We start from the raw sequence: 286,957 nt of genomic DNA on the forward strand, positions 1-286,957 counted from the left end.
TATAAATTCATTTGGTTACCTAATTGTTTATTATATTGGGAATTTTAAGATACGTGATCAAAAAAATAATACACCATTTTAATATATTTAAAACATTTTTGAATACAGAAATATTCAGCGTTTTTAAATTTACCGAATATTGGATAATTTCTCTGTGAAATGTACTTCGAAAGGATGAATGTAGCAAATTAGGTATATTTTGGGTCAAATTATCCGAAGAATGAAAATCGAAAATAAGGTCTTTCGGTAGATGAACTACCGAATGAGTAGATCTACCGAAAATACGCAGATTTATTTAATATGATTTTTAACATTTCCGTTTCCTTCCAAAATAAGCGGCCTGCTATAATCGATCACTTAAAAAAATGCTACAATTACGAAAAAAAATTTATTAAAGAATCTTTTTGTATTTGACACAGCATTTTATTTTAATCAATATTAACAATATCATGCTACATAAAAAAGAAACCTTTAAATAACTACTTATTTTCAAATACATATTTATATTCCACATTATTTTTCGTATGTATATACAAAATAATTTACATGTAATATACAAATGTCAATTTATGTTGGTAAATTTAGTTTAGTCAACATTTTTAACAAAAGATGAAATATAACAATAATACCTTTAGCACTATCTTTTGAAATTACTAAATGCATTATTAGGACCGACGTTAATGACAAACTGAAGTCCTAAGTCCTAATGGTATGCAGAAAATCTTAAGGTGATGTAGCGAGACATGAATAATCTCTTATGGGGAAATGGCCTGGGGGAGGAGAGTCAGTCTAAGTAACAATTTTGCGAAGCTTCAAATACTATTTTGTATATGCATAACAGATGCAATGAGAACGTTTCCAATGGATGCCATGGAAATAATCCTTGATCACAACAAAGATACTGTTATAAGCTAAATAAGAATGTATTAAAGCGGTACACAAACAGCTGTAAACTATAAAATATGCTCTGTGGCCGTGAAGAGAGCTCAATTTTCTGAAATAAAGAAAACAATTAAAGCAACCTTCCAGGATTCTAAAAATCAAAAACAATCGCAGAAAGAGGCTTAGGAGGAAGAGCCTGGTTCGATAATTTTTTAAATCGACACAAAAACTTTTATCTGTTTTGAAACCTCATGAAACCTTTTTTTCACAAGCAAATGGCTTCAATCAAGAAACTGTCCATAGAACTTTTGGTATTATAGAAGCAGAATATAGTGAATACAAGTATCCAGCAGATGAGGTCGAGTAAAAGGAAAGTGGGAATCGTAGGTAAGTTCTGCGGAACGGGGTTCAATAGTAGTATGCTGCATGAGCGCTGCATCCACTCTGTCCATCATACTCATGAGTATGATGGACATAGTGGATTCGGTCCATCATATTCAAACTAACAAGGGAATATCCTCTACTTCTTACATTGGACGGTCACCATACACACACAAAGAATATTGATGTTACAAATATCATCACAGAAAACTTCATACTTGTAATACATTTTCCACCTTACATATCACATACGGTGCAGCTTTTAGATAAGACCTATTACATTTTTCTGAACCATCACTACAGTTGAAATATACTGCTAGTGTTGCGTCAAAGGAAAAGGCCTCTAAGCCAACATGGAACTGTCGAGCTTTTGGGGAAAGCCTATATGGCTTGCCAAACAGAATCCATTGCTACGAATGGGTTCAGGTTAAAGGGTTGTTTCCATGCAAACGAAATATTTCTTGTGCTGACATTGCGCCTCCCTACCAAGAAGTATTGATGTTTCTGCTGTAGACTTTACAAGAATTAAACAAAGAAAATGCAAAATCTTGACCGTGCCATGCGTCTCAGTTGGAACTGACAATTTGACAGTTTTGGAAAATCTCAGTTCACTTATATCTTACATCTTCAACAAAATACTAGAACCACTTTACAAGATTATAACCATCTGCTGACCATTTGCTTTAGCTGAGCCGTCTAGTCTATGCTAGCAAAAATAAGTCAGTTCTGAAAATGTCCCTCTTAAGAATATCTGACCTCTAAAAAGAAAATTCCATCTCTATACTAAAATGAGCTTTAAAAAGCTGTCATAAGCAGTTGAAAGGAGGAAAAAAACAAAGAAATGAAAAGAAAAATGTGCCCAATGACATCCTAAAAATTTCAAACCAAAAAATTATGAACACCAATGAGAATTTTTTTGAAAAATCAGACTACTGAGATTCATTGGTTTTCGAGAATCGCTCTTTGTATCTCCAGTCAGTATGAGTGGCAGTGTAGTATAAATGTTTTTTAATAATTTACAAAATTATTAGAACTTTTGTAAGGTTAGTTATTTTTTAAAGTAATCATTGTCCAATTACTTTGCCTTTAAAAGGTCTTTTAAAGGCCTCAAAAATATTTGGTTTATTTAAATGAATAATCGTATGTATTTGATTGAATAAGAAAGTGATGTATGTATAAATAAATTTATCATTTAATTTCCTAAAATGGATGTTGCGTTTATATTTTACAGGGACTCATAGCACTAATAGCCTAAACCATATTTCTCATAAAATGACTTCGGAAATATTTTTTTAAACTTTCGCTTTTTTTATTTGTCTGTGCGGAAGATGTCATTTGGCGTTATCTGCGTATTGCATATGCTATGAAAAAAGTTCATTAAGCACAGGAGAACGTTCTGAAATACAGTTCCACAGCAAAATTGTTAAAATATACTAAGATGTCAACAAAACATTATTTTTTATACTTAATTGTTAAAGATATAATTTATGTAAACACAAGAATTTTCCAAAAAAAAATTGGTGGCCAAAATACAAGATGAGGGCTCATTTAAAATAAAAATTATTTTATTTTATATAAAATTCATCCCTCTCTACCTATTTAAGTATATCCCCCTAGATTCAAGTTGTTCAATTTAACTTTCAAAAGATTGTGCGAAGATTTTATTCATATTTTGCTAATCCGAAATTAAAGTAAAAACATCAAAAATATATGATTTGTACTAAAATATCAGCGTTTTCTAAATGTTTACCAAATACATTACGGAATTTATATAATATAAATAATTAAATATATTCGGCAAACTATTTTAGTCCTAAAACCAAAATCGCTTATTCGTATACTACCAAATTTATTTTAGTCTAGCTCATATTTGGATTTACTATTTCTTCTCTGGGTTTCAAAATATATTTTCCATTCTCGTCTAAAACAGCTTCCATTAAGATAGACGGTCTTTCGTCTCCATCTTGTTCGACGGCTTCCTCTTCTATTTCAGTGATATCTTGGTCGTCCTCTTGGCCCAAATCTTCGCTGGCTATTATCGAAAAGTTGGATGCATTTATTAGTTCTTCAGTGGGTTCTCCATCGTATTTGTAGAAGCCCCAGATCCACATTTGATTTTCCATACATTTAATATAACCTAAAAATAAAACAATCCTATTGTATCATACAAATAATTACAATGTACGTTACAAAATTACGCTACATTTTATTAGAATAAAAGCAAGAATAATTCACTGCTCGAGTAGGATAGATAAAAAGATAAAATTGGAAACCAATAAATGAGAAAATTAAACGAACTGCTTTAAACATATACGAAACACTTAATATTTTACTGTCAGTATACCTTACTTCCCTTCTTCTACGGTGCCTATTCGTTCCGAATGTTGGTGATCAGCATAGCTATCCTAACTTTACTTCCAGCTATTCGGAATAGTCCGGTTATTTATAGACGTATTAAACCACTTCCTTAGGTTTTGAAGCCAAGATATTCTTGTTCTCCCCGGTCCTCTCTTTCCAAATACCTTGCCCTGAAGAATGAGTTGCAATAAGTCATATCTGTGTTCATTTCTCATAACATGGCCAAGATATTCTAATTTGCGCTCTTTGATTGTGTTAGTGATCTCGCATTCCTTGCTCATTCTACGTAGGACCTCAATATTAGTCACACGATCCACCCATGAAATTCGTAAGATGCGCCTGTAACACCACATCTCGAAGGCATCGAGCTTTCCTAAAGAAGCTTCAGACAGCGTCTATGCCTCTAATCCGTATATTAATGTAGAAAATAAATAGCATCTGATAATAGAGATTTTGGTACAAGTGGTAAATCGTGACTTCTGAAAAGAGACTTCATCTTTACGAACGCTAATCTTGCTTTCCCTATGCGGTGTTTTAATTCAGTAGAGTGGTCCCATTGACTGTTTATGTTAGTACCAAGAAATGTGTAGTTTACCCTGTCAATTGGCTGTTTACCCTCCAGATAAGCATTTGTATAGCGAATAGAGCTTCTCGGGTGCCTAAGGTATCGCGGAATCCAAATTGTGTCCATGACACTTCTTGTTGAATCTACTTGAGTTAGTAATTACAAACTCTTCTTCTGATACAAATTCACCCAATCTGTCTTCTCGCTCATTTCTTTCGCCAAGCCCAAACTGTCCTATGAATTCTCCCGATGGTCCCCTACCAATCTTGGCATTTAAATCACCCATAATCAAGGTTAGATCCTTTTTGGAAAGGTGTTTCAAGGTGTTGGATAATTCAATATAGAATGCTTCACTTATGTCGTCTGGTTTGTCAGCTGTAGGGGCATATACCTGGATAATGTTAGTTGTTATTGGGTAGGTATCAAGTTCAAGGAGGAGCGTTCTTTCCGATTTGTTGCGAGTATACTTTACAAGAGAAGTCAACCCAATTAAAGAAAAGAGACAATTTACAAAACAACTTTAAGAAGAAATAGGTAAGACAAAGCGTATGTGGCGAAATATCATTTTCACCACAGAGACCTAACCAGGACAAGACTTCGGCTTCACATATTTGTTGTAACTTTTGTTCAGTTATATTACGAGAATGACTAAAAATAAAAAAACATAGCTCGCAACAAAGGGAAAAAAAGTAATAAAATATGTGTATAAGACGGAAGGCAACCGTATATACGTATTTCTGAAAATTGGTCATCTTCAGTACGGTACAGCCAAGTTAGAAAAGGAGCATGTTAACTTGGGGAAGGATCACTACAGGAGCAATGCGACCAATTTGTGGTAATAATGTTAAGAGACCCTGAGGATTCTCTGAACTTAACTTCACTGGACTTCCACAAGTGTTCCTCATAAGGAGTTGAATCACTCAAAACACGTTTAGAACAATGATGGAATTCGAATTGAAATGAAATCTTTTATAATTTCATATATATATATATATATATATATATATATATATATATATATATATATATATATATATATATATATACATGGTTTCAAAAGTTATGCATCACCCCGCGATTTTTACACTTTTATAAATCCGTATCCTTAAAAACGTGATTTATAATGAATTATAATTATGTAACAATAAAACACTGAAACACGTCCAACTCGGACAGTAAATAATTATAATTAATTGATGGATTCGACCGTTACTTGATGGAAATTCATTTTATGTAATAAAACACTGAAAACTTTGTTTTCAAAACTTCTACAAAATTTATTTTAAACTCTTATCACTACGGCTATTTCGGCTGATTGCCTTTCTCAAGTGATCTATTTTTGGCATGCGTTTACACTTTATAGTCTCTAATGAAATAGGTTGAGGAGGGGAGAACTGTTTGTCTCAAGTTGGTCATTCAGAATTATATCTGTGTTATTTAATTTGTTGATTCCCATATATTCTAACAAAGATAGCTTAAGGCCGTTATTTTGAATGTGAAGAATTTTAAATTCGTCATTAAAAGAATGATTATGATCTAAAAGGTGAAGTGCGTATATAGAATCCGTTTTTCTCTTATTGAAAGCCTTTTTATGTTTTGCTATTCGTTTATTAAAATTTCTACCAGTTTGACCGATGTAAGTTTTTGGGCAGTCGCCACATTTAAGTTTGTACACACCACTGTGTAAGTGTTTTTTATTTTGGCACTTGTTGTTTTTAATATATTTGCCTAGGTTGTTATTTGTTCTGAAAGCTGGTGTTATTCCTTTCTTTTTCATGTGTTTGGCTATCTTTGTTGATATTTTGCCTGTATATGTAATCGAGCAGAAGGTACTGGGTCTTTTCTCTGGTGGTGGAAATACTAATTTCAGGGCTTTCTTGTGTAGTTTTTGATTTAACATTTTATTAATTGTTTGTTCATTGTATCCATTGTTTACCGCTATTTGCTTAATGATATTTAATTCTGTCTCAAAATTGTATTTTGACATCGGAATATCATTAAGCAAATAGCAGTAAACAATGGATACAACGAACAAACAATTAATATAATGTTAAATCAAAAACTACAGAAGAAAGCCCTGAAATTAGTATTTCCACCACCAGAGAAAAAACCCAGTACCTTCTGCTCGATTAAATAGACAGGCAAAATATCAACAAAAATAGCCAAACACATAAAAATGAAAGGAATAACACCAGCTTTCAGAACAAATAACAACCTAGGCAAATATATTAAAAACAACAAGAGCCAAAATAAAAAACACTTACACAGTGGTGTGTACAAACTTAAATGTGGCGACTGCCCAAAAACTTACATCGGTCAAACTGGTAGAAGTTTTAATAAACGAATAGCAGAACATAAAAGAGCTTTCAATAATAGAAAAACAGATTCTACATACGCACTTCACCTTCTAGACCATAATCATTCTTTTAATGACGAACTTAAAATTCTTCACATTCAAAATAAAGACCTTAAGCTATCTTTGTTAGAATCTATGGAAATCAACAAATTAAAAAATACAGATATAATTCTGAATGACCAACTTGAGACAAACAGTTCTCCCCTCCTCAACCTATTTCGTTAGAGACTATAAAGTGTAAACGCATGCCAAAAATAGATCACTTGAGAAAGGCAATCAGCCGAAACAGCTGTAGTGATAAGAGTTTAAAATAAATTTTGTGGAAGTTTTGAAAACAAAGTTTTCAGTGTTTTACATATTACATAAAATGAATTTCCATCAAGTAACGGTCGAATCCATCAATTAATTATAATTATTTACTGTCCGAGTTGGACGTGCACGAATTATCGCTTTAGTTGAAGACGTCCATTCACAGCGCCAGCGGTTCGTGGCGGAAACAGCTGAGAAGTGCTCTCCAGAGATGTTCGCTCGAGGGAATCTTACTAGAACCTACTATAAACTTACAATTATCTGTAGAGAAGAATGGGAGAATCTGCCACAGGAATTATTGATCGACTTGTTAGCAGTATTAAAACTGTTAAAATTGTTAAAAATATTTTAATTAGAAATAAATTTATTTATTAAAAAAACAGCATCTCTTTTAAAACAAAAAATATCTGTCACTGTTATGATATATTTTTTATAAATGATCTATAAGAGTACTTTCTAAAAATAGTTAATAATAGCGAAAATTTTGGAGATTATATGGAGAAGGAGAAGAAGAGAACAGAGAAATAATCATTAACGAAACTCACGATAGAGTACTAATATCAGAAGAAGAGCTACAAGAACGAATAAAAAAATTAAAAAACAGAAAAGCACCTGGTCCTGATAAGATAAACAATGAACTGCTAAAATATGGAGGAACAACACTACGCAAATGGCTCCTAAAATTATTCGTCGATATAATAAATACCGGAGTAGTACCAGCTGAATGGAAGGAAAGTCCCTGCTACCGATACTTAAAATGGGAGACTGGAGAAATCCTGAAAATTATAGAGGCATTAGTCTGATGAATAGTAAATTAAAATTGTTAACGGCAGTCATAAAAGATAAAATCGAGGAAAAAGCGAACATGGCAGATGAACAACAAGGTTTCCGGAAGAACCGCAGCACAATAGACGCAATTTTTATTATCAGACAAATAATAGAGAAGTCTATTGAATATGGAAATCCAGCATACATGTGCTTTGTAGATTTAAAAAGTTCTTTTGACAGGGTGAAGCGAAATGACATCTTAAATTTATTACAAGCTGAACAAATAGACCATCAGATAATAAGGACAAGAACAACAAGACCAGAGTTATAACGCCAACATTGGAAACAGAATGCATAGAACTAAAAGAAGGAATCCGCCAAGGAGACTCGCTCAGCCCATTCTTATTCAATATGGTGATGAATCAAATAATTCACGAAGTAAGAAAACGACACGGATACCACATGGGAGCGCATAAAATCACGATACTATGCTATGCCGATGATGCAGTACTAATTGCTGATAACGAAGATAACCTACAAAGGCAGCTCCACACCTTCAATATCACAGTAAACAAACTTAATATGAGAATATCAGTAGAAAAAACTAAATGTATAGTGATCAGTAAATTGTAGAACAAGTAATGAAATTCAATTACCTAGGAGTAGAGATCACTAGTGACAGGGATATAAGAACAGAGACCACAAGGCAAACATCAAAAGCGGCAAGAGTAAGTGGTTGCCTCCGAGAAACCATATGGAGAAACAAATATCTGACCAAGGAAAGCAAAATGAAAGTATACAAGACAACAGTAAGACCAATCCTAACATATGCAGCGGAGACAAGGACCGATACAAGAAAGACGAAACAACAAATCAACAATATCGAAATGAAAGTATTAAGATCAATAGCGGGCATATCATTAAGAGACAGACAAACCAACAGAAGTATACGCGAACAATGCAAAATTCTAAATATTAACAGGTGGATAAAAACAAGAAAAAAAAAACGAACGAACATGTAAACCGAATCGGATCAGATAGATTAGCGAACATCTGTAAAAACAATAAGCCGTATAGCAGAAGACCCGTTGGCAGGCGCCAAAAAGGTGGAAAGATAATGTACAGTCAACAACGACTGAAACAGAATAAGAGGCCGACAAACAGGAGTAATCCTAATCGCGCGAAGAAGAAGAAAATTTTGGGTGATGCATAACTCTTGAAACTATGTGTATATATATTTAGAGAAAAGACTTGGATTTGGAGAAAAGACTCCATCAGAACATTTCAGAAATAGAAAAGTAATAACAAGGTTGTTGGGACGAAGCTATGTTTTTAAATTATTGCTAGTTTGTATGTCTGTATGTAGATATGCCACAAAACTCACTCTCAATAGAAAAGGTAACGAGGCAAATACATGGTTCTCAAGAATCCTAGTAACCTCTAAAACATGCTGTCAATAATTTAGAAATCTTGAACTGAGAGCTCATAAAGTCAATCCAAATTGACTCTTAGTAGTTTACCATATAAAAAAATATTTGTGTTTTATATCTCAATGTTTATAGATAACATGTTATACCAATTGTCTATCATAAAAATAAAGCTAATGAAATTATTTCCTTATCATATTCGTTAGGACAAATACATACATAGGATTAATTTATCATGATTTATTATAAATACATACCTAAAACCCTGGAAAAGAAATTATGGACATTAATCTTCGGATGATTTTCGATAAACATCCAAGCCTTAAGAACATTCTTTTTTTGCGCGCTGCTTAAATCCCTAGCAAAAGACTTCTTATTCGGCGTAGAGTAAGTGATATGTAGAAAATTTTCCAGCTCGATAAGTTTTTCAATAAGCGTAATAATATCTGCGCATCTCCTCGTTTTTCCTTTGGTCAGCATCATGTAATCGCGAAGTTTCTTGAAAGGAGCAATGACATTTTCGTTAATACGATTCTCCAATCTATGGACGCAGAAAAGATCGGGAGTCACTTTGTCTATCCATTCTGTTTGTACGTGATTAAATAAATTTTGAGTTAACGCCTCGATCTTTAAATCTATGGCTTGGGTTTGGATGTTATTAAAAGCATCAACTATGGTGTTTACGGGAAGCAACGGCAGCATCAATATTAAATGATAAATGTTTCTGAAAAAGTTGTTGGTTTCAAGATCTTTGGCTAAGTTGAGGGAACAGATTTTTTTGTAGATGTTTTGAGTGAAGTAGAAGACCGACCCTCCTATACTGGAATCTACATAAATTTCACCCAGGGCGTAATAAAGATTTGCTTCGTATTCAGTTACTATTTCATCGGGTCTCAATTTTGGAGCTAATAAATCATGAAGATATTCAAATATCTTTTTGTAGATCTCTTGGGTTTTGTAATTAACTATTGCATACATGATGGGATAGTACTAAAAATTAAATAGTTAGTGTTAGTAAAGAAGTAAACAAGAAGTTAATTTAGAAAACAATTAATTTAAACTATATAAAAACTAAGGATATTTGTATGTCTTAGATATCTTAAGATACCATATTATTTTAAAAATATAAATGATGTTTCATGTAGAAGTAGAACTCATTCTAATGAAACTAAATTACGAGTAAAGCTCTCGAGGAAAAGGTTTAAAACTTAGTAGGACAAAAGCAGCCCCCGTGTAGGGTACGGGCCACCAAAGAAGAATATCCCCACAGTTTCTCCTGTTTGTCGTAAAAGACAACTGAATGGAGCAGCACTTCTGCTGTCCTAAATCCTAATTCCTATTCCACAACTCCTGACCAAATATGGGCGTTGTAACACTAACCTAACACATAACATAACACCATTGGCCTGGAGGAAATGCCTAGCTACTATAAACCGAGGCTTGTTCAGAAGCTATAGCCAGCAGCCCTGACACTGGACTCGGGTGTAATAGGCCGATAACCTGTTCACCTTACACTCAGCTATCATGAATGCTATGAACAACGTACAAACCAGACGAGCAAATAGACAACGAAAAAAGCAGGCCTTAATAATGGAATTACGATTGGGAACCTGGAATGTTCATTCATGCTGCAGGCAGGCAAAATACAAAGTATTGCTCAAGAACATCAAAAATACGAAGTAGACATAGCCGCTCTCCAAGAAATCAGATTTAAAGGGCATGGATGCATAAATAAAAAGACTACAGTTTATACTAGTGTGGAGAAGAAAAACAAGGAGACTTTGGAGTAGGTTTTACGTAAACCATAAATGCCGTAGGTCGATATTGGGTTTCACTCAAGTTCATGAAAGAATATATAATATACGCCTAGGGGTAAATTTCATATTATTACAATTGAAGGGGTGAGTGGATGAAGGGAGTAAGTGACATTTTTTAAGAAAATGAGTTATCCGCATGTATGAAGGTGGTAAGTGCTAAATTCAATTTTCCGCTTATCCCCAGCCTTCTATGATTTAAAATAACTGAGATAGCCAGCGTATGAAGGAGGTAATTGACCATACTACTTTAAATATCTAGTGAATGAAGGAGGTAAGTAACAAGATAAAGTACTTACTTCCTTCATCCATACCAAAGAGAATAAAAATTGTGACATACCTCCTTCATGTATTCGTCAGCTGCCATAATAAAACGGCAACATTAGTGATATCATTTTTTTCTGATTCAAATATAGCCAAAGAACATAAAAACCTACGGGAAGACCTAAGGGATGACCTACATTTCTAAAATAGGCCAAGTAAAACCCGCTAAAACCGTTAACTCTGGGATTTTGTGCAATGAAAATTGCCGCTACAAGTGTTTTGTGTATCGCTACAGTCAATAACTGTAGAAGAAAGGGAATCAATATTCTCTTCCTACTACAAACTAGATGTAAATGCAAAAAACTGCCTTCTTTTTAAGAGCATTAAAAAAAGGGAGCCAATGACAAAGAAAACTGGAGCCTTAAAGCATAAAACTGCCACCTACCAATACAATGTAACTTGTAGTGGCCGGCAAACTACCGTATGCAAACGGGCTTTCATTTCCTTGTTTGCAATCAGCTTGAAAAAGGTTGACCTGATTCAAACTTCAATAAAATCAGGGAAAAATGCCCCTGAACCGGACAGAAGGGGAAAACACGCAGTCAGACCTAACAAGACCCCTGCTGAAGTTGCTGCTTACGTCATTGAGCATATTTCCAGTTTCCCAGCAGAAGAGTCGCACTACTCCAGGCATTGTAATATTCACAAAAAATATCTTTCACCGCAACTTTCGATCCCTAGAATGCATAAACTTTAAAGAAGAAATGAAAAATTTCAAATAAAAGAGGCTACATACCGATTCATTTTTAATGATGAATTTAATCTGTCTTTTGGTTATCCCAAAAGCGATACATGTAGCACATGCGATTCTGGCAAAAGTAATGAAGAGCACGCTGAAAATTACAAATCAGCGTTTGAATCTCAAAAAGCAGATCGAGAATTTGCTAGCAAATCAGAGAACACTGTGTATGTAACATTGGATCTACAGCAAACTATGCCCCTACCTAGGCTTAGTACCTCGAAAGCCTTTTATCTTAGACAAATGTGGTTTTACAACTTAGGAATCCACATAATAACCAAAAATGTGGAAAAAACTGTTTTCTGCACATGGACGGAAAATCAAGCTTCCAGAGGTAGCTCGGAAATTTTTAGTTGTTTTCTACGAACAATCGAAGTGGATCCAGCCTTCAAAGGAAAAGATCATCTAATTTTGTGGACGGACTCGTGTGCCGGGCAAAATAAAATTTTTTTGATCGTATATCTGTTTCAGTATCTTGTGGGCAAAAGCATCTTTAAAACGATTGAGCACAAGTTTCCAGAGGTAGGACACTCGTACTTAGACTCAGATAGAGCATTTGGACATATTGAGAAACGACTAAAGAAACATCAAAACATTTACATCTCTAATTGATGGATTCGACCGTTACTTGATGGAAATTCATTTTATGTAACAATAAAACACTGAAAACTTTGTTTTCAAAACTTCCACAAAATTTATTTTAAATTCTTATCACTACAGCTGTTTCGGCTAATTGCCTTTCTCAAGTGATCTGTTTTTGGCATGGGTTTACACTTTATAGTCTCTAAGAAATAAGTTGAGGAGGGGAGAACTGTTTGTCTCAAGCTGGTCATTCAGAATTATATCTGTGTTTTTTAATTTGTTGATTTCCATAGGCACATTCAAAATAAAGGCCTTAAGCTATCTTTGTTAGAATCTATGGAAATCAATAAATTAAAAAACACATATATAATTCTGAATGACCAGCTTGAGACAAACAGTTCTCCCCTTCTCAACTTATTTCATTAGAGACTATAAAGTGTAAACCCATGCCAAAAACAGATCACTTGAGAAAGGCAATTAGCCGAAACAGCTGTAGTGATAAGAATTTAAAATAAATTTTGTGGAAGTTTTGAAAACAAAGTTTTCAGTGTTTTATTGTTACGTTTACATCTCTGATGAATATCGTGATGCGATTGTTTCTTCAAACAAGAAAAATATGGTGATAGACATGCAACATCACTTTAGAGACACGGAAAATATTATGAAAACCATGAAACTAATGAATAGAAAAAAAGATCTTCTTAATGAAAAGGTTAATTTCAAAACGGGAATCAAGTGGATTCGCATAGATGTCTTTGGATTATACCTTTTCAAGGAGTCTTACGATTACTACACACCTTTCAAAATGGTATGTATCCTCATGCAGAAAAATTTCCCATCCCTTCTACCTGAACAATTCAACATTCCAAGACATATCCAAAATACTGAATCCTTAAGCAAAGAAAAGGTAGACAACCTAAAAGAACAGCTTTGCTTCATTCCAGAAAGGGATAAGTGGTATTATGAAGTCATCATAGAGCAACAAACATTTTAAGAAGGTGGTACAATATCCTTAGACTGATTAAAAAGCTGCTTAGAAATTCAGTGTTTGTGATTCCTTTGTAAAACCAAAAATATAAGTGTTTATTTGACATCCATGTTATTTTTTTCCTGATTATAGCGCTTATTCAAAAGAAAATGCAAATATTTATCCTAGATAAAGGAGGTAAGTCCACATACCCCCTTTATTTTGGCATAGACATAATTTCTAAAACAAAAAAGTTTTTGGATAAAAGAGGTAAGTACAAATATATATTTTTCAAATAAGTTTTTAAAAATCGGGGAGATTTTTGTTTTTACAATAAAATTTATACATATCCTACCTGCGAGAATAAAAAAAAATCGGTTTAAAAAATCGATTAATAAAAAAGTTCCAGCGATAAAACTTTGAAGTTAAATTTCTCAAAAACTCAGTTTTGTTACTTACTCCCTTCATCCACTCACCCCTTCAATTATTAATATCCATGCCCCAACAGAAACAGCAGATGAACTAGTAACCAATAAATTATATGACCAACTACAAGTAGAATTTGAAAATGTGCAAAAGTTGGGCAGTGTAAGCAATTTTTTGACTGAAGTATTGGGTTTCCGAAAGCTGTGTTCACAATGGGTGCCGCATTTGCTAATAATGGAACAAAAACACATTGGAATGCGACTTTCTCAGCAACATTTAGAACAAGAATAAAGTGGATTTTGTGCGTCGATTCATTACTATGGATGAGACTCGATTCATTACTATCACCATGATTCTGAATCAAGCCAAGAGGCTAAAGAGTAGTGTGAACCTTGTTCTTCGGCTCCAAAAGCGTTCGTCTCCAGAAATCGGCCAAGGCGCTAGCATTAGTTTTTTGGGATGCCAAAGGGATTTTGTTTGTGGATTACTTGCAAACTGGTTAAACAGTATTGTACTGGTAAACAGTTCTGAATATTATTGTAACCTTTTAGATTAGCTGAAGGAAAAAAATCGTGAAAAAGACCGGGTTTGCAGAAGAAAAAAAATCTTATTCCATCGGGACCATGCACCGTGTCATATGAGGATTTTGACAATGACTAAAATTCATGAAATCAAGTTCGAATTGTTGGAACATCCACCGTGTTCACCAGATTTGGCCTCTAGCGACTTCCATCTGCTTTAATACCTAAAAATACATGCGTGGAAAGCGTCTTTATATAACCTGTTAATACGTAACAGCCAATTGGAATATTGGTCGACTTATTCAATACAATATACAGTACAGGAATCATTCCCAGAGATTGGCTGATGTCAACATTTACAACATTCATAACATTACCAAAAAAAAAAACAAATGCAAAAGAATGTCAAGACCACCGGAAAATAAGTTTAATGAGTCATACGCTCAAAATATTTTTAAAAATTATACATCGGAGAATACACAACAAACTTGAGCAGGACATAAGTGACACACAATTTGGATTTAGAAATGCACTGGGAACGAGGGAAGCCCTGTTCGCTGTGAATGTACTTGTGCAGTGGTGCATGGATGTTAATCAGCCAGTATATATGTGTTTCTTGAAAAACTTAGATATGAGAGACATCATGATCATTAGCGCTAACTATTATAATCAAATGACTGTGGTAAAAGAGAATAACGTCTTTTCAAATGAAATACAGATTGAGAGGGGCCTCAGGCAGGGCTGTGTCCTGTCTCCTACTTTGTTCAATTTGTATTCAGAGGAAATAATCCAGGAAGCACTAGAAGAACTAACTATGGGAATAAAAGTAAATGGCCGACCAATCAATAATATACGGTTTGCCGACGACACTATTTTATTAGCGAAATGTCTTGGGGATTTACAACAAATTGTTGACAGAGTGGTAGAAGTTAGTGAAGAAAAAACGAAAATAATGAGTACACAAAAGAGATTAAGGCAAGAATAGGACAGGCAAGAAATTCTTTTAACAAACTGAAAAAAGTACTCTGCAGCAGGGCCACTTTTTCTTTAAAGATAAGACTTCTGAGATGCTACGTGTTCTCCGTATTATTTTATGGATTGGAGGCTTGGACATTAAAAAAAGATGTTTCGGACAGAATAGAAGCCTTCGAGTTATGGGCATACAGAAGGATATTAAGAATAAGTTGGGTGGATAGAGTCACGAATGTCGAGGTGTTGAGAAGAATGTAAAAAGATAAAGAGGTTTTAAATACAATTAAAGTCAGAAAACTGCAATATCTGGGACATGTCATGAGGGGCGAGCGTTATAACTTTCTGCAATTAATAATACAAGGAAGAATACAGGGTAGAAGGAGTCGCGGAAGAAGACGCATCTCCTGGTTAAACAATTTGAGAGCTTGGCTTAACTGCACTTCTGCTGACCTCTTTAGAGCAGCGGTATCGAAAGTGCGAATTGCCATGATGGTTGTAAACCTTCTTAGAGGAGATGGCATATGAAGAAGAAGAAGAAGAAGCAAGAGTTACAAAAAAAAAATTTCAAACACTTATACTCTAGCAAACAAAAAATGAAATTAGTCATCCAAAATCACACGTCGTTACTGGTCGGGAATACCCGAAGTCACGTGTCAATCATAAATTATCGGAAATTTTGAATTCGATCATTGGCGGCACTTAAGAAAATATGTTTATTGATGGTCACTTTACATTGTAACAATAGAATATTATATTTCTTTTCATAATAATAAAAATGATACATTAGATCTAGTTTATAAAATAAGTTTCATGAATCATATTGTTATAAATACAATCCTCACCGCAATTGATCCTACGTATTCGCCAGTGAACAGAACGAAAGGCAATTATCAAGATTAGAAGTTTATTTCTGAAATAAATTTAATTCTCTTGAGGGTCAAAATAACCAAGTTAGTCTATTTATTGACGGAATTAATCAATGTCCTGACATCATGTCGAAAAATGTGTTTACACAGCAAAATAAAGATAAAACAGATGAATCAACAGCTGAAATCAACAATTTGCTGCAACAACGCTACGAAGCAAATACTTTCATTTTACAAGCTCAATATAAAATTAAAAAATCCGCCAAAAGAAGAATTTGAATACAAAGTAAATGTTTAACTTTCATGGTATGGGACAGGAATGATAACACAGCCCAACAAAATGAAAAAAATTTGGTGCTTGAGAAATAACGAACTTTAAATATTTTTTAAAATGTATATGATAGATCATGTTATTGTAGACTCAAGGACACCAATCGAATATAATAAACTTTTTGATTTTTTTTTATCACTATTGGGTCGAAAGTAGAGTAAGGACCAGAATTTTAAACATAAAAAAAAGGAAATAGCTTCTAAAAATGAACGATACAATGTAGAAGAAATCAAAGATACGAACGAAAATAGAGAATAGAAACAAAACATAAACACCAATCTAGAAAACAGATTAAAACATGAAAACCTAAATGAAGAGTGGGAAGGGTACAGAAACATCATGAATAAAGCAGCTAAAAAATTACTAGGCATGGAAGGTAAATAAAAAACGAGAACGAATGACTGGTTTGACGAAGAATGTTATTGTATAACAGAAAGAAAAAACAGAGCGTATTTAAAGATGCAACAGGGGCACAGAACCCGACAAGCAGAGGAGGAATATAAATAACTAGGTAAAGAAGAGAAGAAAATCTACCGTAGAAAGATGAGAGAAAATATGAACAAAGAACTTTAAGAACTACAAAAACTAAGTAAGCCAATATAGATAAGAAAATTTTACCCGAAATTGAACAAAAGCATAAAAGAATTTAAACAAAAGATGTGAAGAGATAAGGAGGATAATATATTGACAGAACAACAAGAAAAACTAAGAAGATATAATTCCTGAATGCGACCAAAAATGTTTTAGATTATATTGATATATTAGATGTTCGTTTCTAATACTTCACTTAACGTATTGCTATTAATTATGTGTTCTTATTGTATGACATACGCTAAATACTAAAAAAAAAAAATAAACTGTCAACTACTGACACGCTTCCTGGCAAAAGTCATAGGGACTTGCCGGAGTAGTTTAAGAATAAAAAGGAATGTGATGAGTAAGAATATTTCTGTAACAATGAACTAGTAGTTAATAATGAAAAATGTAATTAATTACTTAATCCACTAAACTTACACTGTGTTCTACCCAAACTAGCACAGTCACCAATTGATAAGAAAACGGCTCGTCAGTCTCGATCCTGAAAGAAGCGTCGATGTACATCAAATCACTTTCAGATAACATTTGTATGGTATCCAAATTAGCGAAAACTATAGCTTTCGCATTATCTTCGGAGGTAAACTTCTCTTGGTAGAATTGAATTCCGTTGTTGGTGAACTGTAGTTTATAATAAGAATCATCTTCGATTTGATTGTAGAGTTCGTCGAAGCTTTGTATAGGAGACGTTTTGTGTGGGGGGACTTGATGCCGGCAAATTTCATTTACGACGTTACGTAATGGAATCAGCTTTTGGATGTGAGGGTCTCTATAACAAAAAAAAATGTTCATCATTAATATTCAACTTTTGGAGTTCGTACAAGATTTTTTAACCCATTAATGTCCACCGCCAACAGAGAAAAACTGAAAATACCTAAATCCTTTAGTAGTTGCTTTTAATTTTGATCATAATTATATAAAAAAATATTTTGTACATTTTTTAAATTTGGTTTTGAATAAAAATGGTGTACCAAATGGTGTAAAAATATAAAACAAAGTACATAATCAATAACAAAATTGAACATAAATATGCATACATATTTTGAAACACTCTCTTTGTTAAGTGCAAAGAGTTGTATTGCATTTTTCACACATCCATCTAACTTTCATGTGGCATTGGCGACATCTTCGAAGGTTCGTGGTTTCTTTTATTGCATCAGGAGTATCCAGTATATTCTTTGACAGCGAACCAGATGTTTTGACAGATGTGGCTCGTCTTTGTACGGCTTTGTTGAAAGCTCTGCAGTAATGGACAATATTTCTCTGAAATAGTAACAAATCTATTTTGTCATTTTCATTTGTAATCCTATATAGTTACCACGCATTGACAACTGTCACATTTATCATATAGGTAAAGAGTGCCCATCACCATTTTTTCCATGGATACCGATTCTGTAATTATTTACCCCTTGATGGAGTAAGTCCACACCCCCCATTGATAAATTGTAGAATTTGAATAACTGAGGTGGTGAAACTGATACTTTTTCTTTCTGTTTTCACACCAACGCTTCACTTATGCAAGGGGCTCTATGTTATCGTAATTGGTACCCTTGGTTACAGCACTGTTGTCGTTCCATCTTACAAATAACTTATACTTTCTTGATCGTAACAAAGATCATAATATCCACGATCTACATCTCTTTATCTTGTATAAGAGGACATTTTTGATATGATAATAACGAACTGTGCCCGTAGCTCTGATACTTTTTCCTTGCTGTGTCCGTAGCTTCCATTGGTACTAGTCATGCTCGTATTCACTATTTTACGACTCCATTTGGGATCTCCTGGCTTCTTCAATATTTTTTTTTTTGAAAGTTTGTTAGCTATCAGTTCTCACTTTGATCATTTTATTCGTTTGGACAGTGGAATGTCATCATCTGTTTCACCCGGGTCATCTCTATTATCAAAATCATCATAGTTAGGATCGTCCATCGTTCTATAGTCATCATCATCTTCGAACTTGTCAATAATGACTTCAAGTTCTCCAGGAACATCGTTAGGAATTTGGGTTATTATCAAATCATCTTCATCAAACTCCTCCTCATCCGTTTGATAGTCAACATTATTTGATGGAATTATCACCAAATCTATCTCTGCACTATTGGTAATCTATATACTTTCTATATAATTTACAGCTGCTGCAAGCGTTTGATACCTTTTTCCATAAAATGCATACGTAGTTATCCCAGGAAGACTTGCGTCCCAGACACAAAGAAGATTTTCAGGCACAGATAGCGTCAGTAGAGAATTATATTTGCCTTACTCGTACAGGTACGCTGAGCGTTAATGGGTTAAAGACGCTTTCTTGACATTTCTTGATATTGACATAACACACTACTATAATCAAAGTAAGAAAATAGTTACTAAGAAAATAGTTAATACTTACCTAGCACAAATATCGTCATATACATGTTTAAATTTCAATGTTTTATCGCTCTGCATTTTTCTTTTCATCACGTAGAAAAACATTTGCTTCGTCTGTTCGGCTTCATTAGGTGGACTGTGATTGTGGGCTACATAAATATGAACTTCTTTATTATATGTTAAGGATCCTTCTGGTTTCTCCTGCAAACCCTGAGCGGAGCACGATGGTAGAAGACATCTGATTTTTCTAAAAGATAACAGATAATATCAGTTGAGTCAATCTAAATTACAAATAGTATGAATGAATGAATTTGAAAAATAATGGACAATACACCCAGTATTGTAAAAAATATCAGGGTTAAACCAGATTCTAAGTGGAAAAAATTAGCGAGAAATCGTTAAAATATATTATACAGGGTGTTTCATTAATCTGTGTAAATATTTTAACTATATTAACACGATGTGAAAATATGACGATTTAACCCAAATCACTGGCGATAGTGGTAAAAACGTTGTTTTTTCTATTATTATAGTGTTATAATTACTTGAACTTAACTGCAACATATTATAAATAAATGTTATAGTAGCGGGGGGGGGGGGCGGGGGGTTATTAAACTGGAGTGATAAAAATTTATTTTTAAATATTAAAATAATGTACACTGTACAAAGGAGCGATATTTTATCCAAAGTGATTTCGGTTTAATCGTCATATTTTGACAAAAAATTGTACAGTTTATTTTTACATACTAAGCAAAACATAATGTAAAATAAAAAACAAAAAACAAGACAAATTTATGAGTTTCAGATGAATCCCGAGATAAAATGCAGAATAAATTCATACTACGATTTCTGGAAGTCCGAGAAAATTACACGTGCACCTGAATTGATGTACACTAGTCCAAGATAGCGAAAAGCCGCAAAGTGCGCAGATGATCGCACCTCAAAAAACTCGAGGGCGTACAAGGTGTGAAGATACACATCTTTAATAAATTTAGACATTGTTGCTAAGTCTTGTCCGACATTTAGTTAGGTATCTATTATTATTTTATTTACAATGAGAATACAATTTCTGAGTATTCATTATTGTTTTTTGTGGTCTTTTGACTTTCAGTTAACCGAACGTTGGTTAAGGAAACGGATGGAATCAAAGACAATTGGATATAAAAAAAATCGGTCTTGGACAGAATTGTCTTTTATTCCAATCTTTTCTTTACCTTACAGCTTTTCTGAAGTGCCTATCGTTAAAATGAACACAATATGATAATAACGAATACAAAAAATATTAAAATGCATTATACTCTGTCCTCTTAAGAATGATAGCACGAATCCTTTAACGTATATGATTATCCTCTATAAACCATAGGCGCAGCATATCTCACGAATGCGAAAATAGAAAATTGTACTAAACGTTAGTATATCTATATCCGTAAGTCTGATACAGGGTGTGAAAATGCATTGGTAATTCTAAATGGATCACCCAGTATTTTAGATCACTTTCGAAAAGTAATATTAGAATACTTGTATTCACTGGTGGCCGGCGTTAAAATTCACGTAAAGGTACTGGAAGTGGAATTATACTAACCAAACTAAAACGTGTAGACGAGGAAATTATGATCGTCGAAACTGTTGCAGTGATGCTCCGTCCGGCTCGCGGAGATAAGAATACGGCCGGGGTCAGAAAGCCCTGCCTGTCGTAAGAGGCGACTAATGGGTAGGAATAGGGAGGTGGAGAGCCGTCGTTCGAGGTGTCGGGTTGGTAGAAACGCACACGGTCGCTTCGGCGACACGGTCACCGGTCTACATTCCTAGTATCCGAGACGAGACTCTCGTGGGACCACTCTACTCCCATTCCAAAAGAGCCTGGTGAGGTTGATAAAGATGGGAGTATTCGAATACTGGAATCGAGTAGCATCCGATTCCTTACAGAATTAATTGTACTCGAGTACTCGAACTGGAAACCGATTGAGTACTGAGTACTGAATTAACTGAATACTTGCCGAATATAGAACGGTCGGAAATTACAGTAATATTCGGTTCATTCGGAATTTATCTGTTCCTGGGACCTCGGAAGACCTTTCCATCTGAAAGAGTCTTTTCGAAGGCAGGGCATTTAACGAATGATCGTCGAAACCGACTATTACCAAAATACTTGCACACAATTATATTTTTTAAACAGTTTTTATTAAGATATTTTTTGTGATATATTCTACAATGTTTTTTTATTTTGTTTATACTTAGTTTCTATTTTTAATGTTCATTTAATATTTAAACCTTTTTTATTTTTTAGACAATAGTAGAATACTGAAAGTTTTGTTATTAGCTAATTAATTACTTTAATTATACCAAAAACTTATACCAAATAATATATTTAAACACTTTTTTATTAAAATAATTTTTGGTCTATTTTTTGTGATACCTATCTAGAATGTTTTGTTTGCCAAAATTATATTTATTATAAAACAAAAACAAACATACGCAAAACACACACAAATAATTGAAAAATCATAGATAAAGATTGGCAAACCGACTATTAATTATTGAAAATCTGATAGCCACAGTACTCGGTACTCAGTACTCAATAAAGTATCCGATTCCTTACTGTACTTGATTCCACGGTAACCGATTCCCATAAGTAATCGATTCTGACCATCACTAGAGGTTGAACGAGCTGGGCCCGTAAATACCTCTCCTGACCTCGGTCAGGAGGGGTGTGGATATACCTCTCCTGACGGCGGTCAGGAGTGGTGTAGGTGTCCCGGCACGTACCCACCGGGAGATCCAAGAGTGGTAGAGGAGAGATCCTCGGCGGCGACCTGTCTACGTGTGAGGTGGAAATTCCTCCGCCTGCCGAACCTGCCCGCCCGTAGTGTGGGAGTAACGGGTAGGCAAGGTACTCACAACACAGGTACTACGGGGAAGGTGGAGCCCCCACGGGGAGATCCACGGGACGTTTTTGGTACGCGCCGCGTGGCACCTTCACTTTGGTGTCGGACTCGTAGGGGCAGAGGTTTCACTAAGAGCGTATGCCGAAAGGCCAGGAAGCTCAGGGTCCGGCCAAGTCTTTACTTGGAGGGCACGCCATTTAGCAATGTTGCAGTGATGGACGGAGACCAATGTATGCATTTATAATTTTTTTGAATATGTATTGAAATCCCCTCGTATTTGATAAAGTATCAAAGAATAATCTTAGTGTATTTCGTTTCCCATTCGTACGTATTAAAACACCGAATTCTTTCAATTTATCTTAGCGTCGCCCAGTAAAATAAACCATTTTTAGAGTTGTTTATATTTCTTGGGTATTTGTTTCTTTGATCGAAACCGCTAAATATTCTGCGTTTCAAATAAATATTCCAGTTTATATGTTTTGTTTATACCAAGATTGTGCGAATGAATTTAAAAGATTATTAGATCACTCTTGCTAAAGCGGCTGTCGGCTGGAGTCGCTTATTGTGTTAGTCAAAAATGTTTCTTCGAATTTGTATTGTTTCCTGTTTTGTTCCTTGTCATGGAAATGTAGTATGCAGTAGCAGTTAAATGTTTGCTATTGAGCAGTTTTACAACAGTTTTTGAAGATGGCCTCATGTTGCCATTGTGCTGTGTCTGTTCCAGTCTTTGAAGGAGACGAGTTTTCAAGGTTTGTGTTCCAGCCGGTGCTGGCTTCCGCCCTCATCTTCTTATCCCTGGTCGTCATCCCGGATCTGCCCCCAGTATAATTCCAGCATGATTCCTGGTCCCTACCCCAGACATGCAGAGTGAAATTCAAGGGAACTTTTTGTGTTAAATTTTACCGTAAAAGTCAAGATATACATTTTTTAAAAAAATAATTGCTTTCATTATTTAAAAATAATTTTTTATTTGCCAGAGTTTATAGTCTATTTGTAAGTTTTTGTAGCATCTCCTGAGTTTGTAAATGAATAGAACACATGTAAGTTTTTCTTTGTTATTTTTATATTTACTTTTGTAACTGTCTTTATGTATTATCTGTATTTTTGAAACTGTTTGTGATGAGAAACAATAAATGTTTAATTTTTTGTAAACCATTTTGTTTGTTTATCTTGACTAACTCTCTAACCCTTTTTTGAGTTTCATTTGAAAAAGATATGTTTTTCATTTTTAATAATTATTTCGATAGTTACAACTAGCTGTTGTAATAGTTATAATTAGGCACCTCGAAGTGGCATCCTTTTTAAATAACTAGAGGTGTTTCCTGTTTCCTTTCTGTGTTTTGTTTTATTTGTCCCAAGGGATTCATGACCTTCTGTTTCATATTTTTGTAGTTGCCCCAATCCAAACCCCTTGTCATTTACTTATCCACGACCCCAGCTCTCCAAACAAACCTTGAGTGCCGTTCGCACAGTATCGTTTATTTTGCTTGCCCTATCTCCACCCTCAGTAGTTTCTGTCCCCAACTTTCAACCCCCATAATGATACCCCATGTGGTAGGCAAAATATATTCGTTACAATGTGACAAATAATAAATTGCATAGGTGCATAACAGAAATGCATTTTAAGTGCATCTCGTTTATATTTTCAATGATTTTTGTTCAAATTTTTTTAAATCGGCTTTAATTTGTTATTTTGACTTAAACTTTCGGTATTAAACGTGATAAAATCCCTATTATTAATTATTGCAAAATTATTATTTATAAGTTTATTTCTTCAATTTCTTATTTTGAGTTGACACAGACTGTATAACTAATATTATTTTTTAAATTTCTAAACATTATTGTACTTAAAAATTATTTAAAAAATCAAATAATTTATACATATATACTTATAATAAACAGACTAAATAATAACATAATACATAATATTGCAATATTAGTATTAAAAACAAATGAATATCTCAATAAAAAACAGTTTTTACAAAAAACAAAGAAAATGACACTGGTTTTGTCAATGTAACAGTTCACATCCTAGGTCACCTTTATCGTCGTCGGTGTCTGACCATAAACTGTCAGAATCGTCTTCGCCTGTTCAGTCGCGCCATCTATTAAATGTTCTTTTCTAAGGTACTCCTGTTCTACTCCAATAACGTGATCACACGTTTTTTTCCACACATCTGCTCCCAGATTGTTAAATTTTTCTTCGGCTATCTGCCCAACGTCTGACATTTTAAAGGACACATTTTTTGATGCTACATGATTTTTGACTACTTCCCAAATTTTGTCAATCAGATTTAGTTCAGGGTGGTATGGAGGAAGACGTCTTTGTTTCGCCATTATTTTTAATAACTTTTAATAACTTTAAATAACAATTTTAACTTTCCAACTAAATTTTAAAATGTATATTGTCCATTATTTTAAATGTTATATTTTATATGTGTTTTTAATGTTGAGTGTCGTAGCTTTAGAAAAATAATCTCAACGACTAGTAAGTTGTAATGACAATTTGAGATATGTTGTAAATATTTACACTTTCTTCTAATTACAGTGTCTTGAAGAAGGAATAAAAGAATTCCGAAAGCTCGACCAAAAGTCAAAAGAGTGTTTCTATAACATCCCGGCCAAACCTACTGACTGCAGCCCTAATAAACTGGGTTTTTGTTTATATCGACAGTCAATAATATCCAGTATTTCTTATATATATATATATATATATATATATATATATATATATATATATATATATATATATATATATATATATATATACAGTAGACTCCCTCTATAACGAACACGGTTATTACGAGGTTCCGCTTATAACGAGATATATTAGATGTCCCGTCAAATTTCTATTGAACTATAACCATCTATAGCGAGGCAAATTTGGTTATAACGAGAGAAAATAAGATACAAAAACGAGTTTTTTACGTTTTTGGTCGGGTCGTGGCTATAAATAAATACCTTTTCAAACAGCCCCTCAATAAATTTAACTGCAGCCCGCAATAAACTTCTTTACAATGAATAAATACAACTGTTTCACATCTTTAGAAAATATGATAGAATGATACTGGACCATTTAAAGCAGTTAAAAATGACAGAGTTCTTAAAATTTCAGAAGCAATAGTTTATGTTATCCTTGAAAATACGCTTTATACATTATGTAGTTGGAAAAAAATATTAGTACAGGTTTTTTGATTTAACGTATATCATTGATAATAAAAGTAAACAACTCTTTTATGTTTTAATATATTTCATTGACAATAAAAGTAAATAGCTTTTTTTCAAAAACGCCATTCAAACAATATTTATTAGCATCTTATATTGCTCCGAATGGCTTCACTATAGGAAGTTAATGGTTTATAAAACTACAGATTCATATGTATGCACAGTATTATTATTGTCTGATATAACGAGATCGGCTTATAACGAGGTAATTAGTCTGTCATTTCAGTTCTCGTTATAGAGGGAGTCTACTGTATATAATATATATATATATATATATATATATATATATATATATATATATATATATATAATATTAAATATATATACAAAAGGAACATTTTTATTCCTGATAGAAAAAGAGAGAGAAAATATATCTTCTGTCTCTCTCTTACTCATATCTTACATATGTAATGATTTCACCGATTCACTCCCGTACAAATTTACAACGTCGACCGCGCGTATAGAAGTATAACTTCAATAATGATAGATATCTAACTAAATGTCGGACAAGACTTGTCAACAATGTCTGAATTTGTTAAAGATGTGCTACTTCACGCCTTGTACGTTCTCGAGTTTTGTGGGGTGCGATCATATGCGCACTTCGCGACTTTTCGCTATCTTGGTCTAGTGTACCTACCTCAATTCAGGTGCACGTGAAATTTCCTCGGACTTCGAGAAGTCCTACGAATTTCTTCTGCATTTTATCTCGGAATTAATCTGAAACTCATAAATTTGTCTTTTATCTTGATTTTGTGTTATATTTTTCCGATTTCCATAATGTATTATTATCCTCTAGAATGCTAAACAATGACACATTTTTAATATATTTTTTTTTGTATCTTGTCTATTATATTATACTAGTAACTTTGCCCGTCGCATGCGACGGGGGATCCAATCAATTATCATCTACAGTCAGTCATTAAATTTTTAAAATAATAAACTTTTTGCATATAATCCTATAAAATTTGCAGTTTGAGTCGATTAATATAAAGTTTTTATAAGTTCCCATATTAATTTATATGGCATTTTTATTAATAATTATTAAAAATATTACCCTTATGGCTTTTTATTTATTTTGAACAATAAAATTTCACTAAACCCTGGCTATGCATTCACTTATGTCAACAAAAGTTGATTTTTTCATAATTACGTTAAATCCAGAGCTATGGAAAAATGACATCAAAACAATATTGTCAGTTAATGTCAAATGTATTTGTAGTATTGCAAAGCTTTTTGCCGTTTGTGGATTGTACAACGGGTCTAGGTAAAGTTATCGATGAGAAAATTTGTGCAATCATTATTAGATTATTTAATTCTGGAAAATCCAATTCGGAAATAGCGAATATCTTGCAATTGTCACGCTATAGTGTAAGAAATATAGTAAGAAGATACACAACTACAGGTTCGGTCGCCACAAAATCTAGAAATGTACGAAAAAGTAAAATAACCGATGCAGATCGAAGGGCATTAAGACGCATTATAAACCCTATTCATTTTACAAATTCCCAATTGTCAATAGAAGCACGTGAAAGCCAAACATGATCGTACTGATGTGTATCATATGATTTTTAAAAATATTTACTTTTGAAACTGTTAGTGTAAGTGTATTGAAATTTAATCATTATATCACAATTAAACTAAACTCTAAAAAATAACACGACCAGTAAATAACTTAACAATAACTATAACATAAATATAACACAATATATTAACTTAAAAATCACCATGATACAATTTGAATTTAAAATGCTGGCAAGTTTGGATCTGTAACATGAGAATCTGTCTGGCTTAAGGTAATAAATTATATATAATAGCCTCTTGACGAATGAGACGGCGAATATCAACACGTGCTCATGTTTATAGATGGGAATTTGGTAAACGAATGTACTTTAGTGAAAAATCGACGAGCAAATTATATGGAGTTAAGCGTTTTATGGAGTGACGTTATTGAAAGACACGTTTCTAGATCAACATATCACCGAGAGGGCCACAAATTAGAATTTGGTTCTTACAAAGTAAACAATTTTTTGAAAAAGAAAGTGTGAAACAAAAAATTCGAGAAAAGGTTTTTAAAAAATAAATGGTTTTACGTAATAGTTTATCAGAAAAATTTAAAATTCGTAAAAAGAAACAAAATGGTGGACATTTAAAAAATTGTTCAAAAATTGACGTTTTTCAAGTCACAAAAATTTTATTACTATTTTTTTTTGTCAAATTATTATTGATTGTAAACTCGCTAAACAATGCAGCATAGGCGTACTCAGCACGCAGTTAGTAGGAAGAAATTAAGCTTGCAGTGTTGTAAGATCTATCGTTTACATATTCATTTCTTGGAGTTACAACTCTGCATATAATTTTACCATATAAAGAAAGAACTTACCTCAAATTTCCCTTGACCAACCTATATTCAAAAAGATATTGACCCACCATACAGAATTCGGAATCAGACAAGTAGCTCACGGAAGTTCCAGTAAATACGCCCGTAGTAGATTTATAGCGATCTGTAGAACTACCTTCTTCCGTTATTACATCGTCAGATGTAACAGATCTTACATCGTCATCTGAAATATTTGAAACTTCTTCGTCGTCATCCTCTATTTGGATTATTATATTTTCGGCACATGCTTGTTCTTCAGACAATGTTCCTTCGAGCACTTTTCGAAGTTCTTCTTCCACTGAGTCTAAGTTTTTTTGAGAGTTTCCTGAAATTTAAATACATTGATTTACGAAATTCTTATAAAACAAGAGGCAGTAAATCTTAAAAGGAACAGTTTTTACTAACGTTTTTATTTGTGTGCTTTTGAGTTCTGTCGCACATTCAGAACGCTTGGTATAGTCGCTTCACTCAGCTTGGGAATATTTTGAAAAAGTTATTGTCAGAAAAATACAAAACAAAAATTCCTAACACACCTTATTAATAAGAATATTCATTATTAGAAATGTATATTATGTGACAATAACATAAACAGTCTTATCTTAATGTCATAATCGTTCGGATCTTATGCCCATGCATTGGCTTGGACGTTGCCATGCTGTGTTGTTTCTCGTATTGTAATTTTGAAATAAAAATTTTTAGTTGTGGTTAAAATGATTGATGCATTTACATAAAATATAATTTTATGTAAAAGTGAGAATGAAAATGTGTTATTTAATGTTCCTAGAAAATTCACTGATTTTTTTTTGTAAAGGTTTTTTCAGAAATAACCTACTTAATTATAGATACCTATGAGTTTAAATATACGTAAATATAAAAATAAATTATACGTGAACCATATTTATATTTAAAAAGGTTAATAAAAAACAAATCTTAATAATTTTTTGCAAATAACAAAAATGTTATTTGCAAAACATTTGAGAATTAAATTTAAAACATTGAAACCTAAACATACGATCGAAAGAAATGGTTCCGAACCCGAACTACTTGTATGGTAGTGAAAGACTGACTGAAAACCGAAGAAAACGAGCGGCCGGCGCCGAGCTGGAGTGATGATATGTAAGACGAGACATCTGGCAACCAGTTACGTTAGGGTTGGATTTCGATTTCGGTCCTAAAAATAGTTCTTTCGCGAACTACACTTGAGTGCAACACAATCGACTCAAAAGCAATATTTGAGATTACACCTTCTGTTTTAATGTAAGAAGTATGAAAATAACAAGATGTAATGTGCAAACAGTAACTTTATTATTGAACTTAGAAAAACCGCTATTTCATTATTTGGAAGACGCATTATAAAAACAATATGGTATACGAACAGAGTTTCTCAAATATTCATCATTAGAACTATCCCAAGAAAGACGTAATGAACAAAGAAATCATCAATTACGAAATGAATTTTTTTATTTTTCAATATCTGATATTACCACCCCTATTCCTAATTACACTTTCCAGTCGATTTCGCATGGATCGGATGACTTTTCTAATAAATTCTTGAGGCATTGTTTCCCAGTCATCATTAAGCGCAGCCCTCAATTCCATTAGGCTCCTTGGTACATGATTTCTGTTTCGGACCCTTCGTTTAAGCTCATCCCAAACATACTCTATTGGATTTATGTCCGGGCTCAACGCAGGCCAATTTATTGTAGGTATACCGATCTCAGTCAGATAGGTGGTGGTGACTCGTGCGGTATGACATCGTGCATTATCATGCAATAAAATAAAGGCATCACCAATAAATCCCATGTATGGAACCACATTTCCTCCAAAATATCTCTGATGTAACGATCCGCCGTTAAACCTCCACCACGTCCTCCACCAGGCACGAAAACCGACTCGGTTTTCCCATCCATGAAAATGCCTGCCCAAAATATACAAAAACCGCCTCCATATGACACAATTTCTCGTATACAACATTGAGCAAATCGTTCTCCTGGCCTTCTATAGACTCGATGCCTCTTTTCGTTGCCATGTAGCCAGATCCTACTTTCGTCGGAGAATAATACCTGACTCCATTGATAGTCGTCCCAATCCAGATGTTCGCGAGCAAATTCTAATCGCCTTTACTTCTGGGCTGCAGTTAGCTTGGGACTCGTAGCTGCCCTTTTTGGTGTCAGGTTGGCTGCTTTAAGTCTCCTTCTGACTGTCCAAACGCTAGTAACCACACCTCGGACTTCTCTAGGCTCTTCTTTGAGATTAGTACCAGTCAAATGTCGATTTCTCAGAGATTTAGATACAAGGAATCGATCATATCTCTCCGTTGTTGTTCGTTTACGGCCTCCTCCTTGTCGACGGACATAATCACCAGTATCTTGGTACCGACGATATACTCGGGACATAGCAGATTGGCTTAAATTTAGTCGATTTGCCACGGCCCTCTGGCTTAGGTCTTCTCTCAATAATGCTACTGCTTGAGCTGCTTTGACAGATGTGGTATTCATTCTTTATGCAGTTGCGAACTCAATTGACTCATGTTTTAGTGCATCGCTATGAAAATTGATGCCTACGATGTTAACCGAACGCGTTAAGTCGGTGCGTGTCGATTTCAATGATTCAAATTCTGACCCCCTCTCTACGTATTTCATTATTTATTCTTAATACGTCACCCGATTTACCAAAAACCAAAACTTTTTTCAAACTCAATAATGAGGATAATAATTGTACAATAAATATTATTTACACCTTTTAGATTGAAACAGAAGACGTACTTTCGCAAAATAATTTTGAGTCGATTTTTTTGCACTCAAGTGTAGTTCACTGAACTAGTTCATTTTTGTGAAATAGTTTTCTTGAACTAGTTCGTCTAAAAGAACTAATAAGCACACCTCTAATATTTAAACCTTTTTTGTAAATAAATAAATAAACACGTGATTAACTACATGTGCTTTATTACAATTAATATTGGCTATGAGCACATGTGTGGTTGTTTAGTATAATCAAGCTTGATCAACGTAGCAAAAAGTTAATTACTAGTTGGGACTGGATTCAGTCATATACCCTAATAGACCAAAGAAGACCTATACTATAATTCCACTATTTGGAAGAGTGATTTCATCGTTTGAAGGCAGAGAAGTGGGGAAAGACGTATGAAAATCCAGTTGCGTACACTCACTTTTATTTCAACGTTAATTATATTCTATTTTTTAAATATTTGTTCGAAATAGGCCACAATATAAATTTATTTACAGGTTTTTACTGACGTTTCGATCTCTATATCCAAAGACCGTTTTCAAAGATATACACGATAGTTACATTTATTTTATTTGTTGATTATTATATATTTATATATTATTTATATAATCTTATATTATTTATTTTCTTTTTTTTCTAACTTTAAAAGCGGTCTCTGGAATAGAGATCGAAACGTCAGTAAATTAACCATGTAAATAGATATGTTGTGGCTTATTTTCAAAATTCTCCCTAAAAATACAGAATTTCACAAACAGAAAGCTATAAAAAATAAATATATCTATTATTTATATATTTGAAAACGGTCTCTTTATGGAGATTGAAACGTCAGTAAAAACATTTGAATATATTTTGTGGCTTATTCCCTACATTCCCCTAAAAATACAGAATGTCATAAGCACAAAGCTATAATTGATGGATTCCATTACTTGATGGAAATTCATTTTATGTAACAATAAAACATTGTAAACTTTGTTTTCGAAACTTCCACAAAATTTATTATAAAATCTTATCACTACAGCTGTTTCGGCAGAGTGCCTTTCTCAAGTTTCGAAAACAAAGTTTTTATTGTTGTATTATTACAAAACGCTATAAAAAACGAATAAATTTGCAGAAAGCTTATTGATGCTACCCGGCTGTCGCGGAAGTTACGCTAAAACGTCTATTGACGTGACCTGACCAGGTTCTAATTTTGTTAAGATTCTCTTAAACCAGCGCTCAAATTCTTTGGAAGTCATTTCTTCATGATAATCTCCTGTTTTTCTTGACTCATATTGAAGCAAACCATCATCAAGGAACCCTGTATCACTTCCTATATGGATAATGATTAAACGTCGTCCCTTTCCTGATGGAGCTTTTAATCCTGTAAAGCAGCCTTCTATAAATGCTTCGCGTTTACCTTTGACATTTGAATCTTGCTAATCTTTTCCAACTGTATGACCTTCGTTAATCCATGTTTCATCCAAATAATCTCCTCAGGTCTTTCAGCCACGAGTTCTGGCGTCTTCCTACTGATCTTTTGCCCTGTACTTTTCCTTCCAGTATAACTTGAAGTAATTCATATCTTTCGCCTCTCAGCACATGACCCAAGTATTGCATTTTCCTCTCTTTGATTATTCTTAGTAATTCTTTTTGTTTACACATGCGACGAAGTACCTCAACATTAGTAACTCTTTGTACCCATGGAATTCTCAACATTCGTCTGTATATATACATCTCAAAGGCATCTATTCTTTTTTCTATTTCAGAGTGCATTGTCCAACTTTCACAGCCATACAAATGCTATACAAATTCCCAAGTTGTCAAGTTTTTGAAACGGAATGGGAATGAAATGTAACATCAATTTTTATTTTATAAACTTAAATATATAACAAAACTGAACATGTAAATAAAATTTATTTCAATACAATTTTGTGCTCAATTTTTACTATTGAAAAAACTCATTTTTTGGAATTTCTATGTCGGTAATAACCGCTGCGTATAAGAATTCAGGTTTGTATGACCATAACTGCTATTTGTGAACAAGAATCGGCTACACTGTACGGCATCTTGTGGTTAGGTCTGCTATAGAGAAGCACAAATAAATGTACTAATTATACATTCTATGATTTCTGATGAGAAAACGCAAATTAAACGGGTAGTTTGCGGGGGCCGCTGAGTACATTTAAATTTAAGGACATTCGGCGTTTAAACGATGAAATCACTCTTCCAAATAGTGGAATTTTAATATAGTCAAATGTATATAATATACTCATATAATTTGACTACTGAATTTTTCTATAATAATATAATATCAAAGATATATTGATATTGTTAAAACTATATATTAAGGTTGATCTGCACCCCCCAAGAGACGAACTACACATTCAAAAAAATTGAGAAGGTATATGTGATCACTAGAAGTATCTTGCCAAATTTTGAACAAACTTCGTTTTTGTTTTCGAAAAAACTCAAAAAAACTACTTTTTTCCAAGTATAAAGCGGGAAAACCAATCATAGAAATTTTCGTAAAGCATGAAGATATAATCTAAGAAATCAAATACTTATGAATTTTTTGAAAAATTTTAAATGTATAGTTTTGCTACAATAGGAAAGAACCTGAAAGATTATGTTCCTGTTTAGAATAAAGCTACCTTTAAGAGACCGGACAAAATTTTAATAACAACATATATAAAACTGTAGAAGTGGAAAATATTTAAATATTAAAATATAAAGCTCTATAAATTCGGTAACTTATGACTTATCCAAATTTGTTGCCAACATTCTTAAAGATGCTTTTGACGAAGTGAACAACTATAATGCAAAGGATACATTTTCATTTGTTAATGATATCAGAGAGTTGATTTTACCGAAAGAATATGTTTTAATTTCGTTAGATGTCACATCGTTATTTACTAACATACCAATAGATCTGGTCAGTAATATAATACAGTCAAAATGGAATCTTATCCAAAATTATACAACAATTTCTAAGGATAGTTTTTAACACTTCTGAATTATGTTTTTGAGAACACCTATTTTAGCTTTAATGATAAATTCTATCGACAAATATTTGGAGCACCTATGGGTAGTCCACTCAGCCCCATAATAGCAACCATCATTTTGGACCATTTGCTGGATGTCATTATTCCACAATTACCTTTCCCTTTACTCTTCATTAAAAAATTTGTAGACGATCTCATATGTTCTGTTCCTACTTCACAAATTCAAAATACCTTGAACACTTTCAATAACAACAAACACTTAACAAACTAATAAGAACTGAACAAAACAAAATATTGATAGATTGGTATCGAAAGCCAACACATTCTGGAAGATATTTAAACTTTTTTTCAAATCATCCTACTCATCGAAAGTTTAATACAGTGATTGCAATGAAGAATAGGGTAAGGCATATTAGTGATGATAAATTCATAAACAGAAACTTAAATTTGCTATTAAACATCTTTGAAAATAATGGATACCCAAAACATATCCTTTAAAAATTGATATTTAACTCAGACATTTTTGACGGTCCCACTGATATCAAAAAACTACCATTAATAAAACAGTTAACACCTTCTGTGACCAGTTTATTTAAACAATTTACTAACATTAAAATTGTCTAATATAATTTATTAGAAAACCGACAACTGTTTTCTAAAGTAAAAGACAAGACATCAACTGTAAATAAAACTAATGTTATCTACAAACTGCCTTGTTTGGATTGCCGGAGCTGTTATGTTGACCAAACTTCTCAGTGGCTAAAACAAAGGGTCACACAATACAAAAGTGACTGCACAAAGAAGAAGAAAACATGTGTGACAGTTGACCATTACTTAAAAACTGGGCATAATTTGACTACTCAAATGTCAGGTTTCTACAGCAAGAGAACAATTACAAAAAAAGATTGTTTTTAGAAATGTGTCATATTAATAAAGAAAAATATGCAGTAAATTATAAGGCAGACACGGGACAGTTGAGCAATATTTACTGTAATATTCTTAGTATGTTCAAATAATTTTTGTTTACAATTATATTGTGTTTTAATAGTTTCTTAGTTGTTTTTTTTGCTAAATTTTTTTTTTAAAATTTAATTACTAGTGACTAGGTGCTTTAACCAATATTGTCAGTACTGTTTTTAATATATTATGTACATTTTTAAATATTTTTAACTCTAAATCTGTAAGTAAATCATTGTTTATTTTCACCTGATATTTAACCATATTTCAGTTGTCTCCTGATGAAGCTGACAAAAAATCAGCGAAATATAGAGTAATAAAAGAAAAAGGAGTTTTTTTTTTTAAATAACAGACCGCATACCCGACACACCAATCCAATAAATTGTTATTATAATATATAATATATATATATATATATATATATATATATATATATATATATATATATCCAAATCAAAGAAATTAAGATATGTATTGAAATAGCACATGCATCATTCGTTAAACTTAAAAAGGTTAGGACTACGCCTAAGAATGCTTCAGTGTTACGTATTCACTACTATTCTTTATGGCTTGAACGCATGGACATTAAAACAAGTTGATCTGAATAAGTTGGCCGCCTTTGAATTTTGGTGTTACAGAAGAATCCTGCGAATATCATGAACTCAAATAATGTCAAACGCAGAAGTTACTAGAAGAATGGGAAATGAAGCTGAAATAATCTTGACTATCAAAGAAGAAAACTTAAGTACTCGGGCCATATTTGAGAGGGCAAAGATACTCATTATTGCAGCTTATTATGCAAGACAAAATTCGAGGAAAGCGAAATGTGGGAAGACAAAGAATATTGTGGCTTAAGAACTTGAGGGAATGGTTTGAATGCAGTAATGCAGAACTATTTGAAGCATTCGTCACTCATCGGATGAACTGTGTAAATATACTGAGTGGCAAAAATGGTAAACACCTACATATTTATCCGATTTTAATAATTTTTGTTATTTTGATCAACTAACTGCAGAAGCTGATTCAATAATGTGTTGAGGATCCACGATTTCTTATATACTCATTAACAAGCCTGGGCATCGTTCTGATGAGGAGGTCGATATCCTATTGGGGTACCTCATTCCAGGCTACAGCAACTTCGTGATTAATAGCTGCTAAAGCCTGCGGAGAGTGTTGCAAATCTTTCCACCCATGACGTCCCAGACATGTTCAATTGGAGACAGATCACACAATCGTGGTGGCCACGACATTCGTTCTTATTTGGTGGATTGATTTGCAATGTTCCGAAGCCTAATTGTACTACCGATTTGTTGGGAAAGATTAGAGCTTCTGCGGTATTATAATGTACCTAATACAAATATATTTACGGGTCACCTAAATGTTTTTTTCACAAGAAATCACAGACAATTAAAAAAACACACAATAGTGATGCGTCCACTAGAGCTGGCCTTAGCTCAAATTTACTAGAGCTAAATTCTGGATATATTAAAACTTTCTAAAAAGCTGTCATTAACACTTTCACTGCTCACAAAGAGGCCGTGTGATTTACTGCCTTGCTGAATTTGTACAGCTTCTTTAATACTACGATACGAGGTACCCCGAACGGGACCACGCGCACCTGGAAGTTAACCGACGTGGTCCACATCGGGGTCATGCGCATTTAATGTGTTAAATTGGTAAAAACAAAGCACATTCTTTGGTTAGTAGATTTTACTGACTTGAAAAATACCTTCAAGATCAAGACTATTTTTTTTGTAAACTTTTAAGATTTTTTTATGGATATTCTGCTTATCTATGTATCATAAAAGTCGGTACAGCCGTTTTTGAGTTATAAATGCTATAACTAACACGATTTACGACATTGTGATGTACACACAAATATATTTCAAAAGCGAAAGACAAAAAATGTACTAGCAAATTCCAGGCTATGTTAAATATGAATTAGATGTGGAAAATATACACTAGTTATTTATTTTATTTTAAATTCATTGATTGATTAGTATTTATACGATTTTAAATAGTAAAAAAGATAAGAAGTTAATCAATTTAATAAAATGAAAAGTTTCTCCCCAGCGGGAAATGGAAACTCTCCCGGGAAACAGGCGAAGATACTGATCACTATACTACTAATGAATATACTAAAAATTGATATTGACAACGTAATAGTAGATTTGACCGACATGAAAAATACTTTAAGATCAAGATTATATATAGAAATATGTAACCATAGGTTTAATTCAGCTATTAGTATGAATTTTTATGTTGTAATGTCAAAATTTGCCCAAACTAAGTGAACTGATAATAAAATAAAAGGTAAATAAATCAGTGCGAATAAAAACTTTAATAAACGACAACTACACAGAATCCCAAAAACACTAAAATTTTCAATGTTTTATTTACAAATGTGGTAGGTTGAAATAATATTATCATATAAATTTGGTAATATCACAGGCGGCTGTTTAAGTACCAAAGTTTTTTTTAAGGAAAGTTTGTGGCTTTAACCGAAAACTCCAGAAAACTATATATCTAGGTTTTTTAAATTTTACAAACATAATATTTTTAGTAGTCTTTACATTATAGAATCAGCAAATGGCAAAATTAATCAAAAGCGATAAAATGATAAAGATGAAAAATTACCTTTAGGTTTTGCTACCTTTCCCTTATTATTCTCTTTCTGAGGACTATTCTTTTTAATCAAAAACTCACTGATAGCTTCCAACTCATCGTAGACACAACTCTCAGCTCCTGTTGTACTTTCTCTTACTTTCTTGTTGTTCACTTCCTCAGGTTTCGCATCTATTTCGTCTGATTCCGACACTATGTTTTTCCGTTTCTTTCTTTTGGATGCTGAAACTGGCTGCTGTTTTGGTAATGTTCTTTTTTGAATCTTGTCATTTCTTAAGCAAATAGAGCGAAAATTAAAACAGATTTTTAGAGTTTCTAAGCAATCATTGCATATATTTTTTGGTAAAGAGTCTTCGTAAGATATCTAAAACATCAAAAAACTATTTAAACTTTTTACATAGGTAATTTTCATAAAGCAGTGTAAAACATGCAGTTCTCTTCAGTGCGTTATCGTAGCGAGACAGAGACGAACTAGTTTTTGAGTTAGTGAAATAGCTTTAATATTTTTATTTTTTTTTGAACAATCGTTTTTAATATTTCATCATTTTTTGGATCATTCTGAATAAAAAAGGTTAATTGTAATTTTTCTCTAAAGTTGATCGTTTTCAACTTATAAACAAGTTAAACCTAAAAAAAAAAACGAAAAATGATGATTGGCGGCTCAAAAACACACAATTATTTTTGAATTCACCAAACCTTGTTCTATCAGTTTCTGATACTTTAGTTTGGGGTTATTTAATTTAAAAACATTGTTTTTAGTTGTTTGAGGCCTAAAATGGATTTATACAAAACTGTTTAATAAATTAGGACCACTTTTTGTATGAGCGACCTCTGAACATTATTTGTAAATATTTTACATTTTTACACAGTAATTCTTATCGGCAGTGAAGACAGGTATTTTTATTACATCTTTCAATGTGAGATAAAATAAAAATGAGATGACTAACTGGAATGTTTAAGATTAGAGAAACATAATATGTCATGTTTATTGGAAATACTCGACATCATTAGCACGTGCAAATCCTAAACTGTCGCCTAATTTCCTATGAAATTAAAATGGGAAATGTTTTTAGGGTCCATTTATTTTTTCGGACATGCTTATTTACGAGGTCCGCGAGGTTTTGAAACATCTTTACTTATAAATGGTCATATACACTGGGAATTTTAAACTAAATAACAAATGGTATGGCACGAAAAATTTGAACTGGCTTTGGTTGAGAATTGTGCACTCTGTGATTTTGAATTATTCTTTTTTTTTCAGTTCATATCTCCAATACTGACATTCTGACAATCAACAGTCTGTTTAATCCATCTGGTGTTTTCAAGAAACCATTCAGAATACAGAATATTGAGAATACCAGAAGTTATGATATATATCCTATATACAACGGTACTTTGATAAGTAGTTAGTGTCCAGAAGTAGTAACTCCTGGACAATAATAAACAATCAGTTTTAATATCTTAATGCATGTGATTGCAAATTAAAAATTTAATGATAAAAAAATCATAATATATATATATATATATATATATATATATATATTTATATATATATATATATATATATATATATATATATATATATATATATATATATATATATATATATATATATGTTCGGAAAGATTTCCGCGGTTAGTACAATTAAACTTAGAGCTAAGATTAATATTATTATAAAAATTAATATTAAACTCACCAGTCTTCCGGGTTGAACCGCGTCGATATCCATTTTGCCGAGCTTTCGACATCCTCTCTGATGTCTTCTTCAGGGCTTCCGAGGTCTCAGTCTCCCGAGCCCCCAGACACTACTACACTCACTAGTCACTTCTAGTTCACTCACTAGTTCACACTAGTTCACTAGTAGTGAACTAGTGAGTGAACTAGAAGTGACTAGTGAGTGTAGTAGTGTCTGGGGGCTCGGGAGACTGAGACCTCGGAAGCCCTGAAGAAGACATCAGAGAGGATGTCGAAAGCTCGGCAAAATGGATATCGACGCGGTTCAACCCGGAAGACTGGTGAGTTTAATATTAATTTTTATAATAATATTAATCTTAGCTCTAAGTTTAATATATATATATATATATATATATATATATATATATATATATATATATATATATATATATATATATCGAAAAAAGGAGTACAACAGTTAATACAATATAAACTAAGGATCACTCGAACAGTGGTGGGTTTTTCAGTCAAAAGGTGGAGAAAAAAGACAAAGAAGTTGGCTACTTCATCTATTTATTTGAAGACGTTTCGCTCTCTAATCAGAAAGCATCATCAGTTCATCTAAAAAGAACAATATGAAAAACCGACATCCATAGAAAAGTCAATATAAATGTGGCACCTCAAAAAGACATGTAGCAGTCAATGGTATAATATGTAAAGAAGCTTAAGATATTGGACATTAAATGGTTAGGTTGTATAAACAATTAACTGAAACTAAACATAGTTTACAATTTGATACAAACATAGAACAGCAAAAGACCATGTGGTTATTGTACATGTAATTTAAAAAAAGTATGTAAAAACTTATGTAAAATAAGTATTTGCCGAGAACTAACAAGATCATAAGATAACTGTCTTTTCACGTGATAGCTAAGTGGATCTATAATGGGCTCCTATTTGCCGGGTGCCTCCTGATAGTATTGGAAGCTTTTTGTGGAAACTTCATTACATCGTTTATAATATTACTATAATTATTAACTCTTAATCATTTAAATAATGTTACCTAAGGTAAAAATAAAATTAAATCAATATCATACTGTTGGAAGTGTGATCTTATCATCTTGATCACTGAGTAGTGAACTAGTGAGTGAACTAGAAGTGACTAGTGAGTGTAGTAGTGTCTGGGGCTCGGGAGACTGAGACCTCGGAAGCCCTGAAGAAGACATCAGAGAAGATGTCGAAGGCTCGGCCCAATGGATATCGACGCGGTTCAACCCGGAAGACCGGTGAGTTTAATATTAATTTTTATAATAGTATTAATCTTAGCTCTACGTATATATATATATATATATATATATATATATATATATATATATATATATACAGTTGCGTTTTGAGTCATTGATTCAATTCGAGTTTGTTACCATTCTCTGGTTGGCAATTATAGTAAAATAAGTGTGTCGAAAAACCAATTGTTTTAGTTATTCCTGACCCATTAAAGCCAACAAGAAAAATAAATACAGTAGACTCCCTCTATAACGAGAACTGAAATGACAGACTAATTACCTCGTTATAAGCCGATCTCGTTATATCAGACAATAATAATACTGTGCATACATATGAATCTGTAGTTTTCTAAACCAATAACTTCCTATAGTGAAGCCATTCGGAGCAATATAAGATGCTAATAAATATTGTTTGGATGGCGTTTTTGAAAAAAAGTTATTTACTTTTATTGTCAATGAAATATATTAAAACATAAAAGAGTTGTTTACTTTTATTATCAATGATATACGTTAAAACAAAAAATCTGTACTTATATTTTTTTCCAACTACATAATGTATAAAGCGTATTTTCAAGGATAACATAATAAACTATTGCTTCTGCAATTTTAAGAACTCTGTAATTTTTAACTGCTTTAAATGGTCCAGTATCATTCTATCATATATTTTGTAAACATGTGAAACAGTTGTATTTATTCATTGTAAAGTAGTTTATTGCGGGCTGCAGTTAAGTTTATTGAGGGGCTGTTTGAAAAGGTATTTATTTATAGCCACGACCGGACCAAACACGTAAAAAACACGTTTTTGGATCTTATTTTCTCTCGTTATAACCAAATTTGCCTCGCTATAGACGGTTATAGTTCAATAGAAATTTTTCACGGGACATCTAATGTATCTCATTATAAGCGAAACCTCGTAATAACCGTGTTCGTTATAGAGGGAGTATACTGTATTATAAATTACACCTTTACTAGTGGCATAATAAAAGTATGTTTACCTCAATTGGATGAACACAAGCCAAAATAGCAAAAACTATGTGAACTCCTTCTTCAATTTCCTCTACAAATATATTTTTTAAATCTGATCTATGCTTCAGGCATAAACGGCACAGTGATGTAACACTTCTAGAATCTAAAAAAGTCAAATATATTATTTAAGACAGAAAATCATCAAACATTTTTAGAGGTAAGGCCTCTGTATAGAAGTCTAAAATAAAGCGTTTTTAAATTGTTCTTGCTTAGTAGGAAAAGTAAGATGATAATTACAGCTTACTCAGATATTACCTTTATAAAATGTGCAAAGTGGATAGAACAACATACATATTCTGCAAAAATGCAAGGGAAACATAACATATAGACATGATATAGACTGGTGATGTATTAAAATATTTTTGTTTTAAAATGCTTTAATGAAAATTGTGTCTTTCATACATATTTTATTTTTATTTTATGAAGTTAAAAAATTTTACAGTGGTTTTTCCCCTAAGTTCCACAAAAATTCACTATAATGATAAAAGCACTTTATTGCTATTCGATTCTATTTATTCTATAGTAGTATCTCTTTTAAAGGGCTAGCAGCATATCATGTTAAATTGATAGACTTCATAGTGTGTTAAGATATCTCCATAAATATATACCCATGACTTTTCTATTATTGTTGAAGATATCTTCAACAATAGGTCTAAAAATGAACATCAGTAAGACCAAATTTATGACAAATTTAGTTCCCAGCGAACACCTAATCATCCAAAATCAAGTGGTAGAATTGACAGAAAAGTACATATATCGTGGTCATGAAATCAGAATAGGCAAAGACAACCAGACCTGCGAATTTCAACGACGAATAACACTTGCTTGTGCGGCATATGGTTCACTAAGAGACATCTTTAAGAGCAACATGCCGATAGCTATGAAACGGAAGACATTTGACCAATGCATTCTTCCTATTATGACATATGGACCAGAAACTCTCACGCTCACAAAAACAATAGCACTAAAAATGCGAGTGGCACAAAAGCACATGGAAAGATCAATTCTCGGCGTGACAAAAAAAGACAAAATAAGGAATCAAGACTTACGGAAAAGAACAGGTATCAGTGATGTCATCAAACGTATAGCCAAGCTGAAATGGAATTGGGCAGGTCCCATAGCGAGACTGAAAGACACAAGATGGACCAGAAAACTAATTGACTGGCGCCCACGAGAAGATAAACGCAGCAGAGCACGACCACCAATACGCTGGATGGACGACATTAGACGAATATCCAAGAAATGGCAACAAGAAGCACAGAACCGTGAAGAGTGGCGAAAGATGGGAGAGACCTATGTCCAGCAGTGGACAGAAGAGGTTGCATGATGATGATTTTATATTAGCTGTAAACTACATTATTTTTTATATAATCTTTCCATAACTTGTTTGATTTGTTTCTAAATTTAGATTAATTATAAGTGCATATTACTGAAATTATTTATAAAACTATAAAATTGAAAGCTGAACATGGATCAATAAAGACTTAAATGTATCTATATCCTCATTACCTAATGTTAACCTTATGTTGTCCTAAACTTAAGGTTAGGGATGTATTAAACAAATATTTTAAGAATATTCAGAAAATATTCAGCTGTGTTCAAGAAGAACAGAGAAGAAAAGGATCAAATTTATGTCCTACAATATTTGCAGATAAGATGTGAACCTCCAACTTATCTGAACATAAGTTGGAGGTTCAGGCCATCTTTACAGCCAAAAAGGCTTAGATTCAATAATTACAGGAAATATTTATTAAAAGCACAGGCAAATGTGGGTACTTATACCTGCAAAATTTATAAAAACAATGGAGATTGACCAATATTAAGACAAAGTTACATGGAGGGGAGCTAAATTGAGAAATTTGAAATATGGGTTTATGACAAGGGATCACCTTTTTGTTGGGCATAGCAAGCAAGGTATTGAGCAATATTTCCTAGAATTGAAAACAGCAGCAAAACAGGTTGGTCTAGTCAGCATCAAAGACAAACCCAAGTACATGCTGGTTACTAAGGATAAAAAAGCAAATGAGAAATGGGAAACAATCTTTGGAAGTCATATCTTTAAATGTGTCGACAGCTTCACGTACCTTGGCTCACTAGTGACTACTGCCAACAAAACAAGCAAAGAAATTAAAAGATGAATAAACCTTACAAATAGGGTACACTTCTTCTTCTTTAAGTGCCATCTTCGTTCCGAAGGTTGGCGATCATCAGGGCTATACGTATTTTCGAAACTGCTGACCGAAACAATTCGTTGCTGCTACAGCTATACCATTCCCGTAGATTCTTTAGCCAGGAGTTTCGTCTTCTTCCTATGGACCTTTTTCCTGCTATTTTCCCTTGCATAATTATTCGAAGCAGTTCATATCTTTCGCCTCTTGTAATGTGTCCCAATTATTGCAGTTTTCGTTTTTTGATCGTAAATATGACTTCCTTTTCTTTATTCATTCTTCTCAAGACCTCGACATTTGTGACTCTCTCGGTCCATGATATTCTCAGGATTCTGCGATACATTCACAGTTCAAATGCCTCTAATTTTTTGGTATCAATCTTTTTCAACGTCCATGACTCCATTCCGTAGAATGGGTACACTATGAACTCTCAAAACAATTCCATTCAATAAATATCGAAAGAATAACTAAAATTATAGTTTCTAAATAACTAAACTTTCAGAACAATGAAAGACTATTGGAGATTTGGAGCTATAAATAATCAAGGGCAGCAAGAGATGTAATTTCGAATTATACCAACTCTTTAATGAATTAGATGTCATAACGTTCATTAAAATACAGCGACTTAGATGGGCTGGACACATAATATGAATGCCTGACAATATGATTGCTAAAAAGCAGACAACTGGAACAACTATAGGAAGAAGCAGAGACCAACTGTGAATTAGGTGGTTAGATAGAGTTGAGACTGACTTAGGGATATTAAAGATCAGACAATGGCAGCATGTCGCTAAAAACTGAAGAGAATGGTGACAAATCTTAGAGTGGGCCAGGATCCACAAAAGATTGTCGAGATAAAGATGATGATGATGATCACCTTTTTATCACCCTGTTTAACCCTGGTCTGAAAAAAAAAATAATTGTTAAAGTAACAAAATGAAAAACTGAAAAATTAACTAAAATTTAAAAAATATTTGATTTGGAAGTGAAAAATATTGGGTAAAACATATAAATCAAGAAAAAACAAAATATATGATACTGGGTGACACTCAATATCCAACAAATGTACAACTAATGGTTGCTGTACAGATAGAAACATTTTATACCTTTATTGAGTTTAAAACTTCGCTTATCAAGGAGTTACAATAGATGAATACAGCATGAGGTTAAAGAGATAAACTCTAGAATATCAAGACGAACAAAAAGTATGGAAGCCTAAAGACACTAATGAAGTCAAAATGTTTTCCACAAAAAAATAAAACATGAATCTATACAATAACATTAAGACATACTGTTAACTCTTTGCTAGTGAAACTTATCTTCTAGGAAAGCCAGATGAAGAGACATTAGTCACATTTGAAAGAAAATGTCTACAGTGGAGAAAGATTGCTGGAAGGAGATACCTCCTTCTGAATAAACAAAAACAAAGACTAGACTAGGCCAGGTCTACTGGATAGATGCCTAAAATGGTCCTATTGAGAGATGCTCTTACCAAAATAAGAAAGGTAACACCTAGGAAAAAGTCATAAGACAATATGTAAAATAATCTAAGAAAAATGAATGTCAAAGACTAAAAAATGCACTGGATAGGATGGAATAGAAGACACTAGTGATGGTACATGTTTTGAGAATACTTTTTAATGTCATGTATTTAAAAATGGTTAGTATTTAATTTTATTTGAGAACTTCTTAGTATAATCATGTATATAGGCATTATTAAAAATTGTTATAGCAGTTCTACTGATAATATATGATTAAATATTAAGTAAATATGACAATTAAGTTAAAAGAATATAGTATTTTTCTGTAGATGACTTTTCAAATACACTTATAAGCGCAAATAAAACAAATTAATCTAGAAACTCTCATTATTTTGTAATTCTGAAGTCCTCAATTGTATGTCATTTAAATTAAAAGTATATACCACAAAGCACTTTATTAAGGATAATGTAACTTAACATATACATAAAAGTTCCAATGTAAGGTGTAGTTGCCTATAGATTTTCACAATATTTTTTAGCCATCGTATAGTATATTATTATAAATAAAACAGAAATTAAAAAAAAACCTGTATTTTGTGACTCTCTTGTAGTATAACGAGAAATTTGGGAAGGTGCATCATTACTTTCCTCTTGAACAAAATTAATCTGAATATTCTCTTTTACATCATCTTCCTCTTCTGTATCATCATCTCTTTCTACATGTTCGTCCTTATCAGTATCATATTGCTTTTCCAAATCATCCTCATTTTCCATATAAATTTTCTCTTGGTTGTCATTATAATGGGTCACATTTACAGCTAAAATCGAAAAATGTTTTTGTGTTTATCACCAGTCTTATACATATGTTTAAAAAATTAAATAAACCATTAAAAAATTTAAATATTTAATGTCATAATGATGTTAAATGTAGAATGCATAAATATAGCAAGGATGTTTTAGTTAACCAAAAACAATAAATTTTTATGCTAACACATGAGGTGCACAATACAAAGTTATTTTGAATCAAGTCATTGTACTGAATCAGTCAACTACATGGTAGATGAACTAGTAAAAAGTGGACAAAAACATTATGTATGGAATCTGAAGAGTTATGAGAAAACAAAAATAATTTGGTAAAAATACTCAAATAATAAAATATATCTTATATACGGTATGCCCAATGACAACTCCTTTAATTTATTATATATTCATACCAGAAATAGATTCATTGGTAGTCTGCAGTGATTCACAAAAAAGTTTTACCAGTGACATGATACTTATTCACTTTTTTTGCAAATATTTGAAATAGGTATAGTTTAAACTGGGCTGCTAGGTGATCTATTATTTTATAATTGAAATCTAGTTCTTACATCAAGGTGCTGATGTACTAAACATAAATCACCATAATAGAAACATGTACTTTTCAGGCATCTTATACATTATTAAAGATAACCTAAAAATATGTCAAATTCGAAAAATTGTCTTTTGTTACCTCTTATATGTAATATGTTTTTAAATGATTGAAAAATATTTCCATACTACCTAATAGGTATATTCTTTGATACTACATAAGTCCATTATTTACGTTAAAGGTACTTTCATTGATTTGATTTAATTCTTAGTAAGTATTTGGATCATAACCATTTATCATATTAATTAACAATTTTTTGCCAAAGCAAAATCTTCTCTGAAAAATTTAATGAAACATTTTTGAAAATCACTAACCAGTAAGTTGTAAATCCTTGTTTTCGTCTTCTTGAAAGTGATCTAAACAAACAAAACTGGAAGGTTCTGGCTGAAGATGCTGTAAACCTAAAGTTTCTATCCATTTGTCTCTAATATCTGGTTCTTCTGGAAAGGCAATGCCTACAGTGTTTTTACAATTAGGAACGAAGCATGTATCGTTCATACTTTTCAAATATTTTCTTTTTTCCTTGAAATTTTTAGTATATGAGCGGTAGACCAACGCAGAATTATAACCAATGGGATCGGTGCAAGCAGTGGACTCGTTTTAACTTATGGGAAAATCAGTGTTACCAAAGCACTTTATTACTTCGACTTCACATCAATTCAAAAATATTTGAATATAGGGAACGGTTTATAGTGGTTTATAGTCGGGTAGAAATAATATCAGATATAAAAATAAACTACTACCTGCGGATATGTAATATAAATTTAAAGACATCTTCGTAATAATTATAAATTTAATTTTATAAACGATAAACGTTGTTAATCAATTGTAAGAATAAATGTACCTAGTTGCCTGGCAACCAATTTTAAATCAAAACAAGTAGAGTACGATAGTGAATTATAACTAGGTCTGTAATATCTAGACTTTTGTCTTATAAAAAACAAAAATTTAAAAATGACTTTGTATTTTGAAAGGCCAGTTGTCTTTCCAGAAACAGGTTCTATATCTGTGAACAGCGTTTGGCATTCAAATACCCCACTTTTGGCGGTGGCAAGTTTTTCACAAGATAGGGGAGGATTTGTTATCATTTTTGATGAGTTGGTAAGCCATTAATTATAAGTTTGACAAAATTTATTTTTTCTTGTTTTAAAATTAATATATATATATATATATATATATATATATATATATATATATATGAGATGACTACAAACAGCGCTAAAAAAATGTATCTCTCTTTAGGGAGAATCGTTGAAAAATGTCAACTATCCAGTACACAGAAGTTTCCAAGTAACTGCTCTTTCTTGGCACCCGAATAAAATAATTCTTGTAACCGGGTGGGAAAACGGTGAACTCAAAATTTGGAATGGTTCTGACAAAGATTTTGCGAATGTTATAGGACCTCACAAGGCACCCATCACCTTCCTGGGATTTAGCGAGAAAGGAACACGTTTGGTATCATGTGATTCGGTAAATATATTTTTAGTTTTGATTATATTATTATGCATTCATGAAATGGTGAAAGGTGTCGACATTAAATTCGCTAATTTTTTTTATAGTATTTACTTAGCACACAAACACCAGGCCTAAAGCAACTTTGATATTCGCCAAGAAACTTTTTACGTATGCAATTAAACACTTATATATCTAGATTATGTTTTGTGTAGTATATGAATATTTTCTAATATTTATTTTATTTAAATCAGCTCATGGTAGCGTACTAAGATGTAAATTGTTTAAAATCATAGACGCTTTTAATCTTATAACACACTAACTTATCACACTAATAAAACTAATGATGTATAAATTAGTTAATTTGAATAGTTCTTTGTACAGCGAACATTCTCAAACCTTTAAAACATATCGAACTATATACCTACCAAATTAGACAACATTTTCAATAAATTTTTGCAATTTATGATCTCAAAAGACTTGGAATTAAGTATTCACACGAAACACAAGTTAAAAGAAAAACTACTTTCCCTTTTATCTCAATAAATCTGGGCTTGCATATAAATGAAGACCGTTTGCAGCTGTTTTATTAATTTTTCGAAGTCCTATTCCGATCACCTCTTTCTGGCTGTGGCACTCTTCCAATTCAACTTGCTTCGTAATTTTTTATGCGTATCTTCTGTGCATTTGTTACGCCACTGTACCCCATACCTAATAGTACAAGATCCCACTGCAGATCACACGTTTATAACGTAGTTCATCAAATTCACATTTTTACATACATTTAAAATTATGAGAATACATTGATAATAGGTTGCCAGCCAAAAAGTGGCCGCAAATATTTTTAATTCAATTAATACTAATTAATTTTTGACAAAATTTTTATTTCGTTCATTTTTTTTTTAATAAAATACATTACTCATGAGGTATGTGCATGTTTTTTATATCAAATTAAAGCTACTTTTTTCTTAATATGATGATATAAGGTTCCCTGAGAAAAAATGGTCGCAAATTAGTGTTTCCAGCTGTTAAAAATGCGAGGTATCAAAGAAAAAGTAAAAGGCAGTTAGCGCGCAACTACACTGGTTTGACAAGTATTAATATGTATATTATTATATATCTATCGACGCATGCTTTAAAAACTTACACAACTGAAACTTTAAACCAATAGCGTTACGCGCTAGCTGTGTATTATTTTATCTTTAATACCTCGTGTTTTTAACAGCTGTGAACCCTAATTTACGACCATTTTTTCTCAAGTAACCATATATCATCATATTAAGAAAAATTAGCTTTAGGTAAAATTAGATGTCGTAGCAATACAGGAAACTAAACTAACGAACACCATGAACTTAAAATTTCCTGGTTACGATATCTACAGGAACAACAACACAGGAAGATCGGGAGGCACAGCTATCCTAGTAAGAAAATGGATAATCCATAGTAATAATCCTAACCCCACAATGGAAGCAATAACAATCACAGTGCAAATGAGGAAAGGAGAAATCAAGATTACCTTCGCCTATGTAAGACCACAGGACCCTTGATAGATGACGACCTCAACGCGTTCCTAAGTATAGCCGAACATTCAATAATTATATGAGACCTAAATGCAAGATCCCCAAATTGGAATGATAGAGTTACGAACAGAAACGGAAGACTACTAAACAATTACATTGATAAAAACAACGACATCATGGCAATGGGACCGATCTAACTATTACACTTCCCAGGAAATAGACTTTCCATCCATATCGATATTGTAGTTACTAGTAACCTACGACTAAAAACAGAAATTCAAACACTAAATGAAGTAACAGCAGACCACAACCCCATATTACTGGAGTTAAGAACATGGGATAAAAGTACATACCACCGAAAAAAAAGGACAAGAAAGAAAACAAAGTGGCCCAACTACAAAAGACTTGTGAGTACTGGAATATACAATGTTCTACTGATAAACAACATACACAAGTTGGTTGATATCGCACAGAAAGCACTCAGAAACAGCACTACAGAACAGGAAACAGAAATACATATGGGAAGGTTTAAGGACATAAACCAGAACATAAAGGACAAGATAATGGAAAAGAACAGAACCAAACAAAGAGTCAGAAGGACAAGGAAACATGTGGACAAAAACAGGGCACACCGACTAAATAAAGAACTTAAAACGGCACTCCAAGCACACTCTAGCCAAAACTGGGACAACCGCGTCTAATATATTGAGGAATCAGGCGCAAATATGCAACATATTTGCAAGCTACAAAAAAATATTCAGAAATGACAGAAAACCCATCCCATCAATACACGGCGAGAATGGAATTGTCTACTCCATTTTAAAGAAACAGCCGAGGTGATAAGGATGACTCTCGAGAGGGAGTGCACGCTCAATTTTCACCCAGACTAAGATATTGACTTTATCGAACAAGTCGAAGAACAACAAGAAAGGCCCGAGGAACCAAACGAGATCATCCCTCCAACATCACAAGAGGAGATAAATAAACTATTTAAAATTAGCTCGCCAAAGAAAGCAGCTAAACCAAATCAAATAACAAATAGGGCCCTGAAATACTTACCGGCGAATGCCATAGTAAATGCGATTCTAAGATGTAGGCTCTTCCCAAATCTATGGAAGGAAGCCCATGTCATCATAATTCCGAAACTAGGAAAGGACAGCAAATTCCTGTAAAACTACAGCACAGTTTGGATTCGGTTCATAATACTCCAGCTGGCTACAAGTACTCAGACTAATGAAGTACATAGCAGCCGGCTTTAATGACAAACAATACACAGGAGCAGCCTTCCTCCTTGGGCGTAGCAAAGCCTTCGTTAGAGTCTGGCATAAAGGGCTAATTTTCAAAATGAGAGGCTCTGGATACAGCGGTGCAATGACGAGACTGATCTCTTCATACATCATACTTCAAACAACCGGAGCTTCAGAGTTCGAATAGGACAAGTCTTGTTCGAACTCGGAAACTCGGAGGCTGGAGTACTAGAGGGAACAGTATGTATATTGCTAGGTATTTTTCCATCAGTATATCAGTATGGCAACATTATTTAATATATCATATATTAAATAATGTTAGCCATTTAATTTTTTTGCGTATATAAATTTTTTATTGACTCTGAATCTTTTCCATCCAAACTAATATCGCGTAAGATTTTACTTTAACTTTAAGTAATGTTTGAGTTTGAAAAAAGTCGTTTCTAAATCAACGAAACAGGAAAAAATATTTTTTTTGCTGATTATAGAATTTTTGAAACATTATCTGAAGGCTGAAAAGGGCTTCTATTATTTCTATGTCACATCGGAATTCAAACTGATAACTCTGGGATCTCTTTAGGTGATTGGCAGGTATTATAATAATTTAACATAATACAACATAAGCTTTCATGCAAACTGCCAAGATTGGGGAATGCAGATCGCTTACGGATTTCTTTAGGTGTCTTGATCCTCTGTTTCTTATTTTTATACAACTTCCTTAAGTTTTATTTTCTGTTTGGATTAAGCGCCACCGGTAAATTTCGCGACCCATAGGCTGGTAAGTTCTGTTTTTAATTCATCGAGCTGTTTAGTTAGCTCTTTTATATCTTTAGCCCTAAGATCGGAACACTTAACTTAAACCCATGTTAGTTCTTTGAAAAATAAACTATAAAGAAGTTGACAAGCTTGCCAAACTTACTGAAGTGATCACTTACCTACTGATTTATTTGATAAATATTATTTACACATGTCTTTTATTTCTATAGAAATTTTTCCTATCAGGGATTATTACTGTTTGCCCTGCAATATCTTTAAATTTCTTTGTGTTTAAATTATACTTCTGTTTAGACAGGATCAGTTATTGGTTGGAAAGTGGACAGCCGAGGAGACACTAATCTTTCATTTCATTTGGATCTTAAGGAGTCTATCACGCACTTAACTTTTAGACGCACTGTTAAAACTCATATCGATTTTGACGTAGAAGGTCTAGCAAAAGCTGCAGTAAACGGAGACGAGCATGCTCTTGATATGTTTAGTAATTGGAGACCAAAAACTACTGCTAGAAAGTTTAAGGTACAAGATGGTGCAGATAATGTTAACTTTTTCGTCGCTACACAATCAGGTAATCTCAGATTTTTGGATATATCGATATTAGGTTAATGGGCTTTTCATTGGTTAATAGGTTCAATCTACTACATAAATACTAGCGGATCCTGTTCCGAGGTCTTTAACGCAGAGGGTATTCCCATGTCTAATATATTATACCACCCATCTAAGGATGCCATGATAGTAATGATTGAGGGTTTTACTATATGTTATTTTTCTGTGGATTACCAGGGGCATTTGTCAGAATTGGCGAAAGTAAAACTAAGTGGAAGAGTCCAAACTCGAAATGTCGGAAGTCAGGGAATCACATGGGCTGGTAGTAGCTGTTTGGCCATATTAACAGGTAAATTAGAAATTCGCATACATGGAAATGAAACATATGTAATGTTATATACTTGAAAAAAAGTTTACCTTGAAAATATTTTTTTATTTTGTCACCATCTGCAATCATAACCGTACCTAGCATGGCCACAGTATACTTATGTATATGAGGTTCGTCCGTTCGTTGTTTGCACCTGTATGTCATTATTCTTGAATTATTTTTTATATTCTACATTAAACAAAGATAGTAATATGATTGCTATTGTGTATAGTATGATGACTGGTGAAACTTTCGATTTCTGACAATAATGTCAAAATAACAGTGTTCCGATTATATATTTAGGTTTGATATTATTTAAATTTTAAATTATTTTTGGTGTCATGAAGTTATACTTTTCACAAAGAGAATTATTATAATGCAGTGGCGTACAGTGACATTTTCGGAAGTAAAAGCGATTCAATAAGGCTATAAAAAATATTTTTTTACGAGGGTTGAGATCAAAATATATACCCACTTATTAGGTATACACCTAATATATTACTTGTCTGTTAATTTACAAGGACTAAAAACAAAAACTATATAAAATTACCTGTAAAAACATGGTTTCTTTAAACTTAAAAAGTAGAGTTTTATTTAAAATTGTTTTTATACTCCGAGATATTTTCCATAAGACACAGCTTTCAACAATATGACGCTTATTTATACTTGAGGTTTATTTTCCTATCAACCAATGCAAATTTGTCTTGAACATTGTCTTAAAATTTTGGGTTTTCCGATAATTATTTAATGCACTCTTTTTAAATGGATAATAGGGCTAACTTGGTACGTCTGTCTTCGTTTGTTGAATTTCTTGTAATACAGTATTTTAATATCTACTGAAAAATTTCGTTCACTGATACACTTGCGGCTGGGATGGTTAGTACTAATTCATACAACTTGACCGCTTCACACAGGGACTTATTTAAACCAGTAGTGTTTAAAAAATTCAAAAGATTCCTGGGTATTTCTTTATCACTAATGTCAGTTGTTTCATAAACGACACAACTGAAAATTCAACTGAGCAGCAGTAAAAGTTTCAGCATCCCATTTTTCTTTATTATTTCAAATATCTTGAAAAAAAGTCTACTAAACTACATTCGTTTTACATATTCTCATCCGTCAACAAACGCACGTGAAAGCCAAACAGGGTCGTACTGGGGTATATTATATAATTTTTAAAAATATTTACTTTTGAAACTATTAGTGTAAGAATTTCTTGAAATTTAATCACTGTGAGCAAAATTTAATGTTCCATTGAAGGAAAATGTGCTAAAATCAAATATTCAATAACTGAGAGATACATAACAAACTAAACATTTTGAATAAAAAAACAACACGCTACAATTTGAATTTAAACAGACTGGCAAGTTTGGATCTGTAACATGAGAATCCGTCTGGCTTAAGGTAATAAATTATATTTAATAGTCTCTTGACGAATGAGAGGGTGAATATCAACACGTGCTCATGTTTACAGATGGAAATTTGCTAAATGAATAAACTTTAACGAATCACGGTATTGAAACATTGTGTGCACTAAACGTCCATTGTAGTTTCATCTCGTCTGAGCAACTTTGGGAAACCTTTTCTGAACGTGCATATCCAAAGCATGCGTTCTTTTTGATGATTTTGAAAAATAGGGGACCAACGTCGAAAAGAAAACTTTTTTAATATTATCCATGCCTCGAGATAAAACCAAATTTAGTCTGGGTGCTAAACAGTGAACGAAAATTGCATGTTCATGTTTTTCCTTTATTTTAACTTGAATACCTGCTAACTGATCAGCAATTACCGCAGCACCATTATAGCTCTGGGCAAGCTTGGACTCACATTCTAATTTCGAAATAGTATCATAGACGTATATATTAACATATACATAACATATACAGTTTGTAGAGCTAAGTCACGAAAACATCTTTTTTGCGTTGTTTGCTGTATCTCTGTCTTACATCAAGTAAGTATAGTAACGGTTTTTTTGGTGGGGGTGAGAGAGAGTGAGGAGTTTTAATAAGCTACGAGCCCTAACATCTATATGTTGGAACAAGCAGTTATTTTGCGAATATAGCATCATTGGTAGATACAAAATAAAGATGAGGCCAAGAAAATGGTACATGAGGTTATTTTATCACCTCATTGACATAACTGTATTAAATGCTTGGCTTCTTTATCGACGATGTAATGAAGGCAAGCCAAACCCTTTAAAACTTGCACAATTTAGAGTTGACTTAGCATGTACACTATCTACTATTGGCTCACAAAATGCGACGAAAAGAGGACGACCATCTTACTTGCAACAACAAATCGATTTTAAAAGAAAAAAAGCAAATGTTGCTCCCTTGCCACCTCAGGATATCAGATTAGACAACCTAAATCAGCTTCCCATTTAGAACAATACACGGCTACGTTGTAAGAATCCTCTGTGTGAGAATCAAACTTTTGTAGTGTGTGAAAAGTGTAATACAGCTTTGTGTTTAAACAAAAAAAAAACTGTTTCAAAACCTTTCATAAATCTTAGTTACTTTCACTTTACTACTTTATGCTGTGCTTCTTTGTGCGCAATGATGCATATATGCATCGCCAATAAAATATCAAATTATAAACAAAATTTTGATGGTTCAAAATTTGACGGATCACAAACAACTTAAAACATAGCTTCTGCAGTTCGTTCTGCTAGTTATGTTCAAAAATTGTAAAAATCGCTCTTGAGGAATACCATCAACCACATAGTGCACAACAATGGATAACTGACAAAAAATAGTTACATCTGTTGTTTCATTAAGTGCAATTGAAACATCTTTTTTAATCTAATTTTTAATGCAATCCATTACAACGTCAGCAGTGCATTTAATTAGATCATTTTGGATTCTGTTTGAGGTATCTCGAAAATCTGTCGAATTAATAAAATGATTTTTAAAGTCTCATCAAATTTTGTTAAAAAATTTACAAGGTCTATATAATTTCCTTGATTGGCTAATTGATTTATTTCATTATGACCTCTGAAACTTAGTTCATGCTCTCGTTTTAACACATCCCTATTTTTTTAACCTTTCATTGTGAAGTCTCTGGCTTATTTTCAAATGAGTGTCTAAACTATGTTCAATGCGATATGTTCCGAATGTTTTTTCTTTACTTGTAGCACTTAATTGGCTCTTACTATTTACATGGCGTTTAAAACTTTTGTGAAAATTCCAATGTGTTTTTTTGCTTGTATTAAAAAGTAAACAAGGTCAGCAAAATAATTTTGATATATTTTGCAGCATGTTAACCATTCACACTTCTCATAATAACCCATGTGAAAATGTTTCTTTGCCGATTTTTCAACTTCTGTCTCTAAATTAATGGGGCCCATTGACCTACTAGATGTAGGTTCACGATGTTCAATTTCTCTTGATAACTTCGACTTAAAAATCTTTTTTTAATATACAACACACAATACAAACACAGTTTTCTACATTGTTCACAAACCCATACGACGTTCCTTCACTCGTTCCTTCCATTGCGGAAAAAGATAAACAACAAAGAAGAAAAGTAGCACAAAATTTTCAATTTCTTCAACTGTCAGCCGTCACCGATCGTACATCGACTGTTACTAAATAAATAAAGGCGGAAGGCGGCCGAAAAATTCCCGCGTAATGTACTTAACATAACTCGTGGGTGAGTTGAGTTGATAAGCGTGTGTAAATACTCCACAACTATTTTTGAAACTAGTCCTGATTTTGCAGGATCTAAATTTTACAATTGTTTGCTACTTAATATGAAGAATGAAAATAATATTAAAAAATTCAAAAATAAATTAAAATCATGCTTGATCCAATTATGCGTTTACAACCTAAATGATTATTTTGACTTAATAAAAGACTACAGGGAATGAGGACCGACGGGGTTCAGATACGCTCTATATTGCATATCTTTTTTTTATATTAATCTATGTTTTGTTGACTATGTTTTGTGTAATTGTCCTATATAACTTGTTGATTATGCTTTATGTAACTATATGACTTGTCCTATATTACATTGCGATCTCATTGGATTCAAAAAGAATATTCTATTCTATTCTATTCTATATCGGTAGTGGATGCGGCAGTCAGCCAATGCTCGAACCATTTTATGATAATCTATAATTTCAAACGCCTTTTCCCAGCCTACGAATATAAGAAAGATAGACTTTTTGTATTCTTTGGACTTTTCTATTAGCGTTTTAACAACTTGTATATGATAATTTGTTCCCTATATGGAGCGGAACCCAGCCTGTTCGCACGGTTGATAACTATCCAGTTCGTTATCTTCATGAATAGTTTGTATGTATGGGAGAGCAAACTAATAGGTTTGTAGTTCTTTAGGTCTGAAATAAATCTTAAAAAGAATACTTCTAATTAAATCAGCATGATTGATTATTAAATTTTTTTTAGGTGACCTAACAGTTCGTGTTTGGGATATAGAAACAAATGACAACTATGTTCTACCTACTCAAATGAAATTATACGACACGCAAGACAAATACCACACTGTTAATGAAATATTTACGTGTATAGCATACTGTACATTAAACCAAACACTTTGTGCTGGCACAAATATCGGCCGAGTGTATTTTTGGGGTAAAAAACATAATTTTACTGATCTCGAGAATCCCGAGGATGTTTGGGATCTAAATAATGTTAATTCAATAAGCGGCACTATAAAACAGGTGATCTGGGGTTCGCAAATGCTCAGACTACCTTTACTTAGCGTCAACTGCGTCACTTCAGTATACATAATGAAAGAGCAGAGCATTTGCAGCACGTTTTCGGAAAGAATTTGGGCAACGCAAAAAACTTCGAGTCAAGTGCTGGTTGAGAGTGACAAAGGAGATTTTTTATTACAATTAGATTCTCAAGTTACTGACATGTCGATTTCTGAGGAGATTTTAGCTTTTACTGATGGAAGAAGTATACAATGTTATGATATTGTTTGGGACAGTGTTAATATTGACAGGGTTAAAAGTTCTTTAAACGAAGGAGGTAAGTTTTTCTCTTAAGGTTTTTTAGTTTTTAACATATCATTTCAACGATTTCGAAGACATTCATAACCGGTTTGTCAGCTTATTTACATAAATAATTTCCAATACATAGAAAAAACTAACTACTAAGCATACTATGATCAGTCTCATTTTGTGTCAGTTATTTCGAAACTTTAAAAATACAGAAAAACGAATACCAGACCTGTGGGAAAATGCCGAAGTAACACTCTTATACAAACAAGGAGACACCGCTAATATTGAAAACTGCAGACTTATAAAAATATGTTTTCACAGTTATACAAATTATTAAATTACGAATAATAACTAACCGCATTATACAAAAACTTGATTTATATCAACCGGTTGAGGAGGACGGATTTAGAAAAGGGTTTGATACTATTGATTACCGGCAAAACATCAGAAGACTGATTAAAAAAACCACAGAATATACGGCCGGTTTCCGAAACGTTATTCAAATCTCCAATCATGTAATCAAGTATCACATTTGATCAATTGTTAACAAGCGATAGGTTTCCGAAACGAAAATTATGGTAAAATTACGTGATCACCGATTATAGATTATTTGACATACGATTTTACATGGAAACAGTAGAATCAATTGTAATCGTTTATTATTTCTGTACGAATTGTTCTTTATCTTGCACTAAATTAAGAAAGTAATGTTGCTGTTTCACTTTACCATCATTCCTGTTTATGTGTAATCTGCATTCTGAAAATCAACAAACAAACATAACCTAACTAACTAATAATTTTGTGTCGTTCGTTAATGTTTACCAATTTGTCATTTATCATCTTTAATTATTAAAATGAACCTTTGTAACAATATTTTTGGGTTCTTTCTAAACAACAGCTTTTTATAAAGTACCTTAGGTTTATGTATCTTACAACGTAACCAAAGATTTTATTTTATTTACTTACAACCACAGTGTTACAACTTACAACAGTTACAACCATTGGTACATAACCAAAGATTATAAGATTAATCATCCAAAAATCTCAGATTACCTGACAAGCTAGTATGACAGAAACTTGACATAGATAAAACGATAATTAGCGTTTCGGAAACCCAAAATACTTCTGACAGGCTGTTAATCATCGATTATTTGCTTGTTAGATTAGTTAATGTGTGTTATGTGATTGAAGTTTGATCGATGTTTCTGCAACTCAAAATGCATTTAATCGACTGTTAACAGTAGATTACCTAATTTTGATAATGATCAGCCTTTCGGAAACCGGCTGATAATGTACCATTAAATATGGCACTTAATGGTCCTTGGTACGTTTTTTCAGCCCTGAGCGGTGCTTGAATAGACTCACGATATACTACATCCATTAAAGAAATTTACAATCAGGCCACATTATACGTCAAAATTGATAAACACCTTTCTCTCCAATTGTGGTTCAGCCCAAATCGAGCCTTGCCTCCTCCAAACTATGTCTCCAACCTTGCCGGTCCCAACGTTCTCCAGGTTCTCACGTCTAGCAAATTCCTTTTGGTCTTGCGCCCTGCATTTTACTATCTAGAGCTCTTTTTGATAATCTTTCGGTCTCCATTCTCACTACATGACCAGCCTATCGAAGTTTCTAAAGTTTAACGAATTCTGAGATCGGTGCCTCTTTGAACAGTTGGTAGAGTTCATGGTTGTACCTGGATCTCCACACTCCGTTTTCGTTAATAGGTCCAAATATCTTCCTTAGGACTTTTCGTTCGAAGACTTCTAGCTTTCGTTTTTTGTCTTCTGTCATTACCCATGTCTCGCATCCATAACGCAATATTGGTATGATAATAGTTTTGTAGAACCTGATTTTCGATCTCCACACTTCGTGTGTGATTTTGGAGCGGAACACATGGGCGAGTGAAAAGTAAGACATAATGCTAATGTCATCGGCATAGGCGGCAATCTGTATTGATTTATTTGTTAGATTACCTCTTCACATATTCAGCTGTCTTATCACATATTCAAGAGTCTTGAACCCTCTCCTTGCTTTATTTAATTCTTTGACTATTCAAAAGTTCTCAGTGAGCTCCTTTTGTACTCTGACTTTTGTACTCTTGTTGCCTTTACTAGTCAGATGTATTTTGGGGGATGCAATATTTGATATAACTTTTGTCAATTAATTGCGTCGTAGGCCTATTTGAAATCTATGAATATGTTGTGTACGTCAATGTTGTATTTCCACGGTTTGTTTACAATTTGTTTCACTGTGAATAGCTGGTCAGTTGTAGATCTTCCTTGTCGGAGACCGGTTTGATATTCCCCGACAATATTTTCAGTTAGTGGTTGGAGTCGTTTATTTAGTATATAAGTAAAAACTTTGTACGTTGTGCACATGAGGGTTATGTCGCGATAATTTTCGCATTTCAGTTTATCCGCTTTTTTATAGATTAGGTATATAATCACGGTTTTCCAGTCGCTAGGAATATTTTCCTCATTTCAAATATTGTTCATAAGCATATGCATTTGTCTTACTAGGTGTTCGCCACCTAATTTATATAGCTCAGAGGGTACGTTGTCAATACCTGGAGCCTTATTATTCTTCTGTGCTTGTATTGCTAGTTTAGCACGTTCACCGTCGGGGTTTCTATATTTTCTATGTCTCCCTCAATGTGATGCATGTCAATATGCTCTTCATTTTATTGCGTCCCTAGTAGAGTTTGGAAATAGGTTTTCCAGACTGATTTCTTTTGGATCACTGGTTATTTGTCCTTCTTGATTTCTGCGTATATTTGTTCGGAGTTTGTATCCTTCTCTTAAACTGGGTAGGTAACATAGCTCTAACGGGAAAATATACCCGGTAAGGCAAATGGCACAATTTATATATAACAGACAGCTAAAGCCCTGCAGAAAAGAAGCAGAAATCAGCTTAGAGTCGTAACAAGCTTTCTTACTAGACATGCGCCAGTAAAGAGATACCTGCATATAATGGAACTGTTTCATAAAGACTTAATCTACAAACTCTGTAGCAGAGGACTTGAAACAGTCAGCTATATCTTGCATATGAGGCATGAGATCGCAGGCAGGTGATGCGAAGCATGAGAAAACACTTTTAGAAGACTGTCGTGTGACTCGAAAAATATATGGCACCCATCTTCTAGACCGATGTAAGCTAGTACAGAATTCTAGAATCTTGGAATGGGTATTATGAAGAAACTAGGGTCACAGTATGAGTCATCCTAAAAAATATAAACCTTTGCATCTCATTATAAGGGAACGGTTTAAGGAAAACGTAGTCGCGGCAAAAGAAGAACATCATGAACTCAAAATTTTAAGACAATGGTAGCGAAAATGGACATTATTATTAGAACTTCTGTCAATAAAGCCATGATAGCGAATGTGGTAGCCAACATGATATCCAACGATTGACAACGGCCATGGATATAAAAGAAGAAGAAGATACATATTATATACTAATTTAACATTTTTTTTCTTTTTGTTTAAAATTTTTCAGTAGAAGCTATAAATGAAGACTCTGTGAAAGAAGACTTTTCTAATTAAGTGTCCTGAGTAAAATATGTTATATTTATAGGTAATAAAGATTTTTCGGTTCGTCGTTTGTCTACTTTTACCGCCGAGAGGGACTCAATAATAGTGTATCACAAGAATATAATAGCGATGGATGCAAAATCAATTTCGATTTTCTCTACAATGGGATCAATATTGTTTACAATAGCTGCTGGTATGAATGAGGGTGAAAATATCGGCATGGATGTCAGCTCCAATTACTTGACAATATTCACTATGGAGGGTTTCTTGAAGATATATGATTTATCAGTAGGTAAGCTTGTAAATAAAAAGGTAGAATTTCTGGTATTTATTGCAACAAAAACTTATATACCTATGGTATTTTAATTATAATTCTGGTTCATTCCTATTAAATATAGTGGTTAATATAGGAATATTACATCTATTATTGCCCTTTTTTATATATATCTCTATCTTTTTAATCAATGTAACATAATGCTCATATTGAAGCTGAGTAAGTACTGTTCTGACGCTGTTTACTAAAAATAAGTTTAGGTACTTTAAAATAATGTTATTTTTACATTTCGATTCCCACTTCGGATATCGTTCTCATAATAAAAAACATTAATGTTTTGTATTTTAATACCGATTTCCGAAGTAGAAATCGAATTGGATCGTTGTGGATCCCAATACATTAGTTTGAGGTTTACCTTGATCTTCAGATTCTCTTTCCATGTTCTCAAAGAGACAATCTGTGGCGTAATCACTGGATGTATGTAGTACATACATCCAGTGATCCAAAAATTTTAGAATTATTAAAATCGTATAACGTATGTCCTCAAAGTATTGGCATAAAATTAATTTAATTTTTACAAAAACAAAATAATATCAAGTAGCCTTTGGAAACAAAAATTTGTTTACTTTATTTACTGTCAGTTGAGATTTGTTTATTTTGGAGTTTTCTCTTTAAGATGTAGTATACATCAACAATAAAAGTCTCGAGAAGTTGGATGGGCAGGTACTCAAACCTGAAATCTGTCTAATATTCTAACATAAAAACATTTCACGCAAAACGAGTTATAGAACAATAGCGTAGTGCGAGCATGGTACATGTGTGAATCTCCCAAAAAGTGAAAGGCCATGAGCATTTCCTGTACAGAGCACAGAGAAATTAGTAAGAAGAGCAAAAAACCAGGTTGGAATGCCAACGGGGAGACTACAGATATTCTAAGAGTAAGATACCGTTAAAATTAAGGACGAATGGTCTTAAATATTGAAAGAGATCTAAGTGCCTCAGATACTCTCAAGTGCATCTCGTTCGTATGCCAAGATACTGTCGTCAACTGAGGTTGGTACACTTTGCTAATGAAAAAAAAAATGATTATTTAAGATAACGAAAAGTATTTCACTTTCAGTAATTCTGAAATGAAGGGAAACGCTGGATTTTATACGGATAACGTAGAGAGATGCGCTGACAATGTTAGATATAAACATAAAGCGAAATTTGGAGATAAAATCCCTATCAGATGCGCAATGTCTAACAGAGGTATATCCCAAGCATTTGTGGGAAGAGTGAAGCTTTCAATAGTCAAAGCTATATTGATAACTAACTTTCCAAATTGCTTCAGTTTGTTCACCAACATTATGCTAATGACGATATCATATGGCTTTGGCCAGACCTAGCATAATACCATTATTCAAGAGATATCCAAAACTGGCTTCGGCAATACCACATACCTTTTGTTTCCAAAAATTATAATTTTCCAAACTTGCCACAGGTTCGCTCCATAGAGGATTTTTGGGTTTGACTAGGAAGATTCTAGATTCTAGGAAACTAGGAAGATTTATCATGGAGGCTGAGAAGCCCATGAGAAAGACAGAATGTGTTACTCCACATACGTTACTATAGTTAAACAGTGAGCATTAAAATAGATGGCAAGTTGACAGATCCTGTATCAATTCAACGCGGATTACGACAGGGATATATATTTTACCCTCTTCTTCTTACTATATAAGCAGAACAAATTTTCAAAAATGACCTAGAGACGTAGACACAGGTATTCTAGTGAATGAAGAAAGAGTATTATTAATAGATATGCGGACCACAAAACAACAATCAACAAAACAAGTAAAAAATCAAAAAATTGAAAAGTCGAGAGCTATTTCTATCTGGGTAACAACGTGAATAGCCGACTGAATCATTCTGTACAGATAAAATATCGCATAGCAAAGGCCAGGTTCATCATCATCATCAACCTGTATGCACTCACTGCTGGACATAGGTCTCCCTCAGCTCTTTCCATCTGTCTCTATCTTGTTTGGCTTGCAGCCAGTTATTGCTAACACGCCTCAGGTCGTGAGTCTATCTAGTTAGTAGGCGTCCTCTGCTCCGTATTGCTTCTTGTCTTGGTCTCCACTCTAAAATACGTTTTGTCCATCGGTTGTCTAATAATCTGGCGACGTGTCCTGTCCAATTTTTTACTTTTTCACTACCTTTTTTGTGAGTGTTATTATTTCGATCCATAAATGAGTACAGGTAACACACATTGGTCAAAGATTTTCCTTTTGAGGCATATGGGTAGATCAGATTTAAATACATAGTTTAATTTACCAAACGCTGCCCAGGCTAATCCTATGCGGCGTGGGAGCTCACATATCTGGTTATCTCTGCCAACCAAATTTAATGCCCTAATACTTATACGATGTAGTATGCACAATATCCCTTCCATCAATAGAAATATTTGGATTTAGCACCAGATTAGTCATTATTTGCGTCTTGTTCATATTAATCTTTAGTCCGACCTCCAAGGAAGCGTGATATAATTTTTCAAACATTAACGTGGCATCATCCATACGATCGGCTATAAGGACGATGTCATCTGCAAATCTCAAATGACTGAGCTTCTCTCCATTTATGTTGATACCATGCTCGATCAGATGCGCCTTATTACAAGTATGTTCTAAAAGCGTCGTGAAGTTTTGGAGAGACGGTGTCTCCTTGCCGTATTCCTCGCTGTATTCCTCCCTCAAAACCTCAAAAGTTATTTTTCATGAAAGTCAGGTTAGCATTTATTAAAAGGAGTTAGATTTGTAAATTTCAAGATCTACGTCTACGATCTACGAACAAAAAATATCGGCTACTAAAGTGCTATATAATTTCCAATTTTGCTTTATGTAGTAGAAGTCTAATTCTCTCGAAGGCATTTATGAAGATCCTGGAGACTTTCGAGATGTGGTGTCACAGGCCGATATTGCGGATCTAATGGGTTGATCAAGTGACGAATTAATAAGTTCTGGATGTACTAAGGATGTGAAGTACTCATCACGATAAAACTTCAATTGATTAACTTAACTTAAATTAAATTAAATTAACTTCAATTGATTATTGAAGAAAAAGTGATTAATAAGGGAGGCCTGGGAAGATGACGTATTTCCTGGTTCCATCATTTAAGAACTTGGTTTAATATATCGACCAGAGACCTATTTTGAGGAGCTGTAGACAAAATTCAAACAAAAAGAAGAATGTCATTAAGACAAAAAGTCAAAATTTCCATGATGATCGCCCATGTCGGAACGAATAGACACTGCAAGAAGAAGAAGAACTTTAGCTATCTAGCAGACGAGGAAGGCTAAAAAAGTTCCCGCTCAAAAAAATGCGCCAAGAACAAACAATTTGGAATAAAAGATAGGTTTTAAGTTTCCATCTGAAATATTAGAGAAATTGACAAAGAAAGAAATGAATCTAGGTAAAGAGCTACAGAAGCATAAAAGAGACATCACCATCATAAGTGTACGAAAAAGTTGAAAGGCACCAAACTCATAAATAACAAATGAAAAATAAAATATTGAGCTGTGCACATATAAAGGGAAGGATAATAATAACAGGTTTAAGTTCGACAGACTTCTTCTTCTTCCTATGCCGTCCCCATTAACGGAGGTTGGCGACCACATTTTTAAAAGCTTCTCTGTCTTTTGCAACGTGGAATAATTCGTCTACAGTCATGTTTGTCCAGTCTCGAATATTTCGCAGCCATGACTTCCTCTTTCTACCTATTCCCTTTTTGCCATCGACTCTACCCTGCATGATGACCTGCAGAAAACTATATTTATTATTTCTTAGTATGTGTCCAAGGTATGCAGTCTTGCGTACTTTTATCGTTCTCAACAGTTTTTTGTCTCGACCTATCCTTCTCAGCACTTCCTCATTGGTGACCCTGGCAGTCCATGGAATTCTCAACATTCTCCGGTATATCCAAAGTTCAAAGGCTTCAATCTTTTTAACTATTTGCGCTTTTAGTGTCCATGTTTCTACCCCGTACAATAGTTGCGACCAGACGTAACATTCAACAAACCTCAGTCTCAGCGCAGTATTCAGATTTTTGTCACAGAACAATTGTTTGAATTTTAAGAACGCTGCCCTTGCCATTTCTATTCGTACCCGGATCTCATGGTCTGGATCTAATTCTGTGTTGATGTAAGCTCCCAGATATTTATATTTTGTCACTCTCTCTATTTGCTGTCCACCAAGAGTTAGTTGTTCATTATTTATTGGACTCCTTGATACTATCATAAATTTGGTCTTATCTGTGTTGATGTCAAGCCCCATTTGAATGCATTCACTATTTATTGCATCTAGTAAAGTTTGTAGTTCTTCTATACTCTCAGCCATAATTACCGTGTCATCAGCAAATTTCATGGTGTTTATGATTTCCCCACCAATTCTTATTCCCTCTAGACAGACTTAAATATCATAAAATCTCAGCAAACGGAGAAAGAGAATTTAAAAAAGAATAAATTTTTTCAATGAGAAATTAAAACGCAACAATAAAAGTAACACAATGGACATCCTAATTCGTGAAGATTAAATGCCGTATAGGAAGTCTACCAATACTTGAAGTAGTACGATCTCAGTGGACAAGAACTAAGGGGAATTCGCATTTTTAATAATATAAAATTGGCTATTACTTTTTTACGCAAAAAAGATATAGATAAATAATATAAATGAGCGATCCAAGAAATATAAAAAGTGCAGCTTCTACAATAGAAAAGTATAGGAGATCTAAATAAAAATAGATTAAGTGAGCATCAAGGGTGCCAACTAAAAATGATATTAATAAAGAATCGGAAAATATCAAAACTTACATAGACAAGAAGGGGTGTAACTGGTGAGCGTTAGGAGTAAGTTAAGTTAAAACTTTAGGAGCAATCTTCATGAAGATGGTACAGGCAAAAACTAATTCCTGTCGTCAAGACGTAGATTATTGTTTAGTTTTGGAAATATGGTCTTTCAAGTAAAGGGCGAATACGAAAGTTTTAGTGTCCACCTTTTCTTTATATCTTATGTTTTTTATGTACGATAGATTCTATGATTATTGCAGCCCTTTTTACATAAAGCTGGAGATGTGTATCGTAACGTATCCACAATCATTTTTAATTATTTTTAAACTCCATTCAATTAATTCTCATTTTAACTCTAGGTTTTCTTTAAATTTTGTGATAGCATTTCTTTCATTACTATTTCTTAAACGTTTGTTTATTCGTTTAAAGTGAAATATTTGAGAGAGTTGAGTTTCTTAACATATTCTATTACATTTTCATCGACAACAAAATTAGGTTTAATTCAATTTACAATTCCTTTAATATAATTTCTTGTGGTATTTGCTATAGGGACATAATATGCACTCCAGTCGTCAGACACGAAATTGCCACTGAACCTCTAAAAATCATACGAATAAGCTGAAATTTGCTGAAAATGTCAGGGACTCCAAAAAAGATGCAAAAAAGTTGTCCACTTTTATCTCCCGGCTTCCCCTAAAACACACACACGAAGGGGGGAAACGGACAAAATAGATTTACTAAGAATCTGTATGCCGTACACAAAAATATTTTAAATGAAAAATGTAGCTAAGATAATTTTGATCAAAAATGTTTATTACTACTTTTTGTGTAGAATGAACCGTTCTCTCAGAAACAACGCTTGAATCAATTTTAAATAATTGTCTATCAACTCGATGGTAAAAATTCGATATCTTTTGATAAGAGTCTCCTATCGACAAAAATCAAAATGCAGTTTACAGGTGGAGAGTGCTGATTTTGTATGCAATTTTTGCAATTTGACGCAAATGAAGTCAGATTTTATGAAGGTGTTAAATAAATAAACGATGCGCGATTTTTGCCATTTATTATGATTCTCATGAGATCAATAAAATGTATCACTTTGTTTAACCGGTTGTATTGGAATTTCCACTGTTAGAGTCTAATCTTCAAAACTTATAACATAAAATTTCGATTTTGAGTTTTGGCAACAAATATGATGCATTTGAAATATGACTAAAAAAACGCTAAATTTAAACTTTCACGTTACAAACGATCTAAAACGTTTGAAACTGCTTCTTTTTAATTGCATAAATATGATTCTCTAAACTACACAGTTTCAGCTACAACTTCCACTTAATACCGGCTTCGTGAAGGCATTTCCTGTGACATGCGATCGTTTGTACTGTAAAAGTTTTAATTATGCGTTTTTTAGGCATATTTTAAATGCCTCATATTTGTTGCCAAAACTCAAAATCGAAATTTCATGTCATGGGTTTTAAAGGTTAGGCTCTAACGATGGAAATTCCACTACGACCAGTCAAGGTGATAAATTTTATTGATCTCATGAGAATCCTAAAAAATGGCGAAAATCGCGCAATGTTTAATTATTTAACACCTTTATAAAAACTGACTTTATTTGCGGTAAAATACAAAAATTGTTGTACACCCTTCACCTTAAAAATGCATTTTGAGGTTTGTCAGCAGGACACTCTGATCAAAAGATATCGAATTTTTACCGTCGAGTTGATACAAATTTTAGTAAAATTGATTTCGCGCGCGTAACTGACAATCAAAATCGCCGGTTGCTTCAAGGGTTGTTTATTAAGGGTTGTTGTTAAAAGTGCTAATAAATATTATTGTTTAAAATTATCTCAGCTATATTTTTTGTTTTTCCCTTTCTACGAGGGGGCGTTTTAATGGGAAGCCCGGGGGTAAGTGATAAACTTTCTTGTATCTCTTTTGGGGTCCCAAAATTGACGCTCTCAGTAAATTTCAGCTTATTCGCATAAATTTTAGAGGTCAAATCTTTAACGACTAGATTAATGCATATTTTTCTTCTTTGATCATTATTATGTTGAAAGGCGTAAAACTTATACAGCTACTGACCTGACATCCTAGTACGTTTATTTATTTCTTTCTACAACTCTTCTAAATTCCTTGAATTCAAGTACTATGTTTGATATTTTTAATCCTTATTTACATAAAAAGCTTGAAATAAATTCTGAAGCTATTGTCTTATGGTATATTAATGTAATGTACTATTTTTATTGAGAATAAGCCACAATTTTACTTTAAAATAAGTTTATTTTGACAAAATACAAAACATTACTAAATTAAAGAAATTTACTTGTGGATGAGTAACAGGAGAATTTTATTGTCATCAATGTGGTTGTCTTTTTAAAGACAAATCAAATGCTATAATTTGTTCGGATGTTTTAAAGTTAAAAATGTAATCGAATAAACCATCTTCCAATAAGGTCGTACTAACAACGCAACTCAAAAATATTGACAATATCATTTTAAAGTCATCAAATCAACTGTACAATGTATAATGCATGACTGAATTGTCAACATGAATGAGTCATGTAAAATTAAATTATTAGAAGAATTTTTTTACCAAGTACATTTATTTCAAACTTAATCTAATTTGTAAATAACTAATATTCTACATTATGTACAAATTTGACCCATTCCTTCTTATTTCTGGCCAGCGTCCTTGGTTCTGTCCATGTTGTTCCTTTTTTTTTCGATAATGTTTTCTATTGTTATATCCCATGTTTTTCGTAGTATATCTTTCTTCTTTGCAGTTTTGCCTGCCAAATTTCTTTCATTGGTTTTGTATTTATGCCGCGACTTCGTCAGCGAATGCTCCTTCTGAAATGTCTACTCTTCTTAAATTTCTATAACCCACATGCATTTTTTTTCACTTTTACGTTACATGCTTCAATTATCTCATCCATTTATACTATAAATAGCGTTGGACTTAATCCTCCTCCTTGTTTCAGACCCTCGTATATAGTAAATGGTTTTGATGTTCTTTTTAACTGATGACATAATTTATATTGCTGTTGTAAATGTTCTTAATTACCCTTGTCATTTTGTTACTATTATCTCTCTTCTCTAATATTTCCCTTAATTTTTGCCTTGGTACCGTATCAAAAGTCTTTTTAAGGTCTATATACGCCAAATACATATTTTTTTTCCGTTGCTGATATTTTTCTATTATTTGTTTGATAGTAAATATATGATCATGCGAGATTCTGCCTTTTTTGAATCCGCTTTGTGATTTCTGGAGTGTGCTGTCAATTTTTCCAGTTATCCTTTTATTCAATATTTTTCGTATATTTTCATGGCAGTACTTAAGAGTGTTATTCCTCTGTAGATGTTGCAATCCATTCTATCGCCCTTTTTATAAATGGGTACTATCTGAGACTTCTGTCAGTTAATTGGTATCTGTTCTTTTTTCCATATGGCATTAAATATCTTTAGTAATAACTCTGTTGCATTTTGTCCCATTTTTTCATTATTTTCCTTGATATTCTGTCATAATCTGGTGCCGTCTCGTTTTTTTCTTTCTCCAATAGCTGCTTGCAGCTGATTTATGGTTATAAGATCTACTTTATCATCTTCTGTTCTCTGGTTTAATAGGTCGTTTTCTTCTTGACAACAGTGAGTTTGTAGTACCTCTTGAAAATATTCTCTTCATCTGTTCATTATTTCATTTCCTTTTGTGAGAAGTTCGCCAGTTTTACTCTTTATTTTTTTATGTCTTGAATTTTTTCTTTGATTTTAAAACTCTATAGACCAGTTTCTGATTCTCTTTATTCTCTGATTCTGTTTGTTTCCACCTGTTCTCCAAATTCTGCCCATTTGTCTTTTTTTGCATTTGTTACAAATTTATTTACTAATCTTCTTTATTTTTAATATTCTTCATAAATTTCTGCTGTTTTATTTTGTAAATATAGTTTCCAAGCAATTTTCTTTCTTTTAATTTGTTGTTTTATTTTTTTATTCCACCATGTCGTTTTGTTTTCTTCTATTCATCATCATTCTGGCTTTACAAGCCTGCGGGGGTCCTAGCCTCCTCAAGGATCTCTCTAGTCGTCCCTATTAATTGCCTTTCTCCGTCAAGCACGTATTCTCATGTCTTCATCGATGTTATCAAGGAACATTATTCTGGGTCTTCCTCTTCTTCTCTGACCAATGGGTCTATCAAAGAGCGTTTTTCTAGCCGGGACATTTTGTTCCATCCGCATTACATGCCCTATCCACCTCAGACGTCCTATAATAATATGTTTTACGACATCGGGTTCCTGGTATATTCTATAAAGTTCGAAGCTGTATCGTCTTCTCCACACTCACTTGCCATATGTTAGGACTGGGCGTATTATTGTTTTGTAGAGTTTTATTTTTGTATTTCTCGATATAATTGTGGATTTAAGGAGGAGATTGAGCCCAAAATAGCATCTGTTGGCCGTGCAAATTCTGCGGTTTATCTCTGCGGTAGTATTACAATATATAAATTCATTCACTGCTTCGATGACGTCGTTTTCTATAACAAGTGGTTATAGAATTTGTGGTTGCGTGTTTATTTTCATATACTTCGTTTTGTTGGTGTTTACTATTAAACCCATTTTTGTAGCTGATTCTTTTAATGTTACATACGCCTCTCGTACAGCGTTTTCCGTTCTCTCAACAATATTGATATCATCAGCATAGGCCAGGATTTGCACTAACTTATTATATATTGAACAAGTGGTTGTGATTTGTGACATACGTATTACTTTTTCCAGAGCTATATTGAACAGTATACAGGAGAGAGGGTCTCCCTGGCGCAGCCCGTTATTTGTTTTAAAAGGTTCAGACAGTTCCCCCTGAATTCGTACTCTACATTAAACTTTTTCAAGAGTTAGGTTTGTTAAATTTACCAACAGATTTGGTATTCCTAGCTCTTTCATTGCTTTGAACATTTCTCTTCTATTCACAGAGTCGTAGGCTGCTTTGAAGTCTATAAATATGTGATAAGTATCAATATCAATGTCATATTCCAGTGTTTTTTCCAAAATTTGTTTCAGGGTTGCAATATAATGAATTGTCGATTTCTTACCTCTGAAATCAGCCTGGTATTTTGCTACTATCAGTTCTGCATATGGTGCCATACGGTGACATAGTACTGTGCCAAATATTTTATACGCTGCATTTAGTAGCGTAATTCCTCTGTGGTTAGATCAGTCAAAGACATCTTTTTTTTTGTGTATGTCGCAAAGTATTCCAATATTCCAATCATTGGGGAGGGACTTCTGTATCCATATTTCTTATATAAGCTGCTGTAGCGCTATTATGATATCGTGGCCACCTTCTTTATATAGTTCAGCTGGGAGATTATCTATTCTGGGTGATTTGTTTCTGGCTAGATTTTTAACTACATCTTTAACTTCAAGAATCGTTGGTGGTTCCTCTTCCCTATCGTCTGTTCCCCTTACCTCATCTCTTTTGTCTTTCAGATTTTCTTCTCCTTCTTCTAAATTAAGTGCCTGGTTAAAGTATTCCATCCATCTATTCAATACATCTTTCCTTGTTGTTAATAGGTCGACATTCTGAATTCATTCTTGAATTCTTTTCTGTTAATGTTAACTTTCTTATAGAATGCTCTAAATTCTTTCTCTCTGTTAAGGTTTTCTATATATTTAAGTTCCTCCTTTAGTTGGTTTCGTTTTTTTTGTTTTGTGTATCCTCTTTTCTTCTCTTCTCTTTATCTGGTAATTCTCTACAGTTGTTCTAGTTCGTCGGGTAACCATCTTTCTGGAGGCTTCATTTTTTTTCTTTTGTTGCATTCTTACATTCGTCAAACCAATGGTTTTTACGGGCACACATTTCTGTTCCTATTTCATCTTTCGCTGCTGCTTCAACGTCTTCCTTTATTCTGGAAAAGTAGGAGTCTATATCTGTCTGGCCTTCTTCATTTACATATCTTTCTGTTAATACTCTTCTTGCTTGTTCCACATACTTCTGTCGTTGTATTTGTTATAAACTCTTTGAAGTAGTTCCATAGCTGTTCTACGTTTCGACCCTTTATGTTTTCTTTGGTATTTTCTAGCTTTTGATTTATGATCATCTGGTACTTCTCAGTATTTTCTTTATTTCTCAAATTATATGACCTAATAGTTTTATATTCTTGTTTCTTTTCTTGCAGTTTGTTAATGTTGTTATTATCTGACAGATTTTGTTCTATTTTCATTACTACTAAATAGTGGTCACTTATTATTTCTAGACTCCTTCTAATTTTTGTGTCTATTACGTTTCTTCTGTTATTTTTTTTTCTACTAACATGTAATCAATTATCTATTAATCTTTTCTACTTCTAGCTTCTCTTGTGTATTTGTGGATATTTATGTGTGCAAAAAAAGGATTAGTTATTACCAAATTGTGCATCATACATTATTGCTTCGTGCTGTCTCTCCATATTTTCCGAATACCTCTTTATATTCCTGATTATTTACGCCTATCCTGCTATTGAAGTCACCTACTAAATAAATAGTTACCAAGTAACAAAAACAAAATTTGTTTAATTTACTTATGTTTTGTATTTTGAGAATGATTTCCGAATAAGAAACCTAAACGGCAAAATAAACTTATTTTAAAATGAAATTGTGGCTTATTTCCAATGAAAATAGTAAATTAAACAACTTGAAATGATTAAAAAATATTTTCAGATCCTCCGAAACTTCTAACTTCAGTTCGCAGCATGTACGACATGGTACCGGATTTCGGAGAAATAATCTTGGCAAAAACGAACTCTAGCGGCACTAAGGTAGCTTTTACATTAGCGGCAGCGAATTTAATACCTGATGGTAAACTGTACGTTTGGGATATAGAAAGCGATACAGTTACCTTTTATGATTTTAGAAAATACGATTCATTGGAAAACTATAAAATCGAGAACGAAGCAGAATCTCAAGAAAAGACCAAAGCTGAACAGAAAATGGACGATAACTGTAAGAATAGAATTCCTGTTGGATTTTGTTGGGATGAAAAGGATTCGAGGTTGCTCATTTGTAGTGCGAGAAAGCTGAAGAGGCTAGTACAGAAAAAGGGATTTCTTGCGAGGACAAAATCAGGTAAAACCTTTTAGTATCAATCAACATATAATTTAGATAACGTTTTCTCTGCAGGAACTTATTTAATACTTACTCTTATCACTTATGTTGTATCACCCTCTAAATGACTATTAGTCGTCTTACAGGTCACTTCCAGTATATCTTTCTAGAATGTCTGGCTTAATTTATTCAATTTAGTTGTTTCTTGGTTGCCTTTTAAGAACATGTTAATACCATCTTAGTTGTGTGGCTTAAATACCTTCTATTATTCTATCCTCTCTTCTTTACCATTTTTTGCCTTGTATATCATCTTCAATTTATTTCTACAGTTCTAAGCTTCGTTTCACATTTTTTAGGAGTAATATTTTCCTATTTTAGTTGTTATGTTGGAGCTTTGGTATTTTAGTATGGTACAATTGGTCCAAAACAGGCCTAACCCCGACATCCAAAGCAAAAGTTTTCCTCCAACACCAAATTGTTCTATATGGTCCACATATATTTTTCAGTAAAAAGTTACACCATTTTGAGCGTCGTGTTTGAGGAGGCGTAAGAATTCGGTAAATTAGTAGTTTTTTACGTTTTTCGTCAATATTTCTAAAACTATGCGGTCTAGCGTGAACAATGTTCTATACAAAAATGTTCTACATTAAATTTGAAACAAAAAAGATCCAATGCACGATACTTCTAAAACGAATGGTTCCAAAGTTACGGAGGGTGTACATGTAGACCATGCCAGATAAGATTACAAGAAGTTAATAAGCAAATTAATTTTGAAAATTGTAAAAGTAAACTACAAATAAAAATGTTAAAATTTACAAACAGCAAAAAAAAAAAAATTAAATAAGTACGAAGTATTACAACATTATTTTGTTCTTCTAAAAAATAAATCAGAATCTTTATAAAGTGCTTTCTATCTAAGAATAAATATTCTTATTTCCAATCACATGTATTCTTCGTTCACAAATTGTTGAGAGCACAAATATGCCTCAAACTCATAAAACGGTCGTTCCTAAGGTCGTTCCATTAAATAATAATATAATGTTTTAATACTGTTATATATAATATTGATAATATTTTAATACTAATATATTTAGCAAAAAACAATTAAAACTTTCACGACTAATGTTGGTTATTATATTATATTAATAAAAATAAGAATTTAACCATTAACAATTTTGTAAATAAGAATACCTTATCTCTTTGGATATTTCAATACTAATCTTCGCGTTTAATCACTTTACTAGAAAACCTGAAATTCATATCCGAAGGAATTATTCGTTGCAAGATAATTAAGATGGAATTCCCCAGATTTTTAATAATATAATTATATTCGAAACTTAACTTGAAAGGGTGAAGTTATTACTAACGAAAACAATTTTTTTGTTTAGTACGTTTTTGATCGCATGTAATTTACGGCTCGCCGGTGTTTCCGCGTCTACGGCAGTAATTAGCGTCTCGAATATTTCTTTTGCGAATTATATGCAGTGCGTGAGTGATTTTTTATTCCATATACCTACGAATATATACGTACCTTTCGCTCGTGCTCGTTTTGTTGGATTGTTTGTGATGGCTTCATCATCAAGTTTTACACCGGTACTGTTGCGTACAGTCAGTAAGTCTGTCTATTCACCAAGAGAGGAGACTATTGTCCTGAATGTTCACGATGCTCTGGTTTCTCAGAATCCCACAAACACTGTTCGCAACATAGTCGAAAGTTGTGCCAACATGAATGGCGTATGAGAGTCAACTATATATATAGGTTCCTATCAGAAAGAAAAAAACACGGTATAGCTAACCCAAACACAAACGAACAGTTAAAGAGAGGGAAAAAGCCTACTGAAATTGATGAATTTAAAAAAAGGGTATTCGAAGGAAAATTCATGGATTTTTTTCAAAAAGGAAATACCAAACCTAAACAAAATTTTACAAGAAGTTAGAGACGACCCGGATTTGCCTCATATCGAACTAAATTGTTACGATTTTTAAAAGAATTAAATTTCCGGTGGGAGAAATCAGACCGAAAATCACTTTTGATTGACCGGGAGGAGAAGATGATGTTGGAGAAGAAATTATCTAAGATTCATACGAAAATTCCGGGCTGAAGAAAGGTCCATCTTCTACCAGGATGAAACGTGGGTAAACTAAGGTCATACTCTAAAAAAAATTTGGTCAGATAAAAATATATTAAGCTCCAGGCAAGCCTTTATGGAAGGTTGGTCTACTGATATCTCCCCACCTTCTGGTAAAGGCAGTAGATTAATAATTTCTCACATTGGCAGTGAAAAAGGATTTGTTAAGCATGGTTTGTTGGAATTTCATTCCAAAAGCACAAAAGACTATCACGAGGAGATGACAGCTGATGTTTTCGAAGAGTATTTTGAGCAAATGATTGAACACATACCACCAAATTCAATTATAGTATTAGATAATGCACCTTATCATTCACGACTAGTAGAAAGACTTCTAACGAATACGTGGAAGAAACAGGATATTCTTGACTGGCTGCGGAATAAGTATCTGCCTTACGAAGATGGAATGGTAAAAGCAGAACTTTTAAAAATTGCCCGGCAACACAAATCTAAGTTCAAGAAATACGTAGTTGACAAAATGGCGGAAAGGCGAAACATCAGAGTCTTTAGACTTCCACCCTACCACTGCGAAATAAATCCAATTGAACTCATTTGGGCACAAATGAAAAGTTATGTGGCTAGAAAAAATACGTCATATAAAATACAAGCTGTACGTGAATTGTTATACGAGTCTTTATAACATATTACAAAACAAAACTGGAAAGATGCAGTAAGACATGTAATAGAAGAAGAACAAAAAATGTTCCTGACAAAAGTTAAATCAAATGAAAAAAGAGAAACAAACATACAATTAATAACAACAGAGAACTGGATCCGACATTACGAAAATCTATTAACAGAAAACAGAGAGGAATATAGAGAAATGTCTCCAACTGAAATACACATACAGGGAGAAACTATAAACATCGATGAGAGGACTGTCATAAAAACGATACAACTATTAAAAAATGGTCGAGCTGCAGGTCCGGAGGGAATTCCAGCAGAACTAATCAAATGCGGTACTAACAAACTGTTTGAACGATTAACCTGGTGTATAAACCAATATCTAAACGGTGCACCAGTCCCGCATGAGTGGAAAGTATCCTTCATATCATCTATACATAAGAAGGGAAGTAAACTGGACTGCTCAAACTATCGAGGTATATCAGTAACCAGTACCTTAAGTCGCCTATATGGAAGGATACTTCGAGACATTATCGAACAAGAATATAAGGAACAAGAAGAAGAGGAACAATCTGGCTTTAGAGCGGGAAGGAGCTGCACCGATAATGTGTTTGTTTTGAAACAAATAATAGAAAAAAGATCAAGTACCAATCAAGAAACCCACCTTATGTTTATAGACCTTCAGAAGGCCTATGATACTGTACCCGCTAAAAAGCTATGGAAAGTTTTGCAGGAAACAAACATTAACCACACAGTAATTAACGCCCTTAAACAGCTGTATGAAGGATCAACGTCGGGAATAAAAATTGGAAATAGACTTTCAAAAAAATTTCCTGTAAACAAGGGACTCCGGCAGGGGTGTTGCATATCCCCCACATTGTTTAAAATCTACGTGGCGAAAGCACTGTATCAGTGGAAAAGAAAGTGCAGAGGAATGGGCATTGACCTGGGAGAAACTTGCCTATATACCCTACAGTTTGCAGATGATCAAGTCCTTATAGCCAACGATAAAGAAGACCTGACATATATGGCCAGAAAACTACAGGAAGAATACAAGAAGTGGGGTTTAGAACTCAATACACAAAAAACAAAATATCTCCCAATAGGCGCAGAACTATCCAACATTCAGATGGACACAACCGAAATTGCATTCTGCACTGAATATACCTACCTAGGAATTGATTTCGACACCACAGGCACAGACAATAGGGAAATTAGAAAACGAATAACCCAGGCCCGTAGAACAATTGGATGCCTTAACGGAGTTCTTTGGAGCTCAGAAATTGGTAAAAGACGAAAATACAATATATATATGAATCTCTCATAAAAACCAGCTTAACCTATGGTACAGAGACATGGAGACTAACAGAAAGCAATAAAAGAAAACTCGAAGCAACAGAAATGGATGTATTTAGACGATCACTTCGAATATCTAGAGCAGACAGAATTAGAAACGATGAAATAAGAAATCGGATGGGGGTAGATGGATCACTGGCAACAGACATAGAAAGGAAACAACTTATATGGTATGGCCATGTTCAAAGAATGCCAGAAACAAGACTACCAAAAATCGCCATGAAATGGATACCACCAAATCGTAAGAAACGAGGAAGACCAAAAAGAACATGGAAGGAGGGAATAACAAAGGCAATGAGCTCCCGAGACTTGACCGAAGAACAATGGAATGATAGAAATTCGTGGAAATTAGGCATCGGACAACGACGCAAGACGTTTTGAAACCGATATATATATATATATATATATATATATATATATATATATATATATATATATATATATATATATATATATATATATATATATACAAAAAATGTGGGATCTTGATAACATAATTGATGCGACCGTAGAGATTATTAACCTAATTATTAACCCTCAAGACGACTCGGATTCCGAAGTTGATCCTATTTATTTTGAATTTGAATGGTTTTCTAATCGTAATTATATAAGGTAAGTAATAGTAGTTGTAATCGTAGGGTATTAAAGGGGAAAGGCGCAAAATGTCGCCTGTCAAAATGTTCAATGTGTTTTAAAAGTATCCATTTTTTTTTTCAAATCCTGAGAAAACTAAAAAGCATTTTTGAAAAATTTAAAGGCAGAATGAAATATTTTTTAGAATAAATAAAAAGTTTCTTTTGCATGCAATATTTTCAATTAAAAATTATACTATATTTTATCTTTTATTTTCACCCCTGTTACATAACCTATTAAAATAAACATTGTAGAAGTTTTCAGGGACTTTCTGCCCTGAGTAATAATGTAATCTTTCATTCTGCGTTTAAATTTTTCAAAAATATTTATTAGTTTTCTCCGGATTCGAAAATAATGGATACATTTAAAACACATTGGAAATTTTTCCAGGCGACATTTGGCGCCTTTTTCCTGAATTAAATAAATGTATCTTTTACAAATGACAAGAAACTTTTTATTTTTGAATAAAATAAATAAGTTTTATTAAAAAATATTTTTATTTAGTTCAAATAAATGTTTCAATCATATACTCTACGACACTGGTCGTTCGTCTCTAACCATTCAAAATACCCCCGTAATAGGATTATAAGGTATTGTATTCCTTCAGATATAAGGTGGGTTAGTCAAAAACGTCTTAAACCGTCAGTTTTAGGTTGGTTTTTACTATTATATCGTATTACCTATCCTCTCTGTATTTCAGTTTTCTAATTAGGGTTAAACTTGTAGTGAGCTATCAACAAATTGTGAACCGACTATAATTGTTTTTTTTTTATCCATTTCATTTCTATATAAAATTTTGTAAAGATTCTTACGAAAGCATTTTCGTATCTCAATCTCGCCGTTTTATTTACAACTGTATTCGATTTAAAAATTGTTAATTAGTAATAGATAGGGAAATAAGAACGGCCATAAAAGCAATCAAAAATAAGAAAGCACCGGGACCTGGAGGCATCTCACCTGAGCTTATAAAATACGGATCAAAAAAATTACACCGGATGATACAATGGATATTTCAGAAAGCCATAAATGGAGAACAGCTCCCAAAGGAATGGACGGAGGCATATATGACATCTATATTTAAGAAAGGAGATAGAAAACGATGCGAAAACTACAGAGGAATAAGCGTAATATCATCAATAGGAAGATTATATGGGAAGATACTGCGAGAAAAGATAGAGCAAGCGATAAAAGGCAAAATCGGGGAGGATCAGGCAGGCTTCATGGCAGGAAGATCATGCAAAGACCACATATACACATTGGAACAACTGTTGGAAAAGAAAAAAGCAAAAAATAGAGATATACACTTGGCATTTGTGGATCTGAGAAAGGCGTATGACTCTGTACCAAGGTCAGAACTATGGGAGGCAATGTACAAATTAGAAATACAGACGGAACTCATAGAAGCTACAAAAGCTCTGTATAAAGAAAATAAAGTGTCCATTAAAATGGGAACAAGAATCATAGGAGACTTCGCCACAACAAAAGGGCTCCTGCAGGGTTGTTCCACATCTCCAACCCTATTCAAAATATACTTAGAGAAAGCCTTGACTACATGGAAAAGAAAATGCGAAGGCATGGGAGTACCGGTACGGAACGAATACCTATATACGTTAAGTTTTGCAGACGATCAAGTAGTGATTGCACAAGACCAAGACGACCTCAGCTACATGATGAAGAAACTACAAGAAGAATATACCAAGGCTGGCCTAGATATTAACCTCGCGAAAACAGAGTACCTATCTACAAGTGAAGAAGACATAGAAGATCTACAGATTGATGACAACTTAACAATCAAAGGAAAGGATAAATTCAAATACCTGGGGTTCATAATCACGAAAAAGGCAACAACAGAGGAAGAAATTACACAAAGATTAGGACAAACAAGAACAGCAATCCGACAACTTAACTCAGTATGGTGGGATAGACACCTAAATATGAAGACAAAAACGCAGATTTATAAAACATTAGTGCGAAGTATTATGACATATGGGGCCGAAAATTGGATCATAAACAAGAAAAACAGCAGTAAGATAATAGCAACAGAGATGGAATGCCTGCGAAGATGCTGCAGAGTAACAAGAATGGATAGGAGAAGTAATGACGAAATAAAGCAAAGAACATCAATAGAAACAGACATACTAACATATATAGAACAAAAAAGACTAAAGTGGTATGGACATGTAAGAAGAGCTAGCGACAGCAGATGGATAAAAAGAATAACCGAATGGAGCCCCATAGGAAGGAGGAAAAGAGGACGACCCCGAAAATCCTGGAGGAACGAAGTAGACGACGCCATGAGTAAGAGAGGACTAAACGATGGAGAATGGAACAACAGAGAGAGATGGAAACGGTTGAGCGAGGGAAGGCAGTGAATACTGTAGAATCCCTATATATATATATATATATATATATATATATATATATATATATATATATATAATTAGTAAATAAACAATGGAATAAATTTAAAATTTGACATGATCATAGAGCAAGTGTTAATGAGGTCATTAAAAAGCATTGGTGTATTGACCGGCGGCAGAGGAATTACAGCGACTACAATTGCAGCTTGGATCAACTCCATGTCAGTATGTTCTAGGGTATGCAAAGCAATTGAAGAATTCGCTTGTATGCGCAGCGTCTCTGCAGAGCAACACGTGGAGCTAAGAGATGCAAGGCAGAAAAGAAAAAGCAAGGACTTGCAGACTTTTATATCTTGGCTGGAACACAACCCGTTTTCTAAAACAACTGAGCTCTGTCTTCCTTATCAACAAGGGTTATAGGAAATGAAAACGTGAACTGTACAGTACAGTACACTTGCAAAGATGTGGTTGCACAGTTCATCGAGCACTGGGTGACGCTGACTTATTAATATTTTTAACAGCTATTGTTGAAGCTAAGAAATACGTTAAATCTTGTGTTATTACATAACTACTAGTTTTATTAACTGTCCACGCACCATCAGAGAAGAAATTAAAAATGGTAGTACCAAAGAAAAGCAATCAGCAGAAAAAAGTCTACTTTATTGCTGACATTTAGCGAGGTATTGGGAATATGTAGGATGTATCCTTGCAATATACGCCTTTACAGAAAATTACACCGTATAGTAAAGTACAAGCCAACGATGCTCTTTGTAGAAAATTTCTAGTCTTTAACGACCCTAAAACTGACTTCAGTGCAGTAGTTGACGCCGGAAAGCATTTCCTTCTTGGGATGTTTGGTGCCAGGAACATAAAAGATCTAGATTGTTTTCGTTACAAGTCTTACTTGAAGACTATTGCAAAGCAACCTATACATTATTCGCTCAAGTTAGCTGCATTACCCCCTTTTCAAGAGCTTCCAACCAGCATTAGTTCAAAACCTACCACCAGGTATAGCAGTGACTGCATGAGAAGAAGAATCTGCTTGAGTGGGGTTAGAAAATTAACGAACACCTGACACCAATTACAACAGTACGTGCTGCAGCTCCCAAGAAGTTAGTTTTCTCATAGTGTGTAAAAAGACGAATGCATCCGTAACTGTGAGTATAGAAAAAGTGGCTAAAACTGCTCAAGCATATGCTGCAGTTGCTCAGGCCTAGGATGTGATAATAGGAACACAACCATCATAGCTTAAGATGTAGAAGAGGAGAATTTTGTATTTGAAGAGGACTGAAACTGATTAATAAATTTACTTGAACTGATGAATAAGTTTCCTTAAAACTCATTGCATTATAATCATCATTATTATGTGAGAAATATTTTGCGTAGGTATTTAAAATTATTTTGTTGAAATTTACTGTTGGGCAGATATTCATGCGACATTGTCCATAGAAAGTTCAGGGTGAGTTTCTCCGTACTACAGGTTTATATGGCCTATGCATGTGGATGCCTCTTTTCCCTTAAAAAGTAGCTTTACTTAAGAAGATGGTGAGGTTGACGTTCCTTTAAGGGGTTATTACTAACATGCCACCGCCCACTGAAATAGCAAATTACATATACAAAATACAAAAAAAAAATTAGTTTCCACAGCAATAACATAATTTGCTCAAAAATATAGAAAATATGGAAAACCTCCACTTTTACACCCTTTGTAACTTCGGAACCATTGATTTTAGAACAATTATGCATATGATCTCTCTTGTTATAAGTTTGACGTAGAACATTTTTGTATAGAACCTTCTTCACGTCAAACCACATAGTTTTTAAAATATTTGCGAGAAACGTAAAAAACTACTAATTTACTAACTTCTCCCCCCACTCCACCCCAAACTCAATGCTCGAAATAGTATAAGTTTTGACTGAACTATATGTGGACCATATAGAACAATTTGGTGTTGAAGGATAAATTTTACTTTGGATCTCAGGTTTTGGATCTAATTATACCATACTATTTGGTCTACTTCAAAATGTTTTGGTCGCAAAGTATATTATGTTTAAATCATGAATGTGTTGCCTGTGTGAGTCCATTTCAAATAGGTAAAAGAAATAAAATAAGACTTACTCACAATCACTTTAATTTTACCACCAAAACGACCGGTTTCGCTTACTACACTTTGCTATCTTCAGGTCTAACGGTACCAGGTAAATTAAATGCTGAAATTACAAAGCCCACATTAGGGTGCTGTAGGTATGCATTCGGATTCCGAAGCGCATTGGGCACAAGAGAGGCGATCTTCAGTCTGCAAGTTTTAATTCAAAGATGCAGAGACATGCACAAGGACGTCCACTTGTGCTTCATCGACTTCTCCAAGGCGTTTGACAAGGTCAAACATGATAAACTCATGGAAATGCTCAGGAAGATGCATATTGATGGCAGGGATCTGCGCATAATAACCAGTCTCTATTGGAACCAAAGTGCTGAGATAAAGATGGGCAACTTACACAGTGGGAAGATAGATATTAAAAAGGGTGTACGACAGGGATGCGTCCTCTCGCCGCTCCTGTTCAATATATACTCTGAACAAATCTTCAGAGAAGCACTGGGAGAAGTTTCGGAGGGTATCAAAGTAAACGGAGAGGTAATCAATAATATTAGATATGCTGACCACACAGTTATTATCGCAAATGACTGCAACGAGCTTCAAAGACTCATGCAAAGCATACACACGGCAAGTCAAGAATATGGTTTAGAACTCAATACAACCAAAACTAAATGCATGCTCATCAGCAGAACACAACAACCTCCGATGCAATTGACATTAAACAACCGAAAAATAGAACAAGTGGAGACATACACATACCTTGGAACCACAGTCAACACAAAATGGGACCAGTCAACAGAAATAAGATCACAAATTGAAAAAGCGCGAAACGCGTTCAACAATATGAAAAAGTGGTTCACAAGCAAAATCTCAATGGAACTAAAATTAAGACTGGTCAAGTGTTATGTCTTCCCGGTCTTGTTCTATGGAGCAGAGGCTGGACCACAACGGAAGCCACCCTGAAGAAACTAGAATCCTTTGAGCTGTGGATATATCGCCGTATTCTTCGGATATCCTGGACAGACCACATCACTAACGTGGAAGTAATGCAGAGAATAGGCAAAAGCAAAGAAATAATCTTCACCGTAAAGAAACGGAAGCTTGAGTACTTCGGACATGTCATGAGGCATACTAAGTACCGGCTGCTACAGTTAATAGTCCAAGGAAGAATCGACAGTAGGAGGGGACCGGGAAGAAGACGACACTCATGGATGCATAACCTGCGACAATGGTTCGGACTAACATCGACCGAACTGTTCAGAGGTGCCGTAAACAAAGTCAAAATAGCCTTGTTAATAGCCAACGTCCGAAACGGATAGGGGAAAGGAAGAAGAAGAAGAAGGTATGCAAGATAACAATTACAATAATTATGCCAATATTACATGTCTGTGATTATTAATATGAATAAAATTATTGATGAAGCAGACAAAGTAAAAACCCACAAATTGGTATAAGATAATCTATTGAATTGAAATAAATTAGTAAATAACCAAAATACTACTTACACGCCGGTATAAGAATAATTAATTAATGATTCGTGAAACATAGTTCAAACTATCCTGGATTGCTGTTGATGGGTGATCATCTGTTTTATTGTAACTGTTTGATAATTAGCGGGTAAGTTCTTGAGGGGGAGATATTACCAAATGAAATAAGAATAAGGTATTATATAATTGTTTGTTAAATGAAAGTAATGTTTTATATTATTAAATTATTAAAAGTTAATTACATTTATTTCATAGATATGTGTGTTAATTTATTGGATTTTTTTAAATTGGAAAAACTTAGTTTTTCCAATTCCTCTCCTAACAAGTGATGTAGTACCAATAAGTGCTCCTTTTTTAATTTAATGTCTGTTTTGTTCTCTTAATTGTGTTCTGTTTGTCCCTAATTGTCTTTTATTGTCTTTAAGTGTTTTAATTTTAGTAATTTTAATATATCTGACATCACAATTTTCTGCCAAAACAGATACCAAATTCAATTTATCAAAAAATTTGATAAAAAGCAGTTGCACACCCACAAAATTGTACATCTAATTTCATTCATTGTCATATACCTATCCTTTTAATTTAAAAACTCCAATAAATTAACACAAATTTCTAAAATATATCTATGGAATAAATGTAAATAACTTTTAATAATTTAATAATATAAAACATCACTTTCATTTAACAAGCAATTACATAATACCTTATTCCTATTTAATTTGTTAATATCTCCCCCTCAAGAACTTCCCCGCTAATTATCAAACAGTTACAATAAAACAGATGATCACCCATCACCAGTAATCCAGGATAGTTTGAACTATGTTTCACGAATCATTAATTAATTATTCTTGTACCGGCATGTATGTAGTATTTTGGTTATTTACTAATTTATTTCAATTCAATAGATTATCTTATACCAATTTGTGGGTTTTTTCTTTGTCTGCTTCATCAATTTTATTCATATTAATAATCACAGACATGTAATATTTGCATAATTACTGTAATTGTTATCTTTATAAGACAGCACCCTAATGTGGGCTTTGTAATTTCAGCATTTAATTTACCTGGTGCCGATAGACCTGAAGATGTCCAGCAAAGTGTAGTAAGCGAAACCGGTCGTTTTGGTGGTAAAATTAAATTGATTGTGAGTAAGTCTTATTTTATTTCTTTAACCTATTATATTATGTTTATTTTTTTATATAGGCTATTGTTCTTGTCAAAATTGATCAAACGACAATGTTAGAATCTTAAAAACCAAATATCCAATGTGTCCCCAGTAGTAAATCTTAGTTGTTTATTTTTTCTTTAGGTTTCTGTTCCCATTGGTGATTGGAAACCATTATTGATATCTTAACTTCCGCATTTGTAAAGAGTTATAATTGTTATTGATTTAATTGTTGTATAAGATTATTTTATTGTCTACTCTACAAGCCATATAGCAATGGTATTGCCATACATAGCTTGTTTAACTTGCCTAAGAGTTGGGTATTATCGGAATGTCTTTAAAAATGTATTTACAAACTGTAATTGTACATATTTATTTTCAGATGAAAAGAAAAACCTTTCCGACGAAGACAGCATTCTAATAACGATGTTTGTTTCTCCCGAAAATAGCATCAGACTTCACGATATCAAACCAACTGACCTAGAGATAAAACTTCTAGCATGTGTGGCTCCTTTTATAGTGTCAGTGCAAAAGTTAAGTATAGTCAGAGATATTATGAGTGACTTTGTGGGTCTGGAAAAGTGTGACAGTGCTACCAGCAAAGCTGTACTGGATTTTAGTTACCATTTGTCTTTAGGTAAATATTTAACTTATTAAATAATTTAAAAATTATAAAATGCTACTTAAAAAGTATTTCTTTTTTCTCACACATTGTCTTTCAATTTTACGATAGTGAAATGAATGTATGATATGAATAGATGAATATGGAATACAGTTTGTAGACGACTTTTTATATCCTGTTTTACTAAACTTAACACAAAATCAAACTGAAGTTCATACAAACGGAAGAACTCTGGAAACTTAACATTATCATCATCCAGTCCCATTTTTACATCCATTGTTGGATATAGGCCTCCTCCAAACGTCTCCAGTTCTCTCTAGCTGCTGCAATCCAGTTTGTTTCTATTCTCCTTAGGTCGTCGGTCCATCATGTGGGTGGTCTGCCTCGACTTCGCTTGTCGGCTCTTGGTCTCCACTGCAATAATCTCTTCGTCTATCTTCCGTCTTCCATTCTAGCAACATGTCCAGCCCACCTCCACTTTTGTTTATTGATTCGCAGTATAATATCGTCTACGCCAGTTCGTCGGCGTATCTCCTCATTTCTCACGCGATCTTTCAAGGTCAGGCCCAGCATTGATCTCTCCATTCGCCTTTGTGTTACCCTCAGTTTTTCGGCAGTAGCTTTCGTTAAAGTTAGGGTCTCTGCTCCGTAGGTCGAGACCGGTAAGATGCATTGGTTAAATGCCTTCCTTTTCAGGTGAATTGGGGTATTTGTTTTAAAAATGTCTCTCATCCTTCCATATGCCGCCCATCCCAACGTGATTCGTCTATTTAGCTCGCAGGTTTGGTTGTTTCTGGTTATTCTAATTTCATGACCCAAGTATGTGTATTTATCGATTAATTCTACCTTGTTGTTATTGATCTGTATCTCTTCGCTGGGAACCATATTGGTCATCATTTTGGTTTTCTCGAAATTTATCTCCAGCCCAGTTTCTTGTAGTATGTTATTCAGTTCTTGGAGCATGTCTTTGATCTCTCCCAGATTATCTGACAGAAGTACGATATCGTCCGCAAAACGTAGATGGTTTAATCTTTCTCCATCGATGGATATTCCTTTCTGTTGCCATGTTAGTCTTTTAAATGCATACTCAAGAACGGTAATGAACAGCTTTGGTGACATGGTATCACCATGCCTGACTCTCCTTTTATCTTTATTTTATTAGTTGCTGAATGTAGACTTATGGTTGTTGTGGTATTTTCATATATATTCATATTCATGAAAATAAAAATGAAAATGAAAAACTTAACATCATCTCCTAATAAATAGTTGCATATCAAAATTTTGAAGTATTCTTCTTCTTATCTTCTTTTAAATATTGAATGTTTTTCTAATTTTTTCATATCTTCGTCCTTTATTTCTTCTAACGTACTTTACTAAACGTACCTTTAGTCTAGTGTCTTCAAGAATATTTCATTTTCAATTTTTTTTAAATTTCAGACAACGAAGAATATGCTGGAAATGTTGGGGGCATTTTGAATACTATTGATTCTGATTTTGAGTACTATTGATTTTCAGTAGGTACTATTGATTTTAAGTACTATTATTCAAATAACATGTAAACTGTCTTCTAAAAATTCTTTGATTTGTTAACGGATGAATCCAATAACGATGCTTTCATCGTTAAGTTCTCGCCCGACACAAAAGAGCGACTACGCAAGTAGTTTCGATGTCATCCATTGGAAAACTAATGTAATTCGGCGATATATAAATGGCAGTGGAGGCACCTTCTAGATTTTCTACGACAGCGATTTTTTTCGCAAAAATCGCAAGTGCAGGGCTAGCTTTATGCAGTTCCTGCAGTAAACCTCTTTATATGTGGCTTTACACTCGTATTAATCAAAATTTACGAACGAGGGCCTGATAGAACTGAATCTTTTTAATTCAACTAATCCTTTTGGATAATTTTCACATTTAAATATTCCTATTACAAAAAAAATATAATATACTTTAATTTTATTAAAAAAAAACCTTTGAATTTAAGGTGATATGGATGCAGCTTTCAAATCCATAAAATTAATACAGAGCAAAGGTGTTTGGCACAGTTTAGCAAAAATGTGCGTAAAAACAAAACGCCTAGATGTCGCTAGTGTTTGTTTGGGGCATATGGGAAATGCTGGTGCAGCTAGAGCTTTGAGATTAGCTGTCTCTGATGATTCTCTAGAGTTAGAAGCCAAAGTTGCTTTATTAGCGGTACATCTAAATATGCCGGTAAGTTCTAAGTATTTTAAATTATGAATATATAAAAAACCGAAAATATTAAGTAATACAAATAATTACAATTTTGAGTGATTTTTATTAATTAGAATTATTAAATTTATAGTTTAAAGAATATTAAGAACATACACAATAATAAGACATAATAAATACAATTGTAATAAAGAATATGCCTTGGTCCAAGGAGTGATCAGGTAGCTTAGGCCAGTGTTTTTCAATCTGTGGGTCGCGACCACTAGGGGGGGGGGGTCGCCAAGATTTACTCGGGGGGTCGCCGGCTGAAAGAAAAAGTTGAAATTCTTACACAAAAAAAAAACAATTTTAGTGGGAAGGTTCTGCTTGTTTATTTGTCAAAATTTTATCAAATTGTGGTGCTGTTTTTGAAACGTTAATAACACAGGTCTGCGACATAAAAATTGTTTAAAATTGAATAAGTGATTTTTATAGTATTTTCAACGCTAATTTTGGGAAAAATAGTGAAAACATTCCATCACGTACAGTTATTCCACAAACTGCTTGTCTGTTTTAGCTTTTTTTCGATATGTTTATACATAGTTCCGTACTCTAGTGAGTTTGAATTTTTGTTTTTTGGATCTTTATGAACTGTTTATTAAGCCCATAGTACTTTTAATAAGTATAAAAAATACTTTAAGGTATTTTCAGTTACTTAGCTGTTTTTTTACTATACAAGTTGTATGTAAAATAAAGAGTTGATTAGGAGAAACCAGCATTATTTTCATGTCGGTACTTATCCATTGCCTCCCCTTCCTCGCCATCCACTTACTGACTCACTGAGCATCTTTTATGTCAGTGCCTGTCTGCCACAATGCCCATCCCCCTCTCCATCACCAAGCAGTGAGCTTCTGCTACCTGTTCTTCAGTTCATAGTATCTCTTCACTCTGTGCTGTTCACTTGCTGTGGTTACTAGTGATTTGTAGTAGTGATTGTGAGAGTAGTATTAAATGATATCTCGTGACACACGGATAGTTGGCAATCAAATATGAATCAAATAACTTTCAGTGATTTTTTATCGAACTACAAAGAACATAAATTCAAGGCATCAGCCTAAACAGATTGTTTTCTTGTGGTGTGAAGTTGTTTTATGAAAAATGGCTACCAGAGGATGTATCAACTCACCAGATTGCTTCTGCTACATTTGTGGTAACTATACAGTTAAAAAGCAACAAAGAAACATTTCCGATTTTGTTGAAAAGGTATATTTTGCCTATTTTGGTATAAAGTTGGGTGATCAAGACAAGTCTTGAGCCCCACACAAAGTTTGTTCAGTGTGTGTTGAAGAACTGAGACAATAGTTACAAGGTAAAAATCAGTCATTTCGTTTTGAAATACCAATGGTTTGGAGGGAGCCCAAAAACCATAGTGATGACTGCTATTTTTGTTCTTGCAATGTTCAAGGTTTCAATTTGAAAAACAAAAAGGATATTTCTTACCCTAACATCAAATCAGCCATTCGCCCTGTTCCTCATGGACCTGAAGTACCAATACCCTCTCCTCCAGTTTCTTTGGATGGTATTTTAGATGACCACGAGCTATTGGCTCAGCTAGGTGAAAGTGAAGAAGACAGTGATGGCTACTATCCTGGCACAACTGATCCCGTTCCATTCTCACAATTTGAACTGAATGATTTAGTTAGAGACTTAGGTCTTCCTAAAGACTCGGCAGAACTTTTAGGGTCTAGATTAAAAGATAAAAATATGTTGGCTCCGGGTACGTCCTTTTCTTGGTATCGTTTCATGGAAAAGAAGTTTGTATCTTTTTTCTCTTAAGAAGGTGACTTGGTGTTTTGCAGTGATGTTCCTGGACTTATGGCACGTTTCAAAATAGAATATGCTCCTGATGAGTGGAGACTTTTTATAGATTATTCAAAAAGAAGCCTTAAAGCAGTGCTTCTACACAATGGCAATAGGTATGCTTCTATGCCAGTTGGACATTCTGTTCACTTGAAAGAATGTTACGAAAACCTCGAACTGGTTTTAAACAAACTCTGCTATTCAGACCATAAATGGACACTATGTGGTGATTTGAAAGTGATCTCAATGCTGCTTGGTCAACAAAGTGGTTATACAAAGTTCCCTTGCTTTCTCTGTGAATGGGACAGTAGAGAAAGTAACACTACATTAAAAAAGTTTGGCCCTTGAGAAAAACCTTACAGGTGGGGGTTAAAAATGTTGAGAGGAAAAGCCTTGTGGATCCCAAAAAGGTATTACTACCACCACTCCACATTAAGTTGGGGTTAATGAAACAATTTGTAAAGGCGTTGCTAAAAGAAGGGGAGTGTTTCAAGTATCTTTGTGGACAGTTTCCTGGTTTATCCGAGGCAAAACTAAAGGAAGGAGTCTTTGTCGGACCAGACATTAGAAAACTGATGAGAGATCCCAATTTTATGGACAAAATGGAAACAAACGAAAAAGCAGCATGGACATCTTTTAAACTAATTGTTACCGGTTTCCTACGAAACAAAAAAGATCCTAACTACAAGACAATCGTCGCAGACATGCTCGACAACGTTAAGAAGCTGGGATGTAACATGAGCATTAAAGTTCATTTCCTCCATTTACATCTAGACTACTTCCTTGCAAACCTTGGTGATGTAAGTGAAAAGCAAGGTGAAAGATTCCACCAAGATATCAAGGAAATGGAAAGAAGGTATCAAGGAAGATGGAACGTCAACATGATAGCGGACTGCTGCTGGATGCTAAAACGAGATGACCCTCAACGAGTACACAGCCGGAAAAGCAATAAAAGAAGCTTCGACGGAAATCAAAAGCGTTACTATAAGGACTTATGAGCTTAAAGAGAAATGTAAGTGTACTAGATATGTAGTTTATAACATGTATTATACATGAAATAAAATCCTTTAACTTAAGAAAAAATTTGAAAAATTGCTAAAATTTTGTTATTATACCAAAAAGTAATTCCTTTTTTGCAAGAAAACTTTACGTGATAGAAAAAAATGGATTACATTTTTGCAATCAGCGCTGAAAAATACATAAAAATTAGTTATGAAATTCCAAACAATTTTAACAAATATTTTTTTTGTAAACCTGTGTAATCAAATCATTTTCTTATTGCAGTCGATTTTTCTTTTTAGTTTTAATGTCTACCATTGAAGAAAATGTCAGTTCACACAAGTAGGTAGTGCCGAGCTGCACTAATAATTTAAGAGCTTTCCTCGTCAGCTCTGGATATTCGTGTTTTCTTTTCATCCAAAATGCGCCGACACTTTAAGAATAAAATTCCATTTTAAGCATGCCATCAGCAGCTAAATATAAAAGACATTCTTTTATGTTTGTGGTCCCATTGTCAGCTGCAGAATTCCTGTCTGGAAAGTATGTCAAAAAGTTGCTCTTGTAAATTATTCAAGCTTTGTATCATGCAAGGAATGTGAGCCAATACTGCAAAACTTTGGTCTGTTGCATTATTTTTAACAATCTACTGAACACATGAAAAGACTCGAACGTTTTGTTTTGCAGAGAGGTTGACCATAAACGAAGTTTTGCGTGAAATGCTTTTACTTTATCTTTAGCTGTTAAAATATTTTCTTCTCTTTCTTGAAGGTTTATGTTCAAATTGTTAAGGTGACTAAAAATATCTGCCAAAAATGCTAATTTCAAGAGCCAAATAGGGTCAGGAAAACGATAAGCATATTCAGTCGTATCAGTTCTGTATTTGGATGACATTTGTGTGATAAAGGAGATTTTGATGAAGCAAGCCCATATCTTCACAAACGATTGTGAATAGCCGGGTTTTCAAAGCTTTACCCATGATAGAATTTACAATTTTTATTATCTCCTGGAGCACGTCATTTAAATTAGAAAGTACTATTTTAGCAGCCAAAGCCTGTCGATAAAGAAAACAGTGTGTACAGGATATGTTTGGCATTATCGATTTTTAATTTTGCAATGAGTCCGCTATTTTTGCCTGTCATAGCTTTAGCGGCATCGCTACAAATAGCGTTACATATTTTCCAATCAATATTGTAGTAGCAAGTGCTTTCTAAAAACATATCGTACAAACACTGGCCAGTAGTGTTTGCAGGATATACATTGCAAAATACGATTTCTTCTGTGATACATTGATCTACTTCAAACCTCACAAATACTACAAACTGTGCACAGTCGGAAACATCTGTAGATTTGTTAAACTGCAAAGCAAAATGTTCTTTAATTTTTCAATTATTTGTTTTTGAATACCCTTGGCCATATCGTTTATTCTGCGTGAAATAGTATTGTCAGAACGCCGTAGCTTTTTAATTTCTTTGCCTCCTGCTTACTGACGATAATTTCAACCATATAAAGTGCTGATGGCAAAATAAGATTTTATGGACTTTGAAATTAGCTAATAATGTTGACTCGTTGACACTGGATGCCTGAAAATAAACCAAACAATATAAAATGAATAGTGAATAATCAATAAAAATTAAGGAAGCGGAACCTTTGCACACCGAAATTAAATATATAACACAATAGCAACAATTGGAATAGAGTCGAATTCAGATAATCGCCTTTAATAATGTTAAGCACGGGAAGCTATTGGAAATCTTGCAATAACTAAACATTGATTATCAAGATGTTCAAATAATATCAAGGTGATACTGGGGTCAAAAGGCAAGAATAAAACTCGAAGGCTCCCTATTAGAGAAAATAAATATTCAGAAGGGTGTACGACGGAGATGTATTTTCCAGCCAATGCTATTCAATTTATAGTCAGAATATATTTTCCGACACATGGTTTACATATCAACACCAAGAAAACCAAAATGATGGTTATCTTAAAAAAAGTTAACAATAATTGCGGAAAATTAGTCTCCAATGGACAGATCATTGAGTTAGTTTCTCAGTGCAAATATTTTGGAGCTGTATCCAACGAGAAAACCAACATTCTGAAAGAAGTTCACGTAATGTTGACAAAAGTGAAAAAAACTGTTGACAGCACTCTCTCTCTATGACTCTATGACTCTACGTAGGGCTTGGCTTATCCTCCTCCAACTGGCACTGACTCATAACTTTTTAACTTGATTAAAATTCATCACTTTTTTATCTTTTTTAGCTGTCCACTATATCTCGAAACATGCAGTAGCACAGACAACACTGGAAGTTAAGGATATAGTATCGAACTTTGAAGAAGCAACACTAAGCGTAGGCCTGAAAATAAACGAAGAAAAAACTAAATACATGGTCGTATCAAAAAAGGAACGACAGCGAATAAGACAAAACATTACCATAAACGATCATAATTTTGAGGTGGTCAAAGAATTCAAATACCTAGGAGCAACAATTACCAGTGAAAACACAGGAGAACGGGAGGTTGAAATACGAATACTGGCGGGGAATAAATCATTCTTTGCCATTCAACATCTAATGAGGTCAAAGTTTCTCTTAAGGCGTGCCAAAATCCAAATGTACAAAACCATAATACGACCAGCAGTGACATATGGAAGTGAAACATGGACATTGAGAAAGAAAGAAATCAATAAGCTATTAGTATGGGAACGCAAAATCCTGCGAATTATATATGGTCCTTGCAGGGACAGCGTGACAAATGAATGGAGGAGCAGATACAACAATGAAATAGAGACTCTCTTCGGGAAAGGAAACATCGTAAGATACATAAAAGCCAATAGATTAAGATGGGCAGGCCACGTGGTACGGAGTGATGACGACAGACTGATTAGCAATGTGTTTTGGGAAAGACCAGATGGTAGAAGATCGACAGGAAGGCCTAGAAAAAGGTGGAAAGACGCAGTCAGGGAAGACCAGGAGAAGATGGAAGTAAGGCCATGGGAAATAATAGCACAGGATCGGAATCAATGGAAGGCAATAGTAAACGTGGCAAAAACTCACGAAGAGTTGTAAAAGCCAATGATGATGATGACTATCTCGAAATGAAACATATTCTATATTATCGATTCTCTCATTTTTTACGGGTCACATACTTAATTGTGATGATTTACAAAACTCGCCCTTTCTTTTAAGATCGGACCTCCACAATTAAAGCGACCGTTTCTCACAAGCGCTCCCCGGAGAAATGAAGTCATGACAAAAATTATTCTGTCGCCAGCATAAATGAAAAAATTCTTAAGTGGACGTTTATTTATCCTATTGTATACCTCGCCGCTTTGAAAATCAACGTTTTATTTTTGCCTATTATAAACAGACTCCTTGTCTGTTAAAATTATCAATCTTATAAACGCAAAAATATTAAGAATCTTTTTATGTTTTTATGATAAGTATACAGGGTTAATTAAAAAAATACTACAATAGCATTCGATGTGTCGATCCATCAGACAATTATTTGTGTGGTAATTTTATCTGATTGTATTAGTTTATCCAGATTTTGCTCCTAAATACTTTTCATGTTTCCAATAATGTATATTTTAAAATATTTTCTGTCAATTCAGGACGAAGCCGAACAGTTGTACATCCAATGCGGCCGTTATGATCTTCAAAATAAACTCTTGCGTAGTAGAAATAAAATGGATGCAGCCCATGCGGTATCCGAGTCGAAGGATAGGATTAACCTTAGAAACACTGACCATACTTGGGCGAAGATGCTAGAACAGGCAGGTGATTTTAAAGAAGCCGCAGCTAGATACGAGAGGGCCAACACGCACCTATATGACGTTCCCAGGATGTTGAGCGATCATCCGCAGCAGCTGCAAACTTATATGAGCAAAACGAAGGATAAGTAAGTATACTATGGAAATATTTTACATAACCAAATATATAACGATACTCTTGCACTACTATGATACCTATACACATACAGAAGGAACTTTACTAGTAAATCTCTCCTTCGATATATGTGCGTCTGTATGTACGCTCGGATATCCATGAATTCTAACGGAGAGGATAATATATTTCTCTTAAAATGGATTATCCGTTCACCTCTTTACAATCCGCTGATATATCCACTTATGATACGTAGTCTGGTTTTTGATATGATAGCAATTTCGTTTATGCATCTTTCTGGTAGATTCTCTTTTAAGATTTTTTTCCTGTTTTCTATCATTGACACGCCTTTCTGATGGGAATAGAATGAGTAACACGAATCCGTAACTCCCCTTTTTACCATACTGCTCATACATGGGTCAATATAATACACCGACGTATTCTAATTTAAGTTGCAAATCCCTTTTAGATTTTATAGTACTACCACGGACGACCATAACATGTAATGATCATCCGTAATACTTCATTAATCTTTTTGTTTTTCTGGTCCCCGCTAAGATTCGAACCATGATCCCACTAGACTGCTCAGATCGAACTGAGTAAGCTGGTCAGATTAGCGATTGAATCGACTTTTTTTAAAATCTACTTCTTTTCATGCATATTGTAGCGAGATTAAATAAAACGAGCGGTTCGAATTTATAGAAATATATTTATTTATAAGTTTACAGTTCGGTACTCTGTTATCAACTTAACTACCTCTGGATTTGCTTGATATGCACTTCGCTTGTGCCGCTGGTTAATAATAATCAAACTCCGTGCGAAAACAAAACTGACTTTATTTTGAATTACACAATACATATAATATGAATGCTAATAAGTATTATGTCCGCTCGCGCTAAATGCTGTATCACCGATCTCCTCTCGTATTTGAGTGCTTGAGTGCTGTCGTCTTTGGGGTGTCTTAAGGGACTCGCCTTATCTTCACATATGGCATAATATCTTCCTACGCTACTATGTTGCCGGGTTGTAAAAATGTATAAAATAAACTTGAATTGGATAGAGGCATGAACATGGCCCCCGCCTTGGCAAACACTGCCAACAAAATCGTCTGCTAATGCTAAATGTTCAAACGTTTAAACTACACTTAGTCCGAAACGGGTAGCGGACACACCTTGGAAAAAGAACGAGTTATGATACCATTGTCTGTCTTTATCCTAAAAACTCTGGCTACACCATCACTGCCGCGTAAAAGTTCGATCACGCGACCTAACTTCCACCTTAATGGAGGTAAATTGTCCTCTTTTATGAGCACTAACGTGTTTTCCGCAACTTCACCGTTAGTAGTAGTCCATTTCGTGCGTTTTTGTAGTTCGGAGATGTATTCTTTGTTCCATCGTTCCCATATATGCTGAGAAAGCTGCTGAATATGCTGGAATTTTGAGAGCCGATTAACTGGAACATGACGCAAATCTGGATCTGGATTGGTAATAAGTGGTCTTCCGATGAGAAAATGTGCAGGAGTTAATGGGGAGAGATCATTTGGATCACAGGATAAAGGATGAATCGGTCGGGAATTTATTATAGCTTCAATCTGCACAAGCAACGAATAAAATTCCTCGAACGTTAAGTGCGCGTTTCCCAAAACCCTATGCAAATGATGCTTAACTGTTCTTACTCCGCTTTCCCACAGTCCGCCAAAATGTGGAGAATAGGGAGGTATAAAGGACCACGAAATATTACTCTTTAGCAAGGATTCTCTTATCGCGGGAGTATGCTGCTCTAAAAATTTTCTTAACGATTTTAACTCCGAACTAGCTGCTATAAAATTGGTTCCATTGTCGGAAACCATCTTTTGAGGCTTGCCTCTTCGTGCAATAAATCTTTTAAAGGCCAGCAGAAATGATTCCTTAGACAGTTCTGTAACTAATTCTAAATGTATGGCCTTCGTACAAAAACAAATAAAAAGACACATGTAACTCTTTATTAGTTTACAACCTCGACCCTTTCTATCGCGAATTAAGAAAGGGCCCGCATAATCTACACCTGTTACAATAAACGGTGGGCCACCTGCGAGACGCTGGGCAGGTAGGTCACCCATTATTGGCTGAATGGATTTAGATTTTAATCTAAAACATTTTACACATTTGTGTACGGTACGTCGCGCTAAATTTCTTCCTGATAACGGCCAGAAAGTTTCTCTTATAGTTGCAAGTAAAAGCTGAGGACCAGCATGCATAAGATCCTTGTGAAAATGATTAAATATTAACGATGTAACTATATGATGTGCCGCTAAAATGATGGGATGTTTTTTGTCATACGTAAACTCGGAATGCTTTAAACGCCCGCCTACTCTCATGATGCCCTGATCATCAAGAAATGGAGATAAATTAATGAGTTTGCTGTTTTTATCTAAAGATCCCTTTTGGTTCAAATGCTTTATTTCATTAGAAAATGACTGTGATTGACACAGTTTTAGAATACGATTAAATGCAGAATGTATTTCATCCAAAGAAAGGGGTTCAGAAGTTCTTTCCTTATTTTTACACATGCGGATGAATCTGAACACATATGCAGCGGTTCTTTTTAAACGTAAACTATTAGAGAAGCGCTCAAATGAAAATACTTCCGCATTCTGTGTTTCATCAAGTTTATTCGTAAAAACCTTTATGTTTTTCCTCGTTTCGCTTGTTTCAGTAGGGACAATTTGTAAATTTGGCCATTTATCTGAATCTTGCATGATCCACTCCGGTCCATGCCACCATAAGTTGCACTCCATTATTTTATCTGGTTCCACGCCTCTGGACACTAGATCTGCAGGATTATCCTTGCCTGGCACATGACGCCACTGCGCAAACGAAGTGGTTTCCTGGATCTCTGCTACGCGGTTACTAACAAACGTCTTCAATGCATTGGCTGCTGTTTTCAACCAACTAAGTACTATCGATGAATCTGTCCAGACGTAACACGTATCAAATTGCACATTTAATGAATTTTTGACCTTATTGGTCAAACGCGATAAAATTACTGCTCCACAGAGCTCTAAACGCGGCAAAGTAACTGGCTTTAAGGGCGCAACCTTGCTTTTTGCACATAATAAGAATGAATACGACCTGCCTAACGAATCGGTAGATTTAATGAATATGCAAGCACCGTATGCCTTTTCTGAGGAGTCGCAAAATCCATGAAGTTCTAGTTTGACCTTACTAAAACATATAACATGCCGAGGTATTTTTAAATTGTTTAAGATTCCTAATTTATTCCTAAACTGTAAATAATTATTTGCTAAATGCTTCGGTATGGGATCATCCCATGAAAGACGCTCGAGCCATAGTTGTTGTAACATAATTTTCGCTATGATGGTACACGCACTTAATAGGGATCAAAAATTTGAGCTATGTCCGATAATAAAGTTCGCTTTGTGATTATATGGCCTAGAGATGAACTTATGCTATAAAACATAGTATCTGATTGCGGTGAGTACAATAATCCCAAAGTTTTCGCCTTCTCGTTTTCACCGAATTGAATAACGGAACCCGTAGTTGAATTATCCGGTATATCTCTCAATATTTCAGGATCATTTGAATAGAATTTACGCAATGTAAATCCTCCGCCTTTGAGGACCTCAAAAAGTTGTTTACATGCTTCGCGCGCTTTCTGTTTTGAATCAAAACCTGTCAAAAGGTCGTCCACATAAAAATCGGATTTAATAATGCTAGCAATGTTAGGATTTTTAGCTTCTTGCTCCTCTGCCAATGTCATTAGACATTTAATCGCTAAGTAAGAAGAGCATTTCATACCGTATGTAACTGTTTGTAACTGAAATATTTCAATCGGTTCTTCCGGATTATTTCGCCATAAGATACATTGTAAGGATTTTTGATCATCTGCAACCAATACCTGACGGTACATTTTTTCTATATCCGCACTAACTACATATAAGTGTGTTCTAAAACGCAACAAAATGGAGAGTAAATGATTTTGTAAGGTTGGTCCGGCCATTTGAATACTATTTAATGAAATGCCGTTTGTAGTTGGCGCACTACAATCGAACACAACGCGCAAACGTGTCGTCAAAGAATTTTCCTTTAATACTGGATGATGTGGCATAAAATAAAATGTAGTATTTACCCTAAAGTCTGTTGCCGCTTCCGTAATTCTGCATAAACCTTTCATATGTCCTAACTCTTTATATTCCTGGATGAATTCGCTATAAAGAGTTTTAAGATTGGCATCTTTATTCAACTTACGCTCGAGATTTAAAAATCTATTTTTTGCTTGACAAAATGAATCACCGAGTGAACTTATCGATTCCTTGAATGGCAATGATACTATGAATTTGCCTGTCGCGTCGCGTTTCACCGTATCTTCGAAATGTTTTTCGCATGCAATTTCTTCGCCCGAGAGTGCAGGCTTTCCATTGAAAACCTCTTCAAGTTCCCAGAACTTACTTAGCTGTTCTGTAACTTCGATTGTGTTTGTGAAATTACACTTAGTTATTCGCTTTTCTGATGCTTTGTTTTGGCTGATATACGGCCCTGCTATGATCCAGCCAAACATTGTTTCTTGCATGAATGGTTTATTTTTACCTAAACTAATTCTGTTTCCGCCCAGTATTTGCCAAAATAGATCACTTCCTATCAACAATTCGACCTTTTGTGGTTTATGAAAATGATTATCCGCTAATTTTAAATGTTTAGGTATCTGCAAATCGCTAATGTTTATTTCAGATGCCGGCACGCACCCCGTAATTTCTGGTATTACGAAACAATTTAAAGTTGTATGAAAAGTTATATCGCTACGCGACTGTATATTTATTTCGCATTTGAATCGAACGGGAGATGCAGTATTATTTATGCCCATGACTGATATGTTCGCGCTTGTCGTTTTTAATCTAAGTTTATCGCATAAATGTTCGGTTATGAATGAGCTTTGTGAACCGCAATCTAACAAAGCTCGCACTATGTATGCCTTACCTTGGCCGTCAAAAATATTAACTAATACTGTGGACAGTATAGTTTGATCTGCAGCGCTAACTGCCGAAACTGACATATTGGTAGTGTTTAAACTACCTTGTATATTATCTGCAGATCGTATATCGCTCGCGTTTTCTACCGGTTGATGAACTAAAGCTGCGTTCTGTTCGCTTGACCTATCTGGATGCAATAAAGTATGGTGTTTTGACGCGCATTTCTTGCATGTTGATTGTCTACACCGCTTATAGAAATGTCCAGGTTTAAGACAATTCGTGCAAAGATTGACCTGTCTTACTTTATCAAACCTGTCCCTAGATAAAAGTTTTGAAAATTCGCCGCATTGATAAATGTTGTGTTCCCTTTTGCAAATAGGGCAACACTGTGTATTATCCGATTTATTTAAAGTTCCCTGTGATGAATATAGACCGCGAATGTTATGTGAATATTTCGTATTCCGTGAATATGCGCCCGCCTGAGAAATATTCCGTGTATTTTGTTTTTCAGCTTGATTTACCTCAAGGGATTCTAAGAGGTCCGCCCTTGATTTTAAAAACGTTTTAAAATCATCAAAACTAGGAATTTCATTATGTGTTTTGCTATTCTCCCATGCGCGTAAAGTGGATGTATCGAACTTACAAGAAATAATATGAATAAGGAGTATGTCCCACGAATCAGTAGGTAGCCCTAGCTGCTTTAACGCGTATAAATGTTTCGAAAAAATGTCAACTAATTGCCGCAATTTATTAGATGACTCTTTATGTATTGGCTCTATATTAAATAAGGCATTAACATGATTGGAAATTAATAATCTCTTATTATCGTACCTTTCCCTAATTAATTTCCACGCAACTGTATAATTTTCGGCGGTAAACTCTAATGTTCGTATGACCTGCGCCGCACCGCCCTGTAATGAACTTCGTAAATAATGAAAACGCCTTATATTGTCTAAGTACTCATTTCTGTTAACTAAAGATTCAAAAAGATCTGCAAAATCTAACCAATTATTATAATTACCATCAAATTTTGGTAACTCGATAGGTTTAAGTTCAATACAATGCCCTGTATATGAATTCTTAGAGCGCTCACTTGCTTTATCGCTTTCTATACAAGCTACTTGTTGATTATCGCGAATGATTTTTCGCGCTACCGCTAATTGTGAATAATATTTGTTATAGAATTCTTCGCGCTCCGTATATTCATCCTCTAATAATTCAAATTGAACCGTATTTTCTATTTGCCCCTGAACCTCATCGAATTCGCCCTGTAAATGTTCTATATTATTTACCATTTCAATAGCCTGTAATACTTCTAAATCTGAAATCGTTTCACCCTTAGTTATTTTATCATTTAACGCTAATATAAATTTCGAAAATATTGTGAGTTTGCATTTAAAACCGCCCCTTTTTCGCTTTAAATTCTCCATAATTTTATAATGAATTAAACAGTAAACAGAAACAGATTATAAATCGCTTGATATTCGACCCTAACGTTCTCAGAATTATCACATGTGCAGAATAAAGGTACAAAGACTGATAAATAAAAGGAAATGTGAAATGGATATGCTCACCAAAATATTTGTATGTTTATTGTAACAGCTAGCCTCGTGGCGCCAAGGATCTGCCTCAACTCGTATAATAGATCTTCAATCTTCACAGATTTTAAACCCACAGTTGTCCAATTATGTAACTGTCTTAAGAATAACGTTCGACAGTCTATAACGCGCTCGGGCCACTATGAATGCACTATTTCGCCCGCTAATTTGATGACACAAATATGAGTTCGGAATTCGGTGAATTTACACTGTTTCAACACAAGAATTTGATGATACGACTCGAATGGACCATGGATTTGCTTGATATGCACTTCGCTTGTGCCGCTGGTTAATAATAATCAAACTCCGTGCGAAAACAAAACTGACTTTATTTTGAATTACACAATACATATAATATGAATGCTAATAAGTATTATGTCCGCTCGCGCTAAATGCTGTATCACCGATCTCCTCTCGTATTTGAGTGCTTGAGTGCTGTCGTCTTTGGGGTGTCTTAAGGGACTCGCCTTATCTTCACATATGGCATAATATCTTCCTACGCTACTATGTTGCCGGGTTGTAAAAATGTATAAAATAAACTTGAATTGGATAGAGGCGTGAACAACCTCAATCAGCGTTACTTATATATATATATATATATATATATATATATATATATATATATATATATATATTTATATATATATATATATATATATATATATATTTATATATATATATATATATATATATATATATATATATATATATATATATACAAATTATTATGTTCGAGAATTTTCGAGAGTAGCCCACCTCTAATTCGTGTCATCGAAAGCGCCAGTCCAGACGGGCGCTATTGACATGCCGATTCTTACGTTTTCTAGATTCATCCTTCTAAGAATTATGACGTATCGGAGATGGGCTATTTCGTTACAATATAAAAGCATTATACTATTTGTAATTTTACAAAGGGAATATGTATAACCTGTACTTCCGCCATTTTATTGCTGGCTTATCCACTATTTAAATGTATTTTCTTAAACGTTTACTTTACCTATTTATCATTCTAATCACCTTATATTATACTACCAAAATCTTGTAATCGATAAATCTTATGCTTAAATTTTACACATTTGTAATAGCATGAATTTTAGCTTGGTTAAAGGTAGTTCTGACCTAATAGTCTTTAATTACCTATTGCAGTTTTTTGTACTGTTGAACGCCATGTATAATTATATCATTTGATAATCTAATCAAATTTAGGAATCGTGTTAGCGAATGTCTACTAATGCGTACATTCGCTAACACGATTTAGGTAGGTACATTTCTTTGTATAAAATTAAGTGTTTTTGCAGGGAAATGTTAAAATGGTGGGGACAATACGTTGAATCACAAGGCGATATGGTTTCGGCTCTAAAAATATACGCGAATGCAGGCGACATCTATTCGCAAGTGCGTGTACTGTGTTTTATGGGTAAGGAAACGTTAGCTTCTGAACTAGCGCGGGGAAATATGCAAGGTAAGTAAAAAACAATAACGTATTTAAGATTCTAATATTAAAATTAGTTAACCCTTTATCTCATGGCGTCTACAATTGTAGACATAATTTTCCAGTATCCGCCCTTCTCACAATTCGCTTCGTTTTACTGTTGTGTGATATCGTATACATCCACAGACATTTTTTAATAAATATTGCCTAGTTTACAGTGACTAGCATAAAGAAGCATCAACTTATAACAGCTGTGACATGGTGGTACACGTTCTATTCAGGTAAGTTCTCGTAATTCTATAATTATATCAAAAATTATTGGTCATTCAGTCAATTTTATGTTTTTATTTGGAGTACAAGTATTATATTATTAAATGTGTATAAACATTTTCTTCATATATTGCTTAAAGTGACTATAACAGGTTCCTAAATTGTGGTGTCTTCAATTCTAGACAATTGTATTAAGTAAAAGTTTTATTTTAAAGTGACTATAACAGGTGCCTAAATTGTGGTGTTTTTAATTGTAGACAATTGTATTAAGTAAAAGTTTTATTTTTTTTAAATATTTTATTTGTTTCAGTAAATCATGTCCAGAAGCACATTTTTAACCGAAAAAGAACTTGAACAGCTAGAAATGGGCCTTTCTGATATAGTCCTTAAAAGTGACTGTAGCAATAAAAATGTTATAATTCCAAGAGAAATTGGAGGTCCTTTATCTAATGATATGGATATACTTAAATAATCAGACGAGTTCCATGATTTTATTGAGGACATAATTATTGATGAGAAACATTTGACTCCAAATTCTGAAGATTACGAATATACTTCTCAACATATGCCTATATTAAAAAAAAAAATGAAATAATGTGGATGAAAAACGTCAAATTCCAAACCAGAAGTTTGTTTTTAGAAGAACAGTCAGTTCAAAACTTTTCGCTTGATCTTATATCAGTTTATTAGCACTTTTTGCGTAGAATTAACCGTTCTCCGGTGAAGAATGCAGCTTTCGTATGCAATTTTTGTATTTTGCCGCAAATGAAGTCAGTTTTTATAAAGGTGTTAAATATATAAATGTTGTGCGATTTTTGCCATTTTTATGATTCTCATGAGATCAATAAACACTGAATATTCAGAACCTGTAGCATGAAATTTCGGTTTTGAGTTTTCACAACAAACGTGAAGCATTCTAATAATTTAGGATTTGAAACTGTAATAAATCTAATAAACCACTCTAATAAATTGTCACCACTCTAATAAATGCTGTCACCATTGTAGAAGTCTGTCTCAATATTCTTATCAATGCATCTACAATTCTTAGGGGATATTATCCCTGCGAGCGGGGCAAGGCTTACTGGTTCCACTAGTCTGGACTGACTGGTTCCGCCCTCGCGGATTTACAAGAGGGTAGGGAGATTTTGGGAGGAAGGGGATTAAGGACTTCTCGGTCTCAGGTCCTGCAAAGAGTAAGAGGCTATGGACTTACATTAGAAGCCGGAGCACTGCATAAGCGAAAATGTGTATCTCTTCTAGTCTCTACCTGTAACGGCCGGGAATAACAAAAAAACAAATTTCGAGTTTACAATGTATTAAATAGACTGTATAGATTACAAAATATCAGTTATGACCAATAATGTTTCGTTCAGGCGCGAAGGGAGACGAGAAGAGACAAAGCAAGGAATTAAAGGGCGGACAATTCCGTATATTAGATATACCTTGGGTTAGTATATAGATCTTAGTTACCTTCGCGTATTTAGGCTCTAGCTAATGAATACGCCTCCAGTCCTATAGGGATTCGAGATCCGTCAGTTTTAAGAAGTCAAAACGGCGCGCTATCGCGAACTTTCGAATCTCCAGATACCGGCACTTCTACGTCACACTGTCCCGTCGAGTTACAACAGCGAGCCCCGATCGCCGCGCCTCTCGCGTGGGACACTCTCAGGCGCCGCGCTCTTACTGGGCCCCCGCTTCGTTCCGTTTTTTATGAGCCCGTGTTCTCAATTTTCAGTCGTAGTACCAAGGTCGCGTTATTGTTTTTTTGCTGACTGAGTCCCCGTGTTATTTTTCAGCGGAGGTCTATGTTTTTTTAAAAGTGATTTACACAACCGTGGTGGCCTGATATTTGAGACTCGTGTAATACATTTAAACTGGGTCGAGTTTTCAATCTTTGTTTAATGTAAAATGTTTACATTAAATATCTTACTTACTAGCTATGAATTTATTTGTTCTTTAATCAATTTGGAATATGTAATAATTACTTAAATAATTATTACTCTTTACTAGGCTAATTACCCCTTAATTTTTCCTTCTTTATTTCCTTGCTATGTTTACATTACAACATTTGAAATATATCTAAAACGATGAATTTAAACTTTTACATTACAAACGATCTAAAACGATTAAATCTGTTTTTTTATTTCACAGGTAGGTTTTTCAAAACTACATAACTTAAGCAACAAATTTCGCTTAATACCGTCTTCGTGGAGGCCTTCCCCATAACGTGCGATTGTTTGTACCTTTAAAAGCCTTCTGCCTTTGTTAGGCATATTTCAAATGCCTCATATTTGTTGCCAAAACTAAAAATCGAAATTTCGTGTTATAGGTTTTGAAGATTAGGCTTTATCAATAGAAATTTTACTATGACGCGCTGGTCAATGAAAGTGATACATTTTATTGATCCCATGAGAATCATAAAAAATGGCAAAAATCGCGCAACGCTCATTAATTTATTTAACATCTTTATAAAAACTGACTTTGTATGCGGCAAAATACAAAAACTGCGTAAGAAAGCTGCGCTCTTTACCTTTTAAACCCATCTTGATTTTTGTCGATAAGACACTCTGATCAAAAGGTATCGAATTTTTACCGACGAGTTGTTACAAATTTTATTTAAAATTGATTTCGCGCGGGTAACTGACATTCACAATCGCCGGTCGCTTCAAGAGTTGTTACTGAGAGAACGGTTCATTTAACATTTTTTTCTACGGCGTATAGATTCTTGGTTAATCGATTTTTTTCGAATTTTATCCCCCTACGAGAGGATGTTTTAGGGGGACGCCGGGGGTAAAAGTGATACACTTATTTTCATCTTATTTGGGGTCCCAAAATTGATATTCTCAGAAAAATTCAGCTTGTTCGTATGATTTTTAGAGGTGAAATCTCTGACAACTGGACTAAGATGAGTGTTACGAATTTGTTTATCTAAAATATATACACATTAACATTATTTTAATTTATTTGTGCATTATCTCCATCGAACAAGGCTTAAACATAATTATATGCTTATTAAAGAGGCTTAAATCTATTTTCATGTAGGTTATTGTAACGTGTTTAAATAAAACGAGCAATTCTAATGTAGTTAAATCTATCTATTTTTAAGCTTACAGCAAGATATTATCTTATCAACTAAACTCCTAATAACAACGCTTCTATATATAGCAAATACATTAATTCTAGAACTATCTGGAGTCATCATCATCAGCCGTTTTAAGTCCACTGCTGGACATAGGCCTCCCGTAAATAATTCCAATGCATTCTATCTTGAGCACCCTGAATCCAGTTGTGCTGAATGCGCTTGATGTCATCTGACCACCTTGTTGGAGGACGTCCTCGATTACGATAAGCATCGTGTCTAGATCTCGATTCCAGAATTTTCTTCGTCCACCTTTCATCTTTTAATCTGGCAACATGCCCCGCCCAGTTCCATTTCAATGTTGTAATCCTTTGAACTGTGTCAGTAACACCAGTTTTTCTCCCAATTATTGTATTTGATACTCTGTCTCTGAGGGATATATTCAGCATTGACCTCTCCATCGCTCTCTGTGCCACTTGTATTTTATTGATTAGTTTTCTGGTAAGGGTCAATGTTTCTGCTCCATAAGTTAGAACTGGGAGTACACATTGATCAAAGACCTTCCTTTTCAAGCACATGGGTATATCTGATCTAAAGACTTCTCTCAGTTTTCTCCTTTTTAGCTCTGTTGTTTGACTATATCTTCCTAATTTAATCTCGTGGCCAAGATATTTATAGCTATACGCCTGTTCAATTTGCGTGCATTAGTTGAGATGTTTTTAGCCAGTACCAGGTTGGTAATATATTGTGTTTGTAGAAATTAATTTTAAGTCTAACTCATGTGCACAAGCTCTGAAGGTCTTGAAGAAGCTGGCACGCATGATCTACCCGGTCTGCAATAAGGACTATGTCGTCTGCAAATCTCAAGTTGTTTAGAAATTCTCCATTTATGTTGACTCTAATATTCTCCCAATTATTGTTTCTCATAGCACTTTGCAACAAAGCGGTGAATCGCTTAGGAGAGATGGTATCTCTTTGCCTAATACCCCTCTCTAAGAGAAATGTATTTGCGTTGCCATAATACATTCTAACTGCAGCTTTTGCGCTATTATATACATTCCGAGCTGGAGTAGTCCAACTCTATTCGCCTATTATGAAAGATCGCTAAGTTGTGTCATCATTCAGCCTCCCTTACATAGTCATTCTTCATTTCTGCCCACGATTGTCTAAAATTCACTTTTCTGTGCCATGTTGTATCGGCTTGTTTCCTTGTCATAGTCCCATCTTAAATTTTGACGTCTTCTTGGTCTCTTGACATATCTTGGATACCACAGTGTAATTCTAGTGGACCACCTATTGTTAGTTCTTCTAGCTAAATGTCCCGTCCACTGCCATTTTAAAGATTTAATTCTATGGACTACATCAGTAACCTTGGTTTTCTGTCTAATCCATTCTATTCTTTTTCGATTTCTCTTTGTTATACTTGGCATGCATCGCTCCATTGACCTTTGAGTGACTTTAAGTTTCGATATTATCTCTTTCTTTAGTATCCAAGTTTCGCAGCCGTATGTCATGATTGATAGTATACACTGATCGAATGCTTTTATCTTCAGGTGGATTGACATCTTCGATTTGAATATAACTGCATTTCTACCAAAAGATGCCCAAGCCAGTTTCATTGTTCTGTTGATTTATGGAAGTAAGGAGCCAGATTTATGTATTAATTCTCCCAGGTATACATACTCGTCTACTGTCTCAAGTGCAGTGTTGTTTAATATTACATCTTGGACATCCACTAGCTTGTTGTATATGGTTTTTGTTTTGGTTAAGTTCATTTTGCTAAGACGAACGATGTCGTCTGCAAATCTTAGATGGCTGAGGTATTCTCCATCAATGGATATTCCTTTGTTCTGCCAGTTCATTTTGCTGAATATATTTTCTAGAGTTGCAATGAAGAGCTTTGGTGATATTGAGTCTCCTTGTCGGACGCCTCTGGTAGTGGGAAATTCTGGAGTGCTTTCATAAATTTTTACCTTAGCTTTTGCTTGTCTGTATATATTTGCTAAAGTTTCTATGTACGGTCTGTCAATACCTTGGTTGCTCAAAGCTTCTATTACAGCCTTGGGATATATAGAATCGAAAGTCTTCTCGAAATCTATGAAGGTTAATGCTAGCGGCATTTCATATTTTTTAGCTCTATTCATTAGTTCTTGAAGCATATGAATATGATCCATGGTATTGAATCCACTTCTGAAGTCAGCTTGCTCTCTCGGCTGTGCAGTATCTAATGCGTTTGGTATTCTGTTGTTGATGATCTTTGTGAATATCTTGTATATGATTGGTAGTAGACTTATAAGTCTGTAGTTTTTAATATCATCTTTGCTACCTTTCTTATGAATGAGAATTATATTTGCTGTATTCAGTGGGCTGGTATGCATTTCGATCTTAGGCAGTTAGTAAATATGCCTGCTAAGATTTTCCAGGTTTTGTTGCTAGCTGAAGGACTTTCTTCCGGAAGGTACGTCTTCTTTGTTACTAACTACTTCTTCAAGTGTGTCAGGGGCTTTGTAGAGTTCGCTGTAGAATTTAGTCACGAGTTGTATTATTTCATTTCTGTCTGTAATTCTGGTGTTTTCGTTTGTTAGAGCAACGATTTGCTCCTTCCCAATGATTAATGCTTTTCTTGTTTTCTTACAGTTTTTCCTGTTTTCGATTGCATTTTCTACCAGTCTTTCATTGTATTTTTTTATGTCTTCTTTAATACTTTTTCTTATTGTCTTAAAGAGTTCTGTCTATTGTATTCTCTGTATGTGGCTATTTACTTTCATTTTTGCATTTACATTTGGTCATGTAATATTTCATCAATTGTCCTTTGGTAATAATCAGAGTTTTCTTTTAGATTGTTAATATTTATACCGGTTACTCTTGTCATTTTTAATAAATTAGCATATAATAATTGTAAAAAGTTGTATTTTAATGTTGTAAATATATTTAAGTGAGCCATGTGCATAGGCAACCAACTATACAGTGAGTGATAGACAGATATACATACTCTGAAGTGACGTTTAAGAATATTTACGAATATAAAGTGGGGTTATAATAATAATGTTAGTTTAAAATGTTTAATTTATATATATTTAATGATTTAAATGTTTATTCTGATCTGAAAAGCCTAAATGTCAACAAAATTATTAATAGAAAAGAATGGAATTCTCTGGATCACCGGAGATGGCCATGTTTGCAAAATGGTTTGTTCCAGAAAATTCAGACATGTATTAAATAGAACGAATTGGAACATGATCTCTTACCAGATGATTCTAGATTATCCAAAAAGATATAAATACCCGTGATTTGGATTCAAGATGGCAGTTTTTAGTCAGAAGTCAGGCCAGTTCATTATGAAAGTTAGTAGACACATTTAGTTAGTGAAGTAAATTGTTCAGAATTTTCAAGAAGTCAGTCAGAAAAGTTTAGTAAGAAATATGAAAGTTAGTTGGAGTCAGTTGGAAAAAGAAATTTCACAAAAACAAGGATAACCGAAGTACGAAGACATTCAGTGGTGATTAGAATATATATAGTGGAAAACAGTTCATTTAGGCATTCAGTGAAAGAAAGGTACAAAATTTTGTTAATATAATTTAGTTAGTGTCATAACAATTTCAATTTTGAAGATAGTTTGTTTAAATTTTACATTGTCTATAGAATTTAATTAGTTTTATAAGAATATCAATTTAAAGATAGTTTATTTTAAATTTACATTGGCTAGGTTAGATATATATGTGTGTTTCATAATAGTTCTAATAAAGATAATTTAAAAAAGTACTTACAAGCTAATTCTTTGAGAACCGCGATAAAAACCCTATATATTATATTATTAAAAATACTCATTGCTCATCATTCAAACAAACAACACATCATAACAATATATATATATATATATATATATATATATATATATATATATATATATATATATATATATATATATAGACATATACAGACGGCCAACGTCTGAATACGGACACGGCACGTAAAAAAGAAGATGAAGAATCTTTTCTCCAATAAGACATTTAGCAGCCATAACAAAGCATTTTGGGATGTTACATTATCATCTTTGAGTTGTTTTAATAAGAATAAACTGTGAATTATGCTTATCTACAGATATTCAGTGCTTTAAGACACAAATATCACAACTAAGAATTATTATGCAACTGACTTATAAAATGCGATTATCTCGAAAACGGTTAAATTTTGAGTTTACTAACAAGTATACCTTTTCTTTGTAAAAATAATGTATCTTTAATATTTTTTAACACAAATAGAGCTAACCTAAAGAGCAAAAAAGTTAAGCGCAAATTTATGCCACACATGTGGCATACGTGGCGCCCTCTATCAGTTACATTAAAGTATGTAATTTCCACTTTAACACTTTAAGGTTTTTATTCAAAACCTGAGTTTAAATGTATTTATTAGTCTTATAGGCACATTAAATTATATTAGGTGTGATTTTGTAGATAAGGCTGCACTTTATCATATGGCTCGATATTACGAGACCGTTGGAAACTTCGAAGAAGCTATCAATATGTTCACGAAAGCTACAGCGTATTGTAACGCTGTAAGATTGTGTAAAGAAAATAATATGATAGACGAACTGTGGAATCTAAGTATCGTAGTTTCCAATAAAGAGAAAGTTCAGATTGCTAAATATTTTGAAGAACAAGGTAAGTTGAACTACAAAATACGAGTAAAGAAAATAATATGATAGACGAACTATGGAATTTAGGTATCGTAGTTTCCAATAAAGAGGACATAAATAATATAGCTTAATATTTTTTCTACAATCACTACTCAAAAACTTTCATAGTTTTATGTTAATAAACTTGATGTTTTCTCATAATAATTTAGAAATAATTAGTGTGCCAGAAAGTTCCTCTCTGTACCAGAATGTTCTTTTTAGCACAATTTCATACAACATTCTAAACAAAAATTATATAGGAGATGAGTCAATAATCACAATCTTAAGTAGTTTTTTTTATTGTTGTTAAATTTTTTGCCTCAATATGCCCCATAATTAGGCCACACTACATAAGTCTTTGTTTTAACAAAAACTATAAGCCAACAACTATAACCTTAATTAAGTAAAAAAATTGATAGTATATATACATTTCAATTAAATGAGGACTGTAACATTAATTAAGTGAGAGAATTGACACAATATACAATATATTGAGACATCAGTAGGTAGCATTGATTATAATCAGCCTGATGGAAACTGCACAATATAGTCAGTCAATATTTAATTAATTAATAAAGGGTATGTAAATTCAAATTTAAAATAAAAAGTTCTAAGATAAACCTATTATATGAAATAGTTACGACTTACATATCAATGGTATGTAAGTCGTAACTGTATCATATAATAGGTTAACAGTTTCTATGTGGGAGAAACCGCAGGACAAGGATAAACGATCATGAAACATACACATCAAAACCAGAAACTTAGACAAATCATAGATATGCAAACATGCCTGGGACAATAAACAAAGAAATGGAAAGATGCATCAATAATCATGAAAGAAACAGGCACGAAAAAGAGAAAAATCAAAGAAGCAGCTCTCATTCTATTTAATGAAGAAAACTTTGTAGCAAACCCATCAGGAGAATGTAGCACACTTTGGTTACCAATACTAAAGGAAGAACTTAACAACAAGAATATGCCAACAATAGTGGATTAAGAAAATCAGAGACATATCATCTACAATCATAAACAGTACATATACAACAGACAATACATAAACACACAAAACAATAAGAATTTGATGCCCCGAGGACACAAATTCCACCCTCAGATTTTTTCAGCTAAAAAAATGGCTGTTGCCTACAACACCGTGGCCAAATAAGTCAACCATCGATTTTTAAAAAATAAAACCCACTCAACAACCTTGCAGGTTATATTCTTTTCACACATTTATTTTTTGAAAATGATTTCCGTAATGGAAAGCGAAACGTCAAATATTAGTTAAGAATGTAATTTTCATTACGATTAATTGTGAGTTAATTCCATGTAAAAATAATATTTAACTCAGACATGCCAGAAGAAAAAGTTTCAGAACCTTATTTAATAATTATTTTTATTGACATTATCAAAAAATTTAACTGCCTACAGGATCGAGGCCAAGTAAGTCAACTACCAAATTGGCTGCCACAAAGCATCAATTGCTATAAAATTATAGATTAAGAATTTCCTAATTGGTAAAAAATATTTGTACACTACTTCCGTATTGAAAGTTGAAACGTCAAAAACAACTGTAAAATGTAATTCTCATTACAACCAATTGTGGTTTGACAGTCCGTGTTTGATTGAAATATAGAATTTCTCGCATACCTCCCACTATTTTCTGTAGCTGCTTTGTATATCTTCATCCACTCGGCTGCTTTATGTTAAATTAGTAAAGTTATGCATTAACTTGTTTCCACGTCCGCGTGCGTGTACTGGTCTAACTGACATAGATTTTATATTTATTGGAGTATTTAATAAACAAAAGGTAAGATGATAATTGTTTTCAACTTATATTATTCTAGTTAGTATGTGAGCATGCTTTCCCATAATATTCCCATATATTACCTAATAAAGTAACGCAATTTTTGACTAAGTTTATTTTTTCCAGATGGCGTCTTACGAAGCAGATCAGAACCGCCTTCAAAAGTTGATGGAACCATCATTATTAAATGATGAGGAAGAAAGACCTTTCTATGACGGTGATGATCACCAAGACGAAGATTATGTGGAAGAAAGAACTGATAATTTAAAAAGCGAACAGGATATTTCGGATATTGAAGTGGAAGCTTCTCCTGTCACATAAGCATGTTTTATTGTCAAAAACAAATCTACTAAGTGGAAAAAAAACGTAAAGCTAAAGAATATTAAAACGAGATCTGTTAATTTATTGAAACGTTTGCCTGGTCCGAAAAATTAAAAGATCCACTTGAAATCTGGAAATACTTTTTTGATACAGGTTAGAAAATATTGTCTAATGTACAAATCAGTATATTGCTTCAACTGCAGCCAATTATTCTCGTGAGAGAGATACATCACTACGGACATGTGCGAGCTTCAAGCACTATTTGGATTGTTGTGCTTAGCCAGCGTCATATAATATATGGCCCCTAAATTTACGAGTCTTATACAATACTCAAGGAAGAGGGGTGGAGTCATTTCGACTTGTGATGTCTCTAAATAGGTTTCAATTTCTTTTACGGTTAATAAGATTCGGAAATTCTGAAACGAAGAACGCAAGAATCTGGAGAAGTTAGCACCCATACGAAAAATATTTGATGCCTTCGTTACCAACTGCAAAACTGCTTACAGTCCTTTTCATTTGGTAACAATGGATGAGAAACTGGAAGCGTTTCAATAAAGCTTCCAGTTAAGTTAAGTTAACTGACGTTAGTATTTGACGTTAAGTCAAATAATAATGTCAAATAAACCCAATAAATATGGGATTACAATTTTCGCCAAGTGTTACTCTACTTCAAATCTTGAAGTCTATATAGGGCAGCAACCTGATGCTCCTTATGCTGTGAGCAACTCTCCCAATGCGGTAGTCTTGAGATTATGTTAAACCATATATTGATCAGGAAGGAATATTACTACTGATAACTGGTTTACAAGTATGAATATGTTGTACGCGAAAAAGCTGACGTTAGTTGGTACAATTCGTAAAAACAAAACAGAATTACCACCTGAGTTTGTCAACCCCCCAAAGTGACGGTTAATCAACAGTAGTTTATTTGGTTTTTGAATCAACCCAAGGTTTTTTGTTTACAAACCCAAGCCAAATAAAAACGTCCTTCTGCAATCCAGTCTTCATTATGATAATAAAATAGATGAAGTAACCAGAAAACCCGAAATCATAATGGATTTTAACAATACTAAAGGGGGTGTTAATACCGTTGACAAGCTGTGAGCTGCCTATAATACTGCAAGAAATACCAGAAGGTTGGCCGATGGTAGTTTTTTTTTATTTGATGCCAAATATTGCAGGTATATGCAAATGTCATTTTTCATTGCAACAACCCCGATAAATTTGCAAGTTTAGCTAGACAATTAGTTGATAATCACCTTCGTGTTCGTGTTACTCTTTTTTGTTTGCCATCGTCAATGAAATTAAGAATTACAGAGGTGGTTGAATCTAAAGATCCACCACCGCTTCCAGCTGGAAATATTGGCCCACAAAGGGGAGGCTGCAGTGTTAAATGTGGAAAATATATGCGTTTACAACATTGCACAAATATATGTAATGAATGTGTATAACATGTAAATTAATTAATAAATAAGTGTTTGTAATAATAGTTCATTTTATTTTATCAGAAGAATTTTTTTAATCCGTCTCACACTTGCTATTTCAATATGTGGACTCACAGTCCGCCGCGTGTTCTGATGCAACTTTTTGAGGCGCTTGCACTGAAAAGTTAAACATGCCACAAGAAAACAGTTTCAGAAATTCTTTAAATAGTTTTATAGTTCTAATAGCAGAAAGTTGGCGATATTTCCTAAATTATAAATATAAACTACGAAGCAGTCCATTCCATATAGAAAGCCAAAGAAATTTTGGCTCCATTTTGGCAATGATAAATAATGCAATGATTCGAATTACAAAAAATATTAATTTAACTTCGTTTCTTTAAATTGGTTGGTGTGTATTTATTTGTAGGTGATCTTGAAAAATCTGCAATGTTATACCACAGAGGAGGAATGTTACACAAAGCTATCGATTTAGCATTCAGAACTAAGCAATATGATATCCTTCAAGAAATTGCTTCTGAACTAAACGCTGATTCGGATCCTTCACTGGTTCGGAAATGCGCGGAATATTTCATCGATAATGAGCAGTTTGACAGAGCTGTTGATCTTCTAGCCATAGTTAAAAAGGTACAATATAAATAAATTTACTCTAAATTTCCAACGTTATATGTCATATTTATGTACGATGGAGTAATAAAGAAAATGGCATAGTTTATAGTTTCAAGGTACAAATTTTTCTGTTAAATCCATAGGTGTGCCATATTTCATCGCTTTTACTAAACTTCCTGCATTAATTGTTTATACTTGTCATAAATAAATTAAAATCAGCTACTCATTTATATTATGAAAGAAGATTTTGGAATTTCTGTAGTTTTTTAAATATTATTTTAATGGATTATTTTAAATATATATATATATATATATATATATATATATATATATATATATATATATATATATATATATATATATATATATATATATATATATATATCTACGGCATTAAGTGAACTCCGCCCATGTTAAAATTCAGGTTCAATTGAGCTCCGTGGTCAAGCGGATACCGATATACGGAGCTCACTTGACAATTCCGTAATATTGGTTCAGTCGATTCATCAACATGTAGAGTTTAATAATTTATAAAAATTTTTTGGAGCCCGTAAATACCCCTGTATCATAACTGTATATCACTTAGTTCACGTGTATATATTATAGGGGTCGTTCAGATCTTCTTCATTGTATATTTGAGCCATACGTTTATCGGTTTAAGTAAGCTCTGAGAGTTTGGCAACTGTGCGATTATACCGTATGTTCCCTGAACGGTTTATATGGGCTCCTTATTTTTATCTACTGTTTGTAGACAGTGGAATGTCATACGCATTACACTGTGTAACAGAGGATATTATATTACCTGGTATAACTAAGTACTAAAATGTAACTGGTTCTTTAAAAAACAGGTATGTAGATACAAAAGGATTTGGGCTTATTATTGAATGGAATGTTCGCTTGCATCGAAAATTTTATTTTTTCTGTATTTTTAAAGATGTTGTTTTTTTATTTAATATAATTTTATTAGTTCAATTAGTTCAAGAAATTTCGTAATATATTTTGTTTACGTGAGTATGTCTTTGTACATTTTATGTAAGCATCTGAATAATAAAAACTACTTTTATTTTATCCAATCTTCTGCGATATATTGTATAAAGCTTTTTTAATATTTTAGTTCTGGTCTTATTTGTGTACTACATATGAAAATAAATATGGTTAAGTGCTACAATAGATATTTTTGTGTTAAAATTAATAGACAGAATGGTTAATTTGTCTAACAAGGTATATTCGGCAGCAGAAGCATATAGTACAAGCGTCTATGTTTTAAGGGCGGAAGGACGTGCGCCTCATTTTTAGCTGACAAGCTTGAGAAGAATATTATTTCTGGTCCTCAATTTATCTTTTAGTTTTAAACAATAATCTGTGAGTGACCCGGTGTAATACAAACTATTTTCAAGGAATTTATAGGAAGTCTACAGTTCAATGATTTTATGACAAGATTGGATGTTCAGTTTTGTGAAAACGTCTATGTCGAGGAAATTGAAGGAGCACCCACGAGTTTTTCAGGGGTTTTGGCTGAAAATTGATTCATAGTTTATTTTTATTGTGCAATAATAGGTGTCTCGTCTATATAATAGAAGTCCTAGTATCTACCGGTATGGATCGTTTGTTTGTGTAAATGTTATACAGTGTAGGTGCCTTTATGCTACCCCAAGCGAGACCGTTCTTCATCTGCTATTCTTAACATTGAGTGATACAAAAAATATTCTCTTGTGTAGGCATACGCAAATAATATAAGTGAGTTTGTTATCTAAGGGGATATCGTATAGTTTTTCGAGAAATATTTTGTAATTTAAGGTGTCGTAAGCGGCATTTGGATTGAAAAATACCACCCCTGATACCCGATATTTTTCGTACCCGTCTTTGATGTGTTGGGTAAGATTTAGCATTTGTAATGTACCTGATCTTCCCTATCTATAGCCACTTTTGTCTTTTAATTTGAGCTTTTCTTCAAATATCGGTGAAATCATATTAACGATCTTGTGCAAAAGTATTTTAAATAGCTGACAAAATAAAGATATTGGCCGATAGTTTTTGTGGTCGTTGGAGTTTTTGCCAAGTTTAAGCAAGGTAACAACTTTGGCTTGTCTCTAGATTTTGGGTGTTTCCATAATTTGAATACAGTTGTTCATCATCCGGATAAGCCATTGTGGTGTTTTTGGTCCAGATTTCGTAATAAGCTTTGTGCTCAGATCCTCAATGTCGGTAGTTGTATTATTTTTCATTAAATATGTAGATGGTGGATCCAAGCTCAACATCGTTGAAAGTTTCTCTGAAAGCTGACTGGTTTTGTCCTTTCTTACTTTGAGTTATTCTTTGCTTTTTTTCCGACAGAGATAGCATGTCTATATCTATAATGTGGTTTTCAGCGATAAGCTTTATTCCAAATACCCTACGTTAGGCCCTATATGTGTTTCCTGCACTAGAAATAAGTCAGATTCGTGTTTAGCGCATATGTCTGATAAGTTTAAGTAAAGTAAAATTTCTTGATCTCTAGATATACCCTTAACAGTTATAAACATTATGTTATTAGAATAGTTGGTCCTAAAAAGGACCAATTTGACAAAATCATATTAAAGGGGTGACTGAAGAATTAGCCGATTAATTATTTAATCATTACCCTGGGTATACCCGATTGTGGTGGTTTTCTTAGTACTTAAATTTTCGTAAAGGCTCGTTCTTTGAACCCCATAAGTAATGCCTAATATTTTACTTTTTATTGAAAATTTAAATTTTACATGCCGTGTATTACTTTTTGACGATATTTCGAATCAGATTTGTATAGTAATAATTTAAGGTATTAAAGAGCCTGTTTGTGGAAAATAAATAAGTTTGTGATATCGTTCGCAACTCATATATAGATAATAAAAAAATAAAAACAGTTAAAATAGGTGTAAAAAATTTCAACTTCATACATCGGCGCCATTGTTCAGGTGATGGGTTTATCACAGATATCAAAGGTTACATTTTAATTCAAGGTTCTATTTGCGTATTTTCAATATTAAAAGAGTAGGAAAAGACACGTTTATGCTTTTTTTTAAATCTATTCTATTTTCTTTCTAGAGTTCCGTCTTTTTTGAACGACCTGTGGTCTTTTTTCAATTGGACACTTGTCCAAGGCTATGACAAATACTTTGTCCTCTGCTATTCTAAATTAATATGACTGATTCATTATTTTCTCTAAACATTCTGTCCTCTGCTATTCTACATTAATATGACTGATTCATTTTCTCTTTCTTGCAGCTATTTTAATGTTTATCCTGTGTATCTTTTTCTACTTCTTCTTCTTCTTCTTCTTCTTCTTCTTCTTTTTATATAGCCATGACTCTGTCTGTTTTTCAATGTGCCTCCAGTAAGTTGCCGTTCCATGGTTTTCGTGGTCTTCCTACTGATCGTCTTCCTATTGGGTAACCGTCTCTTGCCGTGTCTACTACTCTATTTGTTGTCATTTGGCTTATATGATCGTTCCATTCTACTCTTCTATTTCTTAACCAGTTCTTGATGTTCTTCACCTTGCATCTACATCGTATATCTGTACTTCTAGCTCTGTCCCATAGTGTCTTACCATCAATTTTTCTAAGTGTTTATATCTCTGTTGTTTCTAACATCCTTTTTGTCCTGTTTATGTCAGGTCTTGTTTCTGCTGCGTATGTCATTATTGTAAATTTTGTAAATTCTGCCTTTGGTTTCTTTCCCGATATTTTTATTTCTTCATATTGTTTCATTTAGGCAGCCTGCGGCTCTGTTTGCTCTATTCAGTGGATCTTCCACTTAAGTTTCGAGCTTTCCGTAGCTAGATAATGTGATACCTAGATATTTAAACTTCATCACTTGTTCTATTATCTGACCTTCCAGCTCCAATTAACATATTAGTAAACTTGCTATTGTAACCATGCATTTTGTCTCTTTTGAGGAAATTAACATGTTAAATTTTCTGGCGGTTATATGAAATTGGTGTAGCATACGTTGTAAATCATCTTTACTTTGAAAGAATAGTACTGCGTCGTCTGCATAGCAGATTATTTTAATTTGTTTTTCTCCCATTTGGTATCCTCTTTTATTTCTTACTTTTTATTATTTCATCCATAATCCGGTTGAACAATAGAGGACTCAGAAAATCTCCCTGTCTTATCCCATTACCAGCTTCAATAGGGTCGGTTAGTTCTTCTTCTACTTTTACTTTTATTGTCTTGTTTTGGTATATTTTATATTTTCGATTGTTTTGATTATTCAATGAAATTGACATTAATTTGATAGTTTCCATTTTATTAGTACTGATGGTATATAACTAGCATCTGTTGGTACTATATATCAATTTGAACATGTGGAAGTAAGAGCACTCTCTTGTTAGTAATTTCAGTGTAAATTATGACGAAACCAGAAATAACCCATAATATTATCCCACACCTCAAAGGTCTGCCTCGCTGTATCTGGGAGACGCAATAATTCGCTTTTGATAGATATAAACAAAAACCCACTAAGACGAACACAACATAAATCAAAAAAATCCGTCAACCTGTCAATAGGGACATACAATATTAGATCGATGTCTACGGATGAATAAGTACATGAACTGAAAGAAGAATTAACAACCATAAAATGAGATATCATAGGCCTATCAGAAACTCGACGAAAAGAAGAAACCCGAATACAGCCTATGTCATACTTAAAATAAGAAGAACATTAATTAAAATTATCTAGGTATATGCCCCCACGACAGCTTATGATGACGGAAGATATCGAACTATTTTATGAAGATATATCAAAGACTATGGAAGAACATAAAAATCGTCTTATACTAGTAATTGGAGATTTCAATGCCAAACTGGGTAGAAAACTAAACAATGAAGAAACTAAAATAGGAGATTTCGGCTATGGTCAGAGAAATGATAGAGGTGCTACTTTGATGAACTACCTAGAAGAAAAGCATCTATACGCAATGAACTCCTTTTACAAAAAGAAGCCCCAACGAAAGTGGACATGGGTCAGCCCTAATGGATCCACAAAAAATGAGATCGACTACATACTGTCCACGGAACGATATATCATTAAAGATGTAACAGTTCTTAACAGATTCACAACAGGTAGCGATCACTGGATGGTCAGAGCAAAAATTAGTGTTGACGATAACTATGAAATGAAAAGAAAAATAATTAAAAACTAGGATCTAGTAGATAGAAACAAACTAGGGCAATATAAAGAGATATACAAAGACCTATTAAAAGAACAACTTACTTAAAAATTAGACAGTGATGACAAAGATATAGATGAAATAGACAACATACTTACAGCAACGATGATTACATCAGGAAAAGAAATAGCAAAAAAGGAGCTAAAAAAGAACAATTATATATCAACAAAAACAAAGAAGCTTATGGATAAAAGAAGGAAGCTATAGAATATGTAGAAATCAATAAAACAATAAGCAGAATAATAAGAAAAAATAAGAGAAAAGAACAAGAAATAAAAAGAGAAAAAGTAATACAAAACAACAAAAATATGAAATGCTTAAGACCGAAATTAGGTAAGTGTGAAATAAACAAAAAAAAAAAAAAGATGAAAACGGACTAGAAACAAACGTTAAAGATGACATTATAAATATTATCCACCATTTCTACTCAGAACTATATAAAACAAAAAAGGAACCACCAGAAACAATTAAAAACCAACTTAAGGCTAAAGTAAAAAATGTCAACTCAGAGCTACAGCCAGAAATAAGCAAATCAGAAATAAAGAAGGCATTGAAAGAAATGAAAAACAACAAATCGCCAGTAAAAGATGGAATAACTGCAGATATGCTGAAATATGGTGGAAAAGTGGTAATTAACAATCTACATTCCGTTTTTAACAAGATATTAAAAGAAAAAAGAATCCCAAACAACTGGAAGGAATCCGTAACCATTATCCTACACAAGAAAGGGGATAAAGCAGATATAAAAAACTACCGTCCTATAACACTCCTCAATGTAATGTATAAACTCCTAACAAAAATTTTAACCAATAGATTGACGACAAAATTCGATGGATACCAGTCAAAAGAACAAGCTGGTTTTAGAAAGGGATTCAGCACAAGTGACCATTTACTAAGTATGAAAATACTTATAGAACGAGCAAATGAATAATGAAAAATGAATAAGAAAATGAATTGACCACAGATATACGGAACTAATAGCCAATATATATAAGGAAGCCAAAACAACAATTAAAGTATATGAATAAACAAAATCAATACAAATAAATAGAGGCGTGAGACAGGGTGACACAATATCACCGAAACTTTTCAATCAGGCTCTGGAAGATATTTTTAAAAGATCAGAATGGGAAGAAAAAGGTATAAAAATTTATGGACAACGCTTGAACCATCTAATATACGCTGATGACATCGCATTGATAACAGATAAATGAGAATAATTATTTGAAATGATGAAAGAACTGGACGTAGAAGCTGGAAAGATAGGCCTTAATATGAATTACAGCAAGACCAAAATTATAACAAATACAGATGAAAACATCACAATGAGGATCGGACAAGATGAAGTAGAACAAGTTCAGGATTATATATATCTGGGTCAAACTATAAAACGTAACAAAGAAAACCAAACAGCAGAGATAAAAAGACGAGTTAGACTGGCATGGGCGGCATTTGGCAAACTAAGCTACATTCTTAAAAACAAAAGATATCCACAGCATCTTAAGACCAAAGTATACAATCAATGCGTACTCCCTGTTCTAACTTATGGTTCCCAAACGTGGACATTTACAAAAGTAAACATGGACATAACCATAAAAACCCAAATAGCAATGGAAAGACAAATGTTGCACATAAGACTAATGGATAAAAAGGGAAACGAGTGGATAAGAGAGAAAACAAAAGTGAGGGATGTTAGATAAGAAGTTGCAAAATTGAAATGGAGATTTGCCGGTCACAATATAAGACAAAAAGAAGACCGATGAAACAAAATTCTTATAAGTTGGAGACCGTGGGAATATAAACGAAGCAGAGGAAGGCCCCAAATGAGATGGGCAGATGATATCAAGAAGCACGTGGGCTCTAGGTAGATGACTATACCGACAGACAGAGAAGAATGGAAAAGGATTGGGAAGGCCTATGTCCAAAGATGGACCGAAAAAGGCTAATTAGATAGAGATAGATTCTTGTGATCTTAGTATTTCCGTTGATTGAATAGTATAGGGTATCCAATATTTTAATTAACGGTATGTCAGAGTTTTATTAATTTTTATATATATTTGCAAAATGAAGAAGAAAGTTCAGTACAGGCAGTTAAACAGCTCATCTGTCAATTTAGAAGTAAGAGCAAGTACCAACTTGCTGAAAAGCATACCATACACAAAAGGGATAATAAAATGTACTGCACAAACTATAGCGATATAAGCTATATATAAGCTATATATCTATTAATTATTAGGATATACAGTATTTTTTCTAATACACCTGGAACGATTGAGTGAATAGGTGAACTATCAAATAGGAGACTATTAGTGTGGAATTAGAAAGACTAATAAATCGTTGATCAATTATTCACTATTAGGCAGTTAATGAGAAATGTTGGGAATACAAAAAAAAAAAACATTAAACTAGTTATTTATAGATTTTAAACAAACACTGATATAATCATAAGAATAAAACTATGAAATACCATGGCAGAACTAGGCTTACCTAATAAACTAATTTAACAAGGAGTAATCTACAAGTAAAGTATCTTACTGTCGACTTATTTTCAAATGTACTGCAAAGAGCTCTAAAAAATGTGAACGAATTATTAACAGCTGTTTTGAAAACTAAATATTATGAGACGAATTGGGGATATTATATTACACAAACTAAACCGCTTGCCTACAAAAAATATTAGGAAAATATGATACGACGGAAAAGACTAATGACTTTACAGCTAATTGCCACATAAGTATCAATGTAACTATAGCTCACAAAATGGGTTCAATTACATTGCAATTTTTAAATTTTTCGTGATAAAATGAAGTGATTCATTGTTGTTTTGAAAAGGTAAGTCGTTTTTTATTTTTGTATTCCTATCATCTGATATTGTAATATCAACAACATTTTTCATAATATATTCTGAAATGCGCTTTCTATTACTGATAACGAACAAAAGTTTTTTTAACTTCTAGTTTATATAATTATGTAGGAATTTAGATTTTTATCTTGTTCTTACTATAGTGCTAAAGCACAAATGTAGTTATAGTCTACCGTATTTTTTCATAGTGTTCATAGTTTTTGATTGTAGTATAGCTTATGTGTTTATAATAACTAGCACATAGAAAATAATAAAATTTTGTACCCTGTGCTTTATGTTTATTATCCTTTATTGTATTGGAACATCTATAGTTCTGTAGTGGAACAAGTATAGTAATACATTTTAATTGTTGAACAAAAGAGAAAATAAAAACACTTTTTGTGGTGTGCCACTTAACCATACACAAAATCGTACACAAATAGTCAAATGGTAGTAAAAGTTTCCGATATAGGCCGCCAGACGGCAAAGGCATCGCCGCGCTCGATGTCTATACTATGAAATGTTTTTCAGATAGTCTTCGAATCAGATTTTTTCAAAACATTAAATTACATCTTTTTGTCTTTCTTTATTTAGGCTAACCGCTACTGTTTTTTTTCTTCAGCGTTTCTTCTTAAATTACATTAATGTTATATTTACAATTCTTTCTGGAACGAGCTATAATTTTTCTCAAATAACCATTTTGTGTGGTTTAGTCACCTTACGGTTTAGCGTGCTTTGGCTCTTTAAAGTCCCTTTTAATATTAATATCGTTTGAGAAATTTTTCCCAGATGACTAAATAAATTTCTTTAACATACAAGAAAGAGGACGTAGAGTAGGGCATAACGTAACTTAGATGTTGAATGAAAACTGCAAATTGCTGCTTAGATTGACAAATACCACTCCTCATACCTAATATCTTTTGTACCCATCTTTGCTGTGTTGGGCAAGATTTAGTATTGGTGACGTACATGATCTTTCCTGTCTATAGCAACTTTTGTCTTTTAATTTGAGTTTTTCTTCTGTTTTACCTCTTGAGAAGTATTTTGTAAAGCTGACAAAATAAATATATTGACCGATAGCTTTTGTGGTCGTTGGAGTTTTTGCCAGGTTTAAGCAAGGCAACAACTTTGTCTTTGCTTGGTTTGTCTGAAGACTTTGGATATCAGTAACTGTTGTATTTTTGGTCCAAATTTTATAATAAGCTTTGTGCTCAGATCTTCAGTCAGTGCCGTACTATTCTTCATTATATACGTAGATAGTGGATCCAAGCTCAACATCGTTAAAAGGTTCCTTCAGCTGACTGGTTTTGTCCTCTCTCATTTTAAGTTTTTCTTTGCTTCTTTGCCGGCAGAGATAGCACTTTTACATTTATTATGTGATTTTCAGCGATCAGCTTAATTCCAAATACACTATTTTTTGCCTTCTATGTATTTTCTGCACTAGAAATGCGTCACATTTGTGCTAAGCGCATATGTCTGATAAGGTTAAGTAAAGTAAAGTGTCTTTATCTTTAGATATGCCCTTAATATTTATAGACATTATTAGAATAATTGATCCTAAAAAGGACCGATTTGACAAAAATCATATTGACCGGGTGATTCTGATTAGCCGATTAATTAATTATTCATTACCCAGGGTACAACTGATTACGGTGGTCTTATTTGTACTCAAATTTTCGTAAAGGCTTTTCTTTTGAACCCCATAAGAAATGGCTAATTAACTTTTCATTAAAAATAATTTTACACACTTACTTTTCGACGATATTTCGAATCAGATTTGTATAGTAATAAGTATAGTTAATATGAAGTCTCTTTGTGAAAAGTAAATGAGTTTGTAATATCGGTCACAACTCATATATGAATGATAAGGACATAAACGGTTAAAATAAGTGCACAGAATTTTAACTAAATATATCGGCGCCATTGTTTAGGAGATGGATTTATCCCAGAGATTAAAGGTTAAATGTATATTCCAGGTTCTATCTACGTATTTTCATTACTAAAAAAGTATATTTAAAATAAAGGCCTTAAGATATATTTAGATTCTATGGAAATTAGAATCTATGGAAATTAGCAAATTAAAAAATACAGACATAATTATTCTGAATGACAAAATTGAGACAAACAGTTGCCTCAAGTATTGTTTATATTGTAAAGGTTATCGTCATAGTATAGTCAGAACGCAACAAGGTTCTATTGGCTTTTCTGCTTTTTGTCTCCTCATTCCTATTGAAAACTTAGCCACGTAAATAACGTTTTAAAAATATGTATCAATATTTCTTTAGTGCCTTTCCTAAGATAACTTTTTTTAAGCCTACTTCGTTTGACTACATGTAATGGATTTGATAGTTCCCAACAGATAAGTATTGATTGTAGGTTGGATAGCAGTTGGTTGTACAGGCATGTGTTGATAAATATGATGGGTCGGTAGGTAGTTCCATTATTCCTAAATCTGACCATATGTTACCTCCCCTGTTGATTCGTGGACGTCCTAAGGGCATTTTTTCTCTCGGGGCATTCTCCCAGTTTAACTTGGCAATGCAGTTATTAGAAAGCCTTTGGATGTAGCCAGCGTAACTTTGGCGTTGAGATTTAGTCTCTTGTATGACGTTGCTATCTTTATATATCTGTTAGACCTTGGCATTAGTTCCGGTTCGGTATTGGTTAGTATTCGGACCTTTGTAAGTTGGAAAATAATTCTGATGGCTTTTCTAGTAATCCTGATCTAATTAATACCTAAGTTTTACTTACATTGTTTTGTCAGCGTTCTCGTCACATTTAAGTCAATAGCACTGGTTTAATCACTGTTTTATATATCCTGATTTTAGGGATTTGTATTAGACTTCTGGATTTAAAAGTGTTATGTGGGTTATATTTACATCAGTTAGCTACCTGAATATTCCATTTTATTTCTTATGTGACAGCGTTATCTACGATACCTAAAACGCTGCAATCTTTCAAAATTATATGGGTTTATTGTTACGTTATGCCCTACCCTACGTCCTCTCTCTTGTATGTTAAAGAAATTTATTTAGTTTTCTCATTACTTACTATCAGACCGTTTTTTGCTGCTAATAGCATTATTTTGTAGCATTCTAATATTTAATCTATGAATTAAATCCGGATAGCAAATAGATATTTTTCACTTTCTCGGAGAAATAATATTCTAACATACAAAATCCTATTAAATTGCCAAAACCTTTCTTGCATATTATATTTACTTATGAGGGACAGCAGCAATATCAGTACCATAATAAGGCGTATAGTCCTGGACTGGCTAATCGTTGGATAATTGAAAGCATGAGTGTAGCAGTTATAATGTTTTCGGGACTGCTACCTGGTATCGGGGAGCAGAGATATCAGTACCAAGTTAGTGCATATAGGAATTGTTGCTTGAACTTTATTATTATTAAACAGCACTATATTTCCTAGTAAAATCCTCATGACTTTACAGTAAGACAAATTTTCGAACGTTGGTTATGGAAACATCATGTACATACCACCGGATTCCCTAGATCGACATTCAGCAAAATATAAATATCTGGGAGCTTACATCAACAAAGAATTAGATTCAGACTAAGAAATCAGGGTACGAATAGAAATGGCAAGGGCAGCGTTCTTAAAATTCAAGCAATTGTTCTGTGACAAAAATCTTAATACTGCGCTGAGACTGAGGTTTGTTGAATGTTACGTCTGGTCTCAACTATTGTACGGAGTAGAAATATGGACGGTAAAAGCGCAAATAGTTAGGAAGCTTCAAGCCTTTGAATTTTAGATATACCGGAGAATGTTGAGAATTCCATGGACTGCCAGGGTCACCAATGAGGAAGTGCTGAGAAGGATGGGTCGAGACAAAAAATTGTTGAGAACAATAAAAGTACGCAGGACTGCATACCTGGAACACATACTAAGGAATATAAAGTCTTCTGCAGACCATCATGCAGGGTAGAGTCGATGGCAAAAAGGGAATAGGTAGAAAGAGGAAGTCATGGCTGCGAAATATTCGTGACTGGACAAAGATGACTGTAGACGAATTGTTCCACGTTGCAAAAGACAGAGATACTTTTAGAAATGTGGTCGCCAACCTCCGTTAATGGGGACGGCATAGGAAGAAAAATAATGATACGCTAAACAAAAAAAAACAGAGATGAAGATAGGCGCCAAGAAACTCTGTGTTATAAAACAGTTGAATAAAATACAGATTCTCGATTCAAATATTCAAAAATTTAATGAAGAGCTTACCAAAATAGAAATAACGTCTATTTAAAATGCAATTCATTAATGGCTCAAGGTACAAAGCAGTCCTAGCATCTGCTAATGATATTGATCTTATAAGAAACTCTCTCCGCAAACGACATCTTCAACAAAGTGAAGAGAGCACGAAAAATGTTTTACTTAAAATCAACAAAATAAAAACCAAATACAAGCGAATCAACAGAAGAAAGCAATTCAATACAGAGCATAATTCACTTAAGACCTATTTTAATACATGAATGCGAATCATGGACAATGACTAAAACAAATAAGGAAGAACTCCGAATATTTGAAAGAAAAATAATAAGAAAACTTTTTTAACCTCATTATCATATTGCTACAAATCCGTATAGAATAAGAACACGTACTAAATAAAGAAAGCTCTTATAAATATATTGTTTAGGAAAATAAATCGCTTAAGGTAGATCGGACACATGCATAGACGCCAAGATGTCAAACTTGGTTAAAAAACGTAAACTAATTTTTGAAACCAAATTCAGTATTTTGCTTTAATCTGTGCCTTCTAAGAATTGCAAGGAAAAACAGACGTTGATAAAACTGTTATTAGAGACATGGGGAATCTAAAAATTGCATTCCACAACATATCTCCTCAACTAAGCAAAAATCCTTAACGAATTGATTTCTAGTACTCGTACAGAGTATATCGGAATAAAAGGAAAAAGACAGTTAAGCAAGAAGAAAAGTGCAAGCATTTACGTTTTAAGGGTGAAAGGATGTGCGCCCCATTTTTAGCTGACAAGCTTGCGGAGCATACTATTTCTGGTCCTTAGTTTGCCTTTTAGTTTTAAACAAGATTCTGTGATTGACAACGTGCGATATAAACTATCTACAAGGTATTTATAGGAAATTCAGAGTTCAAGGATTTCATCACACTATTGGATGTTCAGTTTTGTGAAAGCGCCTGTGTTGGGAAAATTGAAGGAGCGTTCCTAAGATTTTCGGGGTTTGGCTTAAAATTAAATCGTAGTTCATTTTTATTATATTTAAAGCATCTATTAGATTTTTCTCCACTCCAGCAACAAAAGTTTTTGGTTGTGCAATGTATGGTCTACATGAAAATCCTAGTATCTACTGGTATCTGTTGATCATTTGTGTAAATGTAATACAGTGTAGGTGCCATTACGCTACGCCAAGCGAGACCGTTTGTCTGCGTTCTCCATATTACCATTGAATGATACGAAAAATCTTCTGTTCTGTAGATATACGCGGATAAAACGATGTTTACAGTTTGTCATACAGTTTTTGAAGAAATGTCCTCTAATTTAATGTGTCGTAGGCGGCATTTAGATTGACAAATACCACCCCTGATACCTGATATCTTTCGTACCCGTTGTTGCTTTTTGCAACAACGGGTACGTTATTACGTACGTTATAAGTATTACGAATAAAAATAAATAAGCAAGAAGAATATAAGTGAACCATATTTAAAATAAGTGACAGAAAAAAGAATATTATATATACATTTACTTCTAAATTAAAAATAAAATACTCGTATGCCGATCACGAAAGATACAAAATTTACAAGCTAAAAAGTATTTTTTAAAACAACCGATCGTATTATATGTAATAATTGTAATAGATATGTTGGCTATAATCAAATTACCATAAAGTCACCGAAATATTTTATCTGAGTAATGATTCACTACTGATTGCTACGTTACGTTATACGATACATTTATAGTTAAAGCGAAATTAGGTGTTATGCCTACTTATTATTTTAGTATCTGTTACAAGTTACATACTAAAGTATTATAGTAAGATATTGAATTCCCTACATTTAAAAATTGAAATATTGAAATTAGACAGTAGAAAATTGTAATTTTAAGATTGATTTACAAATTATTATAATTTAAATTTTACTACTTTATGAAACAAATATTGTACATCATAAAACGTAGCAATCGAAACATCGAAACGTACATTTATATAATAAATTTTTCAGTGTCAATGCATTAAAAAAATACTAATACATAAAAATTGCCTTTTCCAAGCTTATAACAGACACTAACTTAAGTTTAAAAATAATTAAAGCAAGTAATATAAATTACCACCATAAAATATTTAACTACATTAACCAAGTATTTGTGGAATTTCAGAATGAATAAATTGATTGATATTTAAATAAATTTCAAGTTCCAAAACGTACCTGCTATAAAATTTAAAAATCTACGACTAATCAAATTATTGGCAACATCGGAGGAGTTTAGTTGTGTACGGGGAAGAATACATACGGATCCCAAAAGTGTTTTACCCTATTACGGAGTTCATTTAATCCTACGTGTTGGTCGGAGTCTACATAAAGCGCTACCCAGATAATAATATACACGGTGTATATTCTCCTGGAGTTAGTATAATACCGTTTTAGTACGGGGCCCACATTAACCGCTAGATCTATATATATATATATATATATATATATATATATATGTGAGTATATAATTTGCTTATTCTGTCTGTCTGTCTGTCCGTCCGTAACCCCACTGATGACACTACATTATATCTCCGTTGTTATTGATTCGATTGGAGCATGTGATGCGTTAAATAAAATGTGAGGGGATAAGGATTATATTAAGATAAAAAAACAAACAAAGCGACTACCAAAAGGACACTACACCTTATTATCGTTATGAATTAATATATAGTGACATACAAGATATCACATGACAGTACGGTTGATAATAGACACATTCAAAATAAAGGTTTTAAGCTATATTAGAATCTACGGAAATAAACAAATTAAAAAATACAGATATAATTCTGAATGATCAACTTGAGACAAAGAGTTCTCCTCTCCTCAACTTATTTAGTTAAAGACTATAAAGGATAAACACATACCAGAAATATATCCCATTTCCATTCGTTAGACTTATCCATTCATATGTCACTCAACGTAAAATCACGGTAAAGATGCGAGGTCATTTCTCAGTCTCTTTTACTCCTACAGCAGGAGTTCCACAAGGTTCCGTGTTGGGACCTATACTCTAAACGACATACAATAGCGACTTCCCTAATCCACGTAACACTCGCACCCTTACTTTACTTTACACAGATGACACTGCTCTCGTAACAACCTCTCGAGATATAGATGCTCAAAGGGTTTGTATGTAGGTTTGCTCAAAATCACCTTAACCTAGTCGGCAGGTGGTGCGGGAGATAAAGAGTAACATCTAACCCTAATAAAACACAATTGATTTTCTTTAGACACCCCAATCTCAGTGGATACACTACACACAATTTAGCCGCAAAAAGCAACCTTAGACTCTGGGGCGATCGACTCCAGCTCTGTAGCCAGATAGAGTACCTCGGTGTGGTGTTCACAGAAACACTAAACTGGAGGGCTGATCTGGCTGCAACCCGTAACAAGGCGAGGAGAAGAGTCGGTTTAGTTAATGTCCTCTGTGATAAATTCGGACGGACACACTCACGTACACTTATACGCACATACAAAACATTTATTAGGCCGGTGATTGAATATAGAGCAAATTTTTTGGCCATGTTCAATCACCGCCTTACACAACAACTGCTGGGATTGGAACGGGAATCCTGCGTAGTGTAAACTACAAACGGCACGACTACCTCTCCGACCTCATACATCAACTGTTAAATATCCAGCCCATTGATGAGAGGCTTTCCTCTCTTAGCAGGAGTTATACAATCAAAACCATCCGTGGCCAGAACATCAGAGCCCAAAATATCATTAAAACTGCATTAAATCTTTCGGCAAATTGCCGACTCTAGTCAGCAACGAACTCCCTGATGAATACATTAATAACCTGGAGGCAACTCCACTTTATTTCCGCCGTAACTAATAAATAGCTCACTTCGAGCTTTGCTACGGACAAAGAGAGATCGGTTTTCTGTGGTTTCTTGATCCCATTGCACAATTATACCTCTCTATTGTGAGGTTACAGCCACAGCTGCCCTCTCCGCGATTCATTACATTTATACATTTATTAATTAAATTTATTTACAATTCATAACTATATAATTTTTACTAATAAATTTCTGAGAAGGACCGTTTTAGGTAAAACCCTTTCACCTCTGACCACTCTGAACCCCACCTCTTCCGCAGAACTACAGCCACCGACGCGTACCACCAGTGAGTCCAACGCAGCGACGCAATGTCGACACCAAACGAAAACAAATCACGTCTTGAAGAGGTGTACCACTTAAAACAGGACAACAAAATCAGACAAAAAGAAAACAACCGACAGAGAGAGAACAACCAGACAAATATGGAAAAATAGGTCACTTGAGAACTCTGGCCGAAAAAGCTGTAGTGATAATAATTTGAAACGAATTTTGTGAAAGTGTTAAAAACAAAAGTTTTCAGTATTTTATTGTTACATATATAAACAAATAACAAGAAACAATCACACTTACCTCCTATGTTTCTTTCAGCAAACCTGTTAGCAATTATTTATATGTGGTCCAACAGAAAAAAAGATTGTTAGAGAAATCAAAAATACTATATTGTTACATACAAGCTATATTTATTATTAGCTGAAACATAGATTTAACTGGACATATTAATTTACATCTTTATTGACATCTATAACAAGAAACCATTATAAATGAATACCTTCTTACACCTTTAAAAAGTTTAAAACAAATTTCTCTCGATGACGTGGTAAAGTTATTTAAAAATGATCTTAATATTGAATGTTATTTACAAAAAATAAAAGTGATTATTATATTATGATATGTAGAATTTTCGCTTCTTAAAATGCACATACAAATTGAGTGTGTGTGGTATATGAGAACAAAGGTTATTCGAACATGCAAAACATTTAGGTGGTGTACCCCTGTTACATGTAGAAGAAAAAATAATAGATAAAAATAGATATGTTTCCTTTTTTATCGGTCTCCTATCAAAAAATAATCAGCATTTTAATTGAAACTGCCGTGAAAGGGTATAGAAAAAAGGTAAAAACTACGGTGAATTTCTGCTTTCATCACGATTAAAGATGAACTAATCTGCACTAATTTGAACTTGCAGGGGACACCAACTACTGCCAGGGACTACTTGGTCGCCAAACATCGTCCATACCGGCAAAAAGCCGGTAATAGCGGTATGCCGTTGAATTCAATCTGATTCCTCAAGATCGCCCGACACAGACCAGTCAAAAGCAAAACCAAGACTGAATTCCTTCATTCATGCCTCGATCATCTGTTCCCGGCAAAAAAAAACTCCTGTCTGGGATCTGATTAAATTTCATTTTTGTAAATGTAAATTTTAGTTAATGTAAAGAAACACTTATCACTCCGTTAGCGGCAATTACAATTTAAATAAATGATTGGATTGTATTTATTCCAATCGAACAGACATTACTGTGTTTTTCTTTGAAGATTTTTTAAAACGCACATTAACACCTTATTTACAACGGAATTTGAAATACGTGAATTAAAACTTTACACAAACCGGAATTTAAAAATGCTACACTTTTGTTCAAAAAGCTATGTATGATACACCTTACGACTGGCTGGTGGATAAACCAAAAGCATGCAGGCTCATAAGGCTAGTTTCTATACCCAAACCTGACAAAATGGGATGGGAAAAACCTAAGTCCCTGAGGCTGATAAGTCTGATGTCACTTGATAGTACTCGATAAAGTACCATTTCAAGTGAACATATGCCCACGAAAGAGATGGGGTAGAGGAAACGAGAAATACAACCTAGACTGCAGGGTTATACCTGTTACACAAATGGATCTAAAACTGCGGGAGAGTTGTGTGTGGAAATATTCAGTAGTAATGGAAATGTAAACATTTCTATTCCGTTAAGAGATTTATGCAATATATGCATTGTGCAGGAGAAAGTGTGATTAATGTTTTCGAACTAAAGAGGATCAATATACACAGATATTCAAGGGTCATGGGGATCTTAGAAGCTCTAGGCAATTGTGGAAATTTTCGAGAACAACTCGACAGACTGGTGGAACATAAAAGTGTCACACTGGTATTGGTTCCAGTCACCATAAAATACAAGGTAATGAAATAGCTGATAAAGTTACCAGAAGAGAATGAACTATACTAGTGACAAAAAACACCGTCCACGTTCGGAAAAAAAGTATGACAAAATGTATATTGGACAGACATACCCTAATATGGCTGAAATATTGCGGAAAAAAAGTATCAATCAGATCAGGGCCATAACAGGCTTCCCTACTGGACATACGCTAGTCAAGGAACACCTGGAACGATGGGACTGTTTTATGGGGACTTAAGCTGCAGACACTGTAGCACAGAACCTGAAATGGTCAACCATATTTTGAATGACTGTAAGATATTAGATCGCAATTGATAAACACTTTTTGGAGATTGCCAAGTTACTACAAAAACATATGGTTGTCCATCTACTAGCTTGTACAGAATTATAAAATTCTGGAATGAGTCTCATAAATGAATGAAAGTCATCAAAGCAAATAAACGGCAATCTTTGGAACTAATGTTATATTATTGTGCACTTTATTTTATATGTACTGAAGCAGTCGTCTCTAAACAATTAAATATAAGTATTGCCACAACATCATCATCATAATATATGTCATCATATATTTTTTAAGTTTTCATTAATGCCTCATATTTAATACTATTCACATAATAATCACATTTCAGTATACAGAAGCCATTAATTTATGCATGAAACATAACGTTCAACTTACCGAAGATCTCGCAGAAAAGCTAACACCATCTAAAGACCTGGTTGATGAAGATACCAGAGAAACGGTTTTGGAAACTTTAGCTGAGAGTCTTATGGTTCAAGGAAACTATCATCTAGCGACAAAGAAATTCACCCAAGCTGGTGATAAGGTAAGTTGATAAAGAGTGTTGAATTTATTTTATATACTTAAAAGTAAAATCTTAAATTAAAATATTAAAGTATTAACTATATAATGCGTGTTACATTTAAAGAAATAAGGTTGGATATATAGATAAATAGATATAATGTTTTATTTTACATTAAATCGGATCTGCGTAGCTTATAGATGCATTACAAATCAGTTTTTTTTTTAATTCTGGGTTAAATTAACCATAAACAATTCTTCAATAAAGTTGTAACTAACGTCATTCATGTGTCTGTCGAAAAATAGGATAAAAAATAGGAAATACTGAGCAAAGGCGGATCCAGGACCGGTTTTCGAGGGTGGGGCATGAACTTTTTTGGGGGTCTGGGGGAATTTTTTTAAAAATAAATGTTAGAATTGTGAGTTTTAAGGCACTTTTCACACACTTTTGGGTACCACAACGACATTCAAAACTTATCGTTATTAAAGTATTTTCATTTGCCTAGTAACGAAAAATCAGCAAATTTTAACCTAAAACCCCATAAAGTCCAAAAAGTATAAAAAAATAAATGAAGTTTAGTTTATAAAATTAAAATAGCATAAAAAAGGGCGAATAGTATTGGTAGTTTAGTGATGCTCGAGGAATGTGCCATCCCTCACTTTGTCCAGTATTTTTCTCCGCGGGAAGGGACGGGATAGCGATTTTTTCTGCAAGACAGGAGAGTGATTCGACTACCTCGAGAAAAAAATGAAATTAATACTGACCAAAACAAGGACAATGAATGCGATCTTATTAAAACTTAAAATCTTTCAAAGTCAATATGGCATTGAAAACAGCCTTAGTCGCCAGGTTAGTATCAAGAGATTTTATTTGTAGAAGCCGGCTTAGTGGCAATGTTAATTATAATATGTCAATCTGTGACATCATTGAAACTAGAAACTCAGATGTGCATAAAGAATTAAACAAAGTTGATGCCAGTGTAGCAGTCTTGGGATCCTTCTATGTTGAGATAGATGTTAGTGCTTTAATTATATGTAAAATATCAAATCTGAACTGGATTACTTTTTTTGATGCTTTCATGATGCTCAACCCATTTTGTTTCGCATAAACTTGTTATATTTTTTTTCCGAGTTTCAGTTTTAAAACTTCATTTCTCTTGACTAACATGTTAAAAAATGATATTACTGACTTCAATGTCCCCACTGTGTTTATGATGGACTTTACATTAATAGAAGTTAAAAGGGAGTTGTTTAAAATATCATTCAGACAATGACATATAATTGCATTTGTTGCGATCTTTTTTATTTCTGTTGAGGCAGCGACTGCTTCAGAGCTCATTATGCTTTATAACTGGCAGTAACGATTCCTACACATTTCTTTGGATCCAAGTGCAGTTCCTTTAACAAGTTGAATACTATTTTTCCCAAGGCTTCTCCTGTCAGGCATTGTTCTTCCCTCTTCCTTCATTTTCACTAATTATTTTTATGTTCTTATAACCGTTAATTAACTTGACAAAGTCTTCACGAATGTTGTTAGTATGTACGTATCTTAAATTTAGAAAAAACTATAAATGTTTGAACTGCAAATATTTAAATTTATATTTTTTTAAATTCTCGGTGGAGAGGGGCATGGCCCCCTCTCTGGATCCGCCGTTGATACCGGGTCGGGTATTATTTTTATTACACTTAACATATATCAATATAATCAAGTAACAAATTCATATTCAATTGATGGATTCGACCGTTACTTGATGGAAATTCATTTTATGTAACAATAAAACACTGAAAACTTTGTTTTCAAACTTCCACAAAATTTATTTTAAATTCTTATCACTACAGCTGTTTCGGCTGATTGCCTTTCTCAAGTGATCTGTTTTTGGTATGGGTTTACACTTTATAGTCTCTAATGAAATAGGTTGAGGAGGGGAGAACTGTTTGTCTCAAGCTGGTCATTCAGAATTATATCTGTGTTTTTTAATTTGTTTATTTCCATAGATTCTAACAAAAATAGCTTAAGGCCTTTATTTTGAATGTGGAGAATTTTAAATTCGTCATTAAAAGAATGATTATGATCTAGAAGGTGAAGTGCGTATGTAGAATCTGTTTTTCTATTATTGAAAGCCCTTTTATGTTCTGCTATTCGTTTATTAAAATTTCTACCTATTTGACCAATGTAAGTTTTTGGGCAGTCGCCACATTTAAGTTTGTACACACCACTGTGTAAGTGTTTTTTATGTTGGCTCTTGTTGTTTTTAATATATTTGCCTAGGTTGTTATTTGTTCTGAAAGCTGGTGTTATTCCTTTCTTTTTTATGTGTTTGGCTATTTTTGTTGATATTTTGCCTGTATATGTAATCGAGCGGAAGGTACTGGGTTTTTTCTCTGGTGGTGGAAATACTAAGTTCAGGGCTTTCTTGTGTAGTTTTTGATTTAACATTTTATTAATTGTTTGTTCGTTGTATCCATTGTTTACTGCTATTTGCTTAATGATATTTAATTCTGTCTCAAAATTGTATTTTGACATAGGAATTGCTGTTAATCTATGTAACATACTATGATAGGCTGCCAGTTTATGTTGTGTGGGATGGGATGATGAATTGTGAATAGTCGTGTCAGTATGTGTAGGTTTATGAAATATGGAGAAGTCATGTTTGTTTTTAAGTCTGGTAATTTTTAAATCTAAAAAATTTATGGATTGATTTTGTTCTGTTTCTATTGTAAATTCAATATGACTATGAAGAGAATTAATATACGATAAAAATTGGTCAAGTTGCCTGTTAGTTCCTGTGAAACATACCAGTACATCGTCTACGTATCTCCACCAATATAAAAACTGTTTGAATATGGGATGTTTTAAAATGTTTGTCTCTAGATGATCCATAAAAATATCTGATAGCAATGGGCTTAGAGGATTGCCCATTATAAGTCCTGCTCTGTTATTCGTATATAATTCATTATTAAATTCAAAGTAGTCCTGGTTTATGCAAACTTCAAGAAGATCTAAAATTTCAGATGTAATGATTGGATTTGTACTATTTTGGTCTAAAAGGTTTTTTACTAGAATAAAAGTTTCTGTGGGAGGGATACTAGGAAAAAGATTTTTTACGTCAAATGAAATTAATCTGGAGTTGTTAGGTAACTGAAAATGTTGTATTTTATTAACTAGTTCTATTGTATTTTTTATGGTAAATTTAGGTGAAAATTTAGTGTGTTCTAAAATAATCTCTAGCAGTTTTTTTGAAAGTTTATATGACGGAGCTGTATAAAAAGACACTACAGGTCTTATTGGGTGATCCGGTTTGTGTAGTTTAATGAAAGAGTATAATTTAGGAGGTAAAAAAGCAGACAAAGGTAACACTACTATTGCTATAGATAAAATAGAATATAATAACAAAACAATAGAATTTTTAAATAATCAAAACATTGAAACGTTACACAAAGATCCAACAGAGAAGTATCAAAAACAAATTAAGCTAGCGTTAGAAAATTCAAAATCAATAGTAAATCCAATAGAACAGAAATACCTCAGTATCATGAACCCACAACCTACTAAATTATACTCTTTCATTAAACTACACAAACCGGATCACCCAATAAGACCTGTAGTGTCTTTTTATACAGCTCCGTCATATAAACTTTCAAAAAAACTGCTAGAGATTATTTTAGAACACACTAAATTTTCACCTAAATTTACCATAAAAAATACAATAGAACTAGTTAATAAAATACAACATTTTCAGTTACCTAACAACTCCAGATTAATTTCATTTGACGTAAAAAATCTTTTTCCTAGTATCCCTCCCACAGAAACTTTTATTCTAGTAAAAAACCTTTTAGACCAAAATAGTACAAATCCAATCATTACATCTGAAATTTTAGATCTTCTTGAAGTTTGCATAAACCAGGACTACTTTGAATTTAATAATGAATTATATACGAATAACAGAGCAGGACTTATAATGGGCAATCCTCTAAGCCCATTGCTATCAGATATTTTTATGGATCATCTAGAGACAAACATTTTAAAACATCCCATATTCAAACAGTTTTTATATTGGTGGAGATACGTAGACGATGTACTGGTATGTTTCACAGGAACTAACAGGCAACTTGACCAATTTTTATCGTATATTAATTCTCTTCATAGTCATATTGAATTTACAATAGAAACAGAACAAAATCAATCCATAATTTTTTAGATTTAAAAATTACCAGACTTAAAAACAAACATGACTTCTCCATATTTCATAAACCTACCCATACTGACACGACTATTCACAATTCATCATCCCATCCCACACAACATAAACTGGGAGCCTATCATAGTATGTTACATAGATTAACAGCAATTCCTATGTCAAAATACAATTTTGAGACAGAATTAAATATCATTAAGCAAATAGTAGTAAACAATGGATACAACGAACAAACAATTAATAAAATGTTAAATCAAAAACTACACAAGAAAGCCCTGAACTTAGTATTTCCACCACCAGAGAAAAAACTCAGTACCTTCCGCTCGATTACATATACAGGCAAAATATCAACAAAAATAGCCAAACACATAAAAAAGAAAGGAATAACACCAGCTTTCAGAACAAATAACAACCTAGGCAAATATATTAAAAACAACAAGAGCCAACATAAAAAACACTTACACAGTGGTGTGTACAAACTTAAATGTGGCGACTGCCCAAAAACTTACATTGGTCAAACAGGTAGAAATTTTAATAAACGAATAGCAGAACATAAAAGGGCTTTCAATAATAGAAAAACAGATTCTACATACGCACTTCACCTTCTAGATCATAATCATTCTTTTAATGACGAATTTAAAATTCTCCACATTCAAAATAAAGGCCTTAAGCTATCTTTGTTAGAATCTATGGAAATAAACAAATTAAAAACACAGATATAATTCTGAATGACCAGCTTGAGACAAACAGTTCTCCCCTCCTCAACCTATTTCATTAGAGACTATAAAGTGTAAACCCATACCAAAAACAGATCACTTGAGAAAGGCAATCAGCCGAAACAGCTGTAGTGATAAGAATTTAAAATAAATTTTGTGGAAGTTTGGAAACAAAGTTTTCAGTGTTTTATTGTTACAATTTATATTCATCTTATTCAAGAAATGCTAAGGCAGTTTTTGAGAAAATAACTTTTAAGTCGCAATGTATAAAGGGCTACGGTGCCAAATGACCACTTTATCTACTTTGTACAATTTATAAGTATTTATTTACTTTATTTTTTATTCGTTTTGTTTTTCTGATAATACTTAAAGAACTGTATTCAATATTATTTAAGATCTACAGGTTTTTGGTAGCTTTTTGCTTTTTTTTTAATGTTAGCATTGCGATGCTAATTTTTTCCATTCTTCTCATGTATTCACTGCTTAAAAATATTATAAAATAAGTAAAAAATAACTAAACTACAATTACCAATTTATTTAATTACGGCATTAGTAGTATAAATGTATATTGCTTTTAGATAAAGGCCATGAAGGCTTTATTGAAATCAGGAGATACCGACAAAATAATATTCTTCGCAGGAGTTTCTCGTCAAAGAGAAATCTATATCATGGCAGCTAATTATTTGCAATCAGTAGATTGGCAGAACCATCCCGAAATCCTCAAGAATATAATCACTTTTTATTCAAAGGGTAAAGCACTGGATTTATTAGCCAATTTCTACGTCGCTTGTGCTCAGGTAAGATATATTTTTTATTATAAATACAATATTGTAAAGTTATTATGCAAAAACACTAACTGACAACAAACAAATTATGAATGTAAACAAAAAGTGGAATACTATAAAAAACATATGACGGAAACCAGATCAAGAAAGTTTGACACAACATAGGTCAGAGGCTAGAAAACAATGGATGACAGAAGAAATACTACTACAGATGGAAGAAAGAAGGAAATATAAAGGAAAAGATCTACAAAAGTATAAAGAAATATAACGAATAATTAAGGGTAAAATCGATTTGAAGAAAAGAGATAGAAAAACTAGAAACAAAATATGAGAAATAGGCACAAAAAAATGAGGGAAGTGAGGGAAATGAGTCAAAATGACAGCAAGGATAGATAAAAGACAAGAAAGAAGTACTGTTAATAGATTTACCTTTTTTTTGGACTGAGGTGGAAAGGTTCTAAACCGGACTAGGGAAGATGTCCCTAGTACTGTTGGATTCGATCCGGAAAGGAGCACATACTAGGACATAGCATCCAAAGTATGGATTATATGCGCCACATGCACCCCTGACCAGTCGCCTACCAACTAAAAACCACCCCTTCTTCGGACAAGGCACCCCCGGACGAGTTCAATCGGTGAACGAAACATTGAGATGCCTTGTGCAGTCTGGAAATTTGGGAGAAAATTGTAAAAGGGTTCTTACCTAACAACGATAAGAACCACTTAAAATAATATGCAGAGACGGTATTGTGGGGAAACAAAATATGGGTTCATAAAAAGTGCAGGTGTGTTCAGCCTGACAAGGAAGGAATGTGAATTAAAAGAGGCATGAGGTCGTGAAAACTACGTACGTAATATAATTACAGATCTGGCTGTAAAGGTGCCGTCTATTCCGTCGTGCAGCCGAGCTGTAAAGAACTCATGACAGCGTATTATGTAATTTTTTACCTCAACCACCCTGTTCCTATCTCGCTCTTTCTAGCGTCTCCTTTTTCTTTATAATTTGCGTAATTATGTCGATAGTAACATCGTAGGATTCTTTGTTTTACGTCGCTTTCTGTATCAGATTGTTGGGCGTTATCGCTCCTAGCCTTGATATTAGATTATTCCGTTCTCTTTGGAAAGTAGTGCAAGCAAAAATGCAGTGTTCTGCGTCGTCTATGACGCCACAATCTATACACAAATCATTTGTTGTCTTCTTTATTCTATACGTGTACGACCTAAAGGAGCCATGGCCGGTGAGAAATTGTGTAAAAAAATAATTTAACCTTCTGAACCTACATTTAGACCAAGTTACCACATCAGGGATTAACATTTTGGTCCATTGTGCCTTCTCCGTTTGTGCCTCCCATTCATTTTGCCATATTTGGAGCATATGTGATCTTACTTCGGATTTTATTTCCGGTAAATGACCGTTTTCTCTGTTATATAAAGTGTCTCTTTCTTTAGCTAGGAGGTGAATGGGGAGCGTACCTGTTATGACCTGTAGGGCAATCGTAGAAGTAGTCCGGTATGCGCTTGCTACCTTTAGTAGAGGCTTCCTTTGTGCCTTTGCAAGCAGTTCTTTATACTTAGCCATTCTCAAGGCTTAGTACCATACGGGAGCGCCGTATAAGAGGGTAGAATGCACAATCTGAAGGTACATTCTTCTTTTGAGGGCACTTGGACCGCCGATATTTGGCATAATTTTTGTTAATGCAGCGGTTCTCTCTTCTGCTCTTTGGACTACTTTCATCAGGTGCTTTGTAAATCTTAGACCTGTGTCTAGTTGGATGCCCAGATATTTAGCACAGTACGTAGGTTCTATACTTGTACTACCTACTACAAAAGCCAGGTTTGGGCGGGCTCTAGGGCCTTTCAAGATCAGAATTTCTGTTTTTTCTGTTGCCAACTCTAGATCTTGTTTCACCATCCATCTTTTGACTTTTCTACAGCTTCTGTTGACTAACATTTCTAACTCAAAGTTATTGTTACACTGAATGAGTAGAGCTAAATCGTCTGCGTATGCAATAGCTTTGGTCTCTGCTCCATAGTCGATTTCTAGGATTTCATTATATAAAATGTTCCAAAGCATTGGTCCTAGTACGGATCCTTGCGGTACACCTGCTGATGTTTTCAGGTCTTTAGGTTTTGCCACTTGGACATACCTTTCATTGAGGTAGTCCTTAATTATATTGATCAAATAATCTGACACGTTTGCTTTTTCCAGTGAGGTGATAATGTGACCCCAGTTGGCTGAGTTGAAAGCGTTTCTCACATCAAACATCACAAGGGCGGCCCATTTCTTCCTCGTCCTTTTTACAGTGTCAACTATTTCTTTTACCGCAAATAGATTTACCCTAAAAATTAATAAGATGGGAAGAGAACTTTATATAACTTTTGCAAGATGAAAGAGGGGAAATGCTGGAAAACCAAGAATTAAATTCTTTAGAGAGACTAAAGACAATAAGGCAGCTCGATTAGTTGAAATATCAGTAGAACTGTTAAAACTAGTGGAAGACGATAACTTCAAAATATTGGCGGATTTGATCAATACGGTGTACGATACGGGAATAATACCACAAGAGTTGCTGAAGTCAGCGTTTATAACCATCCCTAAGAAACTCGCAGCAAAAGAGTGCTCTGATTATCGAACACTGAGCCTCATGAATCATACTTTTAAAGTACTGCTTAAAGTAATACACAAGAGAATGTTTGAAAAGTTAGAGGAGGTTATTAGTGAGACGCAGTTCGGATACCGAAATGGAATGGGTACTTAGAAATACTATTTGCCATCAACATACTGATTCAGCAATGTCGGGATGTAATTATCTACACTAAGTGTAGTACACTTGTGCTTTGTTGACTACGAAAAAGCTTTCGATAGAGTAGGACATAAAAAACTAATATCAATACTTACGAATAAGCACATTGACAGTAAAACCATAAATATAATCCAAACATTAGATTGGAACCAAAGTGCCATAGTTCAAATTGATGGGCAATAGTCAGAATAAATAAATATCTCTAGAGGAGTTAGACAGCGATGCGTTTTATCGTCACTTTTATTTAATTTATATTCTGAAGAAATTTTCAAAAAAAAACGCTCAATAATATCAAAACGTGAATTACCGTTAATGAAAAATGAATTAACAACTGACCATATGCAGATTACACTGTCATCATTGCAACGAGTATAGAAGATCTACAACATCTAATCGAAAGCTTAAGTATGAATAGTGCTGAGATGGGAATTACTATAAACGCTATAAAATCTAAATATATGCTTATTACAAAAGACCACATAATATACATTAAAATTTCGTATTGACAATTATTGGTAACGTGTTAAAATAAACAGAAAAATATCAGTACTTGGTAACTTTGATCAATGAAACCAATTATCATACTGCAGAAATAAACGGATGAATAGAGTTTGCCATATCATCATTTATACGAATGAAGCCACTCCTAACATGCAGAAATCTTAATTTGGAAATCAGACTATGTACTATTCAATGTTATATATTTTCAATATTGTTATATGGAGCTGAGACTTGAACATTAATAAAATTCAATTTAAAAAGAATTGAGGCTTTCGATCTCTAGTTATACCGCAGAGTATTAAAAATATCATGGACTGATAGAATTACAAATAAAGAAATACTGGAGAGGGTTGGTAAAGAAACATAAATAATCACCACTATACAAACCAGAAAACTGGAATACCTAGGCCATGTGATGAGGGGACCAAAATATGAAATTTTGAGACTCACAATACATTGAAAGATTCAAGGAAGAAATTCTGTTGGCCGAATTCTTGGTTAAAGAATCTACGTGATTGGTATCAATGCAGATCGATTGATTTGTTTAGAACAGCCAGTTCAAAAATAAAAATAGCCATTATGATTGCCAACCTCCGTAGGGAGACAACATTTTAAGAAAAAGAAAGTTTTTGGCGTTGCTAAGAGATAACATATAAGCGACCTAGTGAGGCAATATTGTGGGTGGTGGCATATTAAAAAAAACTGAAGAACGCCTATAAAGGAAACGATGTATAGTGTGGAGTATGTTTAAGAAATGTAGCAGCGCCAAAATCGGAAACGGAATTCTACGAAACTGCGCATGCTATGACCCGTATGACAATTGGCAATATCTGTTCTGTTCCTATAAACAATGAAAGTGCAAATAACAATGACTGACTCTATGACTGACTTTTAGTTTATATATTTATTTATTATATGAACTTTTATTTGTTTGTTGAAAGTTAGTCCTTTCAAGGCGGGGCATGATCAAATTTGATTTAATATTTTTAATATTTAGAAATAGTTATATATTTATATTTATAATTAAATTGCGTTAGCAATTTGCGTCACAAACCTTTTCTGTGTTGCCAAAAGCTATCGTAATTAGCAACCATTTTAAGAGTGTATTAGACAAAGTTGTAGAATAAATTTTCGACAATCAAAGTCTCGTTATTTTATATTTTACTTTAAGCAAAGTTGTTAACCATCAAATACTTAGTTCATTCCAATAGAAGTAGTTTCTTACAGTTGGTATAATTCGAAGTTATATATTGGCATCACTGCGCTTGGTGGTTTATTCGCGATTGAAACTGAATGTAGAGGGCAGGTCGATTGCAACGTCATGGCCGATATAAATGGTATAAACAACTAATGTTTACCATTGCTTTTGCATGTTTAGTTTGGTTTAAGACGAGTTATTTTTATCATTTAAAAATGGAAATTAGCCTAATGATATCTTTGAGTATTGTGGTGAAGCAAAGAGACCATTGGTTAAAGGGGAAGCAGTTTTCAAGTGATGAATTCTTCAGAATCCTATTTTGTGTATACCTGGGAACCCAGAGTATAATGTTTTATGTAATGTTTGTCTTACTACCTAATATTTGCATTATTTTATATTATGCCTTATGTTTTTAATATGTTAATTTTTATTTTATACTATTTTTTGACATGTAAGTACTTTATTGTATATTAACATAAATAAATAACTTGTTGAGTTTATTGTAAGATAGTTCATTTGATTACATGAAATCAACCTTAACTTCGAGAGTCACCTGTCAAAAAAGATCATAGCACATGATTTGTCTTTAAAAGATTCTGTAATAAATCATGAGGAAAAAACCTCACGATACTATCCCAACATGGTAAGTATTTGTATTTCTGTTATTCAAGAAAATAAATTATGTATTCTCAGTATGTTATTGACTTAATGATAGTGGTATTTTCTTTTTATTGATTTCCTCTTTTTCCTCAAGTTTTCCAGTTTAGGAAAGAGAAATAGAGAAATATCTTTTGTCGATCTTGAATTGCATTGAGGAACAGAACAATATCGATTTGATTTAAAATACTTTAACGTAGTCACAGTATATTGCTTTATAAAGAATATTCTTTGGCAATATAATGTGACATAGTCATAATGCTGAAATTTACTAAAACATTTAATAATTCTATTCAAATCAACAGCTGTCTGGTTTGTTTATACCACTTTTAGTAGTTTAAATTTATTCCGCCAGAGGTCAGATACTTTGTTTTCAATCGCGAATAGCTCCAAATATTTTACAGTCGAATATTCTCAAAAGTCTTTCATCCTTCTGCGTTATGGTCCATGTGTAAGGACCGGTCTCAGCAGTGTTTTGTATATAACAATTTTAGTTCTTTGGTTCAGTATGCAATTGATATTACCCTAGTCTGATAAAGACTCGACAAACTCGACAATCGGATCGATGTTAATAAGATTATCTTCAATTTTTGTCTGTGTAACTTTTTAATAAAGTCTCCTAGAGTAAACTACTATGTAGTTTTTCTACTTTGTTCTTCATTTTTATTGTAACCTTGTGGCCTTTAGAATGTTTATCCTTTCTCAATCGGGAATTGTAACATACAAGCATTGTAACATATATATATATATATATATATATATATATATATATATATATATATATATATATAATATATATATTTATATAATATATATATATATATATATATATATAATATATATATATATATAATATATATATATATATATAATATATATATATAAATTACTAAGACAAGAAATGCATTTGTTTGACTACTTTTTAATAATTAGGTACTCTTTTTATCTAACGTGATAGATTTCTATATTTTACCTTGCAATTATTTACCTTCATGGATAGGAACAAAAAATAAATGAATGAATAAGCAAGTGTAAAAGGCAAAATATCAAGATTACAAATTATACTTTTTAATATTTTAGTTCATTACCTCATTACTATAAATATCTAATACAGTAGTGCACCTAGAATTTGCTTCTCGGGGGGGGGGGGGGGTTTTGGTTGGTCACCGAAATTTTTTTTATGATGTTACCTCCATTTTGACTCCTTAAAATGTGTGAGTAACAGTGTAGGAATAGGGTCCTGGGGGGGGGGGGGTTTAACTCCCAAACCCCTCCCCCCTGGGTGCGCCACTGGGTAAATATGTTCTTTACTTTCTTTTACATTTGGAAACATTTATTGGTAGGTTTGAAGCCGATTTAAAGTTGATTATTTTAAATAAAATCAATAATATATTGACTGTTACAAATAATTATATGGTACCTATGTATACGAAACAAACTCTATGTCTAATGAATGCGCCTAACTTTTTTAAAATGGGTTAACACATTTCTTTTTATTTAGGTGGAAATTGACGAGTTTCAAAACTATGAAAAAGCTTATGGAGCTCTTACAGAAGCTTCTCGATGTTTGCAAAAAATAACAGAACCCAGAGATCCTAAGCAAATGCAGAGGGCAGCTGATATTGTGCAACAACGAATCACGTTGGTAAAGAGATTTGTTGATATCAGAAAATTGTTCGAAAGAGGTGATGGGCAAACCGGTAAGAGATTTTATTTTTTATTTGGAGATCTGTGTGACCAAGAATAATTGTTTTCCTACACTGCTTTGACTGCTACAACATTGACGGTTTTCCGAGGTGTGAATAATAATTATTCATGCGCCAAACATGGAAACTTTGTGACTTGTTTACTGTCATTGTAAAAGACAAAACCACGGGAAATTGTAAACGTTTAAAATCGAATGGTACGTTCGTTGGAATCATAAAGCTATCAATTTTTCCCACTAAATGTAAACGGGCACATGTTATTCCTTTACCGAAGAATATAATCACAGAAAGGATGACGGCATTAAGACCAGTAAGTGTACTGCCTATATTAATCTAAAATTTTGGAAAAGCTGATCGATATTCAGTTACAAACATATTTAAAAAAAAAACGGGTGTGGCAAGTCCAGTGGGACTGCCGGTGGAAGTTACACTTCTATACACGCATTCGCCGTTACAAATTTATTTGTGAGTCAATCTGCACAATCATTACATATGTAATTCTATAGGTAAGACATAGCAGAAAGAGAAACAGAATTAATAACAACTTACTAACAATGAAGGATTGAATCAATATTTTGATGAAAATGTATATTTTTATTTTCATGTATGTATGAAAGCAGTTGAATGCAAAATTTTTTTTACACATACTCTGCAGTAAAATTCATTGTTTATTTTGTTAATAATATAATGATACAATACAAATTAAACTGCAATATTCATAAGTATTTAAAAATGACAATAAAATACATAAAAAAAATACACTACAATACAGTGCAACATATTTCCATATAATAATACAATACAAATTAAAATGCAATATCCATAAGTATTTAAAAATGACAATAATGTAATAATATTAATAAAAACGTCCTCCCCGACTGGGAATCGAACCCCGGTCTCCCGCGTGACAGGTGGGGATACTGACTACTATACTACCGAGGACATGACACAAATGTATTTCAAAATTGACAGTTCTGGATCATACAGTGATTTATTGAGATTATTATTTTGAAATACAAAAGACTAATATAATTATGAACATTTAATAAATAATACAAAACATATCACATAAATAATAATATTAATAAATATTTTATTATATGTATTATATTATATGTATATATATCTTTATATAATATATATAATATTAAATTATATATACAAAAGGAACATTTTTATATTCGAGAGAGGAAGAGAAAGAAAATATATCTTCTGTCTTTCTCTTACTCATTATCTTACATATGTAATGATTTCACAGATTCACTCCCATACAAATTTCCAACGTGGAGCGCGCGTATGGAAGTATAACTTCAATAACAACATAATCCCTACGATGCAGTCCGGTTTTAGGTCCAGCTGTAGCTGTCTTTCTGCTTTACTAAATATTACAGATGATATATTTAGAGCCTATGATCAAAACTAAATATCAATTCTAATTCTTCTAGACTACTCAAAAGCTTTTGATACAATTAACCATAAATTGTTATTCTCTATTTTAAAATATATTGGTCTAGAAGCAAGAGCAGTTGATCTGATGAAATCCTATTTTTCTAATAGATGTCAAGCAGTAAAACTTAATCAAAATATTTCCTCATTTTTAGATCTTAATACTGGTGTGCCTTAAAGATCTATATTAGGTCCAATTTTATTCTCTATATATTCATCTAATTTTTCCTCTGTATTTTTGCCCTGTTCACAGCATTATTACGCAGACGATACCCAACTCTATATGACATTTTATCCAAATGAGTTTGATCAAGCAGTAAATGCAATAAATCATGACCTTCTTCATCTTCAGATTCTTTCTCAAAATCATTGTTTAAAATTGAATACATTCAAAACTCGGGATATCATATTTGGGAGGAATCTCCATAGGAATATATTTTTAGAGAATCATGTCAATCGAATTATCTTAGGAAACGAAAATTTTATTTTTAGCAAACAATTCGTTTGGTTAGACGAAGATTTAAGGTTTACGTGTCACGTAAGTATTTGTTTACAAAGAGCTTACGCCTTTTTAAAATTACTGTATCAAAGCCATAATTTATTAAGTAGGGTCTTCTTAGGTTAGGTTCCGAACGTTGGCAATAATTCTGGCTATGATGAATTTCTTTGTTGCTATACGGAATAGCTGTGTTGAGGTCTTTCTATACCATGCTCTCAGGTTTTCAAGCCAGGATATTCTTCTTCGTCCTGGAGCCCTTTTTGCTTCAATGTTACCTTGCAAAATGCATTGCATCTTTCGGCATTTCACCAAATCCGAGGTTGTGTTCATCCTCTGTAGTACTTCTTCATTGATGACTTTGTCTGTCCATGGTGTCTTCAAGATCCTTAGTATGGTCACCAAGTCATTATTATGTAATGCTCTAGTTTTATCAAAATTAAATTATTGTAACGTGCTTTACAATGCGTGTCTCACTGAATTTGATTTATGGAGAATACAGAAATCGCAAGATTCTTGTTTGCATTTGATTTTTGACATCAGGAAATTTCAAAGGATAAGTCATGTCTTTACCGTAGTCAAGTGGCTAAAAAATATGAAAAATCGTCGAAAACTACATACTTTATGTTTTTACCATTAAATCATTCAAGAGAGACTTCCACCATACTTGTACAATCGAATAACTTATAGGACTGACGTTCATAATCTTAATCTTAGGCTCAAGAATACCCTCACCATACCTAAAAATACAATATATTTTTTTAGACGTTCATTTTTGTATTCAATTGCTTGCAATATAAACAGTTTGTCCTACAATATTAGAAATTTGTCTACTGTCAAGTTCAAAACATTAATTTATGAGCGTTGTTAGCTGAACAGTAATTTAAAAATTTAAAAATTTAAAAATTTAAAAATTTAAAAATTTAAAAATTTAAAAATTTAAAAATTTAAAAATTTAAAAATTTAAAAATTTAAAAATTTAAAAATTTAAAAATTTAAAAATTTAAAAATTTAAAAATTTAAAAATTTAAAAATTTAAAAATTTAAAAATTTAAAAATTAAAAAATTTAAAAATTTAAAAATTTAAAAATTTAAAAATTTAAAAATTTAAAAATTTAAAAATTTAAAAATTTAAAAATTTAAAAATTTAAAAATTTAAAAATTTAAAAATTTAAAAATTTAAAAATTTAAAAATTTAAAAATTTAAAAATTTAAAAATTTAAAAATTTAAAAATTTAAAAATTTAAAAATTTGAAAATTTAAAAATTTGAAAATTTAAAAATTTAAAAATTTAAAAATTTAAAAATTTAAAAATTTAAAAATTTAAAAATTTAAAAATTTAAAAATTTTAAAATTTTAAAATTTTAAAATTTAAAAATTTAAAAATTTAAAAATTTAAAAATTTAAAAATTTAAAAATAAATAAATAGTTTATAAATATAGTCTATCTATCCTATCTTCGGAGGGTTAAGGGGAAGAGCAGTTATGTGCCGCTGTTACACAGTGGTATACAAACTGAATCTCGCCCTACTAATATAATATTTTATTGTAAAGAAAAATTAATTTTTATTAGATTATTATATTAATTAATTTAGAAATCGTTTGATTTCTCTTTTTGTTAAAAATTAATTTGTTTGTTAATAAAGACATTTATTATTATCCAGATTAAGCCATACGGCTCACACTCCCTCTAAGGGGAAAATTCACTCATCCTGGATACCTACGGTATCAAAAGGATTGAGCTCTGGTGGGACTCTTTTCGTGTTATCGAGTCCTAGGTAACTTGGTATGCTGGAGTATCTCCCAAAAATTTTCTTACACATCTGGACGTCGCGTCGCGAGGAGTACAGCTTTCTGCATGGCCTTATAAAGATGTTCATTTAGACCCAGCTGTTTTATGTTTGTTAACAGGTTTTTGGGAATAACACCAGTAGTAGATAGAATAATAGGTACTGTCTGGGTACTTTCCATTCTCCATTGTCTCAGTGTTTTCTTACACATCTGGACGTCGCGTCGCGAGGAGTACAGCTTTCTGCATGGCCTTATAAAGATGTTCATTTAGACCCAGCTGTTTTATGTTTGTTAACAGGTTTTTGGGAATAACACCAGTAGTAGATAGAATAATAGGTACTGTCTGGGTACTTTCCATTCTCCATTGTCTCCTGATTTGTATTTCTAGATCTCTATACTTGGCGATCTTTTCGTTGTATTTAACACGCAAATTATTGCTGTTAGGTATCGCCACATCAATAAGTGTTGTTTGCCTGGTAAGTTTATTAACTAGTATGAGATCAGGTCTATTATGTGCCACTAGTTGGTCCGGGAGCACAGTGCGGTCACAGTATAGCTTGTAGTTGTCGTCTACCATGTCGACCATCGTGCAGGTCAGCCTGCACCAAAATAAGTTCTTAAATTAGCAATCTGTTTATCCAGTTGCTCAACTATGTCCATAAGTCCTCTTCCCCCTTAATATCTGGGTAATGTTGTTCTCTCTACTGCACGGTGCACGGCGTGGATAATGTTTTTGCGCCTTTGTGAGAAGTGTTCTTACTTTTCGCTTGAGACTTTCTATATCCGTTTTTGACCACTTGATAATACCTTATGAGTAGCTAAGCGCGGAACAGGCGTACGTATTTAATGCCTTAAACAAATTTTTGTTATTAAGATATGACCGATTTAGCTGTCTTACTCTTCGCACAAACTCAGAAGTTAGTTTCATTAGTTTATGGTCAATTTTTCACGCTTGCTGTACTCCGAGATATTTGTACATATCATTTTCACCCATTGCCTCGATGTTTTTTTGACCATCTTGCATATCGAAACCTCTGGGCTGAAGCTTTCCTCTGACTATATTTAGTATACGGCACTTGTTATTATTATTATATTATTATATATATATATATATATACATATATATATATATATATATATATATATATATATATATATATATATATATATATATATATATATATATATATATGAATAATGGCTTAATCTTATTGTGTAGTTATGAATAGTTTGTAAAGGGGAATAGAATTATCTGATCTGAATCTGCTTATGAAGTATTGATGGATACAGAACATTGGACATAAGGGTCAAAGGTGAAAATTAAAAATACTGAAAAAGAGTGGGGGTGATGAATAAGTTAAATACATTTAGAAAGATTGTCTTGATTGGTACTAGAAAAGATGAATAAATAGCAAAAGAAGAATGATTAGTGGGAGATGGATGTAAGAGAAGATGTAGAGGATATGGGTTATAAGAATAGTTGGCGATGGAGAGGAAGAAAGTCACTATGAAACGGGACATTACGATTAACACAGTTTGGACTTCTCAGCTTTTCTTTGATAATTTTCAGGTCTTCATATAAGTAGAGTTTTAGAAAGTTTTTTTGGGGGATATTGTGAATCAGAGATACGTCGTCTGGGATATTGAGAGTGTGGTTATGTTCTTTCAAATGTTTAGAGAAAAGTGAAAGTGTTTTATCTTTTTGTGTGCTCTAAAGAGCGTGAACACAGTGATCTACAGGTTCTTCCTATATAGGTAGCATCATAATATGAACATTTTAGTTTATAAACAACACTACTATTCATATAATTGATGGGGTCTATAGAATTGGATATACACTGGCCCAAATTATTAAGTACTTTAAATAAAATGTGGATGTTGTCAACTCAACGTTTAATGATGTTTCGAATATCTCCAGAAAGATTTTTTGATGATATGTTAGTAAAATATAATTAGGTTTAGGGATAAGGTCTCTGGGGAACACAGTCTCTTGTAAGGTTTTAAGACGTCTTCTATGGATGAGTTTATTGATGATGTTGTGATCCTATCTGTTATTGACTGCTATTTGTCGAAGGGTATTAAATTTTTTGTTAGAGTTCGACTAAGATGAGATGAAAACCATTCCACTATCTAGTAGTAAGACGAGATTTTTTTGGCAACAAAAATCATTTTTTTTTTCATACGATAAGGAAGACTGAGATAGATGACCACTTACTCTTAGACACTGAGTATTATCATCTAAAAATACTTTCAACTTACGAAATGGTTTCGGAAACAAAAACGCCTTTCTGTATGAATTTGACAAGAATAATCAAAGAGCTTTCCAATTCTATCGAAGCCAAGGAACCTGATCGTTTCGAACTTTTTCAACGAGAGTTGTACGCAAATCTCAACATAAAAGCCAAAATTCTTTGGATCGAGGTAAATCACTCGAGATTAAAGAGGTGTAACACTATAAATAATATTTTGGGCTAGCAGTGGGCTCTGATTTGTCTCCATCATTGGTTAACAGATTGGAATGGGTGGTTAACTCCCGTTCAAACTAGTAAATACTGTTAAAACTTAAGCAGGACATTTATTGGTATTTCATAAAACTTTACTCTCTTTAAATACAAACCCAATATCTGTTTATTTTCAGCAATCACACAATGTCAACAGCTCCTAATGACAGCTGGAAATGATTTAGAAGTTGCAGTACGAAGAGGTGACGTTTATTCAAGTATGATCCAATACCTCGTAAAATCCGGTAACTACTCCGAAGCGAAGCAATACTTTGTGGAACTTCGCCATTTATTGGAGCAAAGTGGCAATACTCCTATAACTTATTACATAACTAATGAAGTCCTAGAAGGATTGGCAAATGGTCTTAGCATACCCGTGGCTCAATTATTACCTAAATCAACTAAAATGCGTGTAGCGTCAGAAGGAGATGGAGATGATGTAGAAGAAGTCGTTGAGGAATAAATCGTGTCTAGATACACTGTTATAAGAATATATATTATGGTGATATTGTTTCGCTCAAAAGACTGACCAACAACTAACAATCTTTGTCAAGTAGTAATAGTAATCAATCTTTGTTAAGTAGTAATAGTAATAAGTGTTGGAATGAAGTTAAAGTACTGTAGTTTGATATGTCCTATTTAATGATTCGATAGTACGGATTCCCTAAAAAGGCAAGCGTCCTAAGTATGCTAAGAAAGGAAATAAATCAGTCCTGTCTGTAATCCTGTTTATCTCTTGGTAAATTATATAAATACAACCGCAAAAATTATTGTTTTTATGCATAGTCATAACTAAGCTAAGGTTGAAAAATTACAAAGCTTTCGTTCGGAATATACAACCCATATAGAGCTGGTACAAAATGACTAATGCTTTTAGGCAAAATTAGACTAATAAATAACGAGTTGATTAAATGCAGGTTTAATTATCCTAGATATATCTGGGATAAAAGAATAAAAATTAATCTACACATTCAGTTAAATCTACTATATCTATAAAAAATAAAATACCTATCTAAAAAAAATCTCACGAAATAGAATTAACGTTTATTGGTTTAAAACCCTTGAAAATGTTTATAACTACCGATCAATATTTCCACAGAGTGCAGGCGAATCTTCACACATGGTTCAGTGTATTCCTGACCTCTACAGAAATGTTTAAAACTTACAATATGTGACTACGTTAAAACATGGTATAATAAATAGGCCATATTGGCCGGAACGATACATTATGTTTCTTTAATCCAATAAAACGAAACTAAACTGAAGCGATAGAAGTTGTATGTAAATATATTTTTGTACCAAATTCTGTAGAAATACAACCCTTGTAAAAAAACCTCATGATACTATCCTGACATGGTAAGTATTTGGTCTTACATTTATTTTACTGACAATATTAACACCAAACTTAGATTTTATATGTATGTTATTTTAAAACATAAATCATGTATCCCCAATAACTAATAGTGGTTATTAACTTAGTGTTATTAACTTACTAATAGTGGTATTTTCTTACTATTGGTTTCCTCTTTTAAGATATGTAACCATATCCTATTGTGTTCTGTCGAAGAAATTGCAACGCAATTGGATTAGAATACATTTTATGACGATTTGATAGACTATTTTGCAAACTTAAAAAATAGAAGAATTCCACTTATTTTTAATTTATCAACCTTACTCCACGGCCAAGTTTTTATCAGAGTTATGTTGTTTTTTAAAATTTTGCTACAGAATTATTTTTATGTTTTATATTTAATTACACTTAGAGTTATGTTAAAACAAGTATCCATAACCAAAATTTTTACCAAAGAGTGTTTTTTTTCTTTAAAACCTGCTAAAGAATTACAGTCGACTCGCGTTAATTCAAACCTGCGATAATTCGAACCTCTCTATAATTCAAAGTTATCACGAGTTCTCTACAAAATCTCTTTATATTTCGAACTAAATCAATACATTTTTATGCACTTGGTAATTCGAACGAAAAAAATCATTGCAATTGAACTGTTTTTATAAATTTAATTTATTAACTTTATTTATTATAAAATGTTCTACACTTTACAAGTTTATTTACATACATTTATTCATTTAATCTACATAGAAACACTTAAATATTAATTTGTTTAGACTTATATAATTTATTTAAGACATTCACACCGGTTACAATTTAAATAGCCGCGCGAACAATTTATTAAGCGGCACTTGTTTCAGACTGTCCTTTTAAATCTCAAATCGTCCGTTTTATACCTGATTTGTTTATCTAGAAGTTTCTGCCTGCTTCTTTAACCTTCGGTCGGGACGCCAACGATATTATTCGATCCTCAACTGGAAAGTTCCAATAGGAGGTATAAGCGAGGACCCGTGTTTACAGCTTAGGGTATGACTCACATTTATCGTAACACTATATAACAAAATGACGCGTTAATTCGAACTTATCGATGTCCACCACTCAAATTCAAAGTTGCAGACAGAAAAAGGCGGAAAGATTGTAGTAAGTACAGTTCAAACTTGTATCAACGTGCCTTTGTTTTCCTTCTTCTTCTTCTTCTTCTTTTTATATAGACATGGCTCTGTCTGTTTTTCAATGTGCCTCCAATAAGTTGTCGTTCTATCGTTTTCGTGGTCTTCCTACTGATCGTCTTCCTATTGGGGAACCGTCTCTTGCTTACTACTCTATTTGTTGCCATTTGGCTTATATAATCGTTCCGTTCTACTCTTCTATCTCTTACCCAGTTCTTGATGTTCTCCACCTTGCATCTACGCCGTATATCTGTACATCTATCTCTGCCTCATCTTGTCTTACCATCAATTTTTCATCACCATCAAGTGTTTTCATCTCTGCTGTTTCTAACATCCTTTTTGTCCTCTCTGTGTCAGGTCTTGTTTCTAAAGCGTATATCATTATTGGTCTGATGACTGTTTTGTAAATTCTGCCTTTCATTTCTTTCCCGATATTTTTATTTCTCCATATTGTTTCATTCAGGCAGCCTGTGGCTCTGTTTGCTCTATTCACTTGATCTTCCACTTCAGTTTCGAGCTTTTCGTAGCTAGATAATGTGATGCCTAGATATTTAAACTCCATCACTCGTTTTATTATCTGACCTTTCAGCTCCTATTTACATCTTAGTAAATTTGCTGTTGTAACCATGCATTTTGTGTTTTTTGGGGAAATTAGCATGTTAAATTTTCTGGCGGTTATATTAAATTGGTGCAGCAGCCTTTGTTTTTGTTATGATTAATTTGACTACACACTTATCACGAATTAGTCTGTTTAGTTATTAGTTACTATTACTCCTTTGTTGGTATACAGATTTAAAATTTTGTTAGTCATAAGCCCTAGAAAGTATAAATGTTTGACGATTGCTGAAAAGAAGAAGTTAATCCAAAAAGTAGAGGAAGGTGAGAAGAAAAGTGATGTTGCAAAAGAATTTAAGATTCCTCTGAGTACTCTCTCAACCATAATAAAGCCCAAGGGGAAAAGTAATGCTTCTCAAACTGCTCAAGTACGGAAAAAAACTACTAAAGGTAAATTTCCTCGTCTGGAAGAAAGTCTAGTCATTTGGCTAAGACAGTGTAGAGGACAAAAAGTATCTATTAGCGGAAACTTGCTGAAGGAAAAGGCAAAAGAGTTTGCTTCTACTTTAAGCATCAAAAACTTTGCGGCAAGTGAAGGGTGGCTTACAAATTTCAAAAAGGGAAATGGAGTTGTGTTTAAAAAAGTTTGTGAGGAAAGTGGAAGTATTGATGATGCAGTTTGCTTAGATTGGCACGATAAATTGAAGACCTTGATTGAAAACTATGATGCCCGAGACATTTTTAATACTGATGAAATTGGCCGATTTTTCAAATGTTTACCGGACAAGACGCTTACTTTTAAAGATGAAAAATGTCATGGGGGAAAACATAGTAAAGAGAGAGTGACAGTTTTACTTGCAGTAAATATGGAGGGATCGAGAAAACTTAAACCCTTAGTGATAGGGAAAGCGATGAAACCGCTATGTTTCAAAGGTGTGAACGTCTCCTACGGATTATCGTGCTAACAAAAAAGCTTGGACGACGACAGAACTTTTTAACAATTGGCTTTTAACAGTTAATGGGGACATGAAACGGCAAAAGCGGAAAATTTTACTATTTTTAGATAATTGCACTATCCACAACAGTCCTCCTACATTGTCCAACGTGAAACTCTACTTCTTTGCGCCAAATACAACTTCCAAATTGCAACCATTGGACCAAGGGATCATCCATAATTTTAAGACGTTCTATCGCAAAGAAATTGTTAAGCTTGTTTTAGAATCTCTCGACGAGCAGCTAACTGCGAATATCACGGTTCAGCGATTTTACTGATTGACAAGGCATGGAGAGGTGTAGCACCCCTAACAATTCACATCCGGTTTCTTAAAAGAAGTTCACAAAAATCTTCCCATACGTATGGATGATGAAGAACCAGAAATAGGACCATTAGTTTAAATCAGAGTTTTTCTGACTTTGTTCAAGTGGATGAAGTTGTTGCTGCTTCAGGTTCACTAACCGATGGAAAAATTTTATCTGCGACAGATACGAATGAAAAAAGTAACGATGAAGATGAGTACGATACATCAGAACCTTTGGCAGAGGTGTCAGTTAAGGAAGCAAGATCCTCGTTAGATACCTTAACGAGAGTCGACTGTATTTTTTAATTTAATTTTTACTTTGTTACTATTTTTAACTGAGCGTTATGTCCAAAGAAATGTTTAAGTAAAAGTTTTTGATTAAGAAAATTTTCTGTTTTCACCTTTTTATATTCTCTTTTACAAGTTGAATTGAATTGAATGTCGATAGTGACGCAGAAAATGCGGAAGGAAGAGAAAATTAAATTAAGTATTAAGTATTTTAAGTGATTACTTGGTAATTGTTGTGTTGTGCAATTAATACTCCGACAAATTACAAAAGTGCTGTTATATTTGTAGATTTTGTATTTCTGAAATAAATACAAAAAGAGCGGCAACGTGCTTGCATGTTTTGCTGAATGTTAAAGATTTTGAACTGTATACTTAATTTAAGATTTAACAGTTAATTTTAGATTTATCTCTGTTTTTATAATGTTCTTTTAGTATAAATAATTTTAACAATAACAAAAGTAATTAAAAAAGCTATTCTACAACAGTTATCAATGCAAGCATGTGTTAAGAGGAAGGGTCCCTGTAACGTGAAATAAAAAATGGTCAATAACAAATAGATTCTTAATTTACATTTTTTTGGCTCATCTTTTTGCTAATGCAAATTTGTCTAGATTTTTTATAGTTATAGCCTCCTCTATTGAAAATCTCACGAGTCGCCACTGATTATATAATCAGTATATCGCAGATGATTCATATTGTTTTGTAGTTTCTGGAAGACATCCTCCAATCCAACAGTTGATTTAGCAATGGAATGAGAGATATCATATCATGTGAACTAAGAAAAGCTGATGATCAAAGACACTCATAGATTATTAATAATTACGCAATATTTTGCTTTGTACAATACAAAAAAATCCAATTTGTAGACTGATAAAATTAGCACATATTAATATTCATTACCAAAATATATTGCACAATATTGAAACAATTAAGAATATGGTATCTATTTTTTGTCGATAAAGAACAGCATCGGAATTTATAAAATTGATTATTAATCGTGTAGGTTTATTTAAAATTTTATATAGTCATTCTTACATAAATTTTATTATCATATAAAAAAAATCTTCTATCATGTTGATAAATCGATTGAAAGGAATGAATTAATTTAATTATAAATTAAAATAATACACTGCTCATAAAAGATTTTAGAATGCATCATTATTATTAACCCTGGAAGCTCACACTTGGGTGTGATGGTAATGCCGTTTTATGTTATGGCACGTTATGGTCCGAGAATTACGAACGCACTGTGTTCGTAGTTCTCTGTTATCTGTTATGTTTATGTAAATTCAGTCTGTAGTCTGCCAAGGACGGAAGTGTAGTTGCGGTCTCATTCAAGCAATATTTCCAATGACGAAAATTTATTGAATAAACGTTAGGGTATGTAGCACCCTTGTGTGAGGTTTACGATAATTTATTAATTTTTTTATGATTTTTTTGGGAAATGGCTTCATGTAGTTGGAAATAAAGCTGGGAAAAACGTCGTCCGTTGACCCAAGCTGAAATGGAAAGGAAAGTTGAAAATTTATTTGCTAATGAAAACAACGAGGAAGATGGTCAAAATATCTTTGGTACCGATTCCGAATCTGAGAAGGAATATGTCGAAGAACAAATCTCCAATACCGATACTGATGAAAATGAACAAAGTGATAGTGAAATAGATCATGAACCAGTTAGAAATGTTGCAAGGTTACTTGGATTCAGACGATGATCACTGAGAATTTTTTAAACATGCTTTATGCGAGTGGTATAAATGCAATGGCGCTATTTTCTCTCGCAAATCCCCATTGGAAAGAAAATGCAGCTAATAATAGAACATCATTTCTGAAGTATTTGGGAATGGCTTTAATTAAACCACTAATGCGAGAGAGACTCTAAATACCTTCTTCACAGAAATCACTCAGACAAACAATGTGTGGCATTCTTCAAGTTGAAGGCGTTCCAACACAACATCCCACAAGTTTAGTAAAGCAAACTAGGTGTTATTTCTGCAAAGAAAAAGATAGAATAACGAAGCATGCATGCTAGGCTTGCCATAAAGCATACTGCATGGATCATAGAGCTAAACTGTGTTGTGAATGTAGTCACCAAAATGAGTGAAATTGAAATACCTGGCTAAGAATGAATATGAGTTCTATAATCAAAAGTTGTTAGCTTATAGTTACGATTTAATTTAAGTCGTCTTTTAAAGTGAGGTCATTATTAAGTTTTATAAAATTCTATGTTTTTCAGTTTCCAGTTATATGGTAATAAAGTATTTATGTACCTATTTATTATTATATAAGAAGATAAAAGCATCGGGCGCCAAGCTATGACCATTCACAAGCCATTCGAGATTAGGTTCTCCATTGTTATAAAATTCTTTGTATTTTAACTTGAATAGTGTAATATATATAAAATTACTAGAAAATGTGGTTCCTGGAAATGTATACCTGCGGGTGTGTCTAAGCGTGAGTTAAAATAATACAATTTAAAATATAATTGGTTTTACTAAATAATATTATTAATATAATAATTACTAAAGTCTATTCAATGAAAAGAAAAGACAGTTAAAATTTGATCGTTTCGTCAACAGAAATCTTCTGATTTCTACTTTTGTGATCTATTCAATGAATTTACACGCGTTTCGGATCAAGTAAATAAGCTGAACATCTGTACAAATTATTATTGTATATAAGTTGGCATCTTTCGGTGGGTAACGACCGTAGAAAGATTAGTCTAAAATTAATATTTTAATTTAATATCTTGCTGGAAATCCAAAATTTCTTTATGTTTTTCAGCTAAACAAAGAAGGTAGTCAATTCAAAATTTCTAGGAATTAAGTATTTCTGGAAGACGAACGATGTTTTGTTGCTGCCAGCCGCCTTGAATATTACAAAAATTGTTTTGTATAAAGTCACAAACAATTGAAGTGATATGTTAAAGCGACCCAGGGACGTAGCTATCGCCGTATCAGTCGTATCAATTATACGGGGTCTCAGGCATCCAGGGGCCCTGACATACAGGGACCCCAACAGGTCGAAACAAAAATTTAAGAAAATTGAAAAAATTATTTCACAATTTCACTATTAGGTCATATAGTCAATCTTCTAAAGGTTTTAGAATATAGCTGTGTTATTCGAATATCGAATATTCTGAACAAACCATATTGTCATTTCTGTTGGTTGTTAGCAGATTGTTATTATTATACTGTTCGACATGGGTAAACGGCGTTTCTGTTAGAAGCAATTTCACACAAGGTGTATCTGATCATGAAAACTTACAGCAACATATTAACACAGTTAATACCAAGGCTGTACATTGTTTCTTTGAGAAGTATTCGTTTTTACGATTGGTAGGTTGCTAATCTTACCAATCACCCTTCACATTTTATCCGGGCTTGGGACCGGCTGTGGTAACCGCAGAGCTACTCAATGCACCCCGCAATCACCCCAGAAGTGTTTGTTACCCCGCAGGTTGCCTGAATGAAACAATATGGAGAAATAAAAGTATCGGGAAAGAAATGAAAGGCAGAATAACAGTCATCAGACCAATAATGACATACGCGGCAGAAACATGACCTGACACAGAGAGGACAAAAAGGATAGAAACAGCAGAGATGAAAACGTTTAGAAAAATGGATGGTAAGACACTATGGGACAGAGCTAGAAGTACAGATATACGTAGATGTAAGGTGGAGAAAATCAAGAACAGGATAAGAAATAGAACAGCAGAATTGAACGATCATATAAGCCGAATGACAACAAATAGAGTAGTAAAGACGGCAAGAGACGGTTCCTCAATAGGAAGACTATGAGTAGGAAGACCACGAAAACGATGGAAACTCAACTTTGTCAAGTTAATACCATTGCCACTTTACTACCGAGTGAAATCAGTTGTGAAATTACTTTTTGGCGAAATGTACTCCATCGTATAATTAATGTTATAATTACTTTAGCATCATGCAATTTTTCTTTTAGAGGCCATGATTCTGAATTTACTTGGTACTGCAGTTGACGAAAGAATTGTCTCAGAAATTAAAATAGCTAAATTTATGACGATTATTTTTTATACAACTCAAGACTTATCAAAAACTGATAAACTTTCTATAGTTTTTCTATAAGTGTCAATAGTAGAAACAATGAGTGTGTACCCAAAGAAGGGCTTAAAACTCTTATTTTGAACACTGTAGCAGAATATGTAATTGATTTGTTTAAATGTAGAAGGCAGGGTTACGATGGTGCAAACGTTATATCGGGTGCATATGGAGAATTAAGTGCTCATAAAAAACATGCGCCAAACGAAGATTACGTTCATTATACGGCAAATGCGATACATTTCATTTGAAACGATGCCGTGAAACGCATTTCTGAAGTGTCAATTTTGTTTGATAAATTTGGAAAAAGTATATACCTTTTTTGCTAATGGTATAAAACGCTGCTCATTGATAAATAACGATAAATCGGAAAAATATAAAATTATTCTCAAGAAAGTATGTTCTACTAGGTGGTCTTCAAGGTATGATGCGTTATCGGATATAAAAGAATATTTACTGATAATGAAAACTTAATTTAATTTCTACTAAAAAAGGCGAACGAGATGAGTGTAAAAATATAATTAGTTTTGGAAAATTACGATTTTATAGAGCTTGTCGTCTTTTTCATTAATGTTTGAAATTATAAACTCTATTTGTAAAGCTCTATAACACGAAAAGAAATTATTTAGAGAAAGCTAGTATTCTACTAAGTAATCTTTTATAAAAAAAAATAAATAAATAGGCTGAAAGATATAAGAAATCAAAATTCATTTCATAAATTGTTAAACGAGTCTAAAAACCTAGCAAAAAGTGGGAGGTAAAAACTATTTTTAAAAATAAAAGACACTTAAAGTAAAAAAGCGAGTTTTTGATGAGTTATCAGAAGATGAGAGAATGTCAGATCCGGAATCGTACTTCAGGGTTAATATTTATATTATTGCTGTTTAAATATATTGATTTCTCAAACCAAATTTTTCAAAGTCTTTCAAAGTTTCAAATTTTGAAGTATTACAACCTGAGAAACTTTTATCATTTCCAAATGAAATTATAAAAAATCAAATCGAAAGACTGACTGCTAAATACAATAAAGACATTTGATCTTTATGAACAGATACTTGCTTGCAAACTGAAATTCAGGAAATTCAATCTGTTAAAGAACTTACAGAATTATTAATGATAAAATATAAATAACTTTGTATCCAGTTTTCCGGAGGTAAAGATAGTGCAAACACTCCTGACCAGGGCGCAATAAACGAAATTTGGTTTAGTCCCCACTTCCATACGAAACGCACTGTACTATGCACTGTATAATTCCACTTACAATAGAACCTTTCTGCCTTTACGTGAATTTTGACTCCGCCTTCGCGCAGCTCCATGGTCAGCAGTGTTTGCACTATCTTTAATAATAGCCTGTTTTCTGTTTTTATCTCTTCCGGTAAGTACTGCTGTAGCTGAAAGATATTTTTCAATATTCAAATTGATTCAAAACTACCCCAGGACTTCTATGGAACATAAATTACTATCAGTTTAATAATAAAGTTTGCCGAACAAAGCCGACAAGAAAACTTCATTTTGAAATTGTTTGAGTAACATATTATTGGCTCGCAGGAGCATTTGTATTTGTAATTATATTTGTATACTTTATAACCATATTTAATAAATATTTTGTTCAATACAAGCGCTTTTACTTCTATTGTTAAACATTTTTTTAGCACTATCCCCTGTGCTAACCCTGTGAAGCTAGCTACGCCACTGAAGCGACCGCAATACAACCTATAGTCGATAATATTTACTATATAATTTTTGGTTTTGCATGTTGTTTTCTATATTTCCGGTATATAGCGTCCTGCGCCTTCCAGTTCAGAGTCTCCATTCATGTCTACCGGCCCTGTCTCGTGGCCGTAGATCTCTCTCTGGCATTGCCTTTTGGATTCTATCAAGCCATATTGTTTTTAGTCTTTTTCGTTTTTTTTTCTCAGGTGACTGTCAATTCAGTATTAATTTCGGTAGGCGATAATCTGTCATTCTCTGTACATGTCCGTACCAAATAACCTGCTTTTGCTGTATTTCTTCTATGATAGTTGTTCTGTCCATGAGTTGCCTTATTCTTTCATTTGTTACGTGCATTATTCTGGATGTTCTTTTGTCAAACGTAATAATTCAGATTTTAGTACATGCTATGCAATCGATATGTGTTCATTTGTCAACCATTATTTAATTTTATCTACATTCCACGAATTTTTTGGGCATCTGTTCAATATTTCAAATGAATGGTAAGGTGCATTTTCTAAAACAAAACGGACTAAAACGGTGTTCCATCCTGCGTGCAAAATTATATATTCCTTCTTTTCTCCACCAGTATTTTACTATTATTTCATTATTCCACCAGATCGATTTTACGTTGTCATCTTGCTATATTGGTTGCATTCATAGAAAATATCCTTGTTCCGTCTAAATATATAAAAGTCCCTTCTTCTTTAAATTTTGTATATTTCCTGAGAAACTCAGTTCTCTTCAGAACTTTCACAAAGCGGTTTTCTTCACAATCCCCCTTTTTTTTTATAAATTTTAAACCTATTGTAACGAGAAATGGTCGATGATGGTCAAAGATGTGGATAATGCCGAGTTCCTAACGGCAAAAGCTTTGTTGAGGGTTCGAGATGTCATTCCTGTAAGAGTTATGGGTTTAAAGGGAACTGCTATTAAGTTAAGTAGAAAAGCTTTGATCAGACAGTGTATTCTCGTGGCTTCGATTTGGTCTACGAATACTAATGAGAAATCAGCGAAATGTAAGTATCTAAAGGAGCTTGTTGAGATGCTGATTAAAACGTGCCAAGATCTTGATGATCAACGAACGGAAGAAGTGAAGTTGGTGCTAATAAAACTTCAAGATGTTTTTGCCATTGATGAGAAGGATAAGACAAAACAAGCATAGTAACGCATAAAATTAATACCGAAGACGCTCTGCCAAAGCAGAGGACATCATCAAAGATATGAATAAACAAGGGGTAATTGAACCATCAAACAGTCCATGGACATCACCAGTTGTTCTAGTAAAGAAGAACGATGGTTCCACACGTTTTTATATTGACTACCGGCAGCTTAATGTGGTAACTAAGAAAAATAGTTACCCTTTGCCCAGAATAGACGATACATTGGATCTACGGTTTTCGATGGTTCTCAACACTCGATCTAAAAAGTGGATATTGGCAAGTAGACATGGAGCCAGCTGATCGGGAGAAAACCGCATTTTCGATAGGATCGGGGCTTTGCCAGTTCACGGTTATGCCCTTTGGTTTATGTAATGCCCCTTTCACATTTAAAAGATTAATTAATGCAGTTTTAAGAGGTCTGACATGGAAAACATGACTTTATTTGGATGATGTAATTGTGGTTGGAAGATCTTTCGATGAACATGCCAACAATCTGACAGAAGTCTTTCAACGATTGCAGCCAGCGAATTTGAAGTTAATTCCGAAGAATTGTAAAATGTTTCGATAAAAAGTAAAGTACTTGGGACATATTGGAGCAAGTTTTGGTGTAACAGCTGATCCTGAAAACCTTGCAGCAATTAAGGATTGGCCAGTACCAAGAGAGAAACACATAATTATAAGTTTCCTTGATATATGTAGACGTTTTGTAAAAGGATTTGCCAACATCTCCAAGCCATTAACAAAGTTGACAGAAAAAGGTAAAGAATATACATGGAGTGAAGAGTGTCAAAAAGCTTTCGAAAAACTACAAAGGACTCTGATCAGTGCACCGATTTTAAGCTACCCAAGACAGGCAGGAAAATTTGTGTTGGGCACTGATGCCAGCAACAGTGCAATAGGAGCTCTTTTTTCCCAAATCCAAGATGAGCAGGAGAAAGTCATCGCTTACATTAGCAAAATCTTGTCGAAACCAGAAAAAAACTATTGTTACCAGGAGAGAATTGCTACGCGTAGTGAAGATTTGCAAGCATTTTCATGAATAATGGCGAGGCAGAAAGTTCCTTCTTCGTACGGATCATGCCGCTCTAAAATGGCTCTTACAATTCCGTAATCCAGAGAGCCAGATGGTAAGATGGTTAGAATTTTATTATACCAACTTACCATTCTACGAAAAAGAAGAATATAGATTATTATATAAAATTGAATTGGAAAAGTCTATTAAAATTAAACAAAACATAAGCAAAGAAGAACTAAAGGCTATAAAAGTAGTTGGAGTAGTAGTCACTTCCACAATGATTTCAGCAGGTATTTTACCAGATAATTCTTAGTATAGAGGGTGTTTGTGTTTAGGTTGTTGTGGTATTTATATAATTTATGATTTTTTTGTAAATACACAAGTTCAAAATGGCAAACACTATAATAATATTAATAGTCTGGTTAAGTGTCGGTATTTTTTATAGTAATATCTAAATAAAGTGTAATGCCTAAGTTTAAGATTTGTGGAATGCTTCTTTCACTTTGTCTTCAATAGTGTGAATAGTGTCTTTCTTATCTATATTAATAGGCATTAACATACACTCATGCTTAACCTGTTTACTGCTCCTATCTTTTTACTGATACTGTCTAACTTTTTTTTGGGAGAGTATAAAAATGATTTCCTTGGACTGAGCCAAAATTACATTAAGGAAAACAACCAATAGAAATTTAAGACTTTCATAGAAAAGTTCATTCGTTTTATTTAAACAAGGAGATTCCTATATTGGATACTATATATTAAAGACAATAAGAGATAATCATTTTCCTCACTTTGGCCGAGGTAAGTTATGGAAATTACTTAAAGAAATCAGTTTTTGATATAAAAATCAAAGAAAAAACCTCTATCGAACGATATAGAAGAGATTGTTTGTTGGCGAAGGCAATATTTGAGAACGATAAAAAGATTTAGCTTAGAAGGAAGATGTATTTTCTATTTAGATGAAACTTGGCTAAACGAAAATCATACTGTTTCAAAACGATGGGTAGATAAAAATATTAAAAGATTTCGACAAGCATTTCTAGAAGGATATTCTACTGATTTAAATACTACTACAGGAAAGGGTTAATAAAGATAATAAGATTAATAATCACGCACATTGGTAGCAAACATGATTTTGTGGAGAATGGTTATTTGAGTTCGTTTCAGAATTCACTAAAGATTACCATGAAGAAATGAACTACCATATTTTTAAGGATTACTTTTCTCAGGTATTGTGTTTTCTACCAAATAATGCTGTCTTTGTTTTCGATAAACCCAGCTATCAGTCAAAATTAGTGGAAAAGAAGTTACCGATGGCCTTATGGAAAAAATAGATATAATTAACTGGCTCCTACGCAAAACAATACTGTATGATCAGACTATGCTTAAAACAGAATTATTACAAATTGCAAGGCAACATAAATCGTACTATAAAAAAAATGTCATTGACAAAATGACAAAAACAAAAGAAATCGGTATTCCGTTTGTTACCTTATCATTGTCAACTAAATCTAATAGAGTTTTTTTCTCCAATTCGCATTTTCTCCACCACAGTTCATTTGCCCCACCTATGTTGTTAAACTGTTTACTCAATTGGCAATGTCTAGTTATCATATTTGTGAACGTATGTATGTAGCTCTCGTCTACTAAGGTACATTTGGATTTTAACAGGAGGAAAGCATCATGTCTATGTTGCTTAGAATGTAGGTACCTCATATGGGTTTTTTCCTGAAGGGTTCTCCATTTGGTGTTATGATTTCTTCTAATCACTTCCCATTATCATTTTTATCCGGTGCCGCAAAATGGTTCTGGTTCTTCAAATATTCCACTTAAGCTTCGCTTTGTCTGCTAGTCCTTAGATTTCTTCATGACTTGGTACTTCATGGCAATTTGGTGATAACGCATCTACACATGTACGTAAGTGTAGGCTACCAGTATAAATACTGTAGCTTGGAACACTCTAGTTAGAAGACTACTTAAAATTCCCTGGACAGATCACACAACAAATGTCGAAGTATTAAACCGAATGGGCAGAGAACGAGAATTGCTGCCAATAATAAAAAGAAGAAAAACTGCTTATTTGGGTCATATATTTCGAAATTCCAAGTACCAGTTCTTAAAACTTATTGTGGAAGGGAAGATAGAAGAAAAACGGGGCATCGGAAGAAAGAAATACTCATGGCTTAAAAACATAAGGGATTGGACAAACCTCAATGTCAATATATTCTTTAGAGTCACACAAGACCGAGAGGAGTATACCAGAATTGTCGCCAACATCCACTAATTGGATAGGGCACCATAAGAAGAAGAAGGAACACTCTAAAGATTTGTGCCAAACTGCAGCATCCGCTAAATGGTTGTCTGTCCAAGAGCCGCTGCTCTAAGGCCTGATCCTTGATACTTGGTCTTCGTTAATATAGGAGATTATTTGTTTCTTAGATAATACGATTGTGTTTATTTTTTCAGCAAAGATTAGTTCTGTAATAATTTCAGTGATAACTCAGTGATATTTTTAGAATTTCAGTGATGGCTCAGTAATATTTTCAGAATTTCAGTGATAATTTTAGTGTGGTATTCAACAAATCAGTGGGTTTATCTCTGTAGACTGGTGAGACTGGCTGTACACGTCTGTACTGACAGTTTTCTCTACTACGATATTGACCCATATCTTTCCGTTGATCATATTACTACTTTATATATAACAATCTGTTAATGTGTAATCAATTCTTAACCTAAATATACAATAGCTAAAAGAAGAAAAATGTGGACAAAAATTTGCAGACGAAATCGTAAAACACAACCTAGGAGCCCAATATAGCCCAAGAGAGTATAGATAAACGGTGGAGAAACATAGAAAAAATTTCTGAAAGGGCAGCCAAAATGTAATTTCCAAGAAAAAAATAGACGTAAAACCGAGTGGTTTGATACTGAATGCAAGAAAGCATAAAACAGGAAAGGCAGAGGATAAGACTAAATAAATGGAAAGAAGAACGGCAAAAATCATATGTAAAATCAAGAAAACGAAAGTTGATTGAGAAAATGATAGAGAAAATAGAATGCGATTACCTATACAGAAAGAAATTTAATAATTTGTTTCCAAGAAGTTTGAAATAACAGCAATGCAAGAAAGAAAAGACTCGTTTTTATAAATAGCAAAAAAGGAGATGAAAAAATAATAGTAAAGCGATGGAAAGAGTATTTTGAGGAAGTACTTAATGTAGAAAATACTTCTGCACATGAGTATTATGCCGAAGAAAATATATACGATAAAATAAACGTACATCCACCATATCGGAGAAAATAAAAAAATAAAATAAAATATTTAAAATTCGGTAAGAGTCCTGTAGAAAATCAAATAAATCCAGAACTTATTAAATATAGAGGACAAAAATTAGCTGAAGAATTACATGAATTATATGGGAGAGGAAAGAAATGCCTACGACATATTGGAACAGGTCACTCTTAATACCCATATACAAAAAAGGAAATAGGCAAGACTGATTAAATTATAGGGGAATAGCCTTGCTGGATATGCTATACAAAATAATTGTGAGAAGTATTCAAGCAAAATTAGAAGAGTACACACAACAAATAATACGAGTGTATCAATGTGGTTTTCGAAAAAGTAGATCAGTCATATTTTTACACTGAGGCAAACCAAGAGAATGAACTATGAGCATAATATTCCTATTCATGTTGTCTTTATCGGTTTCAAACAGGCATATGATTCAGTAAATCGTAAAAAATTACTGAATTTATCTTTAAGAACAAAGCCCTATCAGATATTGGCTTATGCGAATAATGTTGTGATTATGCCTAGCTCTGCAGATGTATTGGCAGTGTATTTTGAACTTCGGCAGAAAAAGTCAGCCTAATCAATAATGACGAGAAATCAAAGTACATGAAATTAGAACAAGTTGAGAATTTTACTTACCTGGGAACTAATATACATAAGAGCGAAAAATGTAACTGTGGGCGGACGCAATAATATAAAAAGGAAATGTTAAGGCAGGAGCTTCACACAAAATCCTTACATCTAAAAATGAGCCGAGCTGAGCCAAAATACATATATACAAAACAGTTTTGAGAACGACAGTCCTTTATGCAAGCGAAAAAATAAATATATGGGAAAGGAAAATATTGAGAAGAATTTTTGGAGGTATCAAAGAGGGGAAGTTATATAGAAGAACCAATGCTGAGATCATAAGTCTTTTTAAAGAGTCTGCGATATCAGAAGTTGTAAAAGCATCAAGATTGAGATGGTTGGTTGAGACATTTATAAAGAATTAAAGAAGAAAGAATACCAAATATATTAATAAATACAGAGATGGATGATAAAAGAAGAGTAGCTCGACCAAAAAAAAAGCAAAGCAAAGGACCTTAAAGAGAAAAGTGTTAGAAATTGTAGAGCAAAAACAAGCATATATACTTAGCCTAGTATCGTAAGTATAACGAGAAATAAAGAGAAAAAAATTCTTAAAATTTATTAAAATGTTTTAAAAAATTTTACCGAGACTAAATGTATATGTTACGGTAAGAGTAGATAATTGGTAATTTTACCTATACAATTACAGGCAGGTGTATACAATTACCAGAGTTGACGGTAAATGTAGGAAATTATTTTCAATTATTTTATTTCAATTATTTTATATAATTATTATTTGTATACAATTACCGAGAACCAGCGGTAAAAGTATAAAATTTTTTTTTTTTTTTACTAAAGACACAGAAGTGTACTTACATTAAAATCTGGTCAGTAAGACCAATTATCAATTTGTTTCTAACTTAAATTACTAATGAGATCTTAAAATTAGGTGTCTACTCACTAGTATCTTTCCTATTATTTCTAATAACTAGCATTAAATTTAGCATGCATACTCGCACAACACTTTACTCTGCTTTTCACTCACTCATACCAATTCAAAAGGCTTTGTTCTTTTGAGCCTTCTCTCTAGGTTCGTATTGTCGAGGAGCTGGATAGCCTCGACGTTTACATGATGATGGAGTCGTTGTTCATGGCTCCCTGCAAATTTCTTGATTATCTGATTGACGTCTTCCATCTTGAGGTCTCGGTGAAGGTCGTTGTTCCTAACGTACCAAGGCGCATCTACGATGTTCCTCAGTACTTTATTCTGGAATGTCTGGATTACTTTGATGTTACTAGGCTTGACACAGCCCCAGAGTTGGCAGCCATAGGTCCATACTGGTCTCAGTATTTGTTTATAGATTAGAAGTTTATTATTTATGGATAGAGAGGATTGTCTTCCCATTAACCAATACATTTTCTTGTAGCGGATGCCTAGTTCTTCTCTTTTCTTCTTTACGTGAGCTTTCCAGCGAAGTTTCGCATCAAGAGTGATCCCCAAGTACTTTGCTGATGTTGCAATAGGCACTTGTACATCATTTATTCTAATAGGAAAATTATTAATTCTTTTATTGGTAAAATTTATATGGACTGATTTATTCTCATTTAGCTTAATTTTCCATTTTTTGGTCCATTCATGTAGTATAAAATGATGAAATAAAAACAATAAATTTCAACAGCTTTTCAAGAAGTGCGATTTTTATTGAACTGAATTAAAAACAAGAGACATTTTGTTTAAACTAAATTAAGTTTTTTGCTTAAATGAATACTACGGCTTTACTAACTTACTATTTGTTGGGACATGGCAAACTCTCATCGTACTTTTAATTAAACAACTTTCCATTTTTTTACATTTACACTTATCTGCTTTACATATACTTTTGCAAGCACATCTGATAGCCTTGCCCAACCGACAAAGACTTTTTTAACATAATCGCGTAATGAAGTGGTTTTGGAATTATGTCTAGAGAAATAAATGATACTTGATTTCTGCTATACAACTCTGGCAGTCGCCCTTCTTTAGTTCACAATTTCACATTTTGAACACTTATAACAGCCAAAACATTTTTAGAATCAGTTCATGCTGTCAACATCTGGCACCCTTAATTTTACCGTATCACCGACATTACCAGAGGTAAATTTCAAGTTTGATGTTTTAAGCATTTTCTTCGCTTGCTTTTTAAGTTCTTCTTAAGCTGTTCTTCTAGAATCACATTGCAATGGTTGCTCAGGTTGTTCCCCCTCTTATTCTATTAGGAGCACATTTGGTCTATCCACTTCTGCTTCTTCGCGTTCTTCAGAATCAGGACCTGACTGGGTTTTTTACTTGCTTCACCAACGTTTCCAAATCGCCTTCAGTCGAAATATTTTCTAGAGCATCTTCTGGCAGTGATAAAGTGTTCAAACCAATTTTGACAGGAACTTCAATATTCATACACGGACTGCACTTAATTCTACAATGGTACTTAAGCTCGGTTCTTGGCGAATTTTACAAATCGAAGACCCTGTGACTACTTGTTTGTTTGGTTGCTTATCAACCAGGAACTCAACATATTTTCGATGTTTTGATTTGCAAGTTCAACAGATCATTGTGACTGACTGTATCTTGGCTTACCATGTACTATCTTCAAATCTTTTCACATGGAGCACAGTTCTTTTATAATTCTGTTGGAAAATTCTTGTCCATTGTCGCTTTGAAGAATGCTAGAAGCTACAAAGCCACAAAATATGTCAAGAAAAGCTAATGTAACTTCCTCTGCACGTTTAGTTTTCAGCGGCCGTAAGTGTACAAATTTTGTTAAGTGATCTTGGTAGACAAAAATGAATATAAATTCATTATCTGCTTGGACTTCCATATCTATCAAATCTATTTGACATTTACTATCCATTTCTTTTGATAGTATGTTTCACTACTAAATCTTTTTTGCGAACTTTAAATTTTTTCTGGCAAGTTTCACACAGATCCAGTAGTTTATATATTATTTATCTTTAATTGATCTTGTTTAACTGATTCACCACAGCAGTAGTAACATTACCACTTTGTATTTCAATATTGTTCTGAAGCTATTTTCTTGTGGCATCGTATAGCAATTACTGTTTTAATGGGAGTAAGCCACAATTAAAGTTTAAAATAAGTTTATTGATGTTTCAATTTCCACTTCGGAAATCGTTCCCAAAATTTTGTTTTTTTACTTGGTGAAAAAATCTTCTAATAAGTTAATTTTGTCTGACTCTTTATGGACAATTCAGACATATATTATAAATTTTAAAGTAGACGACTTTAAAATGATATTGCCAATATTGCTGAGTTGAGTTCCTGGGGCGACTTTATTGTAATATAATTCATTCGATTACAGGAAATCAACTTTAATTTGAGAATATCCGTCAGAAAAAATTATAGCATGTGATTCGTCTTTAAAAAGTTTACTGTTAGTGATTCTATAGTAAATCATGAGGAAAAAACCAGGAAAAAAACCTCGTAATACTATCCCGACATGGTAAGTATTTGTAACTATTCTAACATTTCATGGCCTTGTTGATGTTTCACCCAAATATAACTGATCGCATTCAGAAGGTATTTTATAAATACAATCCTTTGTTCTTTCTTCTTCATTGTTAGGTTTAATTTTAGATAAAATAGATCTCAATGTGTTTGTTGTTTTGAATGTTGTTGAAATGTTGAATTTAGTTCCTATCTTTTCAGTTTTTCTGAAGTATTTCAATAAGTCTGTAAAACGTAATTATGTATGTAATTATATATAATTTTTTTGCTCTTCACTAATATGTTATCATAATGCATCACATTTTTGTGGTATCAACAGCGGTGGTTATATCAATTATAATTGAGTACTTACTGCTATCTAGATCTGATATTAAATCGTTCAATAAGTATGGAGATATTACATTGACACCTAAAGCGCTACATTTTATTCTATGCAATTTTCCATCATTTAACATTTGGGAAGAACGTTTTAAATTGTTTACCAAACTTCCTAAATGGTCCATGGTGGATAATTAATGTTCACAAATGGAAGCTGCTATTTTTAATTTGAGTATCTTTCTGATTGTGTTGATACTCTTGCTTCCTGATATTTATTTGATTTCATGTGCAATAATAGGTCATTTTATGGGCAGCCAAACCAGTGTTGCACATTTTGCAGAAGGCCTTGGTAACATCTCCTGAACGCTCCGCAGAAATCCAACCTAGTAAAAAACGTCTAGGGTTAAACCACTAAATTTCTTCATATTGAATAGTTAATAATTCTTAATAAATTCAATATCAAGGTTTTTACAAAATTGATGCGTAATCATTAGTTAAGCTAGTAGACAGAAGTAATTTTTTTATAGAATTAGTAAACGATATTTAATAAAATTAATATTAATAACTTTTATCGTTTGAAACACTGTAGACATACATGCATTATTAAGGTCTCAGCTACCTACCTTTTAGCTCTGGATCAGATTCACAAACCGGTCTATATTTTCGGGGAAGAGATCCTGAAGAAATTTCACTAACCCATCATGATCTAGTGTTACTTTTATGTAATGCTTGCAGAGGTACTTAGTCGGCTTTATACGAAGTTTCAGTTTGGTTACAATCACATAGATGGCTGTGTAAGGCATAACAAACATGAGGAAGTCTTCTGTGCAAAGCAACACTGATAGTTGTTTTAGTTAGTGAGTTACTGCAGTCTGAACTAAATATAATTTAGCAAGTATCATGGAGCATAACGATAGTTTCGAGTAAGTGCTACAAAAACCTTATTTTTAGAGTAAAACGCATGACTTTTTACAAGAATACTGTTAAATAGTGTTGTTTTTTGGTGCCTGTGAAAATACTTAGTTACTTTGTGTATGTTTGATAAAAACAGCTTTGAATTTTAGATTTACATATATGTAACACTAGGCTCTCTGGAGTACGTGTCGTTTTCGACCTTGAAAAAAGTATTAATACTCTTTATTTCTTTCTAGACAAGGGTTAACTCTACAAGAAACAATATAATTAGCAGATATAGATGATGCCGGTGAAATATTCATTGAGCCTCCAGATGCCAGTGAATTAGCGGTAGCGGATGAGGATTCTGGAAATGAGGATGAGGAAGACACTTTAGACAATCTAAGTGGCCGTCAACTTCTATCTAAAGTGATAATTAGATTTAAAAAATATACAGATGGTGATAACGAACCTCCTTTAGATGATGCATCTGAACAAAATACAGACGGAAAATGAAAATCCCGAAAAAAAGAAAGAGAGGGTCGATATCCAAAAAAAAAAATTAAGCTTAACCCGTTACATGCACGACCTTTACCTGTGCAAAGTTATAAAAAAGATATCGAAGATCCTGTTGATCTGTTCGAAAAAATGTTAAGTGATAATATTATCCAGATGTTAGTAGTAGACACAAGAAGATATGCCATTTTTAAAAACTGTCCATATCCTCAAACTACGTTTAAAGTAATTTATGCCATTCATTGCCATTCCCATCATGAGTGGATACGACTGCAAACCTAGCAAGCTACATTTTTGGAACAGCCAGTCTGACATGCGAATTGAAGTTTATAATGTCATAAGACGGGAAAGACTCGATCAGATAATGCGGTTTATACAGTGCGCAGATAACTCCAAAGTAGATGTTAATGGCAAATTCTTTAAATTTCAAAATGTTGGAGCAAATAGCACATAAAGAATATAATCATCATTTCTACGTGGATAATCTTTTCACTAATATAAACGAATTTAACTTTTTCAAATTAAAAGGATATAATATTACGGGAACCTTTAGGGACGACAGAATTCCTAAGACTTGTCTACTACCCAGAAAAAAAAATTTAAAAATTTGGAGCGTGGTAGATTCGCTTCATGTATCGACAGCGATCATATTTTTTTTCATAGTGGGTAGACAATAACGTTGTAGCTGCTGCATCTTAATATAAGGTAAAGAAACATTTGGAACTTTACTTTGATATGAGTCAGTCACCACTTTTCTGTCTTCATATTTTTTTACCATTTTTTGTATGTATTCGCTCTTTTTGGCATTACTTTCAAAACAAATTAATATAATCATTATATTACATATTTTGCTAATAAAACAATATTCACCACTATTTAATAGCGTATTTGCGCATTTTTAAAAAATATAAGGGGACTAATACTTGAAGTTATAACAATAAATATATAAATGAAATTACGAAAATCATAAGCCGAATTTTCCCGGGCTATGCGTCCACACCGCTCCCCACCTCATTAACATAGAACCCATCATGCCGTAGACATGTGACGATTTCAACCAACAGTTGGTACTGGAATTGTAACCATTTCACTTGAAAGGTGCCAAATTTCGAGACCGGCCATATCTCGAAAACATCCCATACATTTGTAAATTTGTATTTGCCACCATGCATTTCGTTATGTACCAGGTAAGTGACGATATTTTCATTATCTATTTATTAAATATTTTGTTAGAAAACACGTGCTTGAATTTTAGAATCATATAAATAGCCGATAAACAGTGTTGCCACGTGTTATCACTCAGACATTTTGGTTTTTATCTAAAATAATAGTATTTTATGAGTGTGTATTTCAAACACAGCAATATTTTATTATATACTATAGTTTTTGTATTGTCATAGACATTGTCTAATAGTTTAATTGACAAAGTTATGTTATATGCGCTTCCCGCGCTTTTTGACCACCATATTTTTATGAATGCAATTGTGGAATACCCTGATAAACACAGCACACGACACTTCTGTTTGCTTCAGCAGACTTTTACATGAAATTCATCAAACTTGCTTTCATTTAAATTATGAATCGTAATTCGTAATGTACTTAGCTTGATATTTGGTTAATAGCTGCAAAGCCTAGGGTAGTTCATCATAATTAAACATTCTTAAAACATTGTTACGTTAAATGCCGCGCAATAAGTTAATTACATACAATAATTTACAGTGCATGTTCTAATGTATTATACATTTTTATTTTATGAAAAAAAAATAGGTTTTTTTGTTTTGAGTTCGCTTGCAAAAGTTTGAAAATTAGCGCATTAAACTTTGCAAATACACATTTCTTCTCACATTTTTAAATTTAAACTAATCATAATAATCTTGATATAGATATTTTATATAGAATTTTTATATAGATATATTTTACTTTGTTGTATTGTTAAACATGATTTGTCTAGTTGTCCCTTACTTTTATGTCTTGCATTATACTTGCAGCATTTATCATTTTTTTGCAATTACTATTCAACTATTTGGTTGTTTCAACTGTCTTGTTTACTTTTTCTTTCCTGACACTACAGTTTAGGCATCTTACTCTTTATTCATTTTATTTTGATTATATTTATCAACTTATTTCATTAATTTTTTGGTTCTAATAATATAGATCTTTACTACCCTACAAAAAAAGATTCTTACGATAAGCACCACATAATTATGTTGTTTTCCGTAGTATTTAACCAAAGAATATGCGTCTATATTCTTTGATTTAACTAATTTATGAATTGAGTTTGAATTTTTTGTTTCACATAGGTGTATTTTGATTTTCTTGCTATTTGATTTTTCATTGTAGGTACTACGTAATCCTCCTTATCCATCTCTTCAGACCATATCCTTATGTAACACAGGGTGTTATGTGTTATTAAATCGTAATGTAATACAGGGTGTTTATTTTTCATTCTTAACTGCGTCGAAAATGTTTGTGTAAATATATGGCGCTATATATTGATTGACTAATATCATATAATAGAAGTACTAGCCACCAAAGAATACAGACGCAATACTAATAAGGAAAACCTTATTTATTTTCCTAAAATGTAGAATAAATTATACGCGAATTTCGCTTAGAAAAAACGTTATCATAATGCGTTTAGCGCTCAATATTAAAAGATTGTATATAGAAAGTACTTTCCAAGTTTTGATTATAAGAATTGAAGAATATGTTTTCTTTTTTTTAATCTGGGGTTATCTTTACATTGAACTTTGAATATGGAGATATTTCTGTTTCTAGGAGAACGTAGTGATTGATTTAATGAATGGCTTTACCTTGTTTATTTGATAAAGTGGCACAATTTTGCAAACGAGGGGTTGTCCATGTGGTATTTATGGTAAATCGGTTGTTAATGTCATGGACAGAACTAATGTACTTCACTAAACTTCTTTTGCTTCTATCTTTAAGAATTTCGTGGCCTTTATTTTACTTCTTATTTCTTTATTGATTATTCTGTCCAATCTATTTCGGAGACATTGTCTGGCTCGGAGGTATTTTGCACTTGTAATTCTGGTATAACCCATGTTATAATGCAAACAATACACTTGTTTTGGCAATGCTACGTGGTTCTAAATTAAAAATTCAACACAATATGTGCTCTAGTGCTTTCTATTATGCGTATTTTAAAATACGCATTTTGTATTTACAGTGGCACCAAAATATTTACCACATTATTTCTAACCTCATTTAAATCAGATCGAAGGAGTTTTTTGTTACTCCTTTTTAGCGATACCCATCCATTCACCTTTATATTTACGTTTTAGGGCTTCTCTGTCATAGATACTAAAGAGATTTTTATGTCTTTGGTATCTATGAAATAATCTTTTCAAAATCTAATCATGTCATGTTTATCCGAAAACTGCTGTCAAATAAAAAAGATATCCACGCATTTTCCTCCTTGTATAAAGCAGCTCTGATCTGTCTATTATGTTACTAACTTTCTCTAATCAACTTAAGCACATTATCATACATTTTGTTTATTCGATTTTCCTCTTGAACGAATTATGTCATGTCCATTCTGAAAATACCGGTTGAGTGATCAAAATCACAATAGGTTAAGAGTCAGTTGCAACAACAACTAAACTTTACATTTATCGAATTAAATTGAAACTTTTTGATACATGTTCAGTAGATAACTAACAATTTATCATATTTGAGTATTTATTATGTGTAAACTTCATGCTAACCGTAAGTGAAAAAAGAGTAATTGAATTGGTTTAATTAATAAACAGTAAATGTTTCAAAACATCCTCGAACTATGAGATAATACTTGTTGAATTAGTTATATTGATAAAAATTAATAAATTAAAAACTTTCAAGTTAGATATTGCTCCTGTTTTGCTATACCGGATTAGATTCGTTAAACACTTTCCTTCAGATCTTTTTTTATAATCTTAAAGGTCTTGACAATCGTATCCTTTTCCAAATCTCTCTCCCACCACTTCCTGGGACTTGACAAAAATTTTGATAGATTAGAAAGATCTGCTTCATCTACACACACATTCATGAAGCATTTTAATTTCTACTACCTTCATTTTTTGTTCCTTTCAGCTTTCTTAAAACTCGTTCCATTATCTTTTGTTCTCAGTTGTATAACCTGTTTGGTTAAAGCACTGTCTATTCTTGGTACATCATGACAGCATATATTAACGGGTTAACCTGTAACTTATACACCGAAAGTCCTCTGATATTCCGAACTCTCTGGATTTTCTAGATAGTTTGTTGTTTTGAAGTCTCTCAACAAAACTTCGGACGATTTATTTAATCTTATACTTATTAAAAATGAGATTCAATATTTTGGCGACCGTCCATGGCCTGTTATATCGCGATAAGTATTTACATCGATGTGAGCAGTAGTTTTTCTATTGGTATCCGTATCACTAAAAACAATACGGTAGTGGCGATCCTGATAGAAATTACGAACATCTCGATATTCAACAGTAATTTTTTAAAATTGCCGAACTCAATCATTTCTCTGGATGTTCCAATCATTAACGCATATACCTACGTCATATCTGAACTGCTCAATTCTTGCACCAACGTTCTCTTTGTTCAGAAGTAATGAAACGCAAAGATGCCATCAAGATACCAACAATTTACCCAGGTCTAGGTGGTGAAGTTCAAACCTTCACGATTTTCTCTACTTAAGGTCAGTTTTTTTAATATCCGTTGGTTTTTGATTAATTTTTAATTTTGCGTCAATCTTCATCGGTAATCAATCTCCATGGTCTTTTAATTTTCTTATAGTCCGTTGGAAAATTATCTGTAGCACAGTTTTTATGTCACAGCCTATTTGCATTTTTTATTGTACTGTATTCGAAGTTTTTCAGGGTGTTCATATTATTTTTATAAACTCTTGTACAAAACTGCGTGCGCCAAGAAAATATAGATATTTTAAATTTCTGCTTTGAAAAGCCTGTATAAAATCCGTTGTAATCTTCTGGTATAAAAACTGTGCTACCCTGCAGTTCCAAATCGAGAATAACTGTTCTTTTTTCATAGTGTACAACACTATGAAATCAAAAGCGACAGATACACACGCACAACAAAGTAAATCCCAGCTCCAGGGGACATGGCATTCCCAGAGTAAGGTGTTCTCATGTCCGAAGATCAAAGAGATCACGCCTCGTAGAGACAGTAACTCCCTGACTAACAAGCCACCTCCACCTCCTTCCCAATTGCAATCATAACGTTGGGGAGGCTTTACTTGTGTTTGATTTTGTATGCCCTGTACTTTCGTAGGGATTGTGTTATAGTTGTGTTATACACCTTTCTCACTGGTTTACCTTTTCTTTTGTAAATCTTTTAGAGTTTCCTCGTCTCCATTCGTCGTTTTTGGCCTTGGTTACTTGTTCTCTGGACTGGGATTAAACCCTCAGCAAAATTAACGTACCTACCCTACTCTACTATTTAAAGATAGACATATGTCTTTAGTTCTACTTTTCCTTTTCAATCTTTTTAGACTTTGGTAGAAATAAATTTTGAACATTTTAGGGGTGACATCTTTATCTAATAACTTTATTAGTTTTACAACCACTGAAAACTTTGTATATGCAACGTTCTATTTTCTTATATTTTTTATAAAAATCCTTTTTTATTCTTTTATTGTTTTTTATTATATTTTTATTCTAATTTATTCATCATCACCATCAATTGTATTAACTATAGCCCCAGTTAAGCATTGGATTTTCCTATAAGAGTGTATTTTGACAGTTATTGCCCATTTTTCATATTTCCATATTTCACCTTAGTCCTGGCATGCCATTTACTCCTGTTTTCTATAGATAGTGATAATAGGGTTCGTATAGAAAGGTAGTTTTCATTCGCTCTTTACAACAGGTTTCCTATCTTTTTAGCGTCTTTATAGATTCTTAATATCCTTCATTAGATGGGCAGATGATTTGTATCTGTTTATTTATTGTTTGATTTTTTAGCTCTGGAATATAGATATATCATTTTCGTTATCGAATCTCAGCCGTTCGGAATCAATGTCATTACTATGTTTGTCTTTTTCTCAATTTACTCTCATACCGAGAACTATTATATTCTACAATAATTGGATTATCTAAATCTATAATCTTGAATTAGTAAGTAGATATTCCTAAATTTTAAATTTTTCGTCAAATACGATCAAACTTTTACAATACTGGATCATCAGAATTTAATAAACACAACATATTATTTTCTCTTATGAGAATTAACTTTTCAACCAACAGATGGCGATATAGAGTTATGGAATATTCAGACCAACAGTCACGTCACAATCAGACACAGTACAGTGAAGATTGCTTTTGTGGTTTTCCCATGAGGTAATTCCCACTCATGAGGTTATTCCCACTCATGGGCACGGTACCATCCATCGAGCAAAAAGACAGAAGAGGAAATGTAAAGGTAGTGGGGGCAAAAATATTGTTAGACGGGAAGTGCTATTTTGAGAGGCCACATTAAACAAGGAAAGAGAGTCACTTTTCTTGTTTAAGAAATCAAATTTAGTTGGGTTATGTTACTGTTTGCCCCAACTGTCACATGAAAGCTTATTTATATTGAAGTTTTTTTAACAATTGTGTCACATTTTAGACTATTATCATTATTATTTAATTAAAACTTTCTCGTCTAAGACTCATTCTGAAAAATATTTTATAGCTACTTTAATTTTGGCGCCTTTGTATTCCCTGATATGTCCTCCATGGAGGACATATATACATAATATGGATATTAAGAGGCCACTTTTATGAATTTTGGTCTCCTTTTCATAACGATTAGATTCCCTTTTGTCCCCCTTTTGTCTTTTTGCTCGATGGTACCATCACAGTCACGGTACAGTCAAGATTACTATCCGTCCGGTCGCTCAGCCAGCGATCAAGATAGTTAAAACTGTTTTCAGTTGTATCATATTTTCGTCACTTGTTTCACTGATTCTCAGCGAAAATTAAAAGCATGGTAGGAAATATTCAACCAAGTATATTGTTGATAGTGATAGTTTAAAATAAGCAAGTTTATGCAATAATGGACATCACTTATAAAATGAATTAAACCACTATAACAATGCATAGGATGGCTTCGTAAAATTTTTAGTATGAACATGGACGGATTGTGCACATGATTAAAGAAGATCGAAATGTGATTTACTGACTGATTAAGATTTTCTTGACATATCATATCCTGCAATACAATCGATTTTTGTCGAGTTATAATCGAGCGATTCCAAGAACATAATGCTTATTTCCTCGGTTGTACCTACTGGATAGGCAACTGTTACTTTAGACTTTAGAGTATCGAAAAATTGTTAATGAATGGTTTCCAACAATTTGTTTGCCAACGGTCTTAGATGAAATAGTAGTAGCGCACCTAGAATTTGCCTCTGGGGGGGGGGGGGGGTGGGTTGATCGTATAATTACCTTTACTTGTTACCCCCTGTCAACAAATATTGCGTGGATAGCGATTCTCATCATTATAAGAAGCTGTTGTAGACTTTCAAAAGCATGTTTCTATCAGCTTGAGAGAGGAGAAAATATTTCCAGAATTAGTTTAAGCGTATATAAAAATGTATAGATATATAAGACTTTTGCAAATATTTCGAAAAGCCGAAAAAAACAAATCACTTTTTGTCGAACTTGTCCATTTCTTTTCCAGTTTTTGTATAAACCTAATCTTAATTGCTGCTCAGGTAGACATATTGAGCACCATTTGTTATCTACAAATAGGAATAATACAAACTCACATATTTTTGCATCTTATAATATTGTGAAATCCGCGGTATAATTTTTTTTGATTTATTTATACTTTTGTGACATTTCCTACATTTGGCAACTATGTTCTTGAGTGATACGGCGACAATGTGCTATTTTTAGTCTTGGCTAATGAATTTGTTTGCTGTTAATTCTGAATATGTAGTTTTTTGCACGTGGTTGTATGTTAACCCAAATCCACTAGCCGGTGTAATTTTTTTATTGCTTATTATCTTAATTAAAGACGAAAAATTCGGATTGCTTGGAATGTGCAGAGTTCAACTTGAGAATAGGTACAAAGTCCAGTTGTTATTTTATGCCAATTGTAAAATAAAAAGAAAACAATAACCATTACCAAATATGTTTTTATGAGTTATTATTTACGATTCTTGAAGCTTTAGATATTACTATCAATTACACAAACTGATTGTTAGGTTTCCTTTGGATCAATATATTTTTTGAAATTTATTGACGACGTTTCAAGATAATCCTTCCTATTTATTTGGATAGTTATTAATCTCATCAGCAGGATTTCAAACATCATACATTATTTACAAATAAGTACAGCTGTTTTTATGTTTAACAGAATTCTACGATTTCTAGAACAAAAATATTTCTGCATTCAAAATTTTTTTTACCAGAATAAAAAATATCATGTTTTACCAGAACAAAAAATAACTTTGAACGTTACAGTCACTCGTTAACTTAATAAAAATAAAAATTAAAAAAATAAAACGGCTCGTGGCACTTGGGAAGTGCCGACGGAAGCCAATTCTTCTTATAGCGCGTTATTACTATCTGGGTTAATGTACGTCTGCTTATTATTGAATTGTTAATATTTTTTTAGTAACACCACACATTTAAGTTCTTTAAAATTCATCAATTAATAGAATGAATTAGCAATAAATCAACCGTATCGCTTCAAGGACAAAATATGATTGAAATGTCAGATGTTGGTATTTCAGATTCCTTTCCTAGGTGGCGTAGTTATATATTTAAATTATAAAAAGCTGAGAAACTAACTGAAAGTTACATTGTCTATATACAATGTTTAAAATTAGTTAAAATTATTTTAAATTCAGTTACAATTAACAGCCATCTGTTTGCTTTGGCAGTATAATTTTTGGTAATCACTTTTTTTTTGCAAATTTATGAGGATCACTCTGTAAAGGTGCGATCTGACAGAACGTGGAGCAGCGTTCTTCATCGGCGAAGAGAAATAGAAAATACATAATTGAAAAAGACAAAATATAAAAGCTTGATCCAACCCAACGTGGAATACCGTCTATACCCTTAATATTTGTCAATTTATGGCCAGCACAACCAGTCCCACCGTTTGTCGGTAAATTGACACGGTTCAAAGGAGGGTAGAAGCTGATATATAGCAGGTACTTACTCCATCAAACCTTCTGACGTCACTAGGGACAGGTATAGTCAATGTCCTGCTAATTTTACTATAGAGTCTAACGAAGTTGTGTTGCAATTGTATTTTATAAATATAATAAAATGCAATTGTATTGTATAAATTACCCAACTTAATAAAATTTTTACCGGTAACACTGGTTGACAAATATAACCTTAACACTCAATATCAAGGGGGCACGCTCCATTGGGGTAGTTATAAAAAAAGAAAATATTAATTTCACACTGACATAGGGTGCCAACCGTGTTCTCTTTTCTTTTTGTTAATATCGATTTTCTGTTTCTCTTTGCCGCAGTGAAGATGTAAGATGCCGGCTTAAGAGATCATTCTCTTTTTGAATGTATATAATGAGGGTACTGTGCTGTCATCCACTAAGGTCTAGACGAGCATATTGCCATTACAATTTTATCTACTAATTTTTCAATTGTATTTAGTCCATCGGGTTGGTGATAGACCTAGGTTTTCCTCCAGTTTTCCTTGTATCACTAGTTCCTCCATACTAGTATTGGCACGTATAAGAATCCGAAGAATGTTAATATTTTAAAAATACGGAATTATGCGGAAAATAGATAAAGTGAAGAGGGTATACTGATAAAATAGACTTTAAACAATTAACCTAAATTTATTTTTTTGCTGTGTGGATTTAAGATAGGTTTCAGAACTCCGTGTTTCTGATAATTGTTGACTGTGAAAAAACCGTGAGTTATAGTGTAAACTATTTTTCTTTGTTAACTTATTTGTGAATAAAGCGATTTCTATTCTATTTCATTTGTTAGCATAATGATTAATTACGACATCGTTTGTTCATTTAATTATCAGTATTCTGTAACCCATACTGTATTCCTAATTTTGTATTTGTTAGGACAAAAGTTTTTTTTTTGTTCATAGATGAATTTGTACTATTTTTGTACTATATGCTGTGATGCTTTCTCTTGTGTATTATCTATAAAAATATCTCTTGTGATTTACCATTCTACATTTCATCTAAATTTGAGCAAAAAAGTGATGTGCTTTGATATCTCATTGTATTGAGTTTAACTTTACCCTAGTTAACGTTGTGGCAAGTAAAAATTGTAAATGTATTTTTAACTCATTTTAAAGAAAAATTTAAAATTACTGACTCAATATCACGCTCTCAAAAGACGTCCACACGCTTTTAAAGTACATTCACCTTAATCATTTTAATATCGGCTTTAATTTCGAGCAACTATTCACCGTCAATGAGATTGTTGCGGAATGACGTCACCGTTCTTGATAAGCACGTTATCAACACGCGTTTCGTAAAACTTCACCTACTTTAACTATTTAATTTCCTTTTTATATTGATGTAATACAAAATTTTAGCAATTGTTTTTAAAAACACTTTTGGGAATATGTTGTTTTTCACAATTTATTTGGAAATCTTGAAAATATGTAGTTTCTTCCAAAATAATTAACTAAAAATTTTTTCTTTCATCCTTAGTTTTCATTCATTCATCATTCTAATGCGAATTTTCTTCAAAATCTTGTAAACAGACGAGACGCTTTTTAAAATCCGCCTAATGAAAACTTGATGGATATACATTAGATGTAACAGCTTCACAAATCAGATGGACAGGCACCGGAATATCGAAAGTATACATACATTTTTCTACAACTGCGTATGCACACCTTGAAAACTGGCTTTGTGATAAGAAACTTCTATGCGATAAACCTCATAAAAAGTTTAATTAGGGAGTTCTACGACGAGATAAAAACCATATAGCATCCAGTACTCATTGACATTAAAATTATCTGTGAAGACCTTATCGCAACGGTTGGTAAAAACAGCATTCATCAACCTACTACAGTCTCAACTAAAAAAGTTTTAGTTATACAGAAAAAACAGGCAACTTAATTATTTAAAGAAGTTTCAACGTGAAGTAAATGAACTAAATAAGAATGAAATAATACAGGATCAGACAAGAGAGAAAGAAGCCCTCATGCTGGACGAGATGTCATCAGCAGCTATTAAACTAAAAAACAAAAAGTCACCGCCTAGACTGCATCGTTTCAGAACTAATTAAAAAAGGTGGATCTTTTTCTTCTTTATGTGTCGTGTTCTACCGAAGGGGGACGACCATTAGACGATAGTTTTCTCTGTTTCGTATCGCATGTATACATTTTTGCAGCTTCTGGTATTAGGAACGATTCCATTAAGTTTCATATCTAGGATTTTTCTTTCTTTACAAACCTCTTCTACCTTCAATCTTGCATTCGGCCATTAAATATAGCAGACTATACTTATCATTACGGAACACATGGCCCAGATATGGCTTTCTTCCTTTTAACAGTTATTTTATGTAATAACGACATGTTATTTTACGTAATAAAGTGTACATTTTTCAACAAAAGTCAATATCAAAATGGTATAGTAATTTATTTCTTTAACAAAAAATAATAAAACAATCCAAGAAAATAAAATATAAATACAAAAATATTATTCTGATGAAACACAAAAATGAAACAAAAAACACTTGAAAATATTAAAAAACGAAAGAATAACGATTATGAACACTCCATTTACAAACTTTTGTGATCTTTTACTAAGCAACCTGTAGTACATAAACCAGGTGTATCTGGACAAGCCTTACAATGATATAAGGACTATCTTCTAATTTTGTTTTTATGGCACATCTTAAAACGTTTTCTTACTACTCTTTCAGCTGCGTTTTTTGCAATTATTTTGATTGGAAACTGTTCATGTTGTTTTTTATTAGCTGTACTTCGAGGCGTTCCTGATTCTGGAACAATGCTTTTATTACTTGCAGTCTTCTTCTTCTTAACGTGCATTATTAAGTCCCCTTGACGTTGGCGATTAACGTCGCGAAACTGTCTCTGTCTTGAGCTATTCTAAAGAGTTGCTCAGCTTTCCTCATTCCTGTCCACTCCCTGATATTCTTTAACCAAGAGGCCTGCTTTCTACCAATTCCTCTGCGTCCTTCGATTTTACCCATCATAATAAGTTGAAGAATATTATATCGGTCTCCCCTTACTACGTGTCCAAAATAGGCCATCTTTCTACATTTGATGTTATCAAGCAGCTCGCGAGCAGCATTTGCTCTCTCAAGGACTGCCACATTTGTCAGCATAGCCGTCCATGGAATTTTTAGTATACGTCTGTGCAGCCACATTTCAAAGGCCTCCAGACGATTAATGGTGGATATTTTTAATGTCCATGCTTCGACACTGTATAAGAGGACTGACCAAATGTAGCATTTAACCATGCGCTTTCGAAGTTGAAGTTGCAAGTTATCATTACAGAAGAATGACTTCATTTTTAAAAATGTCGTGCGGGCTATCTCGATTCTACGTTTTATCTCTTGATCTGGATCTAGTTGTTCAGTAATATGGCAACCAAGATAATTAAAACTGGACAGTTTTTGAATTATATGACCATCAACATATAATCGTGCATCTTGATGTGCTAAACGGCTAAACACCATGTGTTTTGTTTTTGAACAGTTTATGTTTAGGCCAAACTCTCTTCCCACTGTATCAATGGCATTTAAAAGACATTGTAATCCATTCATGTCATCACTTAAAATAACTGTATCGTCTGCATATCTGATTGTATTTACCAGAATTCCATTAACTTTCACGCCCCATTCCAAATTATGTAGCGCTTCTTTAAATATTCTATCTGAATATAAATTAAATAACAGTGGGGATAGTATACAACCCTGTCTGACACCTCTTTGTATTTTACATATTTCTGTTGATTTTCCGTTTATGCGAGCTTTCTATGAATCGTATGTCTTGACTATCAACTCCTTTATCTTTTAATATTGTAATTAATTAATTTGTGATGCTGTACTCGATCAAAGACTTGCAGTCTATATTCATAAAAGCGCATTTTTCCTCAGAATATTTGTTATATAGGTGACAAGAATCTAGTAAAGCAATTTGCAACAACTGTATTGCTAACTTTTTGTACCATATAATGGTTTTATGTGTGGTTGGATAGTAGGCCATTATTTGGTCTTGGAGATCAATCCCACTCATACTCTTATTATATTCAAGAATTGCTAGAGGCAATCCGTTACGTTTACTAGAACATTTTTAAATTCTCTTGGAAATATAGGTAACATCACTCTTATCTTTCTATTTTAAAATTAAAACCCCATCAGAGTGTCTACAAACTATTTCACCCGTTTTTAATTTTTCTGTCACAACTTCTTTGGGGTTGTCTTTCCTGTTCAATCATAGAGTACCGATGCAGTAAGTATTTTGTCCTAATAATTTTCTTGCGAGTACAAAACTATTCTGCATGACCCTTACCTCCAATGTCATCCAATTGTCCGGTGTAAACGAGAAATTTTAATACCAATCCACTTGGCTCAGTAAGCGTATATAGTTTGATCCCGTACTTGTGTCTCTTATTTTTAATCTACTGGCGAAACACCAAGAGACCTCGCCATAAGATCATGGATTCGTTCAGTGATAGTTGTTTACTTGCGTAATAGATTTCACACATTTGTTCATTCAACGGGTCTATTAGTATCTGTGTTTTGTATAGACGGTCTTCTGGTTTTAAATCTCTTGAGTAACTTCTTGAGTCGCGATCCGAAGACGGATCACGACTTATCTGTTCCGAAAAATATGAAAGATTCTATCCTTTTTCCAATAATAATAGAACATATTTGCCCTAAGAGTTCCTGTATGCAACAGCAGGCCTATAAACTTCAGCAACTCGGTTAATGTAACGGCCCTCCATTGTAAAATACGCGAACGAATTGCATGTGCTTTATTGCAAAACACATCCACTTTCTTTTATACAATAGTTAATTGTAAAAAAAAGTGGTAGCAACTGTACTAGTGACACCCTAGAGAGGAAAACCGAATGTCACTGATAAGCGACATGCGCAGCGAACGTGTTGAGAGCTTTCTCATTTTTATGAATCTAGATCTTGCTATTTCAATTCGGAATATATAGATCTTAATATCTACATCGGAGTCCCACTTATCATTTATCGTGTATCCTAGATATTTTAATCGATGTACTCTTTCAATATGTTCGGTTTCATTATGCAGGTCGATATGTTGAATGTTATTTTTTTTAATCACCATAAATTTAGTTTTCTTTGTGTTGATCTTAAGTCCCAATTGGTTGCCTGTAGTATTTTCTCTGATGTTGATGTTATAGGCCAGTATAACAGTATTTTCTGCATATCGAAGATTACTTATTGGTATGCCATTAATCTTGATGGCTTCATTTATCTCTTCCAGTATCTCTAGAATGTGCTGGCTCAGAGATGCATGGACATGAATCAGGACATGTACTTATGTTTTGTAGACTTTGAAAAGGCATTTGATAAGGTTCAACATAAAAAGCTTGTAGATATATTCAAAAGCAAAAATATTGACAGTCGTGATATGAAAATTATATCTAATTTATATTGGAATCAAACTGCCAATGTAAGAGTTGACGACCAGTACACTCAAAATATCAAAATACAGAGAGCAGTCCGCCAGGGTTGCGTGCTGTCCCCACTACTTTTCAATGTCTACAGTGAAGCGGTATTTCAAAAAGCGCTCTCAGACTCAATAGAAGGTATATCTATCAATGGAGAAGTTTTGAATAACTTACGTTTTGCAGACGATACTAAGATAAATACTTAGGAACATGGATAACATCAGATGTAGACCAAACCAAAGAAATTAGGACACGCATTGAAATAGCACGTGCATCATTCATTAAACGTAAAAAGTTTCTTTGTTGTCGGGATATAAGGTTAGAACTATGCCTGAGAATGCTTCGATGTTACGTGTTCTCTACTCTTCTTTATGGCTTGGAAGCGTGGACACGAATATCATGGATTCAAAGAATGTCAAACGTGGAAGTAACTAGAAGAATAGGAAATGAGGCGGAAATAATATTAACTATCAAAAGACGAAAACTTGAGTACTTAGGACATGTGATGAGAAGGCAAAAATACGCATTATTATGACATATATCCATACTTTATATTTGATTTCAATACAGATTTTTAATAATCTGATGTCATTAGTAGCAAGACCTGAAAGATCTGATAGTTCTATAAGTTTGTTATGTTTGATGGTGCTGAACGCTTTCTCATAGTCGATAAAGCAGGAATAAATATCTTTCTGTTGATCCAGACACTTTTAAACTATGACTTGCATTGCAAAATATCGTAATGTGCGGCAGGTTTCACCTTAAACCAGTTCTTCTTTGTGCTACTAAGAATCAAATCTATGTATTGTTGAGAAGTAAACAAATGATCTGCCCTCTTGATTTTGCGCTTCACTGTTGCAAAGTCTCTATCACAATTATTCAAAGAATGTCCTCTTTGCGAACAGTAAAGGAAAACTTTTATCTTTTGACCCACTGATAACTACAATATTTTATCATAACACTGTCCTGATATCCGTCGCAGTGTAAGTGCGACGCAGTTATTTTTTCTGGGACATTTTCACGAATATAATCATTCAGACATGATGCCACTTTGTTGGACCCCTTGAGGACTTGACCCTCGTGGTAGGAGTAAAAAGTGGCTTTTCCAGTTTTCATATTATGTATACAAAATTTATATACCCATAATATTTGGATGATATAAAACACTTCCTGGACTTATGTACTATTAGTTCAACACTTGCAACTCTTTTGGTATTTTCATTCTGGTGTAGGTCATTCAGCTTAACACTAATTTCCTCGGATTGTGAGCACACGTCAATTTGTCAGTCAGTTTCACATTAATGTAGATGATAAATACTTCTTTGCGATGTTGTTAGAATAGTGAATTTTTTTGACTGGAATATATTACAGAAAATTGTATATTGACGCGCATGTTGCTCATGAAACATTACTTCTATAACGACCATATTTTTCGCGTAATGCATAGGGGCTTTTATTGCAAATTTTGAATTGACTTAATCTTTTATTTCTTCGGTTACGCCATATCAATTCAAAGATGCATTTTTGAATACCTATTTTTTGTTTCCGCCCAGTTCCATGTAATACTCGTACGAGTACACTTTGGGCTTGGATTTTTTAGGGTTGGACTGATTTGGATCTACTTTTTGTCTTTTCGTTTTCCTTTACCGTAAAAGATTCCAGTAAACCTTGGAGGTACGTGTCTCGTTCGTTTTTAGTATTAAAGCTATTAATTCGTTTTTCGTTTACTATGTTTAATATCATCGTTAAGTTCGCAACATTTTCGAGCATACTTGTAAATAAGAACCAAATGTTTCGATTATGGTATTGTTTTCTACTAGAAGATTAAAAACGCTGATTTGCAGTTACCTCTAGTTTTTCTTGAAGGATTTTTTCCCCAATGGTTTTCGTAAAGTCCTTTAACTTTAACATATTTAATTATGTTTTCTCCTCACTCTTTTTTTCTTTTGAAGCATCAATTCGTCATCCGAACTGCTTTCACTCAATGAGAAATGCTAAATAACGAAAACAAAATCCATATCTAATTGAACATTTTCAAATTCTTTCAAAGCGGAATATAAACGAATTTGAAGTTGATCTCTTAGATCCTTTTTGAAATTTACTGTACAGGCTCGAACTTTTTTTCCACTAATGAAATCAGATATGAGTCATTCTTGCTGATAGAAATCGATCTATATGTGGACATGTAAACAAGGGTAAAAGTAAATTTTGAAGAATTTTAGAGATAAGCCCTTTTCGAAATTTGCGATTCAATAAGGATCAGTAGTCAATATCAGAGGTACAATAATAACAAAAAGTGTACAAACTTTATAGTTTGCAAACGACGTCGATATCGTAGCTAGAATTAGAAGAGTCATGATGAAGCATTTAACCTGATAGAACGAGCAGCTCGGAATATCGGTCTAAAAATTAATGAAGGCAAAATAAAATATGTAGTGTGTTCGCTGATTTTTGACAACGTCAAAAACGACGAAAAACTGTTTCCTTTAAACGAAAAAATCTGAGGCACATGCATAGAGAACAATATCTATACACGGTTCACAATTTGTCGATAGCTCACTACAAGTTTAACCCTAATTAGAGAGCTGAAATACAGAGAGGATAGGTAATACGATATAATAGTAAAAACCAACCTGAAACTGACGGTTTAAGATGTTTTCGACTAACCCACCTTGTATCTGAAGGAATACAATACCGTATAATCAATCCTATTACGAGGGTATTTTGAATGGTTACAGATGTGTTACACCAGTGTCGTAGAGTATATGATTGAAACATTTTTTTGAACTAAATAAATATATTTTTTAAATTGTAAAACTTGTATGTATAAAACTTCTTTATTTTATTCAAAAATAAAAAGTTTCTTGCCATTTGTAAAAGATACATTTATTTAATTAAGGGGAAAGGCGCCAAATGTCGCCTGGCATAATTTTCAATGTGTTTTAAATGTATCCATTATTTTCGAATCCGTAGAAAACTAATAAATATTTTTGAAAAATTTAAACGCAGAATGAAAGATTACATTATTACTGAGGGCAGAAAGTCCCTGAAAACTTCTACAATGTTTATTTTAATATGTTATGTAACAGGGGTGAAAATAAAAGAGAAAATATAGTATAATTTTTAATTGAAAATATTGCATGCAAAAGAAACTTTTTATTTATTCTAATAAATATTTCATTCTGCCTTTAAATTTTTCAAAAATGCTGTTTAGTTTTCTCAGGATTTGAAAAAAAAATGGATACATTTAAAACACATTGAACATTTTGACAGGCGACATTTTGCGCCTTTCCCCTTTAATACCTTACGATTACAACTATTATTACTTACCTTATATAATTACGATTAGAAAACTATTCAAATTCAAAATAAATAGGATCAACTTCGGAATCCGAGTCAAGGGGTTAATAATTAGCGGTTGTGTCTCTACGGTCGCATCAATTATGTTATCAAGATCCCACATTTTTTGTTCTTCTTCTATTACATGTCTTACTGCATCTTTCCAGTTTTGTTCTGTAATATGTTGTAAAGACTCGTATAACAATTCACGTACAGCTTGTATTTTATATAACGTATTTTTTCTAGCCACATAACTTTTCATTTGTGCCCAAATGAGTTCAATTGGATTTATTTCGCAGTGGTAGGGTGGAAGTCTAAGGACTGTACAGCTTGTATTTTATATAACGTATTTTTTCTAGCCACATAACTTTTCATTTGTGCCCAAATGAGTTCAATTGGATTTATTTCGCAGTGGTAGGGTGGAAGTCTAAGGACTGTAATGTTTCGCCTTTCCGCCATTTTGTCAACTACGTATTCCTTGAACTTAGATTTGTGTTGCCGGGCAATTTTTAGAAGTTCTGCTTTTACCATTCCATCTTCGTAAGGCAGATACTTATTCCGCAGCCAGTCAAGAATATCCTGTTTCTTCCACGCAGTCGTTGGAAGTCTTTCTACTAGTCGTGAATGATAAGGTGCATTATCTAATACTATAGTTGAATTTGGTGGTATATGTTCAATCATCTGCTCAAAATACTCTTCGTAAACATCAGCTGTCATCTCCTCGTGATAGTCTTTTGTGCTTTTGGACTGAAATTCCAACAAACCATGCTTAACAAATCCTTTTTCACTGCCAATGTGAGAAATTATTAATCTACTGCCTTTACCAGAAGGTGGGGAGATACCAGTAGACCAACCTTCCATAAAGGCTTGCCTGGAGCTTAATATATTTTTATCTGACCAAATTTTTTTTAGAGTATGACCTGAGTTTACCCACGTTTCATCCTGGTAGAAGATGGGCCTTCCTTCAGCCCGGAATTTTCGTATGGATCTTAGATAATTTCTTCTCCAACATATTATCTCCTCCCGGTCAACCAAAAGTGATTTTCGGTCTGATTTTTCCCACCGGAAATTTAATTCTTTTAAAACTTGCCACAATTTAGTTCTCCATATCTCCCTATTATTTCACTGTTGGAGCTCTTTCCAGTTCTTGCATTAAGATCACCTAAGATCCAAATTTCTTTCTTCTTATTAATTGTGGCTAGAACAGTTGTTAACTCGTTAAAGTACTCTTTCTTGCTGTCAACCCTTGAGTCATCCGTCGGTGCATATGTTCCAATTACCACTATTTCATGGCCAGTTTTCTTAATTTCCATGAGGATAATTCTTTCATCTATTTCTTGCCATGATTTAATACATTTTTTCAGTTTCTGATGTTTTGCTATAGACACTCCCCTTTTAGCTCGTTCGCTCTTTTCTATGCCACTATTTTCTTTACTTCAGTTAATACACAGATGTCTAGTTTCATTTTACTCAGTTCACGGAAGACCTCCTCCTGTTTTGTCCTTATTCCTTGTATGTTCCAAGCACCCAAATTCATAATCCATTTTCTTTGCGAATTTCGTTTATAGTTTAATCCCTCCGAATTCCAAGGCTTTTTGCTGAAATTTTTAACCTTTGATCATTTTTTCCGAGTATCGAGGAGTTGGCCCGATGCCTCAACCCCCAACCTGGAGGACCAGGGTTTTAAATCAGAGTATCCTTTTCTTAGATAAGTTGCCTTCTCTACGGCTTAGGAGTCCTATCTACCCCACCTGTTGGTCCGCGGGTGGTATTTTATTTCCCACCTACCCGCCGGCCTAGCTTATATATTATCCTCTACATACTTTGCAATTTCAAATGGATAGCCCACATAGTCGACGACTTTTACTGTTCCGACATTTTCCGAAGGTAAGAAAGCACAACTCGTTCATCTGTATGTGTTACCTTTTGCTCTTCCGTCCATTTAATGAACTTGTCGTATTCTTTTTTATAAGCGTCTTCCGATTTTTGCGGTATTAACTGCGATTTTGCTTTACTCTTTAAGTGTGCTCAATGTTAGAACTAATTTTTTAGAAATATACAAACAGTAATAACAATTAATCTTATGTGACAGATTGCAAATTAATTTTTGTTTTTCTTATTTCCATAACAACGAAAGGTATACTGATGTACATCACAAATTCAACCATTTTACATTATTAGCTCTTATTTCAATTTTTTGTAGTAATAATACATGATTTTAAAGTGTAAAAATAAAAAAAAATAGGGTAAAGGATTTGTGGATAACTAATTTTTTAAACAGGTTTTAAAGACCTCAATATCCACTTAAGGTCGCGGCATATTATCGTGCACGTATAATTTCCGGCACGTAGCGTTTCCACTCCAGCAATTGGGCTGCGCGTTCACATTTTCATACATAGAACGTTTCAGTTTGGTTCGGTGAAGATATGATCTCGCTTTTCTCGATCAAAATTATGTGCAATTGCTCTTCTACTTAACGATGAAGAATGAAAAACTGTGTTAAAAAGAAGGTTTGAAGTACATCCAATGCTAAGAGAAAGGAAGAAGGAATGTGAATATTATACTTTATACAGAGAAATAATTGATGACGATGAAAAATATTATGGATATTTTAGAATGAATAGAATTCAGTTTAAATATGTTTTAAATTTAATTTCACCTTCAGTTAAAAAACAAAATACTACATTTAACGAAGCCATACATATCAAACCAAAAAGTATTTTTAAAAAGAAGAGGTATCACTTCCGTACAAAAGTACTAATTGTTTATCACTTCCGTGATTAATTGTCACAAAGCAATAAAAACACATGCATAAATGACAAAATAGCCTCGAAAATTATTTTTTGAAATACTCTGTATCAAAATGAAACAAATACCTAAATAAACAACAGGGGGAAAACGACGGACATCTAATTCACATTATCCTTACCAACCGGTTACGACTCGTTACGTAGCCGTCGGCATCAGTAAAATATTGTTTTCAAATATACTGAACGGAAACGTTAAGTGTCTGAAACGCTATGTTCCGGACAGTGTGCGTTGTTCATATTTAAAACCATTTAAATTATATTTTTCGGAAACTAAACGCTATGTGCTGGAAACGCAACGTGCACGATAATATGCCACGACCTTTATACTATCTTAATTAAGGTAAGAAAATTTGCAGTGTACCCGAACAAGATAGATCAAACGTTTGAAGTTAAAGAACTAGGTGATATGGAAAGAATAAGATAAATATGGAAAGTCGTAAGATACATGATTATTATTAATAAAATTAAATCATTACTCGCACTTCAGTTTAACTGTATTTTTTATCCCTAGCAATTATTCTGTTTGTTTTCTAACGAATGTGTTGTTGCATAAATTTCTGTCAAAACCCTTTCTATTCTTTACTTACTGCGCTTGAACTTTATGTAATGTGTTTATTTTTAAATCACACGTTGCGTTTTTGTTCCAAATTATTAGAGAGGTCATAGATAGTAAATTCTAATTTTGTCTATATATCTTTTTATTTTGAACTTTTTGTAATGGTATTGCTATTAGGTTTGGCCGAGTGACAATATTGCAAAAAAGTGATATACATTTGTCAAAGTTTAGTGTGAAATTCAAGACTGTAAGCCTGTAAGTTTCATTTTTTAGACACAAATTAGATCAAATTCATTATACATATTTAATAAAACAGGACAAAATTTATAAAATTTCATCATGTAAGGTAATATCCGACAATCAGATATTAAAATTAAAAAACTTTTCACCCCAATTAATGGATGTGTTATATATCTACCGCAAGAATCTGTAGTTTCATCAACCATAATGAAAAAGTAGTTGTCATAATTGTTTTTATCTGCAGCATAGTTTCCTTACATACAGTATCGAGATAATTTTTTCTCATGGTAGTTTCTTCAGGTATATTATAATATGTATGAGTACAGTACTTTTGCAAAAATTACCTTAAAGTTATGTTATTTAATTTTTTTAATGATATACTTGATGTCACCATTCTCTGCACATATTCATTGAACTGACGTTGATCGTTTGTTTTGGAAGAAAAAGAAGGACCCTTAAGCTAGCGGGGACACATGAGCGGAATCCAATTTAACCAACGTAATATTTTTTCACCAATTTTTCACTAATTTATTACCACCCTAATAATTTTTCACCACCAAACCAACCTTAAGGGGAGCGATTCTGCTGGCTTAAGATTCAAGCTAGCAGAATTCAAAAAAGAAACTTTTTGTTGATGGCATATTTTTTCACCCATTTTTCACTAATTTATTACCACACTAATAATTTTTCACCACCAAACCAACCTTAAGGGGAGCGATTCTGCTGGCTTAAGGTTCAAGCTAGCAGAATTCAAAAAAAAAACTTTTTGTTGATGGCATATTTTTTCACCAATTTTTCACTAATTTATTACCACCCTAATAATTTTTCACCACCAAACCCCCCTTAATGAGAGCGATTCTGCTGGCTTAAGGTTCAAGCTAGCAGAATTAAAAAAAAAAACTTTTTGTTGATGACATATTTTTTCACCCATTTTTCACTAATTTATTACCACCCTAATAATTTTTCACCACCAAACCACCCTTAATGGGAGCGGTTCTTCTGGCTTAATGTTCAAGATGGCAGAATTCAAAAAAAAAAAATTTTTGTTGATGGCATATTTTTCACCCATTTTTCACTAATTTATTACCACCCTAATATTGTTTTACCATTAAACCACCCTTAAGGGGAGCCATTCTGCTGGCTTGCGGTTCTGCTGGCTTGCGGTTCAAGCCAGCAGAATTAAAAACATATTTATAATATACCACAGTGTTTTGCTAGGTTTTTACGAATTTATTACCATTCTAGTAATTTTTCACCCCTTAACTACCCCTTTTGAAAAGTCAATAATTGTGTTAGATTAAAATTTAAGGAGAAATTTTTTTTCAAATTTACTGTCCACTACTTATAACTGAAATAAAAAAGTGTTTTGTTAAGTATATACTAAACTTTGACCATCCTTGAAAATTTTGCTCCCATAAACCTATTCGAAAACTTTCCTACTAGCTGAATATTTGAACCAGCAAAATAAGAAAAAAACGTATTTTTGAAATACCTCAGTATTCTGCTAAGTTTTTACTAATTTATTACCACCCTAGTAATTTTTCACACCTAAACTACCCCTTGTGATAAGTCAATAATTCTGTTAGGTTAAAATTTAACGTGAAAAAAATATTTTTTTACAATTTTACTATCCTCTACTCAATTTTACTAAATACTATTTATAAGTAAAATAAGAAACTCTCTGGTTAGTTTTTACTAAATGTTAACGAATTTCACCAATTCCACCATCTACACATTTACGCTGGTTGAATGCAAAGCAAATCTTTTCGGAAATATGAGATACTACAGTATTATGCTAGATTTGTACTAATACATTACCATCCTAGTAATTTTTCACCCTTCAACTACCCTCTACGAGGAGTCAATAATTCTACTACCTTAAAATTTAAGGTGATAAAAAATCTATTTTTATAATTTTACTGTATTCTACTTGTAACTGAAAATATAAATTGCTTGCCTGGTTTTTACTAAATTTGATCCACCCTTATAATTTTTGACCCCCTAAGCTTCAGATAATGGGAAACATTCAACAAGATATACATTGACGCTAGGTGAATAAAAAATCTTTTTGAAAACACAAGAGTGCTCTGCTAGAATTTTACTATATTTTTACCAGCCTAGTCATGTTTTTCTCAACTACCCTAATTGAAAAACATTTTCAAATGTTATTCTATACTAACTAATATTTATTTTTTCAATGTTTAAATATTAAAAATATGAAAACACTTTATTCCAAAAACTATAAATTTTACCCGTTTTAAAAAATTGACTCTGATTCGAGTCGTATTACATGGCTAAGCGAAATCGAATCGTTAGTCCTTTTTATGAATATAAAATAACTGAAATCAAGTTGAGTTTTAGTAAATACAATGGAATTTTTATATTTCACAGAATAAATTACCAGGTAAGAAATATTCAAATTGAAATAATTTTATTACGTCTATTACATTATTTATCTGATTGTAAAGGAGGGTCGTCGGGATCGTGCGCACCTATTGCACCCTATTGTTAAAAGATTTGCATTCATTAGGTAGATGAAAATTTGAAAAATAATTTAGGTATTTAATATTTTAATAATATTTAAATAAGAAGAGTATTAACGATTGATGAAAACATAATTTTAAGATTAGGTGTATAACATAAAGAATTTATATTGCAAAACATTTTAAGTAGGTATATTCAAATGAGACCGAAATTAACGGTTGGTCAGAACAGCTGATATAGATTATTTGCGTAGTAAAATAAATTTATATTAGCAGCATTTTAAAAATTTAAAGATATTTGTATTTTAATTCTTTGTCGATTTTTCATTCATTGTCAGTTGAATATAGGTAAAAATTAAAGGTTTTAAACAAAAAAATATTAACTTATTTATTTTGTTTATGGAAATGTTTGAAAGAATCGCCCACGGAGAGATCTGGTTTCTCGGCACAATCCACACACTCATAAATTGGGTTTTTTCTTATTTTTAGGATAGGACATACTCTGCATCTTTTCGTTTTCGTTTCACGTTTGTCCGATTTATTAGCAATTATTTATAGGTAAATGTTCGCGTGCGATATTCCGTCTTTCTTTGCTTTTTTATAAATTAATTTACGAATTAATTCCAACCTTGATATCTAAGTCTAACTTTCCACGGTACCATCGATTCATCTAGCGATAATTATTTTACTGGATAACGCAGAGCAGTCATTTTATTATTAAAAAGTCTATGTTCTTATTCTATAAAACCGATCTTCAGGAATAACATTCGGTCCCATTGGATTATGGATGAAGATTAAGCACCTTAAAATTATAAGAAAAAGATCTCTTCCGATGTTCTGCAAAAAAGATTTTAAGTTGAATAGTGGATTTGTTTTCCAATAACCCTCCAATCTTGAAATCCGTATGTGTCAGTGTGGAAGATAATTCCCATAAATACTAGAAATTCAAATAAGGAAAGTAGTTTACATCTTTAAATTCTAGAATTTACACAAACACCAACTTCACCAACTTTTTTATATGCTAAACATTGCAATATTGTTGTTTTGTACACAACCTATTTTTTAACAAAATTTTACAACTTAAAAAGGGATCATTCCCGTGAGTTGGCTGTATATCATATAGTTAAAAAACTCGAACATTGAAGTAAAACACTATTGTGATTGGTATATTTAATTAAATTTTAAAAATCCTAAAGGATTAAGTTCAAAACGTTTTCGGACTTATCAGTCCAGTGAAATTTGTAGTACTTTTAGTAAGTAATTAATAAGTAATAGGTAAGTAGTAATTTTTAATTAAATATTCCAATTATTACAACAGAAGTGTTTTTCACACACACACACACACACTCGCACACACACACACCGTGTAAATGTATTCAAGTATTTTTGAAAAAACAAATTTATTTAATTTTTGTTAAAGAGGTAGTAAGGGGTGAAAAATTACTAAAGTTGTAATAAATTCGTAAAAACCTAGCAGAACACTGTGGTAGATCATAAATATTTTTTTTAATTCTGCTAGCTTGAACCGTAAGCCAGCAGAATCGCTCCCCTTAAGGGTGGTTTGATGGTGAAAAAATATTAGGGTGGTAATAAATTAGTGAAAAATTAGTGAAAAAATATGCCACCAACAAAAAGTTTTTTTTCTGAATTCTGCTAGCTTGAACCTTAAGCCAGCAGAATCGTTCCCATTAAGGGTGGTTTGGTCGTGAAAAAATATTAGGGTGGTAATAAATTAGTGAAAAATGGGTGAAAAAATATGCCATCAACAAAAAGTTTTTTTTTTTGAATTCTGCTAGCTTAAACCTTAAGCCAGCAGAATCGCTCCCATTAAGGGTGGTTTGGTGGTGAAAAATTATTAGGGTGGTAATAAATTAGTGAAAAATTGGTGAAAAAATATGCCATCAACAAAAAGTTTTTTTTTTGAATTCTGCTAGCTTGAACCTTAAGCCAGCAGAATCGCTCCCATTAAGGGGGGTTTGGTGGTGAAAAATTATTAGGGTGGTAATAAATTAGTGAAAAATTGGTGAAAAAATATGCCATGAACAAAAAGTTTTTTTTTTGAATTCTGCTAGCTTGAACCTTAAGCCAGCAGAATCGCTCCCCTTAAGGTTGGTTTGGTGGTGAAAAATTATTAGGGTGGTAATAAATTAGTGAAAAATTGGTGAAAAAATATTACGTAGGTTAAATTGGATTCCGCTCATGTGTCCCCGCTGGCTTAAGGGACCTAGAAAAAGACTACTTTTTAAGCAGCAAACTACTTTTTAACGACTGCTGCGATGTCCTCGAGTGTAACTTATTCGTATGTTTTGTTTGCACTTTTTATGTGTTGCACTACAATAAATTTTTAACTCGCGTTAATCCGGAACAGCAAATCATTTTTCCAGGGGAACCACTACTTTCTATATAATTTCCAAATATACGATTTAATATTGAAATTAGATTAATCTTAATTAGCAGGGCTAATAAGAAAAACAGTCTCTTATTAGCCCTGCTAATTAATTTAATGACAAGATCAGGGCAAACCAACGTCCTTCATTATTATTTTCGTTAAAATTTTTCACTTTTCCTATCTAACTGCCTATAATTTACAATAATTTAGAGATATTTCAAGCTGATTTTTGGCAGTTCTCCTCTTTTTATTATTCATCTTACCCTCACATATATTTACGTTTCGTGCACACGGTGCAAAAAAATGTTCTCCATCTAATCTCAGTTCTGGATACCGTTTGATCCACATTGGGTTACACTTCACTTTTGACATATTTAACAACCACAACTAACTACCTTAACTTTAATGCTGGAACTAATAATCCAGTAAAATAAGGCAAAAAAGGGGGCAAACCTTGGAATGAAAGATAATAAGCTGAAAATTTGCATACGTCTTTATATTGATGGTATAAAACTTACCTCAAAAGTCTCATATAATCACGTGTCCGCGACTTAAGATATTAAAGGTCAAAGGTCACGAAAATGAGTTTTCTGCAAATATCTCGTTTCCCTTACACTTTATGACATTTAAAGTGGTAAGAAAAATTGTAGAATGGAAAATTCTCTTCAATTTTTGTCTCAAGTACTTTTATGTACCTTCAACCCTTCTTAAGATAGAGCACAAAGAGTGGGGGACCGCTTACCTGTGTATACGGTAACGCGAAGTCAGCCAGTAGGATTCAATAAATAATAAGTTATATAGTTAATTATTCACTTAAAATACTATTATTATCATTAAATTTTTATTATTTATTATTTAATAAACTATATTTACAGATATTAATTATAAAATATATATTTTTTATATAATATTTATTTTATTGTTAACAAACATACAATATTAAATAAAATACTTTTCGTCCATATTACTACGAATATTATATCTCGAAATACAAATCTCTTGTACGGTGGTTGCTGTTTCTGCGAAGCTGTAGCAGATGCTCCTTTGTTATATATGACCTAACCGGTTTTTTTTAATATGATTTTCTACACACCGTAGCGAATGAGTTTGGGACTTTCCGCCGGTATTTCAAAATCTTACGAACTCCGTTTTAATGAAACAATGAATGTGCCTATCAGCCAAGAACAATTTTTATCGAACACATCTAATAAAAAAATCTTTATAGACATGCTTATCGACAAATTAAAAGCTGTTAATATCACTACAAAACAAGCCAGAGATGATGCTGATGTTCTCATTGTAGAAACAGCTATTGCAGAGTCTGAACATGTAGGAAAAACTTCCGTCATTGTAGGAGAAGATATTGATTTGCTAGTTATCTTGATAGGACGAGCTCAATCACATCAACAAGAAATTTTTTTTTAAATTGGTAAGGGTAATGCGGAAACAAAATTATATTCATCGAAAAGTTTTGATAAATACCCTCATTCTAAGAAACACATCTTATTTTTACACGCGTTTAGTGGATGTGATACGACTTCTGCGATTTATAGGAAAGGTAAAATATTGTTTATTAAAATGTTCGAAAAAAATCACCATTTACATCAGTCACCTCAACTATTTCAACAAAAAAACTGCTCTGTACAAGAATTATTTGAAAATGGAGTACGTATTTTCTTAGCAGCGTATAATGCTCCAACATCAGAAGACGATATAGACTCTTTTCGATACACCCAGTTCATCAAATCAACAAGACTCAACAAACCAGTGCAGTTATCAAGTCTTTCACCTTCAAGTGCAGCAGCTCGTCAGGGAAATGATTTAGAACCCCAAGAATTCGGCTGGGTAATACAAAATGAATTTCTGGAACCAATAACAACATTATTACCGCCAGCACCAGAAGAACTGCTGAATACAATATTTTGCAATTGCAAGAAAGGTAGTGGTTCTAATTGCGGATGCAGGAAATCAGGATTGCAATGTACTTTAATTTGTGGGCAGTGTAATGGACAAACATGTCTAAACGCTTCATCAACTTCAGATGATTTCAATGAAGAAAGTGAATATGCACATAATATTCTTGAATATTTTTATTCTGATACTTTAATAAACGAGAATGATGATGATGAATCCGATATTGAGCAGTCAGAGGAAGAAGATGAAGAAGAAGACGATGAAGAAGAAAATTAATACAAAAATATTAACCATACATAATAAAAGAATATATATTTTATTTGTAACTTTAATAAATCGATTATTTGATTAATAAATATATAATTTAAAAAAATAATAAATATGATTTTTTCAGTATTTAATTAAATATAAAAATGATTATTGTTGAATTCTGCACTTGATCTTAATTTATCGTATATACAGCTGTTAAAAATATCATTAAAGTTCATTTGAAATATTTCATTTAATATTGTATGTTTGTTAAAAATAAAATAAATATATAAAAAATATATATTTTATAATTAATATCTATAAATATAGTTTACTAAATAATAAATAATAAAAATTTAATGATAATAATAGTATTTTAAGTGAATAATTAACTATATAACTTATTATTTATTAAATCCTACTGGCTGACTTCGCGTTACCGTATACACAGGTAAGCGGTCCCCCACTATTTGCGCTCTGTCTTAAGAAGGGTTGAAGGTACATAAAAGTACTTGAGACAAAAAAAACAATTTTTCTTACCACCTTAAATGTCATAAAGTGTAAGGGAAACGAGATATTTGCAGAAAACTCATTTTCGTGACCTTTGACCTTAAATATCTTAAGTCGCGGACACGTGATTATATGAGACTTTTGAGGTAAGTTTTATGCCATCAAAATAAAGACGTATGCAAATTTTCAGCTTATTATCTTTCATTCCGAGGTTGCATCCTTATTTTACCGGACTATAAAGGTTTAACAGCTTTTAACAACTGAGGAACTTTTATGATTTATCAAAATATTAGTATAACATTAAATGTCTTAAAAGATCAGGGTACTAACTTCTTAATGACCCACAGATATTGGATTGCATATTTCGAAGAATTACTAAGAATGAAGTTATAGATAAAGTCTATGCATGCAGATATTAATTGAAAAATCGTAAAAGCGAATTGTAAAATGTTTGTTGTGCTGTCATTAAAAACGTAAATATATTAAGGGATTTATAGCAATAAATAAATATAGCAAAGACTTTTGTAATCCCTCTAGATGTAAATATCGTAAATATTTTCGATTGAAAATGCATAGACTTTAAACGACTAACAGGGCAAGGCTCAGGTAAATTTGATAAAATATGCAAATAAATGCCCAAAGTGTTAAAAAATCCAAATTTTACGAATTCACAAAAAAATGCATTAAAATGCAAGTTGCATGTCTGAAACTCTCCTGTCTTCTTTATTTTATAGACTAAGAAAGGCTAATGACACCTACAGATCCTAACTCTTGGTCCCTAGAAAGGTACGACTTGGTGCATCCAGTAGACGTTTGTGACAAGTTTATTTTTTTCCAACCGTTTCAGGCGTCTCTTTTTGGTATTCCACAAAGCATCCGCTTTTAATTAAAGATGCATTTAATGAAATGAATTTATTTCTTACCTTGCAAAACCATTGGAATATTATTTGATTACCGCTATGTTTAACTGGTTTATACTAGTGATTCAATTTATTTTTAGACAAATCTCGATACGAAATAAGTCTCAAAGGTATCGGATCTTTGTTAGTAACTCCGTAATGTTTTATGTTTCTTCATCCAGCTCATGACATCCTTCAAAGAAGTTTCCATTCGACTTACCAACAGTCTACCATCTGTGATTTATGTCACTGGCGTAGTTCAGAAGTACCGTTTTTGTAAGGACCTTTGTTCTTCGTTCTCTTTAAGGAATATTTTAAGATTTGGAAATACAAAAACTGGTGTTTTACCTAAACTGTTTCATAAGGTTTCATGAATGTGCTGAGAATGATTTTCTCTCCCGCTGTCGCCCACAATTTAGCTTTCAAAAAAATTTTTTAAACTGTTTGTCCTTTGTACAGTGTTCGATTTGTGTAAATGTATTATTCAATGTATATAACATTCATCGAAGTGCTGGATAGCCTACATTTTTGACAAAATGTCCTGAAGGTGCTCAGAGAGCCAAAGTATTTGGGCAAGATTTAATAAAAAACTGTGATCGATATCTGCCCTTTATTTGATTAAAGTTAATATAGTTTTCAGCTGCACTTCAGCAACACATTAATAAATAGTGTTAACTGTACCAAAATAGTGACAATTTCTTCTAATTAGTCTTCAAATTATCATAAAAGTGGTGGATACCTTTTGAAAATTGGCGTTTTTTGTTGTTGTTGCTGATAACTATTGAGAGATTTTTGTAGGGAAACACAATATACAAAATGGAGATATTTATAACAAATTGCTATTAAATTTTTAGTTATTGTCGCCTTTGATACCATAATATGAATAGACTGGTTATTTTATCTGCTATCAGTATTTTTCAAAAGCTTGTGAGTAAAATGTAGAAGTGTACTACAAATGATACTTAGCTAAAATGATTTTAATTTGTTTACATTGTTTTCAATAGAACTTAGTAAAGTATTCTATTAAAAAAATATGTAGTACTTCTCTTATTACAATATTTAATGTCTTACGTAATCTTAAAAAGGTTTTATCTTTGTACACTGAATTGCATTGGACGTGCCAAATTAGAAGACACTTTTGAGTAGAATTATAGTAAAAGTAGGAGTTCAAAATGTAAAAGTTTTAAATTTAAAATTTAATGGCAATATAAATTAACAAAAACAATTTAGAAGCTTTCGAAAGATTTTGTTTTATGTTCCAAGCTTAGCTGAAGAGGCAGATAAGAATATGGACCTTTTTTTTCCTGGATCTTCTTCCTTCTTCCTCATCTTGTCCCTTTTCATGGGTCGCTGTTCCTTACTCTTCGTCGCCACTCATTTTTGTCAGTCGGGTTTTCTTCACCTAAACTTTTCTCTTTTAAGTCCTCTGCAACACAGTCCTTCCATCTTCTCCTCGGTTTCCTCTACCTCTTCTCCCAACAACTTCTAACAGCTCTATCCTTCGTCCCACATAGTTTTCATCTCTACGTCTGACATGACCAAACCATTGCAGTCTTTGTTCTTGATTCTTTTTTGACACTGTAGTCACCCCGGCTGTTCTAATCAAGTCGTTTCTGATCCTGTTCCTTCTAGTCTTACCCTATGTCCACCGTAACATTTTCATTTCAGCTACCTTCATCTTCTTTTTATGGATTTTTTTACGGGTCAAACTTCACCGGCATACCCCAACACAGGTCCCACTACATTCTTTTTATCTTTCCTTTTAGGCTTTCCCCGATTTTTCGATCACAAAGTACACCGCTTATTCGCTTCCAGTTAAATTAACCAGCCTGTATCCTGTGGGCAATATTTCGATCTAGTGTTCCATATTCTGTTTTGTAGGAACCAAGGTATTTAAATCCTCCTACTCGTCCTAGCTTTTCTCTAAGCAATTCTATGTCCCCAACCATTCCTTTTCCTCCCAACCACATATACTCCGTTTTCGAGTTGCTAACAGTCCTCCCTCTTCAATAGCCCTTCTCCAACACTCCAACTTCTCCTGCAACATTTCTTTGTTCTCCTCTAGTAACACGATATAATCAGCAAAGAGGATTGACCAAGGATCCCCTTCCCTTACTTTCTTTGTCAGTATATCCATAACAAGATTTAACAGGTAAAGACTTGATGCAAACCAGCCGTCACTGGACAACTTTCGGTCAATCCGACAGCAGTCCTTACTTTGGTGTACGCTCCCTCATGCATATCATTCACAAGCCTTACGTACATCTCATGAACCCATTTCTTTCTCATACATCTCCATAGCTCTTGTCTAGAAACTGTTTCGTACGCCTTCTTAAGATCTGTAAATATTAAATGTAGCTTTTTTTTCTCTCGCTGGATTTCTCTATCAACTGACTCAACGCAAACAAGACATCCTTTGTCCTCCGTCCAGACATAAACACAAACTATTCTTCTCCTATCGATGTCTCTCTCTCCTTAACCTTTGCTCTACAGTTCTCTCCCAAATTTTCATTGTGTGGGACATTAATTTTATCCCTCTTCTATTCTTACAATCCTGAATGTCCCCTTTATCTTTATACAATGATACCATCACACACTCTCTTCATGTATTGGGCATCCTTATTTCCTTATATATCCTACTCATCATTTGCTACAAAATATCAACCCCTTCCTCTATTAGAGCCTTCAAAACCTACCAAAGGTATTCCATCAGGTCCTACTGCCTTACCGTTGTTCGTCCTATTTAACGCCTCGACCAGTTCATCACTCGCTATGCCCAATATTACATTCTCTTTTGGGATTCAACATCCTCTGTCTCTCCTCTGGTGTGCTTCATTTAGCAACTTACTAAAGTACTTCTACCATCTTTGCTTTATTTCAACATCGGTTCTTGACACTCTTCAATCCGCACTCAATCTGCGGCGCGTGGGTCAAGTCCTTTGATGACTTGTCCCTTGCTTTAGCAATGCTATATACCCTTTTCATCTCCTCGGATGTTTCCAACTCTTCATACAGCTGGGCAGACGATCTTTCTTTAGCAGTAGCTACAGCGCGCTTTGCTTCCCTCTTTGCCACCTTAAATATATCCTTATTTTTCTCTCTTTTGGACGTGTCATACCTCTTTCTAGCCTCCTTCTTCTCTCTAACCTTCTGTTGCACCTCATCATTCCACCATCAAGTTTCTTTGTCAGAGAAAGTGTTTTTGTTTCATTCTTTAATGTAGCTTATATTGTATATTATTTGATGTAGGTCCTAGAACGTTTTTTATATTGTCTTTTTTATCTCCTCTTCGTCTGTTCGTTATGGATTCAGAAAAGTTCTGGACCATCTCTTTTTGTCTCATGCTCAATAATATTTTCACGAGTTGCTCTCATACCGCGCGCGATAATGCGCCCATACCAAGCCCAGGCCATAATCCCCCACAGCTCTCTGAGACATCGATTAGGGAATACTTTTGTCTATGTGCCATGCATCCATTCGGCACGATGGTGCTACACCTCGGGATTAAGGATAAATCAGTGCGCCGTCTGGTGATTAACTGATTGAGCATGGTGTAGATATGAATGTTTGTGTGTGTATTTTGTTTGTGCCAGTGCGTGTGGCATGTATGTTCGTGCATGTTTTTGTACGTGTGAGGTGTCTGTTCAATCAACGAATCTATAGTTAATAACATAGCTCTAGCCTCTATGTCATGTTCTCAGTTGATCCGTAAGTGTTTATTTTTTATACCTTACTCACACTTGTACTAAGCCCTATATACTCATCAGATGTTCTCTATTGGGACCCATTGGGACGTGACGTTTCGTGAATTAGCACATTCAATGTCAAGTGAAAGCGAACTCAGGTTCACAGTCTTAAGTCCATAGGTCCATGTTGTCTTGAATCATTTTAATATTGGTATTTCCCAATAATGACTAATTATTGACCCTGAAATCGTTCAAATGATACCAGAATATAACAATGACTTTTAATAATTAAATGGATTCTGTACCAAATATTAATATGCTCTCAAGAATTAAATGTTTTTTTATTAAGATAAACAGATGATAAAACTGACAACTCTATAATAAAATCGATTAAAAACGTTTACTTAGAAATCACATGAAAGTCACGATTTAGATAATATTGACATTTAAATTTTGTAACTAATAGGTACATATTGCACACTCGTAGTGGTACTAGTGGTATGGCTGAAAAAAAATATATATACTTGTACCACTCACAATTATTAAAAACCTAAATAGATAACAGGTGTTCTGCTGTCACAATTTTACAGTTTAGCAATAGAACAGAAATAAACGGTTTTGCTTTGGAACTTTCTAAATTGATTTTTTATTTCGATTAATGACACTTGGTAGATGAGTTTGTAAATCATATTTTTATTTAGTTTGATTGCATGTCGAAAAAACTTAACAGTTTATCCAAAATTTTAAAATTTTTGTACGTTACACTTTACTAAGCTAAGCAGAAAACTGGTATGAGGTTGGTAACTATATGGCTAAAACTGTCAGTATGCTAATTTCATCAGCATCATTCTGGCTTTACAATCCAGTCTACATATGTCTGGCCTTCTTCATTTAAATTTTGATTCCTTAGCCTGTTGGTGATGTTTTCCGGGTACCGTTCTGCAATTGTCTCATCTCTCAGCTTTTGCACATTCCATTTGTTTCTATCCATTTTATTTTCTTTACTGGTGTTTGAAATTACAACCCTCAGTGTTGAGATCATTTTGCAATGATCTGACTCTATGTTTCCACCTCTTTTTTGCATATCTTGTCTCAAGATATCATCAATCTGTCTTGTTGTTCTTCCATCTGGAGAGTTCCAGGTTACCTTCGGTATTTGCCTTTTGCAGAATTGTGCATATATATTATTCTGCATTTCAAGTCTCATAAATGTATTTTCTTTTGCATTTTCTCGTCTGTTATGAAATGTCCTGTATCTAGTTCTTTTGAAATAATCCTCATCGAAATACACTGTACTTATAGGTAGGAAAATATTTTATCTCTAGATGATGTATTTTCTTCTCTGTCTCTTTCCAATCTATCTGAAATAGTATAAGAAAACTTTGGTTAAAGTCGTTAATAATAACCTTTGAACGATTCATTATATTGTGTTTAGTAGGATTATTACAGCAATTGTTTTATTTATTACGACACGCTTTTGTGTATCTTTATAACCTGAGTACTAACGCAAAGTAGAAAAAAGTAAATTATACTTACTTTGTAAAGACATTTCCACGGATTTCTCTTCTAAATAATCACTTGGTCATGTTTTTATGCATAATAGAAAGCAAACTGTTATTCATATCTACAGACGAAATATAATGTTAACATGTTTCTACTAATAAAACTAATAAACTTAGCCATTTTCAACAAAATTCTTCTATTATTGGTTTTTAGTCTCTACTAGTTTTAGTAGTTTAGGAATTATTTTCATGTCTTGGATTGAGACATAGCACCTTTTTCCGCTAAAAATTGTCAGATGTGAGATATCACTTTTATCCGCTGGTATTTTTGTTGTATATTAAGATACTGAGATTTTTGATACACTAAAAGTTACATTAGTGTTGTGGAGGCACAAAAATCAAGAAAATTCGTTTGTTCAAAAAATTTGACAAAGAACATGTATTCACTTACCTAATACCAAAACATCATTTTCAAAAGTTTCAAACCGTATTTCAAATACGTCAAGAAATTATCACATCACTACATACATCAGAAATTATACTAATCTCCAATATAAATGAAGTACAAGAAAAACAAAATTTGTTATAAAATTTTGAAAAATTTTGAAAAAGATACTTCGATGAATTGTGTGACATTAACACATATTGGAACGTGTATGTAAAACTAAACCGTGGACGGTTTTCAACATGTCGAATGTTGAAAAATGTAAAACTAAAGCGAGTAGACAAGGGGGATCAGATCAGCAAAGTTAAAAACAAAATCAAGCTACCGAAGAGTTATATAGTGGTAATGAGGATACCTTACATTAAATAAGATATGACTTTTAATAAAAACCAAGTCAGAATGAAGAAAAGGTCCCCAAAGAACTGTTAAAATTTATAATTTTGGTTAAAAAAAATCAGAAATTAATTTGTTTGATGGTTTTCGAAATCTCATAATCAATTGTGTAAGAATTCTTTATTTCAATTATCGAAAAGTGACCACTTTTTTGTTGCTTCTTTAAGTTGTACTATAAATTTGTAGAAACGTAGATTTTTATCTTTTCACTATACGTCAGCCACTTTCCAATATTATCTAAAATACACTAATAATCAAAAAATACATTTTATACACCTGCAACTCTACTACAAAAAAAATAATCATTGGTAGTGACACTGATGATATTGTTTTATTAGGAGTAAAAATGATACTTTATGTGGCGAGGCTGTACGTTTGACATTAAGCCGAGGCACAAAAGTCATTTTTACTCTGAATCCGAATAGAACATATTAGTTGTTCAAACGTCGCAAATAATTTTTATGTTATTATGGTTATTTCTATTAATTGTTGATTGTCATTTTGATAAAAAAGTAAAATCACTGAGTTTTGATCCACTCGTTAATTTTTGTGAATATTTGTGCTTATTGTCGCCCAAAAGTACGAGTTTTATGTGATTCCGAAGATCCAACGGCATCGCTCATTCCTTCAATATTTTGGGTACTGCAAAGACTGTAACCGAAGGATTGTTGCCTGTTGAGTCCACTGCGAAGCTTTTGACTTTTACACTTGTGTGCCTAGGCGTAAAAGTGCTTCACTTTTAGGTCTTTTAGGTCTAGGCGTAAAAGTAACATTTTTATATTGTCAATCTCGTCACAAAAATTAATAATCTTGGGATGTTTGAAAAAAAAATTAAAGGTGCGGTACAGGTGCATGAACTCGAAAGTCTTTCGAGTTTTATATGGCCCTTACCGAGATAGCTGTATAGTTGACGATATATACTATAGTTAGATACTATAGACTAGATCGGCGGTTCTCAACCACCGTGTCGCGACACACTGGTGTGTCGGAAGAACCTATCAGGTGTGTCGCGAGATTTACGAATACGATATTTTTATTTATATTTTTTTACTTGATATAATATACCAATCATGCATTCAACCATTTTGTTTAACTATTAGGTATATACCACGTTATACCAATCGATAAAGTGCCAATCCGTAATTGTTTGATAAAAAGACATTTGAAACAAAATCATCAAAGCGTTTCCCAAAATCCGCGCGAATATTTTCAACGTCTACGTTGTTCCATTCAATCATCCTTAGTTATAATGGAAAAATGAATAAAACTCCTAGATAAGGCACTTTTAGCATCATATAAAGTTTCTGAATTGATTGCCAAAAAACAGAAAGCCCATACTATTGGTGAAGAGCTTATTTTACCGACATGTAAAGAATTAGTTGCTACAATGTTAGGCCCGGAAGCTGTTGAACAAATATCAAAGGTACCTTTATCAAATGACACAGTCCAGATATATCAATCGATATTCAAAGTAATGTTAGAGAGGTATTGGCAAATACACAATTTGCTTTACAACTGGACGAAAGCACGGACATTTCGGGAAAGGCCCAATTGATATCTTTTGTAAGATTTGTGTACGGACCGGAAATTATTGAACAGTTCCTATTCTGTCGTAAATTGGAAACAACAACCACTCGAACTAATATATTTTCTACTATTGACACCTTCTTTCAGAATCACGGACTAAAGTGGACGGATTGTACTGCGATATTTACAGATGGTGCTGCTGCAGTGACGGGAAAACCAGTTAATAATAATTACTCATTGCTTTTTACACCGAGAAGCTCTGGTAGTAAAAACTACGGATGGAAGCCAACTAAGTGAAGTTATTCATACTGTTGTTTCTATGATCAACTATATCAAAACTCGTCCGGTGAAATCAAGGGTGTTTGAGAAACTTTGTAAAGACAGGGGCGCAGATCATAAAGTCTTGTTATTTCATAGTAAAATTCGTTGGCTTTCGAAACGAAAAATACTAAACAGAGCTTTAGAACTTAAAGACGAACTACTTGAATTTTTTAAAACAGAAGATGGCCAAAGTGGTTTTTGTATAAACCTTCTTTGGTGTGCTAAGTTGGCTTACCTTTCTGACATTTTTAACAAGCTAAATTCTTTGAATGCAACTATGCAAGGACGAGAGGAAACCATAATATCATAAACTGATAAAATAAGTGCGTTCTCCAAAAAACTAACATTCTGGAACTCGGTTTTATAGAAAAAAACGATTTGACTACTTTCCCCGAAACCTCTATAACTTTAAATAATTTGAAATCTGAAGAACAAACTCTACTAAAGGAGAAGAGCACTTCTGTAAGTTGCAAGAAGGGATAACTAAATACTTTCCCTCTGTGTTGGGTGCTAACTGTGAATGGTTAATTGCATTTGACGAGAACAACATAAGAAAGGCAGAATTAATCAGTTCTGAAAAGGAACAACTTATTGAAGTGTATTTTGACACAGTTTTAAAATCAAAATTTAGATTTAGAGAAGTAGCTCCGGATGTTATTTGGATTTCAGTTAAGAATGAATACCCAGAATTAGCAAAGAAAGCAGTGTCCCTTTTACTGCCGTTTTCGACCTCGTACTTATGTGAATCTTGAATTTCTGCGATGAAAAATATAAAATCTAGCTACCGGTCTCGACTACTTGATGTGGACAGCGAGATGAGAGTTTCTCTGTCTACAATTCGTCCTCGGATAGACATACTTTGCAAAAGTCATAAGGGTAAAATTTCACACTAATTTTATGTATTCTTTCTGTTTTGTTTTTTGCTTGTTATGTTCTTACGAAATAAAAAATAATATGTTTAATATATTCATCTGAACTTACCTACCACTAGCAAAAATTTGTACATATAAGGGTGTCGCCAATCTGTAAGGAGTACGTTAGTGCGTCGGTGAGTTGAAAAAAGGTTGAGAACCGCTGGACTAGATAGTTGACGAGCTAATAGAGGCGCAGATACAACAAATAATTAGATTCTTTTCTCGAAAAAAAAAAATCTAGTGAGATTTACTTCAAGGCCAATTAGCCCAAGATGAAGAGAAAAAAACGTGCATTAATTTAGTGAATTTTTGAAACCAGCACATCGTTATAAAGAGCAATGCCTGGAGTAACCTCCAAGGCGTGCAATTCCAAACTGTTATCATTTTTTTATGGCATTTTTAAGGTGCAAAAAACGGTGATTTTTGATTATTTTTATTGTACGAAGTCCCTATTTTAGCGTAAAATGAGTACAATATTATAAAAGTAGACATAAAAAGCTTTAATTTAAGAAATTTGACCAATAGTTCATGCAAAATTAACGATGAATCCAAAAATGTCCATATTTCGCCATTTTTTATTTTGAAATAACTCTTAACATTCTTTTTTTTATGCAAAAAGTATAATATTGTAGCTCTGTTCATTACAAATCGGATGAGGCTTCGTAAGATCCGCTCGGGCAATTCTTTTTCGGGGTAGGTTTAATTGTTTATAAAAATTCTTAAATGTTTATAAATTTTACAGGGTCAGAACTTTTTTTAAAAAAAAGATAGATATCTAATTCCTAACGGATTCTCTTTTTGGTCGATTATGTTTTTACGAAGATATAAAAATATTTGCTTAAAAATTTTTTCCAACCCTTATTTATTGCTTTGAAATAGGGGCAACTTTTGCGTTATAAACTAATTAAGCTACAGCTCTTCATATACATTACACACATTTTTAACTTAATGATTCTTATAGCTGAAGTCACGACAAAGATTAAAATAAAAATCTTTTTTTACAGCCCGTAGAAGTGGAGTTAGCTTAATTTGTTTAAATTGTAGTAGAGGTTGGAGCGGTTGGGCTACTCCCCGTGACTTTCATTCTGACGTCGTTCAGCTCGAGAACGGCTGGTGCAAAAATTAAAAATTGACAAAAATTTACATATTTGGATCTTCAATCATTAATTTTGCGTAAACTATTGGGTCAAATTTAATGTAGTACAGTGGAACCTCGATTATCCGTCAGGGCACCGGACCAAGGGTATGACGGATAATCGAAAAGACGGTTAACAGAACATTAAAAAAATTTAGAGTATAACTCTCAAATTTTATTTGTATGTTTTATTTGACAATATAAGTGATTTAAAATATTTCAAAATCTTTGTTTGTTTTATTGTTACTTCACATTTTACAACGTCTTCTACATCTAGCAAATCTACCTTATTTGCTTCTTCTTGCCGAAAATATCACTTGATGAATTGTTGTATGTGCGATGCAGCTTCTCTAGCTTCTTTACGCAAATCTTTGTGAGTTGCAATAGCATCACCAACGTCGCCACCATCAAAGTCTTTGTCAGCTTCTGAATCAGTTTCGTCCGCCTCTGTTGCCATTTCAACGATTTCATTATCTGTCAGCAACCGATAGCCGTTTGCGCCCTCATCACAAATTAACCATTCGTTTATGTCATCTTTAGGCAACGAAAACAAAACAGTTGATTCAGCCATAACTTCATTTGTTACCGCATCACGCTCGGTTGTCACGGGGGCATTTTCATCTTAAGTTGATTCAGGCCATAATTTATTCCACGCTCTTTTCAGCGTTACTTCCGAAACATCAGCCCAAGCATCTACAGTATTGTCGACTGCGTGTTTTAAATTGTATGCTTTCCATTATTCTGGCAAAGAATATTCCTCTTCCATAACTAGGTTTTGAATAAAATTGTTTCTGTATCTCCTTTTGAATGTTTTAATGACCGACTGATCCATTGGCTGTATCAATGATGTTGTGTTCGCAGGCAGAAAAGAGGACGTGATATTTTCATCGTTACTTCGGAGCATACCGGCTTCAGGATAGGCAGGTGCATTGGCCAACATGAGAATCGCCATTGGTGGCAAATTTGTTACTTGCAAGTATTGTCGAACATCCATTATAAAAACTTTAAAAACAAGACGTTAGAAAAATAGATAAACAAATTTGAACCTTTTTGAACCAGTCAGCGAATATTTCCTGGGACATCCAAGCATTATGTTGTGTGTAGTAGTTAACGGAAAGCGCGTTCATATTAATGCCGTTGTAAAAACGTCGTCACCACTTGCATTTGAACATATCACTGCTGTGATTCGTTGCTTTTGCGTTATAAATCCTGGTTTATATTTTTTAGCCAGTGCAGTGAGTGTTTTCGTTGGCAATGCTTTGTAGTTTAACCATATTCATCGATCATATCTTGAAACTTTCTTTTATATTCGTCAACGACTTCAATACTTGCGGCGCCCATGTTTTCAACTTAAATTTTCAGTTCCCGTATACTGTGGCGATTTTTGAACTTTTCCAACCAACCGCTGCTTCCTTTGAATGAAGGATCGCCATTCAATTTCATGTTGAAAAACAACGCTTTTTCGGTAACAATTCGTCCAGACAAAGGAACACCTTCGCTTCTTTTTTGAACGAACCACAAATACAAAGTGTGCCGTGTCGAGTGATTCATTTGTTGCTTTTTTTCATTGTCTATGTTTCATCCGGCCATCCAACGATTCCATTTGCGAAGCATACTTTTCAATTCCTTCAGCATTTTGCTTCAAATCATTGATTGTTGTTCTCGGAACATCATATTTGTTGCTCAATACGACTAAGTGGCACAATCAATGTTCGAATTTGAATCAAACTGAATTATGTTGACACACAGATAATAACTGTAATAATTACTGTGCTCTGCGTTTTTATTTTCGGCTTGCGATTCTAAAAATGAAACCCAGAGCCCTAAATAAGAACAATAATTATTTACATAAAAAAATGCGGTGGTGGCATAACTTCACGTGTACATTTCAACGAATTTCGAATGGCTTATCGCAATGCTTAAACAAAATGAATTGATGACTAAATTTTTACCTATGTTGTCAATATAACTTATGTATGGACCCTGACGGTTAACAGAGGTGACGGTTAATAGAGAGACGGATAATCGAGGTTCCACTGTATAGCTCAAATTGAAGGAGTTTTTATATACTTTGCTTTATGTTTTTCGCACCTATAGTAAAAAATTATAACCAACAGTTTGGAGTTGCGTTCACTTGGAGGTTACTTCGAGCATTTTCCTTCAAAACGCTGTGCTAGTTTAAAAAATGTCTCTAATTAATGCTCAGAATCATTCATTTTTGTCTCTACAGCTTGGACTATATAGACTAAGATACGCAAGGCATGTCGACTTATACACAATGTCTTTTGGGAAAGAGCTGTAGAACGGTCTAGGAGAAGATGTAAAGATGCAGCCAGAGAGGATCTGAAGAAAATGGAGGTGAGACACTGGGAAATAATCGCACGACAACTTCTTCTTCAAGTGCCATCTCCGCGGCGGAGTTCGGCAATCATCATAGCTATTCGGACTTTTGAGAACATCCGTACCACTCTCTTAGGTTGCGCAGCCATGACATTGTACGCCTCCCTATTCTTCTCTTTCCTTGGATCTTTCCCTGTATGCTCAGTAGGAGCAAGGTGTATTTCTCTCCACGCGTAATATGTCCGAGATATTCCAATTTTCTTGTTTTAATTATATTTAAAATTTCTATTTCTTTATTCATCCTTCTCAGAACCTCTGTTTGAGACGTGTTCTGTCCACGATATTTTCAGAATTTTTCTATACACCCATAGCTCGAATGATTCCAGTTTTTTCATTGATGTCGCATTCAAGGTCCAAGATTCCATTCCATAAAATAAAGTCGAAAAAACATAGAACCTCGCCAACCTAACTCTTAGTTCCAATTTTAAATCCCTTGTACATAGCACTCTTCTCATTTTGTTGAAATTTGCTCTAGCCTTTTATATTCTGATTTTGATCTCCTGAATGTAATCAATTGTGGAGTTTCATTTTGAGATCATTTTTCCCAGATATGCATATTTGTCCACTTGTTCGACGTTGGTTCCGTTTATTAGAAGATTGTCGCTATTTCTTTGAGTTTTCGATATAAATTTCGTCTTCTTGACATTCATTGTTAGACCATACTCTTTTCCATACTCCGCTATTCTGGTCACCAGACCAGACCGACATTCTGGACCAACAACAGTCAGTGAAAGGCAATAGTAAATAAGGCAAAGACTCACGAATCGTTGTAACGCCATTGAAGATGAGGATAGTTATATAATTATTGTAGTACCTATCGCATTTTTTATAATCAAGGACATCACTGCTATTTGCAGATGTGTGATATGATAAATGCTTTTACATCGTTTAATATTTCAGATCAGTATCAAAAAATATTCTCTAAATCGTAATAAATTCGATAATATCTAATTTTAGTGCAATTCACTTCAGATTATTAAGTCATTTCATTTTGTCTTACTTAAAAATTAAAACATGAGCTGTGGGTTGGCATTTACCACTTTAGTAAATAGGATATATTTACCTATTTATTTTTTTGTAATGTGGTTTTGATTTATTTGCTTATTTCTTGCGAATTCTTCCTTGTATGAAATACAGCATAAGCCCAAAAGCATATAAGCTATTATCACCGATGTATTGATTCGTTTGTTTCGATAACTAAATCCGTAAAACAGGAATATATAAAACGCGATCCTAAAATAAAATGATTAAAACTTTACTAGACAAACTTTTCTTCTAAAGCCGGGATATGACAGAACGTTGAGCGGCGTTTTTCTTTGGCGAAGGGAAATGGAAAATACACAATAGAAAAAGACAAAATCTAAAGACTGGAACCAACACATCGTGGTATACCGGTTTTCCGCTCAAGGTTTATGGTTTACGTTCACTGGAATAGCGCAAAACTGTCTATTAATGGCTGGCGAGTGCTCTCCCGATGTTTGTTGGTTAATCGAGACGGTTCAAAAGACTATCGGAAGTGGTTGCACTGCATGTCCAACGCTTTGGACGCGGATAGGGGTGGCACGGTCAGTGTCGTGCTAATTTTACTATGGAGTGGTCTAACGAAGTTTGACTAAAATTTTTACCGCCAACACTGATGGCGTACAACAGACTTAACCCTAGATACTGACCATCGGAATGGCCTGACTACATTTTGGAGTACGTTGATTTATCAAAAAGCAAATATTTACCCAATGCACAGTAACCTGGGGTGCCAACTGCGTTTTCTTTGATGTTCACTATTATTCATTTTCTATTTCTTTTTGCCGACGTGAACAATCAATTTTGTGTAACAATCATAAAGAGTAAAAAATATTTTTAATTACTAAACATTTCTTATACATTTTAAAGAAAAATAATTAAATAAAAGTTGAAACGTCTTAAAAAGTCACGTTTTATTTGCGAGTTGCTAAATTAAAATCCATAAACAATTGACCGAGATAATTACAAAAACCCGTATTTTAGATGTAATTTATAAATGTTAATAACTTTGTTTTTCACATATATAACTACTTCAAATTGAGACAATTAATGAGTTACTTGAAGTGTGCTAAATTTCAGTCAGATCAACGAAATAGTTTTGTTCAATTTTTTATTCCTGGAAAACGATTATTTAAAGAAATGTATGTACCCGAACGGAAACTCTAGAGGTGCTGGTCGCAATCGATTCTTTGAGACTTCACTTTTACTATTTATTAAAAAAATTCAACTGTTTATCAAAATTGTGATCAAAAAACCGTTTGAAAAAGGGGAGACTTTTTAGCTTGTAAAGATTTAGAATAACTTTGGATATTTTTTATCACACGCTTGTAAGTAGGTTCGCTTAAAAGCTGGTGAAAAAACACACGCTTTAAAAACAGAACCTGTTATATGTCCAATAGAAATCAAGTTATCATTAAAAAAATCATCTCCATTGTTTATTAACATTAAGAGCTGAAAATTGAACAGATTATAAATGAGGATCTAAGTTTTGTGATCCAATAAGATTGCACATGCAGAAAAGGAATAAAAAATCTCAGTTTCTATAGCACGTAGACCCTTCGTTTTTTTTTTAATTGGTCTAGCTCGACAAAATAATAAGAACTGCTATTTTAATCTTCCGGAAATACCGAAAAATTCCGATAGAGAATAAATATTAAAGATTAAATTAGTTAGTTATTAGTTAATAGATTAAATTTTTCCAAAAAATATTGAATTTTGCAATTATTTCGTAACAATTCTTTAAATTTTATTAAGTAAAGTATATTATATATATAAATTATAATAATTATATATAAAATACATTTTATTTTTAAATTTGGGTGGTAAATTTTTTTTATTTTATTATTATATTAATAATTTATTAAAAAACCATTTATTTAGAGAGTGGGAAGACAAAACTTTTCTAAAAATCGGTAGTTTCTTATTTTTATTTAAATAAACAATTAAAAAATATATACTTATTACATACCTACGACACATTGAGATAGCCAGGTTAAGCCAAGTTATTTTAAATGTTTATAAGCTAAAAAGTTACCCCTTTTTTAAATGTTTTTTTTTTAATAATATGTTTTTTTAATAAATATTAAAGCAAGCCTCAAAGAATCGTTTGCGTCCAGCTAAATCCCTACGTACAGAGTCTTATTTCGGGCACTTACATTCGCTCTCCGGAAATAACAAATTGAATAACTTATAAACTATTTGAACGATCTGGCTGAAGTTTAGCGCACTACAGATTAATTGGCCCAATTTCAAGTAAATGCATATCATTTTTGTAATAAACAATGATATTAACATCTATAAATTACTGCACAAATAAGGTTTTTTTTGCAATTATCTCGGTCAATTTATATGGATTTTAATTTAGCAACTAAAATAAAGGACTTTTAAGAAGTTTAAATTTTTATTTGAATTATTTTTCTCTAAAATGTATATCAAATGTTTTGTAGGCAAAAACTTATTTTTAACTTTTTATGATTGTTAAAAAACAAAGCAAAATTATGAGTAGCTGTGTCCTTTATTAATGTCCTTCAATAAAATTCTGGCCGCCTGTGTTCAAATTAAACACAGGTCAGAGATCTTTTATGTAAGTTAGTCTTATTTTGATGTAACTTGTCAAATTATGTGAAGAAAGACGTCTACCTTCACTTATATTAAACAAATGTCTTTCTTTGCTATTTGATAATATTTCTTGTTCTGTATTATTTAATGATTATTGTTTTAGTATCATTGTTATTCGTTATCCAAATTTAGCCATACGGCTCACACTCCCTCTAAGGGTAAAATTCACTCATCCCAGATACCTACGGTATCAAAAGGATTGAGCTCTGGTGGGACTCTTTCCGTGCCCTAGGTCGAGCTAGTATCGAGCCCTAGGTGACTTGGTACGCTGGAGTATCTCCCAAAAATGTTCGTACACATTTGGACGTAGTACAGCTTTCTGCATGGTCTTGCAGATATGTTCATTCAGACCTAGCTTTTTTATGATTTCTAGGAGGTTCTTCGGAATGACTCCAGTAGTAGAGAAAATAATAGGTATTTTCGTTCTGTTTAATACGAAGATTATTGTTGTTGGGTATTGCCACATCAATTAGTGTTGTGTGTCTCTTAAGTAGTATGTACCTATGTCTCTTAAGTAGTATGAGATACCTAGTATGAGATCTGGTCTATTATGTGCCACTGTTTGGTCTGTGAGCACAGTGCGGTCCCAGTATAGCTTGTAGTTGTCATTCTCAAGTATACTTTCAGGAACATATTGATAACATGGAGATGGTTTGTTTGGAGAAGTCCGAGTTTGATGGCTATCTCGTGATGAAGGATCTTTCCTACTGAGTCGTGCCGTTCCTTATATTCAGTGGCAGCAAATGCCTGGCAGCCCCTGGTAAGATGTGGGATGTTTCTTGAGCTTGACATCCATATTGGCATTTGTTATTTTAGATCGATAGTCTTTGACGATATATTTCAGGTAATTTATGGTTGGTACAATCTGATCCTGAATGGCGAGTAATGAACTTCTGTTTCAGGGAACGTCTTTCCTGATGTCAGCCAATACTAATATGAAGGTTTACCCATTCAGGCGCGCATTTTTTCGTCCCTAGTAAGATGGTTTATGTGCAATTTTTGGTTCCCTCAGTTTGATCGGTGTTGTGTCATCTACTGAACAAATCTCGCGATGTAGAGTAGATGTCTCAGCCTGCATCTGAAAATAAGTTCTTAAATTAGTAATGTGTTTTTCTAGTTGCTTACTTATATCCATAAGTCCTCGTCCTCCCAAATACCGCGGTAATGTCGTTCTTTCTACTGCGCTTCGAGGATGGTGTTTTTGTGCCTTTGTGAGGTGTGTTCGCACTTTTCGCTGAAGATTTTCTATATCCGTTTTTGTGGGGAAAATATTTCTCAAAATCCATTTAAAAATGGTAAAGAGGCTTGGTTCGAAGTCAAAAATAGCTTGTGTATTTTGACGTAAAAGGACTAATTTATTATCATTATCAGACATATTATTAAAATCGAACTCTCCATGATAATTGTTTTGCAGTTCACCGATAATCTTATCCAAAAATAACAACTCTACTTCTTCATCATTTGCTCCAGCTAAAATAGCTATTTCTAATTGCTCTTCCATATTATTACCACTGGTAAAGGCACATTGTGTATATGGCCAATCATTAAACTCGTGGTAAATGTAACAAATAACAAATATAATTTTTTAGGTTATTTTTATATTACACAAAATGTCATTTGTCAAAATAAAAAAAATCCTTAAACTATTGGCAACAATAGCTATATTTTAGACATGAAGTATTTTGTAATTTATTAAAGGATCCTGTAATAAATGTGACTGTCATATTATGGTTTCAATAACTCTATTAAGTCTAAGAATTTCTTTTATAGCATTGCTAAATCTACGCAGTTCAGTCTTGCTCATATAAAGCCGAGAAATTCTTAGCACCGTCTGATAATCAAATACCTGCTTTATACTGATAACCGAATTGTTTAGGTTTCCTGATATGATAAAGAAGAGTTACAGGACAATGTTCCTGGGGTATCCATTTTTATGGCGTTAATAATGAAATATATACATATACGGCTTTGTTTTTTAATTTTCAGTTCACATAATTTGTTATTACATTATATAGTAACTAGGGATTTATCGTTCGGAAGGGCTCAAGGAACGAGGTACTCCTCTTTCTTTAAGCCCTTGCCAGGGAGTGATGACACTATATATACACATAGCTTGCTATCTCCATTGGCTGCGATCCTGTGCCATATGGACGACTTCATGTAGGGATTTGGGTTGGAGATCATATAAGGGAACCAACACAGTTAAACATCAAAAGGTTATTTATATTATAGAAGAAAATTTGTTTTGTAAAAAAACACAGATGGGTTGAAAGCTTAGCCAAGAGGTAAACACAAAAAGGCTCGCTTAAGCAGGGAGCAGTGGTGAGTAAGGACGATAATGTATCAAATGTAAATGAATGAAATATGATCAGAAGATTGAGGAAAATTTAACCTCTAGATCTAGCGCAACATGAGGTTTCTTTGTGTTTTTCGATCAGAAAAATTATCGAGTTATTCATGTAGAATTGTAATTAAATATTATCATGAATACCATCGAAAGCATGATAGAAAACGTGCAAAAACCTTATGCGGTACTAGATCTAGACGCCAAATGGTCCTCTTAACAACTGCTCCATATTTCATTACTGTACTTTAAATATTATCTTATATTTATTAGATACGTGTCACTGTTCCGTGTCTAAACGGTGTTTTATTGTGTTTTATCTTCCTGTTTTAGCTAGCTTTTCAACAATATCTGTGCATATATTTCTAAGTGGTTAGCTTTTGTTCGATGTTTATATATAGAATAGTATCTTGTTAGGTCTTTATGTAAATAGGCTGCTACATAGCATCTAATTGGGCATTCTTCATTACCAGTGGGAGAGTACAGTTTCCGTTTTGTATTGTATATCCATTAAGTGATTATTTTTGCACTCGTTGTATGTTCTTTATCGTACAGAATATGCCAATGATTTTTAATAAATAAATGGATTTTGTACCCGCTATTAATAAATTCTCAAATTAAATTGTTTTTTATATTATTAAACAGGTAAATCAATAATAAAATCGATTAAAAACGTGTGCATTACTTGGAAATCACATGAAAATCACGATTTAGATAATATTGAAATTTAAATTTTATAATTTTATGTGTTGTACATATTGCTTGCACGTGATCGTATGACTTCAAAAATGATTTACGCTTGTACCACAGTCAGCAAAAAAAAAACGAATTCGCCATAAGCCAGAAATCTATATTCTTAACTCTGTGGTGACTTGTTCCTCTTTCTTCTTCTTCTTCTTCAGCCTTCATTCATCCATTGTTGGACATAGGCCTCCTCCAATTGTTTCCACGCTTCCCTATCTTTTGCCATTCTCATCCATTGCTTTCCAGCTACAGCTGTTATATCGTCTATCCATCTCTTTTTGGGTCTTCCCACGCTTCTTTTTGTTTCTCGAGGTCTCCAGAATGTCACTTTATGAGACCATCTGTTGGTGTCTTGTCTTGCTACATGTGCTACCCATTGCCATCTCAATGTCGCTATTTTTTCCATGATGTCCGTTACTTTAGTTCTTCGACGTATTTCGATGTTAGGAATTTTGTCTCTGAGGCTTATATTTAACATGGCCCTCTCCATGGCCCGTTGAGTTACTCTTAATTGTTCTGCCATTTTTCTTGTTATTGCCATAGTTTCCAATCCATAAGTTGCAACTGGTAGTATACAAGTGTCATAGGTTTTTCGTTTTAAGTGTAATGGAATTTTTCTGTCTTTTAAAATGAAGCTCAACTTCCCAAAAGCAGCCCATGATAATTGTGTCCTTCTTTTAATTTCTAGGGTTTGATTTTCCTTTTCGTTTTTAATTGCATGTCCTAGATATATATATATATATATATATATATATATATATATATATATATATATATATATATATATATATATATTGTTCTACCTTTTCTACATTGATGTTATCTATCGTGATGTTTTCTATTCTGTTGCTTAATATCTTTGTTTTGTCGAGATTCATTTTTAATCCTATTTGATTCGATTTGTGATTTAAATCTTGTAGCATTGATTTTAGTTCATGGATATCTGTGCTTATTAGTACTATGTCGTCTGCGAAACGCAAATGGTTAAGATATACTCCATCTATTTTTAATCCCTTTTCGACCCAATTTAGTTTTTTGAAGACATTTTCTAATGCCAAAGTAAATAACTTGGGTGAGATGGTGTCACCCTGTCTCACGCCTTTGCCAAGGTCTATTTTCATAGTTTCCAGATCATCATCTATTTTTACGTGAAAAGTAGCATCATCGTATATATTCTTAAGGAAGGCAGCATATCTTGAATCTACTCTGGCGTCGTCCAATGCTGTTAAGAAAGCCCATTTCTCGATACTGTCGAATGCTTTGTGATAATCGACAAATGCCAGATGTAGTGCTATGTTGTACTCTATTGTTTTTTTAATAACTGTCTGGATTGTTTCCAAGTGATCGATAGTGCTAAAACCCTTACGAAAGCCTGCTTGCTCCACCGGTTGGTATGCATCTAGCTTAGCTGTCAATCTATTTGTTATTATTCGGGTTAGTAGTTTGTAAAGGTGTGACAACAAGCTTATTGGTCGGTAGTTTTCTATATTTGCGGCGTCTCCTTTCTATGGAGTAGAATGACTTCCGCATTTTTCCATGCTTTTGGTATTTGTCCTTCCAATAGGCATTTATTCAGTAATGCTCTCATTGCCTCTTCTAATGCAGTGCCTCCCATTTTTAGCATCTCTGAAGTAATTTTATCTTCTCCTGGTGTTTTCCCATTTTTCATTTGTTTTAGGGCGGCTCTAATTTCTGATGTTATTATTTCAGGGAGATCCTCTGAGCCCAGAGTTCCTCTTTAACTTTCCTTATATTTTTTCCAACGTTTCAAAACGCAGTAACATAAACGAAAAACAAGAAAAATGTAACTTATATAAGTAATATATATGTAATACTTACCAATTCTAAAGTATGAAGAGAGATACGTTGATATATGACAGGATGAATGTAAGGGTGATACTACATCCTGAAGAATACTAATACTACATTATATTGAAACTTTATCTTCTTTCTTAAGCGACGCCAATTCAGTATAAGTCAGTAAGTTAATCAAATTTCCTACCCTTCACCATATCTTCTGCGAACTCTTCGTTGTCCATCATGAGTTTATAAATAGACTCAAGACTCATTACTGAACACAATTCGATTCACTTTCTTGACATCAGTACATTCTTGTCGATCTATGTCTTTGGGTGAATATCAAGATCAGGAGCAGTGCAATAAATTCTAAAGGTACGTTTTTATGGGGCGTCTGTTGCGATTATCGTTGAGCAATCGTCGCTAAGCAATGATCGCTAAGCGATGATCGTAAGCGGAGTGTTTTTACTGAAGCAATGATTTGATTAGTGAGTTGTCCGTTGTCTAGTGAGCAAGTGGTTTTGTTGCAGCGATGAGCGTATATAACAAAAAACAATTATTGTTAAAATACCTGCTAGCAGAAGAAATAGAGGATGACGAAATGTTAGAAATGTTAAGTGTTCCAAGATTAGGAAAACATGAAATATTTAAAAGAAGAGAAGAAGAAGGATACTTCAAAATTTTGATAAACAACCATTTATTAGGAGATGATGTTGTTTTCACAGTTCTTCCGTTTCAATAAACTTTAGTTTGATTTTGTGTTAATTTATTAAAACAATCGCTTAGCGTTTGCGACTGTGTCTGTTCGTGGTGTCTGTTCTCGGACCAGTCGCCAACGATCGACGCTAGCGGCTCCAGCGACAGACGCTTCAGTCAAAATGGTGCCGTAACTGCCCGTAACAGACCACACATCACACAACCACACAAGCGGTACACCGCGATTATCGCTCAGCGACGTTCGCTCAACGATGATCGCAACAGACGCTCCAGTAAAAACCTACGTTAAGTCAAAAAATCTGATCCTGTAATAATATAAGCGCTCTTTAAATGTTAATAGTTCGTTCCACAGCTCCAGTATATATGTATAACAACGTTACCTTTGTTCTGCGGTTCAGTCATTCCAAATTAGTTTTTTTTTCCGGAAGCTTTCTCTTATAAACTGGTCGTACTGCGGCCAATTCGCTTGTTATACAACTTCGATTTATTTTTGATCCATTACAGAATTCTGCAACCTTGTACCAGATTATACAGGTCCAGTGGATTGTCGCTTGGAGCCGCTTAGTAGTCTCCTAAAAGTGTTTGTAATACACTCAGAAGAGGGCTCAGTAATGAGTAACACTTCTGAGCTTATAAAACACAACGGTAACGACCAGAGGGGCGGCTCCAGTTGAGGTTTCTGCCTCAGCCCCAAATACTCTGCACAAGATGTTCCGAGAGAAACAGACCCTGAGCCAGGTATAAAAAAACGTTTATGGAGCCAACGAAAGAGAATGAAGAAAGAGGCAATAATGGTTGCTGAGAAGTGGACCACAAAACGTTCGAAATGAACTCGAGTGGCTCCAAAAACATGGTAACTATCCTCTCGATCTGTACGAGCCGATACAGTGCTCCAGAATCTTGGAATGGATAGAATGAGTAAATGGAAGATATATAATAAGCCAATTGGCTGAAGTACGATCGCTTTACAACAGACAGCTTTCACGAAGAAGAAAATATACATTGTGCCATGTGCTTGACCGGGGATACTTTTTAGCGAGTGTTTTGTTGTGTTCTGATCCAGGCTTTTTGCGGTCACAAACGGCACTTCTATGACCGGCTCTGGACTGGAATATTTTGTAGCAGATCCTCTTTTGGCACGTTCTTCAGCACTTTCATTGCCATCTATTCCGGATTTGTAATATCGTGGAAGCATTTCTACCAATCTTATTGACAACTATACGGCTTCCTGCAGATCTACTCAGTTCAAATTCACTCTTATAATTTATTATAATTCGCGTCTCTTGCAGGTGTATTAACCAATATTTTTAAAACGATTAAGGTAATAAAATTAAATTTTTAAAATTCATATTATTATATATTAATAAAATCAAGCACCTGCTGTCTGTAAAAAATATGGCAATAAGTGGTATTATTACAACCTATCGGAACCAAATTAAATTATCAATATTGACTTCTGAAGAATGTCATAACTATTGTCTTTTTTTCAGAATTAAAATAACTCCAAAAATGACGGCGTAACATATAACATTCATCGATATGGCATACGAATATGTATTTCCTACCCAATTTGGCGATTGCGCACTGTTTATGGGGCAAATTATATTGTTGCAATTTGAGAATAACGAAGTCATCAGTTTCTATTATCTACGTATATATTTATTTATTTTAATCCTACACTAACCATAAAAGTGACCTTGAATGTTCATACCTATTAAAAATGTTCTAATTGTTATCATTCATCAAAATTCCGGAAAAAATGTATCCAGCTGTAGAAAACATTAATTTTATACATCACGAGTCAATGAGGATGTCAGAATGTAAATTAATACCTTTTTGTGTGTTGTAGATAATCAGATATTTAAAACGCCTAATTTTAAATGTTATCTGTTACGATCATTATTGGTAATGGCGCAATATTTCATAATATGTTCAAAGTGCAGATATAGGAAATAATTGCGAAGTTAGATCATGTTTTAGGAGGAAATAATATTAATAAACATGCGAGTGTTTTTAAAAGATTCATTTAGTAGGGAAGAGACGGACAAAATCTTTGAAAAATTAGTTTCCAAGAGTGCTTGAAAATTTAATATAAGCTTTTATACAATATCTATTAACAGTAGACTTTCTAGAAGAAACTCATAAAAGTTTTTTGTTTGACTACCATAAGACCCAAGAACATACTATTTTATAGTAACCTTCAAATGTGCTTGGCGATATTCAAACAAATTATTATTAAGAATAAACAGTAAGAACGTAAAAGAGAATCTTATCTCAATAGATCAGAATTATGCAGTTGCGTGCCTATCAGTTCAAAAATTAGTGTAGTTGAAAAAGTCTGTCAATTACTATCACCACATGAAAAGGAAGAATATAGGGAAGTACTGTGCGAAAACGAACTGGAGAAAAGTCAACTAAGCCAAAAGCAAGGATTAGTAAAGATGAACACAAAGCCATCAAAGCTCTAAAAGATGAGTCCATAATATTACCAGCTAACAAGGGCAATCAAACTTTAATTATGGACAAAAGTCAATATCAGGAGAAAATTCAAGAATTGGTCACAGATGGATCTTACACTAACCTAACAAAGGATCCAACCAAATCACTCAAAAACAAAATTATATATAAAATACTGCACAAATTTCAGGAACATCTGACAGACACCTATACAACACCTTTTTACCTTGTTCAAACTTCCTAAACGTAGATTATTCAGGTCATCAGCTGACGATAACAACAAAATAGTCAGAATTCAAATAGATTATATTATCGTCAACAGAAGATACAGATTGAACGAATTTAAAACGGAACATACGAAATCAATGTATTTCGGCTCAACTCCGCACTAGGTGGTTGGCCAACAAAAGGTTGTCAAATAATTATATTATAAAAATCCAAAACTTCAGCGGGCTGCTGGATTCTGAATTCTTTCAAGAACAAGTAAAAACTCCACCCAAATAGGTTGCCTAGAATCACTGAAAAAACTAGCCTACACAAGCAGTTATTATGCTGTCAAACCACTTATCGCTTCCTTATAGTCCAAGAGATAGAGCCGAAATTTTGAACTGATCAGTAATATGACATTTCTCTATTGGAATATATTCATTGTAACTGGGTTAAGACTTTGCCTTACAGGCGGACGCCCCTCGTGGTACAGGGGGTGGCTATACAGGGATGAAGTTGTCATTTTTTTCGGAAAAATTAACGATCGATAATATGGCTGAAAATTTGCCCAGAGGTATATTTAAGAAAAAAATGTGATTTGTAAAGTAAATATGACTTTAGTTTGAAAAAAAAAACATTATCATAATATCATTTTAAAACTACAAAATATTCTATAAAAGATTCAGACGATGACGTAGAGTTTTATCAAATGTTTTAGAAAAGTTTTTCTAATTTTTTTTTTCTCATCGGAAAAATCGTTTGAAAATTTTTGAAAAAACATCATGGTATAACTGACAGAAAATCGAAAGGATTCTACAAATTAGATTTTACCTCAAAAAATTAGGAAAATTTTCATTTACGGAAATTTTTTTGGAAAATTTTGAGGAAAACTCTACTTGACGCTTTTCAGAATAGTAACAGAAGTGAGCTTACAAATTTTCAAATCAATCGGTATAAAAATATCATAATAAAATCAGTTTGAAAATTGTTACCGAGACCTAAAATGCGCAGGCAAGTGGTACATTTGATCCCGTTTTATGGCTCTCTGTACCAACCCAGCTGTCCGCACTTTTCGATTTAGAGTTTTTAGGGGCTAAATAATGAGCCATGAAAATGGCGGACATATTACTTATCGTTAATTTTTCCCCAAAAAATTGCAATTTCACTCCTGTCCGCCACCCCTTATGTATCCACTCTCGCGTCCGCCCTTTGGGATTTCGTCTAGTTATACCAAGATCTTACTCTAGGCAAATTTTCAGCCATATTATCGAACGTTAATTTTTCCGAAAAAAAATACAACTTTATCCCTGTATAGCCACCCCCTGTACCACGAGGGGCGTCCGCCTGTAAGGCAAAGTCTTACAGGCGGAGTTACAATGAATATATTCCAATAGAGAAATGTCTTATTACTGATCAGTTCAAAATTTCGGCTCTATCTCTCCGACTATTAGGCAAGCTCCTCTTTCCTTTAAAGGAGACAGATAGTTGAACGATATTTTATACAATGTCTATCACCGGGTATGGATTTATTTTTGTCCAAGTTTTATATTGGTCCACTATTTCAAATGCAGTTCAAACAGACATATATTAAATTGTATGTTCCGTTTTAAATTCGTTCAATCTGTATATAGAAATTCTATAATATCATCCAAAACTTATTCAGGAGCGGACATATTCTCCGATCATAATCCAGTTCTTTTGAAGATAAGAGTTAAACTAAAGAATGGAAAGCATCCTACCTCCAAGAAAATCATGGATACAAGGCGGCTCAAACAAGACAATACATATATACTTACTTACTTACTTACTCCGTGATGTTACAACCCTTCGTGGGTTTTAGCCGACTCAACACCATGCCTCCACTGTTTTCTGTCTTGAGCAACCTCCATCCAATTCTCCACGCCCATAGTGCTTAGGTCTCCTGCTATATTATCTCGCCACCGGAGAGGAGGACGTCCGCGTGGTCTCCTTCCAGTTGGGACTTCCTCGCACACCAGTCTTACTGTTCGTTCGTCAGAATGTCTTCTGAGGTGTCCTGCCCATTGGAGTCTTCTGGACTTTATTTCTTTTATGATGGTGGCGTCTGGGTAAAGTTCTTCGAGCTCTTTGTTAGTTCTTATCCTATATTGTCCTGATGCTTCATCCAGCACAGGGCCAAAGATCTTCCTTAGGATTTTTCTTTCCCAAACACATAGTCTCTCTTCGTTTGCCTTTGTTATCGTCCACGTTTTGCTTCCATACATCACAGCGGGTCGTATGATTGTTTTATAGACCTGTATCTTCGTACGTCTTGTTAGTAGTTTCGATTTTATAAGGTTTTGGAGGGCAAAAAGACATCTGTTACCGGCCTGGATTCACTTGTTTATTTCCTGTGATTTCCTGTTATTGTCTTCAGTTAGTGTTGTTCCAAGATACTTGAATTCTCTAACGCGCTCAAGGTTAAAGTCATCGATGGTGATGTTCTGACCGATTCTGTCTCTGCTTTGGTTATTGCGGCTCATATACATATATTTCGTCTGGTTTTCGTTGATTTGGAGCCCCATCTTCTCTGCTTCCTTCTCGAACCTCACGAAAGTCTCCTTCATCCTTAATCGTGTGTTTCCTATTAGACCGATATCGTCTGCAAATGCCGGTAGTAAGTTTGGTCCTTCTCGATGAAATACTGTATTCGGTTTTTCGATTCTTGCACTTCTGATTATGTGTTCCAGAGCTAAGTTAAAGAGTTGTGGTGAAAGTGCATCTCCTTGTTTTAGTCCATTGTTTATTTCAAATGTCTCCGAGTATTGTTGTCCAACTCTCACCTTACATCGTAACCGTTCCATACACATCCGTATCAACCCGACTAGTTTTTTTGTAAAGACAAGTTCCTGCATCGCTGTCCACAGTCTGGCCCTGCATAATCTATCAAATGCTTGTTTAAAATCTATGAACATCTGATGAAGCTCACGATCAAACTCCCAGCATTTTTCCATCGTCTGTTTTATTGTGAATATCTGGTCAATGGTAGAGCGGCCTGGTCTAAATCCGCATTGATAATCTCCAACGATTCCTTCTGTGTACGTTTTGGTTCTTTCTAGCAGGATGTTTGGAAGGATTTTGTAGGTGGTGTTTAGGAGTGTTATTCCCCGGTAGTTAGTACATTGCTTTTTGTTTCGTTTTTTGTGTATTGGTACAATAACCCCTTCTTTCCATTCATCTGGCACTGTTTCTTCTCGCCAAATGTCTTGAATTAGCTTGTATATAGAACTGTACAACGCTTCTCCTCCATGTTTTAAGTATTCTGCGGGTATATTCTGCAATATATATATATATATATATATATATATATATATATATATATATATATATATATATATATATATATATACATATATATATGCAGAAATGAAATTTAAAATAAACGAGAACTTAAGGAAAGTCAAAGAAGATAATGAAGAAACCCTATTGACCAAAAATGGGGAAAAATTCAATATGCCCTGGTGTCAGTTCAAAAAGAAATTCTCAAACCACTTGAGGAAAAAACAAAACCTTGAACTTATGGAAGAACGAAGAAAACATAAAGTAAAAGACCTGAATAAATATAAAGAAATTCAGAAAAACATCAGAAAGAAAATTCAAGAGACAAAAGAGAGGTGGCTCTCCGACAGATGCGCGTAAATAGAAGATCTGGATAAAAAGTATAATAGCTTTAATTTACACAAAAAAAATCAAAGAAATGACGGGTTCTATAAAAAGCACAAGAACGAATATCCTTAAAAATTATTAAGGAGATATTATTACTGATATGAAGGAAAGATTGTGTCACTGGACCAATTATATCTAAAAGCTATTTAATGATGAAAGAGAAGAACTATTATTAGAAACCACAGAGGATACCGGACCACCAATATCACGGGAAGAAGTCATCTATGCCATCAAAAACACAAAATAGAGCAAAGCTACCGGACCAGGTGATGTGCCCATCGAATTATTAAAACTCATTGAATTGATGAAGTTGTTATTGATGTACTGGTTGAACTCTTTAATCTAATATATCAGACTGTCACAATCCCCAGACAATGGCTGCAATCGAACTTTGTGGCAATACCCAAAAATTCAAGTGCAATGTCCTGCTCAGATCACAGAACAATAGCTTTAATGAGTCATACACTTAAAACATTTTTGAAAATAATACACAGCAAAATTGTTAAAACTCTTGAATATGAAATTAGCGACACACAAATTGGCTTTAGAATTGGTATGGGCGCAAGAGCTGCTTTGTTCGGCTTGAATGTGCTGGCCCAAAGATGCATGGATATGAATCAGGACATGTATTTATGTTTTGTAGATTTTGAAAAGGCATTTGATAAGGTTCAAGCTTGTAGATATATTAAACAGCCAAAATATTGACAGTCGTGATATGAAAATTCTAATCTATATTAGGATCAAACTGCCAAGAAAGGTAAGACTTGACAACCAGAATACCCGATATCGAGACGAGTCCGTCAGGATTGCGTGATGTCACCACTACTCTTGAATATCTACAGTGAAGCGGTATTTAAGGAAGCGCTCTCAGATTCAATAGAAGGTATATCTATCAATGGAAAAGTTTGGAATAACTTGCGTTTTGCAAACGATACAGTAATAATGACGGATAACAATGATTTACAGATCGTAATGCAACGACTTAACGGAACGTAATGCAACGGATTAAGAATGAATTTGAAAAAAAACGAAATGCATCATCATGACTAAATCAGCAGATGCAAACATCCAATTGATTGTTGAAGATACTGTAATTGAGAGTGTGAATACCTACAAATACTTAGGAACATGGATAACAACAAATGTAGACCAAACCAAAGAAATTAAGACACATATTGAAATAGCACGTACGTTATTCGTTAAACCGTTGTTAAACTTAAAAAGTTTCTTTGTTGTCGGAATATAAGGTTAGAACTACACATAAGAATGCTTCGGTGTTACGTATTCACTACTCTTTTTTATGGGTTGGAAGCATTGACATTAAAAACAAGTACATCTAAATATGTTGAATGTTGTTGTTACAGAAGAATCATACGAATATCATGGACTCAAATAATGTCAAACGCAGAAGTTACTAGAAGAATTACCTGCTTTATTTGACATAAATGAAAAACTTGTTTAAATTCCAATAATGAAGTTAGTAAAACTTATTATTAACCATTAGCTGTACATAATAAAAACAAATATGTACCTTACAATAATGTTTTTTCCTACAATTTTGAGATTTATTGGCGGCCGTCAAATATACCTTGCTAGCCTCGTTTCTATAAAATAATAAGCTGCATGTACCTAAGTACATTACGTTTATGTTAGATGAAACGAGACACGATGATTGATGTACTATTTTTTAAATCTAGTTAATAGATTGATCAGATTTACAATTCACTAAAGTAATACCTCAAACATGAAGGTCAACTTTATGTTTATTTTGTAGTGTCTGCTAGTCGGCTGTTACAAGTTGTACGTTCTATCTATTTTATTACGAAAGAAAGATACTGTAAGAAGACTGTACCTCGACAGAAGTTGAGTTATTTTCAATAAAGTACAAAAGGAAGAGTGTAAAATGAAGTAAAAGAAAACGTAGCAACAATACAATCGATATTTAATTTGGCATAATATGTGCTGGTAGTAATTTCTTCTTAAATCATATGACCTAGAACATCAACAACTATTACATGATTTTCACTTTAGCTACTGTTACAAGTGACCTGGTGCAAACTCCAAATCGTTGACGTAAATTCTTTATAATTAATATATTATTCTGTGAATGAATCATAAATGCAAATTAGACTCACATTATTTGACGTTGCGATTTCCAGCTTAGAAATTGTTTTTTTTTTATTTAAAATTAAAATTATTTATATTCTGTTGGAAAATTACTGATAACACAGTAATGTTGTGCTGATGAATGATGAAGAACAGCTGATGTAATATTCTGTTCGATGTTTCTCGGGGTGGTCGTGTATGATTTTTATAATATCTTGTACAAAATAAAATAAAAATACCGTTGTATTCTTCTTCCATATAAATTAATTATTTAAATTGCAATTATAGTAAAAAGTTAAATGTATGCTATAGTAGAAGCCACAGTTAGAATGCAGTGCAATAAATTTCTTACTAGAGGACGACCGACGACGTTGCCGGTTGGCCCCGAGCGGCGCATCAGGACAGGATTTAAGAATCATACGTACACACACAAAACATGTCTCTTTGTCGATTTGGATACTGGCCATTAGACCAAAAACTTATTGGCAAAAACTATGAAAGCTCAGTATCCTGGAGACACAAGTACCTCAGACAAATAAAAACATTGAGGAAGAAAGATAATGTAAACCTTGTTTACACCGATGAGTCTTAAACTAACGTCGGTGCTTCAGTCAAAAACAACGATCAAGAATTAACGAGATGCCTTCATAAAAGGGCTCTTTACTGGACTGAAAGCTCCAACTCAAAGAGGTCCTCGGTTTGTTCTTCTTCCTGCTGGAAGGGAAACTGGTTTTGTAGCATGGGTCGAATTAACTTTCTTGGCCAAGAAGGGAACCGCTGTTTGTTACGACGAAATGGACGGGGATCTATATGAAGAATGGTTTGAGAAGACGTTAATTCCAAACTTTAGAAAACTTTGTCGTTTTGGATAAAGCGTCATAGCACTCCTGCAAATTTAATTTCCCGAAAAAATTGTGGAACAAAAGGCAAATCAAGGATTGGCTAATCGAAAAGAACATTTTCTTCGGAGAAGATTACCTACAAAGTGAATTACTGCGCCCCATTTAGAGACGAGTACAAGTACAAAATTGAAACAATTGCGGAAAAATATGGCGTTAAGATTTTGAGACTGTCGCCTTATCATTGCGGGCTGAACCCGATTGAGTTGGTGTGGAGTCAAGTGAAAAGATATGTGGCTTTAAACAACGTCAATTTTAAAGAAAAAACGGTAGAACGGATGATAAAAGAAGCTTACCAACGCGTATCAAAAGAGCAGTGGCATAATTATGTGAACCACGTCAAGAAAGCAGAAGAAAAAATGAATGTGGTGGACAATTTGCATGAAGATATTGAACCGGTGATGATTCAGAGGATGAGGACGATTTAGATATGGATTGCGATTAGTATTATTAACGAGAAATATCCCAGATTTAATTTTGTTTTGCTCATTTGTTTTTTTAGTACTGTCCGTACAGTAAAAAAAGTAAAGTTCGTGTAACCTTCTGGCTAAGGTCTTGTATTAGGGTTTTCAGGTCGCGCAAGCGTCCCTAACATGACTTAACGACTACTTTCATAGCCGGGACCGACGGCTTTACGTTCCCCCCAAAGCACGTTAGCAGCTCAGTTAAATTAGAAATTGAAAATTTTGTCGGTGCCGTCTCAGTCTATCGCCAAACTACCACACACCTACCACTGTGCCGACATGAGCGGCATCGCTGCGCGCCGTAAGACCAACATTGCATTTTAACTGTAGTCTAAAATAAGAGTTAAAAATGACCGTTTATTTGATATAATGATAATTATACCAGATGTTTCATACTTAATACGTTTTTTAATGTTTATTTAATAAAAAATAATTGTTTATACATTTTGTACATTTTATGTAAAAAATTGTTATTTTGCAAAAAAAGTTCAGGGTAAAAAGAATTAATTTGCAATTTAAATAAAAAATTAATCACATATTTGTATAGTATATGAAAAGCTAGTACCTACAAATTATTTATATACAAAAAAAATTATGTACTTATGTTGAATAGTTTTCGAGATATTACAACTTATTTAAGTTTTAAGTTGTAATTTTACTTTTCACTCCTTTTAATTCACACTTCTCCCACTATTCTTCCATATACTCGCTCAGTATCCCTTTACGTTCAAAGCTTTGCGAAAGGTGTATTTTAAAAGAAGTCCTTTTGCAATTTAAGGTAGTAAAACTTAAATGTTAAACTATTAAATGATTTTTCTTTGTTCCTTAATGTTTATAAATAAATATGGGTAGAATTTTCGAAAAAAAGGGATAGGTAATTTCCCTCCAGGATCGTAGGACAACTTTTTTTTAATAAGTGTAAACATACCACCTTTGCTTTTTGAATAATAGTATATTGTTTTATTATGAGTAAAAATGATACTTTTTGTGGTAAGGCTGTATGTTTCACTGACCGACATTCAAGCTGATGCAGAAAAAGTCATTTTTAATCCGAATAGAACATACTATTTTTTTCAAACGTCGCAAAGAGTATTATGTCTGATTTCGAAGATCCTACGGCATCGCGTATTCCTCCAGGTATTTTGTGTACTGCAAACACTGTAACCAAAGGATTTTTGCCTACCAAGTCCACTGCCGTTTACAAAGTCTAGCTTTTGACAAGCTTCAGCTCCAAAAAACATAATATGTAACATTCATAATAATTTTTCCAGTTTCTCGAAATTTCTTTTTTTTTTCTTTCTGAATATTTATCATTAAATATATTACAAAATACCATCTATCTCCATACCTGTCTCCAAGTAATAGTACAGAATATTCACAAATTAATACAACAATGTATTGTATTAATAATTGATTCTTACTGAACGTCAATAAAATAATAACATTTCATTAAAAACTAGTAGGCTACTTTTTTGCAATTAATAAGAAATAATTTATTTTCTAAGCGCATATATTTCAAATTCTGTCCGCTAGACCTCAACTTTTATACCTTTTTCGAATCAGCTCATTTTTGTTGATCTAAAATGTAGGTCATTAAAATAAAAATCGACGTGTATTAAATTTTTTTCAAAAGGCTTTTAGTTTAGGAAATATCCAATTTATTCCATACTTTACAGACACACTGTATATTGAAAATACAAACCATATTTGTAGTGCGAATGACTTATTTTCAAACAAAAGTAACAATCGTATCATAAATAAATTAATTAGAAAAATAATTAGAGTATCAGCTAAAATATTCACAACCTCATTAAGGAAAGCTCGGCTCGCAAGAAACAAACTGGCTTGAGCTCGAAGCTCGGCTCAGCAAACGAACTGAGCCTCAAGCCAAGCTAAGCTCGAGCTTGTGACCACCCCTATAGGTAATGTACCTTGGTAACCATGCTATAACCAGTCAGTGTTTTAAAACTTTCACAGAATTGCAGAAAAATATAGGTGTAACTGTCTATACATTATTTTTAAGAAAGACTTTCTTGCCGTATATGTGTCTGATAGACGTAAAATTAAATACATATTAGTTAAAGAAAATCCTAAGTCTATTATCACCAATCAATTTTTTTATCCGGAATTGGCTGCGCCTATGGGGATTATATAAGCACTATTTTTCTTCGCTGTATACAAATCTAAATTAGGTTGACTCTATTGGACAGCTCACAGTCACAGTTCAGCTCACATCAGTCTTCCTAAGATTCAGATTAGTTTCTTGGGAAGAGATCGTATTAGAAAAAGCTGTAGATAACAAAGTTAACTTGGTCAAAGAACATTAATCTAACAGATTAAAAATCAGCATGCCTATTGAACTTTAAAACAGTCAAAGCAATAAGCAAATATGCTGGTATCATTAGACCAGTATTTTTAAGATTGGATAAGCTCTTGACAAGGCAGATTGAGAATAATAATCCATATTTTAAGATTTGCTGCAATTTGGAGAAATATATTGTTGTTAACTTTTCGCCTTGAAACAATTGTACAATAAATCCTATAATCCTATAAACAGCGTGTTTAAAAAGTCTGGAAAATAGAAATCAATCAAAAGGGTTTATTGAGCTCACGGGATTTCGTGTTAAATAAAATATGATGTAAACAAGCTATGAAAATGTCCATATACAGGTGACCTTTGTCAGGAAATCCAAGATTAAGATATATTAATTATCACTGTTTACGGCCATAAGGCTGACATTATTTTTTTTGAACTAATGGGAAATTATTAAGTTAATTCCATGAAAATTCAGACTGGAAAAAGTTAATCGAAACTAGAAATTTGTAGAAAAGAATTTTCTAATTTTGCTATTATGCAGATTTCTCCTTTAAATTTAAAATACCAATCTTAATTACTGTATCAAACCAATCACGTTCGGGAACACTGCCGCGATTTTCAAATTATTGTTGTGGAAGTTGTGGAATTTAGCTACGTCGACCTATCGACTCAGAACCTTCACTAAGACCTATTCCGTGACTCCAACCTCCGAGTCCCCCCTTTAATACTACAATCACTGGTACTACATACTGCATGACAGCAGTGCAGTGTACAATGCAAGCGGAAAGATGGTCTATTTTTTGAAAACGTGTTTTTTATATATAAATATTATTTTGCCTAAACTTACTGCCATACCAATTTTTAGACTGGATAAAATGATCTGACTTGTTTATTTTTTATTTCTTTACTTTACTCGGTGCGTTTTCGCCCACTTTACCATATTCCTCCATTCCTTTCTCTCTTGTGCAATCTCCATCCAATTTTCTCCGCCTATAGCTTTAAGCTCTTCTGCTATATTATCTCCCGATCGAAGTATTACCCATACCAATCTTACTGTCCTTCCGTCATAATGTCTTCTGAGGTGTCTTGCTCACTGGAGTCCTTAGGACTTTATTTCTTTTATTATGTTGGTGTCTGCATATAGTTCTTCCAGCTCTTTGTTAGTTCTTATACTATATTGTCCTGTGGCTCCCGCCCCAAGATCTTCCTTGGATTTTGTTCCGAAACATGTAGTCACTCTTCGTTTGCCTTTCTTATTGTCCACGTCTCGCTACCGTTCATCACTACTGGTCTTATGACTGTTTTATATAGATTTCTCTTTATTCGGCTTGTTGCTTGTTTGGCTTGGTGCACGAAAACGATGGAACGACAATTTACTGGAGGCACATTGAAAAACAGACAGTCATGTCTACATATGAGGAAGAAGATTTTAAAAGTTTTGAAAAGCTTAAAAACATCTGTTCCCAGCTTGTATCCTATTATTTATTTCTGGTGATGCATTATTGTCTTCAGTTATTGTTGTTCCAAGATATTTAAATTCTCTGACGCGCTCAAAAAAAGCCGTCGAGGGTGGTGTTTTGTCCGATTCTACTCTGTTTCGGTTATTGCGGCTCATAACATTTGTTTTCATTGATTAGGAGCCCCATCTTCTCTGCTTCCTTCTGGAACCCGATAAAAGTTTCCTTCGTCCTTAATCTGGTGTTTCCTATTAGATCGATATCGGCAGCAAATGCCAACAGTCCTTCTAGATGAAATACTAAAGTCGGTTTTCCGATTTCTGCTCTCATGTATTTAAAGGTAAGTTGAGGAGTTGTGGTTAGAGTGTATCACTCTTATCTGTTTTATTGTGAATATCTAGTTGGTCGTCGATAAACCTGGCAAATTAGAAAGAGATGTACGGACTGATTTGCGTTAGTTTTCTCCGCCGCACTGAGGGAACGGGCGGGTATTGCAAGGATCAGTCTATTTTGTATTATATGTCTATTGTCAGGCAGAGAAAACTGATGCAAAGCAGTCCCTGCATTTCTTTCTAATGGGTGGAGTTTATTGCCCATGAGACCTTCCCACTTCAAACACAAGTTCACAAGGGAAGGTCACGTGGTCAGTAAACCCGGCCCATTAGAAAAAAATGCACATACTGCTTTGCGTCAGTTTTCTTTATGGCACAGTTAAGAATACTGTATTTACTATATGATTTGATTTTGAGAATTCTGTGTAGTCTTTTAGACATGAAGTAATATTAATTTCCTTTTAATTGTTAAATAAACGTGGCAGTGGCGCGCCAGAGGGGGTTTTGGGGGGGACACCCCCCAGGGCACTATTCCGACACTGGTACTCACAAATTTTAAGGACTCAAAATGGAGGTAGCATAAAAAAATCGGTGCCCAACCAAAACCCCCCCCCCCCCACGGGAAAATTCTAGGTGCGCCACTGAAACGTGGCAACACTGTGTGGCAATAATTTCGTCATATTCTTTAGTCTTGTTTAAGGATATTCTTATTCGCCAGAAATTGAAATGTGTTTCAAAATAACGTTAGATATTTTTACACTATTTAATAGTAAAATTCATAATTCATTGATATTCATTATGCTTTTCTTAGGTGTTTTGTTATATTTATAGTGGGCGGCGTATTATGCGGTAAAAATCATCGATAAACTCGGTTCGCTAATCCCAGTCCGAACTGTCTAGTGAATTTAGTAATTATTTTTTCGCGAAGTTAGTTACTTTTTGACAGACTAAAAGTGGCTGGAAATTACTATACAACCAAGCACCCGTACTCATAGCCAATATTAATAGTAAACAAACTAAATAGTAAATAAAATAGAACTTTGCGAATTACCGACAATCAATATTTATTTATCTGCACCATATAATAAATAGTTATGTTAAATTATAACAACTAAATATATATTTTTTAAATATATACTACCCAAATCTTGATGGGTTTAGTATACACTTCGACTATTTAGAATAATTCTTCTTTTTTTAAAGAAAGAAGTCTGTAATAGCAGGATACTTGAGCTATTAATACTGAGAAGTAGGAATTGTTGTGTTGTAGGTTTCCGACAATGAATCTGTCAAAATATGCCCGAGCTAAGCGAATGGAGTTTACCTGTCTTTTTTCGCTAAAAGTCTGCCTTCGTTCACACTATGACATGACATGTTTCATCTTTATTGAGAACTCGTCAGGTAATAGTGGAACCGAATACAGACTGAGAGAAAGATACGACGGCATGTAAGCTAATTTCGCACTTATCTAGAACGTCCTCGCTAAGTAGGGTCATCTAATTTAGATGTCAGAAAATAGACCACTCTGTATATATATATATATATATATATATATATATATATATATATATTAGTTTTTATGGTTCCAGAGTGTCCCCAAACATTTAAGTTAAGAGAAGGGACTTTTTATATTCTTTAATTTAAATGACACAAAACTTTGATTTTTTAGTTTTAGTTTGCCTGATGAAAACTGTAACATTTTTGGCTAAACCAAAAACTGTTTGTCGAGGTTTTCCGTTTATAAATCTCTTTCCATATAAGTGATATTAAAAGATTATTGCAACTGTCAAAGTTAATTGTAACTGAATCTATAAATAAATCTTCTTAACCTTGAAGGATATTAAACAATTTTTAAAATCTACCGTAACACTTAATGATAATGTAGACACTCGACAATATTATTTAATAAATGCTTAATATTTTTTTTTGTCACACTGTATTTAAATTTTACATATCATCTAAACTAATCTTACATTATGACGAAACGCCGACCCTCAAGTAATTTTATCATTATATATATACTAAGAGTTTATCAATAAAGTTGTTGATCTTAAAAATTATTCTCCAGTTGTTGATAACTCACTCACCGAAAACGTCAGGAGCCACCATGTTGAAGTAAGTGCCAGTCAGTGTGTTTCCGGAGCAAAAAGAAATCCACAGTTTACAGAAAATCAAAACAAGAAAAGAGAAGCGAAGACTTTTAGTATTTTTTTGGGAAATATAATATGGTTCAAATTGATAAATTCGACACCATGGATAGAGTACAACCACCAAGTGAGTACCGTTACTTTTATATATTTTTCCGACTTTTTATTTTTTACAAAGATACTAATTCTTTGAAGTTTCTTGTATGGATGTCTTATTCATAAATGCCATATACAATAGAAAATAGTATATGGTTATAATTTTACTGTGACATTTGTCTGAGTAAGTTAGCAATCGCTCATGTCTTGATTGATGTTCCACTTTTTTTATTAGGTACTATTTTTGCACAGATCTTTATCAACATCTATATACTGTATTTAAAATTTGCTTGTTTAATGTCATTGACAATTTAAATTATTTTAAAGAGAATATATTTAATCATTTAGTTGTTCCTTTTTCTATTTTTTACTTATTCGCTTTTGAAGGTTATGGTTAAGGTTAGGTATTTTCATAGGCATATAATACCGGTATTGTGCTTATATTAACAACTCTTTGGTTATGATGTGACATTGACAGCTGAATCTTAGATAAATTTCAGATTACTTTAAATTTCTATTTCAACTTTTCTATGTTGTCTTTGGTAAATAAATTTCCATGTTTGTATGAGAGCTTGTTTGTTTCAGAGTTGTATGTGAATATTGGTAGTAAATACCTAATCGAAGACTAGATACTGGCTGTATGTCTATTTTTTTTGTATATACATAAAATATTCTCCTATTTTTACTTCCTCATTTTGATTTTCTATAGTCAGTTTGTAATTTGTCCTAAGTTCGTTTGTTTGTTAGATGATTTTAAGGTCTTCTTCTTGGTTTGTGGTGGTTTTAGTTTTATCACATTTCATGTTCAATTATACTTTCATTGATTTGTTATTCAAATACAAAATATTATTTTATGATTTCTTAATTTTTACTGGATACAAGTATAATTTGGTATGTATATACCAAGTGGTTTAGATAGGTTTGTGTTATTACCGTTGTTCCAGTTTAGCCTTTTAAACAGTTTTTGAGTGTTTGGGTACACAGTTTTGGTTATATAGTATCTTCTAGTCCGACTTCCCGGTTTATTTTAATAGGCTAATTTTGTTCCATAAGTTTGACAGATATTGTTGCCGTGAATGTCATATACGAGGGCGTGATAATCGTTTGCTTTTTTACGAATAATTTCAAAGTTACAAGACGATCAATTGGGCTAGATCCAGCTTGCTAACTTGCGTGGCTGTTATCTGGTTTTATGTTATGCTGTCTGTTAGTCTTCTGTTTAGTAACTTAATGTCACAATCAGTAGGATTATGGGTCTTTAATTCTTTAGATTTTTTTATTTCTATTTTCGTTGAGATTTTTCGTTAAAAAATGAATTCACCACAAAAAGTTGTTTTTGTTCCATTCATTCTGTTCATCAGTATAAGAGCAATTTAATTTTTTTGATTATATCGGTGCATTACTGCACAACTCTATTTCCTAATTTGGTATTGCCGTCTCGTATTATCAATGTTAATGAGTTCTTTGTGCCTTGGCGATAGTGATCTCTTCATAGAAGTTTTTATATCGTTATTATTATACTTACTTGTTGGAGTATATACATCTATTATTTTTCATTTTAAATATATATCATGTGCTATACGATCTTATAGTAGTCTGTACATGCTGGACAACTCTTTTATTTATAATAAGCTATTTCGTTGTACTGTCGTGATTATTGCCTTTAAAGCATAGCAGATTTCTGGAGTTTAATATCGTTTTTGATCGCCTTTTCTTTTTGTTTGTGCCAAACCGACCCACTGTAAAAATAGCCCTTAGGTTCCCTCAAAGTAAGCTACATAACGTACACTCATTTTGTCATGCATTGCCCGGTGGTTACCACGAGGTAGGATTTGTTAGTAGTCTGTATTTAACTGGTAGCTGATCTTTACTTAATGGAAATCAATTATTATTTAAAATAAATAAATTCATACTAGATTTTTTCTGAAGCATTCATCATCATGGCATCTACACTCCTGACGGGGAGATTACCGCCCTCTTTTGGCTCTTCCGATTCATTTGTCTCGGGGAATCAATCAGTATTAACTTTTTGGTTTACAATTGGTTATGTGACTTGGCTTTCTCCAAAATATTTCTTCATTCTTTCCTTTTTTGCATATTGATTTCCATTCTCTAACACCTTTCTTCCTAAGGTCCTCTATTATCTGATTTTCCCATCTTGTTTTGGGTCTTTCTCGTGGTCTACCTGTTACTGGTTTCCAGTTGGTGATTTTCTTGATAACTGCTTCTGGATTTCTCCTTTATAGACGTCCCATACATCTGACTCTTTGTGAGTCTGAGACACAAAGAGACGCTGAGCACTGAGAGAAGAAAGACGTTCTGTTAATTAGTGTTCTGTGTTAGTTTCCAGTAAAATTATCTCCAATTGTTATGATTTGCGTTTTAAATAAAATCCTTTGATCCGTTGGTCCTTATTGTTTGTGGTGGAATTTTAGTCGTACTTAAATAATAATCGATTTCCGTCCACTAAGTTTAGTGGACCAGTATATATATATATATATATATATATATATATATATATATATATATATATATATATATATATATGACATATTTCACCATACTAAGGTTTCATAGGAGGGGAGGAGTGAGGAAAAACATTTCCTTAGAACGTCTTATGACACGTTCTCAAAGAAATTTGTATTATAAAAGAAATTTAAAAATAATTAAGTTGTATATTAGTCAAACGAAAGGAGGTTCTTGGAAGAACTAATAAAGAATTATAACGAAAAAGTCGTGTACGTATAGGAAACCAATTTCTCACCCAATTATCAACGTTTAAAAAATATTAAAAGCCAGTGCTAGATACGAACAATAATTAAAAAATCAATGAGTGGACAATCTTGTCTTGAAGTAGTAACATTGAGTTGCCTCTTCAGTTTTTGAACAATACTTATCGCAAACTATACTCAATTTGTACTTGTATTATATTTTCTGAATCAAACAAATATCAAAATAAATTGTTAAACTTTTTAAAATGATACAAAAAGATCTTTCGAGTCTAAAAAATCTAAATTTATATTTATGAGCACATAAATATAAACAAATATGAACATAAAAAATGTACCAATGTGATAGACAATAAATAAAGGAACAGCTAGCAGAAAGAGCGTTAGAGCTCTTGTTAAGGAAAGTTTTTTTAACGTATACCGGGCCGACGCTAAACGTGTACCCGTGTCGATAATTCATAAATTTCAAGGGATATGCGTCTGTTGTCAGTATGGAATCTCAGAAATATCGTCAGTTCCAAAGTAGCAAGTGCACGCAATACATGTTATACCATGTTGTCGTCAAAGCAAAGCCTGTTTTCACAGGTGGTTTTTCGGATTATAAGTAGGTGGCATATTCATTCCAGTTGGTCAATGACTTACAATTTTATGGAGGAATTGCATTTGCTCAAAAATTTATATTTTGAGGTAGGCTTTACTTCTGAACCCGACATCATCTTCTTTTTTCTTTTCAAAAACACAATTTTCTCATTAAAAATTTCAAGTAACTTCGTTTTTCTGTTATTTTCTTACGTTTTTATTTTGCATTAAAATTTGTAATGAAATCTTTACTTTTTTAAATTTTATATTTTTTATTTTAATGATTATTATAAATAAAGTTTTGTAAAAAAATAAAAGTGTTACTTTATGTGCGGCCCGCTAATAAATTTTCAAATTTTAATTGGCCCGTTGATTAAAAAGGTTGCTCATCCATGCTCTAATCTATGTACCGAAGAATCATGATACAGACTCATTTAATAAAATTGAAGAAGACTAGACTAATTGTTTTTAACAATGATTTGCACAAATGCATTTGAATAGTACAAATTATTATAAAAAGTTTAATGCCGCGTGGGTTTATTCTTTTGTTAAAAATAATTTATTACTAATATTATTAAATCTTTCCAATTAATTCTTGAATTCAGCATGTGTCGCACATCAAAAAATCCCAAACTAAATTCTTATTTAAATAATACTATCTATTCAGTATTCGCAATTTTATTATATTTTATCACTGTTTTGGGATTTGTAATAAAAACGCTTAATACCTTAGTTAAACCTTCATTTGTTATCGGAGTCACTACGATACCAAACACAATGTGATAGTATTGTTACATTCACTAGAGTAGTATTTAATTCAGTTTATACTTACATTTATGTATTTAACAAATGTTTGATAAATGTATGTAAAACTATACTCTGAATTGAGTCCCAATTGACTAGTAAATTTAGTAGTTAATTTGTATTATGTTAATCAGAATTCGAAATCGACTGGAAAAAGTGACTATGCAATCATAGTGTGCTCATAGTCAAGGTTAATTGTAACTTAAAAATTCATCATCATCATTGGTGCTACAGAACTATAGTAGATCCTCGATCTTAAGTCCAATTCATTGCCAATCGTTGCCAGTTCGCTGCACATATTCTTCTACACCATCTTTTCATCTACACCATACTTCCATCTAAGTTTTGGCCTTCCTCTTCGTCTACTTTCCACCGACTGCTTCTGCTGGCATCTTGCTAGACGTCCTGCCCATCTTAATCTTCATATTTTTATGATATATCACGTTTTTACCACCAGATATCTGTTTGTATTTGCAGTATATCTTATAGTTGCACCTCTTTTCTTCCAAATACCGTTTTCACAGATGCTATCGAGTATTCATCTTAGAATTCTTCGTTCAAATATGAGCAAGAGGTTTTCTTCTGTCTTGTAGATAGGCCATTTTTCCGATCCATCTGTCAGCACTGGCAGTATAATTTTATATATTTACGCAGGCCCAAATAGCACTTATTTGCCCGAATAATTCTCCGTTTGATTTCCGTTATGGAGTTGTCATTGGTCATTAGGAAACCTAAGTATGTAAATTTGTTCACCAAAAGCTAGAGTTATTAACAGTGAATTGGGAACCCATATTTCTGACTCTCTTGTTGAGTGTTGATGCCGTCTTTTTTGGGTTTTCTTTATTTATTTGTAGGTCCATATTTTTGAGGTATTTGTGAAAGGGGTGAATATTTTTTCTAGCTTGTCTGTTGTACGAGCAGTAAGGTCTAGATCATCTGTATAGGCCATAATTTGTGAGGATTTTTAAAAAATATTTCCACTATTCATATGGAAAAAGAGGTACACCAGCGTATGTACCTGCCGTAGTACGCCATGCCTTTCAAATGCTTATGATTTTTCTTCCTGTATTTCTAGATTTCAAACATCTTTACACATTGTAACCCTTACCAGTCTTATTAGTTTATCGGGAATGTAGAATGTATCAGCCTCTCTCAATCCACTGCTGGACATAGACCTCCCCTGTTTGTCTCCAAAGTGTTCTATCTTGTGCTTGCTGTATCCAGTTTTTTGTTGTCTTTCGTAAGTCGTCTTGCCATCGTGTTGGTGGTCTTCCTCTGCTACGTTTATCGGCTCTTGGTCTCCATTCAACTAGTTTGCGAGTCGATCTTCCGTCCTTCATTCTGGCAACGTGTCCAGCCCATTTCCATTTTAAGTTACATCTTCTTTCAATGACGTCTATGACTTTGGTCTTAGCTCGTAGATCTTAGTTTCTAATCCTGTCAGAGTGGCCCCTATCATTGATCTCTCCATTCTTCTCTGCGCTACTCTTAGTTTTTGTGCGTTTTTCTTTCTGAGCGATAATGTTTCGGCACCTTAGGTCATCACCGGTAGCACGCATTGGTCGAAATTTTTTTTCTTCATATTAGTTGGGATGTCACTCTTAAAAACGTTTCTTCATTTTGTATTTCAAGGTGTTTACTTTGTACTAAGTTCGTCATATATCGCTATCATAGGCTAATTACTATTTAAATGGGAATAAGTTATTATTAATATTTAATAATAACTATCATAGGCTGATTTCAAGTATATGAAGAGGTGGTAGTTATCGATGTTAAATTCGTTGTGTTTTTTTTTCAGTATCTGTCTCAACACAGAAATCTGGTCTGTTGTTGATCGACCAGATTTAAAACCACTTTTATATGCGCCAAGAAGATTCAGATATCTGAATACACACCTTGGCGGCCATCTGGGACACTCGGAAATATTCTGAGTTATACCCCTATAGCGTCACACTTTTTGTGTAACAGAAATTCCAATAATTGCCTCCGAGACTTGTTCCTTATTCCAAGCTCTGATTATATACAGTAGAGCGTCGATTATGCGATACACTACGCCTCCGAGACTTGTTACTTATTCCAAGCTCTGATTATTATTTTATGTATCTGATTAGTAAGACTATAGCCCACACATTTAATAAGTTGTGCAGGTATACCTTCACTTCCCGAAGTTTTGTTATTTTCAAATGTTTTATTGTGTCCCGTCATTCTTGAATTGAAGGAGATTCTAATCGTGGATTGTTTCTTGCTCCTGCAAGTAGTGGATCTTCATCTTCAACTTAAAAACTAAAAATATATTCACATCAAAATATATCAATAAAAGTTATGCTGGGTTTAAATGTTGTTAAGAAAATGCTGTCCATTATCAACCAATTAATATTTTTGACATTCAGACCAATTTTCTTGTTCGTTAAAAATTGTTACTGTTCGTTGAATATCTTTTAAGTAATGTACTATAATGTAGATTAGGCATTAATATGATATTTATACAGTAGATCGTTGATTATGCGAACTAATTGGGGGACATGGGTGTTCGGAAAATCGGTTTTTTCGGATAATCGAACTGTATTAATATAGCCGTACATATTTATCCACGGCTGAATGAAAGCCATATTTACATACCTACATATGTATTTATATATTTAATGACAAATAGGAATTAAACAAAAAAGATCAGTGTTTGCAGTAACACTTTTTCTTCAAACGTAGCAATTTTCAACCATAAATAGTACAATTCATACGCTATTTTTACTCGAAATTAGCTGTGACAACTATCAAAGTCGTCTAGATGTTAGAAATTAAAATAATTAAGTCGTCGGTGGGATTTGCGTCTCCCTGGTTACAGTTGTTTGACAGTTGTTTGCAATTATTAAAGACAGCTTATTGTTGTTGCAACCTCAAGCGCAAATTTAGTGCGAAAATGGAAAACCTAAACGAAATTGAGTCCGCGGCTAATGATGCAGTAACACGTTTGGGGCCCTCCAAGTCCGATAAGAACGATAATGCTCAAAAAATTTTAAACCCTCATGATTCGCCAACATCGGGAATGATTGCTGAAAGTTGTTCTCGACCATCAGTATCATCAACAATTACCAATGCGTATCAAGAGTCGGGAACATTTTTGCACGGTTTCAATTTTGAAAATGCCTCATTAACTAATTGTACTTTTAATATTACTATAAATAAAAATGATGGTTAATTGTTGTTAATGACATTTGTATTGTTGCTTTGTAACAAGTTTCATATTGTTGCCATGACAACATTTTTCCCTCCGCCGTAAAGAAATGGGAAAAAAAACTGCTGCCGGCGGAGACATCAAACTTTGACAGGATCAAGTTAGATAAGTAATGTCATCATTATTTGACGTTTGAAGAAAAAACATATTCTAGATACAATATTGACGAAAATTGAAATTTTTGTTAAGTGTTAATTATATTACTAACGCTTAAAAAAACTTTAGTTCTCGTCTGCCGAAGCAAGTCTAGCCATTTACGAGCGGCTAGGTCACGTAGTTTTATAAGGACAGATTTTTTCATTCCAACATTGATTGAGTTGTTTTCACACTTTTGCTCTCTTTTAATTGATGGGCTTTAACAGAGGATATAAAAGTTTACATAAACAATTCCATGAGAATTGTACTATCACTCTAAGCACTCTTTTGCGAAATGTAAACGATAGGCATCGCAGACATATCAACGTGTTTAAAACAACGAGGTTTCTTGCTTTTACCAATAACAAGAATGGACAATCAGTAGCTGCCAGTCGTTTTAGCACAGGGTAAGGCAGTGATACGATACTTGCTTCTTTTAGGCCCAGATGCTACTAACTCACGGCTGGCGTAAGAGTTTTTCGTGGCAAAGCTTTCGAATTGAGGCCAGGTTTGCCTACATTGTAAATGTTTTCTTTTTCTTTTTATGTAGACATGACTCTGTTTCTTTTTTAACGTGCCTCGAGTAAGTTGTCTTTCCATCGTTTTCGTGGTCTTCCTACTGATCATCTTCCTATTGGAGAACCGTCTCCTGCCATCTTTACTACTCTATTTGTTGTCATTCGGCTTATATGATCGTTCCATTCTACTCTTCTATTTTTTATCCAGTCCTTGGTGTTCTCCACCTTGCATCTACGTCGTGTATCTGTACTTCTAGCTCTGTCCTTATAGTATTTTACCATCAATCGTTTTATCATATATATCTTTGTTGGCTTCGCGATATTTAATAAACAAGCGATTATAGAAGAGTGTAGCTTCTACAAAGATGAAATCTATTTCGTTTGTTGGTCTGTAAATAACGAGATTCATGTCGCTTTACCGAACGGCATTTTCTTGTCTTTTTCACGAATGACATTATCTTTACAGTTATATTAAATTAAATTTTAAAAATTCTCTTATTACTTTTGCACTTGGATAACGTGAATAGCAACATACTTAACATAAAAATATATTAATAAGGTTATAATATTTGGTGTCGAATTGTAAACGATAACGTTGTTTGTCTGAGCAGGAAAACACTTGATATATTCTTTTGTACATGGGGATAGGTATCGTTGTTTACTAAGATCATAATCTATTTTTATTCGTTGAAAGGAATTGCAAACATTTTCAAAATAATATTATCATCTTTAACAGTAAATTAAGTATATTTGGGTTTAAAGAATTGTCCCGGGGCAAATGGTAAACAAGGTCTTAATTAATATTTTTAGAATTTGTTTTATGTTTATTCTGGTAATCGCTTACGTCGCCGTGTTCCTATATTGTCAACTTTAAAACTTGAACGCCGATAATATGTTAGAACTAACAAGTTAAGTTAATAATTGTTTTGAACACTCTACAATTATTAGAACAAGATAATTAACAGTGATTTTAAATATATCTTCTTCACAGGCAGGTTATAACTGCGAAAAATAGTGTATCATTAGTACAAACAATATATAGGACGAAAAAGAGTACATATAAAACAATAATTAGTACAAGGACAAATACTATATCCTTTTTATATTATAAACAACGTCAGTATTAAGACTGTGGATGAATACGTACATCCGGGGTCAGATAACAGCATGTAAAGAAAACAACCCGGAAATTTACAGCGTAAAATCAGATCACGATACGTAATAAAACGTAATAAATACAAAACTCGAAAAACACGCATATTTGCTTTTTTGGGTCCAATATTGATATTATATAAATCGCAAACATCCTTAACAACAGCAATTTAGATAAATTAGAAAATATCCTAACGAAAACATGATGGGGACGCTTAATGAATTTAATTATCAAAAGGTGAAACGATTTGACTTCGGCAATTCAACAGATTGCAACCCTGAGACAAATTAAAGCAAAACACTGGAATATGGCGTAGATACTCACCACATATTTATAGACTACAAGGCAGTCTACGACTCTGTAAATATAAGAGAAATATTCAGAGTAATGAAAGAGCTAGGAGTACCAAATCAATTTGTAAATTTAACAAAATTAACTTTTGTAAAAGTTGAGTGTAGAGTAAGAATCCAGGGGGAACTGTCTGAACCTTTAAAAAAACGGACTGCGCCAGGGAGACTCCCTGCTATATAATGTTCAACCTGACTCTGGAAAAAGTAATACCTACGTATGTCACAACCACCGGTTCAATATAAACAAAATAGTGCAAATCTTTGCCCATGCTAACGATATCAATATTGTTGGGAGAACGAAAAACACTGTACGAGGAGCATATGTAGCACTTAAAGAAGCGGTTACATAAATAGGCCTAATAATAAACACCAACAAAACGAAGTACGTGAAAATAAGCACGCAACCACAAATCCTACGACCACTGGTTATAGAAAACGACGTCATCGAAGCAGTTAATAAATTTGTGAAAGTAGTGAAAACATGTTAGGATCTTTCTAAAAAAAGTACTAAGACGAACATGTAGCGGTGAATGACAATGAAGTGTGAAAAAGACGATACAACTTCGAACTTTATAGAATATACCAGGAAGCAGACATCGTAAAGTACATGTAAATAGGACGTTTGAGGTGAGTAGGACATTTAATGCGGATGAAACAAACTAACCCAGCTAGAAAAACGCTCCTTAATAGATCCATTGGTCAGAGGAACATCTAGAACAACGAATACCCACCTTGATAACATCGATGAAACATGACATATATGGGAATACTTGCTTGGCGAAGGAAGGCGATGGATCGGGACGATTGGAGGAGGCTAGGACCCACGCAGGGTTGTAAAGCCAGAATGATGATAAAACGATTTGACTAGAAACAAGTTTATAATGCAAGAATGGCAACTAAAAACTGAAAACCAATAGCTGAACTTGACTGAAGCTTTGGACGACTAAAAGTGTAGCATAGAGTAGGCAGAAATGGAAAATACCTGCAGAAAACGTGGGTGTAGTTTTATTGATATCAGCTGAAACCATATCATTAATTAATTAAGGGAATTAAATCACTTATCTTCTATTCGGATAACTGTGGTGGCCAAAACACAATCCACATCATATTTTCAATGTTCGATTATGCAGCTATCTGTTTCCAAGTTAGTATTACTCATAGATTTTTAGAGAAGAGTCACACCCAAAATGAGGGAGACAGCATGCATGCTATGCTGTAATTGAAAACGTGAAAAAACGTCAGCGTGTCTGGTATATTCCTGAACAATTGTTGTATGTATGCATGTATGTATTGTTGCTCATACATAGATTTCAAATTTATAAAGCCGCAAAATGCTGTTTTCAGAGATTGCACCAAGCATTCTTCTTAAAATTTGTCATTGGATATGAACAGATAATTTGCATCTGTCTTCGAAATATCGTTAGTTTGCAATACGGGTTTTATTGTATTATATGGTCACTGGACTCCCAAATATGAAGAAAACCGTGGAGGGCTATCATGTAAAGGGTGCGTTTTTGAGAAAGTGGTGAATTAGTCCCTATGCATTAGGGTGCATTTGGATGAATTCTATGCACTTCTCGTATATATGCATCTACAGAAAAGTTGTTTAAATTTGAATTTCCTATCGAAATTTCACTTTTTAAAGTCAAACATAATTTTTTTTGACAAAAATTTATTCAAAAAACAAACTAAAAAAACACGAAAAACGCGATTTTTTCCTTTTTGCCCCATAACTTTTTTCCACGTTGGTATAGGTATTGGCATTGCTTTACAGAAAAAACTTTTATCCTTCCTCTTCAAAATGACGTTTTGTAAAAGTCTTTATGATTCGCAGTATGCAAGATACGATTTTTCAAAGTTCGCCACTCACACCATTTTTGGACCATTTTCCCTTTTTTTGCGCAGTTTTAAGTAATAGTACATTTAATTGAAATAAAAATAAATTACCTTGAAAATGGTCTATAGCAGATAGTAGAAGGTTCTGGAACTTTTCAAGCAAGATACGGTTCTTGAAAATTTTCTTTTTCTAATGCTTTTTACGGGTATTTTTAAATTTTTCATTACAACTTTGTTCTCTTGTACCTTAGGCATTACAAAAAAAGAAAGCTTATTTTATGTACTTTAAAATAATCTACTATAAAATACTCTAGGACTAACGGTAACCAAGATATGATTCGTTAAAGTGTGATGCTTGCAACGATTTGTATTTACCTAAATGTAAAAGGAAAGAAGTTATAGGTTAGAAATATATCCGTAAAAGTTAGTAAAAATCGTTGCAAGCATCACACCTTGACGAACCATATCTTGGTTACCGTTAGTCCTAGAATATTTTACCTTAAAGTACAGAAAATAAGCTTTGTAATGACTATTCGTAAATGTACCCGCAAAACGTTATAATGAGAAATTAAACAAAAAGCCGCAAAAATTGTTAAAAGTAGAAAATTTTGTCTGATTTTAAATCGAAATCTTGCTTAAAATAGGTCCTAGAACTTACTACATAGACCATTTTAAATGTACCATTGCATATACCTAAAACTGCATAGAAAAAATTTACAGCACAGTGTTTGCGAAAAATAGGAAAAAGGACTTTTATTAAACGTCGTTTTATTGAGGAAGGATAGAATTTTTTTCTGTGAAGCAATGCCTATACATGTAGAAAAAAGTTCTGGGGTCAAAAAAACTGGCGTTTTTTAGTCTGCAGTTTAAAATTGATGTCACTACTTCATTTTTCTATTAATTTTTAGATATTTTCTGTGACCTTTTGTAAGGAAGCAAACGCTTCTTTTGTAGTAAACCTTTTATTTGCACTCTGCGGATCTCATTATTGCTTTCACTAGTCTTGTCGAGGGTTCGCATTTAATGCCGGATTCATTATCGCTTTCACTAGTCTTGTCGAGGGTGTTATGCCCATTAATGATTTCATATAGTTTAAATTTTAAGTAACATGCTGTCATAAGTCAAACACTGATTTAAAATGTACAAAGAGGTGGACAGTATCAGTATTGAATTCTTTATTTTTTTAAATATAAATTAATCTTTTCATAAAATCAGAACATTTACTTGCTTTAAATTATCTTTTAGGGAAATTAAAGTGTTCCTAAATATTTTTATTACCATATTATTTGTTTATGACTTACACTTACGAAATTAGTGTGTTGACATCTTCACAAAGATCTTTTTCAATCCGATTTCATTTTTCTTGTATGTTTGTAACTATCGGACTTGCTGATAATACATTTTAACGAAATATAATCATTAATACTTGACCCATTAACTCGCATTTTCTTATTTAGAATAATTTTACATTTCTTTAAAGGCAGTCGTAAGAAAACTTTCCACAATAATTATTGTTGCACAAGTTTTGTTTGCCTTTTTTTGTTATGTTTACGATGTTAATATTTCTTCTGGCTAGGTTCTAAACGATCGAACTTTGAGACTACCTACTTTGGTAGATACTGGTTATATCCAAATTAACTAATATACTATTTTTCAATGAGTCAGATTCAAGAATATCAGTTTATTCTGCTGTACCTGATAATCTGTTCTTGTGGTATTGTAGATAAAATGTTCCAGGCTATTCGGGTTAACACTCCTTAATGCAGGTTGTTGTCAGATATATTAAAAATTTTGACAGAATGGAGCCCAAATTCCGCGTGAAATATTGTATTTAAACAAAATTTGTTTAATTTACTGTTTGTATTTTGAGAACGATTTCCGAAGTGAAAATTGAAACGTCAATAAACGTACTTTAACCTTTAATTGTGGCTTATTTACATTTAAATAGTAATTAGTAGTATTATACTTATATCAACTTATATCATACTTATATATACAGACGAATGTTGAGAATGTTGAGGATTCCATGGGTACAAAGAGTTACTAATGTTGAGGTACTTCGTCGCATGTGTAAACAAAAAGAATTACTAAGAATAATCAAAGAGAGGAAAATGCAATACTTGGGTCATGTGTTGAGAGGCGAAAGATATGAATTACTTCAAGTTATACTGGAAGGAAAAGTACAGGGTACAGGGCAAAAGATCAGTAGGAAGACGCCAGAACTCGTGGCTGAAAGACCTGAGGAGATGGTTCGATCGCTCATCCGCAGAGATCTTTCGCGCAGCAGTTTCCAAAACTACAATTGCCATTTGGATCGCCAACCTTCGAAAGGAGACGGCGCAATGAGAAGAAGACTTATATCAAATTAATACTCTGGATTTATAATTAATTGTATATTTCTGGAAAATAACTTCGACTCATCGTTCTCATCTACTTTTTACAAACTATTATTTAGGTATAACAAACCAAATAAAAATATCAAATCTTATACGGTCAAATTTTAATTATTTATTAAAAAATATTCAAATATTACTATCGTAATATTACGTAAGATGAATAAATTCATTTATTTTTTACCTCTCACTCTGGTGTGCGTGGTTGCCTTTTATTTAAACAATAAATCACTTACGGCCTTGAACAAATGTTAAAATTTGTGCAGATGTTTTAAGAGGTTAATAATGATTAATCTAAATCTGTTCAGGCTGCCGAAGTTCCTCGAGATTAGTCCTGTTCACGTGTTCGAAGATTGGATGTCTCGTCGATTTGATATACAGTGGGGAATATCCAGTTGACGTATGCAAATGATAAGAATATATTACGTCTAATATACTTATACTAATTACAACAAATATCAACGATTCGCTGATTATAAGATATTAGTTTCGTCATAGCCACTTTTATATGACAGTTCTACTTCTACTTCAAGTAGTTCAAAATCCTTGTTCTGGTTGTAGCGAGTTGCGCAAAACACAATTTGCTATTTTCTTCTGCTTTTAACTATTTTTATGGATGCTTTGGATGTTAACTGAGACACTGGCCTATCTATGATATTAATTGAACAATTGTACGGGACTGTCATCGTTTTCATATCATGTTTCGAGTATGTCTGCCTCTGTCATAAACAAGTGCAAATATCACCACCCACTCACCTCATGGTCAATGTCAAATCTCGGAAATTGTTTTCATTGTTAGGATTTAAATCTTTCGTAATGGCTTCCGGCTAAGTTCTTTATAATCGTAATCCAGATTTTTAAACTCGTCTCTTTTTTTAAATAAGATATCTCACATTGACAATTTAATATATTGGTGATGCTTCAGAGAAATATTCGATAATCAGTTTGGCTTTATGTAAGGCAAATCAACAACAGATACAATTTTCATTATAAGGCAGTTGATTGAAAAATACAGGAATAAAAAACATTCGCTCATATTTACGGTAAACGCTCATTGATTGAGAAGTTCTGTGGTGGACACTCGATAAGAAATGAGTCCCTGGTCAATATATAAATATTGTGAGAATGTATTAGGGAGTAACTACTAGTGTTAGAACAGGTGTGGGAGAGATTAATAAATTTCATGTGAAACTAGGATTGCACCAAGGCTCGGTGCTTAGTCTTTATTTATTTTCATTGGTGTAGGGGTCAGATATATTTGGTAGTCAAAAAGAAAGGGAACAACGGATGCATGTGACGGAAATGAGAAAGCGTAGATAGATGTGTGGAGTGACAAAAAAGGATAAAATTAAGAATGAATATATTAGGGGAAGTCTAGGGGTGGCGCCGATTGATGCCCAAATGAAGGAGATATGTAAAGATAGTTTGGTGATGTTCAGCGTTGAAACGTTAATATGCTTCACCATTCCACGGTAATAGTTAATAATTCGGATATTGTATTGTTCACAATACTTTCATCATTTATTTTTGACCTAAGACCTCTGATTTGTTTTTATTCATTATTTTTTTTCTATATCAATTCCTGTAATGTTGTTCATTAATTCGACGAGTTATTTACAATTTGATTTAATTTTTAATCTTTGTAGATAGCCAATGAGTTCGAGAATTCTACGTTTTGTGACTAAATAAACATTGACCTTGTTATACATTTATTCGGCATCAGAAAGTTAAATGTCGCTAAAATAATAATTATATGTACTCGTATTTCGTACTTATGTTTATATAATAACTAGCATGAATTTTCTCCACTAAATTATTTACCTAATGAACCACCTGTTCCGTATCATGTTATCAAAACTTTACAACCTCATTTGGACGTCAAACTAATACAGGCATTTTTAAACAAATACATATTGATAACCAATGGAGTCATCAACAAAGGAGGTATTTGGTTAGTAGTACATACTATTTATTCTCAACAGCTTGAAACAAGACCAAAACATTTACTTTTAGGACTTCTGCAACAGTTGCAGCGCTGTAAAACACAGGTTAACTATCTAAGACTAAACAGAACAAACGACGAGTAAACAGAATATATATTTGAAAAAGTTACCAATTGCCTATAATTGTGACATTATTCGATTTCTAAATATTGACGAATTAAAAGCTGAATTATGAAAGGAAACAAAAACAAGAAAGCCTAAGAATGATAAGTCAAAATATGTACCTATCTGGAAGGACAATAATAAAACTAAGCAAAACTGCCATTAGATTAACAGTAACTCATGCCAGTAAAACATGGGTGATCAGGTGCAAGAGAAAAATATTGACAGGAATCTACGGAGGAAAAAGGACTGAAAAAGAGTGGGAAAGAAAGATAAATAACGAATTAGAATTATTGTGTGAGGTGCGAAACATTATTATTATTTCGTAGGAGCACAAAGGCTGCGATGGTTGAGGTATGTTTAAAAGAGGGATAAGGATAGAAATGGTCTTTGGAAATGGAAAAAGGAGTGTCATCCACCTACTGAAAACCAGCCAAAAAAGAAAATATATTGTTTTTGTCAATTGTAATATAATGAAAATTCTATGTAAGCAATTTGATGTAAAATTTGTGAAATGTAATAATGTGAAAGATAGACCATACTCTTAAGTCTACAAAGGCTATTGAGCAAATAAATATGTAGGAGTATAAAAGATGGGTATGAGGATAAGGAGAAATGTTAATAAAAATCTAAAAATGTAAATAATACTGTGTAAAATACAAATACAAATACAAATACAAATAAATGTTTTCTTTTTGTTTCAGAACAATTTTTTGGAAAGAGGCATGTGCAGTACCTTCTGCTCTTTAGTGTAAATGTTTTAGCGTATGGATTAAGAAATATTTTAAATTTAGCCGTTATTGCCATGGTTAGCACATCACCACCAGAGGGAGTCACCGTAAGTTGTTTGTTTCAGTATAATGTAATTTTTTCGTGTACCAAAGAAATAAAACAAAACATACTATTAATTTAATGAAGTCTATAAAATAATTACACATAATTCAACTACAGGAAGCATAGCCGTACCAAATTTATAGCAATATTTATGTTCTTAATAGGTTCCTGTAGAAGCATGTCTGATTTGATCCCACAATTAGGATTATTATTATTTTTAGAATCGCATAATGTTACTCGGTTTTTCTTCAAATTTTTCAGCTATTTTTAACCAGCCCATTGTTCATAACTTAATTATATGGAGAATATTTTAAAATAAATCTTAATAGCACATTAGTTTGTTTATAAGTTGTGTAATTGTTTTTAAAAGTATTTTTCAATTATTTATAGTGCATATTATTATATTATTATCCAGATTTAGCTATACGACTCACACTCCCTCTAAGGGGAAAATTCACTCATCCCAGATACCTACGGTTTCAAAACGATTGAGCTCTGGTGGCATCTGGACGTCGAGAGTAGTACAGCTTTCTGAATGGTCTTATAGAGATGTTCACTTAGACCCAGCTTTTTGATGTTTTCTAGGAGGTTCTTCGGAATGACTCCAGTAGTAGAAAGAATAATACGTATCGTCTGGGTACTTTCCATTATCCATTGTCTTCTTATTTGTATTTCCAGATCTCTGTACTTGGCGATCTTTTCATTGTAATTAACACGCAGATTATTTTTGTTAGGTATCGCCACATCGATTAGTTTTGTTGTTTGACTCATTAGTTTATTAACTAGTACAAGATCTGATCTATTATGTGCTACTGTTTAGTCTGTGAGCACAGTACGATCCCAGTATAGCTTGTAGCTGTAATTCCCAAGCAAACTGTCAGGAACGTATTGGTAACATGAAGGATCTTCCCTACTGAGTCATGCCGTTTCTTACATTCAGTTGCAGCAAATGCCTGGCAGCCCCCGGTAAGATGTTGATGGTTTCTTGGGCGTGACATACATATCGGCATTTTTCGTTTTGGACCTGAGGGACGATATATTTCAGGTAATTTTTGGTTGGTAGAACCTGATCCTGAATGACAAGTAATGAACCTTCTGTATCAGGAACATCTTTCCTAATGTCAACCAGTAGTTCGACGTTGTGTTGTCGATATAGTCTTGACTGACTTCATTGGGATCTCGTCCGTGCAGAGGTTTACTCATCCAGATACGCATTTTTTTGTTCTTAGATGGTTTATGTGCATTTCTAGTTCCCTCCGTTTGATCGGCGTTGTTCGTCCACTACTCAAATCGCGCGATGTAGAGTAGATGTCCCAGCCTGCATCTCAAAATAAGTTCTTAAATTAGTAATCTGTTTTTCCAATTGCTCACTTATATCCATAAGTCCTCGTCCTCCTAAATTCCGCGATCATGTCGTTCTTTCTACTGCACTTGGAAGATGGTGTAGACGATGGTGACGAGATTGCAACACTTGATCATAATATATCTGAAATTGTCTAGAATAACCATTTAAAGAAGCGGGTTGCAAGCACTAAAATCAAAATGGAAAACCTCTCTTTATGGACAACTAGGAAATAATCACGAGAGTGTATGTGGTTTAATCTCTAATGAACTCGGCGCAGATGTATACATTTTGCATACACATTCATATGTACACATATTTCTGTATCATTGGTACGAATTCTCTCGTATCCAAGCCATTCTTAAATCCGAACGGAGCATAGAAAATTCTCTCTTCTAACATCCTGTTGTTGATTGTCGTTGTACGGTAATTTTTGGTAACGTGACAAAAGTTGACTCAGCCAATCAGTTGGTAATATCCCCGTGTCATAAATTGTGTTAAAGAGATCACACAGTGAGTGCTATAATTCATTTTCTCCCAGGAACTTTAGTATTTCAACACTCACCTCATCGGGTACAAGTACTTTTCCATGTTTGCCATGTGTATTGCCCGTGTTATTTTTATCCTCTCCCTTTTTGTAGTCTAGACTTGGGGTAGTTGTTTCTCTTCTTTGGTCCATGAGGTTCAGTATTTCATCTGTCATCCACTCTTATTTTGTTTTTGGTTTTAATACACCCAATCTTGTTTCCTGGACGTTCTTTAATAAATTTTTCATTCTCTTCAAGTTTTCCTCAATATCTTCCTCTTTGCTTGGTGTCCATTTGATGTTTTCTTTTAGTATGTTGGTTATTCATTGTTTTACGGTTGCATTTGCCATCTCTTTTCTCTATCAATAGTAATTGTTTGTTTTTGATGACAAGATCATCAGGCAAAGACACTACTTATCGTTGACACTCTGTCGTGGGACTTTCGTACCAGATCTTTTCATTAAACTTAGCCAAGAAGTTCTGTGCTCTAGATAAAAGCCATCAGCTTTCTAATCGAAGAACAATAATTTCTCCTCACTACGCAGTTACCGTCCCTTAAAACATTTTCGTTTTGCTTGTATCAAGACGGACTAATGACGAATCTTGAGATCTTTCCTATTTGTTCGTGGATTTACATCAGTACACGTTTGGATTTATATAGTTGTTCAGCCTTAACAATTTTCCATTAGGTATGTTTTTCTTCAAGACAGTTATTTTTCATATGAAGGGACTTCTCATCGAGGAGAACACAAAAATTTTATAAGGGCCTTTTTACAGCTCTATTTTCTCTTTCATTCTCAGACATCATATTGTAGAGTAGGTCATGGGATTACTATTATTTTAATCCCCATTAGAGTAGTTTTGTATCTTCCACTTTCGAGAAAAAAGTGGCAGGTTTGCTCTTTTTGTAATTTTATCATAGGTAGTACTTCTGATAGCAGTAGTCCGCTTAGCAGTATTATTCTATCAGTTTTCCCTCAAGAAGCAATTGAAGGTATGCTAGTATCAACACTCTAATCCCTCATGTTCATTAGCTTCCTTCTTTCTTCGGATACGTGTTTCTGTCTCCAGTGATAGTTTTTTTTCACATAAACAACTGACGTACAGGATTTGGCTACGGTACAATAAGTACAATAAATAATAGTAATAAAATACAAAACTAAAATATAAGAGGTTCAAAATATAGCTGAAACAGTTGAATAGGAGAAAAACATATGGGGGTGCAATTTGACTTTACATCTAGTCATGATTTCAGTTATAAAGTGAAAATATGTTATCAAAGGAGGCAAATTATAAAACAATGCCACGCGATGAGCATAAACAAAGATAAAATTCGCAAATTTTTGATTTTTTGTGTGTATTTTAAATTTTCTTTTGTATTTTCGAAATTAAAAATCTCATGCGTTGTCGTTTTACAAACCCACCTCTTTCCCACCTGATATCGTCATAACCACTTCCTTAAAATTCGTGATAAATGAGTTTGATTATTTTTCGTATATTTTATGTAAATCGGATAATGTTAACGACCAAAAGCTTTATATAATTGTTAAAAATCAATAACCTCGTCTGTTACACTTTAGACGTGCAAGGCCGTAGACCTCGTAGATTAACAAGAATTATCAATTGAGTTAATAATTCTTCCGATGGGCGCTTGCCTAATAATCGATTCATAAACAGAACCTTGTTGAAGAATACTATCGACTCCACAGAGTCCTTGGTTTATTACAAAATTTTCCATTAGTTTATCTTATTACATTGAACTTCAAGATTTTTAGTTTAATAAGAAAACAAATAGTACAATTATCGTTTAAAAAAAAAATCAGATAAGTTACAAGCAAGTGCCAGCTACTGTATTTTCGCCTTGCGTTAAAAATTGTATGAGAAATATTGTATCTCTCATCCATGAGAAAGTAACTTTATTTTGTAAATGATTATTTAGTTAGAGAGTTACTTTAATTTTGCTTAAACTAAATAGTTTTGTTATTAGAATCGTTTTCGTGTAGTGTGCAGTAGACATTATTCTTTCACTGCTAATCTTTTATCCTATTCCTTTTAACTCATTATAACTTCAAATAATGTGGTCGTTGTGTTCATTAAATAATCTATATCCAGAGCGAGACAAAAAAGATAGAGTGATTCAGAGGCCAAATTACTGGAAGTGACCTCCTCTATTGGGCTGTGAACTGTGCTACCAACCTCTAGAAAACAAGAAATAATTATAAAGTCTCATTCTCGGTCACACAGTTCACACAATATGATTATTTAATAAAAAAGTGCAAAAAGCCGCGATTTGTAATTGGCAACATATCATTATGTTGAGAAATGATGAAAAGGTTGCCAATGTGAGTCCATAATACTGATGTATACGAGATAGTCAATTCTCACAATCAGCTACATCACTATAGCTCACCACTACCCTTAAGGAATCCATTTACTTAGTATATTTGTAAGTATGTTTTGTACAAGACTAAGCCATATTTAGTAGGAAGTTATTGTCATCTCTTATGAAAATTGAATTCAATACACATTGAATATACAATTATTTTAAAATATCATTATTTTATTTAGCGTGTTCATATATTACTATGGCATGTTTTGAGTTTATGTCCACATAAACCTCAAAAACATGCCATAGTAATATAAGAACATCCATAGACATATAATACAAGATAGACTGATCGTTACAATACTAGCCCGTTGCCACTGTGTGATAGAGAAAACTGACGCAAAGCAGTCCCTGCATCTCTTTCTAATTTGCCAGGTTTATCGACCACGTGACCTAAATGACCGATGAGAAGGTTACGTGGTCGATAAACCCGGCCCATTAGACAGAGATGCAGGGACTGCTTTTCGTCAGTTTTCTCTCTCGCACTGGGGAAACGCGACTGTAAAATATTGATGTTTTAACACCTTAAATACCACAATGTATACTAAAAAAAAAGTTATATCGGCCAAAATATTAAACACATTTACAGTAATAGTTTATGCATTTTAAATAGGTAGTTATACTTTAGTTTGAGTACAAAATCTTACATTTTTATTGCTTTTTAGAATTATTTTAATTGATAAGTGCGTGTACATCTCGTGACCACAAATAACTTTTGGATTCCTGGAGCGATGTAATGCACACTTGCTTCTCGTATAAGACAAGATTGAACCTGTCGTTACTTGTTTATTTTATACATTACATTCGCAAGACAAATGCACTACGTGTTACTTATTTGTTAGTTGTCAGTAGGCTTCTGAAAACATTCTAGGATGTTGCAATATTCTAGAGTTGCTAGCGGTGCCCATAGCTGTATTTTATATGTTAAAATCGTTTTAAGGATCGCATTATATAAAAGCAGTTTGTTATCCAATGTTAATTATGCCATTATGTATTAATGACATTAAGAAATTTAATGCCTGATGAAGATTTTATGTTATTTGCCTTATTGATTGCATATCTTCCTCACAACGTAGCAATTTTCAATAATCTGCGCATCAACTAAATCATTGTTTTATATAATCTTTTATCCTCAAAACTGCCATCAATAAAAGCAATACCTAGTAATCAGCTGCTAATACATATAATAATTTCAAATTTGCCAATGTAGTAATTGCGGATATCATGGTGTAAATATTATCTAAAGTACACTTATCTTTCCTATTTTTAAAATAGTATTCATTTACTTTATTGAGATTTATCTCTTTTTACGCTAATTGAGATACATTTGTGATTCATTTGCCGAAACAGTTAAAGTAATGAAAACGTCATACAGCAAATTACTAATGTTTTCCAAAGTATTATCAACTGTACCAATATTTAATGTTTTTCTTATGTAACAGATCATTCATACGGCATCACTAATATAATATGTGCCAAATCACACTTGTACAGCAAAGTTGTCTGACGTGATAGTCTAAATTACCACTCATTTTTTAAAAGTTTTTGTTGATTGCTTTCAGAAATATTACTAATTTATTACAAACCTTATTCTTGAGATAGCATGCATTATCAGACATTGGCGATCACAATTCACATTTATACGCATTTCATTAACTGTCGCTCTAAAATGTCCACATTATATCATTATCTTACTCACATTATATCCATCTAAATACTGTTTACTTCGGATTTTAGTGTCTCTTACAACTGTACGTTTATAAATTGCAGTATAAGGTCTTACTTAGACTTCTTCACACACTTGCTTCTTCTGAACAGCTTCTTTACACTACTGACTATCGAGATATTTTATGTGAAACACTTTTGTATTTCTGTGGTGTACGTAATTAATAAATGCCTTGTCAATATGTAAAATCGGCTTCATTTTTTTACATACTCATTTATTACTGACTTCCGAATGACTGCAGCAGACGAGTACCGATAGTACTTGCTACTAGTACTAATCTACTATTTGAGGTTTATATATCATCTGCTTTTTGATTTAATATTATTTTTATTAGCTTGTTTTTTTGGCATGTTAGGAACCACATTTGTCAAATATATAAATACTATATAAAACTTGATTAAGTAAAGAAATTTGTCAATGTAAGTCGAACAATAGAACGGACTGGATATTTCGGGCCTTAATACCCCTGTCGAAGTGTAAGCAATTGCCGGATTCAAATACTTACTGCTCGCTGGACTAATTAAAATTAAATAATGAAACGAACTGTACTTGGAAACATCAATTATTTTTCTGTAGAGTATTTTACAGACCTTTTAAAAAATCTTATTATATTTCAACCATTTCAGCTGTGTTAGAGAGTGGATATAATATTAATTCTTTTTTTTTTCAGACTTATCCGGACTGGGCAGGCAGCAAAAACGTAATGTTATCATCCTTCTTTTGGGGTTACGTGCTAACCCAGATTCCAGCCGGTCAACTTGCCGAACGCTTCGGTCCAAAATTATTTTTATCCGGAGCGATGATGATTTGCTCACTATTTTCAATACTCATTCCTATTTGCGGTGCTCAATTCGGATATCTAGGAGTAATGTTTTGTAGAATAATTCAGGGATTGATGCAAGGATTTATCTATCCATCCATTCACCATTTGATCAGCGCCTGGGTGCCGCTCAGTAGCAGAGCCAAAATCGCCGGATTCGTATATGCAGGTAAGGCAATAGATTTTGGTTGCATTATTTAAGGCCAGTGTTGTCTGTGTAGCTGATGTAGAGTAGGTAGCTGGTACATAGTATATTACAGTTTTCACTGCCTTCCCTCTCTTAAACCCTTCCCATTTATCATCTTATCGTCATTCCATTCTCAGTCTCTCATATCACGTTTTAAAAATAACTTCGTCTATAGGACCTTTTTGGCCAACCTATCTTCCTTTCTAATCTGGGGACTACATTCGGATATTTTTTATCCCTCTGATATATACATATAACTGTCTTATCTTACATGTCCATACAAGTTTGAATATTTTCTCTTCTTCATGTTAATATTTCTTTTTATATTGATGTTTACTGTCTATTTCCACATTCCACTTTTTGGTCCAATCCTAACATTCTTTTCTCCCAACATTTTCGAAGGAATTCCATCTTTGTTGCAGCAATCTTATTACTATTTGTTTTATTTATAATCCTGCAAATATTTGGGGGTCATTTTCAACAAGAAGGGAAATAGCGCAGATGAAATCAGGGAAAGAAATCAGGGAAAGAATAAACAAGGGCAGAGCAGCGACCCGTGCCTTAAACTCTCTTCTCTGGCAAAAAACAATTCGACGAAAAACCAAAAAACACATTTACGGTAGTATAGTTCAAAGTATTACACTTTACGGTTCGGAAGTATGGGACGTCACCAAAGCTAATAAAAACAAACTTATGACGACAGAAATGGATTATCTGAGACGAAGCTGCGGTAGATCGAAACTGGAGAGAGTTAGAAACGAACAAATAAGAAACGAAATGAAAATGGAGAGAAATATCAATGATGACATAGAAAGAAAACAATTAATCTGGTTCGGACATGTTAAAAGAATGCCAGAGTACAGATGGCCTAGGAGAGTACTGGAATGGATCCCTCCTGAAAGAAGAAAGAGAGGACGACCACGGAGAAGTTGGCGCAACGATATTGATGAAGCAATGGCGGCAAGAGACTTAGAAGAGGCAACTGCATATGACAGAAAAAGATGGAAATTGGGGGCGGAGAAGCGGCGACAGCCGTAATAAATCCGTTATTATATATATATATATATATATATATATATATATATATATATATATATATATATATATATATATATATATATATATTTATTTATAATCACATTTTCTACACCGTTTATCGTTGCACAAATTTGTCCTGAGATCTATTTACAGTCAAGAAAAGACAATCGTAAATAATAGATCCCTTTCTATTTCAACAATTCTGCTCGAACTGTACTACATATATTGTTTTTTCATTTATTTCTACGTTTGCACTTTATTAACAAAGTTTTTTTTCAAATTTATTTGGTAATATAAAACTACTCCAGGACAGGAAGGACAATCATTATAAGTAACTTTTTGTGAAGTTTTACGTTTATCTTTTCAGTTTATCTTATATAGTTTTCAAAATACATTTTATAAATTAATCTCTATTTTTCTTGGAAGAAAATAACTGATTAATCCATTTGTTTGTTGGCATTTTCTTCTCCTCTAATCTCTTATATCCCAACTTCCCTAATTTCAGCCTTACGGTGAAAATTCAAGTTTATGATAATAAATTTGAATACATATTTAAAGATGTGAAAGTTACTTTCACGTTGTTCTTGTATATAATAATTCTAAGATTTCATAATGATTTAGATTTTCTCTGAGAATCATACTACATTGCTCTAAAAATAGAATAATTTAAATTATGCATGCAGTTCAATTGTGTATAAGCTTTAAGTGACGAGAATAGAACCTAAATTTAAAGTTGTTGTATATGTATATAAAATGTAATTTATTTTTGATTATTAAATAAATTATTGGATTTGCTGAAACATTACGGTATAGAGAAGACAGGGTAATGATTTTTTACGATCCAAAAATATCTATTGTAATAGTAATAAATATAGTACTTAAAAACATAAAGACGAGGAACAGAAACACGGATAAAAGTAGTACTTTTTCATACGCCCTATTCATTGGTACTACATTCGATGTCTTGGAACTGTTTCCTTGTCATTAAACTATCATTTTGCTAAATTGGCTTGCAGCTCCAATAGAAAATATTTAATTATGTGCAAAGAATATGCGAACATATTATGTGTTATATTTTCTTTCGACCTTTTGTTCTGATCAAACATAGCTGCCAAAGAAGAGAGGATGTAAAGATTCCTGTCCTTATATTCTTTGCACGTCATTTTATACATTCATTACAGTAATAAGTTGCAAATTGAGAAAGATGAACAAGTAGCGGAAAGATACCAGTATAAGAACAATGAGCTAATCAATACCTTAGATACGGAACCCGAGCCCACAATAATCAGATACTAGGAAACGAAGAGTTTCGACTTAATACGGGTTGGCTCACTGCTGAGTGCGGAGAAGCTACTAGAATAAAAAATCATGTATATACTGTCATGCAACAAAGAAAAGCGAAAAATAAAAGAGAATATAAGACTAAAATGATAGAAGAGTTGGAAACCCTTACGAACCACAATGATGCGACAAGGTGTTACATAAAGATAAAAGGCACACGAATTTAAATCGAGAGTAAACCTATGTAGAGACAAGGATGGAAAGTAGCTAGTTAAGAGAACATGCTAAAGAAAAGAGCGAGGTATTTCAAGAATACGCTATGTACTAATAATGATAATGTTGACTCTCCTGTCCAACTAAACTGTGATGAAAATCAGGACGAAGTCAATCCATCAACCTTACAGGAAACATTTAAAGCTATCCAAAAAATGAATAACAACAGAGCAAAACGAACTGATGAAATCCGGATAGAACTCACCGAAAAATAGAGCGAAGTATTGTGGTGAGCACCTAACCAAGCAAATCCACAAGATAATATATAGTAAGGGGATAGTAAGAAGAGTAAATGCTTGAGGAATGGAACATTCGCTCTGACTGTTCCAAAAGCGTTATCCGCTTTTGGAACGCACAGTACTCTCTCTAACATAAGTACATAACAGTACAGATACTCTCTAACATAATTTTTACACGTCTGACCCCATGGTCTGATGAAATGCTTAGCGGATATCAAATTGGATTTAGACCAGGAATATTAAGAGCAAACCAGATTTTCGTATTAATGCAGATGCTTGAAAAGATCAGAGAAGGCAGATCCTTGAGAATTTGATATCGCCACCTTTCACCTATTTTAAAACAATATAACACTTCGGAATTCCTGCCAAACCGATAACATTGGTAACGATGAAAATATCAAAAGTCACATTTAAAGTAAAAATCCAAAATACCTATTCTGAAGAATTCAGTACAAATAGAGGCCTGAGACACAATTTTTAATAAATCTGCCCAAATATTAGCATCCGCAGATGACGTGGAGTTTGTCGCTTGATTTAAAATCTAAAGAGATCCAACGCGGGTCTGGTAATCAACAAAAATAAAACTAGGCTCATGGCATCAGTGACAGGTCACAGAAATATACACATAGGACATAACTTTAACCTTGGTGACTATAATTTTAAAGTTGTTGAACAATTCTCTTATCTGAGGAAAGTTCTGAGTTTTGAGTACTATGTCTAATAAATGAAAATGGAACTTGGCTTCGTCGATATAACTTTGAACTATACAACTATACATTAAGTATAAAGAATTTGCTGAAACTAGAGATATACATAATTACTATGCAATAAAAACTTGACGCCTACGGTGGACAGAACATCTAGCCAGAGCAAATGAAAGCTACCCTGCAAGATGTATTTTACTGGCGAAGCCTGAGGGAACTAGGCGAAGAAGTAGGTCAAGGTTGAGATGGAGGGATGGTCTAGATGAGAATGCTACGTAGATGGGTGTTGTCAACTGGTATCAAGCTGCACAGAATAAAACCGAATGGAGGAATCAGCTTAGGAAGGTCGACCCTTACTCGACGTAGCACCAATGATGATGAGAATGAATAAGTTGCAAATTATTTTTAAATGATTGGTCTTTTTGAATACTTTAGTAAAAATATTAGACGCTATCTATAATTTGCCAGCTAATATTTGCTTCTTTTAAATACTTCATCCAATAGTATCAGTCCGGTAAATTTTAGGTCAGCTAAGAAAGTCGTAGACCAACAACAGTGTCTTTGAAATAGAACAATATAATTATTTCGTTAAAATCTAAATTATTTGTCGCTGCTCGATACTACCACATAGAATTATTGTATTTCCCGTCGCGGTCGGGTCATAACTTGTAGAATTTTAATTTCTTCAATTAGAAAGATGTTAATAGAAATCTATTTGACGTTTGCGTGAGCAAGGAAGGTTAAAAAAATTAAGTTTGTCAATCAACCAATTATGATGCAATTTTATAAATAGTAACTTGGAAGTCATATATTGTTCTTAGATTAACAGATAATTAATTAGTTTTAATTTGTCGCTGAATTTGTAACATTTTAAGAAAATAACATCAAATTTGGGTGTAACATCAAAACCACAATATACATTTTTTTAATGTTGTATATTAAAATGGAACATTGTTTTGCCGTCGATCTTAATTTTTTCACAAATTTCATCACTTATTTCGTCTTCCTTTCCATTTTTAGCTTCTTTTCTTCCGGTTCCATTTGATGTAATATCTAATTCATTTTTTATTTTTCCTGAATGTTCTTCGGCATTCGTTATGCTTGCCTAAATAAATTATTTTGTTTGAATGTCAACAAACTGGCAGGTAATCGTGGATTAGATTTAATTTTTTAATTATTACATTCCTATTTATGCAAAAGAACCATTGTAGCACAGTGGTTATACTTGTTATGTATATTTTTATTAAATCAGAACAATGTATTTTTTAGGTGGTCCTCTTGGTACAGTCATTGTGATGCCCATTGTGGGATACATTTCAGGCTCAAAACTAGGATGGCAGACTGTCTTTTACTTATTGGGAGGCGTTGGTTTTACGTGGACAGCTTGTTGGATCTTCTTGGGATTAGACAGTCCACATCAACACAAGAATATCTCCCAAGATGAGCTCAAGTTCATTCAAGATGGCATTATTACCAACAAGAAAAAAGAGGTATTATAAACGCTACAACTTATCATATATTATTATGATGATTTATAGGTGTTGTGATCGTTTATTACAATGTTAGTGTTTTTTGTTAATTTAGCAATTACCGACGCCTTGGAAAGATATCCTTAAATCAGTTCCATTTTGGGCGATTTTGGTGTGCCACTTCGGCGATCTCTGGGGCTTCTGGACGATGCTTACAGAAATACCAACATACATGGACAAAATTCTAAAATACGACATCGCATCGGTAAGTATTGGATAGAAAGAAGTTAGGGTGTAGAATCTTCAACACGTATTATTTTTTTACAGAACAGTACTTTGACTGCCCTTCCGTATCTAATCTATTGCCTGTTGAATCTGGTGATGAGTCCTATTGCTGATTACCTTATTACCAATAAGATTACTTCTGTTGGTGCTAGTAGAAAAATATTTAACAGTATAGGTATGAACCTATGCCCTAAACGATATTTTATTCAGATACTGGAATCACTTTGTATTACAAATCCAAATAGCATAAAACTTTGTTTTTAGTTTTAATGAAAGCAAATATCAAAAAAAAAATTTGTACTGTAGTTTAAAGCAAAGTCTTACCGGTTGTTATCATTTCCATTTTAGTGTATCATTCCAAGCCACAGTCAGAAAATTGACCATTTCATTGTTTCATCTTTCAAATAGATTATACATAACATTAGTCGATAAATATTTTCTCCGTCGCCTTAATACGTTGGTCCTCCGAGCCGGATAATTGGTTTTAGTTTGTTATCATCCTGAAATCGTCGACGAATATTTTCTCCCATCGCCTTTATACACCCTTTATTTTTATTTTTTCACCACATTATAAAAATAAATTATTTTTATAAGTTTTATATTTCTAATAATATTCCGAACTGTAAGATGTTTTGACACCGAAAAGCTGTCCTGCGTTAACACGTTTTGTGCCAGTTAGAAAAACGTAATTTAGTGTGTTTTAGTAAGAATTAAAAAAAATAAAATTTAATTTAACTGTTAGAATGAACTGATAACAGATACAATTTTTGTGCCATTTGGAATATGTTGTTTAAATAAAAACAATGTCAGCTAAAATAATTTCGTTAATAACGACCAACTAATATTTAGTTGATTAAAATTTCACCAAATTTTAAGGACGTTGTGTAAGATAAGATTACAAAGTTATAACAAATATATTACATAAATTATATACAAAAAGTACATATCCAGTATTAATTAAGGACATATTCATTTTTATCTATTTTTTATTATTTCTTAATGTATTATTTCATACAACATTCACATACATAGTGGTCCACAGTACTGTACAATTAGATTAAATTGACGCGAACATTTTAATTTACGAGATAATATTTTAAGATGTATTTGAACTTTTTTGACACAAAAAACCAATGTGTTCGTATTTTCGCTACTAAACACCACCACTAGTGTTTTGCATATTTGTTTATTTTCAACTGCTAAAAACCTTTTCGATTTCTAAATAGAGTTGTCTTATTAAGACTCATTGGTTGACTGTATTCAAAAAACATATTCAAATATATCTCTTTTACATGAACACTAGCTAACCTATTTTTTTATCTCATTTTTTAGGTGTATTCATACCGTCTGTTGCCTTACTTACTCTGTGTTTTATTGGTTCAGAAGAAAAAGCCTTAACAGTATTTATGTTGGTTATAGCAGTAGGTTGCAACACCGGTATTTTAATTGGTTTCCACGTGAATCACATAGATATCGCACCCAACCATGCGGGTACTCTCATGGGAATGACTAATGCAATTGGAAATGTGGCCGCTATTCTGGCGCCTTTGGCTGTGGATCTGTTTAAACAAGTGGGCGGTTATGAAGAAGTAAGTATTTTCAATAAAATAACTTTATTAAACTGAAAATAAATTATTCAATAAATTAGATATAACAAAAATCAATTATGGTAAACTTCCGTTTAAAAGGATCAATACTACCGACATATAACACTAATATTATGTAGCAGTAACTAATACTTAGCAGATAGGCTGCCGAATAAATGAATCGTTTTGCGGATACGAAGTCTCACGACTCGGAGCGAGAATACGCCATTCGCGCAACCTTATTATTTTTAGCGTCTGCTGTACTAACCGGCAACAATACATCAAAACTTTTCTTAACTCTACTGGAATATTTTCCTAAGGCAGTGATTTCTTTTGAATTACATTACATTAGATACTACATTAGATAGTAATAAAAAGAAAAAGTGATAAACATTCAGGAAACCAGGAAATGGTCCGATGTTAATCTGACATTGCAGCATTTTCATTCACCACAGAGCCACAAATGTTTACAAATGACAGGGAATATTGCGAGTCGCAACCTTTTTACTAACAAGTCCTCCTTAAAGAGTGTGAAAACGGGCCAACGGGTTTGTCCCATGTAATATTGTATTGAAACTCTTTGTGGAAATTACCATGTAAGCGCTTAATAGGCGAGCAGAAAATTATTTTAGAAATAATCTCAAACGTCAGATTTTGATTCTTCTTGATTGGAATATCCTTTGCTTGAAAAACGGTTCAAAATTTATCTAAGTAATATGTGTTTAGCCAGAAGATCAATATAGTCATTAAAATTAATTTTAATTGCTCAACGACTACTAATCATCGAAATCATTTGTCATACGCAAAAGTAAATAGTTGAAAATTTATTTGATACAATACTTTAATTGCTTATTCAAACAATATGCTCTGAAAAAGACCTAAATACTTAAAGGAAACTCTCGACAGGACAAAAAACTTTGTGATGTCTTGTCTCATCGTTTGGATATAAGAAGGATATGTTCCCGCTACAAAAATCAGATGGTTCCTACGTCTATAGTAGGTTACTTGTGATCGGCTAGTAAAGTAAAACTTCCAAAGATTCGTGAAGTTGCGGTCAAAAATTCTCAGTGATTAAAACACTAGCATAAGTGTATTCTTTTATTGAAAGTCGAGCTTTTTAAACCGTTTGCGGACTTTTTTAATCTCAACATTCTTTGTGGTTGTCTTTTTAAAGACGAATCACATGCCATGATTTTTCTGACGAATATTCTTAAGTTAAAGTTGATTTCATGTAAACGAATGAACTATCTTACAATAAGGTCGTCCCAGGAACGCAACTCAGCAATATTGGCAATATCATTTTAAAGTCGTCTACTTTAAATTGATATTATATTAATATTGTTAGAAGAATACCATGGTTAAAAACCTGAGGAAATGGTTCTCCACAACAACTAATTTATTTAAAACATCAGTTAATAAAATAGTTATAGCCAGAATGATCGCCAATATTCGAAACGAATAGCCGCTTATACGTATTTCGACGTCTTTAGGTCTCCTCAGAGCGGTATAGCCACCACTCTGAACCAAAACAAAAATCTTTCTCGTCCTAGACAATAATTATCAAAATAACTATATACGGACGTTACGACGCCATCTAAAAACAAAAAGAGAAATCAAACAATTTCTACCTGGCGAAACGAAAACCTGGCGAAAAAATATTTAAAATATTTGAAAAAGCGAGAACACATTTTTACCGCACCAAACTGAAACGTTCTATGTACGAAAATGTGAACGCGCAGCCCAATTGCTGGAGTGGAAACGCTACTTGCCGGAAACTATACGTGCATGATAATATGCCGCGACCTTAGAGAAAATTAAATTATTAGAAGAATTTTTCATGAAGTAACAAAAAACAAAATTTGTTTAATTTATTAACGTTTTGTATTTTTCAAACGATTTCCAAAGTGCAAATTGAAACATCAATTTTAAACTTAAATTGTGGCTTATTCCTAAGAAAAATAGTAATTTTAATATCGAATAACAAAAATATCTTTTTGCCTTTTGACAGTTAATTAAAATTTATGTTTATTTTCAGAGTGATAAAGAACTGTGGAACATCGTTTTCATCACCGCGGCAGTACTATTCTCGACAACCGGTCTCTTCTACGTCTTCGGAGCTTCCGGAGAAATCCAACCATGGAACGACAAACGACCAAAACAAGAAGATAATGTTCCAGAGAAAGAACCGATGTACCAAAATGGTACCTGAGACTATGCTGTCTTTTGTTCCGGAATATTCATACAAAATAGTTGATAAGCCAAAGTCGATATTGCTCTGTTGTAATTGTTGTCTTTGTTGAAATGTCTTATCAATATTTTTAGATACGTTTTTTACATATCTATGGACTTACGAATTAATTCGATAAGGGTTTTTTTTAGAACAACTATAATTTATTTATTAAACCTTTTTTAAGATATTACGATGTTATTATTTATTACCCTGCACGTGGAAGACTCAAATAAAATATAAAGGAGAAATTATACATATTTTTAACAGCACTAAGCCAAGGAATAACATGCTGGAACTTGATCTTTGGGATCTGTCGAATCTTATATTTCAACATAGCTTGCCATTAAAAGTCGAAATATTAATATAGATTTAATTTTTACTAAATAGAAGATTGATCATGTGTTTATGCTGACTGGTAGATAACTCGTTCGCATACGATCTTCTTATAGTATCATCTTCATTGAGGATAACAATTACAGCGAAGTCATCTCTATATTGGGCAGTAGTAAGTGTGAGTCCAACTGTCCATCGAGTTTTGGAAAGTTTGTATCTTCTCAGCCAGCCTCCTATTTTCTACCTATAAGTTTTATGCCAATGTTATAAATCAACTTTACTTATTTATTGAACATATTTGAAGAACGAGTGATGCCTTTCTTATTGTACCTTTGTCTGCATCTTGTAAAGCTGTATGGAAAATATGTATCCTAAGTAATAGTAATAGATTATAATAAGTGCAAAAACAAGCTACTAATCACTGAATATGCAAAATATCCAAAATGTCCAAATTGAAGAGAAAACACAACAAGAAAAGGACGAAAACGTGTGTGTGTGTGTGTTATATTGGTACTGGAGAAGAAAACAAAAGTTAGGACTAAGACACCTATTTGCAAAAAATAATGAGAGACAGAATAAGACATTTTTAAGTTAATTTTATTGTACAAAAAGTCTGCTAGTAGTGCATTATTTTGTCAAGAATTTGCTTTCCTTATTTCATTTTCACTTCATTTTGAAAAAATTATCCAATGTCATATCTGCAGAAGTTACATATTGGCATACATTTATTATTTTTACTGTATCTAACAGAAGTGGGAAAAGTCCAAATCTAACGAAATGCTTGTCTGTTTTTGTTGGACTTGAAGGAAAAATTAAATTCTGATATTTTATACATTTGCTAAAAGTAGGAAACATTCAGAAATTTTAATGCCGTTGCAACCAATAGTTTTCTCTACTTCATATTTGAGTTAGATGAGGGGGAGATATCCCGCAACTTCGGGCTTGTCAAAGAAAAATTCCACATGCAATGATATCGAATAAACAATTGATCCTCTTATATTTCTACCAGGTAAACTGACTTGAATGCTTCTAGAGACTTCGTTGAACAAGTGAACAAATATGCATATCTGAGAACAATGATTAACTCCACAAATGATTACATTCAGGAGATCAAAATCAGAATAGAAAAGGCTAAAGCAAATTTCAACAAAATAAGAAGAGTGCTATGTACAAGGGATTTAAAATTGGAACTAAGTTAGGTTGGCGAGGTAGGTACGTTTTTTTGACTTTGTTTTATGGAATGGAATCTTGGACCTTGAAGGCGACATCAATGAAAAAACTGGAATCATTCGAGCTGTGGGTGTATAGAAGAATTCTGAAAATATCGTGGACAGAACACGTCACAAAGAAAATGGTTCTTAGAAGAATGAATAAAGAAATAGAAATTTTAAATACAATTAAAACAAGTAAATTGGAACATCTCGGACATATTACACGTGGAGAGAAATACACCTTGCTCCAACTGATTATGTAGGAAAAGATCCAAGGAAAGAGAAGCATAGGGAGGCGTAGAATATCATGGCTGCGCAACCTGAGAGAGTGGTACTTGGACTTCTCCAAACTAAACAAGACCCGAAGTAAATTGATTTTTGGAAGGGGCTGCACTTGTTACATATCAAAGCAAAATGTGATTGAATCTGAAAACACTTCTCTTGCTAACTTATAAAAAAATTTTCTCTTTTTTCGCTTTTTTCTTGTTATTCTTTGCTATTATAATTTTATAGAGGAAATTCCGATATTGAATTTTGTTCTTAAAATATTGGCAAATATCGTCAAACTAGATATTTATTATCTCTGCATTGCGAGTTATTGAGTTTATGTAAGAAATATATATATATATAGATCACTAGATCACTTGAGAAAGGCACTCTACCGAAACAGCTGTAGTGATAAAATATTATAATAGATTTTGTGAAAGTTTTGAAAACAAAGTTTTCAGTGTTTCGTTGTTATATAAAATAAATTTCCATTAAGTAACGGTCGAATTCATCACTTATCTAAACCAAGTACTTTTTACTTTAAAAACATTAAAAATTGGATTTATTTATTTTTGTGTATTGTTAACAGTGTATTTGTCCAATTGTAACCCACCATCGTGTAGATTTGTACAGTTGTGGGGCACATTTCGACAATTCAAATAAACATTTGTCAAAGCTTCATAAACAAAAAATGAATTAATATAGAAAGTACTTACGAACGATATTTATTGTTTATAAAATGAATATGTTTTACAAAGAAGTTATTTATTAGTATAGGGAAAAATGAGATATTAAACTTTGTGTAAGACGCTTGCAGAGATGTTCCCATGGTCTCTAAAGGTATGGGAAGTTTTGCCACAATATCGGCTCTAGATATAGTGCCAATATTATTTTAGGATAGGATAATAAAAGCCACTGTTCAGTTTTTAACATAAAAATTGTTAGTACCTTATCCACTAGTTCTTCTACACTGCGCACAAAGTGAACAACACTTTTCTTTGTTGCAAATTTTATCAACACGAAGTCGCCTGCAAGAACTTCCTCATTATCTAAAAAACCCTTTATTTCCTCTTAATCACTGTGCAATTCTATGTCAGAATCTGAATTACAATCAGACATTGTAGCACATATATCAGATTCTGAGGAACTAGAGTAAGATGAGTTTTTCTTTGGTCTTTTTTTAGCCTTTATTGTGAAGGTTTTAATTTTTCACTACCGTTAATTTTCCTTTTTACAACTTTGATTATTAGTTTGTTATTCCTTTCATTCTCTTCAGCTTCTACTCTATTTTTGCTGGTATACTAGTATATGTGCATGGCTTTCCCTTTTTTCTACCATGCCTGTTCTGCTTTGGTTGCAATGTAGAAAATGGTCGAACATCTACTAATTTTGTACGTTTAGGAGATTGTGTTACTCTCAGGTAAGAATCTTGGCTGAAAACATTTGTCAGCACCTCTTCCTACCAAGTCCGTACTAAATTCCAGAATATCAGCTCCCTTTAGAGGCATTTCGGGAGTACGAGTAAGAGCTAAATAGTTTGTAGCATTTATTTCAAAATCCCCAGAAGATATTATTGGTGCACGGTTATTTTACACTTGTAAACTTGTGGCTGTTTACTGATCAGATTCCAGCTTTTTTTGAGCCTTTGTAATATAAATGGGAGTACATGATAACATATGTATGGCTGGACGGAAATTTGCAATGTCGTAGATCTTTATTGCTTTGCCAGGGTTCGACAAAATGAAGTCTTTAGTGACTAAACTTGGTGGGTGTTCACGCCGCTGGGTGTCTATCAGAAGTGACACAGTTCTTTGAAATGATTGAGAAAGTAATTATATTTTTTTGGACTCTATTTACCGTTGGGATATATTGACAGAACATTTAGGTTTAAAAAAGTTGTTAAAAGCCTTTCATTAGCAAGATGGTCAGCCAGAACTAATGCTTTGAGCGCCTTGCATGTAGGTCATTGTAGAAGCGTTGATATCCATCGCCACATATATAGAACAAGCACAGGAAACTAGAGTACAAGCCCTTAGTCTGTCCAAAATATTGAAAAACTACAATTTATTATACTAACAAAATTTGGAGCTTTATGTTGGAAACAATAGATAAAACAAACAATTATCTTCATAAAGAAACAATAACACTGGACGTTGCATTTAATTTGTCTAGTGCACTTAATCATTATATAATTAGATTCAGGGATAAATTTGATTAGTTCGAATCGTCCGCCAAAGAAAAGTACCCCGAATCTGACTATAAAGACCTGTCTCAAAGAACTATACGTAGAAGCTGACGCTAGACTTTTTTTTTATGACTGCCCCATCAACATAACTGAATGGAAAGGAAAGCTTCAGAGTCGAAACCTTTATCTCCATTATATATACCGTGGACGTTCATCTAAAACAGCGATTAAGTTAGTATAAAAACATTAGTCAACGCTTTGGATTATTTTTTTGCTTGAAAACTCAAAATTTCTGTCGAGTTGAGACAAAGTTGCAAAGAATTTGCTGAAATCTATTATGAAGACATAAACGAGAAAGAGTAGAAATGAAATGTCTGCATTTAACAGACTACTTGAAAATTAATCAAAGTAAAAATGAAGGAACTAATAGTATTCTGGAAATATATTATCTTTTAAAAGAGAACAAAATTGAAGACATCTTTCCTAATGTAGAAATGAGAATCTTTTTAGGCATGATGGTAACAAACTGTAGTGGGGAATGCTCCTTCTCCAAATTAAAGCGAATAAAAAATGAATTAAGAAGTACAATGCTTCAAGAGAGATTAAACAGTTTGTTGCTAATAATGTCGATAGAATTTGATATACTCGAAAACATAGATTTAATATAAGGACTAATCTTTTTCTTTTTTTTATGTAGATATGACTGTTTGTTTTTCATTGTGCCTCCAGTAAGTTGTCATTCGTATCGTTTTCATGGTCTACCTACTTATCATCTTCCTATTGGGGAATCATCTCTTCCGCCTTTACCACTCTATTTGTTGTCATTAGGCTTATTATGATCGTTCCATTCTACTCTTCTATTTCTGACCCAGTCCTTGATGTTCTCCACCTTGCATCTACGTCATATACCGGTACTTCTAGCTCGGTTTGGTAGTGTTTTACCATTAAGTGTTTTCATCTCTGCTGTTTCTAACATCCTTTTTGTCCTCTCTGTGTCAGATCGTGTTTATATGTAATTACTGGTCTGATGACCGTTTAGTAAATTCTGCCTTCATTTCTTTTCCGATATTTTTATTTCTGCATATTGTTTCATTCAAGCAACCTGCGGCTCTGTTTGCTCTATTCGCTTGATCTTCCACTTCTGTTTCGAGCTTTCCGTAGCTAGATAATGTGATGCCTAGATATTTAAACCCCATCACTTGTTCTATTACCTGAACTTCCAGCTCAAATTTACATCTTAGTAAATTTGCTGTTATAAACATGCATTTTGTCTTTTTTTGGGGAAATTACCATGTTAAATGTTCTGGCAGTTATATTAAATTGGTACAGCATACGTTGTAAATCATCTTCACTTTGAGAGAGTAATATTGCGTCGTCTGCATAGAAGATTATTTTAAGTTGTTGTTTTTTATTATTTCATCCATAGTCAGGTTGAACTATAAAGGACTCAGCGAATCTCCCTCTGTCGGGAGTCTTATCCCATTGCCAGCTTCAATATGGTCAGTAATTTCTTCTTCTACTTTTACTTTTATTGTGTTGTTTTGGTAGATATTTTCGATCGTTTTGATTATTCCTAAAGGTATCTATCTCTCTTGTGTACAATAAGTGGATAACGTCCTTTAATTTGACCGGGTCAAATGCCTTCTTAAGGATAAGGACGTGGGTGCTAATTACTTTGTGTGTATTACATTATTTTAATTATCTATTCAAAATACATAATCATGATCAACGCCAGTAACCTGTACACAAAACTCCTGAAGAAATCGAAGAAGAACCTAACATACTCGAGAATGAAATAAGACTGGCGATTAATAAACTCAAGTATAAAAAAAGCACATAAAGCAACATAAAGAATGGATGAATGAGGAAATACTACAGTTGATGTGTGAAAGAAGGGTACACAAAACAAATAATCCGATAAGATACAAAGAAACAGATAAACTGATAAAAAAGAAAATAAGAGAAGCTAGAGAAAGATGGCTAAGTGAGCAATGCCAGGAGTTGGAACAACTGGAGCGCAAATATGACTTTTTTAATGTACACAAAAAGATTAAAGAAATGACAGGAAGGAGAAGAACAACACAGACAGGACAGATCAAAGATACAGATGGTTTACTCATAACAGATTTACAACAAAAAATGAATCGATGGACAGAATACATATCACAACTTTTTGATGACAAAGATAGACAAGAAATCTCAAACGAATATACAGATGATACAGGGCCTGATATAATCAGAGAAGAAATAGATTATGCAATCAAACAAGCGAAAAGTGGTAAGGCCCCCGGTCCTGATGAAATTCCCGTAGAACTGCTCAAACTCATGGACGATGAATCTATTAAAATACTCCTAGATCTATTTAACACAATATATAGAACTGGAATAATACCTAGGGAATGGCTCCGTTCGACCTTTAGACTACTGCCAAAAAAGGCAAATACAAGGGAATGCAGCGAATATCGTACGATAGCCTTGATGAGTCATGCTCTAAAACTGTCCCTGAAAATAATCCATAATAGTATCTATAGGAAATTAGACGTAGACATCAGTAACACTCAGATGGGATTCAGAAAAGGGCTGGGTACAAGGGAGGCTCTGTTTGCAATGAACGTTCTCTCACAGAGATGCTTAGACATGAACCAAGAAATTTACACCTGCTTTATTGATTTCGAAAAGGCCTTTGACAAAGTACAACATGAACCACTAAGACAAATTCTAATAAAGAAAAATATAGACAGCCGAGATATTCGAATTATATGCAACCTATATTGGAATCAAACAGCAAATGTGAAGGTTGAGGGTAGGCTAACAGAAGAAATTCAAATCCGTCGAGGAGTCCGGCAGGGATGCATCTTGTCGCCACTTTTATTTAATCTGTATAGTGAAGCTATTTGTGAACAAGCACTCGAGGAAGAAGATCTTGGTCTGATAATAAATGGTGGGACGATCAACAATATAAGGTATGCTGACGATACAGTTCTCCTAACGGGAACGCTAGTAGAACTACAACATCTCGTTCAAAGTCTCAATATATACTGTAACAGTTACGGCTTGAAAATTAATTTGAAAAAAACTAAATTTATGGTAATCACGAAATCAAAGAACATCAGAGCTAATCTTGTAATAGACAATACAACGATTGAGCGTGTGTCCTGTTATAAATATCTAGGTGCTTGGATCACAGACGATACTGATCAAACAAAAGAGATTAGATGTAGAATAGAAATCGCTAGATCAGTCTTTAATAGAATGCGCAAACTCTTTTGCAATCGTGATATCAATATAAAGTTACGAATACGAATGCTGCGGTGTTATGTCTTTTCTACCCTGTTGTATGGAGTAGAGGCTTGGACACTAAAACAGTTGACCACAAAAAACATCGAAGCTTTCGAGATGTGGTGCTATAGGCGCATTCTCAGAATATCATGGATGGACCGCGTCACTAACACGCAAGTACTCCAAACTTTAGACAAAAGATGCGAAATTCTAAATGAGATAAAAACTAGAAAGATGGAATACTTGGGGCACATTGTGAGAGGTGAAAACTACGAACTTTTAAGAAATATCATGCAGGGCAAAATTAAGGGCAAAAGAAGTGTGGGAAGAAGAAAAATATCGTGGCTTCGTAATCTACGTGAATGGTTCGGGTGTAGTTCGATTGAACTTTTTAGGCACGCTGCTAACAAAGTCGCAGTGGCCATGATGATTTCCAATCTCCGCTAGGAGTGGCACGAGAAGAAGAATAAAAAAAGCACCAGGTCCAGATATGATAACAACAGAGATGCTTAATACTAAGATGTAAATTGGAGCTGGAGGTTCAGATAATAGAATAGCTAATGGAGTTTAAATATCTAGGAATCACGTTATCTAGCTATGAAAAGCTCGAAACTGAAGTGGAAGATCAAGTGAATAGGGCAAACAGCGGCCTAAATGAAACAATATGGAGAAATAAACATATCGGGAAAGAAATGAAAGGCAGAATTTACAAAACAGTCATTAGACCAATAATAACATACACGGCAGAAACACGATCTGACACAGAGAGGACAAAAAGGATGTTAGAAACAGCAGAGATGAAAACACTTAGAAAAATCGATGGCAAGAAGTATATATATATGACGTAGATGCAAGGTGGAGGACATCAAGAACTGACAGGAAAATTCCCCAATAGGAAGACGATCAGTAGGAAGACCACGAAACCGATAAAACTTACTGGAAGCACATTGAAAAACAGACAGTCATATCTACATAAAAAGGAGAATAAGAAGAAAAAGAAAAATGCTTAAAGCTATAGAAGAAACTGGAATAAAATTTCTTCACTTGCTCTGTAACAATGTAAAATATGGCATTCCAAGCAATGGCCTGGCGACTGAATAAAATCTACGATAAGGACAATACATAAAAAAGGCAGCTTCCATAAATACGACAAATATAAAATCATCTCTCTTATCTCACATGCCAACAAAATAATGCTGATATAAATAATCAATGAGAGACTAAAACTTTTCTACAAAGAGAAATACCCCAAGAGCAAACTCGATTTACTAAAGGTAGACGTACTCGAGAACATCCTTCTGAACATAAGACAAATAATAGAAAAATCTAGGGAATTCAATATCCCACTATACATTTGTTTCATAGATTATCGAAAAGCGTTCGACAGGGTCAAATGACAACACTTGGCAACACATGGCAGATACTAAAAGAAGTAGACGTACCACGGCACTTATAAGTGAACTATACGAACGCACTACTGGAGCAGTTAAAGTGCTTGACACACTCTCAAATGAATTACATCCAGAACAAGGTATCAGACAAGGATTTATACTGTCTCCACAATTATTTAATATATATGGGGAGCATATTATGAGAAGAGGGCTTGAAGTATGGGAAAAGGGCGTCTAAATAAATGGCCGAAAAATAATAAACCTACGTTTTGCAGACGGCACAGCCCTTCTTGTAAATAGTTAAGAACAGTTAATTGATCTCATACGACTGGTTGAAAATGAAAGTCAAATATTTGGTCTGCAGTTAAACATATTAAAAACAAAGATCATGATAGCGGGTTGACTACATAACAATCATCCACACATAACCAAGATTGACTGGTTTGAGGTCGTGAGCTCATATTTATATCTGTGATCATTTATCACAAACACAAGGTCACTACAGGAAGAAATAAAACGTAAATGTGATTTAGCAAAAGTCGCCGTAGGAAAGATTGCCAAAATATGGATTGACTCTCAAATTTCACGAACTCTAAAAATGAGGTTGATCAACTGCTTAATATTCCCAATACTGACATACGGGTGTGAATCTTGGACCCTACGAAAAGCGGAAAGAAGAAAGAAAGACTCAACTGAAATGTTCTGTTGGAGGAGAATGCTACAAATTACAGGAGTATGCAAAAGACCTATGCATGGGTTAAAATAAATGACCAAAGACAGTAATCTTTGGAGACGGACAATTCGCGACATCATGATGACCAATACACTTCCTCCAGGGGGTCAGAATTGAAGAGAGAGAATACATAATATCTAATGCTACTGTACAGGAATAAAAATAAAACTAAAACTTTGCATAGATATCTATGTTCTTTTTCTATTCTAACAAAATAATGCTTTATTATAGGCCAGGGGCCTCATTTACCTAATGTACCCGAGGCCTTTAATAGGTGAAAGACGACCTTGAGTAAAGCATTACTGAGCATATCCATGATTTCAGTTCTTACCAATGGATCTGGATGGTTTTTCTGTTAATAAATAATTATTTAGCATATAAATAAGATCTATTTATGTCGAGTAGAATAATAAGATAAACATTTAAAAAAATTATAATCTATAGACTTGTTTGCTAGACTAATAGTAATTTTATCTAACACAGAAAAAAGAATTTAACCTCCGCCATTATCTATTTTTGTTGATTTTATTGCAATAATTTTTGGTTAGATGTGATTTTCCACATTGATAGTTTATGTGCTATACGATGCTATAACGACAGCAATAAATATTCAGTTAAGGAGTTTTGCAAATTGTTTGCACACTTTTCTTTAGTAGCCGCATGTTTTAAACCAGACATACCTACTGCAGCCAATTCTTCCATTTATTCATGATATATGTTCCAGAATTCTAAAAACCTGTATGATATGTATCGGACCGGGTTGTAAATAATAACAACAGTATAGGAAATACTACCGACTTTAATTATCACTCCAAAACGTATTGCAAATAACAAATATAAATTAATTAAACCCTCGTCGCGTCTGTCTGCCTGAGTTTCTCCCCAGCTGATTGTGACGTAACCGCACTGCATGGTTGCCAATACATCACGCTCTTCCCCCTGGATGAATCTACTCATCATAGTCCTCCAAATACCTTGGAGGTTTTCGTATTCGAGCAGGTGGCTTTTTAACTTCAGCGGCCTGCTCTACAATTTCTGGTTCTGGGTCCACAAATTCGTTTGGATGCCGAATCAGCGGTTGCGGAGTTACGAGTAATTTTGTTTCCATCGAGGTTGACGGTGTAATTTCGTCTGTTGTTTATTGGTCACACACACGGGTTCTGATTTGGTCAGAATGACGACGTAAAATTTTACCATCTGGGGTTTGAACTTTGTAGCTTAACGGTCCAGTGGTTTCAATTATTTTGGAAGGAAGCCACTTTTGACCACCTGGAGCAAATGACATTGCAAACACAGCTTCGTTTTCTTGAAAATATCTGGGTACTGTTTTGTAAGAATCTTTCATCTCTTGCTTAAATAACATCTCTTTTCTAAAGTCGGGCTGTAAACGATCAAATAATGAGCCCAGTTTTCGCCCCATTCATATTTCTGAATGGCATCTCCCTGTTGTACAATGTTTCTTCATTACTATCTGTCATTTTTTTAGTGCATTTTTTACATTTTGTACCATACGTTCCGCTTACCCATTACTACTTGGATGGTACGGTGCAACCAATGCTTATCTAATAAGGTTTTTCTTTAAAAAATCTTGGAACTCAACTGACGTAAAACAAGTTCCGTTATCTGATACTACGACATCTGCGATGCCATGAGTGGCAAATAAACCACGTAATACATCTATAGTCACAACACTAGAGGTATTTGGAACGATTTTAACCTCCAACCACTTCGAGCACGAGTCTATGACAATCAGAAACATTTTGCCTTTAAATGGACCGGCAAAATCGAGGTGTATTCTTGTCCATGGAGCTCTGGCCCACTCCCACGGATGGATTGGAGCCTTTTTTGGCATGTTTCTAGACTCCTGGCACTCGCTGCATGTATTTACTAGGTGTTCGATTTGTTTGTCGAGATAGGGTGTGTTGAGTGTAGTAAATTCAGTATTGTTTTCCTCGCTCCAAGTGAAACTATTACCCTTGTACCCCATAACAGGCAGTCTTGATAACAGCTAATTTCTTTTTTACGTAGTAGATAAGGAGTATATTCGTCTGAAAAATTAATTTTCTCATCAGGCCAACCTTTCCAAGTCCCCTGCAGAACTTTAGATAACACTGGGTCTTTCTTAGCCTTATTGGCAATGTCTTTAGCACAGATTAGTTTCTCTGGGATGTTCTCAAGCATCAAAACGTCATCTGAGCTTGGTGGTTCTGGCGCATGTACCGTTTGTGGCAATCTGTCAAGAGCATCTGCATTCTGAATTTTTGAACCTGGTACGTAACATAATTCGTAATCATAAGCAGATAACATAAGAGCTCATCTAAGCATTCTGGATGATAGAATCTCTGAAACACTTTTTTTGGATTAAAAATATTCAACAATGGGTTATGGTCCTTTCTTATGCCTATTTTCCTGCCATATACGTATTCATGGAATTTTTTAATGCCCGATATTATGGCCAGTGCTTTTTTGTCGATTTGGGAGAAATTTCGTTCAGTAGATGATGGAGTACGGCTATGGTACGCCACTGGATATTCACGTCCCTCATCATCACGTTGACTAAGCACACAACCTTCCCCGTAAGGGCTGGCATCACACGTCAAAAATAAATCTTTTTGTCACTGTAATGTCCTAACACAGGTTCTTTCGCTAAAATTTCTTTTAATAAATCGAAAGCTTTTTGTTCTACGAAACGCTACTGCCAGGGAACGTCCTTTCGGAGAAGTGCATGTAACGGATTCACAATTGTTGCTTTGTCCTTTAGAAAAACATAATAAAAATTTAAAAGTCCAAGAAAAGCTTGCAACTCGGTTTTATTGGTTGGCGAAGGCGTATTAGTTATGGCCGCGATTTTGTCTTTAGTGGGACGTAAACCGTCTTCACTAATTTGACAACCAAGAAACT

General features: G+C 33.4%; 3 protein-coding genes across 7 annotated transcripts; 2 read left to right on the top strand and 1 right to left on the bottom strand.

The window, feature by feature from the left end:
- Positions 1 to 388: 388 nt before the first annotated feature.
- LOC140437245 (uncharacterized) lies at positions 389 to 46,988 on the bottom strand. Of its 3 annotated transcripts, none has more exons than XM_072526650.1 (9): positions 46,522 to 46,672; positions 45,567 to 45,797; positions 41,300 to 41,433; positions 37,357 to 37,708; positions 28,037 to 28,358; positions 19,569 to 19,793; positions 17,603 to 17,951; positions 9,304 to 10,036; positions 389 to 3,400 (listed from the first exon to the last, which is right to left on the bottom strand). In XM_072526650.1, exons 2-9 carry the CDS (start codon positions 45,751 to 45,753, stop codon positions 3,123 to 3,125), a joined length of 2,580 nt encoding a protein of 859 aa, XP_072382751.1. In that variant the 5' UTR covers positions 45,754 to 45,797; positions 46,522 to 46,672; the 3' UTR covers positions 389 to 3,122. The 3 variants fall into 3 exon arrangements, with proteins under 3 accessions (XP_072382751.1, XP_072382752.1, XP_072382750.1); XM_072526651.1 differs by having other exon boundaries at positions 46,472 to 46,619; XM_072526649.1 differs by lacking the exon at positions 46,522 to 46,672 and adding an exon at positions 46,705 to 46,988 and having other exon boundaries at positions 390 to 3,400.
- Positions 44,507 to 153,285, top strand: rempA (intraflagellar transport protein rempA). 3 transcript variants are annotated; one of them, XM_072526647.1, is made up of 17 exons: positions 44,507 to 45,158; positions 47,633 to 47,860; positions 51,678 to 51,951; positions 52,012 to 52,278; positions 56,703 to 57,290; positions 60,839 to 61,087; positions 72,585 to 72,989; positions 85,204 to 85,458; positions 87,425 to 87,651; positions 94,080 to 94,366; positions 102,213 to 102,376; positions 110,150 to 110,356; positions 114,350 to 114,567; positions 133,476 to 133,670; positions 139,136 to 139,354; positions 146,004 to 146,202; positions 152,579 to 153,283. In XM_072526647.1, exons 1-17 carry the CDS (start codon positions 45,111 to 45,113, stop codon positions 152,902 to 152,904), a joined length of 4,356 nt encoding a protein of 1,451 aa, XP_072382748.1. In that variant the 5' UTR covers positions 44,507 to 45,110; the 3' UTR covers positions 152,905 to 153,283. The 3 variants fall into 3 exon arrangements, with proteins under 3 accessions (XP_072382748.1, XP_072382747.1, XP_072382749.1); XM_072526646.1 differs by lacking the exon at positions 44,507 to 45,158 and adding an exon at positions 47,289 to 47,491; XM_072526648.1 differs by lacking the exons at positions 44,507 to 45,158; positions 110,150 to 110,356 and adding an exon at positions 47,289 to 47,491 and having other exon boundaries at positions 152,579 to 153,285.
- Positions 153,286 to 175,186: 21,901 nt separating this feature from the next.
- On the top strand, positions 175,187 to 274,844 carry LOC140437246 (putative inorganic phosphate cotransporter). Its single transcript, XM_072526652.1, has 9 exons — positions 175,187 to 175,341; positions 241,722 to 241,927; positions 258,435 to 258,568; positions 265,216 to 265,534; positions 270,357 to 270,577; positions 270,672 to 270,821; positions 270,884 to 271,016; positions 272,174 to 272,430; positions 274,463 to 274,844. Exons 2-9 carry the CDS (start codon positions 241,879 to 241,881, stop codon positions 274,634 to 274,636), a joined length of 1,437 nt encoding a protein of 478 aa, XP_072382753.1. The 5' UTR covers positions 175,187 to 175,341; positions 241,722 to 241,878; the 3' UTR covers positions 274,637 to 274,844.
- The last annotated feature ends 12,113 nt before the right edge of the window (positions 274,845 to 286,957 follow it).

Source organism: Diabrotica undecimpunctata, chromosome 3 (assembly GCF_040954645.1).
Source record: "Diabrotica undecimpunctata isolate CICGRU chromosome 3, icDiaUnde3, whole genome shotgun sequence".
NCBI classification, from domain to species: Eukaryota; Metazoa; Arthropoda; class Insecta; order Coleoptera; family Chrysomelidae; genus Diabrotica; species Diabrotica undecimpunctata.

Excerpts from the sequence above, each read along its gene's own strand:
- LOC140437245 (XM_072526649.1), bottom strand. The coding sequence starts at position 46,888 with ATGAACGATACATGCTTCGTTCCTAATTGTAAAAACACTGTAGGCATT. Across the intron at positions 41,434-45,566 it reads AAGAGAGTCACAAAATACAG|ATTCTAGAAGTGTTACATCA; the intron begins GTTTTTTTTTAA and ends TGACTTTTTTAG. Across the intron at positions 17,952-19,568 it reads TATGACGATATTTGTGCTAG|AGACCCTCACATCCAAAAGC; the intron begins GTAAGTATTAAC and ends TTTTTGTTATAG.
- LOC140437246 (XM_072526652.1), top strand. The coding sequence starts at position 241,879 with ATGGTTCAAATTGATAAATTCGACACCATGGATAGAGTACAACCACCA. Across the intron at positions 265,535-270,356 it reads CGCCGGATTCGTATATGCAG|GTGGTCCTCTTGGTACAGTC; the intron begins GTAAGGCAATAG and ends TGTATTTTTTAG. Across the intron at positions 271,017-272,173 it reads AAAAATATTTAACAGTATAG|GTGTATTCATACCGTCTGTT; the intron begins GTATGAACCTAT and ends CTCATTTTTTAG.
- rempA (XM_072526646.1), top strand. The coding sequence starts at position 47,345 with ATGACTTTGTATTTTGAAAGGCCAGTTGTCTTTCCAGAAACAGGTTCT. Across the intron at positions 87,652-94,079 it reads CGGTACATCTAAATATGCCG|GACGAAGCCGAACAGTTGTA; the intron begins GTAAGTTCTAAG and ends CTGTCAATTCAG. Across the intron at positions 102,377-110,149 it reads AGCGCGGGGAAATATGCAAG|ATAAGGCTGCACTTTATCAT; the intron begins GTAAGTAAAAAA and ends GTGATTTTGTAG.